The sequence below is a fragment of the Sorex fumeus genome, unplaced genomic scaffold, assembly GCF_029834395.1.
Source record: "Sorex fumeus unplaced genomic scaffold, SorFum_2.1 ptg000072l, whole genome shotgun sequence".
In the NCBI taxonomy this organism is placed as follows: domain Eukaryota; kingdom Metazoa; phylum Chordata; class Mammalia; order Eulipotyphla; family Soricidae; genus Sorex; species Sorex fumeus.
This window is the reverse complement of record NW_026606129.1, coordinates 53,147,711-53,435,546: the sequence shown is the minus strand read 5'-3', so window position 1 is coordinate 53,435,546 and position 287,836 is coordinate 53,147,711. Positions and strand designations below refer to the sequence as shown.

General features: G+C 48.3%; 3 protein-coding genes and 2 non-coding genes across 6 annotated transcripts; 4 read left to right on the top strand and 1 right to left on the bottom strand.

Moving 5' to 3' along the window:
• Positions 1-23,939: 23,939 nt before the first annotated feature.
• Positions 23,940-35,409, bottom strand: PRKCD (protein kinase C delta). Its single transcript, XM_056129265.1, has 17 exons — positions 35,283-35,409; positions 34,322-34,521; positions 32,527-32,587; positions 32,251-32,416; positions 32,119-32,150; positions 31,127-31,212; positions 30,759-30,888; positions 30,271-30,371; positions 29,585-29,705; positions 29,375-29,481; positions 29,074-29,247; positions 28,870-28,961; positions 28,170-28,232; positions 26,902-27,040; positions 26,588-26,776; positions 26,005-26,133; positions 23,940-24,625 (listed from the first exon to the last, which is right to left on the bottom strand). Exons 1-17 carry the CDS (start codon positions 35,392-35,394, stop codon positions 24,473-24,475), a joined length of 2,055 nt encoding a protein of 684 aa, XP_055985240.1. The 5' UTR covers positions 35,395-35,409; the 3' UTR covers positions 23,940-24,472.
• A 59,011-nt stretch (positions 35,410-94,420) lies between these two features.
• RFT1 (RFT1 homolog) lies at positions 94,421-132,446 on the top strand. The gene is made up of 13 exons (XM_056129513.1): positions 94,421-94,534; positions 98,770-98,855; positions 100,879-100,995; positions 102,207-102,396; positions 104,888-104,989; positions 110,984-111,118; positions 117,266-117,344; positions 120,346-120,396; positions 122,147-122,277; positions 123,764-123,908; positions 128,605-128,710; positions 131,290-131,539; positions 131,719-132,446. Exons 1-13 carry the CDS (start codon positions 94,472-94,474, stop codon positions 131,884-131,886), a joined length of 1,623 nt encoding a protein of 540 aa, XP_055985488.1. The 5' UTR covers positions 94,421-94,471; the 3' UTR covers positions 131,887-132,446.
• Positions 132,447-161,764: 29,318 nt separating this feature from the next.
• On the top strand, positions 161,765-161,876 carry LOC130037934 (U6 spliceosomal RNA). The gene has a single exon (XR_008794519.1). It is a non-coding gene; the product is annotated as a U6 spliceosomal RNA (small nuclear RNA).
• Positions 161,877-169,895: 8,019 nt separating this feature from the next.
• On the top strand, positions 169,896-287,526 carry SFMBT1 (Scm like with four mbt domains 1). 2 transcript variants are annotated; one of them, XM_056129185.1, is made up of 21 exons: positions 169,896-170,203; positions 236,916-237,053; positions 243,372-243,466; positions 247,804-248,044; positions 251,099-251,187; positions 253,872-254,118; positions 254,967-255,061; positions 256,252-256,353; positions 257,645-257,795; positions 260,233-260,315; positions 264,288-264,414; positions 266,187-266,300; positions 267,549-267,591; positions 270,523-270,587; positions 274,596-274,735; positions 276,116-276,225; positions 277,489-277,664; positions 283,826-284,004; positions 284,189-284,434; positions 285,332-285,460; positions 286,864-287,526. In XM_056129185.1, exons 2-21 carry the CDS (start codon positions 237,026-237,028, stop codon positions 287,002-287,004), a joined length of 2,601 nt encoding a protein of 866 aa, XP_055985160.1. In that variant the 5' UTR covers positions 169,896-170,203; positions 236,916-237,025; the 3' UTR covers positions 287,005-287,526. The 2 variants fall into 2 exon arrangements, with proteins under 2 accessions (XP_055985160.1, XP_055985161.1); XM_056129186.1 differs by lacking the exon at positions 169,896-170,203 and adding an exon at positions 171,530-171,579.
• On the top strand, positions 241,716-241,838 carry LOC130037972 (small nucleolar RNA SNORA58). The gene has a single exon (XR_008794548.1). It is a non-coding gene; the product is annotated as a small nucleolar RNA SNORA58 (small nucleolar RNA).
• Positions 287,527-287,836: the final 310 nt, after the last annotated feature.

Sequence of the window (287,836 nt, the reverse complement as noted above, 5' to 3'; positions counted from 1 at the left end):
GTTGTGACCTGAAAAGAAAAGGGGAAAAAAAAGGAAATTCATTTTTAAAAACTCTTTCTACAGGGGCTGGAGAGATAGTACAGCAGGTAAGGTGCTGGCCTTGCAGGCCACTGACCCAGGTTCAGCATTTCAGGAATAATCCCTGAGTGTAGAGCCAGGAGGAACCTGTGAGCATTGCCATATATGACCCCAAAACAAAAATAAAAATAAAATTTCCCTATGTCAGTATACAAAATTGTAAAACAAAAGTTTGGAATTTGTAGTACAAAAATATTTTTGCCATTAAAAAATATCCCTTAGAGGATGGGGGGGGAGGGATATTATCCTGGTGGTGGAAAATGGGCACTGGTGGAGGGATGGGTATTTGATCGGGGTATGACCGAGATCCAAGCACAAAAATTTGTAAATCTACAACTGTACCTCATGTCGTTTCACTAATAAAAAAGAAAAAAAAAAAAAAAAGAAAAAAAAATATCCCTTAAAGGTGTTTCCTGGACTGGAGCAATAGCACAGCGAGTAGGGTGTTTGCCTTGCATGCGGTTGACCTGGGTTCGATTCCCAGCATCCCACATGGTCCCCGGAGCACCACCAGGAGTAATTCCTGAGTCATGAGCCAGAAGTAACTCCTGTGCGTTGCCAGGTGTGATGCAAAAATAATAACAATAATAATAATAATAATTAAATAAATAAACAAAGGTGTTTCCTAAAGTACACTACAGGGGCTGGAACGATAGTACAGCGGGTAGAGCATTTACCTTGCAAGGGGCCAACCTGGGTTCGATTCCCAGCATCCCATATGGTCTCCTGAGAACTGCCAGGAGTAATTCCTAAGCGCAAAGCCAGGAGTAACCCCTGTGCATTGCCAGGTGTGACCCAAAAAGCAAATAAATATTTTTAAAAATAATAAAGTACACTATATTCCCACTTCCAGCACCTGCTGAAGCAGTTTGGGGGTTGGAAAGGGATTGTTTTTGTGGTTTGCTTAGCAGAGACTCTGAGCGACTTTCCCTTCTCTCCCCTGAGAATAGGCCGAATAAGTGGAGATTTTGTTTCCAATACTCAACTATTCTTTTTTTTTTTTTTGCTTTGCTTTTTGGGTCACACCCGGCAATGCACAAATGCACATGGGTTACTCCTGGCTCATTCACTCAGGAATTACTCCTGGCAGTGCTCAGGGGACCATATGGGATGCTGGGAATCGAACCCGGGTTGGCCGCTTGCAAGGCAAATGCCCTACCCGCTGTGCTATTGCTCCAGCCCCTCAACTGTACTTGTTTATTTTCATATGTCATGAAATAAATCCAATAAAGTTTTTTTAAAGGTTAAAAAAAATCCCTATGTCAGTTGTGGATACTGGTGAGGGGCAATCGATGCCAGTGGTGGGATTGATGTTGAAATACTGTACTTCTGAAACTCAACTGTGAAAAACTATGTAAATCACAATGCCTTCATATTTGATTAAAAAAAACATGTCGGGGCTGGAGAGATAGCACAGCGGGTAGGGCATTTGCCTTGCATGCAGCCGACCCAGGTTCGATTCCCAGCATCCCATATGGTCCCCTGAGCACCTCCAGGAGTAACTCCTGAGTGCAGAGCCAGGAGTAACCCCTGTGAGTCGCCGAGTGTGACCCAAAAAGCAAAAAAAAACATGTCAAGGCTAAAAAGATAGTCCAGTAGTGGATGCTTGCCTTATATGCAGCTCATGCTGACCCCTTTCGGTTCCTTGCACATATGGTCCCAGAGCCCTGCCAGAGCGATCCTGAGCATAGAGCCAGGAGTGAACCCTGAGTACTTCTGGGTGTGGCCCATGCAATTAGAAGAGGAAGCAAAGGGGCCCTCTCTCTTGCAGCACATTAAGGAAAAGCCACATGGGGATGCAACTAGAAACCAGTCTCAAGAGGTAGAATCTGCCAGCGCTTGACAGCACACTTCCCAGTCAGTACTCTGAGGGGTGGATGGCTATCCTTTAAAGCAGCTGTCACAACCAATCGCAGTTAAAAAACATACTAGAGGGGCTGAGGCAATAGCACAGTGGGTAGGGCGTTTGCCTTGCACCCGGCTGACATGGGTTCGATTCCCAGCATCCCATATGGTCCCTTGAGCACCGCCAGGGGTAATTTCTGAGTGCAGAGCCAGGAGTAACCCCTGTGCATCACCAGGTGTGACCCAAAAAGCCAAAAAAAAAAAAAATAGCACACAAGGCTCAACCCGTAACAATATGTTAGTCATCTCTTATGCAAGGGCTCAAGGGCTCCAGGCTGAGAAACACTTCACACACTTTCTTCTAAGGAAAACGTTTTTGGTCATTTCTAGAGAATTATCATAACAAACAATACAAGATAAATTTTTAGGGCCGCTATTGGGACAGGCTTGGGTGGTGTTTGGGAATATTCCAAAATAATGGTGGTGGGATTGGTGTTGGAATATTGAATGTAATAAATTATTGTAAACAACCTTATAACAATTAAATTAAATTAATAAACAAATAAAGTAGCCAGTCTAAGGTGGTTTGTTACAGTTTCCCAAACTAAGGCAAGCTCTAAATGTTCCATTCAGTTCTACATGTCTCTAATAAGACAGATACCTAATAGTATCTGATTGGCAAACATTTTTTCCCATCCAGTGGGACTTCTTTATTTTTATTTATTTATTTATTTATTTTTTTTTTTGCTTTTTGGGTCACCCGGCAATGCACAGGGGTTACTCCTGGCGGTGCTCAGGGGGCCATATGGGATGCTGGGAATCGAACCCGGGTCGGCCGCGAACGCCCTACCTGCTGTGCTATCACTCCAGCCCCGGGACTTCTTTAAAAAAAAAAAAAAAAAAACCCTTTCCCCTGGGATATTTATACAGGTTTCAGAAAGAGCACAGGCTTCTTGTGACTCTTCAGAACTGCAGTCCAGCTCCCAGACCCAAACCTGAATCCAGTCCAGATTTCCACACAGCCAAGGGACCAGGGCGGTGCTGAGGATGGCCCCAAGTTCCCACCTGCAAAACTCTCTCCAACCCACCTCAGCCAGAGGGAACCAGGCCACCCCCTAACCCTGAACTGGGCGAGCAGCTTCATTCCTAGGGCTTGTCACATCACGTGCAAATCAGCTGGGGCTTCTGCGGGATCTCGGAGCAGCAGGTGGGGGGAAGGGGGCTGAAGTTTAGACACTCCCAGGGGTTTCTTCCCTGCTGATCTCGGACCTCCTGAGCTCAGCTATCAGCTCGCCTCTCCATCGCCTCAGAGCCCTGAACTCCGTCCCTTTCAGGGAAGACTGTGGCGCCCATTTTAAGGGCTGCTGGCATTCCTTATCGTTGGCAAGTGTTTGCAAACTATGCCAGAAAATCACAAGGGTGTCTAGCTGGTCTAAATCTCTCTGGACATTCTGGCCCCTTATCTTAGTCTCCCTGTCAACCGAGGCTCCAGGACAGAGGTTTATGGTCCTGGAAATCTCTAGAAATGTTGGGGCAATGCTTTGGGAATGAACTGTGCTTCCGGTTGACGAGGGGGTGTTGGCAAGAGGAAGCTGTGACTTTCTTCTTCCCTGGCAAAGTGAAACAAATCTCCCAGGCCTAATTGCCAATTGTTTTTATATCCCCATCAGCCTAGACCTCAGGATTGCCCATTATTTTAGTTTTTCTATCAGCCTAGACTCCAGGGCAGAGTTTTATGTCCCTGGGAAGCCGGAATGCTGCTCAGACAGAACCTTGGGGGTGGAATGTGTGTGTCAGGTTGATGGACCATTGATGGAGAGAGGAAACTCTTCCGTTCTCTCCTTGGTAAGGGGAAGGAGGCTTCTTCTTTCAACTCCAGGTCCGTGGATTTCTCTTGCCAACTGACCCCGACTGTGTTCCCTGCCTTCAGCCTGCTCCAGGCTCCTCCTCCTTTCCCCAGGCCTCAGAGAGTGAGCGCCCACCTCTCCAGCTCATTCTCTGCACAGCAGCCCCAAGGAACCTTCTAGAACAAGACTCTCCCCCTCCAACACTCCCCTCTGCCTCATGATTCCACCAGATGGAGTCCACCAGCCGGGATGCCAGCCCAGGGCCGAGGGGCCTCCTCCTGCCCCCTCTTGCTTACCTCCTCCTGGTCCCACCACTTCCTTCCCCACCATCCCTCCACAGTCTGCTGTGGGGCCTGAAAACGCTGAGGGGTGAGGAAAAGTTGGGTCAGGTTGACAACCTGACACAAATGGGCATTGAGGAGGGGAAGAGAAAGCTGGGGCGTGAGGAGACGGGTGTCAGCCATGCCTGTCAGTCAGACGGGTGCGCTGGCCGCTAGGACAAGTCTTCGGGGTTTGGGCTGAGAGTGAGGACAGTGTGTCGTGTGTGTGTGTGTGTGTGTGTGTGTGTGTGTGTGCGCACGCGCATGTGTGGGACAAGCCTTGTGGGAAACAGCAAATGTTTAGCTCAACTGGAAGCTAAGTGTGAGGTGGAGTGGGCAGGATGAAGCTGCTTGAATGCGAAAGTCATTCACGTACGCCCCAGCTGTACCCAGAAAAGAAGAGGAACCTCTTGCTTTTCCTTCTCAGGACTTTTTTTTTTGTTTTTATTTTGATTTCATTTAGACACCATGATTTTCATTTAAACACCACGATGGGTTTTCGGGCATAGGATGTTCTCCTACCCCAAACCACCCTGTGTTCAAGCCTGTGTTGCCCCCAGATTTCTCCCTCTCCGTAACTCCTTGGCAGTTACATTTTAAAGTGTAATTGTTGTCATCTGGGCCCCAGGCTTATGGTAGCACTGAATCCTACGGTTTAGATCTATTCAGATACCATGCGGTAGCGTTGAATCAGGTTAAATATAGTCAGATACTTTGCCTCACCAAACAATGTTTAAATGTTTTCCATGGCCAGATCCTGTGTCCAGAGAAGTCCAAACTCCAAACACACGTGCTGCAGACACCAATTTCCCCACCCCTGTTAGTGAGATTCACGCATGTAAGATTTCCCAGGCTTGAACCAGACTTGCCCTGGCTTTTCTTAGCCATGAGAGACAGGCAAGCATTCTCCAAAAAAAAGCTTACTCACCTGAGAGGAAACAGAAAGGAAATAACTTCATATACTTGGAGGATAAAGTTAACCAGACTTCCCACCAAAGTGAAGTAGAACGTGTCTTTCTGTTCATATCTCACCGGCAGCTGAGAAACTGCAGCTCCCAACACGGGAATCTTTCCTGGGGTGCCCCCACCCCCTTACCTGGCCTGGAGAGACCATCCTTACATCTGGGGATAAAAACTGTGTTCTCCCTCTACTTTCTTCACTGTCCAGCCTGTCAGTCCATTCGGTGTGGGTTTCTTTCTTTTTTTTAATTTCTTTCATATTTTATTAATGTATTTATTTTAAAAGTTTTATTAGTGAAACACCATGAGGTACAGTTGTAGACTTACAAATTTTTGTGCTTGGATTTTAGTTATACAATGATCGAGTACCCATCCCTCCACCAGTGCCCCTTTCTTTCTTTCTTTCTTTCTTTCTTTCTTTCTTTCTTTCTTTTCCTTTCTTTTCCTTTCTTTTTTTCCTTCTTGTTTCTTTCTTTCTTTGCTTCCTTCCTTCCTCTTTCCTTCCTTTCTTCCTTCTTTCCCTCCTTCCCTCCCTCCCTCCATTCTTACTTTCTTTTCCTTTCTTTCTTTCTTTCTTTCTTTCTTTTCCTTTCTTTTTTCCTTCTTGTTTCTTTCTTTGCTTCCTTCCTTCCTCTTTCCTTCCTTTCTTCCTTCTTTCCCTCCTTCCCTCCCTCCCTCCATTCTTACTTTCTTTTCCTTTCTTTCTTTCTTTCTTTCTTTCTTTCTTTCTTTCTTTTCCTTTCTTTTTTCCTTCTTGTTTCTTTCTTTGCTTCCTTCCTTCCTCTTTCCTTCCTTTCTTCCTTCTTTCCCTCCTTCCCTCCCTCCCTCCATTCTTACTTTCTTTTCCTTTCTTTCTTTCTTTCTCTTCCTTCCTTCCTTTCTTTTTTCTTTCTTTCTTTCTCTTTCTTTTGGAGGTAGGGCCAGACACCCAGCAGTATGGGGAAGTGGGGGATGCATGCTGAAAGTAGACTATAGACCGAACATGATTGCCACTCAATGCCTCTTTTGCAAACCACAACACCCAAAAGGAGAGAGAGAACAAAGGGGAATGCCCTGCCACAGAGGCAGGGTGGGATGGGGGGATGGAGGGTGGGAGGGATGCTGGGACCCGTGGTGGTGGAAAATGGGCACTGGTGAAGGGATAGGTACTTGATCATTGTATAATTGAAACCCAAGCACAAAAATTTGTAGGTCTACAACTGTACCTCACGGTGTTTCACTAATAAAAAATTTTAAATAAATAAATAAAATCATATTGATCTTATTTTTTTAAAAAAAAAGTAACTCCTGTGCACTGCAGGTGTGACCCCCCAAATTTTTTTGAAAATCTATTTGAGCACATCTGGAGGTGCTCGGGGGACCATATGGGATGGATCAAACTAGGGTCAGCTGGGTGTAAGGCAAGCGCCCTACCTGCTGTACCCCCACTCTTATAATGACTGTTTTAAAACCCTTGTCTACTAATCCTAACATTTGTATTGTTTCTGGACCCCTGGGCCCATTTTTCATTGATTGAAATTTTCATTTCTTTTCATGCCTGGTCTAATGGCATTGAGGTTTGTGGATTTTGCCTCATTGGAAGTTGGATTAATCTAGTCTTTTTATTTTTCAATTTTGAGTCACACCCGGCGATACTCAGGGGTGACTAATGACTCTGCACTCAGGAATTACTTCTGGTGGCTTGGGGACCATATGGGATGCCGGGAATCAAACCCGGGTCAGCTGTGTGCGTGGAAATCTCCCTGCCACGTACTATCTCTCCAGTCCATGGATTAATCTAGTTTGAAAATGTTCTTGAGCTTGGTCCAAGGGAGCAGCACTCCTCGGGATCTTGGCAGTATTTCTCAACTGGGGTCGTATGGGCCTCCAGGATATTCCAAGGGGGCTGCAGGTGAAAACTGTATGAATGGAGGGGCACGGCCTGCAGGGCAGAGAGCACGGGAAGGAAACCCGGTCAGAAGGGTCCCTGGTGGGGAAAAGGCTGCCAGCCCTGCTCCACACAGTGGCTCCAGGTCCCGCAGTCCCGCCCGCGGCTGGCTCCCCTGCCGCTCCCAATCTGGCTGATTTCTGAGGCTTGTTCCATCGAATTTGGCAATTTCCAACAACCGCGCTGTGTGCTGTGAGTTGGGCCAATCCCTGGGCATAAAGAGACTGAAAATCCCTGATCTTCCACAGTGGTCATTATTAACTGCTGGTATGTGGCAGTGCTGCTCCGCAGGTGTAGACAGTTCGAAAACCACCGCTCTAATTCACTCAGGTGGTTGTCTTCCCAGACACAGCAGCTGGGCATTCCAGCTTGGGGGGGGCGGGGAGGGTAGCAGCGGCCCTGCAGCATGTCTCAGCAGAGTCTGCCGGGCCTGACTTTTTTTTTTTTGCTTTTTGGGTCACACCCAGCAATGCTCAGGGGTTACTCCTGGCTCATGCACTCAGGAATTGCTCCTGGCGGTGCTCGGGGGACCATATGGGATGCTGGGAATCGAACCAGGGTCCGTCATGTTGGCTGCATGCAAGGCAAACGCCCTATCTGCTGTGCTATCGCTCCAGTGCCCCCACCCCGGGCCTGACTTTTAACCTCTGGGGTGTGCTCTGCCAGGTCACTGTCCCCAGACGGGGAGGTCAAACAGTGTCAGGTACAGTCCGTTTTCCGTCTCCGAGAGCACTTGCTGCCTTGCTGCCTGAGAGTTGTTGTTTCATAAATGTGAGGGTCTGGATTTTTGTTTTGTTTGGGGGCCACACCTGGTGATGCTCAGGGCTTACTCCTAGCTCTGCACTCAGGAATCACTCCTGGTGCTTGGGGACCAAATGGGGTGCTGGGGATTGTACTAGGGTTGACGAGCGCCCTAACCGCTGTACTGTTACTCTTGCCTAATCTTATTTTTTTTTAAGTTTGATCACTTGGTCACTTGACATCCCATTACTCATCAATTTGCTCAAGCAGGCGTCAGTAACGTCTCCATACATCCCTGTCACGTGCTAGTGTAGCCCAATGTCATCTACTCGCTCCAGGAACACAAAGAGCCTCAAACTGTTTGTTCGGGGTCTTTTATTTATCTTTTTTTTTTTTTAAGTAACCTTGAGCTTCTTTAAAAAGAAGGGCTGAAGTGATAGCACAGCAATAGGGCATTTGCCTTGCGTGCAGCCGGCCCAGTTGAGCTGGGTTCGATTCCTCCACCCCTCTCGGATTGCCTGGCAAGCTACCGAGAGTATCTTGCCCCCACAGCAAAGCCTGGCAAGCTACCCATGATGTATTCAATATGCCAAACACAGTAACAACAAATCTCACGATGGAGACGTTACTGGGCCCGCTCGAGCAAATCGATGAACAACGGGAGGACAGTGCAGTGCAGTGCAGAAATAAGCCAATTTATTTTATTTTTTAATTTTTTTTGGGTCACACCCAGCAATGTTCAGGGGTTACTCCTGGCTTTACACTCAGGAATTAGTCCTGACAGTGCTTGGGGGACCATATGGGATGCCAGGGATCAAACCCAGGTCGGCCACATGCAAGGCAAATGCCCTACCCACTGTGCTATTGCTCTGGCCCCTCGTTCAGGGTCTTTTTTTTTTTTGCTTTCTGGGTCACACCTGGCGATGCACAGGGGTTACTTCTGGTTCTGCACTCAGGAATCACCCCTGGCGGTGCTCAGGGGACCATATGGGATGCTGGGTATCGAACTTGGGTCGGTCGCGTGCAAGGCAATTGCCCTACCCGCTGTGCTATTGCTCCAGCCCCTCGTTCTGGGTCTTAACGAAGAAGTCTGACCATCTCATAAGTGGGCGGCCACACGATCTTTTGACGTCCCATGGAATCCAGTTGGTAATGGCAAGAGTCCAGCGGTCATCTCCAAATCGCATTACGTGTCCAGCCCATTTGATTTTCGACATCTTGGCAAACGAGACAGTGTCCCTGATTCTTGACCATTGACGGAGGCTAGAACTCCAGATTCCTTCTCTCACTTGAGTGAAGCGTGATACTCCAAGCATAGCTCTTTCGATTCCTCTCTGGGAGACCCGAATAGCGTTCTCATTCTGTTTTCGTAGGGCCCAGGTCTCTGAGGCATATGCTAATGCAGAAAGAACGGTGGAGTCGAAGAGATGTGCCTGGAGCCTGAGGTTCTTCATCCTCTTAGCTCTTTCTTCGATGCTCTTGAAGGCGTTCCAAACTGCTTTCTTCCTCCTGCGAAGCTCAGGAGCTTAGACAGAGCGGCATCTTGAACTCCCAAGAAACCTCAGTGAGCTTAGTTACCATGTGGGTATGGTTGATTGTGCTGAATCCTTTTTGGAACCCAGCTTGCTTGCATGGTTGTCCTTCATCTAGTGTTCTGCCAATCCTATTCAAGATGACTTGAGTGAACAGCTTATAAACAACAGGCAGATCGGGCAATAGTTGCCAATGTCATGGATGTCTCCCTTCTTGTACAGTAGTACAGTCCTGCTGGTTTTCCATTGGGACATAACCTTGCATTCAGACAGGTAGCGTGTGAAGAGCCGAGTCAGTGTATTGAGGAGTACTGACGGTAGATTCTTCAGGTATTTGGGTCTGACCTTGTCTGGGCCAGGTGCTATTTGCTTCTTTACTGACAAAATGGCGTGTCAGATTTCTGAAGAAAGAACTTTGGGAACAACATATCTTAATCACTTAACTTAATCACTTAACTTCCCGTTAGTCGTAGATTTGCTCGAGCGGGCGCCAGTAACGTCTCCATTTGTCCCTGTCGCGTGCTAGTGTAGCCCAATGGCATCTGTTCGCTCTGGGAACATGAAGAGCCTCAAACCGATCGTTCATGATCTTGATGAAGAAGTCTGACCATCTGGTAGGTGGGTGGCCACGCAGTCTTTTGACATCCCGTGGAATCCAGTCAGTAACAGCTCTAGTCCAGCGGTCGTCTTTAAATCTCATTACATGACCAGCCCATCTGATTTTTGACACCCTCGCAAACGAGACAGCGTCCCTGATTCTTGATCGTTGACGGATGTCGGAACTCCAGATTCTTTCTCTCATTTGAGTGAAACGTGATATTCCAAGCATAGCTCTTTCAATTCCTCATTGGGAGACCCGAATAGCGTTCTCATCCTGTTTGCGTAGGGCCCAGGTCTCTGAGGCATATGTTAATGCAGGAAGAACAGTGGAATCAAAGAGATGTGCCCAGAGCCGGAGGTTCTTCGTCCTCTTAGCTATTTCTTCGACGCTCTCGAAGGCATTCCAAGCCACTCTCTTCCTCCTGCCCAGCTCGGGTGCCAGGTCATTTGTCATGTTGACTTCTCAGCCTAGGTACACATAGCTGTTGCATTCGAAGATGGTTGTTCCGTTGAGAGCAAATGGGGCATCAGGAACAAGGCTGTTTCTCATAAACATTGTCTTCGTAAGATTCAGCTGTAGTCCTACCTTTCCACACTCACGGTCAAAGTCGGCCAGCATTTGTGCCGCTTGGCTGATGTTTGGTGTTATTAAAACAATGTCATCAGCAAAGCGGAGGTGGTGTAGTTGCTGACCATCTATCTTCACTCCCATTCCTTCCCATTCCAGTCATCACATGATGTTCTCGAGGGTGGCACTGAAGAGTTTCGGTGAAATAGTATCACCCTGCCGAACCCCTCGCTTGACATCAATGATTACTTCTTTGTAGAATGGTGAGATCCTGGTAGTGAATCCGCAATACAGCTCATGGAGGATCTTGATGTATTGGGCTTGAATGCCCTGACTGGCTAGGGCTTCAATGACCACTTCCGTCTCAACAGAATCAAAGGCCTTCTTTAAATCAATGAGCGTTAAACAGAGTGGCATCTTGAACTCCCGAGAAACCTCAATGAGCTTGGTTATCATGTGGATATGGTCGATTGTGCTGAATCCTTTGCGGAACCCGGTTTGCTCGCATGGTTGTCCTTCATCTAGTGTTCTGCCAATCCTATTTAGGATGACTCGAGTGAACAACTTGTAGATGACATACAATAGGCAGATTGGGCGATAGTTGCCAATGTCATGGATGTCTCCCTTCTTGAACAGTAGTACGGTCCTGCTGGTTTTCCATTGGGACGGAACCTTGCATTCAGACAGGTAGCGTGTGAACAGCCGAGCCAGTGTATTGATGAGTACTGACGGCAGGTTCTTCAGGTGTTCAGGTCTGACCTTGTCTGGGCCGGGTGCTGTTTGCTTCTTTACTGACGAAATGGCATGTCGGATTTAGGGAGGGAGAATGTTGGGAACAACATATCCATCCTGTGGAATTTGGTATGTCGGCAAGTGGACATGACTATCAAAGAGATTTGAGTAGAAGTCATGGATAATCTTCTCCATTGACGTTCTGGAGGATGTGATGGATCCATCAGGACGTCAGAGGGCAGTCATTTTGGTCTTGTAGTTGGCAAAGGACAGGCGGGCGTTACGAATACTTTTCCCGGCTTCTGCCGCATCTACCAGCACTTCTGCTCTTCTCTCTTTGAGGTCTTCCTTGATCGCATCTCTGCACTGCTTTGCGAGCTCAGACGTTAGCTTGCGGTTGCCTGAGGTAGCGTGTGAAGAGCCGAGCCAGTGTATGGATGAGTACTGACGGCAGATTCTTCAGGTATTCGGGTCTGACCTTGTCTGGGCCGGGTGCTGTTTGCTTCTTTACTGACAAAATGGGGTGTCAGATTTCTGAAGAAAGAAGTTTGGGAACAATATATCTATCCTGTGGAATTTGGTATGTGGGCAGGTGGATGTGGTTATCGAAGAGATTCCAGTAGAAGTCATGGATAATCTTCTCCATTGCCCTTCTGGAAGATGTGATAGATCCATCAGGACGTCGGGGTACAGGCATCTTGGTCTTGTAGTTGGCGAAGGACAGGCAGGCATTGCGAATGCTTTTCCCGGCTTCTGCCACATCAGCCAGCACTGCTGCCCTTCTCTCTGTAAGGTCTTCCTTTATCGCTTCTCTGCACTGCTTTTCAAGCTCGGACATTAGCTTGTGGTTGCCTGAGGCTCGCACCCAGCCGCATTGGCGAATGAGCTCAAGAGTTTTTGAAGACAGGCGTCTTTTTGTGGCTTTCTTTCCCTCAGCGTTCCTCACACAATCATGGAGGTGCTGAACCAGTTGATCGTATTCTTCATCAATGTTGTCAAAGATGGCATCTTCCCATGTTGCCGCAATAGTGCCAAAGAGCTCCCAGTTGGTGGTCGTTCTGGGAGTTCTCTTCTTAAACTTTGCAGCCCTTTGTCCCCGCTCCGTGAAGTAGAATTTTGCACAAAGGAGATGGTGGTCCGATCCCGTTTGGAATTTTGGGACAACAGCGACATTGGTCAGGCAAAACGGTAGATTGAATATGATGTGGTCAATTTTGTTGTGGAACTTTCCATCGGGAGACTCCCATGGCCAATGTTTAGATTCGGCCTTCTGGAACTGTGAGTTACCATGGATGGTCTTGGTCGACATGATGAACTCAGACAGTCTCTCACCCTGTTCGTTCCATTCTAGGCCATAAGTCCTGATATGGAGTTCTTCGACTGATCTTCTCGGTCTTATCTTGGCATTAAAATCACTGACAATGATCTTGTAGAAGGTGTGGTCTTCTTTATAGAACTTCTCCAGCTCCATGTAGAACTTCTCAATTTCTTCTTCATCATAATTGGATGTTAGTGTGTAGAAAATGAAGATAGAAACTGCCGGCAATGAGCCACATCTATTCAAGTGTAATCATCTGATTCGGGTTATTAGGCATTCGAATGAGTCAGTGTTTATGGCCAAGTTCATGTTGACAAGGACACCGACGCCTCTTTTGTCGCATGTTCTGAGGAACAGTTCTTCTCCAGTGTCGAAAATGGCATGATATGATAGATGTCTTCCCATCTCAATCAGACCAATGATGTCGTGCTTGATCTTCCGCGCTTGCACCATCAGGTCCTTGATGGATGCTTCCAGTGCCAGCATACGTGCATTGAAAGTACAGACAGTCATTTTAGTCCTTTGTTTTGGCAGACTAGTTCTGAAATTTTACCAGCCTCTCCTTGCTCATCCTTCTTAACGCTGCCGTATTGGTGGCTCTTTCGGGGTCAGGGGAATGAGACCCATTGTATTTACTGGTTTTGGCATATCGAATATGCCACAGATAGCTTGCCAGCCTCTGCCATGTGAGTGGGATACTCTCTGTAGCTTACCGGGCTCTCCGAGAGGAATAGAGGCTTTTAGGGCAGCCTCTAATCACCCTTGCAGGTGTTCCCATGGTTCAAACTCTATTTGAACCCCATCAAATATGGTGTGGTAATCTTGGAAGATGGGTATTAAGTGTCTTATGATGTGGAAAGCAGCTCTGGAAAGCAGCCTGGAGCGTGGTGGCGGCTGGGTAGTGGAGGTAGTGGAGGTCGGCCAATGAGGTATTAATCTGGCTCTGGCAGGGTGAGTCTTCTAGGTGTGATCCCTGGGTCACTGGAGATTGGTGGAAGCAGGCAGAGGATCTCTGTTCCCGAGTCCCGTTGAGCCTGGAGTCCAAGGTCACAAAGTTCCATTTTACCTGGTTCTGTGGGGCTTCACTCATGCATGAGGCTCAGCCCCAGTGGTACAAAAAGAAGTCTGGAGCGTGGCGGCAGCTGGATAGTGGAGTTTTAAGTTTGGTTTAGTTTTTTCTTTTCAGTCAGGAAGGTAAATCACAGGGGGTCGGAGAGATAGTACAGCAGGCAGAGCATTTGCCTTGCAAGTGGCTATCCTAGGTTTGATCCCTGGCATCCTATGTGGTCCCCTGAGCCCACCAGGAGTAATTCCTGAGTACAGAGCCAGGAGTAACCTCTGAGCATCACTGGCCTCAAAATAAATAAAGGTAAATTTCAAATCTTTCATCTTATTCTCAGTTGAGTCCAAATTTTCACATCATGAGGCAGAGGAATAGCACAGTGATTTAGAGTGTTGTCCATACAGTCACTGGTCATGAGTTCAACTCCCTGATGTCTCACATGCACAGAAAGTCCTGGCAGCTCTGCTGCACCCTCGGGTCCTCCATGCACCCTTAGGCCATGCTGTAGCCAGGTATATGTGAGCACCACAAATGGGACATGACCCAGTAAATATGCATGCCGTGGGGCCAGAGCAATAGGACAGTGGGCAGGGTAAGGCAAGGCAGACAAACCAGGTTTGATCCCTAGCTACTCCATATGGTCCCCTGATCCCTGCCAGGAGAACTCCCTGAGCACAGAACCAGGAGTAAGCCCTGAGAATCAGCTAGGGTGGGCATCCCTCCTCTCAAAATCAAATCAAATCAATAAAAGATCCCAGGAAGTGCAACCTCTGGCGAGCATGAGTGCTGGCAGCACAATAAAACAGTGCAGACTGTGTGAGCAGAGCACTGAGCATACGAGTCCTGCCTCCTGGCACACCAGCCCTTCCAGCCAGGCTCTGTGCAAGCCCCTCCAGCACATCAGCTACAAGGATGCAGGGGGATGGGACGGAGGAGGGAAGAGCCCTAGAAGGCCACTTTAGATGAGAACATGGTGGGGGGAGGGCCTCTGGCCTCCAGTGCAGGAACAGCTCCACCCACTAACAGCAGGTGCCAGTTCCTTCCAGGAAGAGGCGAGGCAGGTAAGATGGAGGGTGACAGGAGGATTCACTCCACTGCTGTTCATATCTTTTTTTAAAGAATTTTTTTATTAGTGAAACACCATGAGGTACAGTTGTAGACTTACAAATTTTTGTGCTTGGGTTTCAATTATACAATGATCGAGTACCCATCCCTCCACCAGTGCCCATTCTCCATCACCGTGAATCCCAGTATCCCTCCCACCCCCCATCCCACCCTGCCTCTGTGGCAGGGAATTCCCTTTTGTTCTCTCTCTCCTTTTGGGTGCTGTGGTTTGCAAAAGAGGCATTGAGTGGCAATCATGTTCAGTCTATAGTCTACTTTCAGCATGCTTCTCCCATCCTGGGAAGATCCTCCCAGCACCCTTTATTTGGTGCTCACTTCTCTATCTGAGCTGCCTTTTCCCCTAGCATGTGTGGCCGGCCTCCAAGCCATGGAGTAAACCTCCTGGAGTCTCCTATTTTGTTTCTTTATGTTCCCCAGATGAATGCAATCTTTCTATGTCCGTCCCTCTCTTTCTGACTCATTTCGCTTAGCATGATACTTTCCATGTTGTACCACTTGTATGTAAATTTCATGACTTCATCTTTTCTAACAGCTAAATAGTACTCCATTTTGTAGATGTACCAAAAAAAATTAAGCTCTCACTATTCGTAGATGATATGATACTATACTTAGAGAACCCTATAACCTCTACCAAGAAACTTCTAGAAACAATAGACTTGTATAGTAAAGTTGCAGGCTATAAAATCATTTCCCAAAAGTCCATGGCTTTCCTATACGCAAACGGTGAGAGAGAAGAAAGTGACATGAAAGAAACAATCCCGTTCACAATTGTGCTCCAGAAATTTTTTTGCTTATTGGGTCACACCCAGCGATGCACAGGGGTCACTCCTGGCTCTGCACTCAGGAATTACTCCAGGCGGTACTCAGGGGACCATATGGGAGGCCGGGAATCGAACCCAGGTCAGCTGCATGCAAGGCAAACACCCTCCCCACTGTGCTATCACTCCAGCCCTGCGGTTCACTTCTTAGTCGAGGCTTTAGTCTCTGTGCCTTTCTCTCCACCCCAGAGCTGTCACACTCGGCTCTGCATCCCCAGTGGATGTCAGTTTGGTGCCTGGAGAGTCTCCCTGCAGCTCTGGCTGCTTCCGGTGCCCCAAGCAGCTTTCCCTACTGCAGCAGGATTCCGCCTCTCAGGGAGGAAAGACCCCTCTGGCTCTCCTTCCCCTGCCCCCAGACTGTGCCGTACCCTGCCCAGCCTGCAGGAGTTTGGGGACCCTGGTAGCACCACCCAAAAGTCCATGGCTTTCCTATACACAAACAGTGAGAGAGAAGAAAGTGGCATGAAAGAAACAATCCCGTTCACAATTGTGCCCCAGAAATTTTTTTCCACCTAGCGGTTCCACCCTGTCACCCAGCTATGCGGTCATGACACTGCTGCCTGAGAGCACAGCAGAGCTGCCGGCACTGTCTTTGGAGCAGGTGAGACACCACGGGTTTGAACTCATGACCAGTGATTGCATGCGGGGTGCTCCAAGTCACTAGCCAGGCCTGTCACCGTCAACACCACCACCACCACAGGCCAGCGAGAACCTCTTCCCTCCTCACTGGGGCTGGCACTGAGCGGGTTGGGCCCCCCAGCATGGCGGGGAGCAGAGCCACAGCCCACGCAGGCCAGAGCTGGAGCAGGGTGACTGCCCAGCACAGCCCAGCAGCATCTGGGGTCCTGCCTGCCACGGGCCTCTGCCAGGATCCTGGCCTTGCCCTGGCTGACTCCTCTGCCTGGAAGCAAACCCAGACCCACCCAGATCTCGACTCCTCGTTCCCCGGATAGAGAGATGCTCAGAAAGCCCCTCTGGTGCCAAGAAGTGTCCTACACAATTAAACGCAGGAAGGGGGGGGGTAAGAGGGGAGAGAGTGGGGAGGGGAGAGAGGGGGGAGGGGGAGAGGGAGGGGGGATGGAGAGAGGAGTAACATCTCTCTCTAATGCTTTTCTTTTTTTAAATTATTTATTTATTTATTTTTTGCTTTTTGTTTCACACCTGGCGATGCACAGGGGTTACTCCTGGCTCTGCACTCAGGAATTACTCCTGGCGATAGCTCAGGGGAACTATATGGGATGCTGGGAATCGAACCTGGGTCGGCCGCATGCAAGGCAAACGCCCTACCCGCTGTGCTATTGCTCCAGCCCCTCTAATGCTTTTCTTAGCCTTCGTCCTGGTTCTCATCCACAGGCTGAGCTCGTCGCTCCTTCTGCATCATTGTGGTTTTGGGATTTCACTGCTGTGGAGGCAGGCAGCTCTCCCCCCACCACGGAAGCAGAGGAAAATGCAGGAACTCACTTCCGGCTCTTGATCTAGTCTTCCAGGGAAGCCCTTCCAACTGGATCCACCCTTGCAATTCACCAAAACAACATGGCAAGGAATGTTCTCCTATTCCACCTCCACCCCCACCCCCGTGTTCCTCTTGATGCCACCACCAAGACCCTCTCCAGCCTTGAAAGTGCAGAACTGGCTCAAAAGGCTTTTCATGTGGGACGCCCAAGTTGAATTACTAACACCACATGGAACCCAGAGCACTTGCAGGTGCAAACCCTAAGCACTGAATCAGGAGCACTACCAGGTGTGAAACCTTCCCCCACTGGAAAAAAAAAAAAAAGTTCCAGGTCTTCTGTACTTCCAAGGGGGCCAAGCATGAGACCTATACATTCTTTGTTTTTCTTTTCTTGTTTCTTTTTTTTGCTTTTTGGGTCACACCCAGTAATGCACAGGGGTTACTCCTGGCTCATGCACACAGACAGGAATCACCCCCGGCGGTGCTCAGGGGACCATATGGGATGCTGAGAATCGAACCCGGGTCGGCCATGTGCAAGGCAAATGCCCTACCCGCTGTGCTATCACTCCAGCCCCGAGACCTCTACATTCTTTGGATGAGGCTAAAGGATTTCCTCTTCCAGGAAGCCTTCCCGTCCTGCCCTTCCACAGGAGCTCCACACCTCCAGGCTCCCGGGTGCCCCTGCCCTCAGGCCACATTACCCCTCCCCTCCCATCTCTCTGCTAACAGACCTGCCACTCCATGAGTTCAGCCCACACCTGTCCCTGCTGTCTTGCCAAGCCCCAGCCAGCAGACAGGCAACCTAGATACTCAGGGTGGAGGAAGGAGTCTGGCCTTCATCTCAGGAAGGTACCAGAAAAGCCTGCAGCCAGGTTCCCCCTTAGAAACGCTCGAGAAACAATGTGAATCCACAAGCCGCAGTCCTGTGAGGCCCCATAAGTGCTCTGCTCCAGCCCGGAACATGCTGAAAGGTGGGGGGAGGGGGCAGGGGGGAGGGCGCAGTTCCAGCCGGGGCTGTGGGGGCGACAAGGGCACCGGGGCCAGAATGCCAGGCGCAGTCGCTCTTTCAGCAGCTGCTGCAACGCCGTAGGACTTCATGATGGGGTAATGACCGCCTTTCACAGCTCTGGATTTCAGAGTGTGCCAGGAAGGGGGGTGTTTGACGTTCAGATGTTCCTTGTCATCACGGGAAACCACAGGAGACTCAGCTCCTTCTGACGGGCCTTGGTGCTCACGTTCCTGCTGTCCGCTGGGTGAGGGCGCAGAGCACGGGCGGAGGGAGGAGAAGGGGCCAGCCACCTCGGGGTCTGGAACCCACCCAAAAGCCAAGGCGCTTTATCCCAGGAAGACGAAACCCTTCTCTTGAGAGTGGGGCCCAGCCGGGCCTTAACCTACGGCACTATTACAGGGCACGGCTGTTGGAAGATGTGAACATATTCCTGGAGCAAAAACAGGGGATTGTGGGGGGGGGTGTGAAGATCTCAAAAGGCGAGTACATCAGCTTTGTATGCATAAACCCTGAGCACTGCAGGAGTCCTTGAGTGCTGTGAGGTGTGCACCCAGGGAAAACAAAATGATTGGGCCAGAAAGGGGGGGGGGGCGCGGAGCAATAGCACAGCGGGTAGGGCATTTGCCTTGCACGCAGACACCCTAGGTTTGATCCCTGGCATCCCGTATCCCATCCCACTCTAGGAAGTGATTCCTGAGTGCAGAGCCAGGAGTAACCCCTGAGCATCGCCAGGTGTGACCCCAAAAGTAAATAAATAAATAAATAAATAAGAGCAGAGCAGGTAGGGAGCTTGCCTTGCACACAGTTGACTCAAGTTCAACCTCTGACAACTCAAAGGGTCCCTGAGCCCCGCCAGGCGTAAGCCCTGCGCACTTGCCAGTGTGGTCCCAAAGCAAAACCAAACCTATCCAGTTTCTGAATAGGGCAGTCAAGAGCAAACCCACTAGCAAGGCCCTAGACTGTGGGTGCAGGGGGCCAACACCTAGGAGGAGACTGGGGGAGCCGGCGCCCAGTCTTGGTGCAAATGTTCCAGCTCCGTGAGCTCTCTCTGGCTCCAGGGTCCACGCTGAACTCAGTGTCAGCTTCTGAGGAGGTTGCTGGTAACTGTTTCTGCCCGTGCTGGAGAGCCCAGGAGGCCGGAAGCGCCTGGTCTGAGCCCACTCCCGGACCCCAGGTGGTGTGCTGGACACAAAGTTCTGGTGCCCAATAAGGCAAGACTGGCAGTCACCCCAGCTTCCATCTGCTCCTGATATCCTCCGGCCAAATCAGGGACAGAGGTGCAGAGTGGGACAGGCCGGGCAGGGGTGCAGCTGTAGCTGTGCTCAGCGGGCATTGCTAGCTCATGACCGCTTCTTGGGCAGCTGCTGCCTCTCTCCACCTTTCCCAACTAACTGTCCACCAGCAGGCTGACCTCAGGGAGACAGGAAAGAGCTGGCTCCTGCCATAGCGGAGGAGGAATGGAGGAGGAATACTGGGGACACTCTGGGTCTCCCCTCCCCCCTCCCTTCCTGTCACTGTGTGAGCCTGACCCGGCTATGCCTTCTCCGACCTCCGTTCTCCATCGTGAATCTGCAGATCCCACCAGTGGCCCATGGCTCCTAGTCATCCTTCCAAGCCGGTCTGGGAGTGTCTAACCTGGCTGTCCTCTGCTGTCCCCACCTGCCACCAGGCTGCTGTCCCCGTCCTCTGGGACCGGGCAAACCCTGACAAGCACACAGATCCTGGCCTCTGCAGGAAGTGGAACTATGGAGCCCAATCATGGTTCCCAGCCACAAGGCAGGCAAATTCCTTAACCCCTCAATCCTCTGTTTGCTGATCCACAAAGTGGATAGACCCACATCATCTCCTCTGCGGCCACTGTGAGGCCTGGTGGCAGTCGCCAATGCAGGGAAAGCACTGGCCGGGGGCTGGGCCCAGTCTCTGTGCCCAAGTGTGAGTGGCAGGGCACCGTGTGTGTGGAGAGAGGACCAAGGGGTGCCTCACATGAGGCCCACTGGGGGGCAGGAGCAAAAGCTCATGGCTGAGCATCGGTTCGGCTGGCAAGAGCTCTCTGGGTGCCATCCCTAGCACTGCATGGTCCCCTGAGCACCAAACAAGGAGCAGCCACTGAGCATCACCAACTGTTGGATAAAACAGTGGGTGTTGGGGCCGGAGCGATAGTACAGCGTGGAGGGCATTTGCCTTTGCACACGGCTGACCCTGGGTCAATCCCTGGCATCAGGTATGATCCCCCTGAGCACTGCCAGGAGTAATTCCTGAGTGCAGAGCCAGGAGTAACCCCTGTGCATCGCCGGGCATGACCCCAAGAGCAAAAAAAAATAAATAAAAAGAGTGGGTGTCCCTGCCATGGAGGGGAGTGGAGTGGAGCAGGGGAATAGAGACCCCTGGCAGCTGCCCATCCCCCTCCTCACCATGGGTGAACACTGCAGAGACCCACCTCCTGTCTCAAACAGAGGGCAGGACCTTCTGCCAGGACTGCTGGGTTTAGGACTAAGGGCTTTTCACAGCAGGGGAGGGAAGAGATGGGGGGGGGGCATGGGGGATGGGGGGGAGGGGCGATTTCTAAAGCAGACATCCTGTCCAGCACGTCTGGGAACTGGATTCAATCAGGAGAGACCCAGTACCCAATTCTCACTCCCACCATTCGGGCTCTTTTATGCCGCCTCCCTCTTGGTTCCTTTTTGAAAAGGAAAAACGCGGGTCATCCCCCAGGCTGCTAGGTGGGAACCAAGGACAGTGGTGAGGGTCCTGTAGCTCACTAGCTTGTCCCAACTGCGAAGTTCCATCACCTGCTACTTCCATCCAAACCTGTGGGCAATAAGGACTCCCCCGCTCTGCCAGTGGCTCATATTTTGGGGTAAGGGCTGTGGTGGTGGGGGTTGGGGAATCACAAGCGCTTTGCACGGCAAGCTGCCCTATCCCCTGCACTCTCCCCAGCCCACGCCAGCGGCACTCAGGGTGCCTGGGACCCTGCCCGCAGTTCTGAGCCAACCAGGCCAGCTGCTCAGTGCAAGGATTACCCAGGTCACCCTGGAGATGTCGTTAGGTGTGTGTGGGGGATGTCTCAGGGTCACACACTACATACAGGGGGCTGGGGGCTCAGGTCTGCAGCCTGCAGCACTCTGGGGAACATGGAGCAGCCCTAAACCCCTTGTGCTATCTCTCTGGCCTCCACTTACCCACATGCCTCCTGGCTGGAATACTTCCCCCGAGAAACGGGTGCAGGTCTCGCCTGGTGCACCATCCGCAGCACTGCACTGGTGAGCCCGATGGCCAGCAGAGGGCGCCGTAGTCAGGCCTCTTGACCCACGGAGGGGCCTGTGCTAGCACTCCAGCACCGGGTCCCCCATTAACCGAGCAGGGGGTGGTCCTCCCCGACATGGGTGTGATTTGGCATTCCAGGGTCACAGAGCAGCACTGCCAGGCTTTGCCCCAACGACTGGTAAAAAAACGCAGATTTTTGGATGCTGCTTTGATGTGGTCGCGCTGGCAGGCTGAAACAGCAGGTGGGCAGCGGGCCGGTGATTGTCTTTGAATGAGCCGTGGGCAGCCTCTGCATCCGGTTCCAAAGTACAGCTGGGCTGGGCTGAGAGCCGCAGGATGCCAGCCTGCCCCTCAGCCCTTGCCCTGAGCTCTCTGAACCCCTGCCTCTCTGGGATCTCTGGGTCCTGCACCCCTGCCTTCTTCCTGCAGGGGGGAAATACTGCCCAGCTCACCCACAGGGCCTTTGCTCGCTCTCCTTCCCCAGGGCTGGGCTGGAGGTGGCCTGGGTCTGTGGGTGAGGCGTCTGGCAGCGGAGGCCCCTCTGGCCTCCATCCTGCCCCCACACAGAGGGCAGGGCCTGCTGCTGTTGGCCCACTTACCTGGTCAGTGCATTGGGGCGGGGGGCAGCCCACCTGGCCTGACACCCCAGATCCTATCAAAGTGCAGCCCAGGGCCTGGCCTTGAGATGCAGTGTTTCCTGGGCTGTCGGAGCCACACAGACTTCCCCACCCCATACACACGTCTGGGGCAGTTCTGGCAGCTCTGCCCAACACTAGGGGTAGCAAGCTTGTCTCTCAGGGGCTCCACAAAGTTCAGAGCCCCACCAGGAGTGAGCCCTGAGCACCACAGAGCAACCCACAAACCAAAACCAAAAAACCCCAGAATGAGGGGATACAGCGGTAGGAGACATGTGGGGGTACAGTACTTCAACGCAAGATCCTGACTGCAGGGGGCAGCTCTGCAAATGTCAGCCAGGTGCTCTGCCCTCTGGACAGCCCCGTCCCTTGGGGCCTGTTGGTGCGGCAATCTGATGTCCCCAGGCACCTCCTCTGCATGTCCCCCACTTTAGTGTCCCTAGGAACAGCTGACCCAGACTACGAGCCTGAGGGGGTAACAGGGGTGTCTTGGGGGTCTTCACTCTGCAGAACAGGGTCTGACAAGGGTTTTTGCTTTTTTGCTTTTTGGGTCACACTCAGCGATGCACAGGGGTTCCTCCTGGCTCTGCACTCAGGAATTACTCCTGGTGGAGCTCAGGGGACCATATGGGATGCTGGGAATCGAACCCAGGTCGGCTGCCTGCAAGGTAAACGCCCTACCCGCTGTGCTATCTCTCCAGCCCCAAGGGTTGTTTTTTTTTTTTTTGCTTTCTGGGTCACACCTGACGATGCTCAGGGGTTACTCCTGGCTCTGCACTCAGGAGTTACTCCTGGTGGTGCTCGGGGGACCATATGGGATGCTGGGAATCGAACCCAGGTCGGCTGCCTGCAAGGTAAACGCCCTACCCGCTGTGCTATCTCTCCAGCCCCAAGGGTTGGTTTTTTTTTTTTTGCTTTTTGGGTCACACCTGACGATGCTCAGGGGTCACTCCTGGCTCGGCACTCAGAAGTTACTCCTGGTGGTGCTCGGGGGACCATATGGGATGCTGGGAATCGAACCCGTGTCAGCCATGTGCAAGGCAAATGCCCTACCTGCTGTGCTATCGCTCCAGCCCCTGACAAGGGTTTCTTGAGAGAAGCGAGGGTGGTCTCTTGGCTCCTCTGGCCGGCCCTCCACCCCCACCTTGGCCCCTCCTTCCCCTCCCCTGGAAACTTGTACTTCAGTACAGAAAAACGAACTTGCCAGAAGTCAGATGTCTGGCTCTCTTGACGTGGGCCAGCCTGGAAGGTGCTGGGGGCACCTGTCCCACCTCAGGGACAAATGGGCTAAGGGTTCGGGGTGGAAGGTGCCCCAGAACACTGGGAAAGGGGAATGGATGGGAAGGAGAAGCCCATAGGGGGAGCTGCAAGGTGGGAGACGCTGGGAAGGGTGGGGGGGAACAGCGGTTCAGCTCTGGGGTGTCTCCGTCCTGTAGTAGGGTGCCCAGGAGCAAGATTCCCCACCCAACTCCCTTCCCACGTCCTTGCCCAGGACAGGAGGGCCCCGAGAATAGGTTCCACCACTCACACAGACTGCAGGGCGAGGCAGGGGTCAGCTACCCAGCATGGCCTACCTTGCCCCATCTACAGAAGGGGAGACTTGGACGAAGGGTCCAGAGCTGTGCAGGCCAGCCCAGGCCCCCCCTCCTCACAGAGACGGGCTACAGGGGTCAGTCTCCACCCCCAGCCCCGAGGACACACCGGTGCTCCCCTCTGCCACCCAGAAAAACCTGTGCTGGAGGCCGGAGTGATAGCACAGTGGGTAGGGCATTTGCCTTACACGCAGCCAACCTGGATTCGATCCCCAGCATCCCATAGGGTCCCTGAGCACTGCCAGGAGTAATTCCTCAGTGCAGAGCCAGGAATAACTCCTGAGCATCACCACTGGGTGTGACCTAAAAAGCAAAAAAAAAAAAAAAAAAAGCCTGTGGTTTAGGCTGGAGCTGGAGAGACTGTAACCACAGACCTATGTCTGGGCTCATGGGCTCTCTCCGGGGCACGGCTGCATACATGAATCATGTGGTGGGGCAAGGCAGGTAAAAGCTACCGGAGCACCAGCTTCCTGGGACACACACGTCTTGCAGCCAGATCTCAGTACCCATCGGGCGTTTATTTAGACTCACAAATAAAAGAACCTGGTAGTAGTTCAGTTTGCGTTTTTTTTTTTTGGCTATACATATATATGTATATCTATACATATACATATATACTTTTATACATACATACTTTTTTAAAAAGATAAACACACCACCAGTTCCCATTATTTTCTCTACCGAGCAATATATACAGCCTATTATATATACGTGCATCTAGGCACGTATATATTTTTTTCAATAGGTAACTACATTCAAGTAATGAAACACAGGATTTACAATTTCCCTCTGCGGGCAGAGGGAAAGCAGATTCACAGAGTTCACAGAGGAAGTACCGTAAGAGCCCAGTCGGAGCCCGGGACCCCCAGGGGGTGGTGGAGGGGGCGGCAGCAGCGATCACAAGTCACACAAGGGCTGATGCTGGGCGACGGGCTGGCGCTGTCAGGGTGCCCAGCCCCTGCCCGGGGTGGATGGACGGGCCATGCTAGCTGGCCCCAGGCTGCCTGGCTGGAGGGGAGGGGGGGTTACGTTGGTAACGACACTATCACAAGAGCTTCTCAAACTTGGGGTTCACGAAGGAGAAGCCGGCAAAGGCGGTCTGGTCCATGGAGTCGATGAGGTTCTTGTCGCTGTAGGAGAGCCGCGGCTTCTCGCCCAGGAACTCCTGGTCGAAGTTGCTGTAGTCTCCGGGGGACTTCTGCGAGGAGAAGCCAGCGTGGGGTGAGCGGTGTCTGCAGGACCCTCCCAGCCCCCCGACCCCCCACCCCAGGGCCGGGCCAGGGCAGTCCTGAGGAGCAGAGAGGGGCCAGCTCCCAGCAGCCACAGGAACCCAGAGCAGGAAGCCGATGCTGCCCCCGCCAGCGGTTCACTCCGGGCAACCCAAAAGAAATGAAAACTGAACACAACTCAAATCCCAGTGTCTTCTATGGAGTCGGCCTGTGTCCAGCCACGCCCACCCGCTGACAGGTCATCCAGGGTCGCTTGGGGACTTGCTGGCTGGCTGGCAAAGGCTCAAAGATTTACTACGGGGCTGTTCCCGAGGAAAATGGGCCAACTCTCTCTCAGCTTCCCAGGACACAGAGAAACGGCAAGAGGCTGAGGTGGTGGCTCATGGGGGTGGGGGCCCCCTTCACATGCAGTGGCCCCGGGTTCCATCACCCAAATCGCACAGGCCCCCGGAGCCCCAGGGTGTGGCCCCACATGTAACAAAGCAGGGAACGGCACCTGGGGCCCAAGCCCAGGGCTCCGGGGCAGACAGGCTCCCCACCACTCCCCCGCCACCTGTCGCTGGGTTTCATGGTACTTCAGCCCACATTTTTTCATTGACACAAAAATCTGGATTTCTGGCTTGTTTGAAAAACTGGCCGAGTGGAGCAGCTTTGGGCCTATTTCTTGGCATGTCTGCTCGGGCTGACCCACCACAGGTCCGGCCGTGACCCAAGCAGGGCTGCCGGCCACAGGGGTACGAGAGAAAGACGCCTGTTCTCCTTCCGCAGGCCTGTGGGGTGGCGCCCCACCTTGTGTATGTGTGTGTGGGGGGGGGGGGGCAGCTGGGCTGAGTAGGAGGGGCGCACCGGAGACAGAGCCAGCCACACGAGGGCCCCTGTGCAAACTCCCTTCCTCGACCTGACTGATCTCCCCAGCTGGGCCTGCACCCACCTCTTCTCAGGTCCACCCCTTCCCTGCATACGGGGCTCCTGGGCAAGGCTGCCCCCACGGCCCAGGGCCACCAACAGGCATGGCCGAGTCACACCCCCTGCATCACACACAACCCTGAGCACAAGCTCCCAAAGGCTCCAGCCAGGCAGGGCTCCAGGTCTGGGCCGTGCTCCTACTTGGCCCGCTACGTGCTCAGCGCTTCCCGTGTTAGTGGAACACCGACGGGGAGGGGTGAGGTGAGCCCCTCGGCCAGATCCCCAGAGCAGCTCCCTGCATTCAGCGCGCACCCAGGGTCCAGAGTGCTGGGTGAGTGGTGGACGGGGGAAAGAGGAGCAGCAGAGGGAGGGGCTGAAGCCACTTGGGGGAGGGCAGCGGGGCAGCGGGTCAACGGCGCAGCGCCTGGCGCGGGTCACATACCACTTTGGGCTTGAAGGGCGGCTCCAGCTCGCGCTTCTCCAGCAGAGTCCAGTTGATGGTCTTGAAGAAGGGGTGCGTCCGGATCAGCCCTGTCACTCCCAGCCGCTTGTTTGGGTCCCTCTCCAGCAGCTACAACCCAACAAGGACCCTGATCAGCACCCGCACAGACGGTGACACTCAGCAGCACCTGCGGGTTCCCTGGGCCCAGACAGCAGGCTGGCGGGCAGGGACTCTGGGCGCCAGGTAGCAGACTGGGCACCGCGGGCACGTCCGGGCTCCCGACCCCACAGTCCCGTGGACCGGCCTCTCCCAGCACCACCACTTGGGAGACGGGAAGTGGCAACTGGAGCGTCGGGTCTGCCTGTCCCCCAACCCTGAGTCGAGAATCAATCCCCAGGCTGACTCCGGGCAGGGCAGTCAGGCAGGGACTCAGGGTTCACAGCAAGATAGGCAGGATTATCTCTCCCCGCTCTCCGGGGCTCACGACAGAGGCTGCCCAGGCTGGGGACGGGGTGGGCTCCTGCACTCCTGACACCCACACTCCCCCAAACCCCGTCCCGGCCAGCCCCGCCCGGCCTCCTACCTTCTCCAGAATGTCCTTGGACTCCTTGGTGATCCAACGGGGGAAATACGGGGTGTCCACGCGGATGGACTCGAAGAGCTCGTCCTCGTCGTCGCCGTGGAAGGGGGACTGGCCGATGAGCATCTCGTAGAGAAGGACTCCAAAGGACCACCAGTCCACGGAGAAAGAGTACTTCTGACCCTGCAGGATCTGGGGCGGGAGGAGGGGCTGAGAAGGGCCCTCGGCAGGCGCCCTGGCCGGGGCAGCCCCATCTTCCTGGCCCCAGCTTGGATGTGGCTGGCCCGCGCGTCCGACAGCCAGGAGGAGCCGCTCACCTCGGGGGCGATATAGTCAGGGGTGCCGCAGAAGGTGCTGGCCAGCTTGTCCCCAAACACGTTCTCTTTGCACATCCCAAAGTCAGCAATCTTGATGTGGCCTGCGCTGTTCAGCATCACGTTGTCCAGCTTGAGGTCCCTGGGGCAAGGGATGGGAGAGGAAGTCGTCAGAAGCCCGTGCCCTGCACCCCTGGCCCCCGTCTCAGTTTCTCAACCCTCAAGGATGAGGCCTCCTGGGCCAGGGAGAGAATTCAAAGGGCTGAGCTCGAGACCTGGATTCGATCAAGAAAGACAGGGAAAGGAAGCAGAGAAGGAAAGAGGGGCCTCCGGCAAGCTCCTTTTACGCCAGGCATATGCTCAAAGTGAGGCTCAGAGGCGACATCACCTGCCCAGGCCCCCCCAAGCTGGGGAACACTGGAAGTGACCCCTGGGCTCAAGGTCAGTCTGATGCCTGGAGCGGGGGCTGCAGATGACTTAGGTCGGTAGATGACTTAGACACATGCAAACCAGGATGAGAAGCAGACGCCTGGGTGCCGAGGAAATGGTTCCACGGGCCAAGCACAGGCTCTGCATGCAGGAGACTTGGGCTTGATCATCACCACCTCCTGCTCCCCCAGTACCACCAGGAATGACCCCCAAGCACTGGGCTGGGAACAGCCGCTGAGCACCACCGGGTGTGGCCCAAAAGCAGGAAGGAAAAGAGGGAGGGAGGGGCAAGCGGCACCAAGCACCCTGCAATGGCATCTTGCCCCCCCCACCTAACAAAGCGTGAACCCTGACAGTATTTACTAATTTGGTCTTTGGGCCACACCTGGCAGTGCTCAGGGTTATGCCTGTCTCTGAGCTCAGGAGTGAACCCTTGCACTACTTGGGGGACTGTGGGGGGTCCTGGGGATTGGACCTGGACTGGCTGTGTGCAAGGCAAGAGCCCTACCTGGTGTACACTCACTCTCTGGCTGGGACCACCATCATTCAGGGAAGAACTAGGGGCAGGTCAGAGGGTTCAGAGCGAAAGACTTGCTCCCGGAAGGGCAAGTGGACCGGCTGGACTGTGGTCCTGCCAAGGCCATGCATGGGCAGCAAGTTCCCGGAGCTGGCACAGGGCCACCTGGCTGAGGGACCACAAAGAATGCCAGCAATGGAGTAGGTGGCTTAGGCAGATCCCAGGCGCTCAAGACAGAAGCTGAGTACAGGCCCGGCTCAGAACGTGTCAGAGAACATGACGAGTCGAAGCTTCCCGCCCCGCACCACCCAGAGCCCCCCAGTACCTGTAAATGATCCCTTTGCTGTGCAGGAACTGCAGGCCACAGATGATCTCGGCGCCATAAAAGCTGGAGGAGGGAGACAAGGTGTCCTGGGATTTCTGCCCACCAGCCCCAATTGCTCCGGGGCCCTTGCACTCATGCCAGGGGCAGGAAAAGCTGCCAAGGACACCGGGGACAACGAGGCCTGGTCAAGCACGTCATGACTCAGACCAGAGGGGGCTGGCAGCCCTGGGAGTGATGAAGGAAAAGCCATGGGAGTGTATGATGCACTTACTCTGGCTCACGCTCGCACACCCGCACACACCTGCACACATATACACATATGTACACACACATACGCACACATGTATACATGCAAACATGCATACACATAAGCACACACATGCAAATGCACACACGTATACACACATGCACGCACGCACATGAACACGCACACACACATACTGCACGAGCACACATACACGCACACACATGAATAGGCACAGCTGGGGGTCCACCCAGTCCACCCAGTCCAGAGGTGACACTCCAGTGCAGAAGACATCCGCCAAGCTGCCCTGGCATGTCTGTACTGTGCCCCCGTCAAGAGTGCCCCGCTATCTGGCTTCCCATTGGGGGGCAGTCCCAGAGGCCCCAAGAGCTTCCTCAGCCCAGCTCAGGCAGGCGGCCTCTTCGGGGAGGGAGCTGGGCAGTGGCCCTCACATACGTGGCGCGGTACAGCTCAAAGCGGCCCTTGTCCTGGATGTGGTACATCAGATCACCCCCGTTGAGGAACTCCATCACGAAGAACAGGTGCTCCTGGAGATTTGCGGTGGGTGAGAGCAGGGTGGTGAGTCCAGACCCAAGTTCCCAGGGGGCATACCCATGGCCCTGGGTGGAGGAGGGCAGAGGAGGAGAGGGGGCTGGGCACCTTGGTCTGGAAGGTGCAGTATAGGTGGGTGAGAAAGGGGTTCTCCCAGGCGAGCGCCAGCACCCGCTTCTCCACCATGGTGCACTCCACATCATCATCAATCAGGACCACGTCCTTCTTGAGCGCCTTGATGGCAAAGAACTCCTTTTTGTCCTTGAGCTCTGCCAGGAGCACCTGACCGGGAGAAGGGGCCTCAGCAAAAGGGCCGGGAAGACTGGCCCCAGCCAGGACACAACAGGTCCACCTGCAGATGCCAGCCGGACTCAGGGACCGAGCCCGGCTTCCGGGGGCAGCCCCTCACCTTCCCGAAGCTGCCTTTGCCCAGAACCTTGTGGAAGACGAACTTATCGATGGTGCACTTAGAAGACAGGCCCGAGGATTCCCAGAGCCGGTCATAGGCTCCAAGGTCTGTGGGAGACAGAAAATGAGACCCTGCTCCTCGGGGTCTGCCACGGTAGAGGCCTCTGTGGGGGAGTTCGGGTTTCCTGGGGGGAAGTGAGCCCAGTCTTACCCGGGCTATCGTCTCCAGAGACCCCTGGCTTCTTCTCAAAAGGCTGGTAGACCCCAACAACAGAATTTGAGGAATGCTGGCTCCCCAGGGACTGATCCAGATCCTTCCGGACGCTGGCTCTCTGCAGGGGATGAGGTGGGGGGAAGATGTCAGGGGGAGAACACCGCCCTCAGCATGACAGGGTGTCTAGGACCCACAGGCAGTGGGCACAACACACACACCGACACACAGGTATGCGTAACCAGACAGATTCATGCACACACTGACAACCCACCGACACAGATGGACGCACAATGACACACACATATGTGTGCACACTCTGACAAGCCACTAAGAGACGTGTACACACAGACACACAGATATGCACATACACTGAAACAGAGATGCATACACACACAAATGCATGCAAACACAGACACAGAGACTAATGACACACAGATGTGTGCACACACTGATACACGCAGATGTGTGGACACACAGAGATGCGTGCACACCCGGATATACACAGATGCGTGCAGACAGACACACATATGTGAAAACCAACCCACAGTCTGCTGCCTAATCACCAAATTAGACATTCCGGGAGGGGGTGTTGGGGACATGCCCCACCAGTTCCCTGGGAGCAGGGCCGAGTACTGCCAGGCTGCCTCCCACCACCCTCTTGCCAAGGACCCACATCTGCCCACCTGGGTGACTTGGTTCAAGGCCTCGGCCAGCAGCTTCTGGTTGATGCCACACAGGTTGGCCACCTTCTTCTGGCACTTGTGGTGCACATTCATGGAACAGTCTGGGGGCAAGGGAGGACTCAGGTCAGGGCCCTGCTAGGCACAGCCAGTAGCAGCACTGAGTCACAGGAAGGACCCCCGACTCCACCCCACCCCTGCACCCAGGCCCAGCTGAGGGGAGGAGTCTGATGCAGGGTTTCCTGTCGCTGGGGAAAAGTATCTGAGGCTGGCAGATGCTGTCACACCCTCCAGTAACCAAGGCAGAAGACAGGGACCTGGTTCTATACCCTCTAAAGAGTTCTGTCCTCCAGGGGTCTCGGGCAGAGCCTCAGGGCCAGGGCAGAGTTGCACCTAGCTCACGTGTGCCCCCACTCTACCCCCCAGCCTGGCAAAGGCTGGGACTGGTCGCCTGGGCTCGCACAGCGTGGGGGCAAGGGCAGCGCACCTACCTTCGCATTTGAGCCCCTGCTTCACCAGCCCCCAGAGCAGGCTGCCGCAGTGGTCGCAGAAGGTGGGGCTCATGTAGTTGTGAACCTTGAACCGGTGCGGCATGTCGATGTTGAAACGTTCTTTCTGGAACTGGGATGAGGATTCCCACGCGGAGGGTCACCGGCCTGCTCCAGACCCCTCTGCTGCCCCCCGCACTCTCCCCATAGCACCAAGCACAGCAAGATGCCCAAGATGGCACCCCCCACCCTAGAGCCCAGGAAATTCAGGGGCCCGAGGAGGCCAGCGGGATGTGAAGAACTAAGAAAAACAGGAAGGGCCAGACCCCTCCCAGCTGACCACCTGCCCCTAGTCCCGGGCCCGGCCTCACCAGGGTGTCGCGGCTGTTGGCGGCCGTGCCAGTGCACCGGCCGATGATCTTGTCGATGCATTTCTTGTGGATAGCAGCGTTGCATTCTTGAGGTGCGGCAAATTGGGGAGGGGGGATGGGAAGACACCGGGAGGGAGGGGCAGAGGCTGTGAGCTGGCACCCGAGGGCGCAATGCAGCCTCCGGGACAAAGCTGCCATTCTCCCCGCAGCCCACACCCTCACCCCGAGCCTCAGCAGAGCTTGGGTCCTCCTCTCCCCGGGCCCCTCCCAGCAGGCCGGAGAGGACTGCGGGGGCGATGTGGAAGGCAGCGGGGGTTAGGGGAGGCGCCTGGCGTCCCGGGGCGGATACCAGGGGTGGGGTATCTGGGAGAACGGGCAGCAAGGGAGCCCCTGACCCCCTCATCCATGCCCAGGACAGGTGGTACGAGCTCCAGAGCGCTCTCAGACAGACAGACAGACACACTCCAACTCAAGGACCGGGGACACAGGCACACCCCGTGGCCGGATATGCACAAGCTGGAACACGGGCGGGACCGGCACCCTGGAAGGAGCGTGAGCACTGTGCGCCCAGTGATTGTGCCAGTGACTCTGTTATCATCTGTTAGACATGAGGAAGCTGAGAGCAGTGTCCAGTGGGAGAGTGGACTCAAGTCCACGCCCCATGCTTCTGAGCACATGAACAGTGGGAACACACACACACACACACACACACGCACACACGCACACACGCACACGCATGCAGGATGGCCTTCCTGCTGGCCTCCCTGGGAAAGAGTCCCATGGCCATACTCTGCCATCACGACTCATCGGAGATTCCCAGCCTGAAGCCACTGGCCATGGGGTCACCGGAGAGACAGAGGCCTGGGTTTTGGTGGCTGGAGCCCCCAGCACCGTGCCTTGGGACCCTCCCCAGGCCCACGGGGACACAAGCCTTCCCAAATGGGAGTGGAAACAGGGTGAGTTTATGCAGACAGGGCGGTGGTGACACTTACGCCGACACTTGTATCCTTGCTTGTTGAGACCCCTAGAAGGCAAGAATCCCAGAGGAGGGTGAGTTATGGGGAGCACAGAGCGTGGGGACCCCCGCCCCCTCCTCAGCCCCCGAGGACACAAGCTGGCCTCACCAAACAAAATCCTTGCACACGGAACAGAAGGTGGGCTGCCCAAAGAAGGTGGCGATGAACTCGTGGTTCTTGATGTAGTGGATCTTGGCCTGCTTGATGGCCCCCCGGCGGTTCATTGTGGATGGACACATGGCTTCGTCTTCACCCCGAATCGACTGCTTGCAGTCTAGGGGCCGAGGGGCAGGAGGGTGAGTTCCGGAGAGGCCCAGACAGGCCTGCCCGTGTGGATGCCTCCCTGAACCCCCCTCCTGCCTCCCGGTCCTGGGAGGGTCTTACCTGTGTCTTCCAAGAAATACTGCACAGACATTAACACCTTGGCCTGTGGCTGCAGGTCCAGCTGTCGAGGTGAGGGCAGGTGGAGGGAGAGGGATCAGTGAGGGGCGGGCCCACCCCCATGGCTGGTCCCGCCCCCATGGCTGGTCCCCCAAACCCCAGGGCCCAGGTGTCAGGCCCTAAGCCAGGGGACAGTGTGGTCAGGGAGGACAGGGAGAGCTGGCCCCGCCCTGGCCCCGCCCCCACCCTGGGATTGTTACATTTGGGGAAGTGAAAGATTCCAGCCCACACCCAGCCTGACAGAGGCCCGGGAACAGAGAGGCAAGGAAAGCTCCCCACCCACACCCAGCTGCCCCCTTCCCCAGGATCCCCCGTTAGACACTCCCTGTCCCCAACTATGTGTGCACACGCGCGCCTGCACACACACACACACACACACACACACACACACACGGGCACACACTCAGGCATGCATGCGGACACATGCACACATGGCACATGGATGTGTACACACACATACGGGCGCACACACAGGCATGCACGCAGACACATGCACACATGGATGTGCACGTGCACACACATACATACATACACACACACAGGAATGCATGTACACAGCCGTGCCTTGCTGACACTGTCCGTGTGCCCCACAGACCAGACCCTCCTCCAGGGCCCAGACTGTCGCTCAGGGGAGCATAGCAGGCGTGTGCCTGGGGCTGGCACACACCGTCTGCCAGAGGGGACACCTAGGCAGCAGGAGCCTCATGCCACCAGGGACAGAGCCACCACGTGTGATGCCAAGTGGGCAGGTGAGGGGGTCCTCGTCTTCCCTGTTCCTTCCCACTGCCTGTCTGGGCCTGGAAAATCCAGGAAGAATCTGGGGGAGTGGAGGAACAGATGTGGCTTCTGCAAGAGGGGCCACATCCCCTCAGCGCCTGATACCCTCCTCGGGTTATGGAACAGCTCTGTCTCACGTCCACAGGCCAGTCCTGACCAGCCCCCTATGTCCAGCTGTTCACTGCATCTGCACGGCTGATCCAGAGATGAGGTCTTCAGTGACCCCTTTCACCGAGGCAGAAATGGAAGCACAGAGAGGCTGGAGTGAGCTCCATGCAAGAGCGAGGGGGCCCGGGGCTGAGCGGCTGACTGCAGAGCAGTTACCACGGCCAGAGCAAGGGAGCCCCTGCAGACAGCCCCCTCTCCCCCAGGCACCACACACACACAGACATACAACACACAGCACACGCACACACAGGCACCACACACACACACACACAGAATGTGCACACACAGCATGTGCACACACACGGGCAAGGCTCACACACACACATAGCACACACAGGCACAGTACACACCTAAATACAGCAATATACACACACAGCACATACATAGACACACAGCACACACACGTAGACACAGCACACACACACAGGCACAGCACACACACACACAGCACACACACAGGCACTGCACACACACACAGCACACACAGGCACAGTACACACCTAAATACAGCAATACACACAGAGCACATACACAGACACACAGCACACACAGACACAGCACACACACACAAGGCACAGCAAACACAAAGACACAGCATACACAGGCACAGCATACACACACACAGCACACACATACACACGTAAGGCATGTACACAGATACTCACAGGCACAGCACACAGCATACAAACACACACACAGAGCATGTACACAGACACACACGCACACGGCACGCTCACAGGCCTACCACGTAGGCCCTGCAGGCAGGCAGGCAGGCGCACACGGCCTAGCTCACCCAGAACTCAGCCTTGCCGTTGTTCTTCTTGCAGCGCTCGGCCAGCACCGACACGCCCACCGTCACCTCGGACATGGGGTCCTCGGCCGCCCGCATCAGCACGATCTGGATCACTCGGCCCTCGTAGATGTGGGCGTCGAAGGACGACTTCCACTCGGGGTACATGGTGGGCTTCCGCTGCACCAGGGTCTTCCCACGCTCTGGGAGGGGCACAGTGGGTCACAGCCTGTCGCTCCCTCCCTGGACTCCCCCCCGCCCCGCCGCCCGCCACCCTCAGAGCTCGCTCTCCCAGCAGCCTCAGGCCTGGGTCTCCCCATGCACTGCCCTGCTCCCGCTCACCACTGCTCCAGACAGTGTCCATCTCCCTAAGGGGCCCTCCCGGGACCCACCACGGGGCCTTTGCTTCTGCTGCTCCCTCTCCCTGCAGCCCCAGTGCTGGGGGCCAGGAACTACCAGAAGAAGAGGAAAGGCGTGCATGTGGGCCGGGCGCCCGAACGCAGGGCGGAGGTGTGGAGAGCTGTAAGCCACAGCAGCCTGGTCCTCCAGAGGGCCACTCCAGCTGTGATGACACAGCAAGGCAAGGGGCAGGCCCGCTCTAGACCCGACCATGGTCAGGGGGCCAGCCCTGACGTCAGGGTCAGGGACAGTTTCCTGGGGGGGGAGGGGGAAGGCACAGCTCACCCGGGACCAGTGGATGGGCAGGGGAGGGCAGAAGCAAGAGGATGTGATACCAGAAGACTGCCGCTTCCAGGAAGCCCTCCGGACCCCAGACAGATGGGGCCTTCGCTGAGCCTCCCGGCACCTTGAGGGCAGGGTCTGGCACAGAAGGATGCGTGGAAAGTGCCCTTGGGGGCCCCCTGCCATCCTGCACCCCCAGCTGCATGGGCAGGGGCAGTGCCCCAGCACGGTTTCCAGGGGAACAAGTGTTGCTGCCCCCCCCCGCCCCCACGTCCCTGCACACCTGTGCTGAGCGCCTCCTTCATCTTCACAGCACAGAAGGGCGGGGCGTCCTCTGCGGGCTCCAGGGTCCCCAGCTCGTAGGAGTTAAAGGCGATACGCAGGAAGGGCGCCATGATGGGGCCTGCAGGGGGGCTGTTGCACACAGAGGGGTGAGGGGGGGGGCCCTCAGGGTGAACGCAGCCTCCTGGGCGGCCAGTGTTAGTGGACACACCTGACCCCAGTCTGGATCCTGCCAGGCCCGGACGCTGCAGGCAGCAGGGCTAGGGGCACCCTATGACCCCTCTATGACCCATCTGCTACCCCTTCTGGACCAGGTCCCCGGGATGTGCGGGGAGGGGGGCAGCACTTCCACATTGGCCAAGGGAGGCTGGAAGGGCCCCCCTGCCCCTGTCCTCCCCCATGACGCCCCTCCTGGCTTTCAAGTGTGTTTCGAGCTCCGACTGTGCAGGCAGACATGCAAGGGCAGGATGGCACCTGGGGACACGAGCCCCCAGGCTAAGCGCAACCTTGCAGTGGGGGCTCTATTCCAGCTCGAAGCATCACTGGTCAGCCCCACCCACCCTGGCTGGGCCTGCCTGACCTTCTGAACCTGGGGGTCAGGTCGCACACCCACCTGGCAAAGCTGCCAGTCCTCCCCCACACACATCCCCAACCACTGCCAATAGGAATCAGTTCCGGTCCCACGCTGAGCATCCCCTGAAGCACAGCCAGCCCTGCGGTCCTGCAGCTCCTCCCACTAAGGGTGTCTAGTGAGGGGGTCTTCTGGGTGGTTACTGGTGGACAGCATGCATCTGCCCCCACCCCCCACCCGCACCCACCCCAGCCTTTCAGGAACAGTGATTCTGGGTCCAGTCTCCCAAAGCAGTTTTGTTTTGTTTGGGGTTTTGTTTCGTTTGGGTTCTGGGCCACACCTGGCGACGCTCAGCGGTCACCCCTGGCTCTGTGCTCAGGAAATCATTCCTGGCAGGGCTCGGAAGACCATATGGAGCACCAGGGATCAAACCCAGCTCGGCTGGGGCAAGGCAAATGCCCTCCCCGCTGTCCTATGGCTCCGGTCCCTCCCAAAGCAGGGCTGAAGGGATGCTGACAGGGCCTATGTGGGCGCACGTGCCTCCCAACCTGAGTCGCTCACCGGCAGACACACCCCCACCCTGAGCACCTCCTGCTCCCACAGGGAGCCAGAGCAGAAGCGGGGGGGGGGGGGGACTGGGGGGGCAGGCATGAGGGGATCCCAGCCCACAGGGGTGTGAGGTCACATCTGTGCCTGTGGCCTGAGAGCGCCCGAGGGCAGGCAGGAAGTGCAGAAGGAGTTGGGACAGTGGCTGGAGGGGACACAGGCTGTGTGAGGGGCGGCCGGAGCCAGGGGGAAGAACATTCTTGGTCGCCCTGGCTGGGGACACGAACAGGAATCCGGGGAGTGCCCCTGATCCTTCAGAGAAAAGGCCACAGAGGCCCTCCCACAGCTCTGCCAGCAAACATAACCTCTGGTCAGAGGCTCTGGAGCCCCAGGGGCTGCTGTGTGAAGCCTGCACGGGTGCGAGGCCAAGGGACCAGGGACAGGGTAGCCACCCTTCAGCCTGGGAGGAGCAGGCCCTGGAGGCACAGGACTGGAGCCAAACCAGGCCTGCACCCGCTTGCCCCCTCTTGCTCTCAGCACCCCTTCCCCTGCACAGCCCCCCTCCCCCCCACCCCGCACGCTCCCCGCATCCCAGGTCCCAGGGAGCCAGTCCTAACAGACAACCCGGAGCTCCAGGAAGATGAGGAGCCAGGGTGCCCCGCGCCCGCCAGCCACGCCTCGCCCTGCAGCCCCTGGGACACACACGGTCGCCCACACAGACATACTCCATGCCTATGCCTGTCCCAGGCCCCAAGGGGGGACCCCCCAGGGCTGCAGGGGGGGAAGCCCCCTCAGGCCTGCCCTCCTGAGCAGCCACGGGAGGGAAGACCACGACCACGAGAGGCCCACTGCACAGCTAGGCCAGCGGCCCCGAGCAGGGGTCTGCGGGGGGTGGGGGGACCCAGTGGGGGCTGCCCCAGAGCTAGTGGGCAGTCATCCAGGGAGCAGGTCACTCACTGGGCCCCAAGTTCCTGGGATTAAAACTAGAGCATGCCTGGGTCCTGGCCAGGCTCGACGCCCCTGCCTCTTCCCCCCATGGCCCCCCAGAGCCAGGGGCCCAGGAGGGAGAGAGCCCCGAGCCCCGGCAGGCATCTGCCCCCACTGTGAGGCCCCGTGCAGGGAGGTGCCGGAGTCCCTGAACCACTGGGGTAAAGAAATGCACAAAACAAGTGGGGGAGCTGCTATTTAAAACCCCCATGCAAATAGGCCCCAAAGGCAGGCAGCCGTGAGCTCAGCCTGAACACGGCCAGGAGGGCCCGGGCGGACCGCCCACCCCACCTCCCCCAAAGAGGACCCTGTTCTCTAGCTTCTCGTACCACAGATGGGGGGTGGGGGCGGGGAGGAGCGCAGTCCTATGAAACAGAGAGCACTGGGCTCGGAGTACAAAGGTCTGGGCTGGATTCTCAGCTCCCACCAGTAAGGACCATCATCCTCTTTGGTGGTCAAAACCACACACACACACACACACACACACACACACGCACACTTGCTCTTAGGATGTCACTAGCTGCGGTGCCCCTTGGGGGTCTGGGAGATGGCCATTGTCCCAGGAAGAATCAGGCCCAGAGGGACAAGAGACTTGCTCAGCATCATATAGCAGCGTGTTCCGTCAGGAAGCAGATCGGGCAGGGTGTGGGCTGGGAAGGCAGCTCGTGTGTGCAGAGCTGAGTCCGGTCCCCTTCCTGCATCCCCATCCTGCCCGGCCAGGCACCAAGGTGGCCCTGCCCAGGGGCCCCCGCCGTCCAGCCCCACAGGTGCAAGCAGGGCAAAGACACAGTTCAAAGGTTAAGGTGCTTGCCTGACAAGAGCTGCCAAGGCGGCCCTGGTCTGAACCCTGGCACCGCCAATGGCTCCTCAACATCGACCCAAGTAAGCGCCCCAAACAGATGAATCAGAGACGGCACGGAGATTTAGACGCTTGCCCTTTGGATGGCCCTGGTTTGACCCCCAGCACTGCCAGGCCCTGAGCATGACCGGCCATGTGCCCACACCCCCAACCCCTTCCTGTCCCAAGGAAGAGGCACTGGGGAGAGTGTTCGCAGTGAAGGGGTGTCCCTGCATGAGGCCAACTCGGGCTCAACCCCCAGGAACACATGGTCCCCCAAGCATCGCCCGGTACAGCCCAGAGTGGGAGGCGCGGCTCCACATCCTCTCGCCTCCTGACCTTGCCCAGGAGGCCTCACCCGCCAAAAAAGGACAGGGGAGGCAGCCCGGTGAGGGAGCACTTGCCTTGCACAGACCAGGCCCTGCGCTGGCTCCCCCACATCCCACAGAGGACCAAGGGACCCAGCCCTGCCTAATGCTGCCTTGAGTCTTTCCCAGAGAGCCATCGGGAGGAAGAGACCCAGGCACAGGGAGAGAGGGACGCCTTGGGAGACGGCCACCCTGACCTCCAGGCCGCTCCTGGTTCTGACCTTGAGCCCTCCCCACCGCTGGACCATGAGGCTCAGAGCTGCTGCCTTCGCCCGTCCCCACTGCTGGGGCCCAACTCCGGATCTCCAGACCTGGACAGTAGCACTGGACCCCAGGGATAAGTGGGGTGGCCCTGTGCCCCAACCCACCCCAGGCCAGTGGCACAGCACACACTCCTCCTCCTGCTACCCCGCTGTGGCGGCTCTTCCTCCTCCACCTCCTCCTCCTCCTCCTTCTCCTCTGGGTCGAAACCGGCTCCTGCCAGTGCAGAGCAGTGGGCGGGGCTGGCCATTCTGCACGGCGGCCGTGGAGATGCAGGCTGTGAGGTCGAGCACTCGCCTGCTGGAGCGTGTTCCAGAAAAGGAGACGTGGGCCATGCCGCCCGAGGGGGCCGACAGAAAGAGAAATGTACTTTCTAATTTGGGTCCCCAACAGTCACCTGCAACTTGTTTGAGGACAACGTTTATGAAAGGTGAAAAATACCGGGCCGTGGCCCAGTGGTACAGTGCTTGCCTCAGGCACGAGACCCCAGTCCCATCCCCAGCACCACCAAGACCAAACAACAGAGTTCCCCCGGGGGCCAGAGTGATAGCACAGTGGGGAGGGCGCTTGCCCTGCACACAGCCCAACTGGGTCCGACCCCTGGCATCGCATAGCAGTTCCCTGAATCTCATCGGGCGTGATCCCCGAGCACAGAGCCAGGATTTGGCCCTGAGCACAGCTAGATGTGACCAAGAACCAGAAGTCAGAAAGAGTGAAAAGTAAAACCCAACATGGGCCAGGAGACTGGCCCCGCCTGTGTGAAGTCTGGGGTTAGCGGCCCAGCAGGGCCAATAGTTAAACATAAACCCCAGCAAGCTAGCAGGTCTGTGAGGGAAGGTGCCCAGACATGACTCCCCTGCCCCCCAGGGGAACCTGAAGTCAGGCCCTGCAGGAAAGGGCTCCTGGGATCTCAAACTGCATCCCAGGCCATGGTGGCACAGAGTGGGCCCGCTCCCTGGCAGGAGTGGGTATGTGAAGGCAGAGAAGGTCCCTGTAGAACCTCTGAGAAAAGTCTCCTAAAAAGACTCCCCCCACCCACCCAACTAGGGAGCAGGATTCACCCCTCCAGCACCTCTCCCCCACCCAACACACCTGCCCAGCTGTGGAGCTGTGTCCTGCCACCTGCCCGTGACACCAGTGTAGATGGGGTGGGGGTGGGGGGCAGTGGCTACAAAACCAGGGTGCGGGGTTGACCCGTCTGCACCTCTAAAGGGTGCAGATCCCTCTGCAGAGCTTGGGGGCCTGTTACTGGCACCTTTCGCGGTGAATGGAGGAGGGTGGAGGCCCAGAAGAGGAAGGAGGAGTGCCAGCCCTGGCAGGGTTGCAACAGGACAAGGGTGCTGGGCGTGGCAAAGGGCCGGGCAGGCAGGCGGCTGGCAACCCCCCCCACCACGTGGTCTTCCCAGAAACAAATCCAAGAGGCGGCAGGGGTTTCACAACCCAGAAAACGGGCTCAGCAAGAAGAGGAGGTGGCAGGGAGACAGGCTGGCCAGCCCTTCCCAGCACCCCCACCCCAGGCCCCCGCGCCCAGGTGCCCAGCCCCGACTGGTCTCGGCTCACGGCTGAGTCCCAGCATGGGGCATCTGCTCTCTGTGAGCCCCGGCCCTGGGCCTCCATCCATTCTCCCCACACCTGTCCCTGGAGAAGAGCAGAGAGGCAGCCCGCCAGCCCTCACCTGTGAGTTGGCACCCTGCTTCACGCCCCTCCCCCCTGCTCTGCTTGGGCTGTGGCCACAGCCAGCATGTCCCCCTGAATTCCTCACCCCGCCCCCCCCACCCCCGCCAGAGTGCTAGATCCTTCCCCACTCCCCCACCTGAGCCAGAGTTCTGCACGGCGCCCCCATTCACATCTCAGCCCTGGTCACGCATCTAATCATCCCACCGCCAGGCTCGGCCCACTGGAAGCCCCTAGAATCAGGGGTGGCCAGACACCTGCAAGAGGGGTGACAATACCCCGAGAACCAATGACATCTGACCTTGGGGCCAGAGCAACAGGTCAGCAGGCAGGAGCTTGCCATGCACACAGCCGACCCTGGTTCTGTCCCTAGCACCCTATAGGGTCCCTCGAGCACCACCAGGCGTAACTCAAAAACAGAACCAAAAAATGACAAATTCTCTCCCCCCTCCCCCATATGTCCTGGGAGAGTTTCACATGTAATGGGGCAGCAGGGGGTAGGCAGTAGGCCCAGGCCCCAAGTCAGGAGGCTCAGCCAGCCCCACAGTGATAAGACACACACGAAACTCCAAAGCTGGCGGTGAGTGGGGGAGGGGGCGGAGGGGGCGGGCACAGGCCGTGCAGTTGCAGAAGTGGGCAAGGCTCGTGCTGCTCAGGTGGTTAGAGAGGCCGGCAGAGAACGGCTCTGGTCAGCTGTGGTGGTCAGGGAGGGCCTTAGGCTGAAGCAGGAACCAGGGTGCCCAGACCACCTCACCAGAGGCATGGGAGAGCCCTAGGGGCAGGACCTGGTCCCTGCTATCTGTTGTGGGCTCAGGTCAGCCCTGCCAGCACACGGGGGCATAGCCCATGCCAGGCTCCGGCTTGAGTCACTCACTGAGCCCCATGCTCAGTCCGAGGGAGGGACCCAGGTACCCCTGCAGGGAGGAACAAGGCCCCCTTCAATGGTCAGACTGAGGACAAGGGGGCCTCTGTGCAGGGCCAGGGCGGGGGCACATGCGCGCCTCTCCCGGAATAACCACACACGTGTGCACACAGGGGCACACCCACCAGCCCAAACCCACGGGCACACACAGCCAACAGTGGTCATGGGACTCACGCGGAGAAGTGCTCAGAGTGGCACACCTGGGCTCAGAGGCCCGCAATGGGGCCACACCCTCAGGCTTAGAGACCTGGGGTGCCAGCACTGAACCTTCCAGGCAGGGGCATGGGTGTTCCAGGGACCTTCAGAGAGAAACACAGAAGCCCACCGGGAAGGAAGGTAAGGGGCCCACCCCACCCACCCCAAACACAGTCAACCACTAGTCAGGGCCAAGGGCTGCCCCAGGGCGCAGAGGCCACTGGGGAAATAGCGCAGCTGCCCGCCCAGCTGAGGGAGCTGGAGAAAGTTCCTCCAGGGCAAAGTCCAAGAGGAAGGGGAAGGAAGGGCACAGGGAGGCAAAGGCAGCTAGGTGGAGGCAGATGAATGGAGGTCAGGGCACCCCAGCGCGACCTCCACTGAGCTCAGGCTCCCGCCCAGGGCTGAGGGAGGGGCACAGTTCACCCGAAACCACAGAACCTGGGGACAGCCCCGTCACCGGGGCCTTCTGGCAGCCTCCAGTGGAGCACGGCCCTGTGCTTGAGGTGGGCACCCTGTCCTCAGCCCCTGGAGATGGGCCCCCCGCCTGCTGCTCACTTCCCTCTGCACCCACCGAGGCCTCCTCCCAGGGCCGTGGGACTCTCCCGAGGGTCATGATCATCTTGTGCTCCAGAGAAGGAAGGAGGTGGCCCCATGCCCAGGGAGGGACACGAGCGCCCTAGCACCCCGTGAGAGACTGGCAGAGAGGCAGGGCGGGGGAGGGGGGTGCCTGCCTTGGGCAGCGAGTAGAGGAGCTGGCGTGCCCAGGTCTCATCCAGATGTGCCGCCCCATGAACGGCTGCTGCCCCTGAAGGAGATGGGCAAAGGCCGCCTGAATGCCCGGGCGGACCCCCAAACACCCCTCCCACAGCCTCTGGCTCCATGACGCCCTCTGTGTATTCTCCAGCCCCCAGTAGAAGCCCCTGCTCCGCTCCTCCCCCCTTTCTGGCCACTGCAGTCCACACCCGAGTGGACATCTGATCCAGCCTGGGGCCCTGGCCCCCGGCTGCTCCACTGCCCTGTTTACCCGACACAACCATGGGCATGATCCAAAGCTTCCGGGGCTGTTGTGGAAACAGCAGCTCAGTCACCACAAGCATGCCCTCCTGGGCACCTTGGCAGGGACCTTCGAGGGACAGCCCGCCTGGCCTCGTCGGTCTCTCGGGCCTCTCCTGCAGGGGCCTGCTGAGCCCTCTCCTCGCCTCCCGACACTCGGGTCTCCCCACGCAACCCAGAGGGACGTGAGTTGTCCAGACTGGGCCTCGGACCCTCCCCCCCATGTGATGCCCCTTGTCTCCAAGTCACTCAGCTGGGCAGCTGGGGGTCCTTTTCATCCTCCCCTGGCCCAACCCCCACATGGCAGCCCCCTGCAGAGTATCCTGCTGCCCGTTCCTGCCCCAGCTCCCGTAACCCCTACTCCGGCCCCACAACTGTCCCTCTGCCCCAGCAAGGGAAGGGTCTTGGAAGACAGGCACCTCTCCGCCCGAGTGCCGAAGTTCCCACAGCCCCTCGGATAGTCCCAGACTCCTGTCCCTGGCTCGACCCCACAGCCAGCCCTCTGCGACCTCCCTGGCCCCTGCCCTCTCCTTTCCCCTCTGCCCCAGCCACAATGATGCCTTCACAGTTCCCTGAACGGCCGAGTTCCTTCCCCCTGAGTTCTGGGCCTGCCTCTCCATCTTCCTGCCCTCCGCCTAAGTAATACAAGCTGGCCCCACTCCCCACTCGGGTCTCAGAAGGACACTTCCTACCTATCTGCCCATTCCCCGGAAGAGGCAACTGAGGCTCCAAACAGCCCAGGCTTGGCTCAGGAGAGCACAGTCTCAGTTTGGGGAGATGGGTCCAAGGGCGAGCGCATTATGTTTTGCACGCCAGAGAGAGACTGGGTTCTGTCCCTAGTGATGCAGGCACCCTGAGCAGCACCAGGAACAACCCTTGAGCACCTTGGAGAGAGCAGCACCCAAGCACCACCAGATCTGGTCCAAAAACCAAGGGGTCAAGAGACAGTAAGCAGGGCTAGGGCACATGCCTGGCACGCGGCCAATCCAGGTTCGATGCCCAGCATCACTTGGTTCCTGGATCTCTTCCAGGTGCAGCCCCATCACTGCCCCCCAAGCACTGCCAAGTATGGCCCTGAGCCTCCAAAGACTGCAGGGTGGCTGGGGTAATCCCTGGAGCTGTCAGGCCCAAGCAGTGCTGCGTACTCAGGCCCAGATGGCTGATGACCGCCTGTGGGGTCCCTGAGTCTCCCCAGTGCCACGTGGGAGGCCCCAAAACAAAACAAAACAGAGTATGCAGCAAATGTCAGGGTGCTGAGCCCAGCCGTCTGGCCTATGGCCCTGGCCCAAGCCCCCAAGGTACCCACACTCATCTTCCTGGCTGGCCTCTGCTTTGCTTTAGAATCACTCTTCAGCATCTCAGACCCCTGCCTCTTGGCCCTCAACGGTGGAGAGCCAAGCCCAGTCCAAGCCTCCCGGGGCTGATCTGTGTGTCCACAGGGCACTTAGTGACTGTCACTGGCTGCTGCAGGAAAGCTCGATGGGGAGCCGGAGTGACAGGGCAGTGGGGAGGGGTATTTGCCTAACAAGCGGCTGACCCAGGCTCTATCCCTGACATCCCATATGGTCACCCAAGCACCACCAGGAGTGACACCTTAGCGCAGCAGAGTCAGGAGTAACCCCTGAGACTTGCCGGGTGTGGCCAAAAAAAAAAAAGGCACATTGGGGCTGGAGCAACAGTGCAGCGGGGGCCAATAGGACAGCAGGTAGGGCGCTAGCCTGGCAGGCAGCCAACCTGGGTTCAAACCCTGGCATCACAGACGGTCCCCTGAGCCCCGCCAGGAGTGATCCCTGAGCTCAGGGGCAGGAGTAAGTAAGCCCTGAGCACTGCCAGGTATAGCTCCAACACAAATAAAAAAGAATGCATAAATATAAGTTGATTCCCAGCCCTGTCTCCCAGGCCAGGGCTGACTCCGGCAGGCAGCAAGGGCTCCCATCCAGCCCCTCGCTGCCAACCTCAGCTTCTCCCCTGCCGTGGGAGGGGGCCCGGGGACATGTGAGGGGGCAGCAGGCAGCTGGGCCTGCCTTTCCCTCCCCGCATCCATTTGTCAAGATCCTCTGTCTTTGAAAGGGAACGAGGGGGAGAACAGGAGGGGCCGGGCTGAGTGGGCCCAGCTGCGCCACCCGAGCTCCTCTGGGTGGAGGACATGGAACCTATTGAGCCCCGGAACTCTCCCCCGGCCCGGAGGCTGGAGAGGGGGTGGGAGAGAGCCAGAGACCTGGCTGCTTGGCCCGGCTCTGCACCACCTGGCCCCAGGACCCCGGGCCCGTGCCCAAGCCCTCAGCAAGAACCCACCCTCAGTACCACTTGCCATTTCCCGAACGGTTACCGAGAAGCGGGCGCTGCGGGCTTTTTATACCTACGGTTTCTGCTCGCTAAACAACGACCGTGTGCCAGGAACAGTGCTGACTACTTTGCATACGTTAGCTATTGTTTCCATCGCAGAAAAGTGGATGCTATTACTGTCTCGTTCGTCAGAGGGGAAACTGAGGCCCTAGCATCTGAGTCACTTGCCCAGGCTCATTCGTGTGGCAACTGGGAGGAGTCCAGCTACCCACCTTGACCCAGAGGCAGCCGGCAACTGGCACGTGCACACAGTAGGGTATGGGGGAGCCGGGTGTGGGGGAGACTGTCTCACACGCTTGGGTGGGGAGGAGCTGGTTGGTAGGGGCTGCAGGGGACATCACGGCCCCAGACCCTCACCCTGCTCCTGGAGCTAGTGTTAATGCTGTCGGGCCACAGCAGTGGACAGCCTGGTCAGCCAGCCTGACCCACTGGCCAGCCGCGCTCCCCATGCAGGCGGGGCGGGGGCGGGGCAAGCCACAGACAGAGGCTGGTCAGTCCCGCTGAGAAACCACTTCCTGGGCAGCCCAGAGGAAGTAAGCCTCCGGAAACGCCATGGGTGGACAGGCGTCTCCCTGGGGTCTGGCCCTTGGAGAGTGCACAGGCCACCCCAGAAGTGCCCCGTCAGCTTGCCAGAGCCCAACCGCACCGTGCGGGACAGAGAGGCCAATCTGACCCCCACCTGCCTGAAAACACCTTGGCCCCACGACCGCAGGCAGTCCACTTCCTCCGCTGCGACAGCAACCACAAACAGGACCAGCACAGCTGATACAGCCCCCTGCCCCCCCCAGCATACACACACCCAGGGACCCCATCTCCAAGGCCGAGCCCCCGTCACACTAGGGGCCTGGGCAGGTGGGAAGGAAAGATGCTGCCTTCCCAGCCACCAGTCTCACACCTCACCCCAAGTGCCCACCTCGGGCTAGGACCCTCTTCATGACTCAGAATGGGAATCCCGTGGTGTGTGTGGGCCGGCACCTGAGTGTCCGGATGAGCATCTCCGCGTGTGTGTGTGTGTGTGTGCGTGCGTGTGTGTGTGTGTGTGCGCGTGTGTATGTGCATATGCCTATGTGAGCACGTGTGAGCTTGTGGGTGAGTAATGTGAGCACGCACGCGTGTGTGTGTGTGTGTGCACGTATGTCTGTGGGTGAGTTCATGGTAGCATGTAGTTATGGGAGCACTTTGTGTACACGTGTGAGCCTGCCTGTGGGTAAGCACATGTGTGCGTGTGTGTCTGCCTGCGAGGGCCAGGGAGTCCCGACTGTGCAGGCCCCTGAGGATCAGTGGGCAGCACATGGAGGCCTGCCTCAGTTGGTGGATCCCTGTGAGGGCGTGTCTCACTGTGGGAGGGTGCAGGGTGTTGTGCTAATGAATGAACTTCTGGGGGAGTGAGCTGTGCTGGGCGGGGGCGAGCCCCTGACCTCCAGGAGCACAGGCTCCCCGCCAGCCACAGGCACATGGCTTCCTCCCCACTAGGTCAGGGGAAGGTTGTTTAGACGGAAGAACTGGTAAAGGGGCCAGGGATGGGCTCAGTGGGAGAATAAGCGTCTCCCAAGCGTGAGGCCTGGGGTTGATCCTGGCCCCACCAAAAATAAAGACAGTGAAAGCCCTTGCTGGGCTGAATGGTTCTCATTCCGGAACAAAGGTCTGACCTTATCCACCGCAGAAGTGGGCCCAGGGAACCAAGTCCCACTAGGTTATTCACCCCCAAGTTCTGAGGGGGGCCCAACAGGCAGGAGAGATGGGAGGTCTCCTGGACAAAAGACTAACTTTGCCTCCCCTGGACAAAAGACCAACTTTGCCTCCCCTCCTCAAGGTTACTCCCGAAGTTCCAGGAGCCCTCAGCACCCCACTCGACCCCCAGAACCCTGCTTTCGGAGTTCCAGATTCTGGATAGGTAGTGGGAAATTCACAGGCTGCTTTCATCGCAAAGGGGACTGCAGGAGGCAAGGCTGGCCCCCAAGAACTGCCAGATGAGGTGGAAGCATGCTCAGAGAAGCCTTCCCTGAGCATCCCTGGAGGCTCTGAGTCTGGGGGCCAGAGAAAAGGCTTTCAAAGCCCTCTCTGGCCCCAGAGAGGCTGGGGAAGTGCACAGAAATGAAGAGTGTGCAACCATGCCAAGAGCTGGGAAGCTTCAAGCCACCCGCAGCTGTGTGCAACCATCCTGGGGGCCAGGGCAAGTCCCTGTGCATGTGAGACAGAGGCAGAGACAGGGACCACTACGGGATGAGTGTCCAGACTCACACAACCACCTTCTCCAGCTGACCAGCAAGTATCTCCCCACCTTGCCCTGAATCACCAGTGGTGATTTGAGGCCTCAGAGCCTCAAGGTCCCAGCAGATGGAAACTAGCTTCACTTCAGACAGGGAACCCACAGAGTCTGGGGTCCTCATAGATGGGGGTCCTGCAGAGTCAGGAGATCCTCACAGAAGGGTAACCTCAGAGATACGGAACCCTCAGTCACTCCGGGGGCCCTCCCACCTGGGGTGTCCTCAGGCTAACTGCTGCATGCTTCGGATGCCCACACCCCACACCAAGACTCTGTGCGCCCAGCCCCCAGCCCAGCCCAGAAGACCACCCCTGAGAATATCCGTCTGTCTGTCCTTCCATCTTACCTCCCAGTTCCCCTTGGCCCTAGATCCTGGCTGCCGCTGTCACCACCACCAACTCGCACCAACGGCGGGGAGAAGTAGACCCACCGCCCTCACCCCGTCCAGTTCCCGGCAGACCTGCAGGAACAGGAGAAAACAGCTGAGCTGGCGGCCACCCAGCAGGCTCTCCCCGTGAGCCAGCACGGCACGGCCCGCACAGGCCTGGTGCAGCCCCATCCGGCTCGGCGGCCTCAGCCTCTCTGGACTCGGCCTTCGCCACTGTGATCTGGGGGCCGGGAGGGAGGGGCTCACTCACTCTTCCTGGACACCGGCAAAGTGTCCACTCCGTGCCCGGGGCTGGAACGCCATGGCTCGGCCCGCGCTGTTCCTCCAGGACGGGTGGGAGGTGGACAGACAGCACAGCACGAGGACTGTCCCTACTTCCTGGGTCCTTGGCCTCAGACCCAGGCACACTCCACACTCTGGCCCCCGCGTGTGTGATTCCTCGGAGCCAACCCGGGATATCTTTAAAGTAGGGAGACTCCACCTCTCCACATGGATGCCTGGCTCCAGTGACGCGCCATGCCAGCTCCCAAGTGGCATCACACTGAAGTGACACCGTTTCACTCCTTGCTCAGCCCCTTCTAGTTCGGGCGCTTCTTAGGCTCCCGTTGCGCCCCTTACTGCATTGACAAAACTGAGGCCCGGCAAGATCTCAGAAAGAAAGAACAGTCGAGGCAAACGGCTTCTCCTATTCCTAAAAGTTCTGAGTCACTTTTTTCTGCAGCCAGATAAAGATGCCCCACCCCAGAGGTGAGTCCCCCCTCCCACAGAAGACCCCCCACCCCCAATCCCGTGCCACTCCCTGGGGGGCTGAGACTTTATCTCTTTATACTTCAAATTACTTCAGATTTTAATTTAAACTCCAATTAGGCAGGCCAGCTAAATGGTGTCAGTGCCCTGCAGTCAGAGCTCCCATTCACCTCGCCAGCTCCCCGGCAGCAGCCGTGACTCAGGGGTGTCGGAGGGGCAAAAGCGGGGATCCACATCCAGTACTGAAACTGGGGTGGGCGGCAGGTGTGAACCACTGGGCTACTCAGAGTGGATGCTGGCGAGGTCTCTCCACCGGTCCCACGAGCAGTCTTGGTGGGGACGTGAGGGGCAGGTGCTCTTAGCCAGCCCCAGTTCCCGGGAGAGAAGGCTCTCAGGGCTGTGAGCGGGTGAATGCCCACCAAGGAAGATGAGACCTATGCTCAGCTCTCCCTGAGGGCCCTGCCGTGCAGAAGGACCTTTGACACAGGCCTCTAGCCTGAGTCCTCAGGTCCTGCCAACAACTTTCCTGGTTCCGCAGATAAGGAAACAGCCTTAGGGAGGCCTCTGTCTGATCTTCTCTGACTCTTAATAGGTACAGCAAGTGTCTGAGCCTGAGTCTGTCTCCGGTCCAGGGCTCAAGGTCCGGTCACAACACCAGGACTCTCACAGGCCAAGCGTCACCCCCCAAGCATGTCAACACTGAGAGGGTGGGAAGCTGACCGCAGAGGCCTCCTTCTCCCTGACCAGGGCACACTCACACCCTTCCAGCACCGGGTACCTTGCCGCACCACCCCCCCCCAGCACTCTCGGTTCCCTAAGTCCCCGCCAGTCCTCCCGCGCACACTTGCAGTTTTGCACAGTCAGACCACGAGGGTGCCACCAGTCAGATGCTTCCCCTCTGCTCTCATCCCTCCCTCCCCCCACTGCAGTACTTGGCCCCCCCGCATGCGCATCCCCCCCCCCACACACACAGCTGTCTGCCACCGCCTGTCTACCACAGAAACTAGGAAACCCAAGGACCAGTCCAGTCCCCTCCCCTGGTGCCCAGGTCAGCCTGGCCACAGGAGCTAGGTGGCAGAGGAAGAGAAAGAACACGTATGCACCCACTCACCCACCCACACACACACACACACACACACACAGGACACCACGGGCTGCCACAATAGGCCACTCCAGCGGACACGTGTGGCCACGGGGTCACCGGGAGGCACTGGGAGAGAAGCATCAAATACTCCAGACAGCGGAATACACACGTACACACACACACACAAGGGCACACAAATGTGTGTGTTCACACAACACACACACGAATAAGGGTGATAAAGAACACAGCTGACGGAGTGGCTCAGGGCTCACAGAGGACACCCCAAGAGAGACAAACACACACACACACTTACACACAGGCAAGTCACACATGTGAAAAATAACACACAGGCGGGGTCCCAGGCTGTGACAAAGAACAGGCAAGGGGGCCGTGAACTCACACACCACACCTACGAGAGGGACCGGCTCCTGGAGGCGGCGCAGGGCCCCCAGGCAGGAGTCGGGACGCATGTGTCCAGCCAGGGCAGGGCCGGCACCGGCAGCCCTAACCCTCCGGGCGGGCCTGGGGCCGGGGGGCTCCGGGGAGCGGGTGCGCCGGGAGCCGCCACGCCCGGCCCGAGCCGAGCCGACGGGGAGCGCGCCCGAGAGCGGGGACGGAGCGGGAGGAGCGGCGCGCGGGCCGGCCGGGCAGGAACCCGGGGCGGCGGGCGTGGGCCGGGGGCGCGGCTCGCGCGCGCAGGATCCCGGGGGCGGCGGGCGGCTGGGGGTGGGGGTGGGGCGCGCAGGGGGGCGCGGGACCCGCGGACCCCGACGCGGGCGAGGCGGGGACGGAGGGGGCGGCGCGAGGGCCCCCGAGACCCGCCGCGGCGCGCGGGGGCGCACACGGGCGCGCAGCGGAGGGTCCCCGGCCCCTGCCCGGCGGCGGGGCACACGCACCAGGGCAGGGGGCCGGCCGGGCAGCGGCACTCGGGCGCGCAGACTTTCGCTGGCCGCAGCTCAGTTTCACAGTTTCGGAAACGGGAACCCGAGCGGGGCGGGGGGAGGGGAAGGGAGCGCGCGGCGCGCCCCAGGGGTCCCGGGCGACCCCACCCCGGGGCCCCCGGCCCTCGACTCACCTCCGGGCGCAGGGCGGCCAGGAGCCAGGGGTCGCGGTGGACGGGCGGGAGAGCCGGGGGCGGGGGCGGTCAGGCGGGGCGAGCGCGGGAACGGGGGGACCGCCCCGGCCCGAGCGCGGCAGCCCGACGCCGGGGGTCGCTCAGGGGATCCGGGCGCCGCCGCCGCCCGCTCCCGCGCTGCCGCACACGGAAGTGCGAGGGGGCGGGGCGGCGCGACCTCACCCAGGTGCCGGCGGCCCCGCCCCCGACGGCCCCGCCCCTGGGCCAGGCCCCGCCCCCGAGCCGGGGGGTCCCGCCTGCGGCTGCGGCTCCAGCAGTGTCCCCGCGCGCCCGAGCCGCCCTGCGGTCCCGGGGCCGCGCGCTGCAGCCCTCGGAGGGGACCCCCGTTTTTTTACAGACCAAGTCTCGGCGGCCCTAGTGGGCGCCCCCACCCTCACCGCCCTCCTCTTCGCCCGGGAGGCGCCCGGCGGGGGTTCCCCAGCTCCAGGCGCCCACGCCCCGGGACTCCCCAGCAGCCAGCTGGCCCGCCTCGGCCGGCCTCACTCGTTCTCTTCCTGTTGGCTGGACTGCGAACGCGACCGGGCTCGGTGCCTGCCGCCAGCCCGGCTGCTCCTGGCCCTGCCCCGAGACGGAGCTGGGAGGACTCCAGGGCGGGAGCCTCCAGCTGGTCAGCGCGGCTGGTCACCGGTTTCCGATTCCCGAGCTGCGTCTACCCCATTCATCCCCAGGCCTCAGCTCTGCTCCCGCCACTTTGCCAGTCTCCCCCGAAGGCTCCCTTTTCCAACTTGGATCTTGATTGTCAGGCAGCATTCATTCATTCATTCATTCAGAGTATTCCCTGGGCCTGAAATCTGGGCATGGAGTGCCAGCCCGAGAGTGGGTTCCCCTGACCCTAAGGCTCCAAGAACCCAGCGTTGGCTCCAGAGGAATATCGCTTTCAAGAGACAGATTAGCTTCCCGGTGGCAGACCTCCTGGAGGCCCAGAGAGGAGGGGAGGGTCTGGTCAGCTTTTGGCAGAAGAGGATGAAATTGGAGCCATCCCTAAGGAGGCCTGAGTGGATCGAGGGGCACTAGCAGAGACACTGCTTTGGTCATGTCCCTGGAGCAGGTGGTAGCTGTCACAACAGAAATGTCTGAATTTCTGTTTTGTCAAGAGCGATGGAAATGTCTAAACTGGAAAAAGAAAAACCAGTGAGCCTGCCACTCCCAGAAGGGCAAGGACGGGTCACCTCTACTCAACAAGGAGGACCTAATTTGAAAAATTTGAAACCTGATTAGTGTCCAGGTTCCCAACTCAGATGTTTGCCCCTACTCCAATCCAAATGACTTCTTTTTTTTTCTTATATTTATTTATTGAATCATTGTGGGGAAAGTTACAAAGCTTTCAAGATTAAGTCTCAGTCATACAATGATCAAACACCTTTCCCTTCACCAGTACTTACTTATCACCACCAATATACCCCCCTCCCTCCCCTCCCAATGCCTGTGAGACAGATGATTTCCACTTAACTCTCTCTACTTTGATTACATTCATTATTTCGACAAAAGAGGTACCATCCATGGGGGCTGGAGCCATAACACAGCGGGTAGGGCGTTTGCCTTGCACGTGGCCTACCTGGGTTCGATTCCCAGCATCCCATATGGTTCCCTGAGCACCGCCAAGGGTAATTCCTGAGCGCAGAGCCAGGAGTAACCCCTGTGCGTCGCTGGGTGTGACCCAAAAAAAGCAAAAAATTAAATAAATAAATAAATTAAAAAAAAAAAAAAGAGGCACCATCCAAATGACTTCTTGCATCAAGCAGAACCACACTTCCTGTAGGACCCCGCTTCTCCCACCCAATTATTTCCTAGTGCTAATGATGCTTTTGCTTTACTCCCTACAACCAGATCTTTGGACATAATGTTTCCCTCACTATCCACTAGTTTGGGCTGTGTGCACTCAAATACCACTCTTCTGAATGCCCAGCTACAATCCCATGCCCCTCTCCCCCAAGAGACCATGTTCTTCATGTGCCTTGTGTCCTGGGTCTCCCCACCCCCACTCCATGGCTTCCCTGGAGTCGGGCTGTTTGGAAGATGAATGAGGTGTGGTTCAGATGACCTTCGCCCACTTGTGATCAAACTTTCCTTCTGGCCCCTCCCTCTAGGTCGGCCCTGGCTAATCCAACTTTCCTTCAACCACAATGGACTTGTCTTACTCCAAGATCTCTGGGAGGGTGGGCACGGGAGAAAGCTTGATCCCTTGGAAGCTTGAGGTCCAGCCACCAGACCTTTGCTCCCCCATCCTAAACTTCACCTTAGGAAGTGTAAAAGAAGAACAATGGCTCCCCCACTGTGATGGCCCCTGTGCAAGCTACTGTAGGTGCATAGTCAGATGGGTCTCCAAAACCTGGGAAGGGGAGGGCCACTGGGGATGAACCTTTGGGTGATAAGCTACCTGAGCTCAGAGGGGTCATCCAGTTCCCTGCGCCACTGTCAACAGCAGCAGGATTCAGACTGAGCCCAGGTGAGCCTCTCTCCAGGCTTTGCACCCATATTCTGATCTTTAGGCTGCATCATGCGGGGTCTGTTTCATGCACTGAAGGCTATTGGCGGCGTCCCTGCCTCTGTTTGCTAGATACCAGGCTCACGTCCCACCTCCAGTTATGGCAACCAAAAACTCTCTCCAGAAACTGATAAACATCCCGTTTTGGCAGGGGGGTGCGGGGACAGAGATGGGGGAACAAACTTACCCTACTGAGAAACACCACTCTGGAGCAGGGCTGGTGTTACAGGAGCCAGGAAAATCCAACTGGACATTAGGAGGTGGGCCGGAAAGATAGCACAGATAGCACGGCAGACAGGGCGCTTGCTCTGCACATGCCCGACCCAGGTTCAGTCCCCAGCACCCTAGATGGTCTCCTGAGCACTTCCAGGAGTCATTCCTGAGTGCAAAGCCAGGAGTAACAGGAACATCGCCAGGGGTGGCCCCAAAACAAAATAGCAACAACAAAATACTAGGAAGCACTCTCCAAGCACTCCGGGTGAGGTCCCCAAGAGCTGGAGGACCTGCTTACCCGCACAGGGCTAATCCATTCTTTCTCCCCTGGAGAATCTAAGAAACTTCCAGAATAGGCTCTCAGAACAGGGACCCAAAAGAGAACAGGTTTGTTTGGGACCCAGAGAGTCCAGGCCAAGTCCAGCCGGATCACTCTGCTTGCAGGGAGCAGACCCTGGGGCCAGGGCAGGATCCAGATGAGCTTGATCAGTCCCTGTGGTTGGCACCACTTAAGAAAGGTCCCCCCATCCCCCGGGGCCTGAACTGGCTGTGTCACACGCAGGTGAGTGCAGGTGAGCATGGATCACCTGTGAAAGGGGCTGATGACAGATGTGTGTGGGGACTGAGAAGTGTGGCTCACCCTCACAGCCCACATGAGCTGGAGCACAGGTGTGGCCATGTTGCCAAGTCACCGCCTGTCAGTCTTCGAAGAGCCTTGGATGGCCTCTCATGACACGGGGTGTACGTCACCAAGCAGGGCTGGGCCCAGAGCAGCCACACAGAAGTGGTACTTTCCCTTCTTCCTCCTCTAGTTTTGTAGCCAAAAACTAAGGTTCCCCAGTAGTAGCACTAGATCGTGTCCAGACTCCACTTTCCACCAGAGCTGCTGTGCCTCAGCACATCCTCTGAAGGTTGGTCCAGTAGAAGGCCAGCCTCATCCACTGTCACTGACCAGTCCAGAGCTCAGGAGCCTGGAGGTTCCCAGTCACCTCCCCCCCCCCCCCCATGAAATTCAAGACTCAGCCAAGCAACCTGGAAAAGACCAGGATCTCCCTCTATTCCTGAGGTCCACTCAGCTGGGGGCAGAATGCAATTACCCACTTGATCCCTGTTAAGAAATTGGTCTTCTGGGGCTGGAGAGATAGCACAGCGGGTAGGGCGTTTGCCTTGCACGCAGCCGACCCAGGTTCGATTCCCAGCATCCCATATGGTCCCCTGAGCACCGCCAGGAGTAACTCCTGAGTGCAGAGCCAGGAGTAACCCCTGTGCATCGCCAGGTGTGACCCAAAAAGCAAAAAAAAAAAAAAAAAAAAAAAGAAATTGGTCTTCTGAGGCTGGATTGATAGCACAGCAGGTAAGGCATCTGCCTTGCACGCTGCCAACCCGGGTTCGATTCCCAGCATCCCATATGGTCCCCTGAGCACCGCCAGAAGTAATTCCTGAGTGCAGAGCCAGGAATAACCCCTGTGCATTACCAGGTGTGACCCCCCAAAAAAATAAAAATAAAAAAGAAATTGGTCTTCAGGACCAGGGAGATAGTTCAAAAGGCTGGTGTGCATGCTTTCCATGTGGGAGGTCCGGGTTTGCTCCCTGGCACCAAGCCAGGAGTAGCCCCTCATCCCCAGCCCACCCCCAGCACAGCCCAGAGTGGATCAAAGCAACAAAAATAGAAGAAAAATTGGTCCTTGCCCTGACTTTTCTGCTTCTTGCTCCCTCTCTCCGTGTCTCTGAATCATCAACCCTCTCCCAAAGCCCTGGTAACCAGGTCCCCTCCAAACACCGACCTGGGCGCTTAGCCTCCTGCTTCTGCAGCAGAAGACCAAGCCAGCAGGGAGATGGGCAACCAGCAGGGCATGGCCCAGCCTGGGAGGTGATGCAGGTGGGAAGGGCCCTGACACCTGGGGTTCAACCTGTCCATGCCTCGGGCCAGCAAGCTGGGAGCAGGAGTTTCAGCCTCAGGCACTGGGATAGGGACAGGGAAGACAGAGGCCTTGGGGGTGTGCTACTGTGGTGGGGGCACAGGGGAGGGAGGTGCAGGGGGGAGCAGGGGTCTGGGGGGGGCCTGGCTCACATCCTGGCTCCGCCCTGCACCTATGACTGCACTGTGCCTCAGCTTCCGTGGAAGCACTCTCTCTGGCTGGAGAGGATGGATGAGATCAAGCAGGCGGGGTACTAGGAGCAAGAAGCAGGAAAATCAGGGCAAAGACCAATTTTTCTTCTATTTTTGTTGCTTTGATCCACTCTGGGCTGTGCTGGGAGTGGGTTGGGGGGGGGCTACTCCTGGCTTGTGCCAGGGAGCAAACCCGGACCTCCCACACTCTGTGGGTGTGACGGCTCCCCACCTCATAATTCTGGGGCGAGATGGGGAATGCTTGCTTCGGTAATTCAAGACACAGGGGTGTCCCGGGACTCCCGCTGGGAGATGCACCCCTTGGCTGCCCCAACACTACACACACAGGTCACACAGCACAGGACCTGCCCGGTGAGGCCCCTCTTCCAGCTCCCCTACCTCGAGGCCCCCCAGAAGCAGCCTGGAAGTGGGAATTAGCCAGTGCCAGCCACAACCCCTTCCCCCTAACTCTCCACCCCCGACCCCAGAGCAGTGGCAGTGACTCCCTTTGTTCTGCTCTGCCAGGTCTGACCCTGGGCTTTTTCTTTCTTTTTTTTTTTTTCTTTTGCTTTTTAGGTCACACCTGGCAATGCACAGGGGTTACTCCTGGCTCTGCACTCAAGAATTACCCCTGGCGGTGCCCGGGGGACCATATGGGATGCTGGGAATCGAACCTAGGTTGACCGCCGTGCAAGGCAAAAGCCCTGCCCGCTGTGCTATTGCTCCAGCCCCCTGGGCTTTTTCATCCCCCAATCCCTGCCTTCCCCTCAGTCTGCCCCCCGCCGCGCGCTGCTCTGGAGCCCACCTGGAGGGTGGGTCCCCCCGCCCCAAGTCCCCCGCGCCGCGCTCCCGCCCTTCCGCCCCGCCCGCCCGGGGGAGCGGGTGCAGCGGGGCGGGGCGGCGGGCCGGCGCGTGACCGGGCGGGGCTATAAAGGTGCCGGTTCTATTCCCGGGCCCGGCCGCCACCTGCGTCCCCGCTCCGGGGCTGTGGGCTCCGGGGCTGTGGCTCCGCGCCTGTGCCGTCCCGGAGCTCGCCCCCGAGATGCTGGATGCATGCGAGGGTCCGTCGGAGGGACCGCAGCCCCGGGGGAGGGCGGAGGGAGCTGCAGAAACCTATACAGGAAATGGTTGTTCTGATAGGATGGGAAAGTCGTAGATTTCCACAAAAGCAAATCAGGAAAATATAAAACAACCTGGTTTTTTATTGGGGGAGGGAGGGGATAAAAAATATTACATCATCGTAGGGATTATTTCATCTCCTAGAACAGACTTATCCTGCACAGTGTTTTTGGATCCTAGAAATTGTCCTGTTGGGGGCTCAGCTGAAATGCAGGAGGACTGGGTTTCATCCCCTGCTCTTCTGGGAGTGATATTCCCCTCCCAGCAGAGCCTGGAGCAGCCCCCGGGCCCCAGAGGGTGTGGCAAGAGAAAGCAGTTGTGTAGGGCCCTTGCCTTGCATGCAGCTGACCAGAGATTGATTCTCAGCATCCCTTATGCATGGTCCCCCGAGAATGCCTGGAGTGATCTATGAGCATCCAGCCAGAGTAAGCCCTGAGCACTGCCCGGTATGGAAAAACAAGGAAGGAGAAGGAGAAGAAAGAAATTGTTCTGTTGGAAGGCACAAGCAGGTGGGCTTTCTGGAGGAGGGGGCCGTGAAGAGCTGGTCTAGTCTAGGGCTCAGTTCTTCAGCCATAAGATCAGGCTGGGGGGACCCTCAGCCCCTCATCCAGACTACACCCAGGGTTTGCCAATCCCTCTGGGCAGGGCTGTGAGCAGGGACAGGGGGCAGTAGCCAGAGAGAAGTGGTTGGGCCAGTTGGACCAGCAGGGCCTGAGGAGGGCCCGGCTCAGCCAACACCCTCCATCACTCCTCTTGGGGGATGAGAGGCACCGGGACACCCCTACTAACCACCCACACCCCCAGCTGCCCCTCCAGGGCCCTCTGCTCAGCTCAGGCCTTGGGTGCCCTTGCTCCCGGCATCACTTTATGTCAGGCTCTCTCTTGGGCATCCCCAAGGCCACTGTGCCAACATGTGCTCCAGGAGCCTCCCACAAAGGCAACTCTGATGCGCTCCCCTCCACCCTCACCCCACCCCACTGTCAAACCATCTGTGTGTGGGGGGGGGGTCCACCGAGGGGTACAGAGGCCCCAGAGTGGGAAGAGCTAACACAGCACCTCCATGCTGCTTGGTTGTCTTACCTCGAGTCTGTGTAAGCCCTCTCTGAGCCTCAGTTTCCCTGCGTGGAGCACCCACATCCCTTGGACTGTTCAGATGTCCAGATCTCAGAGCTGGCAACCAGACTTTTCGTGCTCGTCTCCTCAGCCTGGAGTTCCCTCAGCTCACATGCATCCCCTCCCCAGTGCCCAGCCCCCTGCACGGGCAAAGGGTGGTAGGGGGTGGAGGTGAGGGGGAGGCAGGGAACCGAGACTCGCCCTCAAGGGGGCTCTCCACCCCATCATCTCCACTCGCCCAGCCCTGCCACTGCCCACAGCCTTTTGTGGGCATAGACTGTGGCCATCTTGGCCACAGTGGCCAGGCACTGGGCCAGGTGGCTGGGCAGGCTCGGGCAGCAGGAATGTTGAGTCCTTGGGGCCAGAAACACAGCCTGTTCCCAATGCAGGTCCCCGGGGCCTGTGGGCACGAGCCAGGCATTTCCAGGGCAGGGAGGGAAGGGAGAGAAGGACTGGAGTTTCTGGGCAGGAGACGGCTCCTGAGTTAAGGACTGGGGTACATAATCCAAAGTCTCCGAAGGTCCTGAAGTGAGGTTCTAGGAGGGACCCATGTGCTCCCCCGCTCTAGGCTAATGCTGGGGTACCAGCCGCACCCAAACCCCAGGGTTGGCTGGATAGTGAATCCCAGCCTCATTGTCAGCTACCCAGCCCAGTACACTGCCAGCCCGGGGTGAAGAAGATGAAGTCCGTTTTCTAGTTGGCCTGAGGTTTCACAGCCTGGAAAACCAGAAATTTGGGGCTGACACAGCGCTGGGCCTTCTCCTTCATGTTGCAGGGAGCCTATTGGTCTGTCCTCTGGTTGGCAAATAGCTCCCTTGGGGCAGAGAGAGGGCAGGGGCAGGGGCGGGGGTGACCAATGTCTCTGGAGGGAAGGAGAGAAACCTGAAGGGAAGTGGGAAATGTGGGTCTAAGTACTGGGCCAGAAAATGTAGAATTGATGTTGGGGTTTGTGAGTGTGTGAGTGTGTGTGTGTGTGTGTGTGTGTGCGCGCGCAGGGGGGATTTAGTTGGAGGGGAAGGGGATGCTGGAAACGCCTATGCCCCCTCTTTCCACACCACCCACAGAAATCAGGGCCCAGTTAGTTCCCATATGCTATGCATGCTGGACAGATGCTTGGCCTCTCAGTGCCTCAGTTTCCCCACCGTATCTGCTCCGTTCTCTGATTCCCACTGCCACTCTCCTTGCCCAAGCCACAGGGATCTTGTTCTTCTTGTTCTTCTTCTTGTTCTTCTTCTTGTTCTTCTTCTTGTTCTTCTTGTTCTTGTTCTTCTTCTTGTTCTTGTTCTTCTTCTTCTTCTTCTTCTTCTTCTTCTTCTTCTTCTTCTTCTTCTTCTTCTTCTTTCTCTCTCTCTCTCTCTCTCTCTCTCTCTCTCTCTCTTTAACATTTTAAAACATACTTATTGCCCCATCCCTTCTCTCTTTGTTGGTCCGGAGACTGGGATGAGGGAGGGGGTCCACACATTTTTTTTTTTTGGCACCGGAGAGCATGAATACAAAGTGCCAGCTCACATTCACTATGTGGGGTGGTGGGAGAATAAACTTGCAACCCCATGCCGGGGCGCCATCCTCTAACGCCATCAGAAAGTCCTCCATGCTCCATCCTGAAGCTGAGCACAGATCACTCAGGATAAAGGGCAGAGTCCATACATGGCCCTGAGGCTCAGTGTGGCTTAGCTGTGGCTCCCCGCCTCCTGTCTCTTTCTCAGCTCCAGTGAGAGGAGCTTCTAGTTCATCGCAGACAACATTCTGCCATTTGCCTGAGTCTTTTCCCATACTGTTCCCTCTGTATGACACACTGTGCCTAGCTTCCCAGGCTTCATACACATCTGGGCTTCAGTTACTACCTCCTCCAGGAAGTCTTCCCTGACCTACCTGCATGAGGTTAGAGAGAATTAGACATCAGGTAGAGTCTAGTGTGGTGGGGAAAGCAAAAACTGCTCTGAGGGAGAGAGAATAGGACAGCCAGGGTCCTCAGGATACCTCTGGGAGCTGGTCCCACCTGCCTTGTAGGCACTTCTGTGGGGGCTGATCCCACCTGCTGATCCCCCAGTCTGCCTCCCCTCGGACTGAATACACGAGATCCACCGCTGATTCTGGTCTCAGAGCTCTGAGACACTTTCAGTATCTGGGAGGGGAGGTGGCCGCTGGTGTCCTGGGTCTTGTCTAATTTCTATCTACTCTCTAGTAGACCTGGGGTGAGGCTTCTGGAAGGATTAATCCCTCAAGCTCATCCTGGGCTGCTGTGTGCCCGAGGGGACACGAGCCAGTGAATTTATGAATGTGATAAAACGAAGGTCTCGTGGGCCTGGCTGGATGTGCGAGAGGCCTGGGTGAGCGCTGTGCCTCTGGCCGGCTGTAGGATTTTTCCAGGCCCCTGTGAAGTTTTCTCTAGAAGAATCCTGGCTCCTGCTAGGGTCAGGCTGAGCAGCTGAAGCGGCCTCTCCTGGGACGGGGCCAACAGCACCTCGGGCTGAAACGCATGCTTTCCCTGCACTGTCCCCGTGGTTGCTCCTTGGCAGTGCATGGTCCCTGAGCACCACCCGGAGCCCCCCTGCTGCCCCCCGCCCCCCCCCCCCACACACCTGCAACTCTCCCTTGCCTACAATAGACAGCTTGCTTGTCTTGGGGCTGGGGAGATAACACACAGAAGAGAATGTGCTTAGCCCATGCACGGTGCTGAAGTTAACCCCCCACACCCCCCCCAGCAATGCACGTGCTCCCCACCTCCTCCTATAGCTCAGTGGGTGTGACCCACTGCCCGCCTCCACCCCCCACATCGCCAGTACATGACTGACAGCCAAGTAAGCAGAGCCCTGCTGGGAGTGACCCCTAATAAACAAACAAGACCCCCACCCCCCACACCAAGCCTAGCCTCTCGCACTTCAGGCAGCCTGCAAAGTGAGGGTGGCCCTGGTGTTCAAGGAAGGACCCTGGAGGCTCAGAAAGCCTCTCACTGCTCAGGCAGTGTCTGCCAGGGCCAGACCCCAGGTCTTTTCTGTGGGTGTAGCCTCCTGGACGTAGGGATGAAGCCCTGGGACAGTAGAAGCAGGTCACTGTGTGTTCATACAGCACCCCAGGCTGCAGGTTCTGCTCCCAGCCAGTGTGACCTTGAGCAAGCAGCTCTGCTTCTCTGAAATGGCAAGGGAGGAGGCTGAGATACCCAGCTCTCCCTTCTGGGGCTTCGGGCATTGGCTGATGCGTAAGGAGGAGCAGGTAGAGGATGGTTTCGTTACGCCTAGCACCCCAGGTGTGTCTGAGCAGCCAGAGCACCTGGAAGCGGCAGGGCTTGAAGTCTGCGTTCCCACCCAGCACATCTTTTATCCCTGTACTGCTTGGCTGGGAGCTAGGCCCTGCCAGCATGGACAGTGGCCTAGCTGCAGTGGGACTGCCTGATCTCAGCTCATAGAGGAGGAAACAGGCTGTGGGCAACCCTGGCTTGAGGACTGGCGTGGACCCTCATGACGGAGGCCTTTGTAGATGATCTTGAGCACCTACTGCGTGCTGCCCTGTGCTGGGACTGAGGAGACTGTGAGGCAGAAGTGCTTGGACTGGGCCAGGAAGGACAGGAAGAATTCCTCCCAGGGCAGTGCCAGAAGAGAGAAAGCCCGATGGGCAGAAAGAGCTTCAGGGCCTGGAGCAATAGCACAGCGGGTAGCGCGTTTGCCTTGCATGCAGCCGACCCAGGTTCAATTCCCTGGATCCCATATGGTCCCTCAAGCACCACAAGGAGTAATTCCTGAGTGCAGAGCCAGGAGTAACCCCTAAGCATTGTCGGGTGTGACCCAAAAAGCAAAAAAAAAAAAAAAAAAAAAAAGAAGAAGAAGAAGAAGAAGCCACAGGCAGTTAAGGATTTTGCACTGTCCATTCTAGGAACACCACCTATGCCTGTGGGGTCCACAGAGATTCACATCATCAGTGGCCCTGGAGACCACACAACAAACTCCTGGGGTGTGTTCTGAAGAGATACCCCTGAAAGAGGGAATTTCCAGGCAGCAACTGAGGGCAGGCATTCCAGACCAAGGAGAAAGTAAGAGAAAGGCCCAGAGGCAAGAATGACAGCAGTCGATGTGTTGGACATTGGAAAAAGAGGCCCTGGGAGATGGCTCACAGGGCTTTGCATGCTGGAAGTCTGGATTTGATGCCCAACGCTACATGGTCCCCAGAGTATGGATGGGTCTGACCCAAAAGCCAACAGAAAGAAAAGATGGAGAATGACCTCTCTTTTTTTGTTTGCTTTTGGGCCACATCCACAGTGCTCAGAGCTTCATTCTGCTCAGTGCTCAGTGCTCAGATTCTGCTCTCAGGGATCACTCCTAGGGGTCTTGGGAAACCATATGGGGTGCTGAGGATCAAACCCAGATCGGCTGCATATGCAAGGTGTATGCCCCACTCACTGTACTCACTATGCCCAGCCCTGGAATTACCCTTTTGTTATTCTAGGAACACAACCTGGTTCCAGGAGGTTCAAGAGGGCGGAGCCAGAGTAATGTGCCTCTTCCTGGGGGTTTTCCAAGGTGGATGACACTGTCTCCCAGAGGGCACTGGAACAATCTGGAGGGTGGGTAGCCTTGGGTGTGGTTCTGGGTCACTTTTTGTTTGGAAAGCATAGGTTTCCAGGAGGCATGAGTGATGTTTTTCCTGAAAGGAGGTGGAACCTCTGGTTAGGCTGAGAAGAGTGTAGGTCCAGACCATCCCTTGCCCCCATGCCCTGCTTTCTGCCCTAAATCCAGTGCACAAGGGCTGCTCAGACCAGAGGGCACACAGCAGGGAGCTCAAGACACTTCATTAGCCCTTCCTCTCTGCCCTTTGCTCTGGGAGCTTGGCGACACAGCCCTTCATGGCGGGTGTGAGATTCTGGTGGGCTCAGGGTGCAGGTATGGTACGTCCTGTTGGAGCTTTTTGCCCTGTCTCCAAGTTCCTAGCTTCCCTGTGGATACTGGAGGTAGTGTCCAGGGGTCCCAGGCTCCCTGTGCCATCATTCTGACCTGTGACCTTCTTGGGGTGTCTGAGAGTGAGCCCTACATCCTGTTTGTCCTGGTCCTGCCCCTCATTGTAGAGTCTCATCCGCTCCTGCTACTCATCCCCCGGGTCCCCACACGTGGCCTCGTCATGTGGAGTGCTTATCACTTTCCCAGCATACAGGCGCCCTGTGTGGCAAAGACCTGGGAACTCACTATGGAAATCCAGCTGACTTGGGACAAGGGTGGGCTCTGGCCTGCAACAATTTCCACTCCTCTGGGGACCCCAGGATCCCTAGCTCTTTCCAGATGTGGTGAGGGGGGAAGTACCCCCAGGACTCAGGATTTGCACCTTGTGATTAAGACACTTGGGAGAGACTTGTCTATGCGGGTGCCTGACAGCGTCCATAACACACACCAACACACACACAGACACACACACAGACACACACACAGACACACACACACACACACACGGGAATCTTGCCCCTCTCTAGCTGACCCCAGAGCACCCAGCCTGTCCTGTGGGGGGAGGGGTGTCGCTGTCCCCCTGGCACTGCTGACGGGTGCCCTGTGTGAGGATGGATGGAAGTGTCTCCTGCATGAGAGGCCTGATGGGAGGGTCACATGCTGAGCACATGGCCTCCAGATCTGGCTGGTGCTCAGGGTCTACCCCTACTTCAAACCCCCAGAGAGCTGAGTCAGTACTTTCTTGCATATGCGCAAAGCCTGGGTGGTCACAGCAAAGGCCAGAAGGAAGGCAAGAAGCCCCGTGTGGGGCCCTGCCTGTCCCCTTGGCTCTCTAGCTCCCTTTGGTCCCCTGAGCAGCCTCTGGCCTCGGGTCTGGGCAGGACCAGGCACATGGAGACAGGGGACCCTGGACTCCTGAGCCTGTGCTCAGAGGCCAGCCTCCAGTGGATAGGCCTCGCCATAGAACTCAACCTTTACCAGTGCCTGGCGTCTGGTGGTTTTGAGCAGAATGGGGCTGCCCAAGGGCACTGTTTGAGCATCAAAGTAAAACTGAGAGTGGCGGCCCCGCCCAGCAGCACAGAGCTCCCAGGAAGGTAATTATAGGTGGTCTGGGATAGCGGCTCTGTCTCTGCTCAGCCAGCCCTGGGGCCATGGGGCCACAGGGAGCCCCTGCCTTGTCCCGCCCCCTCTGAGGTTCAGAGGTTCCAGGCCAGCTGCTGCTCCAAGGCCTTCCACTAACCTCTGTGCATTGCAGCATTAGAAGGGTCTCCTGGGATTCGTGGAATCTGGACTCCGGCGGATGTGAAAAGCGTGAACTTGGTCTTGGATTAGAATCATCAGAAGAACAGTCATTCCAGCCCCCACACACCAAGTGTTCATGACAGAGCAGGCCTGGAGCCAACACTTGACATTCATTAACACCTCACAAGCTCCCTACCAAACCCTTAAAATGTGAGGGTCATCATCAGCCCCATTTTACAGGAGGGGAAATAGAGGGCCCCAGGAGGTCAGCTGTGCACTGCTGACCTCACTGAGTCTCACACCCTTGACTCTTTTGAATTCCAGGCCAAAGTTCACGGCCACTGGCCAGGCTGTCTTTGAAGACATAAGGCTGGGGTGGGACTGGCCTGGGTGGAGTGAACTAAAGTTAGGTGTGTGTGTGTGTGTGTGTGTGTGTGTGTGTGTGTGTGTGTACACATGCGCGCCTGTGTGTAGGGGTGGGGGGTGATGGCTGGCGGGCAAGAACACACTCCATTCTGAGGGCTCCTATCTCACTAATAAGGCCTGTGCAGACCCTACCTGGTGGGCTTGGGTAAGTGTCCCGGGGACCAGCGCAGTGAGGCCTGCACACATATCCTAATGACCTCAGGGTGTCTATCTCAACCCTGTCACCTGCCCCAGGACCCGCCCCATGTTTTGCTGCCTGACCCCTCCCTGCTCTGGTCCTCACGGGACTCTCCCCACCACGGCCTGGGAATGTGCATGAGGAAGGGACTCACACAGCTGCTCTGGGACTGGGCCGGGGTGGGCTGGGTTGTGTGGCTCTGCGGTGGAGCACTTGTCTTGCAGAGAGAGGCTCCAGCTTTGATTGCCAGAACCGTGCATTTCCCCAGCACCACCAGGAGTGGCTCCAAACACTGTTGGGTATGCCCCTCTCCCCCACCCCCGAAAAAAAGAGTTCCTGAGATCAGAGAGAGAGATGGAGTTTGAAGGGTGAAAACACATGTTTTGCAAGCCGGAGGCCCAGATTTAATGCCTCAAGACGACATGGTCCTCTGACCACCTCCGGGGAGTGGCCCTTGATCATTGTCAGGGTGGACCCCCAAAACGATGATCCACCCAAGACCCCTAAATGCCCTCCCCACCCCGTCCTTTGCATTTTCCAGGGCCCTGTGGCTGCCAGGCAGAGGCGGAGACTGGCCTGCTCCAGTGTGAGTCTCCGCCACCTGGGCCCTTGCCAAGATTTATCTCTGGAATTTGCCTTGGAAAACTGGTTCCTGCCTGCCCTTGTCCCTGGGCTCGGGGTCTCAGTCCACACTGCCAAAAACTCTTACAGGCATCTAACTTCTCACTCTCTAGCTATCATTCTTTCCTAGTCTCCAGTCAAAGTTTCTTTCTAGGCCCTGCAGAGGCTATTGTAAAAAGGGTGTGTGTGTGTGTGTGTGTGTGTGTGTGTGTGTGTGTGTGTGTGTTTTGGCCACACCCAGAGGTGCTCAGGGTTTACTCCAGGTTCTGTGCCCAGGGGTCACTCCTGGTAGGGTTGGGAGCTCACAAGGGGTGCTGGAGGATGGAACCCGGGTCGGCCACGTGCACAGCCTTACCAATAAGGTTGGCCCTACTAACTTTCAGCCCCTCTATCACATATTTTTATGCCCCATCTTACTCTTGTCTTTTTCCAGATCTCACCTTATCAGGCATTCTTTAGATTTTGACTGTCTCTTCAGCCCATTATTTGTTTAGTTTTGTATTTACTTTCAATTCCACATGATGATCTTCTTATTCTCTTTGAACTTACTTCATTTTCCCACTTTTCCCTACTGGATCTTAGCTATTGATTTTTTGTGTCCCCCGCCGACACCCCCTTTGGATAATGTTTTCTCCTGGAGAGCTTGGGGGACCATGTGTGGTGTGAGAACCAAACCCAGGTCGGCCACATGCAAGGCAAGCACCCTACCCTCTGTACTATCTCTCTGGCCCCGTGCATTTTTTTTTTTTTTAGAAAAGGCAATGCTATTTATTTTGATTTTTCTTTTATAAACATTTTTAATTGAATCACTATGAGATAGACCCTTACAAAGCTGTTTATGATTGGATTTTAGTCACACAGTGCTCCAACACCCATCCTCCACCAGGGCATGTTTTCTGGCACTCCTTTTTTTTTTTTTTATTTTTTTATTAGTGAAACACCATGAGGTACAGTTCCCCACAAATGGTAGCTCCCAGTGACTTCTGCATTGCCCTTGTGAGCATTCAACAGTGAGTCCACTGAATACCCCTTGGTAGTCCGTATTTTGTGCTAAAGGCTAAGGCGAGATGAAAGAGGGGTGGCTAGCCTGTGTTGGGCAGCTGTGTACCCCCTGAGGATGCAGCAGACGCCGCTGATGAATCCCAGGGCTCTGGTAGGGCTGGGGAGCTACAGCTCCGAAGTCTCTTTGGAGAGCAGCGAGCCTCCAGCACCCAGCAAGTGATGGCCCCCACTCGCCTCTAGCAGCCCCCGTCCAGCCCAGGATGAAGGGCAGAATCTGGCCAGGGCTTCCCGGGCTAAGCTGTCCTTGTGTTGTGCCTCCTCGCACCACCTGCGCCCTGATTTCTTTGTCCTCCTTCTCAGCTCCCGGCACAGGATGGGGAGCAGGCAGACAGGATCATCTGTCTCTGCCTCTCAAGTTCCTGCAAGACTGTGATGGCCTGGTTAGGGACGTGGCCCCGAGGTGGCCTGTCTGGGTTATTGCATCTAGCGCCAGAAACTGAGACCCTCTCCAGCGCACATCTCCTCTCTGGGCTCCTGCTCCTGGGGGACCCCCGTGTGCTCCTCCTCAGGGGAACCAGGTCTTGCTCGCAGCCTTGCCTTCGTGGTAGCTCAAAAAACAGACCAGCATCTTCTGAGTGCCACCAAGACCCTGGAGGTCTCAGGGAAAATGGGCTGTTCCCTGGTGGGCTCCCAGGAAAGCACTAGATTTGGGGGGATAGAGGGTGTTGGACCACACCTGGCAGTGCTCAGGTGTTACTCCTGGTTCTGTGCTCAGGAATTACTCCTGGCGGGGCTTGGAGGACCACTGTGATGCAGAGGATGAAACCTGGTCAGCCCATGCAGGGCAAGTGCCCTACCCACTGTACTAGATTGCTCCAGCCCCTAGGGAAGAGTTGGCAGGAGGCCAATCTCAGTACTGCCACTCAGATGGTTTTGGGGGTTATTTTCTAGTTGTTTTTGGGAGCCACACCCGGTGGTACTCAGGGGATACTCCCAGTGCAGTGCTCAGGATTTGCTCCCAGAGAATCTCAGCAAACCATGAAGTGCCTGGGACTGAACGTGGGCGTTCTGCATGCAGAGTCCACGCCCCAGCCCTCTGAGCTTTCTCTCCAGACTGGACTGTGGTTTTCTAGTTTGTAATGACACAAGAACACGTGTCTCACAGGCTTTGTTAAGGGCAAAACAAGATAACTTACTCCATCTGTCAACAGGATTTGCTGAGCACCTGCTGTATGCTGAGCTCTGTGTCCAGCTCCAGGGACAGGACGGCTGTCTGGTGACAATCAGAAGGAGAGCAGATAAGTTATCAGGAAGTGACAGATCCCTTCCGGACATTTAGGCAGCAGAGAGCAAAAGAGCCCTGGCCTGCACTCAGGAAGTCAAGGATTCCTGGAGGAGGTGACTCCCAAAGGCAGATCAGCCGATTCCCAGGTAAAGGGAATGGTCTGAGGCCAGCTTGGGTGCTGACCAGGATCCTTACGAAATTGATCCCCAGTGTTTCTTTCTTTGGCGGGGGGGTGAGGCACACCCAGCAGTGCTCAGGGCTTTCTCCTGGCTCTGTGGTTCAGGGATCACTCCTGACAGTCTCGGGGGCCAAAGGGAGAACGGGGGTCAAACCCTGTTGGCCGCGTGTAAGGCAGGTGTCCTACCCACCATACTATTGCTCCAGTCTCCACAGTGTTTCACTTTCCAATACAGGGCAGGAGAGGGACCGAGGCCCAGCTCGCTTAGGTGCTGGATGTAGGACAGTTGAACTGGGTCGGGTGTGTCCGGGGCGCTGCATTATTTACTGTCCCAGCCATAAAATATTTACATGGGCTTCCTGCTGATTTATGGTGTTTGCTTTCCTCCCTCCAGGTTCCTGGCAGGTAAACCATGTGCCCTGCAGCTCACCCCTGGGAGGAGTCCAGGGGTGCTGCCACCCAGCACCTAACTGGGCCAAGAGGAGGTTCTGCTCCAGCTCACCGGGCCACCAGGCAACACTGAGCTCTGCTCATTCAGCTTGAGCCCCAGCGCCTAAAGTCCCCACCCGAGGGTCCCCAGAGCAGAGTGACAGAGGAGTCAGCTGGGAGGAAGGTGGCTCAAACAGAGCCTGGACTCTGCACGGTTATGACCAGGCGCTAGACTTTCTCCCGCTCTGATCTCCCTGCAAATGGGGTTCAAAGTAGCTCCGCGTTTTGTTAGTTGGTGGATTGGGTTTTGGGTTAGGGTGCTGATCCCAGAGTTCTGCTCCTAGCTCAGGGCTTGGCGGTTGCTCCCTGCTGAGTTCGGGGGACCGTGGAACCCGGGTTTTCTTCAGGTAAAGCATGCACTCAACGCAGTGAGCTTCTCTTCAACCCGCAAGTACTACCATGGGTCTTTTAATTTTTTATTTATTTATTGCTTATCGGGTACACCCGGCGATGCACAGGGGTTACTCCTGGCTCTGCACTCAGGAGTTACTCCTGGTAGTGCTCAGGGGACCATATGGGATGCTGGGAATTGAAACTGGGTCAGCCTCGTGCAAGGGAAACGCCCTACCCACTGTGCTATCTCTCCAGCCCCATACTGTGGGTCTTTTTATAGTGAAACAGTTTGACTGAGGGAGGATACTAGTTCTAAGGCGAATGTGGGATGAGGGAGAACATTCCAGTGTTTGGGAGGCATGGAGAGATCACCCAACCCCGGGTTGTGTACACAGTGACAGGAGGCTTGAAAGTCTGATGCTTCATTCAGTGTCATAAAGTGAAATATTAGGACAGCCTGTCAGCTGCAGCACACCTCTTCTAAAGTGATTCAAGCTTGCTTTCTGTGGGAAGTGGGTGCTCTGCAACCAGCTCGGGTGGAAAGCGAAGGATCTCAGAACCTTCCAAGGGCTGGGCCCCTCTCTGGAGTCTTCCTAGAAATCTTTCTTGTCATCTTCCTAGAGAAAGGCGCAGCTTCCTGGTCATTCTGGGAAGGAAGAAGAGAAGCGCCTCAGACAGTGGGAAGGAGGTGACTGGGAGCTCCAGGGGACCTCTCCAAGGCTGGATGGTTCCTGTTTCTCCTCTGCCGGGCAGAGGGTCAAGCTCCTGACAGCTAGAATCCCATGGGTGGGATCTGGGTGTGTGGCGGGTGGTCTTGCAGGCTCTTGAGGACTGGGCTGTAGGGAGGAGCTATGAGACTGCGTGTGTCGGCCTGCACCGCCAAAGGTAGGGACTTGAGGTGGGCAGGGTGGTGAGGACAGCAGGGGGCTGCTACTTTTTCCTGGAAATCACAGTCTGGAGGGGGAAGGTCTTGAGCTGCCTTTCCCTTCTGTACCAACCCAGTCACCCGCTTCTCAGAGCAGATAGCTCATGAAGGTCACAGAAAGAAGAGATCAGAAAACTACAGCAGGGTGCTGAAGCAACAGTACAGTGGGTAGGGAGCTTACCTGGCACACGGCCAATCCGGGCTTGGTTCCCAGCACCCCATAGGGTCCTCCAAGCACCACGAGGAGTGATTCCTGAGTGCAGAGCCAGGAGTAAGTCCTGAGCATCACCAGATGTGGTCCCAAAACAAAAAACAAAAAAACAAAAAAACAAAAAAAGAAAAGAAAGGAAGGAAGAAAGAAAGAAAGAAAGCACACCAAATCTGAGTTGGGTCCAGGTAAAGGTAAAGGTAAAGGCCCTCCCGTTGATCGTCGATTTGCTCAAGCGGGCCCAGTAACGTCTCCATTGGAGACTTAGTTGTTACTGTGTCTGGCATATCGAATACTCTCGGTAGCTTGCCGGGCTCTCCGAGAGGGGCAGAGGAATCGAACTCGGGTCGGCCATGTTGGCTGTGTGCAAGGCAGACGCTCTACCCGCTGTGCTATTGAGTTGGGTCCAGAAACCAGGACAATTCACATCCTTGCTATTAGAATCCAACTCCCTGTCACAGAACACAGAGCTGCTTCTGGGCCTATTGGCCTTGAAATCACCGTCCATCCTCCCCTCCCCACCCCCCACTCTGACCTTCACAAATGGAAGTGGAAGAGGTTGGGATGTTTTGTTTTGTTTTTGCCACACCTGGCTGTGCTCAGGGGTTACTCCTGGCTCTGTGCTCAGAACTCACTCCTGGCAAGGGTCAGGAGACCATATGGGGTGCCAGGTATCCTGGGTTAGGTGCTTGTGAGGCAAAAGCCCTACCTGCTGTACCCGTTCTCCAGCCCACCTGTTCTTAAAGCTGCATTTCTCACATTCCTCACATCTGTGCTTTGGTGTGGGCTTTGAGGGTGCAGGAGAGTGACCCTCTAGGTGGTGTTTCCTAGGCTACCTCTCCTCCAAGGCCTCCCAGCCTCACAGATGCAGAGAGGCTCCCATTTCTTCCCGGTGATCCGTGCATCAGTCAGTTACACTTTAGTGAGAATCAGGAGATGAGGTTCTGCATAGACCCTTTTCCCAGGCTGTGTTCTTTTTTTTTTTTTTTCTTTTTTGGGTCATACCTGGTGATGCACAGGGGTTACTCCTGGCTTTGCACTCAGGAATTACTCCTGGCAGTGCTCAGGGGACCATATGGGATGCTGGAAATCGAACCCGGGTTGGCCGTGTGAAAGGCAAACGCCCTACCAGCTGTACTATCACTCTAGCACCCCCCCCACCTCCTCAGGCTGTGTTCTACAGCTGGCCTGGAGCTCTGGGGGAGGAAGGCAGAGCTCCAGAGGGAGGGGGAGCCTGAGGAAGCAGAGGATGGGATGTTCCAGGCAAGCACTTGACCCTGGACTAGAGCGAGGTCTCACCTCTCTGCTGCTGGAGAGCCAATGGGAAAAGACAAGCCCTTCCTTCTCGGGATTTCAGGCGGGGAAGCGAATGCCCAGAACCTTTTCCGATGGGATGAGAAAGTGGAGCAGCCAAGCAGGGAGGGAAAAGACTGCCGAAGAGCAGCACACCAGGAAGCCGCTGCCACATCCGGGTGAAGGGGGCAGAGGAGGAAGGAGTGGGGTGCCTGTGTGACCCCGGAGATCCGCCTCGCCAGAGCCCAACAGCTGGGTGGACTTTCCCGGCGCGTTTCTCAACGGGGCGTTTGCGGTGGCTACTTCCTCCCGAGGCACGCGCTCCCCGCGGGGGGCACAGCTGTCTGGAGAAGCTGTTGCTGCTTCCTCTGCCAGGCTGGTCAGCGGAGTGGAGAGTCTGGCTTGGGCACTGCCCATGTGGTGTCGGCGGGAGAGCGGGGCCTGCCAGGCCCAAACACCACAGCCCTGGGAGAGAGCCAAGGACGCAGGCCCCGGAAACCCAGGAAGCTGAAGCCGCCATGGGCCAACCAGACTCTCCAAACAGCAGCTCCTCCTGAGCGGCTCTGACCCTCGAGACCAAGCCTCAAGCCACCAATGAGCCCACAAATCCCCCGACCCTTTCACGCCATCTGACTTTACATGAGCCCCACCTGTGAGCGGGTCTCTTTAGAGAAACCCATTTTACAGAGAGACGAATCAAGGCTCCGAAGGGTTAAGTTACCTCCCCAGGCCCACACACAAAGTGGACTTTGAGAACCCTTGGCATTCACCAAGGCAGGGTCCAGGGGTTTTGAGCATCTGAGAGTGACCCGCCCTCCTCGCCTGGGCCCCCAGGAAGGGTTTTTTCTGACCGTGGCAGCAGGGCTGAGGCCTGAGTTTAGACTCTGCCTGTGTCCAGGCTGCTGATTAGGTGGTGGTGGGGGGGGGGGGGGGAGAGGTCACTGATTTTTGAGGCAGAAACAAAGGGAAAGAAACAAGGACAAGGCAGGGGGACTGCTGAGGACTGCGCTCCAGTTACCCGCCCCCCCCTTCTGTTGTCTGACCTTGATCGAGTCCCTTTCCCGCCTCCGCCACTGTAAGATGAGCTGTATGAGCCTGACCTTGAGGATCCTGAGGACCGCCCAGCACCCACCCACAGACTGCGAGGAAAATGGTGTGGCTTCTGTGTGAACGTCAAAAATGGTGTGTGTGTGTGGGGGGGGGGATCTAACCCAGAGCCCCGCGGTGGGTCCTGTGGCTGTGGCCAGCAGCCCTCCATGGTTAAGCGGGGGATTGCCAGATCCCCAGGAGTGTCCAGTCAATGAGATGGGACAGGAGGGACCAGGATGTGGGTGCAGGGGCTCTGGTCTTTGGGGTTCCCAAAGCCTGGGTGCAACTGTCAGCTCTGCCCTAGGCCAGTGATGGGGGGATCTAATTTGTGCCAGTTATTATTATTATTATTATTATTTTGCTTTTTGGGTCACACCTGGCGATGCTCAGGGGTTATTCCTGGCTCTGCACTCAGGAATTACTCCTGGCAGTGCCCAGGGGACCATATGGGATGCTGGGAATCAAACCCGGGTCGGCCACGTGCAAGGCAAATGCCCTACCCGCTGTGCTATCGCTCCAGCCCCCTGTGCCAGTTATTCTTACAGGATCTCAAGTCCCTGCTCCACACTGTGATGGGGCTGTGATGTCAGCATCCCTTCCTGTCATGTCACCAGGCCTCCTGCAGAGGAGTATAGGAAGATACCTGAAAAACGTGGCCAGACCATGGCGCATGCTTGGGAATTAATTAAGGACATAGTTACTGTTACTGAACATTGGCAGCTGCCTTTACTTTATGAGGACTGGACCGGACTGCCAGGGCGTGCAGGAGAGAAAGGTGCCATTTCTTCAGGGGCACCAGTGGCCCCAGGGCCCAGCAGCTGCCAGCTATGACCTCAGAGGAAGGCTCCCTCAAATCTCCAACAGAAGAAAGTTTTTCTCCATCACTTCCTGTCAGAATGGGATCAGGGGCACACAACACTTCAGACAGCGTCACACGCCCCTCTAAGGGGCGCTCAGGAAGTGGGTCTGAGCTCCCTGCTGTGAGGGCTGGCTGCTGTCCCCCTTACTCCAGTGTCACTGTGGGAAGGCCCGCCCTGACCCCACGGAAGTAGGTCTTGGGATCGTATCACCCCACCTTCCTGACTTCAAGCCCTTATCCGGAGCTATCTTGCCACCTGGGCTATTGGGTTCCAGTCTCCCTCTGCACGCTGGGAGGAAGGTGCCTCCGGGCAGGCTAGCATCTGCATCTCCGAGTCCCGCCAGGCACATGGCTCCTGTGGTACTCTGCGTCTATGCGAGTGAGCGAAGACCAGGGAGGCAAAGGCATAGTGCGGTAGGAAATAGGAGGACCCAAGCCCAGAGGCCCCAGGTCTGAGTTCCTGGGTCTGCTTTGCCCCCACTGAATATGGGACCCTGAGCTCCTGTCTCCCCAACCTCTACCATGAAGTCTTTAGGTTAATAAACTCCAAGACCCCTTGAGGATGCAGATGTAGGGATGTCTCTGTCAAGTTGCAACTCTAGAAAGGTCACTGGGTTTCCAGCTCATGGGAAGTCCCGTGACAAATGTGGTGGGGTCAGTTTTGAAATATATTCTGGGCTTGGCCATTTCTGAGCCACGAGCAAATAAACCCAGAGCAGTCTGCCTATTCCAAGAGCTGCCCCGTTGAGCATGTGTCTTGGGGATATTTACATGTTTTACACAGGAGCACATGACCCAGGCCCATACCCACCTGTGTGCTCCCACCCGTGGGCACCTGCTCATAGATACGTGCTACACCACTGTCACCCATCTACAACTCACAGACTGTCCGCTCAGGTACACGCATGCTCAAATACACATACGTCCACACCACCCATGGTTTATTCACATCGACACTTTCGGTGAACATGCACACCCAGTCCCACTCATTTGCACAACCACACACACTCACTGGTGCCTTCCCTCTGTGTTCATGTCCTCACACTTACACAGGCTCACCTTCCTTCACCCTGATGCAGTCTCCCCCACCCACACTCACATGCTCAGCCCGAAGACACACGCTTTCACACTCACACGCGCACGCTCTTACTTACTCCCACACTGCTCACTCCTGCAGTTAGCCGCCACAAACTCCCTCCACACACACACACACACACACACACACACACACACACCCTCAGTTGCACCAGTCCCTTCCCACCCATCTGGCCGTTTGCCATCCTGAGTGACCCGGGCTTGGCCTCCTCCGGTGACTGCCTCTACTCCTGCTCTCCTTTCCATCTTGGTCCTATTTATTTTTCTTAGCCGCAATGAGCATATTTGGAGAAGTATCTATTTTTGCCCTATCTGGAGACATTTTTCCCCTCGGCTGTGGCTCGGCAGATCAGTGGGAAGGATCCCGAAGGCTGTGGCCAGGCCAGGATGGACAGCAGAGAGCTTCAGAGATCACGAGACTATCTGGGCTGGGCTGGCCACCTGAGCTGGGGCTGCTGCCACTGAAATTCTCTTTTGGGTCTCCTTGAAGTCAGGGTGGCTGCTTCCCCGAGGCAGCTGTGGCTGGGGAAGATGGGCTCTGTCTTAATGCTCCTAGCTCCTTTCACCTCTCTTTTCTAGAAGGGGATGCTGTCTTTTATTTTATTTTATTTGTTTTTTTGCTTTTTGGGTCACATCTGGTGATGCTCAGGGGTTACTCCTGGTTCTGCACTCCTGGGGTTGCTCTGGGTTCCATATGGGATGCTGGGAATCAAACTTGGTTCAGTCACATGCAAGGCAAACGCCCTAACCACTGTGCTATTGCTCCAGCCCCAGGGATGGTGCCTTTTAGAGGTCATCAGGATCTTGTATATGACAAACAAACAAACTCTCTCAAAGTATATTTAGGGAGGATTTTCTCTGCCCCAGCCCATGGAAAGCCCTCTGCATGCATCCTTTCATTTCTATCTCATAGTCTCCTTGAAAGAGTGTGCTAGTATTCTTCCATTTCACAGACAAGAAAACTGAGGCTCAGCTAAATCAGGAGATAGACATGCAGCAGAAGGAGCAGAGCAGGGTTTTACTGTGTGTCTATTGCTGAGACTTTGGCAGCCTCACAGTCTGCAGTTTCACACTGTAGGCTCTATGGGGCAGGGGCCGCAGGGCTGAGCTGGCTGCATGCTGGTACATTATTATTATTATTATTATTATTATTATTATTGAGTCCCCTGCCCCTGTACCTGGCTGTCCTCACCGGGGCCCCTTGGAGGGAGGCGGGTTGAGTTTCCCTCCCCCCACCCCCGAGCACAGCCCGGCAACCGAAGACCTCCAGAACCAGCCACAGCCATGCTGAGATCACTCTCCACACGTCCGGACAAGCCTCATGCATGAAGGAACCGGCAGAGGAACCCAGCCATGTGGGTCCCGGGGCTGAGATCTCCAAGCCTGCTCGGATTGGATCTGGGCCTCCTCCACCCAGATCCCCCATCTTCTAGTAGGTAGGCATTATACCCACCAGCTGCTGCCGGCACCAGGTGGTCCCATCAACGGCCAAGACCCAGAGACTATAAAACCCAGCTCCCGGATGCGCGCGGCTGCACGACATCTTATTATCTCGTTTTTACTTTGGAGAACCTGGCAGGCTACTGAAAGTATCCTGCCCGCATGGCAGAGTCTGGCAAACTTCCCGTGATGTACTCAATATACCAAATACCAGTAACAATGATAGGTCTCATTCTCCTAGCCCCAAAAGAGCACTGAATATGGCTTTTTTAAAATCTCAGGGCTAGGAAGAAGGAGACATTACTGGGGCCTGCTCAAGGCAATCAACGAACAACAGGATGATCGTGATCGTGATCGTGATTATTATTATTATTTATAATTAATCACCATCAGATGCAGTTACAGACTTACAAACTTTCATGATTACATTTCAGTCATACAATGATAGAATACCCATCCCTCCATCAGTGCCCATTCTCCATCACCAACGTTCTCAGTATCCCTCCCGCCATCCCCACCCTTCCCACCCCCTGCCTCTGTGGCAGGCACATTAGCATGCTGGTAGTTTAAATGTAACTCTCCAAGGGGCATGGACAGGGGTGCCTGAGTCGGTGGTCAGTACGGCTGCTGCACTCTGACTGCCGGGCATGCACACTCAAGCTAGGGGTGGCACAGACAGAGCATCTGACAGCCAGTACCCCAGTCTAGACTTCCTCCTCTTCCGGGCCAGTGTCCCTCCCAGCAGGCACAGTGTGTCACAATGACATGTGACAGCCCTGGGGGCAGAGCAGGTGCAGCTTTTCTGCTTCGAGCAGAGGTCACAGTCCTGTGCTCCAGTCTTATTCCCCAGAGCACCGGACTATAATAGGTGCTCTATAAATGTGCAGTAAAAACAGATAAAAAGGAGCTGGAGTGTAGGCTTTTGTCTTGGATATAGCCAAACCTGGTTTGATCCTGGCACTGATGGTCCCCTGAGTACTACTAGGAGGAACCCCCACGCACAAAACCAGTAGTAATCCCTGAGCACAGAATCAGGAGTAATCCCTGAGCACTGGTAGATATGGCCTACACCCCTCCCCCCCCCAAAGAAAATAAAGTGAAAAAAAAGCTACACTAAAAATTGGGTGAAGATTTGAATGAAGTCTCAAAAGCACATATACAAATGAGACTGGAGAGATACCTCAGTGGGCAGGTAGTTGCCTTGCGTGCGGCTGACCCAGCTTCAATCGCCAGCACCACATATGGTCCCCTGAGCCCCTCCAGGAGTGATCCCTGAGTGCAGAATTTCCAGGGGTAAGCCTTGAGCACCTCTGGGCATGGCCCCCAAACAAACAAACAAACAAACAAACAAAAGATAATAAGCAGGCAGGGCTGGCTCATCAGAAAAAGCACCTACCTGGGGCTGGAGTGACAGCACAGTGGGTAGGGCGTTTGCTTTGCACATGGCCAACCCGGGTTCAATTCCCATCATCCCATATGGTCCCCCGAGCACCACCAAGAGTAATTCCTGAGTGCAGAGCCAAGAGCCAAGAGTAACCCCTGTGCATCACCCCCCCAAAAAAAAGCTCCTGCCTGAGGTCACAGGTACAGTTCCACCCACATGTGCTGAGTGAGTGTGGTCCCTGCTTGGCAGTTCTGCTCTCAGCCTCTGGCACACATACAGACAGGCATGCCACCAGAGTGTGTTACCCCGGGAGCATGATGTGAGCATGACAACACCTCCCCCACAGCCCCCCCCAAGGGAGCACCATAACCATGAAGTGCATGAGTAGTTGAGCTAAGAGTCTGAGCCCTCGTGAGCACAGAGACCCGACTGCACACACTGCCCAGGTGTGCCACCCCCACTCTGCCTCCCCCCAGCATCACCATCACGCATGTGTGCCATCTGGATTATGGCAACAAGAACAAAGGAAAGGAAGAGGGGTAGGAGAGTACTTGAAGGGTCACGAAGACATTAGAACCCTCCATTACTGCAGGCAGGAATGTAAAAATGGCACCACCACTACCGAAAATGTCTGACAGTTCCTCTGTAGCGTTCTCACGAGACCAGCAGCTTCTTCCAGGAAAACTGAAAACCCTTGTCCACGCAGAGAACTCCATACCTATGGTAGCATGATTCATAGCAGCCCCAGAGTGGAAGCAACTCAAGTGTTCATCAGCCGATGAATGGATAAGCAAAATGCAGTGCAGCAATAAAATGGAATTTTATTTGATCACAAAAGGAATTATATGCCACAATAGGAATTACTCAGATGCATTATGCTAAGTGAAAGAAGCCAGTGCAAAAGGACTCACTATCTATGACTCCTTTTCTGTGAAGCTAAGAATGGGCCGTCATGGAGACAGTGATGGGAAAAGAAGGGGAGGGAATAGCCTCTAATGAACACGGGTCTTCTTCCTTCCTCCTTTCCTTTTCTTTCTTTCTTTCTTTCTTTCTTTCTTTCTTTCTTTCTTTCTTTCTTTCTTTCCTTCCTTCTCTTTCTTCCTTCCCTCCTTCCTTCCTTCCTTCCTTCCTTCCTTCCTTCCTTCCTTCCTTCCTCTCTTTCTCTCTCTTTCTTTCTTTCTTTCTTTCTTTCTTTCTTTCTTTCTTTCTTTCTTTCTTTCTTTCTTTCCCACACCCAGTAGTGCTTAGCGCTTACTCCTGGCACTCAGGGATCACTACCGGGGACCTCAGGGGACCACATGTGGTGCCAGGATAAAACCAGGGCCAGTCATATGCAAGGCGAGCACCCTACCCACTGTACTAGCTCTTCAGCCCTAAATAATGTTCTAAGGTCGCATGGGGCAACAAACACTTGAAATGAAACTAAAAGCTTCCGTACCTTGAGTTCGCTCACTCCCAGTGAATGGCAGACAGAGAGAGTGTCTGATCTCAGGTGTTACCTCACTTAATTCTCACTACAACCCATCTGGCAGCATTATCGTCATCCTCTACAGAAAGAGAGAAATAAGTCCCGAGAGAAGATCTCCTAAGATTGCTGCGTGGGTTGCAGTGAAAAATGGAAAATGGGAGCCTGGTTCTGTGGCATTAACTATGGTTACATGGTGGGGGAGGGGGTGTCACAGGGAACCAGAGACTGATCCCCATGCAGCACAGACCTTTGCACACTTGCCAGCGTGGACACCTTCATGCCCTGCACCGCCGTGCCCACATGCGATCTTATACTTGTGCTTTTTCAGGCACACTCACCTATAACCCACGAGCATGCGCCCATATCTGCACGGACTCACACACCTGCCGCTGGGCTGTCCCCTCAGGAGGCAGGCAGTTTGCGCACACGTGTCAGCACACTCCACCCCCCACCCCCCATGTTTACGCATCTACCTAAACCTCCTTCACACACAGACATCCACACCATGAACTTGCCCCTCCTCTCAGGCCATCATCAGTCAAGCACTGGCCGCAGACTGGTGGATGCAAGAATGTCTGTGTTCTGGGGTGGGCAAGACCAATTTCTGGGTTCTGGAGCGATAGGACAGCGGGTAGGGCATTTGCCTTGCATGCAGCCAACCCGGGTTTGATTCCCAGCATCCCATAAGGTCCCCTGAGCACCTCCAGGAGTAATTTCTGACTGCAGAGCCAGGAGCAACCCCTGAGTATTGCCGGGTGTGACCCAAAAAGCACAAATTAATCAATAAATAAAAAGTTAAAAAAAAAACAAATTAATTTCTGGATCCCCTGATGGGCTTGGCAAGGGTGCTCAGAAACTTCACTGTTGCCTTTCTCTCTCCTTAGCCTGGCCCTCTGTTGGACCAGGCTCTTCGAGGTGCAGTTCAAACTCAGGACTAAGGGGGCAGAGCTCAAAGGTCTGGAGTGCAGACTTGCATGTGGGGACTGCAGGATCAAGCCCTCACACCGCATAGTGCTCCAAGCACTATGACCTCAGCACAGGCCAGGAGGAGCCCCAGATACCACTGGGTGTGGTCCCAAATCTCCCCAAAGCAACGAACCAAAAATGATGTAGTGCCATGGTGGGCAGGTGGGTGTGCATGGGGGCAGCTCTGCGCCCTCTGGTCAAGGCTTGTGTGCGGCTGCTCACAGTGCCAGCAGCTGGGAGCACGTGTACCAGCCCTGCAGCAAAGGGTGTGTGTGCAAGGCCGTGAGCAAGTCTGAGAGCTGTGTTCGTCCAGCTGCCGAGCACCACAGCCAGTTGTGTGTGTGTGTGTGTGTCACCCTGGTGGTCACAACCACACCAGCCACAATGAAAGGAAGGGAGGGACCCACCATTAAATAACAATGAAAAAGAAACTCTAGCTCTGGTTCAAAACTGAGAAACCTACTTTGTGGTGTAAATCCTGGCACAGGCATTTACTAATCTCTGGGTAAATCTCTGCCCTCCCCCTTTTGTTTTCTTTGTTTGGGGGTCACACCCAGCAGTGCTTGGGTTTTTACTCTCCTGGCTCTGTGCTCAGGGATCACTACTAGAGATGCTTCGAAGTTTATATGAGATGCCAGGGATTGAACCCTGGTCTGTCTCCTACAAGGCTCGCCTTACCCACTATACTATCTTGTCAGCCCACTGGCAAATCTCTTAACCCCGCTGAGGCTCAGTGTGCTGGTCTGGGAGCATGCCAAACTCATGAGCAGCTGTGAGTGTAGAATGGGACCATGACGGTGACGTGCCCTGCAAAGGGCTTAAGTGGGCATTTTTAGCAGCACAGCAGCCTTCTCATGCCCAGTGACTTTGAAGTGAGGGGCAGTGCTTTGAGAGTCTTCTGGGGGAGACCCCCTGGTTGAGGTACCTTTGTGCTTCAGGAGACCCCTAGCCCTAGACATCCTGCAATCTAGTGTCCTGGCACTGTGCCCACTCTGTGCCCACTCTGTGCCCACACTCCCCAACTCTCTAGCTGACCCAAGGCCCCTCCCTCCTGCAATAGCATCCTCCCCACTTCCCTGCCCTCTATCAGCTTCCCTCCCTGCTCTGCTGCCCTGAGGACCTAATTGGGCTGGCACCAACCCTGGTCCTCTCTCCAGCTTTGCAATATAGCTGGTGTGGGTCAGCTTTCCCAGGCAACCGACCCAGAGGGCAGGAGGGAGAAGCCTAAGGAAAGAGTGCCTTCGGTGACCACCAATTTAATCCGATATTCTGCAGGGATCCCTTGCTGCCCAGACCAAATGACGCCCCCACTCCCACCCCACTGCCGCCTCCCCCACCCGCTGGTGTCTTTATTATTCTTTCCTTTCCCCATCCTCCATTATTCTTCTATCCATGCGCTGAAATTCAATGGTGATTACCAAGGATGGGAAAACTTGCCCTATTAAAGGCCAGAGAGTAAATATTTTCACCTTTTCTGGCCAAAATACGCTGCTATTGCATCAAGATTTAGCTGCAGATGGTAGGCAAACAATTTGACGGTGTTCTGATAAAAGTTTGTGGACACTGGGATTTGAATTTCATATGATCTTCAGATGTCATGAAATAGGTTTCATTTCATTTCTTTCCTCAACCATTTAGAAATGTAAAACTTGTGCCTGAGAGATGGTCCAGACGGTAAAATAATTGTTTCACACACAGTTGATCCCAGAGCTCAGAGCCAGGAAGAGACCCTGAATACAGCTGGGTGTGGCCCTCCAAACCAAAAATAAATAAATAAAATAGAGAAATTAAAATGTAAAAACTGGGGCCTGGAGACATCGTATGGTGGGTAAGGCATTTCACTTTTGCACACAGCTGATCTGGGTTCGATCTCTGGCACTCCACATGGTACCCCAATCTTTTCAGGAGGAATCCCTAAGCACAGAGCCTAGAGTGAGACCTGAGTATAGCCAGATATGGTCCCAACCAAAGTTTATAAAAAATTAAAAAATAAATAAAATGTAAAAACTATTTTTAGCTGCAGACCACAGAAAACAGGCAATAGTAAACAGACTCTATCTATCTCACAAGCCCTGAGCTCAGCCCTCATGCAAGAACAAGGAGGGTGACATGCTCTGTTGGTGCCAACCTTCAGCACAGTGAGGCTTGCGGAAAGGCTTGGCAAGGAAGTGAGGAAGCTGCATCCTTCCTGGAGGGCACCCTCCATGCTATGTATATTCTGTGTTATAGGCATGGGACTCCGAGCATCTTTGGCATCAGAAAGAATGTGGATTCAAATACTAGCTCCAAGACTCCCAAGCTGAATGGCCTAGGGTGAGTTGGTCACATCTTTGGCCCTTGGTGTCCTTATCTGTAAGGCCTTCTTCTGGGACTGTTGCAAGGATGGAGGAGGGAAGCCTATGTGCACAGTGCTCAGATGGGTTAACCACACAGTGGTCTGTGCTCCTTGGTATTCACTACTATTCCTCTTCACCACTACTCCTCAGCACTCAGCATAGCCCTGGGAACAGTATCAGTCTTTTCTTGCTAAAAGTCCCCTTCAGAATGAGATCAAAAGTGTTCAGTTCCTTGCTTAATGACCCTTGGGTTTTTGTCCCTGGATGCTTGCAGGCTTTGCCTTTATAAACATTTGTTTACTAAAGGCCAGAATAATAGTACAGTGGGTAGGACACTTGCCTTGCACATGGCTGACATAGTTCAATCCCCAGCATCGTTCAAACCCCTTTTGGTCCCTCAAGTCCTGCCAGGAGTGATCCTTGAGCACAGAATCAGGAGTAAACTCTAAGCATTGCTGGGTGTGACCCAAAATACAAAACAATATTTATTTAGGCTTTTAGTAATAGTCTATTTAGTTAGTATATCTAATCTCCTGAACTCAAATATTCAACACATGAAATACTATATCAATTTTATTCAATCTATTTAACATATATAGATAAATATGAAACCCTTCTGTTTTTTGATAGAAAAAGACAAATTATGGTCTTAGAAAAGAAATTCATCTGTTGAAAAAACAATATTTCTGCTCAGAGCTCCACCATCCCAGGTGAGGCCTGCCTCCAGTAAATGTCACTGGGCCTATTTTGGAGTGGTAGGCAGAACCCCTTTACCACAAATTGGCACCAGATTAAGGGCCCACACTACAATTCTTTCCTGAACTACTACTCAACAAATTACATGCTATTCAAAAGTATTCTTCCTGTCATTCTTTGAAGATGGGCAGAGAGAAACCACTAGTTTAATTCATTAGCATCTTCCAGGGAGATTTTCTACAAAGACTCACCACCTCCCTTCCGCCCCCAGCATACAAAGAACTCTAGAAAATCAATGGGGGAAACACATAGAATCCCACCATGCTTAATAAGCAAAAACAGTATCACCGAAGACATAAACAATATCAATCTCCTGAGAGTGATTCTAGGGACACTATGATGAGGATGTTCAATGAGTGCAAAGAAACGATAGCACAGGTAGTCAATAAAGTACAAGAAACTATGAGACCTGGAATGAAAAAAAAAAAAACTACTACAGTCAGAGATGACAGAAATGATGAACATAGCACATGATTTTTTAAAAAAGTCAATAAAAGCTCTAAGTAGCAGAATAACAGAAGATGGATGAGCAAAAGATGTAAGAGGTCCAAGATGAGAAGGAGGAAATTCAAAGGAAACAGCAGAAGATGGAAAATAGTAGGAAAATATATGAATGAGTTCACTGGACAATGGTATGAGTTTAAGAGTACCAATTTAAGAATCATCAGAGTTCCTAAAGGACAAGTAGGCAAATGTGATAAAGATACAATAGTCAAAGAAATCATCAGTAAGAACTTTTCAGAGTTGAGAAATTCGGGTGCTGACATCCAAGAGATCCAAAAGGTCCCAGACAATATAGACACAATTAGAATTTCAAGACACATTGTACTTGAAATGACAAATCCAAAGATAGAGACAGAATATTAAATGCATCAAGACCAAAAAAGGAACTAAGATACAAAGAAAAGCCCATATGATGTACAGCAGATCTATCAAATCTAAGGGCCAGAAGAATATGGAAAGATGGTGATAGTAGGAAAACTCAACAAAATCCCATCAATGGCCAAGACTCAGAGACTATAAAACCCAGCTCCGGGAAGTGCGCAGCCGCATTTGCAGCCGCCTGACATCTTATTATCTCATTCCTCCTTTGGACAAACTGGCAGGCTACCGAATGTAACCTGCCCACACAGCAGAGTCTGGCAAACTTCCCGTGGCATACCCAATATGCCAAATACCAGTAACAATGATGGGTCTCATTCTTCTAACTCTGAAAGAGCCTTGAATATGGCACTCTTCTAAAAATCTCAGGGCTAGGACGAAGGAGACATTATTGGGGCCTGCTCGAGGCAATCGACGAATAACAGGATGGTCGTGGTCGTGATCGTGATCGTGCAGGGCCAGAAGAATATGGAAAGATTTAGTAGGAAAACTCAACAAACTGAGCACCTCAGCAAGAAAACTCTATCCAATTAGATGATCATTCAGACTTGAAGATACTATACAGAGCTTCAAGAGCAGGCAACAGCTTAGGGAATTCAGAAACTTGAAAACAGTTTTGCAAGAAGCATTAAAGAACTACTTTAAGGAAAGGAGAAAATTCCCACCACATGGCACTCACTAAAAGTGCATATGGTTGTCCTCTCCTAGGTTAAGAAAAGCTAAAAACACATAACGATTCATCTTTAGAAATTTACTTTTATTAATTCATTTTCTGATACTTCTATTTGCTATCACTTTAAGTTTTAATGGAAAAAGAAATTTGAAATACATTTGTTATATGCCTGTCAAAGGGGCAATCCAGAGGAGGGAGGGAACCTGGAAATATTGTTGAAGGGAAGAGTATATTGGTGGTGAGATTAGTGTTGAAGCATTGTATGCCTGGATTAATTCTTTTTTTTTTTTTTTTTTTTTTTGCTTTTTGGGTCACACTCAGTGATGGACAGGGGTTAACTTCTGGCTCTGCACTCAGAAATTACTCCTAGCGGTGTTCAGGGGACCATATGGGATGCTGGGAATTGAACCTGGGTTGGTTGCGTATAAGGCAAACGCCCTACCCGCTGTGCTATTGCTCCAGCCCTGATGCCTGGATTAATTCTATTGTGAGCAACTTTGTAAATCATGGTGTCTAAATCAACGTTCCTGAAAAAATATGATGGATCAATTAACCTGTGGACTGAGAAATGAATAAATGCGTAGTTAAGTGTTAAGCTATATCTAAGAGAATGCTAATTGTATTGGAAATTCACCAAAATGCTTAAAATTTGCTCTTTATTTGATTACTTTTTTTTTTTACAAGAGTCATACTAAGCAGTGCTCAGAGGACATGGAGTGTCAGGGATTAAACCTGGACTCACATACTTAAGGCAAATGCTATTGCAACTTGAGTTTTCTCTTCTGCTCCCATACTGGAATTTGTTAAAAAATAATGAACTGTTGAAAAGAGAAAATAAGAGTGTAAAAATAGAATGATATACTTTTAAGGATGCCCACAGAATACTCATTCAAATCTCTAATTACTCAGTATTGCATCATACATTGTTCAGATCTCAGGGAATTATATAATTGTTATCCAGAACTTAAAATGTCATCTAGAAAATTTAAAATGAATCAAATTAGTTGTAAAAGACCCAACTTTTGGGCCAGAGCAATAGTACAGCAGGTAGGGCATTTGCCCTGCATGCGGCCTACTCGTGTTTGATCCTAGGCATTCAATCTGGTCTCCCAAGCACCGCCAGGAGTGGTTCCTGAGTGAAAAGCCAGGAATAAACCCTGAACATCGCTTGGTGTGATTCAAAAAACCAAAAGTCCTAACTTTACCTATATAAAATTATTTTCATAATATAAATACTTCCCAGACACAACTATAAAATAAAAATAGTAAATATTACCACTTCACAATAATTTAAGGTAAAAAACTACAGTTTCTTCTATTGCCAGACCACACTATATAACATGTTGCTTAGGTAAGAGAATGAAGGGTAGGGGCTGTAGCAATAGCACAGCAGGTAGGGTGTTTGCCTTGCATGCGACCGACCCGGGTTCAATTCCCAGCATCCCATATGGTCCCCTGAGCACAGCCAGGAGTAATTGCTGGGTGAAGAGCCAGGAGTAACCCCTGAGCATCGTCAGGTGTGACCCAAAAAGCAAAAAAGAAAAAAAAAGATGAAGGGTAGAGGATTAATATATGCTCAGGATGTTTAAATAGGACTCTCTATGATGTTAAGTGGAGATAGTACAAAGCTGTTTGCATCTGGATTTATTGAGCTGGGATCAACACAATCCTGTTAACAATAAATATATCATTCCATTAACTACCTCAAAGACTGTACACTATGTTAATTTTTACCCAGTAGTAGGTTTTTTTTATTAAAAAATCTATCAGAAAACAAATAAAACAAAACTTTGACATCGTTCCTCCAGACAAGTAAGAGCAAAACACAAACTACAATCATAGGCCCTGTCCCCCACCATGTAATTCACCACTGTATAGTCCTGGATTCTCCCCATGGGCTGCCACATCCACTTCTGGGCAGGTCAGGAACAACAAACCAGCCCACCCTCTGGTCCCATTAACCTGGCAAACCATTAACCCCCATGTCTCATATTCAGTGTGCCATAATATACCATTGGTCAATTTGATATGACAGAGAAGCACATCCTTTGCCCACAACCACCTACGTTTAGATTGGAGACAGATGGAGTTATAAAAGAAAATAAATTGTAGATGCAAGTCACCATGGAGACAAAAGTATCTAGACCTCCATTATTTAGATAGAGCTGGAGTATCACAAGGGATCTCAACTCTATCCCAAGGCCTGTAGAGAGCCAGTCTCCATTCAGGAGTTAAGAGTCTGATCAGTCAAAGATCCCCCTCACGACCCCTGGAACTATGCAGTACAAGGAAAAAGGAAAAAACAGACGAATTAACTACCCATCAGATGTTCTCAAAAGTCCAGAATGGTTCTCAACTCCATCAGATCTTTTTTAAGATACCTGAAAATAACTTTAGACCAATCTTCTCAATGCTCAATAATCAGGAAAAAGGGGGCTGGAGAGATAGCACTGAGGGTAGGGTGTTTGCCATGCATGCGGCCAACCCGGGTTCGATTCCCAGCATCCCATATGGTTCCCTGAGCATCACCAGGAGTAACTCCTGAGTGCAGAGCCAGGACTAACCCCTGTGCATAGCCAGGTGTGACCCAAAAGGCAAAAATCATCATCATCATCATCATCATCATCATCATCATCATCATCGGAAAAAAGGAACAAACAACACTTGGTCACTTGATCACTTGATCACTTGACATCCCGTTACTCATTGATTTGCTGGAGCGGGTGACAGTAACGTCTCCATTCGTTCCTGTCGTGTGCTGGTGTAGTCCAATGACGCCTGCTCACTCCAGGAACATGAAGAGCCTTAAACCAATAGTTCAGGGTCTTGACGAAGAAGTCTGACCATCTCGTCGGTGGGCGGCCACGTGATCTTTTGACTCCCATGGAATCCAGTTGGTAATGGCTCTAGTCCAGGGATCGTCTCCAAATAGCATTACTTGTCCAGCCCATTTGATTTTTGACAACTTCACAAACGAGGCAGTGTCCCTGATTCTTGATCACTGACAGAGGTCGGAACTCCAGATTCCTTCTCTCACTTGAGTGAAACGTGATACTCCAAGCATAGCTCTTTTGGTTCCTCTTTGGGAGACCCAAATAGCGTTCTCATCCTGTTTTCGTAGGGCCCAGGTCTCTGAGATGTATGTTAATACAGGAAGAACAGTGGAATCGAAGAGATGTGCCTAGAGCCTGAGGTTCTTCATCCTCTTAGCTATTTCTTTGACGCTCTTGAAGGTGTTCCAAGCCACTCTCTTCTTCCTGCACAACTCATGTGCTAGGTAATTCGTCATGTTGACTTCTCGACCTAGGTACACATAGCTGTTGCATTCGGAGATGTTCATTCCGTTGAGAGTGAATGGAACGTCAGGAATGAGACCGTTTCTCATAAAACATTGTCTTCGTGAGATTCAGCTGTAGTCCGACCTTTCCACACTCACAGTTGAAGTCAGCTAGCATTTGTGCTGCTTGGCTAATGTTTGGTGTTATTAGAATTATGTCATCAGCAAAGCAGAGGTGGTGTAGTCTTCACTCCCATTCCTTCCCATTCCATTCGCCGCATGACATTCTTGAAGGTGGCACTGAAGAGTTTCAGTGAAACTCAGGTATCACCCTGCTGAACCCCTCTCTTGACATGGATGATCACTTCCTTGTAGAAGAGTGAGGTCCTGGTAGTGAATCCACAATACAGCTCACGAAGGATCCTGATGTATTGAGTTTGAACATCCTTTTGGCTAGGACTTCAATGACCGCTTCAGTCTCAACAGAATCAAAGGCTTTCTTTAAATCAATGAACGTTAGACAGAGCGGCATCTTGAACTCCTGAGAAACCTCAGTGAGCTTGGTTATTGTGTGGATATGGTCGATCATGCTGAATCCTTTTCGGAACCTGGCTTGTTCACATGGTTGTCCTTCATCTAGTGTTCTGCCAATCCTATTCAGGATGACTCAAGTGAACAGCTTGTAGACAACAGACAACAGGCAGATGGGAAGATAGTTGCCAATGTCATGGATGTCTCCCTTCTTGTACAGTAGAACAATCCTGCTGGTTTTCCATTGGGACGGAACTTTTCATTCAGATAGGTAATGTGTGAAGAGCCGAACCAGTGTATTGATGAGAACTGACAGCAGATTCTTCAGGTGTTCGGGTTTGACCTTGTTTGGGCCAGGTGTTGTTCACTTCTTTACCAACGAAATGGCATGTCGAATTTCGCAAGGGAGAATGTTGGGAACAACATATCCATCCTGCGGAATTTGGTATGTGGGCAGGTAGACGTGGCTATCAAAGAGATCCAAGTAGAAGTCATGGATAATCTTCTCCATTGCCCTTCTGGAAGATGTGATAGATCCATCAGGACGTCAGAGGGCAGTCATCTTGGTCTTGTAGTTGGCGAAGGACAGGCGGGCGATAGAAATGCTTTTCGGGGCTTTTGCCACATCTGCCAGCACTGCTGCTCTTCTCTCTTTAAGGTCTTCCTTTATCGCTTCTCTGCACTGCTTTGCGAGCTCAGACATTTGCTTGCAGTTGCCTGAGGCTTGCCTCCACTACCCAGCTACAGCCACACTCCAGGCGGCTCTCTGGACCACACGTCCGCAAAACGACCATGTGACACATAATAAGACACTTAATACCCATCTTCCAAGATTACCGCACCATATTTGATGGGGTTAAAATATGGTTTGAACCATGGGAACACCTGAAAGGGCAATTAGAGGCCGCCCTAAAAGCCTCTATCCCTCTAGGAGAGCCTAGCAAGCTACCGAGGGTATCCCGCCTGCACAGCAGCAGAGCCTGGCAAGCTATCCATGGCGTATTCGATATGTCAAAACCAGTAAATACAATGGGTCTCATTCCCCTACCCTGAAAGAGCCACCAATACAGCAGCATTAAGAAGGATGAGAAAAAAGAGGCTGATAAAATCTCAAGGCTGAACTAGGCTGCTAAAATGAAGGACAAAAATGACTATCTGTACTTTCAATGCACGTATGCTGGCATCCGATGCATCCATAGAGGACCTGATTCTGACCGAGACGAGAAGGCATCATCCACATCATGCCATTTTCGACACTGGAGAAGAACTGTTCCTCGGAACATGTGACAAAAGAGGCATCAGTGGTGTTGGTGTCCTTGTCAACACGAACTTGGCCATGAACATTGATTCATTCAAATACCTAACAACCCAAATCAGACGATTACACTTGAATAGATGTAGCTCACTGCCGGCAGTTTCTATCTTCGTTGTCTATGCACCAACATCCAATTATGATGAAGAAGAAATTGAGAAATTCTACATGGAGCTGGAGAAGTTCTATAAAGAAGACCACACCTTCTACAAGATCATTGTTGGTAATTTTAATGCCAAGATAGGACTGAGAAGATCAGCCAAAGAACTCCACATTGGGACCCATGGCCTAGAATGGAACGAACGGGGTGAGAGACTGTCTGAGTTCATCATGTCGACCAAGACCATCCATGGTAACTCACAATTCCAGAAGGCCGAATCTAAACGTTAGACATGGGAGTCTCCCAGTGGACAGCTCCACAACGAAATTGAACACATCATATTCAATCTATGGTTTTGCCTGACCGATGTTGCTGTTTGTCCCAAAATTCCAAATGGGATCGGGCCACCATCTCCTTTGTGCAAAATTCTACTTCATGGAGTAGAGAGAAAGGGCTGCAAAGTTTAAGAAGAGAAATCCCAGAATGACCACTGACTGGGAGATCTTTGGCACTATTGCGGCAACATGGGAAGAGGCCATCTTTGATGACATTGACGAAGAATACAATTGACTGGTTCAGCACCTCCATGATTGTGCAAGGAACGCCAAGAGAGAGATAGCCATAAAACCATGCCTGTCATAGAAAACTCTTGAGCTCATTCACCAACATGGCTTGGCCCTTCTTTAAGTGGAAAGAAAGGCTCTAAAGAATAAAATAGCAAGTATCAACAGCAGAATAAATGAAACTGATAGACAAATCAGTCTCTTGAAGATCAGTACAAAACTTCATCAATAAGAAGAGATCAGGTAGAAGAGACTAAAAAAAATGAAAGATAACATAAGACATATTGTTTCCAACAATTTCAAGAGGAACAATCTCAGAATAACAGAAATTCCTGAAGAAGAGAAAGAGGGAAAACTGAAGAGTGACTGAAGAAATTATATTCCAGAACTTGCCATTCTTAAAACGAGATTGGTGCATTGATTGAGATGATACAAAGAGTAACAATCAAAGTTACTCGGAGAGCCCAGCAAGCTACCAAGAGTATCCCACCCACACGGGCAGAGCCTGGCAAGCTCCCCGTGGTGTATTTGATATGCCAAATATAGTAGATATACTAACTAAATAGACTATTCAGTGAGTAATTAGGAGTGAATAAAAATGCATGAATTTGCAAGAAATATTGCGTTTTATATAAAATTTTAAAATATTTTTCTATAAATAGTACATTTTATATATTTTATTTTCAAAAATACTACAGATAAGGTAAAGTTTATTATGATCAAGAAATAAAGTATAAAAACATTTCTGAGAAATAAATCATTGTTTCATGATACAGAGCTTTCCCTGGTACCCAAAAATTTTTCTTCATGCACAAAAGAGACAAAATACATATGGCAATTTACTTTGAATAGAAAATACATTCATAGGTGCTATAATTTAATCACCCAAGAACTGCTTTATTTTTGGGGTTTTGTTTGTTGGTTTTTTGGCCAAACCTGGTGATGTTCAGGGCTTACGCCTGTCTCTGTGCTCAGAAGCTCAGGCATCATTCTTGGTGGTGCTTGAGAAACTATCTGTGATTCCAGGGACCAAAGCAGGGCTAGTCATATGCCTTACCTTTGTTGTATGTCTCAAAAGCTCTTGTGCTCCTTTTCATGTTTTTAACATAACTTGTGATACAAAGAAATATAATAGAAGATAATGAACTCATACCTAGACATATCAGGACTCCACGCCAGGCTGTGGGGCAGGTGAGAGCCCTCTCCCCACCCCAAGGGACAGGGACCCAGCCCAGCATCTGACCTCCACTGCCCAACACTCCAGGCTGCTTTCCAGATGCTCAGGCCGAGTCTCATGCAAGAATGAAGTCCCAGGGAACCCAGATAATGAGAAACTTTGTGACCTTGGACTCTGGACTCTACAGGACCCGGAACAGAGATCCTCTCCCTGCATCCCCCTCTCCGGTGACTCAGGGATCACACCCATAAGCCACACCCTGCCAGCACCAGATAATCTCCTCATTGGCCACCCTCCAGAACTCACGGATGCTCCTCCCAGACGGGAGTATAAAAGGAGGCTCCCAGAACCATGCCAACAGACTCTGTGCCACTATAAGACACTTCCTACCCATTTATGCCTCTCAGAGAGCCCGGCAAGTTACCAAGAGTATCCCGCCCACACGGGCAGAGACTGGCAAGCTCCCTGTGGCGTATTTGATATGCCAAATACAATAATAACAATAGGCTCATTCCCCTGACCCTGAAAGAGCCTCCAATCAGTGGGAAAAAAAATGAGTAAGAAGAGGCTGCCAAAATCTCAGGGCTGGGAGGAATAGACAAGTTACTGGTGCCCACTCATCGAGTAATTCGATGACCAATGGGATGACAGTGATGCAGTGATACAGGCTTTTAAAACATACCAAAGCAGGGGCTGGAGCAATAGCACAGCGGGTAGGGCGTTTGCCTTACACGCGGCCAACCGGGTTCGATTCCCAGCATCCCATATGGTCCCCTGAGCACCGCCAGGGGTAATTCCTGAGTGCAGAGCCAGGAGTAACCCCTGTGCATCGCCAGGTGTGACCCAAAAAGAAAAAAAAAAAAACCATACCAAAGCAGTACTTAGGGCTCCTCCCAGCTCAGTGTTGAGGGCTGTTCCAAGCACCGCTCAGGGTGCTGAGGGTTGAACCCAGGTCTCCTGCATGCAAAGCGCATGCTCCAGTTACTACGCTGTCTCTCTCTTTCTGGCTTGGCATTGCCTTTTGCACTCAACTTGGAGCATGCCCTCTTTGCTCCCAGCAAAGTGATCTAACTCTCCCAGGCCAGCCTGCCTAGTAGCCAGGGTTGGGAGCTTGTGGCTGGTTCTGCTCCAGGGCAGCCCTGTGGAGGAGGGGCTGCTGGGCGGGGAGTAAAGGAAGTAGTTGCCTACCTCACCTGCCAGCCAAGGTCCATGGAGTTTCCAAGGTCAAGCAGGCTGCCCAGGCCAGGCTTGAGCACCTAGATCATTAAGTCAAATACCTTGACCCTCCAGCACTTGGCTCTCCTCTCAAGGTAGATTCCTCTCCCTGGCAGGTGCCTGGTTAGTTCTGCCTTCCAGAATGGCACCCCACCCTCCTGCCTGGGAGCCTCCATGGCCTTATCTGACCTCATTCTTCCAGAGCACTTATCACCAGGGGAACCTTTGTTTGTTAGTTGGGGGGGGGGGCTTATTTTTAAGTTTCCCTTTCACTGCAATTGAAGCTCCTTAAGGACCAAACTTCTGTCTGCCTTCTTCCTTACAGTCACCTTCACAGGCCAAATGAACAATAGGAGAGCATGCTGAAGTCACCCAGCTAGTGAGTGGCAGAGTGAGGATTCAGGGCCAGGCCAGTCACAGGCAAGCGCTGTAGTTCAGTGGCAGAGCATTGGTCTCACATGTGCGAGGCCCTGGGTTTGAAACCCAGCAACATGGGCACAGGGAGTGGGTTGTTGTTGGTAGTGATGGGGAGGGAGTTCATATTTAGCGTGGCTTTTCTGGTAAGAGGGGTTAGACAGTGCTCAGGCATTGAGCTCCACAGTCTCCAGCGGCAGCAATAAGAGATTAGGACTCCCAACTTTATGAGTGGCCCAGGAATGTTCTCTGACCTGGCTGCAGGAGGCAAAGCCAGAGAGGGCCCACTCCTGCCTCGCTCGAGTTCCTAGGCTATTAGAGACACACACTCTAGTCTGCAAAACAGATTGTGCTAAGAATGATGGAGGGTTACAGAGTGCTCTGGAGGAGCTGCCAGAGTCTGCTCCGGGCTCCTGTTACTGCGTGCAGCAAGCCGGTGACTTCAGCAACAGGAATTTATTTCTCACAGTTCTGGAGGCTGGGAAGTCCACTATCAAGTGCCCGCTGATTCTCCTCTTAGTGAGAGCTGTCTTCCTGGTTTGCAGCCGATGTGAGTCAGCATGAAACTCCCCACTTGGAATCTAATGACCTCTCAGAGACTCTGCCTCCAAAACACCATCACATTGATGAATAAGGCTTCAATGACGACTTTGGAGAATGCAAATATTTTGTTTTTTAGAGGAGACCATGGTGGTGCTCAGTCGTAGAACAATGGGGTCTGAAAGGTAGGGCAGGGGTGACTATTCAGGACAGCAACTTGTAGGTTTGTTTTTTAACCAGAGGGATTGGGTCACACCTGGAAGTGCTGGGGGTGAGGGGAGATTTTCCACTGGCAGGTCACTATCTGAGGTGCTGAGGGGACCATGTAGTGTCCAGGATGGGACCGGCTCTGCCTCATGCAAGATAAGCATCTGTATCATTTCGCAGGCCCAGAGAAGGCACTATGGGGAGAGTGTGACAAGAGCCTCATGAAGGGTTTTTTGTTCTTTTTTTTTCCTTTTTGGGTCACACCCGGCAATGCACAGGGGTTACTCCTGGCTCTGCACTCAGGAATTACTCCTGGCGGTGCTCAGGGATGAGCACCTGGGATGCTGGGATTTGAACCTGGGTCAGAGGCATGCAAGGCAAATGCCCTAGCCCTAAGGACTGTACATCGCTCCAGCCCTCCTCCCCTCCCCCATCCCCATGAAAGGTTTTGCTTGAGGAATGTTAAGGGCTCTGAATGGCTAGAGCCTAGACTGTTAGAAAAGGTGAAAGGAATATGTGAAAGGCGAGTGAGGCTGGAGTCAAATCACTGAAGGCTTAAAGGCAGTGAGGGAAAACTGAGCTTCCCACAGCAGCGGGTGAGGTATGAGGACAGAACATCAGCTAATGATTGACATGTGGGGTGCTTTTCAAGTTGCAGAGCACTTCCCGCCCTCCTTCCACTGTGTCCCCATAATCATTAACACGCAAACAACAAGTAGCAACCTGGGGACAAAATCCTGAGGTCACGCGGCCCCGCGATAAATCGGACAGATCTGAGTTAAGTCCTTTCACATTCCCAAGTCTCATTGAAACAACAACCAGGGCCGCGTTCTCTGAGCTTTAGGATTACACAAAAAGCACACGGGTGAAAATCCTGCATTGCACCTCGGGGCTCACAAGGCTTTTCTGGGGTGAAATGGGGACCGTCCAGGCCCAGCCTAAACTCCCGGGAGGGGCTGTGGCTGTGGCCTTGCAAGAGGGAGCTGAAAGGGGCGAGAATGTTCCTAGCGAGGTGGGCGGGTGGTCCGTTCCCCTGCGGGCAGCTGAGATGAGGGTTTCTGGGTTACCGGACGGGGCGCCTCCGAGGAAAGGTTGCTTTAACAGCGGCTCCGTGCCCTGTTAACTTCCTCGGACCGGAAGGCGCGGAACCGAAAGCGCAGAAGGCACGAGAACAAAGGCCAGAGCAGGCGCCAGAGGCGCCGAGAGGCCGTCGCAGCCCCGGCCGGAGAACTTTAAAGGTCAGGGGGCGCCGAAGCCCCGCCCCCGCCGCCTGATCGCACCAATCGGCGTGCGAGTAGCCCGTGACGCCATCTCCCCGCGACGACAGCCCCGGCGCGCGGCCGTGCTTCCCGGTGACGGAGCGCAGGCGCCGAGACGATGCGGGGCCAGGAGGTGCTGGGCCAGGCGGCCCGGCTGGCCTCCTCGGGGCTGCTCCTGCAGGTACTCGGCCGTCCGTCCCCAGCCCGTTCGTCGGGCGGGTTTCGCGGGGAGGCGGCGCCTCGCACCCCCTGGAGAAGACCCAGCTCTGGCGTGGGTGGACCCGGAGGCTGAGGGGAGCGAGTGGCAGCAGCTGCGGCCGAGTGGGCATGACTGGTGCCGCGGTTGGAGACTTGCCTGTGGCCCTGGCAGGGGAGACTGCAAGGTCCCCCACTTTCCATCCGCGCACCGTCTCGTTTCGTCCGGCACTTAGGATCGTCAGGGATGCAATTTGTGGTGCAATTTGGTGGTGGTGGTGGGGCGTGGGGGGCCACACCCGGCCGTACGCAGGGGTTAATCCTGTCTCTGCACTCGGGGATCATCCCTAGCGGTGCTTGGGATCCAACCCAGGTCGACTGGATTGCAAGGCAAGCGTCCTCCTACCGGCTGTGCTATCCCCAATCGGATCCTTTTTTTTTTTTTGAGGTTAAGTGTTAATTTTCTCCGTGGCCTGCCTCAGAACCTCAGTTGAGACAATATGCCATAACCTAGAGCCAGCAACTCTGTTTATTTTGTTTAGGGGCCGCATCGGTGGTGCTCAAGGGTTGCCCTTTACTCTGAGCTCAGGAATCACTCCTGAGGGGATCCCGGGACCATACCGGGTGTCAGAATCAAACCCTTGCCGGCTGCGTGCAAGGCAAATCCCATAGCCACTACACTATCTCTTCAGCCTCCTAGAACCAGCAGTTCTGGATTTGATACTGGTGTTATTCTGTGCCTCCTGCAAGGCCTAGGGAAGGTGCCATCCTGCTAAGCTCAGCCCTTTCTTAGGAAAATGTGGGTGATGATAGATAATAGCACCTGGCTCATAATACAGCTATGAGGTTATGTTGGGGTCACTCAGAAAACTGCACTTAACACTGTACCTGACTCTTAGTCAATGCTGGCTGATGCTTCCTTCTAGCGATGTGTCCTTGGAGACAATAGCTTCTTGCTAAGACACATAACTTTTGGCCTCTAACTTTTACCAGCTGTCAGATGGCCCAAAGCGGATCTAAAGACTCTTTAACTGTAAAGCTAGGTCATTTAAGCTGTGACTCACTGGAGTCATTCAACCCTTCTTTACAAAAGTTCTGAATTTCCCCTTATTTTAAAAGGGCCCCACTTCAGCTGGAAGTTAGGAGAAAGAATCCCACAGAAGGACTCATTCGAATCTTGTCACTTGCCAGCACCTACTCTTAGGAAAGTCACTTGACTTCTGAGCGTGAGAAACTTCAGTTTCCTCATCTTTTTTGTTATTTTGACCAACCATTCCCAGGTGGTGCTCACGGCTTACTTCTTTCTGGCTTTGTGCTCAGGGATCACTCCTGACAGGGCCCGGGAGGCAGCTTTATGGGATGCTGGGGATTGAACCTGGGTTGGTCACATACAAGACAAACACCCTGCCATCAGTACTATTTCTCCAACCTGATTTCCTCTTCTTAGATAAGAACATAATGCAGCCTCAATCTCAGGGGTATTAGGAAGCATAGATGAAATGCTGGTTATATTGCAATGCTACATCAAGCAAGTCTATCATTTTAATTTTTTTATATTTAAAAATTTTAATGTACTTGTTTTGTCTTTTTTTTTGGGGGGAGCACATCTTGTGGTGCTCAGGGCTTACTCCTAACTCTGTGCTCAGGGATCACTCCTGGCAGGCTCAGGGGACCATCTGGTGTGCCAGGGTTTGAGCCCAGTCAGCCCCCTGCAATGGAAGCACCTTACCACTGTAGTCTTGCTCTGGCCTGAATTCAGTTTTTGATTTGGGGGCCATATCTGTCAGTGCTCAGGACTTACTCCTGGCTTTCTGCTCGGGGATCACTCCTGGTGGTGCTCTGGGGATCAAATGTGGTGCCAGGAATTGAACCTGGGGTGGCCATATGCAAGGCAGGCACCCTCCTTCTATCCTATCGCTGTGGCCCCTCATTGCCAATTTTAAAAAGACATGTTCTGTAATTTCTGTGCAGCAGTAATTCTTGTGACATTTGAAACCTTTTCATTATTATGCCTGCTAATGGTTATCTGTGATTATTACTTGGTTACATCGGCTGGAGCGATAGCACAGCAGTAGGGCGTTTGCCTTGCATGCAGCCAATATGGCCGACCCGAGTTCGATTCCTCCGCCCCTCTCGGAGAGCCCAGCAAGCTACCGAGAGTATCTCGCCCGCATGGCAGAGCCTGGCAAGCTCCCCGTGACGTATTCGATATGCCAAACACAGTAACAACAAAGTCTCCAACGGAGACGTTACTGGGCCCGCTCAAGCAAATCGATGATCAACGGGAGGGCCTTTTACTTTTACTTTTACATCACAGTTATAATGATCTTTGATGTTGCTATTGTAACTGTCTCCCAACCAAAAGATTACTATCTTCAGGGCTCAATAATGATTAGAATATTTTAGCAATAAAACGTCTTCTAATATGGTATGCATGTTGTTTTTTGTTTTGTTTTGTTTTGTTTTTGGACAATACTTGGAGAAGCTCAGGGGCTATTCCCAGCTCTGCATTCAGGAATCACTCCTGGTGGTTCTGGGGGGACCATATGAAATGTCAGGGATCAAAATCTGGCTCAGCCATGCATAAGACAAGCACCTTACCTGCTCTACTATATCTCCAGTCTTGTACATTGTTTTTTTTTTAGATGTGCTATTGCATATTGATAGAATAGTAAAACCCTAACTTTTTATATGCAGAGTGAAAAAGTCTTCTTGCTTTATTGTGATAGTCTGGGTAGAATCAGTAACCTTTGAACCTCATTAGCTCAAACCTTTATTTATACCAATTAGGAGATTGGATCTAGCCTGAGACCTTATTTCTTAGATAACTTATACAACTTTAAAGTCAATGTAAACGTATGTATATATTTTTTTAAAGTAACCATAGCCTTTTTGGTTTTTGTATATTTTAATTTAGTCCTGTATGACTTCTCAAATAACAGTGCAGACACTTGAAGTAGTTTTGCAATTTTGTTGTACTGTCTTAACTTGCATCCAGACAGTAAAAACAATAATGCCTTTTATTTGTAATCATTTTTCAAAAGTGCTTTTGCCTTTTGGTCTCATTTGATCCTTTTAATCAGCTCTGTAGGAAAGAGTGCCTTATTCGACAAAGAAGGAAATTAGGCTTATTAAAGTTAGGAGATGAATGGCCTAAGAACTGAATGTGAGCTGAGATTCATTCGATTGAGTGCTTTTTCCATTAAGAACTTCTTGAACTGGCTTCAAGCCTCGAAAATTAAGTACAGAATTTGTGTGTGCTTATATTTACGTATTGTTTCTAAAGAGAACTACAAAGCTTTTCACAGACTCCTTAAAGGTCACCTTGACTCTATAAAGGTTCCAATTGTGCTGTCTTGGCTGTGCAGGCCTGGCTGTCAGTGACACTGGACGGACACTCTCCCTTCCTGTCCATCCCTTTCACTGGAGATTTCCAGACTGCAGTGAACTGATAGGCCCCTGAGCACTACTGGAGTAGTTTGGTGAGCCCTGTACTATAGCACCCAAGCAGCACCATAGCCCTTGCCCTCACACTGAACTCCCAAGTCGGGACTCACTGAATACTGCTTAGGAGGCCCGGGACAAACAAACAAATACACAAGCTGTGCGAGCGTGAGACCCCTTTGATCCCCAGTATGATCGCTGGTATTGCATGTTCACCCAGCGCTGCTGGAAGCACCCTCCCCCACAGCGCAGAGCTGGGTGTGACCCCTCTTTAAAATAAACTAAAAAGAAACGGAGCCAGAGGCCCCATGGAACTCAGAGGATCAGAGCACAGGCTTTGTGTGCAGGCGTTCCTGGCGTGAGCCTGGCACCGCATGACCCTGAGCACAGCAGGGCGTGATCCTCCAGTCCCACAGGGTGTGGCCCCAAACAAAAAAGTCAAAAAAATGCAGACAGATTGAGCATTTATTTGTTTTGTCTTTTTGGACCATGCTGGGGGTGCTCAGGGCCTATACCTGGCTCTGTGCTCAGGGTTCACTCCTGGCAGGGATCAGGGGACCCCATGGGGTACCTGGGACCAAGCCCTGGTCTGCTGCATGCCAAGACAAGCACCCTGCCTGCTGGACTTCTTTCTCACCCAGGCTGAGTGTTTTGGAGTCTCCCTGACAAAACTGTGTATCTTTCCGACTCATTAGAAGAGCAGTCACATAGTTTTCATTTCAGCAGAGTAAACATTCCCAGCATAATTTATTCTGATGTGTTTTACTTTTTTTGTAGGTATTGTTTCGATTGATTACCTTTGTCTTGAATGCATTTATACTTCGCTTCCTGTCCAAGGAAATTGTTGGCATAGTGAACGTGAGGTAAGAAGGAGTGTACCCTGCCATTGTCCACGGCTCACATCCCCAGGCTTTCTTCAAACTTTGAACTTGGGTGGCACCCTCCTCTTTGGAAAGCATTTTCCAGAATCAGTGTTTGAGCAGTGGGCCGAGGAAGAGCCTGCTGGGCAGGGGATGAGCGGGCAGGGATGCTTTTAATGGACCCATGGAGTGTTTTCCATTAGCTGCCTCCAAATGTACATTTCTCCGCCGCCTGTTCCGGTGTGCCTGCGCCTAGAACCTGGGGGAGGAGTGGGAGTAATTTCGAGCAAACCCTGTCTCAGGTACAATCCCGTGTTCTTGTCCTGCTGACAGCAACGGAAGCAAGAAATCTGCAGTTCGTGAGGATGGGCTCTGTAATTACAGGGCTGCAACAGCCAACCTTCCTGCCCTCTTTGGTGCATTTTATAATTGGAAAATGGTAGCTGGGATGAGGGCTTGAATTCTTATCATTAGCTCCAGGGAGGCTTACAGAGCTGATTGCTTTGTCTTTTTAGACTCAGTTTTATTTCTTCTGCTCTCACCCTCTCTGTTCAGGGACACCCACACACACTCACAGATGACACACAAGTAAGTATAGGAAGGGATGCTAGTGCTCAGAATAGCTCAGCTTCTCAGGTATGCCTTTATTCCTGATAAACAAGACAGTGTGTTCTTTTTATTTTTTCAAAAAAAATTTTTTTTCTTTTATAAGTTAGTTCACAATATTTGATTACATTTAATATTCAAACACCAATCCCACCACCAAATTCGGGATGTTTCCATCCCAAACCCCAATCCCTGACAAGACAGTATGTTCCAGATAACATTTCGTGTATGTTTTATGTTATTGTTGGGGAGTGGGATAAGGGACACCTCACAGTGCTCAGGAGTCACTCCTGGTTGTGTTCAGGGGATCATATGCAGTGCTCGGGAATAGTCTGGAGTTGGCCACGTACAAGGCAAGTGTCTTACCCCCGTACTGTCTCTCCAGACCCAACATTTCGTGTCTGATACTCAACCAAACATGCGCTTGGACTCTCCGAGCTTCGCGAAGGTGCTTGGCGCAGGGGAATCCTCCAGGGAGCTTTGCACTAGATGGGGCTGAGGAGGAGCCCAGACACATGTGTTTTCACAAATTCCTTAGGTGGTTTTGGCAGGTGGACCGTACTTGTAGAAGGACCTTTTGATAGGAAGGAAGAGAGGCCAGAGAGCTCGCGTAACAGGCTGGAGCATGTGCGTGCTGGAGGCGCAAGGTAGATCTGAGTCCCTGCGCATGGTTCCCTGAACACAGAGTGGGGAATAGCCCCCAAGCACTGATGGGTGTGCCCGGCTCCTGCCTCCCCACCCCCAGAATAGAAGGCAGAGACCCCGGTCCTCAGAAACTGAAGCCCGCTGCTCCTCCCCCTGGCTGGCAGAGCCTTGCGTTGACTCTTGTGCCTTCCTGCTTCCCTTAAAGGAAGCTTCAGTCTCCTCATCGAGTGTCGGACAGAAATACTGGTAAGGCAGGGTGATTGCTAGACTACCTCAGGGACCTTGGTGCCACTCTCTCCACTCTGGTCTCAGCCGGGCCACCACTGTGCTCTCGGGACAGAGCCTGCTGACTGGCCCAGGCTGCCCTGCCTCGGGTGACCGCCCCCGATGGCTTGTTCTGACAGTCCTGGCCACCACCTCTGCTCAGTAGCCCTTCAGTGTTTCTCTCAAGGGTTACTGGGACGTCAGTGTCAGGGTGACCAAGTCGTCCCCTAGCTGTGGAGTTAGAGCTGGGCCTTTTTTCCTCCACGTGACCAGAGCCACTTCCCTGCCATCACGAGAAAGCTCACAGTGCTTTTTGGGCCACCGTGGCCATTTCCAACCTGGTAGGCACATGAAGACCCTCCTTTGTGTCCTCACACTGCTTGTTCCGGGGGACCGGCCTGGTGGGCAGCCCTGCACGAGTCCACCTTGGCCAGGATGTTTTTTCTCCTCCCTGTTGCCAGGTAGATCTTAGACGTTCTCCATGAAGTAAGACCCTTACTGATTTCCACAGGCTGACGCTGCTTTACTCAACCACCGTCTTCCTGGCCCGAGAGGCCTTCCGGAGAGCGTGTCTGAGTGGGGGCGCCCAGCGAGACTGGAGGCGGACCCTCAACCTCCTTTGGTTGACGTGAGTAGTGCTTCTGGGAGCACCCATTCGTGACAGCAGGAGTAGTGAGCATTTGGATGGAAAGGGCGCGCTTGCCTGGAGCTCAGTTGTCTCCAGCCTCAGTTTTCCTGCGGGCATCTGGGCATCTGGTGTGGGGCGGGCAGGGAGAGCCTGTGTGGAATAGCTCCTGCGTCCTTTTCTTATCTGTGACCAGGAGCTGAGGGGCGGACCCTAATGTGGGGCTCTGTGTATCAGAGATGGCTCTAGCCTTGGTCCACCCTCTCTGCTAGTCATTTCCACTTCGCCCCGAGAGCCGCCGCTGCGCTCCACAGGGACTGGGCCTCCTTTCTCATCCCTAATCTCCACCCTTCTCCGGCAGTACTTTCTGTGCTTTCAACAACCACTTAGTACTTGGTAATTTTTTGAAAGCCTTTTATGAGTTTCATTATATATTTCCTCAATTTTGGGTATGTTGATTCCAGCTCTGAGCCTTTTAGAATATTCCTGAAGACCAAGTCCATTGGCTCTAATTGTAATGACTTTCCTGCAGCAGCTCCCTGCTGGTAGGTCTGCTGAGGTGGCTTCCCGCATGCTCATGCATGACGGCCTCGCCTTGTGGAAGTGACTGTCCAAGTTGCTGCTGGGATGCATTTTACTAGCGGGATGACGATTGGCTTCCTTCAGGTTCAGGTTTGATGGCGGCCTACGTGTGAAGGGTGTGCTGGACTGTTAGGTTACTTACTGGGGGTGCAAGAACCAACTGTATGCCGTCTGTCAGCACTCCCAAGTATAAACAACAGGCGCGTGCTCTCTGGGAATTGTTTTTTATCAAATTAGTGGAACACGGTGGAGCCGATTGTAGGTTTTGGAATTGGAACAGAATTGGATTCTGCTTCTGCCCTTCATTATGTTTCATTAGTGTATTCATTATGTGTTCATTTATGTTTATGATCTTGGCCACATTACCCAGTGCCTGTCAGCCTTAGTTTCCTCATCTTTAAGTGAGGGTAATGACAGAGGATTGTTGTGAGGGATCACTGAGATAAAGGGGTGAATCATAGTGCCTGGCATGTAGTAAGTACCTTAATAAGCAGTAGCTATTTTTACGACTGCTTCTTTTCTATTCTGTGTTACTGTTTAATATATAGCATATTAAAATCTCTCTCTCTCTCTCTCTCTCTCTCTCTCTCTCTCTCTCTCTCTCTCTCTTTCTTTCTTTTTGCCTTTTCTAGAGTCCCCCTGGGTGTGTTTTGGTCCTTGTTCCTGGGCTGGGTCTGGCTACATTTGCTTGAAGTACCTGACCCGAATACTGTACCCCACTATGGAACTGGAGTGGTGGTCTTTGGTCTTTCAGCAGTGGTGGAACTTCTGGGAGAGCCCCTCTGGGTCTTGGCCCAAGCACATATGTTTGTCAAGCTCAAGGTCAGTGTGTGTCCTGGAATTGGAAGTGGTAAGAGGAAGGGAAAGAGCGGTCTTTTAAAAAGAGGTCACTTGGCCATCTGCAATTGTTTTTTCATTGCAGCACTCTTTACAATAGCCAGAATCTGGAAAAAACCTGAGTGCCCAAGAGCAGATGACTGGTTAAAGAAACTTTGGTACATTTACACAATGGAGTACTATGTAGCTGTTAGAAAAGATGAAGTTATGAAATTTACATACAAGTGATACTACATGGAAAGTATCATGTTAAGCGAAATGAGTCAGAAAGAGCGGGATAGACACAGAAAGATTGCATTCATCTGGGGAACATAAAGTAACAAAATGGGAGACTAACACCCAGGAATGGCTGAGATTAGTACCAGGAATTTTGCTCCATGAATGGAAGGCCAGCCACACGTTCTAGGTGAAAAGGAAGCTCAGATAGAGAAGAGAGCACCAAATGAAGGGTGTTGTGAGGACCCTCCCAGGGTGGGAGAAGCATGCTAAAAGTAGTCTATAGACCAAACATGATTGCCACTCAGTGCCTCTCTTGCAAAACACAGTACCCAAAAGAAGAGAGAGAGAACAAGGGGGAATACCCTGCCACAGAGGCAGGGTGGGACGGCGGGGGATGAGGGGTGGGGGGGATGCTGGGACCTGTGGTGGTGGATGACGGGCACTGGTGGAGGGATGGGCACTTGATCATCGTATAACTGAAACCCAAGCACAAAATTTGTAAGCCTATAACTGTACCTCATGGTGTTTCACTAATAAAAAAAGAAAAAAAAAAGAAAAAATCTGAATTAAAAAAAAATTTAAAAAAAAAGAGATCACTTGGGGCCTGGAGTGATAGTACAGTGGGTAGGGCATTGGCCTTGCATGTGGCCCACCCAGATAAAATCCATGACATCACATATGGTCCCCTGAACCTGCCAGGAATATCCAGGAGTAAGCCCTTAGTATCATCGTTTCCAAAACCAGAAATAATAAATAAAAGAGATCACTTGTAGGAGCTTTTAGGAGCTGGAAAGATTGTACAGAGATTAAAGGCACTCACCCTGCATGCAGTTTACCCCGGTTCAATCTCATATTGCCCAGTACCCCAGGCTTAGTTGGCCCTGAACACTGTCAGCTTTGGTCCAATGCCCTCTTGATAAAATAAAAGCAATTATATGCAAGAATGGTTTTTTTAGACTTTTAAAAAACATCTTAGGGGCTGGAGTGATAGCACAGTGGGTAGGGCGTTTGCCTGGCATACAGCTGACCCAGTTCGATCCTTGGCATCCCTGAGCACCTCGAGGAGTAATTCCTGAGTGTGGAGCCAGGAGTAACCCCTGAGCATCACTGGGTGATGCTCAAAAAGACAAAAAAATTAAAAATTGGGAAAGGGCAACATGGTCAGTTTAATTAATTGACCTGAAATTTGTCAGATGCACTAGGCTACAGTTTATCTCTGATATTACTTTTAATGAACAAAACTTACTAGTAGCAAAGGCATCATTTAAATTTTTTATGCTACTATTCTAATTGTCTTTTGAATCTATATATGTGTATATATATTATTGTTTAAGGTTTGGTTTTTTTTTGGGGGGGGTTCCTTTATGGTTTTTGTTTGTTTGGTTGGTTGATTTGGGGGCCATACCCATTGGTGCTCAGAGTTTGCTTGTGGCTTGCTTGTGTTCAGGGATCACTCCTTATGTTGCTTAAGGATCATATGGGGTGTCAGGACTCCTGCATGCAAGACAGGTGCCCTACCCACTGTACTACATCTCTGGCCCCCGTTCGTTCTGTTTTTAGGCCACAAGTGACTGGGCTCAGCTTACCCCTGGTAGAGCTCAGGGAACCATATGTAGTGCCAAGGATTATCCCCGGCCTGCTGTGTGCAAAGCAAGTGCCTTACTCACTATCTCTCTCACCCTAAAATATGTTTTTGGTTCATACAAAAGAACTAATATGACTTATATAAATGTTTCTTCAAGAGGGGAGACACGGGGCAATAGTACAGTGGGGAGGGCATTTGCCTTGCATGCGGCTAACCTGGGTTCAATCCCCAGCATCCCATATGGTCCCCCAAACACCACCAGAAGTAATTTCTGAGTGCAGAGCCAGGAGTAACCCCTGAGCATCGCCGGGTATGACCCAAAAATTAAAAAATAAATAAAAAGAGGGGAGACACACGCGGCAGTGTTCAGGGTCTGTCCCTGGTGCTGTACTCTGATGTCAGTCCTTGTGTTCAGGGCGTTAGGCAGTGCTGAGGACTCAGCCCTGACCTCTGGCTTGCTCCAGCTTATTGCGCCATCTCTCCTGCCCCAACATGCATAGATAGTCCAGTACTACTCAGAAGGTCACAGACCTGCTCACCTAAGGAGAATTTTATTAGGACTGTCCATCCTTAGGCCCCACTGCCACCCCAGACTAACTCCTTTTCCAGGTTTTGTCATTCTGTGCATCTTCAGTCTTCGATGATGTTTGACCCTTGGCCGTGTGTTTGCAGGTGATTGCCGAGAGTCTGTCCGTCATCCTCAGGAGTGTCCTGACTGCTCTTCTCGTGCTCTGGCTGCCCCACTGGGGACTGTACATTTTCTCTCTGGCCCAGGTCAGGTTCATGGCTTTTAACTTTGGTATAATGTATGTTTCTCTTGTTCTTATTACTTGGTACATTGTGTTTACAGTATTTGTGCATGTAGGCAGGGCCAAAAGTTCTAGAAAGATGTTCTTGACCTGCTTCTCTCCTGGTTGCCCTGTCTATCAGCTTTTTGCCCTGACAACGTTCACCTCATCGTCAAACTGAAAAGTCCTGGAGGGGCCAGGGTGAGGTTTGGGGGGATGCAGCTCAAGTGGTAGAGCCATAGGAGGCCCTGAGTTCAGGCCCTGACACCACTGCCTCCTCCCAGCATTGCTTGCCATGGCTCTAAGCGTTGCTGCGAGGGGGCCTCTCTCTCTCTCTCTCTCTCTCTCCTCCTCTCTTCCTTGTCTTCCCCCCCTCCTCTCTCCCCTTCCTCTCTCTCTCTCCTCTCTCTTTCGCCTCTCCTCTCTCTCCTCTCTTGCCTCTCTCACCTCTCTCTCTCTCTCTATATATATATATATATAAATTTTTTTTTGTAATATGTAAAGAAGTTCTTTAACCTTCTGTGGCAAGCCATTATCAAACTGATCTTTGATTGTCTTACAGAGGAGGGAAAAAAACAGTAAGGGTGTGGTGGGAATCGACTTGCATGTGTGTTATTTTTCCTGGATTTCAATCAATTGTTTTTAGAATAGGAGGAAACTCTGCCAAGCCCATTTTAAACTTAGATTGAAATTTCACATAATTCAGAGGGCATGAATCAACTCATTTTCAGCTTTGGCAGTTTTGGCTTCATTTCCATCTTATCATTTTCTACTTCTAGTTAATATTTCTCGTTCTAACAAAATGTAGCTTCTACTACAAGAGATAATTTAGAAAAATTTAAACCTATTATGGTACCTAAAATATAAAAAAAAATAATAATCTAAAAAATATTAAACCTAAAGTTAGAGAAACTTATATAGTATACGGAAGTTTGTCCTTTTTAAAATGTCAAGGAAAATAGCTTAAGGTTCTTAGATATTTCATTTTATTTGAGACCTATGCAGTGAGAGTACTTGGGAACCACACAGTGCTGGGGCTGAAACCTGGGCTCCAGCAGGAAAAGCATGCATTCAGCCCTCCGTGCTGTCTCTCTATATTTATTTGACCTGGTCACGGTTCTCCCATTGTTCATCAATTTGCTTGAGCGGGCCCAGTAACATCTCCATCATGAGACGTGTTGTTACTGTGTTTGGCATATCGAATACGTCACGGGTAGCTTCCCAGGCTTTGCCGTGCGGGCGAGATACTCTCGGTAGCTTGCCGGGCTCTTCGAGAGGGGCAGAGGAATCGAACTCGGGTCGGCCATGTTGGCTGCATGCAAGGCAAACGTCCTACCGCTGTGCTATCGCTCCAGCCCATTTCACACAGGAAAAAAAAAATACATCTGTTCAGCAGTCTTGAGTCAAAGTGATTTCTAGAATGGAAATATCCCCCAAGTCTGAAAATACGATCACAGCACAGTGAATCACATTTGACCCAATGTATTTATTTTTCTGTGGGGCAGGGGGTCAAACGCAGGGTCTCACACATGCAAGTCAAGAGTTCTCCTGCCAAATTATGTCTCTGGCACTGACAACTGAGAATTCTTTTTTTTTTTTTTTTTGGCTTTTTTGGGTCACACCTGGCGATGTACAGGGGTTACTCCTGGCTTTACACTCAGTAATTACTTCTGGCGATGCTCAGGGGACCATATGGGATGCTGGAGATCGAACCCGGGTTGGCCACATGCGAGGCATACGCCCTACCCTCTGTGCTATCACTCCATCCTCGACAACTGAGAATTCTTAGTAATTATGTGAAAATCCTTCCTGCGGCCTAGGCAAAAACTTCAAGCATTTTTGTGAGCCAGATTTAAAAATTGGAGATAAAATGTTTAAGAGGAGCTATATGTGGTGACTTTCCCAGGTCTGATTAGATCTGGAGTTGTCGTTCCATGATGCATTGCTGTTCTGCTGAACTCACCCCTGCAGGGAGGGCCAGAGATGCCCAGTCTTCCCACTGACTTCTCATTGTCATCGTTCCCTCCATAGGATATATCCCATGTGTAGGTTAGCAGTGCCAGATCTTAGTTTCTTTGCTTCCTTTTTTAGAGGCCAAACCCAACAGTGCTCAGGGGCACTCCTGGCTCAGTGCTTGGGCGTCAGTTGGGGTGGTCTGTTTGTTTCCGTATTGTAGGATTTCTAAGAGGATTCCTCTCTGGTACAGTCTCTTGTTTGTGTGAGAGTCATAAGGGTCAGTAGTCAAGGACCTGGGATTCCTGTTTGTCCAGCCCACTTCCAAATTCCTCCTTCACTATGGCAGCATCTGTCAAATAAAAGGGTCACTCTAGAGTGATGTTCTCTGGCCTTTGTATGCCTGGACTGGCACCTGTCTTGCACATCTATCCATGACCGGCAGTTACAGCCCGAGGATGGCCCAGTGGCTTTCAGCCTTTCTGCACCAGTTGACCTGCGCTGCACTGTGGCCTGGTGGTTAAGGACTGCTCTCTAGACTATGGAGAGACTCTCAACTCTCATAACAAAAAGGCGAAACACCGAGTTTGTGGGAGCCAGAGTGATAGCACAGTGGGTAGAATGTTTGCCTTGCACACAGCCGACCCAGTTTCTATCCCCGGCATCCCATATGGTCCTCCAAGCACCGCCAGTAGCAATTCTTGAGTGCAGGGCCAGGAGTAACCCCTGAGCCTTGCCAGGTGTGGCCCAAAAGACAAAAACAATTAAAAAATAAATAAATATGGGGCTGGAGTGATAGCATAGCAGGTAGGGCATTTTCCTTGCACGCGGCCGACCTGGGTTCGATTCCCAGCATCCCGTATGGTCCCCCGAGCACCACCAGGAGTAATTCCTGAGTGTATGATCCAGGAGTAACCTCTGTGCAATGCCGGGTGTGGCCCAAAAAGCAAAATAAATAAGTAAGAAATAAATAAAAACGCTTAAAAAATAAAGAAATATCTCTTTAAAAACATGTATACATACGTATATATATATATATACACACACACATATACATATATGTATGTATATGGGCTGGAGCGATAGCACAGCAGTAGGGCATTTGCCTTGCATGCAGCTGACCATGTTTGATTCCTCCAGCTACCGAGAGTATCTCGCCTGCACAGCAAAGCCTGGCAAGCTACCCGTGATGTATTTGATATGCCAGACACAGTAACAACAAGTCTCACAATGGAGACGTTACTGGGCCCGCTTGAGCAAATCGATGAACAATGGGAGGACAGTGCTCTACACACACACACACACACACACACACGCACACACACACACACGCACACACACACACACACACACACACACGTGTGAAGACGGACCTGGAGCGATCGTACAGCGAGTAAGATGCTTACCTTGCATGCATCTGACCTGGGCGGATTCCTGGCACCACATATGGTCCTCCAAAGCCCTGCCAGGAATGATCCTCAGCGCAGAGCAAGAGTAACCCCTGAGCATTGCCAGGTGGCCCAGAAGGCAAAAGCAAAACCAAACCAAACAAATAAAGGTAGGTAAGGAACTTAAACAGGCATTTCTTCAGAGAAGATGAATAGTTAAAAGTCCAGCAAGCTCAAGAAACATCACTCAAGGGTATAATCATTAGGGAAATGTAAATTAGAACTCCAATGAGCTATCTGACAATCACTGGGAGGATTGTTTTATAAAAATTGTTAGAAGGACTGGAGAAAGCACAGAGGCTAAGGCCCTTGTCTTGCATGCCATGGTAGTGGTTGGAGTCCTGGCACTGCAGATGGTCCCCTGAGAAGCCCCAGGTGTGGTCCCAAGCAGAGAGCCGGGTGTGACCTCCTGATCTTAGAGTCAGAAGTGGCCACACTTTTTTTTTTTTTAAACAAACAAAATAACAGGTGTTGGTAAGAATATAGAACCCTCACTGCCGGTCGAATGAAAAATGGTATAGCTATTTTATAGTGGTCACAGGCATTTTGGCAGTTCCTCAAGAAACTGAAAACAGAGACTTTTCATGTGACTATAATTCCAGTCCTAGGTTGATATCTGAAAGAACTGAAGACAAAAACTTCAAACAAAAACTTGCACACAGATATTCATACTAACCCTATTCACAGTAGCCCCGGGTGCAACCAAGCCAAATACCTATCAACTGGTGACTAGATAAGTAAATTGCACTATGTAGTTGAACATTATTCAGCCATAGAAATGAAGTAGTGGGCCTGGGAGATAGCTCAGAGGGCTTGAGTACATCGTGTTTTGCCAGTGGGAGCCCTGGGTTCAGTTCCTGGCACCACATGTACCCCTCCCCTCCCGAAGAGCCCCTGAGCATGAAGTCAGGAGTTGCCCCCAAGCACTTCTGGGTGTGACTTCAAAACCAAAAATCAGATGTAGATATAGACATGCACCACAGCAGAGGAAGTTCAGAACATGATACTGGGCAGGAAAAGCTAGGCATAAACATATGTGTGCTGTCTAGAACATACACGTTCCTAGAGACGGAAGCAATTTTGAGGTTGTCAGAGGCTGGGGCTAAGGAGAGTGACTACTTAATGGCCACAGTCCATTGTTTGAAATGCTGGAAAAAGTTCTGGAGTCAGCGGGAATTGTACAGCATGTGGATATGCTGGGCATTGCTGCTGTGTGTGCTTCAGAAGGATGCAAGTATCTTGTTAGGCCACAAGGATCTTCCCTCAGTTAAATAAGGGGATGGGGGGCTGGAGAGATAATACTGCGGGTAGGGTGTTCACCTTGCACGCAGCCGACCCAGGTTCAATCTCCAGTATCCCAAATGGTCCCCGAAGCACCGCCAGGAGTAATTCCTGAGCGCAGAATCAGGAGTGACCCCTGAGCATTGCTGGCTGTGACCCAAAAGGCAAAAAAAAAAAAAAAAGGAGGGGGATAGGGCCAGGGATGTGGCTCAGTGGTAGAGCACTTGGCTTGCGCATGTGAGACCCTGAACCACAAGGTCCACCAAGCCCCCTCAGTGCTAAAGGTATAAATAGCCCCTGAACACCCTTGGGTGTGGCTCTCCTAAAACAAAGGAGAAGGGGGATAGCACACATCTACATTGCAGGACCCAGTGGGCGGCCGCTGTTTTCCCAGCTTCTCTGCTAGATGACGGGAGGAAGCAGGTCTGCAAAAGCTGCTTGTCCCGCTCACGTGGCCCTCGAGCAGGGGCTAGTGGGCACTGGGCTCTGTCTGCGTGCAGGGGAGAGTGGAGAGCAGAGGAGCCCCTGCCTCTCTCCTGGCTCTGCCTCTGCTGCAGTGTGCCCTGGGGGGTTCTCGATGGAAAGAGGGCCTGGAAGCCCCTTCACTACTTCTTTCATTTTCCCCCGTCGCTTCTTGAGCATGGGGAAGGCCCGGGGAGAGAGGGCGGAGGGCGCCAGTGAACAGGGCTCTTCAGGTGCTCCTTCTTGGCTTGCAAACAAAGCCCCTCACTGCTGCTCCCAAGCCCCACTGTTGTCCCAGCTGGTGGAGGGAGAGGCAGGTCCTCTTGTCCCCACACCCTTCCTCCCCATCCCGACGGCCTCTCCCCCTAACCCTGTTCTGAGCAGAGGAGCCAGCCAGCCACTAAGTTCTGCTTTGTAATCAGAAGGTCACAGATTTCCGGGGCATATGGAAAATCCCCAGTCCTGGGTGACAGCAAGTCCCCGGATCTTCCAGCATGCTCTCAGGCGGGAAAGCCGCTCCTTGGCCAGTCACAAGCCCTCCAAGGCCCTCTCCCACGGCGTGGTGTGGTATGGTGGTGTGCATCAGTAGCTGCCTGCCCTGGAAACGGTCTCTGGCTGCTGTCAGGGCCGTGTGCAGGAGATTTCTCAGACCCTGCAGTGGAGCCGAGTCTCCCTGGGCTGTTGAGCGCCGTTTCTAGTGGCAAGACATTGCACAACCGGAGGTGAACTGCAAGTTCTGTTTCTTGCTTGGCCCTTGTGGTCAAATTCAGAGGCATATCTTCGTTTTCTCCTATTATAACTGTATAATTTATATGCCCTTGATTTCCTCTTTTCAGCTTTTCTACACTGCGGTTCTGGTGCTATGCTACGTTCTGTATTTCACCAAGTTACTGGGTTCCCCAGAACCCAGCAGACACACTCTTCCAGTCTCCACCATGACAGCCCTGTTACCCAGCATTACGAGAAGTGGAGTAAGTACTGGGTTTCGTTTCTTATCATTTCCATCTCCCGGTGCTGGTTGCTCTTGAGGGAAAGAAAGGCAGCTTTATTGTTTATTGTATTATAATAGTGGAGAAAGTTGGCTCGTATTTACGAAGTGCTTCTTGAGTGCTGGGTCAGGCTTTCCAGCGCTTGGCACCTCTCATGTTCGGAGGCTGGGTGAGGCCGCCCTGCGCATTGTTGGATGTTTGGCAACTTTCCCGAGCTCTACCCTCTGGATGTTAGTAGTAATCACCCCCCACCCCCAGACTGAACAACCAGAGCTCTCCCCACATCCAACCCAGTGTCCACGGTGGGGGAAGCTCGGGCTCTGCCTCCGGTGTGCCCACTCTGACATGAGGCCCCTGCACTGTTCCTGTAGCTGCTCTAGGGAACCGAGACTGGCCGACTTAGACTCGGTGAATTCAGACAAGGACAGGGACCCGCAGTGGTTTGAACCCAGCGCAGCACAGTCAGTCACTCATGGTGCCCCTTGCCCTCTTTCTCCGGGTGTCCTGTTTCCCCGTGAGGAATCCACCTCTCCATGGTGAGCGCTCACCCAGCAGGCTGACCCTCATGTGGTACTCGGTACCGATGGAGGACTCAGGCAGAACCTTTCTGCTCGGTTCCCCAGCTCTCAGCTGTTAGTACCTCTCTCCTAGCTCTTGTGGCTTCAGGATTGCTGTGTGGGGACTCGGGGGTTGGACCTCTGAGGGTGCACGGTCCACCCTGGGCTGACGCATGTCCCCGTGTCCCCTTTCTCCTGGTCTTCTTAATGGCTACAGTGTGCATAGTTGAGGCGAGATGTTGATTGGTCTTCTCCTTATTCTGTGTTTGTGATTACTCGAGAAGTACAGTATTTGGCGTTTGAGTTTAAGAATTACAGAACCTTGTATAGCATTTAAGAAACCCCCGACGTCATGTGATGGCCGACTGTGTTCTCCCGTGCCTGATAAGAGTTCTCCGTGTGGACAGACTCCATCTGATCTTAGCTCTGAGTCGCCTAACTGTTTGGATACCCCTGCTGCCCCGTCTGCAGCCTGGGGGATGGGGACTGAGGCAGATGGAGACTGGGCATTGCCTCTTTACCTGCCCAGAGTGGCCTAAGAGGACCGAGAGGTCCCCTCTCTGGGTGCTCCTGAGTCAGCAGTGAGTCCTGAGCACTGCTAGGTGTGACCCCAAAGCAAGATTAAAAACTCAGTGACACCTTAAACAGTGAGTACTTGATGTATTTGGGAGGGAGTGTTGGCCACACCCAGCAGTGCTTGGAGGCTTCGACCTGCTCTGTGCCCAGGGGTCACTGTATGATGCTGGGGATCAAGCTGGTGTCAGCTGCATGTAGGTTAAGAGCCTTAATTACCCCCTTTACTTTTATTCTAGCCCTGCTTTTTACTGCTTTTACATTCTGTGACGCCTCTGAGTGATTGGATAGGAGAAACCTGCTAATATTTCTTTTTTTTTTTTTGCTTTTTGGGTCACACCCGGCGATGCTCAGGGCTGACTCCTGGCTCTGCACTCAGGAATCCTGGCGGTCGGTGCTCAGGGGACCATATGGGATGCTGGGAATCGAACCTGGGTCAGCCGCATGCAAGGCAAACGCCCTACCCACTGTGCTATTGCTCCAGCCCCCAGAAATCTGCTAATATTTCAGTGAAGCTGATGGGTAGAAATGCAAGCAAGGCTGAAGGAGCCGGGCTGAGTTGCTGGCCCTGTTGCCAGAGGGAGGGAAAAGAGCAGTGTGGGGTGCGGAGGTGATGGAGAGCCGGCGACAGACTTCCCGGTGACTCACGTCAGTGATAAGGGTACAGCTGAATCGCCCGTCCTGAGTCAGAAGAGCTTGGAAGGTGGAAGAGTGACTCAGGTGAGAGCAGGGTGCATCTCCCAGCTCTGATTCCAGATCCCGCCGGGAGGATCCAGGCCTCAGTTTCTTGACTTTCTTCTTCGTCTTTTATTTTGAATTAGTCACTGTGAGATTACAAAGTTGTTCATGATTGGTTTTCGGCACACATTGTTTCAACACCAATCCCTTCATCGGTGCCCACTTCCCTCACCAGTCTCCCCTCCCCTTCCCCCCATTGCCTCCCACCTACCGGCTGCCTCTCAGGGGCACTCTCTTAAAATATGTTTTTCATGGTGGTGTATAGTTCTGTTGCCGACAGGGTTTCACAGGTAACACGTTACCGGCTTTCCCCACCATCTCCTCCTGCCGCTCTTTCCTCCACCGTGGTTTCGCTCCTCCCTGCCTCCCCCCCTGCTGCATGTTTCCTGCTGAAGACCAACCAGATCTCCTGTTCCTGGTTTCCATGATCTTTGGGCCTTCGTTCTCCCCTCACTATGTTTCTTACACCCTGCATGTGAGAGGGACCGTTCAGTGTTACCCTCTCCCTCTGAGTCAGTTCCTTCTAAGTCACTAATTCAAAATAAAAGACGAAGAAGAAAGTCAAGAAACTGAGGCCTGGATACTTGCCAAGCTGAGAGCTGGATACTTGCCAAGTCCCTCCCCCTAGCGGCAAATGGCAGGACTTAATCGTTTCTTACGGAGGCCTCATTTTCTCCATCAGTTCAGGAGGCAAGAAGTGGCTTGTTGAGCAGGGAATTCTGGGGAAATTTGTAGCTCTGCAGACCAACTCAGCACTGCCAACCCAGTTCTTGAAAAACGGATCTTGTCTGGGTGGGGGGTAAGGGGGAGGCTTCAGAGGCTCTGGGTTTGATCCAGGGCACTGCGTGTTTCTCTGCCCCCCAGCTGTGGTCCTGGTGACCCCCCAGCATGGTTAGCTCCAAACACTACCAGGTGTGGCTCCTATTTTAAAAAGAAAGAAAAGACGCCTCTTGTGAGTATCCCTAGTGGCAGCCACGTTCGGAGTAGAATAGTAACCCAAATAAACTGCTTCCTCCCACTCAGCAGCTCAGACAGCCACCTCAGTGGCGCTTTTCAGCTCTTCATCCTTACTGACCATTTTGGACTCTGAGCAGTGACCTTCCCTCCAAGCCACTGAGCCGTTTATAGGGGCATCAGGGGAAAGGACCCCTCATGCCTGCACTTAAACATCAGATACACTGTCATAATTTCATGCTGTGAAGGAACTTTTTTCTTATTTTTTAAAATTAGGGTTTTTTTTTTTTTAAGGAAAGAACTTTCTTACTGTGTCAAAGGGTCTGGAGAGATGGTCCAGTGGGTAAAGCACTTGTCTTGCATGCAGCTGACCTGGGTTTGCTCCCTGGAACCCATCATGGGCCCCTGAGTCCCGTTTGAGTGAGCCCTGACTGCAAAACCAGTAGTAAGCGCTGACGGGCACCCAAAAACAAAAAAAAGCGTGACCCAAAAATAAACAAAAAAGGTTTGTTATCTTCCCAAACCCACAGTTTACAGCAGGTGGGCATTCATAAGAACGTCACAGCCCATTTGTAATTATTTCTTTCTTTTTCTTTGAAAAGACTTCTCTTGGGCCTGTGGGATGCAGAGTGAGCTAAGGCGGTCTGCTTCCCACACCTTCGAGCGCAAGGCTAGATCCAAGCATGAGGTGGCCAACAGTGCCCCCTAGTGGTGGTGGGTAGTCAGGCTCTCTTTGTTCTGGGAAAGGCGTTTCTGGTCCAGCCTAAGGCTCCATCCAGGTTCTCCGTAGTCTTGATGCAGCAGCGTTTGGGAGGACCCAAGACTTCTTCCCCTTGTCTGCGGGAAAGGTTCTGAAGCCAGGAGAAAGTACCCTTGCTTTCAGGATTCTCTTAGACTGGCCTTGTCCTGAAAGGTAGCCACTTTAGAGCTACAGAAAGGTAGCCACTTTAGAGCTACAGAGAATGTTGGCTCATTGGAATTAAGAAGAATGCTGAGTTCAGAATGCACTCTGATTCCAGAGACCTTGTGTTGGGAAATACGGTGTGAAATGCCTCTTAGAGTGTGTGTATATGTATATATATATATTTATTTTTTAATTGATTACATGTCAAAATGATGATTTGGTTTAAATAAACTACATTAACATTTTTTAAGAATGTGTTTCTTTTTTACTATTTATTCTGGCTGCCAGGGGGCAAAAATATTCCTGCATCCGTGTCTCCTAGATGGCATTGTTCTCCACAGAGGGGCTTTGAGACATTCTCCTGGGGGCCCAGGGGACTAGGACTTGCCTTTGGACCAACTTCCATAGCCAAAGTTGACCTTCTGGAGCGGTGGCTGTAGCCCGGCCTTGCGGCTCCCCCCTCCCTCCCAGAGTGCCTACTGACGTCCCATCCTTTACTCCGAGCAGGCCAGAGCATTGCAGATGCAGGCACCCTGGATGAGCAACCTGCTGTCTAGCATGGGGGCTGCAGAATGACTTCATGGTCGAGGGGGCCTGTGCCCTTGAAGGAACTGGGGAGATGGGAGAAAGAAGTCAAGTCCAGCTGGCCCCCACGCCGCCTCTGTGGGGTCTGCTGGCCGGGAGGTGGGGCTGCCTCTCTCTGACATACTGGGCTCCTCCTTGCCTAAGTGTCTGTTCCCTCTTGCCCCACCCCCCCACCCCCACCCCGTCCTGAGGAAATGAGCAGTTTGATACCCCATGGAATGTTGAAAAAGCCCTTTCAGTTTTCTGCCCCTCTCCCCCTCCGCCCCTCCCTGGCTTTCTTCTACCATACCAGTTCTGAATGATCTCTGCTCCCTGGGAAAGAGGAATTTGTTTGGGACAGACTAAGCTCAGACCCTCTGGAATGGGCTCTAGAAGATGCAGCATCACACTGTGGTGTGGCATCCTTTGGGCACAGTTGTCTGTCCCGCAGCTCATCTTGCTCCAGACACACAGTCTTCCCCTCACTGGGGAGCCCTAGCCTCTGGGGCTCTTAGGATCGTTAGGTCGTACCGGTACAGTACCGACACTGAGTCACGAGCTCACCACCCCATCTTTACCCTGGGTGCTTTTTAAACCACTGAAACCTCTTCCAAGTCCTCTCTCCAGTGTGGGTGGAGGTAGGGGTCCCAGTATGTAACATATGAACAGGCGTAAAACACTAGAGTTTGAATTCATGACCTATTTTGTAAACTTGGTGGAATTGCTTCTGACTCTGTGCTCAGGACTCATTCCTGGCACTGCTCAAGGAACAATATGTGGCACCAGGGAATGAACTGGATCTGTGGGATTCAAGACAAGCGCCCAAACTCCTGTACTGTCTCCCTGTCTCTCTGGACAATGTTTTATTTTCTTTTTTTAAGGAAAAAAATCTGCTGTGAGTGCTTTCATTCAATGTTTATATTAAATGAATATTATATATCTATATATATATGTATATCATGGTCATGGTCCTCCCGTTGTTCATCGATTTGCTCGAGTGGGCCCAGTAACATTGTGAGACTTGTTACTGTGTTTGGCATATCGAATACATCACGAGGAGCTTGCCAGGCTTTGACATGTGGGCGAGATACTCTCAGTAGCTTGCTGGGCTCTCCGAGAGGGGCAGAGGAATATATATATATATATATAAATATATATATATATAATGGGCTGGAGTGATAGCACAGCAGGTACGGCACTTGCCTTGCAAGTGGCCAACATGGCCGACCCGAGTTCGATTTCTCCACCCCTCTCGGAGAGCCCAGCAAGCTACTGAGAGTATCTCGCCCGCATGGCAAAGCTTGGCAAGCTACCCGTGATGTATTCCATATGCCAAACACAGTAACAATTGTCACAATGGAGACGTTACTGGGCCCACTCGAACAAATTGATGAACAATGGGAGGACAGTGACAGTGACAAAATGAATATAATATATATAAAAATTGTAATAGTTCGTTCTCTGGGCCTCCAAAGGGAAAGCACACTTTTTTTTAAAAAATCCCTTTTGGGTTTTGGGCCACAGCCAGCACTTCTCAGGGTTTACTCCTGGCCCTGCATTCAGGGATCACTCCTGGCTGAACTCAGAGCATCATAGGTGGTGCTGGGGATCTAACCCAGGTTGGCCACATGCAAGGCAAGCGCCCTTCCCCTGAACTACATTCCTGGCCCTTGGAATGTAAATCCCTTGCCAGTGTTTGTCAGCTCCATTCTGTGTGATTAGCATGAAGTCACCCAAGTCGGGATGTAGGGACCAAAATGAGGCGATCATGTATCACCAGTGTCTTCTAAGACTCACAGTGCCTGGGACTTTGGATTTTTGTCTTGTTTTCTCTTCTAGGCGTTTATAAACTGGACAGAGGCTAAATTGACGTGGAGTTTTTTCAAACAATCTTTCCTGAAACAGATTTTGACCGAAGGTAAGTAAAGGTCATGGTGAGCACTCAAGAAACCACGGTGCGAGGTAAGGGCTGGGATTTCAAGAGACGCTGACTGCCCGCCCAGCTCCCTGGGCAGCGCCCCCTGAGCCCCTGGATCTCTCTGTGAAGAGAGGGAAGTTAGCATTCATTTACTACAATGCTTTTCTAAGTCATCAAGTTCAAATCTCACCACAGCAAAGAATTGTTGCTCTTTGTATTAAGGCTGAGGAAACGGTGATGGAAAACTCCCTAATTTCTGGAGCGTGCTGCAGTGATGAGTAGCTTGCTTTGGCTCGAACTCCCAGCCCACAATTTACCCCTGAGAGAAATAAAAGTGTTTTTATCAATTACAGAAAATCTGGAAAATGGAGGAAATTGCCCATCATCTCATTTTCATGTCCTTTAGAGTTTTCGCTTTTGAACCAGTTTCCTAAAAAATAATTTTCTTGAGCCATAGCAGTAGTACAGTGGTTAGGGTGCTTGCCTTGTACAGGGCCGGCCCCCGAGTTCAATCCCCAGCACCCCATACCGTCTCCGTGTCCCACCAGGAGTGATCCATGAGTGCAGAACCAAGCGCTGTTCTGTGTTCAGAACAGCTGGCGTGGCCCCCCAAAAAACAAAACAAAATGTGAATGACAGAAAAAAAACTATTGAGTCGATTATTTGGAAAGAGAAGTCGCATACAATCCCAGCACTCTGATACTGCCATCATTCTTATTAGCCTGTTATTTTCCATCTACCCCTTCCGTAATTCTCATTGGTTATATTTCTGAGGGTACTAATGGCCCTGAGCCTCCCTCTTCCCCGTCTGTGAGCTCCGTCGAGGTCCAAAAGGGTGTGAGGGATTGGGGCTTTGGGTGCTGTTGAGAGCTGAGCCTGTACGGGTACCGGCACTGCCAGGAAAGCAAAAGCGTTGGCAGGACTCCTGGAAACGAGAGGCCAGAAGCCTGGAGGAGCCGAGCGAAGGGCCGCGCTGCTCAGCGGTGGAAAGCAGAGCGTGTGCCCGTCACGCCCGCCTCAGCCTGCCAGCCTGCCTCAGGAGAGCAGTCATCTGTGGAGAAAGACAGCTAATGGCTATGAAATTATATGTATTGTGCTGTCCACATTCTTGTTGGAATAGGAAAGTCCCTGGTGGAGGAAATGCGTTTTCCTCCTCAGATCTCAGATGAACTGAGGGAAGGGTCAGTCAGCGCCGAGACCCTGCCGTGGTATGGTGGCCAGAGGGCTCCGGCGTGTACCCGGCCCCCCAGCAGGAACTGACTGCGGTGGCAGCGCCTGCCGTGTGCTGGCTTCGTGAGCGTACCACGCCTGGGCCACGGTGGCCTCACTGGCTGGGGGACAAGGAGGTGGACCCTGGGCCCTTTTGATCTAAAAACTACAGCTCCAAAAAAATGTGGAAGTCATTCATTACCGTAGCCCAAACGCCTGTGCTGTTACGCTCTGCCCCCACGTTTCCTGAACACTGTGTGCCAGGTGCTCACTCGCAGACGAGTGAGTCAGAGGCCACAGCTCGAGGAGCCCCCTCTCGAGGAGACGCGGCCTTCCGCGTAGTGAACGCAGGGCTCTGAGGGCTGTGTGTGGGACAGCCCATCCTGCGGTCCCCGGAATTTGGCTCGGCTAGGTAAACCCGGGGCACGGAGGCGCTGGGACGTGATTCCTGCCCTCTGGGAACTTAGAGAAAGTGGGGAGAAGCCCACGTTGCCTGGAGCCAGGGAGATCCCCCTGGAAAAAACAGTCGCAGGGAATGCAGATGCAGATTGCTGAGGAGCCGAAGCAGGGGGGAGCAGCCAGCGCCAGCCTGCTGGGGCGTGTCAGGAGGGTGACTGGGAGGATGTGAGGTGGAGGTGAGGCTGGGGGAGAGAGACCGAAAGCATGAACTCGGTGGTAACAGAACTAGGAGGGGCCCGAAAGGGGTCGAGGTGCTTGCCTGGCCTATGGCCAACCCTGGGTCTATCCCCTGCACCATATGGTCCCCTGAGTACTACCAGGGATAACCCTGGAGGCCCCCAGCACCACTGGCCTGGGCGTGGAACTGTAAGCAAGTATTATTGAAAGGGGCCCCTGGGCCCTGTGAACACTGCTTGGGAGGCCCACCTCCCCAAATCTTGGGACAGTAATGTTCACTGTTAACACTTTCGTGATCTCATACTTAAAAAAAAAAAAAAGGACTGATTGTGGTTTCTTCTGGAGAGTAAAGGTGGGGGCACCCGTGGTGGATCTTAGAGGCTGTTGCCAGTTCCGTGCTCTTGCTCAGAGGTGGCTCCCAGCAGTGCTCAGGACAATGTGGTGTTGGGATTAAGCTCAGGCCTGCTGCATGTACAGCATGCACTCGGCCTTTTGAGCTGCCTCTCAGGCCTGACTGCTCTACAGGTTTTGGGACCAGGCCTGGTGGTGCCCAGGCACTCTGTCTGCCTCTCCGCTTAGGAGCGATCCTTGGCAGTGCTCAGGAGACCATATGCAGTGCAGGGGCCTGGCCAGAGTCACACCTAAAGCAACCGTATGCAAGGCAAGTGCCTTTCTCTGGTACTCTCTCTCCCTACCCACCCCCGTCCACAAACTATTTTTATTAAATTGTTTGGTCTTGTTTTTAACGGGCTTGGAGATTTGTTGTCAGTAAAACCCCAGTACTTTCCAAATTGTTGTTATTTTGAGATTATTTTAAATCAACATTGGGATAAGAAACATATCTTTGTGTGGGGGTTAGGGGCATACGTAGAAGTACCAAGGCTTGCTCCTGGCTCTCTGCTTAGGGATCACTCCTGGCTATGCTCAGGGGACCATATATGGTGCTGGGGTCTGAACCCAGGTCAGCTGCGTGCAAGGCAAGTGCCCTACCCACTGTACCATTTTTCCGACCCAAGAAACAAGTTATTTTTTTAACTGACGAATTTTTGTCCTTTGAGAATATCTGCAAATAAGAAAAGTTGGTAGATGATAAGAGAAAGAGAAAAAAAATAGTGTGCTTATGAAATGAAATGCTATTCTGCTTTTTCATTTATAGGTGAGCGATATGTGATGACATTTTTGAATGTGTTAAATTTTGGCGACCAGGGTAAGATGTTTTACATAAGTTGAATACTTTCAGTACATACTAGTAGATTCTTTATAATATTTTTCTCTGGTTTGATACATAGTGAAAAATAAACCTAAAGATTACACATTACAGTTCATTGTAAAAATAGTGGACACGTTGTTTGTGTGATTTGGGCCCCAGACCCCTGGTGAGATCTCTTGACCTTATCCTCCTTCTTGCAAAGCTTAGGTGCTCATTTTAGGGGTTAGGTGAGCTAAGAGGACAGGGAGTCACCATTATAATAAAGAAATGCAGGGTTGGAGGGAGAATTTAAAGAGCTGAATGAATGGGACTACATTAAACTAAGAAGCTTCTGCACCTCAAAAGTAACAGAGACCACGATACAAATACAGCCCATGGAGAGGAATTATTCACCCATTTCCCATCTGATAAGGGTTTAATATCAAAGATATACAAGGCACTGATAGAACTTTACAAGAAAAAAATGTCCAACACCATCAAAAGATGGGGACAAGAAATGAATAGAAACTTCCTCAAAGAAGAAATTCAGATCGTCAAAAGACATGAAAAAATGTTCTTCATCACTAATCATCAGGTAGATGTAAATCAAAATAACAATGAGATATCATCTTACATCGCAGAGACTGGCACACATCCAGAAGAACAAGAACAACCAGTGCTGGTGTGGATGCAGGGAGAAAGGGACTCTCACTCATTGTTGGTGGGAATGTTGATTGGTCCAGCCTTTTTGGGAAAACAATATTGGGCATTCCTCAAAAAACTAGAAATTGATCCCATTTGATCCAGCAATACCATTTCTAGGAACATATCTGGGGGGCCTCAAAACACAACAGAAACACCATCTGCATCTCTGCTTTTATTACAGCACTATTCTCAATAGCCAGAATTTGGAAATAACTCAAGTGCCTGAGAACAGATGACCGGTTAAAGAAACTATGTATATCCACACATGGAATACTATGCAGCTGTTAGGAAAAAATAAAGTTATGAAATTTGCTTATAAATAGATGGACCTGGAGAGTATCATGCTGAGTGAAATGAATCAGAAGGAGAGGGACAGACAAAATGACTACATTCATTTGTGATATATTAAAAAAAAATTGTATTAGATTAATATCCAAGGCCAGGGAAAATGGGGCAGGAGGATTGGTCAGTGGTGGAATCTACCACAAGTTTGTGGGGGACGGAGAGTAGGCGAGATAGAGAAGGCACCACTATGACAGTGCCCGTTAGAAATCATCACCCCAGACAAGAGCTGAGTGTTGAAAGTAGATAAAGGGATATATATGATAACCTTTCAATATCTGGTGTTGCAAACCACAATGCCCAAAGAGAGAGAAGAAAAGTAGGCAGTGGGGGTGGTTGGGGGTGATGGAGGGAAACTGGGGACATTGATGCTGGGAAATGTACACTGGTGGGGGGATGGGTGTTGGAACATTGAAACCATGAACAGCTTTGTAATGATCTGTCTCATGGATCTTCAATAAAAATAATTTTAAAAAATAGCTGAGCGAAGAGACCAGAGTGATAATAGAATGGGTAGGGCAGTTGCCTTGCATGTGGCTGACCTGGGTTTGATGCCAAGCACCCCCTATGGTCCCTGAGTGCCGAGCCAGGAGTAAGCCCTGAGCACTGCTGGGTGTGACCCCAAAACAAACAAATTTAATTAGAGAAATAGATTATTAGGCTCTGGAATTTCAAATAGTAAACACAATAAGATTGTTGGTTCTTTCTTTTTGCTTTATAGGTGTATATGACATAGTGAATAATCTTGGTTCCCTGATGCCCAGGATAGTTTTCCAGCCGATAGAAGAAAGTTTTTATATATTCTTTGCCAAGGTGCTGGAGAGAGAAAAGGAGGCCACGCAACAGAAGCAGGTAGGCTTGGGTTTTATATTTCTGTTGTGCACGTGAATACTCTAATTGTAAGATAGACAGAAAGGTTGTTTCTCCCTTGTATTTTAGCTAAAATTTCTGTCTAGATTTCTTTTTCTTTTTTTTTTCTTTTTGGGTCACATCCAGCGACGCACAGGGGTTACTCCTGGCTCATGCACTCAGGAATTACTCCTGGCGGTGCTCAGGGGACCATATGGGATGCTGGGAGTCAAACCCGGGTTGGCCGCGTACAAGGCAAATGCTCTGCTCGCTGTACTATTGCTCCAGCCCCCTCTTTTTCTTTTTTTAAAAGTCACATTTGAATGGCAGGCCCCTGAGCTCAGTTCTTTTGGGTAAAAACACCAGATTTTAAAACTTCTTATAGACCGTGAAATGCCATGAGCTATATTCTGATCTTGATAATCTCTCCATGTTGGTTGTTTGGAAGGGGAAGAGGAAGAGGTTTTAATTCAAGAGTCATTTTATTGTGTAATCTTCACTTTTTCCAAAACCATTGGAAAGGAGATAAGGTTCAGAGGTGGAGTACATGATGAGACCCTGGGTTCAACCCCAGCAACACACACACACACACACACACACACACACAGAGTCTGAGTTAGAATTAAAATCATGCTAAGTAGCCAGAACCATCGTACAGTGAATAGGGAGTTTTCCTTGCATGTGGCCAAACTGGGTTTGATTTCCAGCACCACATATGGTCTCCCCAGTCTGCCAGAAGTAACTCCTGAGCACTGCCAGATATGACCCTAAAACAACAAAAATGCCAAGCTAGATTGTCTGCTTATGTGGTATAGAAAACATTTCACAAAACATAGTTAAAAAGCACAGTACCTCAAAATGAGCTTCTGTGGCTCTCAGTCTTTTATTTTTGTGATGCTCAGGGCTTACTCCTGACTCTGCACTCAGGGATCATTCCTGGCAGTCTCGGGAGACCATATGTGGTAGCAAGGATCGAATTTGGGTCAGCCATGTACAAGGCAAACGCCCTCCTGGCTGGACTATCGGTCTGGCCCATCTGGCTGTGTCTTATTAGGAATATTTTCCTAAGTGCACATCGACATTCATGTCAGGACTTTGAAACTGCAATAAAAATAAAACAACCCAAAACCAAAAAACCCAAGGCACTGACAATACTAGCAACATGAACACTTCTGTCCACTTAAGACTAAATATCAGAATGCAAAGCAAGTGTTTCTTAAGCAGCATTTAAGACCGTTTTATTCTAAATAAGTAGAAAACCAGACCTCCTTCTACTGTCTAAGGAGGCGCAGGTTTTCCCCTTCGTTTGCCAGTTGACAGAAGCAAAGGTCAGAAGAGTAGTGACGCTGTCATTGGTTGGAAAAGTTGAGAGTGAACACCGAAGCAGCAAAGGGAGAAGCCCAGCGTGGAACCTTTCTTGACTCATGAGTCATGCAACTTCCTTCCCTCTCCTCCTGCTCTCACTCCCTGACACCCTCTTTCCCCCCAGGAGGACGTTGCTGTGGCTGCCGTGGTTTTAGAGTCCCTGCTCAAACTGGCCCTACTGACTGGCCTGACCATCACTGTTTTCGGCTTTGCCTATTCTCAGCTGGCTCTGGATATCTACGGAGGGACCATGCTTAGCTCAGGATCAGGTATGCAGAGTTTTCCGAGTCTTCCTCTGACTTGCGAATAGCAATAGAAGAGCTCAGTGCATCCCAGCACCTGTGTGGCACCTCTTTCATCTGTGTGGCAGAGGGCAAGGTGTCAGGGTGGGGGGCCGCGGGGCTTGTGCCTCTCCTGCCAGTGTGCCATCCGGAACTTGGGCACCAGGCCTAGCAATTCCCCAGCCTCATTTGGAGAAGCTGCTAGAAACCCTTGGTTCTCCTCTCAGGCCTCAAATGCGTTTTGCCAAGTGCTTCCCAGTGTTCCCTCCGGAGTGAGGGAGGAAGGCTGAGAGCAGACGCTGAGTCTCTGTTTGGTGCTCAACACATCTGAAGATAGTAAATGCCACATAATTCTCACAGTGAAGCCTCCAAGGGCTAACCTAGAGCCATTCACAGAGAACAAAATTGATCTCGGCAAAGAAAATGCTTGTATTTAATCCGGTGATGCTAGGTTTGTGAGGGATAAAAGTATTAAAGTGTCTGACTTCGAATCACCTGGCACCCAGGCTGCTGAGAGCTTCCGGCACTTGGGCCCGGATGACTTAGTCCCAGATGTCTTGGCCCATAAGCTGGCAGCCCATTTGCAGTGCTTCATTGTCTTGGGTCTGCCAAGAACTTTTTGTTTTGGGGAGGGGGGGGGTGTATTTTTTTGTTTGTTTTGGACCACAATTATTGGTGCTCAGGGCTTACTCCTGACTCTGTGCTCAGGAAATCTGCCCCGGGGGACCAGGAGGAGTGCCAGAAATCGAACGTACATTGGCCACATGCAAGGCAAACACCCTCCCTGCTGTAGTATCGCTCCAGCCCCCAGTAGAGAATTTCTAACCTGCCCATCATTAAATAGTGCCATTCCGTCTCAGCATAGAGGGCTTTTCCATCCTCCAGTTCACTGGCATGTATCGTCTTCACCATCTGAGCACCAGCTCTGGGGACTAGGGAAGGAAGGGCCAAGTTGCCACACCGTGGCAGAGTTTCTCAACCTTTTTCCATTGTTGGTCCCCTTCTAGCCATGTTTCCTTCCTGCATCCCCTGTTCTACTGTTTGGCCCCCTGGTCTCATGCTGTGCTTCCCCCCCCCGACACCCCCCCATGGTACTCAGTTGAGAAACACTGCCCTCCAGCAAAGGCTGTTAGTTTGGGGGTGCTCCCAGTGCAGGGGTTGCTGGCTCCCTGGGGCTTGTGTGGGGAGAAGTCCTTTTCCATCGGCCTCTGCAGGGGCCACCTCAGGCAGCTCTCTGGATGTCATTGTGCAGGTGGGCCTGCGTGTTTCTCAGCTGCTCTGCCCTTTTGGCGGAGTAAGCACCGAGGACCAGTCTTCAGTGTAGCATGATCCCTGGAGGTGGCTGTCTCTCAATGTAATGTTCAGCAGTGCAATGATTCTCCCCCAGACACTGCCTGCCTGCTGTCCTTGGGGTCCTCTGGCCCACTGAGGCGCTGCTTCCACTGAGAATGCTGGCAGAAGGCTGATAGGCTAAACAGCTCTGTGCTGGCTGACTTCTCAGGCAATAATTCTGACCTTCCATGATTGATGTCATCATCATTAATTTTTTTTTTTAGAGACTGGAGTGCCCTCCAATACAAGGGGGCACTTGTGCTAAGGTTCTTGCCATGCACATGGCCAGCCAGCCCTGCTTTGATCTCCAGCACCATATATGGTCCCCCCAGCACCACCAGGGGTGACCCCTGAGCATAGAGCAGAGTCAGGAGTAAGCCTGGGCACGGCCAGATATCACCCCCAAACCAAAAAAAAAAATTATATGAAGTAATTGTATGATCAGAAAGATTCTTTTCAGAGAGAGGGGTCTAGAAAAACATCTGACGTCTCTGTTGCTGACAGACACAAGTGGCCTGGAGTGCCACCATGGGATCTGTAGGACCAGTGTCATCTTTTCCTGGCCCCAAGCTCCCTCGGATCACCACCCAGCAGGCTGTGCTCTCCGAGGCCCTGTCACTGAGCCAGCAGATCTCTGGGAGGTGGTGTGGCGTCTTGCTGGGCCCCTGTCCTCAGGCCCTGGGGCGCTCAGTCTTTGCCCGTTCATAGACTTGACCTGGACTGGAACTGAGACCCCGTCCTTAGGCCTGCTGTCCCCCAGGACACAGGAGGGTGCACAGGCCGGCTCTCCTGGGGACACTGAGGTTGCACTCTGTGTTGTTTGGGACTGAAGAGAATCCGGGGCTTTGTCTGTTCCCTGGATACTTTTCTCCACATCTTCCTCCTCGCTAGCTTTCCCGTTCCTAGGAAAAAAAGCACAGGCACTTGCTGCAGCTCCCTGGGGTTCTCCTGTTTATCTGAGATCCCTGAGGTGTTTTTCTCTTTTCTCGTACTCCTTTCCTTTCCTTTTGTTATTATTATTTTTATTTTTAAGATATGATCCACGGCTGTTGGAACTTGGCCCATACTGGCAGTGCTCTATGAGAGCCATGTGGTGTCAGGAACTCAGAACATCACCCATGCTGGCCACGCGCTCTTTCTATAGATCCCAGCCCCTGTGCCTCCTTTACTTTAAAAAACGAATCTTCCTCTTGGTCCTCATATTCATTTCCTAGGGCCGCAGTAACAATATGCCATAACTTAGCTAACTTAAAACTGATAGCAATGTATTATCTCCCCGACCTGGAGGCTAAAAGGGGCTGGGTGGCATGTTTGCTACAGGCTCCGTGGACACATCTGCTCACCTGGGTTCCTGCAGCCAGGTCTCTTCTCATCAGTTTCTACTGGGGAGCACATCTGTCTTCACCCCTGAATATCCCCAGCTCACAAGGAGGCACAAATCTGAAGGTGTTAGAACCCACCCTTAGAGACCTTGTTCTGATGACCTCTATTGCTAAGTGATGTCCTGTTCTAAGATACTTGAGATTAGGATTGCAGCCTGCATGGGAGCGGAGGCTAATAAGGGATGTAGCTCCATCAGCAACTCTCCGCAGGTCAGTCCATGGCTTGAAGTGCCAGCCTTGAATTCCCCCATCTCAGCCTCTTTCCCCAAAATTGATTCACTTCCCTTTTCTTGAACCACGGTTTCCTGCAAGCCTTTGTATCCCCGAGTCACAGCCACAGCCTCTCTGCCTCCTGCTCTCAGACACCCGGTACGGAGGACAGAGAAGAGCAGACACACATACCGGCCACAGGCCCCAGGGTGATCCTTTGGCTGGGGCGGGGGACAGGCCGCTTTCTGCAGCAACATGGAGAAGAATGCAGCATGACATCAAATGTGAGCCTCACGAGAGAGAGCCACGGGGAACAGCTTTGTGTTGGGTCCCGGGGCTCTGCCGTTGGCACTGCCTTGGTTGCTGTTGACTGCTGCCAACATGGGGAACTGGCACTGACCCACAAGTGAGAGATTATGGGCCTGCAGTCCCCTTGCCTCATCTTTTAGTGGCCACGTTTTGATCTTTCCTCATTGAGGCTTATGTACATGAAGGGAAATTCTGAACCCGCAAGGGTGAGTCTATTAAATGTGGCCAGATATGTGCCCCCATGTCACCATCATCCAAATGAAGACACAGCACGTTTCCCTCACTGCAGAAGCCTCTCAGGACCCTTCCCAGCCAGATGCTCCCTCTGCCTCAGAGGCAGCCACTGATGGCTCCGATCACTGGAAACGATTAGTATTGCTTCAGAAAAGGATTTTCAGGCAAATGGAGTCACATGGCACCTCCTTTTTTTTGGTGGGTCTGACTTCTTTTCCCTTCATGTAAACATTTTGAGATTTGCATTTTCATATGGATCAGTATTTTTCCTCTCTGATTTCCAAGATTTTCTTTGCAGGGCCCACAGTTTCTCTTTTTTCCTGTCAGTGATCAGTTTGAAGAAAGCTGCTTCTGTACAAGTGTTTTTGTGGACGCGGGCTCTCACTGCAATTGGATGCGTTCCTCGGCATGCAGTGGCTGGGCCAGAGGTGGGGTGTACATGGATTATAATAGAAATTGCTTGACTGCCCCTGAATGCCTTCAAAGAGAGGATCAATCCCAGTTTTAAAATGCCTGACTGTTCATTAGCAAATTTTATCTAAGTGTGTTAATTAGCTATAGAACCACATCACTTTGTTTGGGAAGAAAGCATCAGAGGCTCTGGTTCTCTGTAGATTGTTATCATAGTTTCCTGTTGTTTGGGACCCATGGCTTCACCCCAGAGTGTTTATTTTTTTTTCTTTTGGACTTTTTGGGTCACACCCTGCGATGCTCAAGGGTTACTTCTGGCTCTGCACCCAGGAATTGCTCCTGTGGTGCTTGGGGAACCATATGGGATGCTGGGGATTGAACCCAGGTCAGCTGCGTGCCAGGCAAATGCACTCTCCGCTGTATCGTCGCCCCCCGTCCCCATCCCTCAAAGTCTTTTTTTCAGGGACTGTTGCACTGAGGTTCTCTGAACAGGAAGAGCCGCCACTGCCGTTGAGAGGTCAAGCTTAGCATGTCTCTCCTGTTGACTAAAAAGGGGAAGATTTGCTTGCCGGCCAGATAAGCTTTCAGTTATTAAGCAAGAGGCCTGCTCACTTATTTACAACCCTCCTTTTGGTTTTAGCTGCTTGTCTTACTCAGGAGCGTGTAATGCAGGGAGCCCGTCCAGATCGCCACGACTGTAGAGTTATACTTGTTTCCACTCCTGACGGTGCCTGCGATGCTCGTGGGCCAGTGCGGGACTGTGTTCTCTGAGCCCTGGAGTCTCTCTGGGTTGTTTCCTTGGACAGGTCCTGTTTTGCTGCGTACCTACAGTCTCTATGTCCTACTGCTTGCCATCAATGGAGTGACCGAGTGCTTTACATTTGCTGCCATGAGCAAAGAGGAGGTTGACAGGTGAGTATCCCTAAAGACACCTTGACGGACATCGAAGAGACTTACCAGTCCTCTCTCTCTCATCCTGGACATGCACTGCAGAAGGCTCTCTGGGTGCTCCCTCGGTGACTCGCATGGCCCCTCGCCAGCAGAGCAGGCAGCGGCTGCTCTCTCCCACTTTGTGGAAGAAGCCTGGACCCTCACGGGTATATTGGTTCAGGTTCGCAGAGGCAGGCAGCGAGCAAGCTAACCCACCTCCCTCTCCTTGCTCAGTGCTCCAACAGACCAGCAGGGGCTCCTGTCAAATATCAAGAGTGGGGGCGAGGGTGACACCTCCCCCTGGAGAAAGACCAAAAAGTGAAAACACATTTGCTGTGGCTTTTCCATCCATTGACCCCCATCAGGACCTCGGGCCCCTACCCTCTGGCAGAGTTTGATGCCAAATGTGAATTTGAATCCCACATGGAGTTTGTTAGAAATGCAGGTTCCGGGGCTGGAGCAATAACAAAGTGTCCCTCCCACCAACCCCACCCTGTCCCCTCCACCCTACCCCGCCTCTGTGGCAGGGCATTCCCTCTTGCTCTCTCTCTCTTTTTGGGTGCTATGGTTTTCAATAGAGGTATTCAGTGGCTGTCATAAAACCAAAAATTTTTAAAAATGAATTAGAACTTCCCTTTTTCAGAACACTTTTTATGTAAAACATATTGACTGTCTTATATACTCTCAAAAATATAAATAGTCAAAAGAACAAAGAAAGAAAAGAAAAAATAATGTAAGCAGTCGTTTTTTGCCAGGCTCATGAAGAGATATTGTTAGCATCAATCACTTAATGATTATTAAACTAGGTAGGTAAGAACTAAGAGCTGTTTTCATCTCAGAAAAATTAAGCCTTTTGCTTGAGGCAGTTACTCTATTACCTTGTTTTTTTTTTCTGCTAAGATCTGCCATTCTCTTTTAATTATACTTTTTATTTCCTTCAAGCATAACATTCATTTTTGAATTGCTTTCCAAAGGAGGGAAAAAAACACTACACGTGTGTGTGTGTGTGTGTGTGTGTGTGTGTGTGTGTGTGTGTGTATTTTGGAGGGCCCACATTTGGCAGTGCTCAGGGCTTATTCCTCACTCTGGACTCAGGGATCACTCTTGGCAGCCTCACGGGACCATATGGGAATCCAAGTATTCAACCCAGGTTGACTGTGTACAAAATAAGCACCTCACCTGCTGTACTGGCTTTCTAGCTCCCATATCTACATATATTTGGAAAAGAAGTCAGGACTGACCCTATGGTGAGTCTCACTGTCAAGGGCCAGGGATGTGACTCAGTGGCCAAGCATTTGCCTAGCAGTGTAAATTCCTGGGTTCAGTCCCTAATGCTGCAGAGAAATAAATAAAGATAATTTTCAACTAAGAAGCATATAAATTCCTTCTCTAGGGTTCTAGCACCTCTTCCCTGTTGGGATAGCGTGTGTGCGTGTGCGTGCGTGTGTGTGCGTGTGCTTCTGACTGCCTGCTCTCATAGCCCTTGGTGGACACACTTCTTTCTTCCCACAGCTCAGCTTCAGAACCTGGGTGGCCCCTGAGGTTTCCTTACCCAGCAGGCACTGTGTGGGGACCTTACGAGATTTGGTTTCCCCAACAACAGCTCCACTCTTGGCGTATCCCCTGGGCACTGGAGAAGTTTGTTTGTGGCAGTCCAGGCCCTTTGGAGGTCTCAGGGAGCTGGTCGGCCTCGGCTCAACTCAGCTCCCTTTGCTCCTCCCTGAGCCATGTGCCGTGTGGAATAGCAGTGCAGGGCGCAGTGCCTCTCAGCCAAAATCCACATAGTTAGAGAGACAGAGATCAGTGCTGGGCGCGAGTGAGCTGGGGGGACAGCCGACTGACTCCGCCCTTGCTCCCTGGTGGCACTTCATACAGGGAGCTGGGTGATGGGGCAGGCCTGCGCAGAGAGCACAGGGCCGCTGCAGTCCCCAGGGGCCATGATGCCAGGCATAGGGCCCCGAGTTGGGTTAGAGCTCCTCAGGCAGTTCCCACATCCCACGTCTGCCTCCCTTGTCTGTCCCAGCGGAAAAGGCCATGTGTACTCCTGCACCGGTATAAGCCCAGCACCCCACAGCCCCATCCCAGAAGCAGCGTCCCATGCGTCTGAGGCTTATTCCTTTGCTTCACCTAGGAGACCTGAGGTGCAGTGAGGCCTTTTTTTTTTCTTTTGTTCTTTGTGTGGGACTCACACCCAATGGGACTGGGGACCCAAGGCCACTCCCAGCGGTACTTGGGGACCACCAGGTCACAGCTGGCAGGGCATGTTGTACCCCACGGCTTGTTAGATGTGCACCCCACCCGTGAGGCACGCCTCAGCCCCTGACCAGGACTTGTGTGTTCCTACCCTTCCCTTACACAGTGTCTTGCTTGTGTTCTTGCTCTTCCGTTGGGGGGGGGGTGGCATTCCCAGGCTCTCTGGCAGTCTGTTAAGAACACCAGTTGGGTGGTAGGTGCTTGGGTTGCTGCCTGGGAATCCTGGAGTGAGTCCACTTCTCTGGGCAGTGAGCTCATGCTGGGACGAGGCCCCCACTGCCCGTCTCTGCTGGTCTCCCTCTCCCCAGGTACAACGGCACCATGCTGGCCCTGTCCTGTTCATTCCTGGTGGCGGCCTACTTCCTGACCCACTGGTTTGGCAGCGTGGGCTTTATCTTGGCCAACTGCTTTAACATGGGCATTCGGATCACACAGAGCCTCAGCTTTATCTACCGTTACTTCCGCAAGAGCTCCCATAGGCCTCTGACCAGCCTGAGCCTGTCGCCAGCCCTGCTCGGGGTCTTCGTCCTCAGTGGCGGGATCACCCGAGTTTCAGAGGTGAGACTCCCCCGCCCCGCCCCCGACTCCTGCAGCCTTTGCCGGCTGTTCCCCATTCCTCAATCCAGGCTTTCCCTTCTTGCTCACTCGGGACCGGCACAGTGACCCCCACCCCTGGGAGGGGTGCTGGGGGTGGGTTAGGGGAAGGAGAGCCGGAACTGACAGGGCTTTCTCCGCAGGTGTACCTCTGCTGTGAGCACGGCTGGCTGGCCCGGCTGGCACATATCGCCGTGGGGACTTTGTGTTTGGCAGCTACTCTGGGGACAATCTTCCTCACGGAGACCAAGCTGATTCACTTTCTTAGGACTCAGTTAGGGGCATCCAGACTCTCCAGTAAGTGGACGTGACTTCCTGTAGCACCAGACCAACTGCAGGCAGTTGGTGGGTGGACCGTGCTTCCCGTGAGAAGACTGCTGGGGGTCTACAGCGGCATGAGACCAAGTGAGGGCGGGCCGGGGGAAGGGGCGAGCACTGTCGTCCATGAGAAGTGTCTGACAGGGAGGACTTGCATTTTAAGGAAATACCAAGAATAGACACAACTGGTTGTGTTGGGTTGTGTTGTTGTTTTCACCATTTTGTCCTATGAGCTTTCTGTTCATTCCTTGTGGATATGACTGCTGTCAGAATCTACAGATGCCAGCAAAACTAGGTTCATATTCATCTGGCTCAAAATAAGAGGTGGAGCATTTCTGTCTCAGAACAGTTTGTTGATTCTGTTGAGGATGGAGGCCTGATGTTAGTTGGGCAGCAAACAAGAACAAATGGAGTTGTGGTTTCCCCCCTGTCAACACTGTGGTCTGGGTTTTTAGGAAAGGAAAAATGTTGCTCAATGAGAAATCTGAGAAATGCCAACGGGAAGTCTGTCAGATTACATTCCCCAGATCTGGGGGCTGGTCGGGCCTCATCTTCACTGTCGTGTCCCCGGGCTAGCACATGCCTCCCCAGAGTAGGTGAAAGCCACATTTGACCCCTAGCACTGATCAGAGTGACATACCAAGTACTGAGCCCCCGAGCACTGCCAGGGGTGACTCAAAAGAGCACATGCAAGGTGAAGGGCTGAGAGGTCATGCAGGGTTAAGACACTTGCCTTGCGTGCAGCTGCCCCTGGTTCGAATCCCCAGCACCACATATGGTCCCCTGGACACTGTGGGTCTTTTCTGAGCACAGAGCCAGGAGTAGCCCCTGGGCACCATTGGGTGTGGCCCAACACCTCCCCCCTCCCACCCCCCGAAAAAAAAGACCCCAGAACAGCCCTGCGCATAGCAGGTGTGGCCCTGGAGTCCCCTGAGTATTAGCAGGTGACACTGGAGGAACCCACCCAAGCACAGCCAGAACTGAGCATAAGTCCTTTCCTCTTTCTTTCCTCTTCCTTTAAATAAAACTATCTTCTGAAGGTTTTGTTTTTTTGGGGAGTTGGGGGGGGGGACAGCGTGGAAATTGAACTTGCATTAGACCCAGTGATCCCACTCCTTGAAAAATCCCAGGAACACACAAAAACAGTAATTAAGAAGGATGTTTGTACATCTGGATTCATTGTAGAACTCACAATAACCAGGATATTGAAATAACACAATTGTCTAACGACAGATGGATAAAGAAGTTGTGATATATATATACACAATGGAATATGATACAACGCTAAGTAAAGATGAAATCTTAGCAGCTCACTGCATTGAGGATGGAACCAGAAGGTATCCTGTTAAGCCAGAGGGAGAAGGACAAATACCAGGTGATCGCCCCCATCTGCGGTTTACAGAGAAACAGAACAAGGGTATTGGTATCACTTGAATGAGGGCAAACCCTTGCAAAACTGAGATCACCAAGCAGTGCGAAGAGGTGGGGGTTCGGGGGAGGGAAGGATGAGAGGTGATGGGGGCAGAGGGTTGGGGACAAGGTGGTGAAGGGGCAGTAGCTTTGTACATAAAACCATGAGTTTGGGGGCTGGAGCGATAGTACGGTGGGTAGGGCATTGGCTCTGCATGCAGCCAACCCAGGTTTGATCCCATATGGTCCCCCAAGCACCGCCAGGAGAATTAACATGGGAGTTAATTCTTGAGTGCAGAGCCCAGAGTAACCCCTGAGTATCACTGTGTGTGATCCAAAAAGCAAAAAAAAAAAAACCATGAAAGTTAACATTATTGAAATCATGTCACCAAAATTACACGTATTTTTAAAATTATATTTAACTTTCTCTCCTTTTCTCCGTCATCATTGTGCGAATGTGGCTCTTTGCCACAACCTGTTGGGTAACATTGGGTTGTCCTTGCTCCTCCAGTAGGGAGTTTAGATTTATTGAGCCACTCCCACAACAATGCCCCTGAGGCACACCCAATTCCATCAAGCAATAATAATCCTATATTGCTTTTCTCTTTCCTTTATGTCATTTGCATGGTTTATTTAACAATGCCCTTTTTGTATAGACACAGAAAGACAACTTATGCTATGCTTTGTAACATGGGAGTTAATCACTTAATCACTTAACTTCCCGTTAGTCGTCGATTTGCTCGAGCGGGCGCCAGTAACGTCTCCATTTGTCCCTGTCGCGTGCTAGTGTAGCCCAATGGCATCTCTTCGCTCCGGGAACATGGAGGGCCTCAAACGGATCGTTCATGACCTTGACAAAGAAGTCTGACCATCTGGTAGGTGGGCGGCCACGCGGTCTCTTGACATCCCGTGGAATCCAATCAGTAACAGCTCTAGTCCAACGGTCGTCTTTAAATCTCATTACGTGACCAGCCCATCTGATTTTCGACACCTTGGCAAATGAGACAGCGTCCCTGATCCTTGATCGTCGACGGATGTCAGAACTCCGGATTCGTTCTCTCATTTGAGTGAAACGTGATATTCCAAGCATAGCTCTTTCTATTCTTCTTTGGGAGACCTGAATGGCGTTCTCATCTTGTTTGCGTAGGGCCCAGGTCTCTGAGGCATATGTTAATGCAGGAAGAACAGTGGAATCAAAGAGATGTGCCTGGAGCCGGAGGTTCTTCGTCCTCTTAGCTATTTCTTCGACGTTCTTGAAGGCGTTCCAAGCCGCTCTCTTCCTCCTGCGCAGCTCGGGTGCCAGGTCATTTGTCATGTTGACCTCTCGACCTAGGTACACATAGCTGTTGCATTCGGAGATGGTCGTTCCATTGAGAGCGAATGGGGCGTCAGGAACAAGGCTATTTCTCATAAACATTGTCTTCGTAAGATTCAGCTGTAGTCCTACCTTTCCACACTCACGGTCAAAGTCGGCCAGCATTTGTGCCGCTTGGCTGATGTTTGGTGTTATTAAAACAATGTCATCAGCAAAGCGGAGGTGGTGTAGTTGCCGACCATCTATCTTCACTCCCATTCCTTCCCATTCCAGTCGTCGCATGATGTTCTCGAGGGTGGCACTGAAGAGTTTTGGTGAAATGGTATCACCCTGCCGCACCCCTCTCTTGACATCAACGATCACTTCTTTGTAGAATGGTGAGATCCTGGTAGTGAATCCGCAATACAGCTCACGGAGGATCCTGATGTATTGGGCTTGTATGCCCTGATTGGCTAGGGCTTCAATGACCGCTTCCGTCTCAACAGAATCAAAGGCCTTCTTTAAATCAATGAACGTTAAGCAGAGCGGCATCTTGAACTCCCGAGAAACCTCAATGAGTTTGGTTATCGTGTGGATATGGTCGATGGTGCTGAATCCTTTGCGGAACCCTGCTTGCTCACATGGTTGTCCTTCATCTAGTGTTCTGCCAATCCTATTCAGGATGACTCGAGTGAACAACTTGTAGATGACAGACAATAGGCAGATCGGGCGATAGTTGCCAATGTCATGGATGTCTCCCTTCTTGAACAGTAGTACGGTCCTGCTGGTTTTCCATTGAGATGGAACCTTGCATTCAGACAGGTAGCGAGTGAAGAGCCGAGCCAGTGTATTGATGAGTACTGACGGCAGGTTCTTCAGGTGTTCAGGTCTGACCTTGTCTGGGCCGGGTGCTGTTTGCTTCTTTACTGACGAAATGGCGTGTCGGATTTCGGAAGGGAGAACGTTGGGAACGACATACCCATCCTGTGGAATTTGGTATGTCGGCAAGTGGACATGGCTATCGAAGAGATTTGAGTAGAAGTCATGGATAATCTTCTCCATTGCCGTTCTGGAGGATGTGATGGATCCATCAGGACGTCGGAGGGCAGTCATCTTGGTCTTATAGTTGGCGAAGGACAGGCGGGCGTTACGAATACTTTTCCCGGCTTCTGCCGCATCTACCAGTACTTCTGCTCTTCTCTCTTTGAGGTCTTCCTTGATCGCATCTCTGCACTGCTTTGCAAGCTCGGACGTTAGCTTGCGGTTGCCTGAGGCATGCGCCAAACCACGCTGGCGAATTAGCTCAAGAGTTTTCGAAGATAGGCGACTTTTTGTGGCTATCTCTCTCTTGGCGTTCCTCGCACATTCATGGAGGTGCTGAACCAGTCGATCGTATTCCTCGTCAATGTTGTCAACAATGGCATCTTCCCATGTTGCCGCAATAGTACCAAAGAGTTCCCAGTTGGTGGTCGTTCTGGGAGTTCTCTTTTTGAACTTTGCAGCCCTTTCTCCCCGCTCTGTGAAGTAGAATTTTGCACGAAGGAGACGGTGGTCCGATCCCGTTCGAAATTTTGGGACAACAGCGACATCAGTCAGGCAAAACCGTCGATTGAATATGATGTGGTCTATTTCGTTGTGGAATCGTCCACCGGGAGACTCCCATGTCCATCGTTTAGATTCTGCCTTCTGGAACTGTGAGTTTCCATGAATGGTCTTGGTCGACATGATGAACTCAGACACTACTTCCACTACCCAGCCGTCGCCACACTCCAGGACGCTTTCCGGAACCGCGCGGCAGCTCCGGCCGAGACCCACGCACAACTGAAGACCCACAGAACAAGGTAAGCGGAACTCTCTGAGACCTTGGACTCCAGGCTCGGCGGACCCAGGGACAGAGCTTCTCTGCTTGCTCCCACCACCACAGCGGCCGCGCGACACATCATAAGACACTAAATACCCGTCTTCTGGAATTGTCGTACCATATTTGATAGGGTTCAAATATGGTAACACCTACAAGGGTGTTTAGAGGTCACCCCAAAAGCCTCTATACCTCTCGGAAAGACTGGCAAGCTACCGAGAGTATTCCGCCCGCACGGAAGAGCCTGGCAAGCTATCCGCTGTGTATTCGATATGCCAAAACCAGTAACTACAACTGGTCTCATTCACCTGACCCTGAAGGCTTCACCGACATGGCAGCACTGAGAAGGATGAGAAAGGAGAGGCCGACAAAATCTCAAGGCCGACCTAGGCTGCCACAACGAAGGAAGACAAAAATGATCGTCTGTACTTTCAATGCACGTACGCTAGCATCAGATGCATCCATCGAGGACCTGATGGTACAAGCGCGAATGATCAAGTACGACATCATTGGTCTGACCGAGACAAGAAGACACGAATCTCACCATGCCGTTTTCGACACTGGAGAAGAATTGTTCCTCGGAACATGCGATAAAAGAGGTGTTGGAGGCGTCGGTGTCCTTATCAACACAAACTTGGCCAAGAGCATTGATTCATTCGAATGCCTAACAACCCGAATCGGACGTTTACATTTGAATAGATGTGGCTCACTGCCTGCAGTTTCTATCTTCGTTGTCTACGCACCAACATCTCATTATGATGAAAGAGAAATCGAGAAGTTCTACATGGAGCTAGAGAAATTCTATAAAGAAGACCACACCTTCTACAAGATCATTGTGGGTGATTTTAATGCCAAGATAGGACCGAGAAGATCAGCTGAAGAACTTCACATCGGAACCCATGGCCTAGAATGGAACGAACAGGGTGAGAGACTGTCTGAGTTCATGGGAGTTAATTGACTCCAAAATAATATTTGCTCCTGGGCATCCATATTTACTTGATTTAAACCTCGGTTGCCTAGCACCCCAAAAGCAGTGTCCCAACGAGGAACTGGATGGACCCAGGGCAAGCTGTGAGCTACCCTGGCATCGAAATGGGCCAGGCCAAGTGCCATAATACTTAAGTATAAGTTAAGAGCACAGTCATAGACAAACTGTCATGGCTCAAAAAAGAAGTAACTGAATAAGAACCCCACTGGGGTTGGAAAGACTAACCTGGCCTAAAAGCTGTGATCCGAAATATATAGCAAAATGTCCCCAGGAAGAGCCAACCTTTAGGCTTAATATACCTCTTACTGTGTTCATACAAAATGTCTAGAAATATTATAAGAAGTCAATTTACTATGACTGTTGAAATGGATTATTAGCTGAGAAAAGGAGAAAGCAATACACCCTGGATGGAATCCCACCCTTGAGTGGATCTCCTAGTAACCTCGAGTAATCTCAAATGAAAATTTGTCGTGAGTTAGTCTTCTAAAGGAGTGGCTTTACATATGTTTGTTGTTAGGACAATGTTCAACCCCAGATTTGTGTATCCCCACCCTTCATGATTTCTATATAACTATGCTGTAAGGGGTAAGTGGGGACCAGAAAGTCAGGACTAGACGTTGAAGACTGGAGATGGAGAACGGGAACTTTGGGACTTTGAAATCTTGGGGACTAGAAAATCGACGAGATGTTGAAGATGAGGAGGAGAACTGAGACTTTGGAGACTTTGGGACTAGAAGGATGAGGACAATGACTGGAAGTAGAGGACGCTGAGACTACGACAAGACAAAGCAGAGAGAAAGAGAATAAAATGAAGTAGTGGACTTTGAGGTCTACGAGGAGACTAGGATGATGGAACTGTGATGACTGGGACAGTGATCAAAACTATGACTACAATTGCACTGTAAGGGGAGAGATCCGACTACGCGAGGGAAGAGAGAGAAACAAACTGTCTACTGACCAGCCTGGGACCCAGGCCTTGTTTCACTGTTCCCTGAGTCCTTTGTTCGTCCATCGCCGTGGATTGCCCTAGGGAGGCGGCTCTCAACCTCCGAACGCTTGTGTGCCCACACACCTTTTCTTTGAAGACTCACCATGACTCGTCTAATGTCTGAATGGGCTGCATTTCCTTGCCAGTCTTCCCACATGGGATACTGGGAATCGAACCCGGGTCGGCCATGTTGGCTGCGTGCAAGGCAAACACCCTACCCTCTGTGCTATCGCTCCAGCCCCTGAAGTCATGTTTCTTTGATTAGGAAATTCATTTCTCTTCTCTAGCTTCTGTACCTTGTTGCTAACTCAGTAATCCTATGAGACCATGGGGAAAAAAAATTATACTTAAAAAAAAAAATTGTCTGGTTTGGTTGACCAGACCAAGTATCACTGGGAGTGGCCCCTAGTCTGCTTTCACTACTTAGCCACCCCGCTAAATAAAAACTTATGGTCTGGCTGTTTGAAATGGGGATTTTGAAGAAAACTGGTTTTGAGCCACACCTGGCAGTGCCCACCTGCTGCTCCCAGCTCAGTACTTAGTGGGTCGCTCTTGAGCAGTGCAAGGAATCAAACCTGGGCCTTTTGCCTGTAAAGCATGGGTGGCCATAGGTGCTGCTTTGGTCACACCTGGTGATGCTCAGGGCTTAGTCCTTGCTCTGCTCTCAGGGAACACTCATGGCGGTGCTCAGGAGGGCCATATGTACTGTTGGGGGATTGAACCTGGGTTGGTCTCATGAAAGGCACGTGCCTTAAATGCTGTACTATCTCTGGCCCATAGCTTATGTGATAAGATGATAACTTGAGTAGGTATATCTTTTTTGCCCCTCCGAATATATATAAATACATATTTTATTTTTTATATAAATACATTTGTGTATATATGTATATATACATATATATATCACTTGATATCCCATTACTCATCGATTTGCTTGAGCAGGCACCAGTAACATCTCCATTTGTCCCTGTTGTGTGCTAGTGTAGCCCAGTGGCGTCTGCTCGCTACAGAAACACGAAGAGCCTCAAACTATTTGTTCAGGGTCTTGACGAAGAAGTCTGGCCATCTCGTAGGTGGGCGGCTATATATATATTTGGGTCATACCCAGCAATGCTTAGGGGTTTCTCCTAGCTCTACACTCAGGAATTACTCTAGTGGTGCTTGGGGGACTATATGAGATGCCGGGATCAAACTCAGGTTATCTGCATGCAAGGCAAACGCCCTGCACTTACATGTTGTACTATCACTCCAGCCCCAGTTCCTCAGAATATAGACTACATACGTTCTCTGTCCATCATCACTGAGTAAGGCCCTCTTATCCAGGACCTCAGCACTGGAGACCGTCACCCCTGAATTCCAGCCCCAGAACATGAGGGATGAGCCTGGGGGTCTGGCACTCACCCAGCGCTCTTCCCTGGCACCTTTCACTAAAGTGTGGTTCTTTGGGGATGTGGTTGTCGATTAAAGCTGTGTGCACAAATTCATCTTGGATGTCAGTGTCATTACCTGCCCCCCAAATCCCCCAGCTTTTTTATTTTTTTTTTATTCATATCCCGAGACCTTCAACTCTTCCCAGTGTCACCACCAACAAAAAATGGGATAGGGTAAGGTGGAGGGCACAATGGAAAAATGGCCCAGGTGACTCCCCAAAGCCTGAGTGTGTCCCTGCTCCACTGAGCTTGGGCATTCTGGGCTCTTGACCCAATGGGTACAAGTCCTTAGCAGGGTGGCACCCTCTGACCCCAGCTGGGCCTGAAGGCAGCTGCTGGTGCTTTCCCTGGCACCTGTGTGTGCTGAGATGCCTCGCTTTACCCAGGAAGGATTTTTGGTGGGGAGGAAACACACTGTAGCCTTGCGCATCACTTAAAATTCCGTGGTACCTAGATAGCCACTTCTCCATGGAAACAGGTCTCGAAAGCACTTGCTTTTAGGAAAGGAAGTTGCCTTTGGTGCTGAGAATGGTAGTATTTCTTCTCGTAAGCTGCGCCACTCTGATCACACACATGTCAACTTCAGATGAGGCCGTCCTCAGTGAGCGTTGTGACGAGACTTAATGCCACAAACTTGGGCTGTGACCTGGTTCTGCATTGATTGTGTGTGTCCCTGACCCATTCCCTGCGGGAAGATACCCTCACCCTGCCTTCTTCCTGTCTCTTCTATTCTTTTTATTCATGCATGTGTTGCTAGCTTCATGGCATGCCCTTGATTTTTAAATGAATTAAAGATTTTCTTTACATCTTTGTAAAGAACTTTCATTCCCCTTTTCCTTCCAAGAAGGGAAAAAATAATCTCAAAATTTCAAAAGGAAGGTGGGTGGGCCAGTAGAAAGCCATGACACATTTTGCACTCCTCCTGGATGCATTTCTCCTTACACCCAGGCTGGGTTCACATGGTGAATCCTGACTTTAATTTTTTGTTGGTGTTTTTGTTTTGGGGTCACACCTAGCAGTGGTCAGAGCTTAGTCCTGGCTCTGCTCTCAGGAATCACTCCTGATGGGGCTTGGTGGACCAAATGGAGTACCAGGGATCGAACCATGTAGTATCTCTACCCTGACTACTGACTTTGAAAGGGAGCTTTCTTTGGCTGGAGCCGCAGTGGCCATAGCATTTCTTTCTTTCTCTTCTGCCTGGCCTGATCTTTGACTGGGTCACTTTAAAATGACATGCTTCAGGGCTGGAGAGATAGCACAGTGAGTAGGGCATTTGCCTTGCACGAGGCCAACCCGGGTTTGATTCCCAGCATCCCATATGGTCCCCTGAGCATCACCAGGGATAATTTCTGAGTGCACAAGCCAGGAGTAACTCCTGTGTATCTCCGGGTGTGACCCAAAAAGAAAAAAAAATGATGTGCTTCTCATGTGCTGGGGGAAAAGGCAGTTGGGATGGAGAAGGGACCACTAAGTCAATGATGGAGGGATCGCTTGGGATGGGAGGTGTGTGCTGAAAGTAGATAAAGAACCAAACATGATGGCCTCTCAGTATCTGTATTGTAAACCATAATGCCTATAAGTAGAGAGAGTAAGAAGGAAATTGTCTGCCACAGAGGCAGGGGATAGTGTGGGGATGGCGGGAGGGATATCGGGAACACTGGTGATGGAAAATGCGCACTGGTGATTGTATAACTGAAACTCAATCATGAAAGCTTTGCAATGGTATCTCATGGTAATTCAATTAAAAAATTAATAAAAAATTTAAAAATAAATAAAATGAAGTGCTTGTTCTGACAGATCAGGATGAATATTGTTCAAAGAGGGCCAGGGTGAAATTTGAGGCAGTGTGAGTTTTCGGGAGTTTTTGGGAGTCTGGACCCTGTGACTGTTCTCACCGCACAGCAGCTTTCCATGATTGGGGAAGAACCTGGAAACTCAGTTCCCCCAAAGCCAAACTCAGCGCCCCAAGTCTCTGTGATATGAAATAGCACCATTGCTAGGGGTTCTCTCCAGAGCACCTGGTGATGCTGAGAAAGAGAGGAGACCCACTTGCATCAAGAGCTGCAGCAGAGGGGGCTTGGGTGAATGGGAGGTGCCGAGTGTGGCTGTGTGGCCCCTGCTGTGGACAGAGGTCATTTAGAGGACAGGGGGTGCCGGTCAGTGGTTAGAGCACGGATCTCACCTGTGTGAGGTCCTGGATTTTATCTCTGATATCACACACACACACAAAAAAAGCAGAAAACTATGGGCCGAAACAAAAGGCAATTGAAGCAGGAAAATGGGGCAGTGTGTGACCCTCAGCCTACACGTGGAGGAGCCATGCCCGGAAGGAGGGCTCGAGCAGAGAGGGAGAGAGCAGGGAAACCCATGCCGTGCCCACCAACTGCTGCTCCCGGGGACGGTGCACTGGGTGGCAGAGGCACCTTGATGACAGTACAGGGGGCACTGCCACCAGGAACCCACCCCTAAGGACTTTTGGGAGTGACCCATGGGCCTGGACACTAGTTGCCTGAGGTTCCGTGGACCCCAGGAGGGGTCTGGGAGACAAACTGAAAGTCCGAAGGCCCATGGAGCTTCGGACCCGATTTGGGCAAAGATGAGCTGAGGCATCGATCAGGGATCCCCCTAGAAATCTCTCGAAGACAATCTCCTGAGATCCAACTGAACCAGAATTCTACTCTGAAATTCCTCTTTTTTGTTTGTTTTGGGGCTTCACCCAGCAGTGCTTGGGGGTTACTCCGGGCTCTGCACTCAGGAATCACTCCTGGTGGTGCTCGGGGAACCATACGGGGTGCTGAGGATCGAACCCCGGTCAGTTGCATGCAAGGCAAGTACCCTGCCTGCTGTACTAACGCTCCAGCCCTGAAAGTTCACTTTATTCATGGCCTGTTGTGGCTCTCCAGGAAGGGACTGAGACTTCGGAATTGACCAGATGGAGTTGAAAAATGGTCTGTTTTACCATGTATTGTACCTGGGTGAATTAGTCCTTAATGGTGTCAATATTTCATTTGCTAATTAACTTTCCAGAGTAACAGAAAGGATTTTATTCAAAGAATGGGGGGGAGGGGAGGAAGTCTCACTGACTCACATCATCTAACAACCCCAATTACTGAAGTGTAGTCAGTCCCACTCTTTAGAACCATTCGTCTTTAACCAGAGGCGTCAGTGTGTATCAGAGTCAAGTTGGAGAAAGGGGCTCCTGATGCAATGTACCTTCTTGCAGTGCCTATGGGTGCGAGGGTTATTTTCTTCCAGATAGGGTGCCCTGTCTGAAAAGTTCATTCTTTTTTTTTTTTTTTTTTGCTTTTTGGGTCACACCCAGCAATGCTCAGGGGACACTCCTGGCTTTGCACTCAGGAATTACTCCTGGCGGTGCTTGGGGGACCATATGGGATGCCGGGGATCGAACCCGGGTCAGTCATGTGCAAGGCAAACGCCCTACCCGCTGTGCTATTGCTCCGGTCCCCCAAAAGTTTCCCTGCTCACTTCTCAGACCTTGGGCAGTGTGGTTTAAATGGAAAGTGCTAGAAGTGACAGATAGGGCCTTCCCCCTCGTGAAATTGGTTCTCACAGACTAAGTGCCTCCTTAGTCTTAGCTCAGTTAAGGACTGCAGCACACTCAGGCATGTTGGGGCTCCTTCCCCACTCCACACCCCCTGCTTGCCCCCACCCCCCACCCCGGCCATCTCTCCACAGCTTGTCAAACCCAGACAGAGCAAAGACTCCACAGACGTCTATCCATGTGTGCCGGATTTGCTGCTGGCTACCTGCATAGCAGCGTGTTCTGTGAATATTATTCATTTTTGGTTTGGGGGCCACACCCGGAAGTGTTCAAGAGGTACACCCAGCTCAGTGCTCAGGTGTGGCTCCCAGGGGTGTTTGGGGGACCATGTGGTGCTGAACCCACAGGTCACCTGCACGTTCAGCCTGGGCTCCAGCCTTTGAACCATCTCCCCAGCCCTTTTCCATGGAACTTTCCTTGTATTTTTGTTGTTGTTTGTTTGTTTGGGGGCCACACCTGGGAGTACCCAGGAATTACTCCTGGTGGTGCTTGAAGGACCATATGGGATGCCGAGGATCAAGCCCGGGCTGGCTGCATGCAAGGCAAATGCCCTTCCCGCTCTGCTATCCCTCCAACCCCCTCCTTTTCTTTAGACACTTAGACATTGATTTGGAAGCTTTGAATTTTGTAGCTGGTAAGTTTTTTTCTCATGTCAGACTTTTCTGCAGGTGCCCGCGGATTTGATTGAAAGACCCTGGATACTGCTTCTGTAAGACCAAACAAATGAGCAGAGGTGTTGGGGGGTTGGGGAGCTGGAGGGGCATGTGAGGCTGGCACAGGCTGGGTGCTGGGACAGCTCCTGGTTCTCTGCTCCCAGGGCGATTCTCCCCTCCCCTGGGGCCCTGAGAGTGGGTGATGCGCCTGGTGGGTAGAATGGGGTGTCCAGGACCGGATGCTGCGGTCAGGTTCTTTCATTGATGACTGTCTTTCTTTCTCCACCACGCATCTCTAACGCTCCCTCTCCCAGTCTGAAGCTCTGCTCTGTGCAGACCCTCTCAGTGGGCAGGGGAGGACACAACGGCAGTGGCTCAGGTTCTCTTTATACAACGGCTGCGTGAGTATCTGGTCTCCCACCTCATTAATCCACCTTCGTGGGGGACAGGGCTGGGCAGGCGGCATGTCTCAGCTGGGGACTCCCCTTCAGCCTCGGAGAAGCCTCAACGGAACCGCTGGCCTGAGTAGGCATCTTCCAGACCTTTATTAATTTTTCTCATTTTCTCCAAAGAAATGGGCCCCAATGTCCTGCCCCCTGGCCCTGCTCGGTCCTTTCATACCCTCCCCTTGTACCCAGGGCTGCTAGCGCGGACGGACCCAGGCTGAGACACAACTGTCTCCATCACACCGGAGGTGACAGGGAGCAGCCTGAGAGAGCCTGACACACTTTCCAATAATGTGGCACCGGGTGCTGCCCCAGAGCTCTGGGGCGGGAGGACCAGGCATCTGCCAGGAGAGCCCCAGGGCACCTCCACGGCTCCTCACTCCCTATGCACTTCCTGTTGAGATCACACATGAGGACTCCCAGGGGAACTCTTTTTTTTTTCTTTTTGGGTCACACCCAGTGATGCTCAGGGATTACTCCTGGTTTTGCACTCAGGAATTACTCCTAGCGGTGCTTGGGGGACCATATGGGATACCAGGGATCCAACCCAGGTCGGCCTCGTGCAAGGCAAACGCCCTGCCCATTGTATGATCGCTCTGGCCCCACCCAGGGGAACTCTTTCAGAAGGTCACTGCTGTCCTAGGACCTTTCTGAGGGTCCTGGACTTCCTGTGGGCGCCTGAAAATGAGCCACTGCTTGACCCTCACTAGGCTTGAACCACGTCAGGAGGACCAAAAAGACTCGGGAGAGTGAAAACATCCTAGAGGGGCTGAGCGACAGAACAGCGGAGAGGCTGCTTGCCTTGTAGATGGCGGAGCCGGGTTTGATCCCTGGCTTCTCCTGTGGTCCTCTGAGCACTGCCTGGAGTGATTCCTGAGTGCAGATCACTGCTGGGTGTGGTCCCCAAACAAGACAACAACCAAAGGACCCCAGCAAGGACCGGAAGTGGCTCAAAGGACTGGAGCACAGGCAGGAGGCCTGGTTTCGGGGTCCCCCAGGCGCCGTGCTGGGAGCAGCCCTCAACACCGCCCCCTGTGGTCAAAATCAAAATCACACAAACAACCCCACTGAAGACTTCTCAGAGAGGCTGCCCTTCTCTGGCCCTGAGGAGAGCACTGAGAAGACTTAACCAGAGCCTTTGTTGGGGGGTGGGGAGGACAGGTAGAAGGGAGTGGCCTCAGGGGACCTGAGGACTCAGCAGGGAGCTGATTCATCGCTCCTGGGCCCACCCTTCCTGCTGTTTCCCTAGACAGACTGAGAGGGCCAGAGGCCTCCTCCAGCTTGTGGACTTGTCTGTCTTGGCCTGTCCTGGTGTCTCTGGATTGGCTGACTGACCTGTGACCAGGGAGCTGGACCTCTTCATGTTGCAGAAATAGCCACAGAATAGAGCCTCACAACTGAGCAGGATCAAAATGGGTCTGCCCATCCCTCCTGAGTGACCCACCTGGTAAGTCCCACCATGTCCCATGCCTGTGTCCATCCTTATGCCAGGAAGACCCAGCAAGGTGCCAGTGACCAGCTCAGCCCAGACCACATGCTTCTGTGACCACCCACGTCTGCCTTCTCTTAAACAGGTTAAATCACTTTTTTAAGGTGAGCTTGAGGGTAAAGTGTGTGCCCCATCTGCGTGAGGTTTAGTCCCCACCACTGGGAAAAAGGCACGCGCGCACACACTCACACACACACACACACACACACACACACACACCCCAAACCCCCCGATGAAGCACAGCCCTGACCCAGCTGCCAGCCTGGCCTGTGTTCCTTGAGCCTCACTCATCAGGCCAGGTCACTCTCTGTCCTGGTCTTCTTCACTGGGGGCTGAGTTTTGACCCCAGGCCCAGTGAGCTCTGTCCTTGCAGTGGGAGGCCACTAAGGTCAGTTCCTGGAGAAGCCATAGTGGTTTCAGGACCGTCCAGCTGGACTGCCAGTGGCAGTGCAGGGCCTGAGGACAGAGCTGCCTGAGACCAGAGTCCTTGCTGGAAGTCACAATTCACCTGGTACCAGCGACCGGGCACCCCTGTCCAGCTCACCCCAGAGGCTGTGCGCACTGTCCATGGAAGTTTCCACAAGCAGGAGGCCAGACTGCCAGGGGGCTGTGGCACCTGGGGCTGGGCCAACCCAGGGGGCAGGGGTCCTGGCCAGGGCATCGCCCTGAGCTGTCAGGTGACGAGGAGAGGGTCAGGCGCGGCTGGGAGAGGGGCACGGACAGCCCTCCAAGTGGCCGCACGCTCTTTCCAAACAGACTCCACACCAGGACTTATTCTGCCACTGGGCTCCAATCTGCAAAGCAGGGAAGAAGAAAATGTGTGGTTGCCGTGGCAACCCCAAATTGCCCGTGCCTGGTTTGATCTCTGAGGTGGGGAAGGGAGTGGAGCGGAGCTGAGTCTGTCTCCCTGAGGGGGATGCACCCCGCCTGCAGGGGAGGGGCGGAGCCTTACTCACACCCCAGCTCGCAGCAGGGCCCAGAGCTCTGTGCTGACGCATGGAGGGGACCTCGGGCCCACTTTGCTCAGGTCCTTTGTGACAACCAGTTTCCCCTCTGTGCCCATGGGCCAACCACACCCTAGACCGGTGTGGATGAGGCCCCCAGTGCTCCTCCTGCCCCCAAGTCCTAGACCTTCCTGGCAGTGCCTGAGCCCATCGCCTGGTTAGGGAGTACCCGAGTCCAGCCTAAAGGCTCTGTGGGGCCCAGAGCCCTTCTGAGAGAGTCAGCCAAAGCCACAGTGTCCCCCCAGCCCCAGGCATGCCAGACCACTGCCAGCTGGCTCTCTCCTCCCCATGTGGATGGTCGAGCCCACTTGACCAGGCCTGGGGGAGGGTAGCTAGTATTGTAAAGGGCTGCTCCAGAAGGAAAGGAGAGACCAGGAACCTCCCCTGACCGCTGCTCAGACTAGGTCCTGGCTCCTCAGAGGGCCTCAACGGCCCGTGACTGCTGAACCTGACGTGTCCATCTCTGTGGTCTTGGCACCTGCTGAGGCTGCTGCATGCGTGGTCCAGTGAGCGAATGAATGAATGCGCAAATAAATGAACTCCACTAAATGAGTGAATGAATAAGTGAACGAGCAAGTGAGTAAATGGACGAATGAATGAATGAGTGGGCACTGTGGAAAGCAGAGAGCAGGTGGAGGAAAGCTGTGGCAGGTCTCGCACACAGAGACGGGCTGGTGTTTGCAGGCTCCGTCTCTCCCAGCTGCCCTGGCCCTGTGGCAGCTCTCTTCTCCGGAGGGATGCGGTGGGGTCGGGGGAGTGCTGGCAGATGGGGCCCTGTCACCTGATCCCCGCTCAGAGAGACAGGGACCCTAGGGTCCCTCCTCCAGAGCCTGACTCCCTGGTTCCTGAGAGGGACTGTATCTCTCTCGGGCCTGCACACCTGACAGCGTCTGCTACGCGGTCTGGATTTTCCTGCTTGTCCAATTAGTGCTAATTGGGAATAGGGAGTCGAAGCACATGTGTGTGTACTTGTGCATGTGTGTGTGTGAGGGTGCATGCATGCGTGAGTGCATGCACATGTTTGCATGTGCACGCGTGGGTATGTGTGCATGTGAGTGCATGTGTATGTATGTGTGCAAGTGTGTGCATGTATCCATGGTGTGTGGGTGTGCAAGTGTGTACATGTGTGTATGTGTCCGTGTGTATGCATGTGTATGCATGTGCATGTGTCCATGTGTACCTATGTGTGTGCATGTGTACTCACCTGTGTGTGGTATGTGTGTGCACCCACACATGTCTGTATACTGGTTCTGGAGTTCTAGTATCTGTGTCGGAATCTAGAGCTTTCCTGGGACAGGCCTTTCCCAGAGCTTTGAGTGTCTCCCAGGGGCCCTGCACTGGAGGGTCCCATCCTGCTTAAGACCCGTGCTCTCACTGCCCACTTCCTACCTCAAGTGCCAAACACCCCCAGGCAGGGCAGGTGCCCTATCCCCGCCAGGCTGACATCTCAAACTCAGAGCTGAGGCCTGTCAAGGGGCCATGGAGGGGATGCAGGGGACACACATGAGCCTCCCCTGGAGATGGAAGGTGCTAAGGCTCCTCAGGCCCCTTAAGTGTCCTCAGCTCCCCCCCCCCCCCCCCACGGTGTCCTCCTGTCACTTGAAGTGGAACGGGGTACCCAGAGGCAAAGCCTCTTTTCCCTGGAGAGCTAGCCCCGATCCTCCGTGCCTGTGGCACTTCTAGTCCCCACGCATGGGGCACAGCTATACTGGGGGGGGGGGGGGGAGGTGGAAAAGAGCGCTGGGGTGGGGGCCCCGGGGAAAAGCTGCCGCCCAGCCCAGCTGTGCTGCTTGTGCTGACTTTTGCCAACACCCAGTCCCTGAGGCCAGGCCTACCTCTTAGCAGCTTCAGACCCTGTGCGCCCAGAGCCTCTAGGCCCTCAGGTCCTCGTGCTGGGGGTCTGAGATTCCCGGGCAGCCGGCTCAAGAAGGCGACGGCAGGAGCGGCCCAGGGGCCGCAGAGCAGCCTGGCCACGGGTGGCCGCTAGAGGGCAGGGCGCTCCCATGTGTTTGCTGCGAAGGGCGGGTGGTTCCCCAGCTGAGCACAGCTGGGCAGATGTGCAACCCCAGTATCATCAGGCACCACAACAGTAAGGAAGGGGTTGGGGAAGGAAATATTTTTTAAAAGATGGGTGAGGTTGGGGAGATAGTACAGTGTTAGGGGTTTTTTGCAAGCATCTGACCTAGCTTTGATGCTGGCACTTCAGGGTGTCCCAGCATGTCTGGGAGCAGCCATGAAGGTCCCTCCTCAGGGGCTGGGCGTCACTGGGTGTGGGCCTGGAGGTCCCAGCACCACTAAAGTGGCCCAGGTTGCTGGGCACCGTGGGCCTGAGCAGCATCATATCCTTACGCCTTGCATCGAACAGCCTGGCCCAGTTCACTGGGAATCTCCTCAGCCTCCTGAGCACCACTTGGGAGCCCCCGCTGGTGAGAGGGGACCACAGGGAACAGGGACTAAGAGCAAGGCTGGGCACAGGACAGAACCCCCCAGGCCCGGGCTGGGAGAGCCACCAGACCTGCTCGATCATTAAGGCTTTCACCTCCTTCAGGCTTGTGCCCAGTTCCTGCCCCTCCTGAGAGCATCAGCAGTCGAGGGGCACAGGGAACAGGCCCCCTGGCCTCCTCAGTACACTGAGGAAACTGAGGCGGGGAAGAACTCCCCTCACTAACCTTATGGGTTGGAGTAGATGTTTCCTGAGGACTGGTCCTGACTCCCACAACGGTGTAAGGCCAATGCAGTGAGAACGAGGAAACAGACCTGAAGCCCCACTGCGAGAGCGGCTGCCTGCCTTGCACATTCATATGTGTTAATATGTGTGAGTGGATGTGTGTCGGAGTATCTAAATGTGCTTGTGGATGTGTGAATAAGTGTGTGAAATGTGAAGGGGTATGTGCGTGTTCATGCAAGTGTGTGAATATGTGTTTAATGTGTCTGTGTGTCTGAATGTATGTGTGTGAGTGTCTGAATGTGTGAGTGCATATGTGTGAATATGTGTGCAAGTATTTGAATGTGTGTTAATACGTTTGAGAGTATCTGAACGTGGGGTGTGTGTGAACTTGTGTGAGTTTGTGTGGGTGTGTCTGGATATGTGTGTGAGAATATGAGTTTGTGATGTGTAAGAGAATTTATGTGAGTGTATCTGAATGTGTGTGTGTGTGTGTGTGTGTGTGTGTGTGTGTGTGTGCGCGCGCCCACAGGCTCCTGGTTGTTAGGGCAGGAATGAGGTCCCTCTGCACCAGTCTCTCTCCTCTGGCTCTGGCCAATGGTCAGGCCAATAGCAGCACCTACTCTGTGAAGATGCCCACACCCCTTCTCCTGCCATAGAGGGAAATGTGAAGGGAGCTGGTTCATGCAGTGGCCACTGGGGAGTGGGTGTCAGTAAGGGTACCAGTGGCAGCTCCTGGCGTCAGAAGAACCCAAGGGCCTGTGGTTCTGGAGATCAAACATACATGCAAGGCAAGTGCTCTACTGTGGAGCCTTGTCCCATTTACATCATATATAAATATGTGTGAATTTAATTAAAAATTTTAATTAGGGCTGAAGCAATAGTACAGTGGGTAGGGTGTTTGCCTTGCACGTGACCAACTTGGGTTCAACCTCTGACATTCCATATGGCCCCCTCAGTACCACCAGGAGTAATTCCTGAGTTCAGAGCCAGGAGTAACCCCTGAGCACCACCAGGTTTGCCCCCCCACCCCTGAACTCCTCAAATTAAAAAATTCTTGGCCATAGAGAGAGCCCAGTGGTAAAGTGCCTGCTCTTCGTTTGTGTGTGTGAGTGTGTGTGTGTGTGTGTGTGTGTGTGCGCGCACGTATACCCTGCAAGTTTGAGGGTGCTAGTAAAATCCTTGACACGGTCCCCACACAAGCCAAGCATGGTTGCAGTGCCCTGGCCTTGGGGATCCCCAGCACCACGGCCGAGCCTTAACCCTGGCAAGCCCAGCAACACAAGCATATAACATTACACCCGAGTGTGTGATCTCTGGACACTGATGAGACAACAGCTAAGGGAAGAGAAGGAAAAATAGCACAAAGAAATAATAATGGAGGGGCTGGAGCGATAGCACAGTGGGTAGGGCATTTGCCTTGCACGCGGCTGACCCAGGTTCGATTCCCAGCATCCCATATGGTCCCCTGAGCACCGCCAGGAGTAATTCCTGAGTGCAGAGCCAGGAGTAACCCCTGAGCATTGCCAGGTGTAACCCCTGAGCATTGCCAGGTGTGACCCAAAAAGCAAAAAAAAAAAATTGGGGGGAATATTTCCCAAATCTAAGGAGAGAATTAACCATAGAAACCCAGGAAGCTGGGGCTTGAGCAATAATACAGTGGGTAGGGCATTTGCCTTGCATGCAATCCAGGTCCTATCCCCAGCATCCCACATGATCTCCGGAGCAATGCCAGGAGAAATTCTTGAGTAGTGCAGAGACAGGAGTAACACCTGAACATTGTCAGGTGTTTTTGACCACTCCTGCCTCCTGCAAAGAAAGAAGAAAGAAAGAAAGAAAGAAAGAAAGAAAGAAAGAAAGAAAGAAGAAACCCAGGAAGGTGAGAGAATGTCAGGACTTTAAAAAATAAAAAATATGATAAATAAAAGTATCTTTGAATCACAACTAATAGGACCAGGGCATTGTCACAACAACTTTCTTAAGCAGTTTCTATTACATATGAAATACACTAATACATTCTCTATTAAAAAGATAGTCCGGGGCTGGAGAGACAGCACAGAGGGTAGGTGCTTGCCTTGCACACAGCCAGCCTAGGTTCAATCCCCAGAGCCATGTAGGGTCTCCCAAACCCTGCTAGGAATGACCCCTGAGTACAGAGTAAGAGTAAGCCCCGAGCACAAATGGGTGTAGCCCAAACCCAAAACAAAACAGATAATCCAGGAGAAAGAGTTCAGGGAGTAAGGTCTTTGCCTTGCCTGTGTTGACCTCAGTTCAATCCTGGTACCACCTAGGGTTCCCCGAGCAGCGCAGGGGTCACTCCTGAACACAGAGCCAGGAGTAGCTCCCGAGCACTGCCAGGCATGGCCCCAACACCCTCCCCCCAAACACATATAATCAGGGGGTGTTCAGTGGGCTGGAGCATGTGCTCTGCATGGAGGAGTCCTGGGCTTCCTCCTCAGCACAGCACGGTCCCCTGAAGACCCAGGAGTAAATTAAATTCAAACAAACAAAAATGTCATATCACTGGAGTTTATCCCCAATTCAATTAGTTTAATCAATGACTGAATAAATAACGGTACTCCTACATTAAAAAAAAAAAGAAAGAAACTAGTGTGAGATTAAGAAAGGTTTGCTCACTTCAAGCTTACTAAGGGATTTTACAAGTTTTTAATAGTAAATTAACATTTTATTTACATTGAATGTTTTATATCTGATCAATGTATTTTGTTTACATCCATAGAGATTTTGATTATAATACTTCACATATTAATTCATATATTTATTCATTTTACTGTGATTTTGTTTACTAATTCAGATAATCTCTTCTAACATAAAAACAACATTCCCTTTCTTAGACTAAAATGCACTTTTTTGATTCTATTCGATATTTTTTAATTTTTCTAAATTTTTCTTGTTCTTTCTAAATTCTACAATTGTAGTTACTTATTTCATATAATTTTAGACTGTCTTGGCATAGATTATTCATTATATTTTTAAAATTTATATACCTTTAAAAGCTAGATTTAAAAATACCAATTCATCATTGATTTACAGTTCTGTGGAATTTCAGGAGTTCAGCTCTGTTCTTCTACATGTATACATGTGTCACCACATCCACAATAAATACATAAAAAAAAATGTCGGAGCTGGAGTGATGGTACAGCGAGAAGGATGTTTGCCTTGCATGTGGCCAACCCGGGTTCGAGCCCCAGGATCCCATGTAGTCCCCCGAAAACCGCCAGGAGTAATTCCTGAGCGCAAAGCCAGAAGTAACCCCTGTGCGTCACAGGGTGTGACCCAAAAAGCAAAATAAGTAAATAAATAAATAATTTAAAAAATGTCATACCAAAAAATGACAGGATTTTTTGGACTTGTTGCCCACAACCTCAGGATTTACATGGTCAGAAGCTTGATACTTCTCTATAAAATGAGATTAACTGCTGTGCTGCTCAAGCCAGATACTTGCCAAATCTAAAAAACAAAACAAAACAAAAAAACTGATCTGGACTGAAGAGAGAGTGCCAGGGTTAAATGATTCCTGAGCACAGAATCAGGAGTAAGCCCTGAGCATGGTTAGGTGTGGCCTCCAAAGTAAAAAAAAAAATAATAATAATAAATAAAATCATAATAAATCATTCAAATGTAAATGAAACAAATGTGAGTCATCAGTGCGCGTGTTTGGGATGATCTGTCTTGCAGAACGGCATGGTCCTGGGTGCCTCTAATTGGGGTCAGCCCATGCGCAGGGACACTGCCCAGCGCCCTCACTCCCTCGCTCGGTCCTTCATTTGGCTGCAACACCCAATCCTTTTCCTTGACAAGCTCAGACCTCAACCTGTTTCCAGAGCTCAGTGCATCCTTGCTCCCCACTCTGCAGTTCTATCCAGAAGGGAGAGGCTTGGGGAGTTGGGGGAAGGTCCCCTTCTCCCCTGCAGGAAATGTCTGCCCCAGAGGAGAGGTACCTGCTCCCTGTAGACCGGTCCTCTGGGGAGCAACAGTGGGGAGGGCTCTCTCCAGGGCCCCCTGGCCTCACACCAGCCAAGTCTCCCTCCCTCTGCCCCTGGGGCTTGGTCCATTGTTCCCCTGGTTCTGGCTCTTTGCAGTGGGAATCCCCGACAGACCTGCCCACGGAACCCCTCTGGGCTTATCTCCTCTGGGATCACTTTGGGAGACGCTGAGAACTGGAATCATGAGCTAAGGGACAGGTGCTAATCTCCCTTACAGCACACCCATGTTGGGGCCCGAGAGATAGTAGGTTGGGGACTTGTCTTGCATGCAACGAAGCCTGGATTTGATTCCTAGCATCTAATATGGTCCCCAAAGCACTGTCAGGACAAATTCCTGAGTGCAGTGTCAGGAAGAACCCTGAACATTATCAGATGTGACCCCCAAAACCAAAAACAAACCAAACAGCCCATGTCTGGGACTGGACGGGGGCCCAGCTGTAGAGCACTTGCCTGGCACGGAGGGGAAAGCCAAAAGCCAAAACCCTGTTCCCAGGTTCAGGAAAGGACACTTGATGTCCCTCGCTGCATCAGGACTTGCCAAAGCATTTCCCTCAGTGTAAATCTCCCTCATGACTATGAGTCTGTTCATTCTGAATTTATTTATGTTTATGAGGTTTATATTTAAAATGTAGGGACTAGAGAGATAGTACAGCTGGTAGGAAACTTGCCTAGCACACAGTTCACTCGGGTTCAATGTTCAGTACTACATACAGACCACGCTGAGCACTGCCACGAGGGATCCCTGAGAGATCCCTGCCAGAGCCAGGAGTGAACCCCACTGGATGTGACTCCACCCTCCAAAAAAGTACAACCTGATCAATTTATACACTATGCATTGTAATATAATCACTCCATTCAAGAGAATTAACCCAACCTTATGAAGACACATAGTTATCTGTTGTGCACACTTGGAACCACCTTTCAGCACATTTCAAGGATCCAGGATGGTATTGTTACCTACAGTCGCTGTACATGGTGTCTCCAGAATGTATTCTTTTAAAAAAATTTATTTTTGGTTTGTTTTTAGGCCACACCCAGTGATGCTCAGGGGTTATTCCTGGCTCTACACTCAGGAATTACTCCTGAAGGTGCTCAGAGGACCACATGGGATGCCGGGGATCAACACTGGGTTTGCTGCAGGCACAGCAAGTGCCCTACCTGCTGTAGCACTGTCGCACTGTTCTCCCGTTGTTCATAGATTTGCTCGAGTGGGCACCTGTAACGTCTCACAACAAATCATGAGACTTGTTGTTACTGTTTTTGGCATATTGAATACGTCATGGGTAGCTTTCCAGGTTTTGCTGTGCCGGCAAGGTACTCTCAGTAGCTTGCCTGGCTCTCCAAGAGGGGCGAAAGAATTGAACCTAGGTTGGCCGCGTGCAAGGCAAACGCCTTACCCACTGTGCTATCGCTCTAGCCTGCACTACCTGCTATATACTATTATTCTGAATGCCCCCCTCCCCTTTTAGAGGTGAGGCTACACCCAGTGATGCTCAGGGCTTGCTCCTGGCTCTGGGCACTCAAGCAACACTCCTGGCTTTGCTCAGGGAACCATATGAGGTTCCAGGGATTGAACTCAGGTTGGCCAAGTGCAAGGCAAATAAATACCTTACATCCTGTGCTATTGCTCTGGCACCCACAAACACTTTTAATAGTTTGTCTTTGTTTTTGGTGGTGCTAGGGGAATAACCCAAAAATGGTGGTGCTTGGGGGCTATTCCCAACTCAGAATTTGGGCGTCACTCCTGGTAGAGCTCTGCGGCCATACCATATCAGGTATTAAGCCTCGGCTTCCGCAGGCAAAGCATGTGCTCCAGTCTCCCGGGTCTTTTGAGCTCTTTCTCTCCGGCCTCATCTTGTCTTTCTTCTAATAGCTAACAGGTGTGACATGGCATTCCTCGTGCTTTTGATTTGCATTTCCCTGATAATTAGTGTTATTCAACATCTTTTCATGTATCTGCCCCAGTCAATTGTATGTCTTCTTTGGGAAAATGCCTATTCAGAGCCTTTGCTTGTTTTTGAAATTTTTTTTTTCCTTTTTTGCTATTGAGTCATCTGGATTTTTTCTATGCCTGAATAGTGAGCCCGGTGTGGTATCTGATTTGCAGTGTCTTCTCCCATTCCACAGTGACCCTTTCTGCCCCGTTCCTTTCGCTTTATTGCTGTTGTGCTAACTGAGAGCCACTCCTATGGTTGTGGTGTCTTCCACATAGCTCAGTTGCTTGCAGGGCTTGCACACACCTGGTGCTGCCTCCCTCAGATAGCCAACCCTGCTGTGGTACAGGGACCACACGTGACAGTGCCTCTAGGCCGCAACCCAGCATGTCGGATGGGGCCAGGGATCAAGCTCCTCACCTTCATCTGCCTGCCGTCGCTTCATCCCTGAGCCATATCTGAGGCCCGACCTCTTTGTTCTGATGCTAGGCAGTAAGCATTTTAATTCAATGTTGTCACACTTATTTGTTTTTGTGTTTGTTGGCTTTTACTATCAAATACAAAAAAAAAATAATAATAATAATAATTGTCAATTCGTTCGGAGCAATAGTATAGCAGGTGGGTGTTTGCCTTGCACGAGGCTGACCCGATTCAATCTCAGGCATCCCATATGATCCCCCAAGCCCACCAGGAGTAATTCCTGAGTGCAGAGCCAGGAGTAACCCCTGAGCATTGCTGGGTGTGACCCCAAAATCAATAATAATAATAATAATTGCCAAGACCATGAAGGAGTTTACTCCAGGTTTTCTTCTAGGAGTTTCCCTCCCATTCTGTGATTTATAGTACTCTTAATGGTGGTTTTCTATGCATGTAATTCCAACACCACTCCTAGCACCCACCTCCCTCCCCCAAGGACCCCAGTGCCTCTCCCTTTAAAACTAAGTTCCTGGGGCTGGAGTGATAGTACAACAGTTAGGGCATTTGCTTTGCACTTGGCCAACCCAGGTTTGATTCCCAGCATCCCATATGGTCTCCCAAGCACCACCAGGAGTAATTTCTGAATGCATGAGCCAGGAGTAACCCCTGTGCAATGCCCGCTGTTACCCAAAGAGCAAAAAAAAAAAATCCATGCCCCAAGTCAGTTATGTGAATCAGTGCTCCTGTGTGTTGCCTTTGGCTTTTGCTGTTACTTTGCTGGGTATCGTTAAGCCCCACAACGAGTGAAATCATTTTTCATTTTTGCTTTGGTTTGCTAATTTGGCCTTACCCAGCAGTGCTCAGGGGGTTACTCCTGGCTCTATGCTGAGGAATTACACCTAGTGGTGCTCAGGGAACCATATTGGATGCCGGGGACTGAACCCAGGTCGGCCACATGCAAGTCAAATGCCCTACTCTCTGTACAATTTTTTAAATTTAATTTTTTAAAAAGTAGTTCACAATATTTGATTTACATTTAATATTCGAACACCAATCCCACCACCATTGCACCTTCCCACTACCATACTTTGAATGTTTCTTTCCTGAACCTCAAACCCTGACCCCAAAGCAGAACTGAAGTGATTTATTTTGCATTACTTATTATGAATAATCTGCTAAAAATGATCCCAAAAAGGTTTCCTTCGAGGAAAGTGTGTGAGATTGTTGTATTTCACTCAGGAGACATTAAGCCCACATGAGATTATTGACATGTTAAAGGTTGAGCTTTGTGTGTTTTTATGTATATTGTTCTCTCTACCTATTTCCCCCTAAGATTTGGTTGCCTTCTACTTTATTTTATTTTATTTTTTCATTTTACCTTTTGGGTCACACCCAGCAATGCTCAGGGATTACTCCTGGCTCTGCACTCAGGAATTACTCCTGGGAATGCTTGGGGAACTGTATGCTGGGGATTGAACCCGGATCGCCTGCATGCAAGGCAAACACCCTATCTGCTGTACTATGCCAGCCCCAAACCGCCTTCTACTTTAAACCCCTCATATGTGGTGTGCTACTCTTGGTATATAAAGTATGGGATGTCGCATTTGCTGCCATGTGCTCCAGGAATTCTAAGATTTAAAATACGGTTATACAACAGATTCACTTAGGGATGAGGCTTGTCCAAGCCTGTGGAGAGCGGCCACAGCGTGGTGGCAATTGAGTTCTGAAGATTTTCAGCTGCTGAGGCTCTGCTGGGGTGGGGCGAGGAACTCACCTGGCCCCCTCTGGGTTGCCCCAGCTGACACAGCCTGGCACAGGGTCTGTAGGCATCTCTGTGGAGTATCATTCTGTGCTCTCTTCCAAGAGATTTATTGCTCAGTCTCTGGATCATGGCTGTTAATGAGATTATATGGCACCAGAGGCAGTTTGTGGGTGAGACTGCCAAGCTGCTGGAAACACAGGGAGATGAGGGAAAGTCACCCATTCCCAACTCCCTTGAGCCTGGAGTTTTCAGTCACACATACCTGGGTTTTTCTGCAGACTCACTTAAGGGTGGGGCTCATTTGAGCCTGTGAAGAGAGGCTGTGAGCATGGCAAGGCTTGAGTTCTCAAGGTTTTTGACTGCCAGGGCTCTGTTGGGGTGGGAAGGGGAACTCACCCATCCCCCTCTGGCTTGCCCCAGATGAGACAGCCTGGTGCGGTGTCTGGAGGCTACTCTGTGCTAGCTCTGACCCTGCGAGAGGTCATTCTGTATCTATCTTCTCCTTCAGACTGACTTCAGTCAGCATGATAGCCTCTGTTTCTATCCATGTTGCTGCAAAATGCATGATTTTGTGAATTCTTAGGGGTTTTATTATATTATTTTGGGGGTGGGGTGTTTTGAGCCACACATGCAGTGCTTGGGGAGTGTTTGAGGGACCACACGTGGTGCTGGGGATTGAACCAGGGTCAGTCACGTGCAAAGCCAAGCCCAACATGTGCTTTCTTTCTAAAATGCATGCCAGGCTTTTTTTAGTTCTTTGCTGGAATTCTTTACTGTATCTGCAAATTCCAATGTAGACCATGACCTTGGAATAGGGCAGGGGCAGAAAGCACTAGGTCAAGGTGTGGCCCTTTCTCAGCCTTCCTGTTCAGAGCTGTAAAATGGAGCTCGCAAATGCCTCCATCTCTGGCAGTTGCTATGGAGATGAAAGATCCTTTTTATCTTTCAACCAAATGGGAGTGAGTCTTGTTTACATCAGTGTCTACATCATTACTATGATGATGATGATGAATATTTGGGGACCACACCCCAAGGTGCTTCTGTGGCTTTAAGCCGAGGGGTCACTTGGCAGTGCTGGGGGTGCTGGGGGACCATGCAGCGCCTGAATCACTGCCCCCCCCACCTCCGTGCTGGAAGCATGCCCTCCAGCCTATCTCTCTAGCCTAGTGTCTGTATTATTATCATTCCTGGCATCAAATCTCTGTCTGGACAAGCCCCACCTGGGGCCAAGATCTACCTTCCTATGAAATGAAGGGGACAATCCCCATACTTAGGTCATGTATGGGTAGGAGCACAGCAGGGATGTATCCCTGCCTTGTCCCTGCCTTGCCCTGCATAGTGCGCCTACGTTACCGAGGTGGGGGTTACCTTGCCCCTCCCCAAAGGAATTTAGGTCAGACAGAGCCGGAACTCTGGTGAGGGTACATTAGCTCCTGCCCCTGCCATGAAGTTCTGGTGATTAAGGGCGGCTGCTTGCTGAGCCCTCTCTTCCTGGCTGGGTCTGGCGGGGGGGGGGGGGGGTGGAATGTCTGGGGTCTGGGGGTGTGACTCTCCTCAGGTGACTAAATAGGAAGAAATTGCCTGGAGTGGCCTAGAGCCCACTTGAGTAAAGCATCCTTTCTGGACTTCTGTGTTGGGATATGCAAATACTGTTTCTCTGATTTCACTTTCTGCCTATAGACAGTGGGGTGAAGGAGCCTTGAAAGAGGAGTCTGAGAGATAGTGGGTGGGGGAAGTGTTTGGGCAGCTCTGGGGTGGGTGCATGGGGGACCTCGGCCTGGAGCTCAGTATAGCTACCCGCATCTGCTGGCCCCAGTGCCTGGCAAGGCTGGGCCATCAGTTCTTTAGATCATCCTGGACCTGCCTCACAGTGCTGCCCCCTCCACCCCGAGAACCCCCCTCCCCCAACACACACACACACCCCTGAGCTTTCCTCTGCCCTCCAGTCCTCACACAGAGTAGAGCAGTGTCTGCCCTCATGAATAAGGACTCATGTTTCCTGCTCCCGGTCCAGGAGAGAGACGCAGGTCTCACCCCTTAGGACAGAGGCCCTTTCGATTCCATTTTCTATCCCATCAGCCCAAGATGGCTCAGGGGGCTGGAGCAGGAGTGTCAGGTTCTATCCCTGAAACCACATGGTTCCCCTGAGCACTATTGGGAGCATCTCCTGAGCACCAAACCAGGAGCAGTCCCTCAGCATCCTTGAGTGTGACCCCCCCCCCCAGCCCTGCCCTTTCCAAACCAAACCTGCCCCAGATAGGCTTCACTCAGCCGGGAGGTGCTCTGGACGTGGCAGTCCCCGGTGCTGGAACTCAGGAGGCAGAAGAGAGGAAGGACGAAGGAGAGAAAGAGAGACACCGTCTGACACAGCTGTTTGGGAGAAAAGCTCGAAAAACTTCTTGTCTGAAACATTCACAAGTGTGTTCACAGCTCAAGCCCCCATCTTAGCGCTGAAAGAACCTCCAGATAGCTCTGAGTGACCTGCTCTGCTTTCCACGGCTCAAGAGTTGCGAGCTGAATTTTAAGAAATAAAGTAGTGGATGTGACGGGTTGAGGCACTGTCTCAGGCTTTGTCCCCTAGACTGACAGAGAAACTCAATGTCGACAGTAGAGAATGGAAAGGAGAGGCCTGAGAGGCAAAACCCAATAGGAAGGAGGAGGACCATCCAGCCAGGGCAGGAACTCTGAAGGCCGTAATGGGGAAATCAGCATTTAATTAAGCATTTGGTAGAGAGCTCCTGGGGAAAGCAAGGGTCATCGGCATGTCCCCTGACATGGTTTGTTCTGTGTAGAAATCTCTTTCCTTCAAAAACCACCAGTTCTTTATTTTTTAATTGAATCACCGTGAGATACACAGTCACAACGTTGCTCAAGATTTGAGTTTCAGTCATACAATATTCCAACGTCCTATGTGCTGCCACCAACGTCCCTAGTTTCCCTCCCACCCTCCACCCCAGCCTGCCTCTATGCAGACAGTAATCCAGCTCTGACTTCCTGCAAGGGCTAGAAAGGCCCCCACCACACTAGGTTGTTAAACCAAACCCTATAGCTGTAAGGCTCTTGTAATTAAGAAACTTAAATTGCCCTGCACCCACAACAGGCATAAAGCAGGTGTTCTAGTTAACATCTTATGGATTCACACCAATATCCTGACAGTGATCATATGTAAATGACATCTTAGTAATAATCATAATAATAAAGGAGGACTGGCAACGGGTACCGACCGAGACAGAGGGGACTGGGCTGCATGGGCCAGGGGGTCTCCATCACGGCAAGCAGGCGGAGTGAAGACAGTATCAGAGTGGGCAATGGTGCATGGCCAGGCCCTGAAGGCAGCTTTAGAGACCAGTGGGAGGGCCATAGTCATAGCTCATTTGATCCCCCCCCTTTCTTTCCTGAGTGGGCTGGCCTTGACATGCCTCTTCTAAGAGTCTGACAGCCTGGCCTCTTGTATCTCCTTGGGTTAGGAGAAAGCTCTGAATTTTTTTTTTTTTGGTCTTTTTAGGTCATATCCGGCAATACTCAGGGCTTACTCCTGGTGGGGATCATATGGGATGTCGGGGATCGAACCCGGGTCAGCTGAGTGCAAGGCAAACGCCTTCCCTGGTATACTATCACTCTGGCCCTTGGAGAAGACTCTGTACCTGAACTTGGCTCCTGACCATAAGCAGCCAGCACCGTGAACCTTTATGTCCTGGCTTGCAGGTGGATTGAAACTGGCCTCTCTGGGGTGGAGTTTGTGGGGTCGCTTTTCCAGAATGGTGGCTGAAGCTGGGCGGTAGAGGTCTGGGTGGTAGAGGTCTATCGGGATTGGGCCATGTGTCCAACCAAATGTATGCACATTAAAGTAACATGAATTTATATATGTTTTTCATGTATGTGTGTAACTATTTTGTACTCAGAGATTACTTCCTGGTAGTGCTTAGGGGATCATATCAGTGCCTGAGGATTAAACTGGGTTCAGGTGCTTACTTCAGCAGTACATATGCTAAAATTAGAACAATACAGAGGCTATTAGCATGGCCCCTGCATAAGGATGACACCCAGGGACTATGTGTGAAGTGTTCTATAACTTAAAACTTTTATTTTATCTTATTGTTATTCTTTTTTGGTGGGGGGTAGGGCACACATCTGGTGGTGCTCAGGGCTTACTTCTGGCTCTGCACTCAGGGATCAAGGCTTACTCCTTGGCAGGCTCAGGGGACCACATTTTTTTTTTTAAATAAACTGAAGTCAGCCTTATATAAGTCGGTGCCTTATCCTGGACTATCTCTGTTGCTTAAGTTCATTATATTATCATTTATTATGTATGCTCAATAATTGTGTTATATTAACTAAAGTGATTTATATTAGTATATTTGAATTTCAGATATGCCAGACACAGTAACAACAAAGTCTCCAATGGAGACGTTACTGGGCCCGCTCGAGCAAATCGACGATCAACGGGAGGGCCTTTACCTTTACCTTTACTAAGAGAAATGAAAACACAAGTTCATACAAACTTGTATGTGAATGTCTATAGCAGTACTATTCATATTAACCCTAACCTGCAAAGAATCCCAAAGTCTTTTAACTAGGGAATATTATTTAAAATTTTCCCCCAGTGTTAGGCCACACCTAGCAGTGCTCAGGTGCCACTCCTCGCTCAGAGCTTGAGGGTTGCTCTTGGGGATGCTCAGGGGACCATGTACTTATGGCTGGGGATTAAACAGGGCCTCCTATAAGCAAGACATATGTTCCAGTCCTTGGTTTTGTCTTCCCTTTGAGTTAGTATTTAGTATTTTAAATTTTAAAGTAAACATTTAACCACCAGGTACAGTCCTGACAGGTGTGGCCCAAAAACCTAAATTACACTAAAAGTGTTCATCTCATCTGTACTTCTTTTTTTTTTCTTTTTGGGTCACACCCGGCAATGCACAGGGGTTACTCCTGGATCTTCACGCAGGAATTACTCCTGGTGGTGCTCAGGGGACCATATGGGATGCTGGTAATCAAACCCGGGTCGGTCAAATGCAAGGAAAATGCCCTACCCTTTGTGCTATTGCTCCAGCCCCATGGACTTCTTTCTTTTTAATGATTCAGCATTTTGTGTGTTTTATAAATGTGTGCAATACAGCCTATATGTGTTAAATAATATCACTGATGCATATTGGAGGAAAGATGTATGTTCAAAATTTTACTGATGTGGATACACTGTTTTGAAGACCAGTACAGAGAGCTGCTACATCTCTACTCCTTAGGGCAGTTGGTATTTTTGAATAATATTACTTAACCTGAAATAAAGGTTATTAAAAAAAGAAACATTAAAAAAGAAAAAAGGAATAGTCTCCTGAAATATTTAATAACAATACGTTTAATAATAGTAACTCGTAAACAAACAAAAGAGTATTAAACCTTAACGGTTGGGTTTATGGGTTGGAGTGATAGCACAGAGGGTAGGGCATTTGCCTTGCAAGCAGCCAACCTGGCTGACCCAGGTTTGATTTCTCCGCTCCTCTCAGAGAGCCCAGCAAGCTACCGAGCAAATCGATGAACAATGGGAGGACAGTTACAGTGACAGTGCTGGTGGATTTTAAAGAACAGACAAAAGTATTCTGTGGAGATAGAAATCAGATTAGCAGTTGCCCATGGGGGGGCGGGAAGTGCCCTCTGGAACTGACTGTAGTGGTACATTGTGTTCTGTGCAAATTATACTTTTAAAAGGAAGGAGAGGCCAGAGAGATAGTATAGTAGGTAGGGCGCTTGCCTTGCATGTGATGGACCCAGGTTCGACGCCTGGCATCCTAAATAGTCTCTGGAGCCCTGTCAGGACTAATTCTTTTTCTTTTTTTGTGGGGGGAGTGTCACACCCGGTGATGCACAGGGGCTACTCCTGGCTCTGCACTCAGGATATACTCTGGCGGTGCTCCTGTGACCATTTGGGATGCTGGGAATCGAACCTGGGTCAGCCACGTGCAAGGCAAGCACCCTACCCGCTGTGCTATCGCTCCAGCCCCGTCAGGAATAATTCTTAAGAGCACACCTAGGAGCAAACTCTTAGCACCACTGGGGTGGCCCCAAAACAGCAGCAAAAAAAATTAAATAGAAAGACGACTTTGGAGAAAGCTCAAAGGACCGGAGTTCTTGCCTCGCATGCACTAAACCCAAAGTTTGATTCCCAGCACTACTGGGGGATATGGCCTTGGTGATCTCCAGCAGCACTCTAGTGCTTGACTCAAGGACCAAAATATGAGGCTGGCACAGCCAGGCTGAGAGTAGCCCCTGGGCGCACTGAGCATTGCTCGGGAAGACATTCTCACCCAGAAAGAACCATGGTAACAAAACAAAACACCTCATCATGTTAGCCACGCAAAGCACTAAATGGGTCATCTTTAACTCATGAAATATATCTGCCATACTGTCCCTGTAGATTTTTCCTGTGCCTACAAATTTCATTTTATTTTATTTCGTTGTTTGGATGTCACCTGGCAGTGCTCAGTCAGGACTTGCTTCTCCTAGTTCTATGGATCATATGGGATGCGTCAGATAAAATCCAGATCTGCCATGTGCACTATTATCTCTAAGGACTAAAGGTTTTGGTTTTTGTATTTTGGGTCACATCCGGCAGTGATCAGGATGGCTTATTTCTGGCTCTGTGCTCAGAGATCACTTTTGTCAGGACTCAGGGGGATCAAATGGAGTGTAAGAGATCAACCCAGGTCAGCCACATGCATGGGAAGTATCTTACCTGCTGTATTATCTTTGAGCCTCACAAGACTTTTTTGTTTGTGTTTTGAGACATACTCAGTGAGTGGTGTTTAAGACTTATTCTTGGCTCTGCACTCAGGGATCACTCAAGATGGGCTCAGGGGACCTTATGGAGTGCTAGAGATGATCCCAGGTCCTTTGCATGCAAGGCAAGCACCTTACCCACTGTGCTATCTCTCTGGTTCATGCTTACAATTATTATTTTGGGGTGAGGAGGGTTGGGTCCATACCCAGTGATGCTCAGGGCTTACCCCTGGCTCTGCAATTAGGAATTACTCCTGACTCAGGAATTACTCCTGGGGTACCATATGGGATGCCAGGGAACAACTCTGAGTCGGCTGCATGCAACACAAGTGCAGGACTGCTGTACTATCACTCCAGACCATGCTTACAATTTTAAAATCTAGATATTTTTTATGTGCCATAAAACTCAGCCATTTAAACTGCACAGTTTTGTGGTTTTTCAGTAAGTCATGAAGTTGTGCAACCATTGTCGTATCTAATTTTAGAACATTTCACCAACCTCAGCCCTGTTTCCACTGCATTGTTGATTTCCTTAGTCACCTCTTTGGTGCTTGTGAGCTCTTACTGGCAGATAAGAAATTGAAAGTGCCCAAAGACCTAAGTGCTAGTTCTATTAGTCTGAAAGTGAGCTTTCTGTCCATTTCTGTCTGTTGATCGCCCCCGCACTCCCCATGGATTGGGAAAAGAAGACCGTGGAGGCAGAGAGGGTTCTCTGGGAAAGAAGTGGGTCATGGCTCTGTGGCACTCAAAAATGGACGTGGAGTCAGGAGGTTTGAACCTTTACCCTAGTAAGCAACTGGGGGAAAGTGAGTTAAGTGCCTCAGTGAATAAAGATGAAAGTGGAGAGATTCTAGAAGGCCGTTTTGGGCCTTAGTCAATTATTTCTCCTATTCCTGTTGTGCTTTGCTGTGTGCAAACAGTACTTACAAATGTGTGTCCTTGGATTCTCAGGGCCCAGATTGACAGGTGACTTCATTTCCATTTTATAGAAGCAGAAACTAAGACTCAGACACATAAAGGATCCCCCCAAATAAAGTCTCATCACAGGGGATTCACCCTGGACCTGAGCTCAGGCTGCATGCTGTCTTTTCTCTTACAGTTTCTTCTTCACTGTGTTTTCTCTTACTCTCTTTTTTCTTTACCTACTGTCTTTTCTCTTACAACACAGGGTGGGAGTGATGGATGCCAGGAATGGGAGGGAGGGTGGTTAGGAACCAAGACAAGGAGATGTAACAGGGCAGGTTTTGGGAAGACTTATGGCAGTGCCAGGGCCACCTGCATGGTGATTACTTGGATGATTAGCAAAGGAAGTCATTCTGTGGCTTGCTTGAGTTGTGCTGATACGAGGCCATTGTTTGTCAATGACAGTGGGGCAGCTGACTAATGGGGATCCTGGAAGACAAGAATTCGATCTTGGATCAACCGTGTGCAAGGCAAACCCCTACCCTCTGTGCTATCACTCTGACTCTCTGAGTTCTTAAGTTGGAAAAAATTCCACACTGCTCTGTGATTGATTCTCAATCAGAAGACTGAGTCAAAGATTACCAGCAGGAGCAAGCCTGCTTAGAAGTAGCAGGCAAAGTTTTAGACGATAAGGGATTCACACAGTATTGTCCCTGGCTTTTTTTTTTTTTGAGTGTGTGTATGTGTGCCCCTGTGCACACCTGGCAGTACTCAAGACTTCTTCCTGGCTCTGTGCTTAGGGATCACTTTGGCAGTGCATGGGGATTATGTCAGATGCAGTGCCAGGAATTGAATCTGGCAAGTCTAGTGCCTTAAATCCTGTACTATCTGTCCAGTCCCTAGCTTCTTAAACTGTGAGCTGTGACCCCATATGGGGTCAAGTAACTGAATGAGAGGGGTAGTGAAAGTCGTTTTCTGGGGTCCGGGAGAGTACAGGGCTGCAGGTGTATGCCTTGCATGCAGGGGACCCTAGTTTGATCCCCAGAATTACATGGTCCTCCAAGCACACATATTTACATATATGCAAGTTGGAACTTATTTTTATTTTGAATTTTTTGGGTTACAGTTGGCAGTGTTCAGGGGTGACTCTCAGTGTTCCTGGTGGTGCTCAGGAGACCATGTGGTACTGGAGGTTGAACCTGGGCCTCTTGCATGCAAAGCATGTTCTCTCGTCCTTTGAGCCATCTCTCCATCTATTTTTAAAGAATAAATATTTAGATCCATATGGCATTTGCTCAAACGGAGGTATATGAAAGAAAATGAAGAATACAGAAATAGACCAACCAAAATAAAAATCTTACATAAATGTAGATTTTACTAAACAAGGGGTAAAGGAAGAATGGTTTAGTAAGTGATGACTGCAAAAGCAATAAAAACTGATGGTATTGAGTTACATTCTTATTTTACTTCACATAGCAAAGTAAACTTGGAATGATCATTAAGGAATTTATTTTTGGTTTTTTGGTGGTGGTGGTGGGGTACACCCAGCAGTGCTTAGGGCTTACTCCTGGCTTTGTAGTCAGGGATCTCTCCTGGTGGGTTCATGGGACCACATAAGGTACTAGCGATCAAACCCAGGTCAGTCACGTGGAAGGGTAAGCGCCTTAACATTGTACCATTGCTCCAGCCCCCAATGAAAGAATTTTATGTAAATAAAATTGTAGGTAACTCTTGGAAAGGAGATTGTGGGTTGGGGGTGGGGAGGGCGCAGAGAGATAGTACAGTGGGTAAGGCATTTGCCTTACAGGCAGTTAACCCAGGTTCTATCCCTGGTTGTGGGCCAAAAACCAAAAACCAAAACAAAAAGAAAGAAAGAAAAAAAAGGAACACAGATTATCAGATGGTATGTGGGGAACAAAGTTCAATTTGCTAGCACTAAACAAAAAAACGAACAACCTCCCAAAATACAAAAAAATTCCCACACAGGATGACAAATTGAACAGTAAAAAGAGACAAAATGAAAAATGAGCATGGGAAATACTTGCATTAGTACTAATACAGGAAAGTCAATGTATAAAAAATGTTTTTCAAAGTTAGGAGAGATTCAAGTCCCTGACAGACAAAAGGATATGAACAAAAGGATAATACAGATAATGCATGGGGAAACATTCACTGGGGGGGGGGGTGTGATGGCAGATTTTATTTTGAAAACTAAGAATGCTAAAATAAATCTGACTTAATAAACACTACTGGAGAAGGGAAGAGAAAAAAGGATGGCACCCAAACCTTAGAAATGTATATTAACTCCCGTCAAACATGTTTCTGAGAGGAGGTAGGAGAGACTACTCTTTGGAAAAGTTACTTGTAACCAAGAAGCAAGACTACTTTGCCCCTGGGGCTTGAGCAATAATACAGCGGGTAGGGTGCTTTTCTTGCACACAACGATATTTGATTGATCTCTGGCATCCCAAACAGTTCCTAGAGCATCACCTGGAGTTATTCTAGAGTGTGGAGCTAAGAGTAACCCTTGAGCTTCGCTGAGTGTCTTCTAGTTGGTTAGTCAACATCCAGGAACTTACAAGTGCAGGGGTGGGAGTGATAACACAGTGGGTAGGGTGTTTGCCTTGCACACGACCTGGATTTGATTCCCAGCATCCCATATGGTCCCCTGAGCATCGCCAGGAGTAATTCCTGAGGCACAAGCCAGGAGTAACCCCTGAGCATCGCTGGGTGTGACCCAAAAAGGAAAACAAAACAGGAACTTCCAAGTGCAGAATTAAAGATTATATTAGTAAACAATTGCAAAGAACCTAGCTCTTGCCTTGGATGTGAGGCCCTGGGTTTGATCCCTGTCAACCCTCCCCCCAATATATATATATATGATATATATATATATATATATATATATAAGAATTATGTAATTTAGTGGGGCAGGTGAGATGAGTCAAAGGGTTGGAGTCAGTTACACCCAGGATCGCATAGTTAGATCCCCGCAAGGTACCACCGCCTGTCTTAACTCTGGAGTTCCTCACTCTAGAAGTTACCTTTGCGAACAAAAGAGGATTAAAGTTGCAACTATGTAAAGACATGTATATAGGCAAAAACACTTGTGTGTGAAAAGTTGCAATTCTGTGGTGCATGGCTACTTTAGCCCTTTCACTTGTTTCTTTCTGCCGTCTGATCCTCCTGGGGTCTGGAGCGGTGATTAAAAAAATCTGGATTCAAATCCAGCTAGCCGAGTGGCTTTGAACAAGTTTTCCTGTAAGTGGGGGGTTACATCTCCCAGCGCAGTGGGGAGGTGAGCGGCAAGCAGCCGGGGGTCCGCCCCTGACACAGTCCACCTCCTCCTGGCGAGAGCCGGAGGAGATCGCCTCCCTTTTCGGAGAGGCCAGAGCCCTCGGGGTCCCATCCCAGACGTCCTCCCGGGACGGGACGCAGGGTCCGTGCACTCCGGGATCTCGGTGGCGCACGGGCTCCCTTCCGGAGAGAACTTTCCCGAGCAGGCGGGGCGGGAGGGGAGGGGGTGTCCCATTCGCACCTGCGCTCGCTCGCGGGCTCCGGGTCGGGGCTGCCGAACCGTTTGGGGACGCCCGGCCCGATTCCCCGGTTCGGGAGCCGTCCCGCTGCCCCCTCGCTGGGGCCCCGAGCGGCAGGAAAACGCGGATTTACAGGGCGCCTCCTGCGGAAGCGCGGAGCCCGCGGGCGCGCCGGGGTCGCGGGTCTCCCTCGGCAGGCAGGGGGCACTTGGGTGCCCTCCCCCGGCCCCGAGAGCGCGCCCGCCCGAGTGTGGGCGCCGCGGGCCCCGCGCGGGGCGGCCGTCCCCTCCCGCGGCGACACGCGCCGGGATGCCGCGCCGCCCGCCCCCCCGGCCCCGCCGCCGCCCCCCAGCTAATGCCATCTTGCCCGCGGCGGTCACGTGCGGACGACAGCGGCGCGCAGGGCTCCGGCCCGGACCCCCGCGGCGCCCCGAGGCTCGGTCCCCGCGGCCGAGGTGCAGCGCGGGGCGGGGGAGGCCCTCCGCGGGCGGGTCCGAGCGAGGAGCCCGGGCGGGCGGCCGGGGGTCCGGGCGCGCGTCTCGCCCGCCGAGGGGCCCGGCTGGCGCGGGCTCGCGGCGTCGTCCGGCCCCGCCGCGTGCCCAACGCCGCGGCCCCCTCCAGGTGCCCGCGACAAGTTGTGGGCCGGAGCGGGGGGCCCCCCGCGGGGCGGCGCGGGCCGACGGGCCGCGTCTCCCGGCCCGCGCCCCCCCCGCGCCCCGGAGGCCGGGCGGCCGGGCGCGCGGGCGGCTGGGGAGGCCCGGCCGGGGGGACGCCACGCGCGCGGCGCGAGGGGCGCGGGCTGCAGGGAGGAGCGCGGGTGGGGGGGGGGCGCGGGCGCATGCGCTCTGCGCCCGTGCCATATTGGAATGAGTCGGAGCGCGGAGCGCCGCCGCCGCCGCCTCCGCCGGAGCGCGGGTGGAGGGGGGCGGGGAGAGCTGCGGGCCGCCCCGCTCCGCCGAGCCCAGCAGGAAGGAGGGCGCGAGCGGGCGAGCGCGGGCGGCGCGAGCCAGGAACGCGCCCGCGCGGGGTGGGGGGAGCGCCAAGAAGGAAAGAAAGAAGCACACACGGACCCGGACGCGCACGCGAGCCGGCCCGCGGCCGAACAACGGCGAGGAAGGGGAGCGCGAGAGCAGGGCGAAGAAGAGAAGCGGCGGAGCGCGCGAGCGAGCGCGCGCGCGGAAAACTCCCGGCAGGTAAAAAAGCGGGGCCGCCCGGCTGGGCCTTCCCGCGCGGCGGCCTGAAGGGGCGGCGGCGGCGCGGCGCGGGGCACGGCGCGGCGCCCCCCGGCAGGCGGCCGCACAACTTTGCCAACCCCGGCGCGGCCGGGCGCCGGCGGGCGGCGGGCGCGCGGGCTGAGGCGCCAACGGGCGGCGGCACGTTGGGGGCGGGGGCGGGGCGGGGGGCCGCGCGGCACCCGCGCGCGGCCTGGCGCGCCCCCGCGCACCGGCCGCCGGGGCCGGCCCCGGCACGAGCGCGCCCGGGCGCCCGGCCGCGTCCGGGCCGGCGCGGGCGGGCGGGCGTGCGCGAGGGCGAAGTGGCCGGGCGGCGGCGGCGGCGCGGGCGGGCGGGCGCCCAAGTTCCCCGGCGCGCCGGGCCCGCCGCGCCGCCCCTCCCCGCGCGCCCCGCGCTCCCGCCCGCCGAGCCCCCGCGGACCCGCCCCCCGGGCTCGCTCCGGGGTCGGGGCGCGAACCCGCAGCCGGGGCCGGGGGCGCGCCCCCCGCGCCGCGGGTCCCAACTTCGGAGGGCCGAGGCGGCGCGTCCAGCGGCCGCTACAACCGGTTGCTTCGGGCCGGCGTGGTGCGGCGTGTCGGGCCTGGCGGCGGCGGCGGCGGCGGCGACGGCACAGCGCGGCGCGGCGCGGCGCGCGCGAACGAACGGGCCGTGGGCTCGCCCGGAACCCGCCGCGCCCGGCCCGGCGCGGACCTGCCGCGCCCGAGCTCGGGGGCGTCCCGCTGTCCGAGCCCCGGAGGCCCTCGCCCGGGACCCGGAGGGCGGCGGCGACGCAGAGGCGAGGCGCAGAGTCCTGAGGAGCGAGGCCTGCTCCGCGGGGAGCGGAGGCGCCCTGCGGGGCGAGGCGATCAGTTCCCGCGGAAAGGGGTGCACGCTAAGTTTCTTCCGAGATGTCGGCCGGGGAGGCGCGGGTGTGGGACGGAGCCGCCGCCGCCGCCGTCGCCGCGCTCGCCGGGGGCCGGCCGCGCACTCGGGCACCCCCGGCGGAGAAAGGGTGCGTGCTGCTTGGTGCAGGGTCCTCGCGCGGCTCCCTCCAAGCCCGTGCTGGTGCTCCCGGACCGCTGCTGAGCGGCGATCACGGCTTTTGAGAGCCGAGTCTCGGGGGAGCCCCGGGGAGAGGACGTGGGTTTTGTCCGCCCCGGCCGACTGACTCCTGCACCCTCCTCGATGGGCAGCTGTCAGAGGGACGTCGGTGCCCGCGAAGCCGAACGCCTCGAACGTCGGATTGTTCGCCTGCCAGCTGCCTGCGGAGGATGCGGGGCGACCGAGCCCTCGCGTGTACCGCTGGGCCCGTGGAGCTGGGCTTGTGGGGCTTAGGTGGGATTCTTCTAGGCGGCAGGTAGCCCGGAGTTCAGGTTTGTTTACACTGTCAGGAAAGTAACGGCCTGGTGGAAGCGGGAGTGGCCTAAAATCAGGAAACAGCCCTGTTAACTACCTTGGTCCTTGACTTAGATCAGTGCGTTCCCCCCCGGGAACCTTAGCCCTTCCAGATTTGCTTTTCCTTATTTGCAGTTGTAAAATTCGGCGACTTTTTAAATTTTTCTGCCTTAAGAGATGTTCCTAGTTATCCCTAGTTTAAAAGCGTTAACCGCTCTAGTTAAGTGCCCCCCGCCCCTTCCCGCGCAGTTGTTGATGTTGCTATGTGGGTCCGGCTTGGTGCTTGTTCCTGTTCTTCTTCCCCGAGATTTGCACTTTTTAGTTGTCGTGCTTGCAGCTTTATTTGGGGTGCTTGCAACTGTTCGCGGGTGGTCACACTCTTAGTTGAGGCACGCAAGTTATAGTTGTATCCACCCAAGTGCTCACCAAAAGTTGTTCTTCTCGGCCGTGGCCCTTGCACTTCATTTTAGGTTCACTGTTCACCCTGGTGGCACCCGTTCTTTGGGTGTTCACACACCAGGCTGCAGTGCTGCTGGAAATCGCCTGTGGTGCCGGGATCACCCAGCACAGCTGCCGGGACTGAGCTCAGCATATGTGGAACTCGTGACAGATTCTCTTAAGACATTGTACCGTTCCTCTGGACTTTGGCAGCGTTTAGTTCTTTTTAGTTTTTTTTTTTTTTGTATTTTAATTTTATTTTGTTTTTGGGATATACCTGGTGGTGTTCAGGGTTTACTCCTGGCTTTATGCTTAGGGACCACTCCTGGCAGTCCTTGGGAAACATATGGGGTGCTGGGGATTGAATCCCTGGTTGGTTGTATGCAAGGCAAGTGTCCTACCCTCTGTACTATCTCTCTGGTCCCCTTGGTAACTTTTTATTTTACTTACTATTTGGGTTTTGGGCTACATCTGGTGGTACTTAGGGTTCACTCCTGTCTCTGTGCTCAGGGATAACTCCTGGTGGACTTGGGAGCCATTTGGGGTGCTGGGGATTGAACCCAGCATGGCCAAGTGCAAGGCAAGTGCCCTACCTGCTGTACTATCCCTCTAGTTCCTTGGCAACCTTTTAAAATAAAAAGATTTTTTTTGAAGAGTCACAGTCTGTAGTTTTAAATTTGGGGGGCTAGGGACACACCCAGCAGTGCCCGTGGTTTACTCTTGGCTCTGCACTCATCTATCACTCCTGGTGGCACTCAGGAAACCATATGGGGTACCAGGGATTGAACCCAGGTCAACCACATGCAAGGCATCTCCCTGCTGCTTCTATCATTCTAGCCCCACAGACTGTTTTGAAAGGAAGTCCATAAAAGTGGTCATTATGCATCTACTAAAATATACTTAGGAAAAAAAATCTTGGTAGCTGTATCTAGGATAATTTTAATTACTCTTACATACATAATTTTAAAATGGGATCGTACATACATTTTAAAGTGTGTTTAAAATTGTTTTACTTGGCTATAACTTCCAGTAAGATCTTAGTAGTACAATTCAATGACCTTTATTGGGGGAGGGTGGTGTTTAGGCCACACCCTGTTGTTCTCAGGAGGAAGAGTCCTGGTGGCACTTAGGGGCTATATGTGATTCCCGGGATCCACTGGAGTTGGCTGTATGCAAGACAAGTGCCTTAACCCCTGCACTATCTCTCTGACCTCCAATTCAGTGAATTTTTCCATATGTGTGTGCCCTGATAAACACACTCAGATCAAGATACAGGTTTTTCATGCTCCCGAAGGGCTCCCTTTCTATTCCCACTCAGTATCTCCTCACTCCCTAAGCTACCGTCATTGACTTCTGTCACCACTGATGTGTTTTGTTTCAAAACAAGGCCCTTTGAGGATGAGAGATGGCAGTGTTAATAATTAAACTGAAGGACAACTGTGTGTAAACTTGGTGTTATGGCTATTTTTACTGTGACCCTGAAGCCTTTTATTTTTCACTACCTGGAATAAAACTGATCTGGGAGACTTCTCATTCAGAAGATCACTTTTTAGCTGAGGCAATAATATGTAGATTTGGATTTGTGGTTCTTAGGAATATTTGTGGTCACAGGCCAGGTATTCATCTGTCCTGCTTTTGGAATACAGGTGCATTTGCAGACAGTGGGTTTGAAGGATGAATCATGAACTTTCCCAGCAAGTTAGAGTTTTATGGTGTCAGTAGATGAATCAGTTCCTGATAGCTTAGAATTTGCTGAAAAAAATTGAATGAAAATTGATTTTTTTTTTAGTTCAGTGAATTAAAGAATGGGTATAATGCTTTAACAACCTTTTAAATGACATCAGTTAACTTGATTTATATGTGCATGATATTCACCTGGTTTATCAAATCATTAAACTCTTGCAATAAAAGAAAAAAACAAAGGTAATTAAAATTATATCAGGTGGTTAAAACATTAAACATGATTAAGACACTTTTTTATTAGACATCCAGGAATTTGTTTCTTATATTCCCCACTAAAGCAATTTGGATATCCTCTCACACATGCTTTTTAATTTATTTTTGTATCTTGTTTCTCCTGCTAAAGGAGAGGAGTGAGAATTTGTAAGTGGATTTTTGTTATTTCCTCATATAGGTCTTTGACTTTATTCTTTGTGATAGAAAGTTGGGAATTGCCTCAGACTTGTGATAGGGATATATAGGGCATAATCTACAAAGTTATAGAGTTCTTTTGTGAAATGATTCTGCTAAATACTTCTGTTTTTCTTTCTTTGTTTTGGGCCACACTTGGCAGTGCTCACAGCTTACTCCTGGCTTTGCGTTCAGGGATATCTCCTAGTGGGGCTCAAGGGACCATATGGGATGCTGGGGATTGAACTGGTGTTGGCTGTGTGCAAGGCAAGTGTCCTACCCACTGTACTTCACCTACAGTAATTCTCTTCAGTGCTTAAGTTAGCCAGTGATCAGCAACTAAAGTTGCATTTAGTTGTACCACCTTAATGTGATTCATAGCATCACTGGCAAAGAGAGTAACTGGTCATTTTATTATTCACCATTTCGACTTTTTTAGATTTTAGCTTTTGCATTATAATATAAGGTAAAGGTAAAGGTAAAGGCCCTCCCGTTGATCGTCGATTTGCTCGAGCGGGCCCAGTAACGTCTCCATTGGAGACTTTGTTGTTACTGTGTCTGGCATATCGAATACTCTCGGTAGCTTGCCGGGCTCTCCGAGAGGGGCGGAGGAATCGAACTCGGGTCGGCCATGTTGGCTGCATGCTAGGCAGACGCCCTACCCGCTGTGCTATCGCTCCTATAATTTAGCTTAAAAGTTATTAAAATTTTAAGATACAAATTTGAGATAGGCAGGGTAAGTAAAGTAAAGTAAGTAAGTAAAGGCCCTCCCGTTGATCATCGATTTGCTCGAGCGGGCCCAGTAACGTCTCCATTGGAGACTTTGTTGTTACTGTGTCTGGCATATCGAATACTCTTGGTAGCTTGCTGGGCTCTCCGAGAGGGGCGGAGGAATCGAACTCGGGTCGGCCATGTTGGCTGCATGCAAGGCAGCCGCCCTACTAAAATACATATGAAAAGGATTTTCTTCTTGTGGACTATTTCTAAGCATTTGATTTTTCCTCATTTAAAACACTCCCTGTTTGTGTTCTTACTGCCTCTGTAGGGTGTTTTTGCTTTTTACAATGGTAACTAGATGGGTTTACCTACAGAATGGTGTGGAAGCAGATGTAATTTGCCTCTAAAAATGTATAGAGGGAGGGGGCCAGAGTGATAGTTCAGTGGGTAGGGCATTTGCCTTGCACATGGCCGACCCGGGTTCAATCCCGGATATCCCATTTGGTCCCCCGAGCATCGCCAGGAGTAATTCCTGAGTGCAAAGCCAGGAGTAACCCCTGAGCATCGCTGTGACCCAAAAAACAAACAACAACAAAACAAATGTATAGAGGGAGAGAGAGAGCACAGGGGTTAAGGCATGTGCTCTACATTTGGCCAACTCTGATTTCATCCCTGACCCAGCATGTACCCAGGAATCACAGGTGCAGCCCTGGCAGTTCCAGAGCACTGCCTGGGAGCCCCAGGTAGTCCTGGACATCACTAAGGAACCCTAGCAGCATCCCTTGGCCCTTGCATTGAACTGGTAGATTGTCTGGAGGTTCCCCCACTGGAGAAAAAATGTGTAGAATTGATGATTTATCCAAATTTTATTTTTTTTGTTTTTATTATAACCATACTATGTTCATATTAAATGAATGACTACAGTTCCCCAAATGGAGAAGAAGACCATTATGTAGGTAGGCATTTTGAAAATGAGGGGTTTTGTTTGTTTTTGGATAAAGAGCCAGAACTTTACTCCTGGCTCTGAGCTCAGGAAGCACTCCTGGTGGTGCTTTGGGGAAAATATGGGGTGTCGGGATTGAACCCTGACTGGCCATGTGCAAGATAAGTGCCCTAGCCCCTGAAAATGAGTAATAAAAATACCCGTGGTACTATTTACTCTGACCCACCAAAAATAGTTCCATAATTTTATGAGTCCTTACTTTCTGTAATGATTTAATCATTAATATTTCAGAAGAATTTAAATAAAATAAAAAACCTGTAATCAGTAAATGATACTGCTTTATTATAGTAGGGTATTTTATTAGTCAAAGCATTTGCTATCTAATTGGCATACTTAATAATTGAAAAATACTTCTCCTTATACATAGTTGTTAAATTGGGTAGGAGTCTCTGGGGATTTTGGTTACCTGGGAGATTCTGAACCATTAGACTTCGGGGAGTGGGATTTTGATCTGACTTTATGCTTCTTCACTTAAGCGGTACTAGCCCCATTGGAAAAAGACTTAAAATAGAAAGGATGTGGTCAGGTTTTGCAAGTTCATTTTTAAATTTTATGACAGTGGCATGGAGGATAAGAACAAAGAGAAGTTCATAGAAAAATATGACTTCACTGCAGAAGTTTTAGAGAGCTTGATTATAAGAGCTAGAGAGGTGGTACACTGAGTAAGGGGCCGCACCCTGATCACAATTGGATGTTGCCCTCAAATAAGCAAAGTATTTGATTATAAACCTTTGCCTATAACTCAGAGGCACCTGGATATTTGTATAGTATGATTGGTGGGGGTATTTTGTTTGCTTTTGGGCCATATGTGGCAGTGCTCAAGGCTTACTTCTGGCTCTCTCTCAGGGATCTTCCCTGGTAGGGTTTAGGGGACCATATGTGGTGCTGGGTATTGAACCAGGGTTGACTGTGTGCAAGGAAAGTGTCCTACCACTCCAGCCCTGTGTGATTATTTTTTAGTTTTTTACTCAAGGATATTCATAACTTTATTCTCTTCCCTTTAGATCATCTGAAGATCTTAGGTGAGGGTTAGAAAGATAGTACAGTGGGTAAGGTACTTGTCTTGCATGCATCTGACCCAGGTTTGAACCCTGGCACTGCGTATGCTAGGAGTGACCTGTGAACACTGAGCCAGGAGTAAGCCTTGAGCACTTCTGGGTGTGGACCCTAAAAAAGCGGGAAAAAAAATATACATCTTAGGTGATCACTCAAGGACTTTATTTAAAAACAAAAAGTGCATTTTTTAAATATGTGAAGTTTTGTTCAACTTGGTGCTTTGATATAATGTCAGAACTGTTTGTAATGGAGCATTTTTCATGTGGCAAATAGGGCCGCATATATTGATTCTTTTGTGATGTTGCTTATTCTAGCAGGACGACTGTAACCAGACAGATTTGGGATGGATAGGGCAGTTGTGAGTACTTACGTGATCTGGGAAAGTCGGTTTTGGTCTGAGATGACATTGGGAGAAGGTCTCAGATGAGAGAAGGTGGAAGTACAGGGCAGTAATTAGAATGACAATCCAAGAAAGGCTGAGAAATTTAGCACTTACTAGAATAACTTGAGTTATTTTAACTGAAGTTCAGTTGAGAGTGCTAAACAGCAAATACTTTCAATTCTCAATATTGTTGTTATTATTATTTTTTGCTTTTTTTGGCCATACCCAGCGATGCACAGGGGTTATTTCTGGCTCTGCACTCAGGAATTACCCCTGGCGGTGGTCAGGGGACTATTTGGGATCCTGGGAATTGAACTGGGTCGGCCGCGTGCAAGGCAAATGCCCTACCCGCTGTGCTATTGCTTCAGTGCCATATTATTATTATTATTATTTTACTCTAGTATTAAAATAGTACTTGAAGTGACTGCTCTGCAATATTTGTTCTGTGTCAGATCTGTGAGTTTCCACTGGTTTTTCATTTCTTCTCATGCTAATTTATTAGCTGGAGTAGAATAGCTTTTTCTTAGTTTTTGCTAATGTTCCTTCTTGTGGATCAGTTTCTATAAAATGTGCTTTTTATGGCAAAAGTATTATATGATAACTTTTGGAATCATAATTTTGATTTGATTGTTTTTGGGCAATACCAGCGATTTCCAGGGGTCACTCCTGGCTCTGCATGCAGGAATTACTCCTACTGGTGCTCAGGGGATGATATGGGATGTCAGGAATGGAACCTGGGTTGGCTGCATGGAAGGTGATGCCCTACCTACTCCAGTTCCTGGAATCATAATTTTAAAATACCCTTTTGACAAATATTTACTCATGTTGTTATAAAATATTAAAAAAGGGCGTTTGCCTTACAAGTTCGATTCCTCCGCCCCTCTCGGAGAGCCCGGCAAGCTACCGAGAGTATTCGATATGCCAGACACAGTAACAACAAAGTCTCCAATGGAGACGTTACTGGGCCCGCTCGAGCAAATCGACGATCAACGGGAGGGCCTTTACCTTTACCTTTACTTATTATAAAATATTCTTGAAGTAGTAATAACACAGATATGCATTTGATTTAATATTTTGGCTACTCCCAGTGTCCTCAGGGACTATGCAAGGCTCTGTGCTCAAGGATTGGTCCTAGCAGTGCTCAGGGGACCATGTGGTGCTGGGGCCTGAACCTGGGCCTCCTGCATTGCAAAATGTGTTCATCCCACTGAGCTGTCTGACCCCAATACTGATACACTTAACATATCACCTGTCTCAATCATTGTAATGAGTGATAAATTTTTATGACTCGAATAAATTAGTTATAAAATATACGTAGTCTAAATTTGTCACTTTTTATATTTAATTAAAAAAATTTTAGTACTGGGGATGTTGCATAGGATTCACACATGTGAGGGACCCACTTAGTCACACCCTACTTTATCTATTTATTTCAGGGCCCTGTGGTGCTGGGGCTTCCCAGGACTGTACCTGGCAGCACTTAGGTGCTCTGTCTGACAATGTGCCATGTGGTGGAGGGATTAGACCAGGTTTGGCTGCATGCAGGGATGCATACTAGCCGTTGTACTGTCTCCCTGGCACATATGTTTTTATTATTCGTTTTTGTGTTTGTGGTGCTGGAAATTGAACTCTTGAGTCTCAACACATGAAAGGCAAGTGTTCTGGCACTGAACTATGCACCCCACCCTCTAAATTTATACTATAAAAGTAAATTTTACTTATTTTTACTGAACCCAGTAGAGCTCAGAGCTTATTCTTAGAGGTGCTTGGGGGACCATGTATAGTGCCAGGGATTGAACTGATTGAGTGGGTACGATGCAGCTTCCTTCCTCCCTGTACTATCTCTCTGCTCCTCTAAACTTACCCTATATAAAACGTACAATTCAGTCACATTAGTGTATTCACAGTGTTATATAATCATTACTACTGTCCATTTCCAGAACATTTTCTTCCCAAACTGATACTTTGTGCCCATTTCTATACCCTCATTTGGTTCTCCTTAAACCCCCTTGTAACCTACATTCTTTCCTACTGTTTCCGTGAATTTGACTGGATTAGTTATCTAATATAAGTGGAATTACATGGCATTTGACCTCTTTTGGCTTGTTTATTTCAGTCAAAATGTCCTCAAGAGGTCATCCATGTTGTGAAATGTGTCAGAGTTCTTCCTGAGAATATACATTTTTATAAGAATTTCTACAACAGGTAGATAGCGGTTACAGATTCATGTAGTCCAAATCTTGTTTATTTTTCTCAGAAGAGCTCTTTGTTGCCCCAGAGCTGAAAGGTCCAGATTCCTCCTCTGTGCGTTAATCATATACACAGTTCTTCTTTTTTGGGAGGGGAGGTCACACCTGGCGATGTTCAGAGGTTACTCCTGGCTTTGCACCCAGGAATTACTCCTGGCAGTGCTCAGGAGACCATGTGGGATGCTAGGAATCGAACCCGGGTTGGCCGCGCAAGGCAAATGCCCTACCTGCTGTGCTATCGCTCCAGCCCCTAATGACACACAGGGTCCTTTATTGGATGCAGGAGATAGAAGCTGAGTGTGACTGTAGGTTGGAAGACAGGGATAAAAGTCAGTGTAGTCAGGGCTCTAGGGAGAGAGTTTTGTGAGGGTTTGGGTCTCATCCTGTGATTTTGCTGATGTCATAGTGTTGGCCTCTCCAGGACACTTAACCAGAAGTCTGACTGTCCTAGTCTATAAACAAGCCGTTTACCTAGCTGAGAGGCGTGATTATTCAATGACTCATTTACCAATTATTATTAGTTGAAATTCTGCCATATTTGACTGTTACTTCTGTATTAATAGAATATTAATGTGAGTATTAAAGAGGCTCAGTAGCTTACATACTATGTACTGTCTGTAGCACTGTCCTCCTGTTGTTCATCGATTTGCCTGAGTGGACACCAGTAATGTCTCACAACAAATTGTGAGACGTTGCTACGGTTTTTGGCACATCAAATATGTCACGGGTAGCTTGCCGGGCTTTGCCGTGCAGGTGAGATACTCTTGGTGCTTGCCAGGCTCTCCCAGAGGGGCAGAGTAATTGAACCCGGGTTGGCCTTGTGCAAGGCAAACACCCTACCCGCTGTGCTATAGATTATTATGGTCTGTATCTATGAAGTATAGGTATAGATGTCCAGTCACGGAGACGAAACAGGTTTGACAGAAATAAGGATTAGAGTTGAGTAGTTTAGCACTTTGAGGATGGCTGAAGGGTGTAATAATAAAAATAATCTTTATTATTTTTGATGCCCACGTACTATTAGGGAAGTGCAGACCCCTAATAATACCTTGTGAATGAAATTCCACCTTCCCCTGTCCAACTTTTGTTCTTGCAAATCTGCTTTTTTGTTTGTTTTGGGGCTGTATCTGGCAGTGCTGGGGGATGGTTTTTTAATTTGTTTTTTTCACTTGGGGGGCCGCACCCACCCATTGGCACTCAGGACTTATTCCTGGTTCAGCGCTCAGGAGTGACTTGTGCTGTGCTCCAGGAACCCTATGTGATACCTGGGTGAAGCTAATGCTGAGGCAGCATGCAAGGCTGTGCGTGCTCTCCCACTTCCTGGACTATCTTCCCGACTCCGGGGGTATTCTGATTTGGTGCTCAGGGGACTACATAGTTCTGGAGATTAAACCTGGGCAGCCTGCATACAAAGGACATTCTTGAGTCCTTTAAATCATCTTCTTCACCCTGCAGGAGTGCTTTTCACTATCTCTCTTGAAATTCTTGAAGAGTTGACGATTGATGTCATGAAACTTCACTTTTTTTGGTTTGTTTGTTTGTGTGCCTTAAAACATTATTTATTTATATAGTGCCTGGGGATTGAAACGAAAGCCTCACACATGTGAAGCGTGCACTTTACCACTGAGCTGCATTCCTGGACCATTAAATAGTTTTAAGAAAATCAGAGTAGAGGCAAAGAGATAGTACAGAGGGTAGAACCCTTGCCTTACACGTAGCTGACCTGGGTTCTGTTCCTCAGCATCCTATATGGTCCCCCGAGCACCACCAGGAGTTAGTTCCAGAGCACCATCTGGTGTAGCCCCATAATAAAAACAAACAAAAAAATCAGTTGTTAGTAGTTTCCTAACCCCCCACCACCCCTCTTCCCCCCCAAAATACAGTGGAAAGTTGTTTCACTAGGGTTTTTCTGAAACTATCAGGTTCTTTGGCAAGATACTATCCCTGGGGCACTTTTATTGTATTAGTCTGTCCTCGTTGTGTATAATTGATACTTTTGAATTGATAGCTAAGTATTATGAAAAGTCTGGTTTATACGCCAGAGTCCATTTATTAATTTTTAAACCAGAAATTGGAACTTCTAATTCAATTGTTAGACATTCTTTAAAATTAAAAATGGGTATGTTGGTGAATTTTCCAGAAATATGGTTTTCTCTTAATTAGCGATTATTCTATTTCTTTTATTTCTACTATTAAGCAAAGTAGTGAGGAGTATGTGACTTAGTAGCTAAAGCTAGACAGTTGAAAAATGGATGGTGTCATGGTTATTTATGATCTGAACCCCTGAACCCTCAAAAATAATGTTTTCCTTTGGTTTTCCCTTTTATTTTATTTTGCAGTTGTGGGGATCAAACCCAGGGCCTCCTATGTGTCCAGGGGACATGTCCCTGCCCCCACTGCTGAGCTACATCCCTGACCTTTTTTCAGTGTGAATGCCCCGCTGTCACCATGGCGTCTACAGGTCCACAGGTCCCAAACAGTCAGTCCTTCAGGCCTCATTCTGCCCTGATGCTGCAGAACCTCTGCTAGATAGATCCATCTGCCTACGTCGCTTTCTTTACCTTGATCCTCAGTGATGGTGTTTGTCTTTGCTTACCACCTCCAAATCACCACCTGGCTTTGAAACATGGTTGGAGCCCTGCGTTCAAATGAAAGATTTCTAGAAATCCCAATATGTAAAATAGTCACCACTAGAGTTTGGATGGAAGGGGCCTGAAGGCAGCCTCCTCTCCCGCGGGTCGGGTCGGGTCGGGTCGGGTCGCCTCTCTGTGCCTCTTCCTCTGCCGTGGAGGTGGTGTCTGCTCTCGGGACAGCTTCCCCCTGGACTCTGTGATTGGAGCTCCCTGGCGTCCTGAGGGCATGCTTGTGTTCCAATCCTGCTTTATCTACACCACACCCCCACCTCTTTCCCATTGTTTTCCTTTGGAAATTTTATTTTTAATTGTGACCGATGACCATAAAATTAGTGCCAGTGTTGAAAGTCATTTTGGAAACTGAAACTAGATTTTTAAAAAAGCCAGCTCCATTAAGGCTGAAACCTTCAGTGGTGCTCAAGGATTTCTTTAAAAAAATTCTGTCTTTTCAAGCCACATTTCTGTAACACAAATATACAATATAAACTTGGTTTTGCTTTTTTTTTAACCAGTGTAGCAGATTTATTCAATTCATAATACAATAAAATGTTGTATGTTGTAATGAATTATACATAAATCATGTATATATTGTGCCATATATCTCAAATAAATTGTTCTGTTGCCTCCAGATGATCCTTCTATGTCTCCTCTCTTGTCTATGTCTGTGTAAAGCACTGCATCCAGATAGTTTTTTCTAAACAGACTTGATTTTATCTTTTAAAAATTTCCCTACAGACTGGCCTACTCCCTGGGGTTTTGCTTGGGGGCAGTACTTAGGAGGCCACTCAGTGCCAGGAATAGAACCTGTACCTTCTGGATGCAAAACATATACTTTAGCCCTTTGAGCTCTCGCCCCAGCCCTGAAATTGATTTTTTCCCCTGTGCTTAGGAAGTCTAAAAGCCACTCCTGGTAATATTTGGCTCATCAGACTGTGGTTCAATGCTAGGGCCAGAGGTTGTGCCAGGGACCACCAGGACCAACTTGACATTGCGTGGGGACCTCCAGGGCCACACCCAGAAGTGCCCAGATACCCCCAGGGCTGCACTGTGGGTGCTTAGGAGGCCATGTGGTGCCATGGATCAGACTAGATTTGGTTTAACCCCTGTACTATATCTTTCAGTCCCCCTCAAATGGATTTTTAAAAAAATTGACTTTTAAATATTACATTTAAAAATTTAAAATAATTAAATTCAAGTGATATAATTGATCATTTTATTAAAATGTATCTTTTCAGAAAGTTTCTTTGACAAACCCTTTGTACTTATAAAAATGTACCTGATAATAGCAGGCAGAGCATTTGTCTTGCACATGGCCGACCCGGGTTCGATTCCTTCATCCCTTTCGGAGAGCCCAGCAAGCTACCGGGAATATCCCGCCTGCACGGCAGAGCCTGGCAAGCTCCCTGTGGCGTGTTCAATATGCCAAAAACAGTAACAAGTCTCACAATGAAGATATTACTGGTGCCCGCTTGAGCAAATCGATGAACATTGGAAGGACAGTGCTACAGTGACAATGAAATTGTATATGAGAATGCCCTTATTTTGTGGGTTATGCTGGCAGTGTTGGACTTACTCCAGACTTGGGCTTCAGGAATCACTCACTGCTGGTAGTGCTTGGGGAACTGTATGTGGTGCTGGGGATTGAACCCTTTGGCCATATACAAGGCAAACAGTCATGCTACACTATCTTTTTGGCTGAGAATGCCCTTATTCTTTTTTTGTTCGTTTGGTTTGTTTTATGGACGACACCTGGTGGTGCTCAGGGCTTGTTCCTGGCTCTGCACTCAGGGATCATTTCTGGTGGGGACTTGGGAACCATGTAGGGTGCTGGGGACTGAACCCAGATGAGCTGTGTGCAAGGCAAGTGCCCTATCCGCTTTACTATCTCTCTGGACCCTAATACCACAATCACCACCATTACCACCACCACCACCACCACTACTATCGTCATCGTCGTCGTCATCATCATGATCGTCATGATCATCATGATGTGCTTTTTGGGCCAAGCCCAGTGATGTTCAGGAGTTACTCCTGGTGGTGCTCGGGAGACCATATGTGGTGCTTGGGATCAAACCTGGGTCGACCGTAGGCAGTTCTTGTTCTGGTGGGCTGGTGTTTAGTTCCAGGACCTGAGGAAGTGCTGTTGCTAGGGCCTTGTGGGGTCAGGGTAACGCAGGCTACCTGCGTGGTGCTGGGTGCTCCCAGGGCCACTGCCTTCAGGGCTGCACCTTGCACTGCTCAGTGCTTAGGGAACCGTGTGGGGCCAGTTGGGACTAAAACCTGGTTGGGCACATGCTAGTCAAGCACTATCTAGCCACTGTGATATCTCCTGGTTTCCTAAACACACTTTTTGTTTGTTTGGGGGCCAATGCTCAGGGCTTAACTCTTGACTCTGTACTCAAGGATCAATCCTGGTCGGGCTTGGGGGACTATCTGGGGTGCTGGGATTGAACTTGGGCCAGCCATGTGCAAGGCAAGTGTCCTGCCAGCTGTACTATATCTCTGGCCCCCTCCAAATTTCTTTTTTTTTTTAAATTTTAAATTTTTAAAAATGCAATCACTGAGATACACAGTTACAAAGTTGTGATTGGGTTTGAGTCCTGCAGTATTCCAACACCTGTCCTTTCACCAGTGTATGTTTTCAACCACCAGTGTCCCCGGTTTCCCTTCCTCCCCCGAACTCCAATTTTTTTTTTGATGAATTGTAATTCCTGCTGTGATTTGTTTTCTGCTCACTTGTACCACTTTCCCATAATCCAGCTTCATGGGTTTCCTGTCCTTTGAAGTGTTCATTGTACTTAGTTCCTTTTCACCGTAGAGGGTTCAGCCCAATGATGACACTTCTTTCAGACACTTCTTTCTTATGACTGTTTGGTATCCTTTGTGGTAATTCACAACTCTTGGGAAATCGCGAATTAAAAAACCCTCATTTTAATATTTTAATGTGTTATAAACTTCTTTGAAGCCACACTCTATATGAAAACCTGCTAAAAGGATGTTTTACGTTACTGTTCTCGTGGAACAAGAGACAGTGAACTACAGCATTATTTCCTGTGTTTACTGTTGTAATTCTGTGAAGGCAGGAACCAGGTCAGTCTTGAATCTCCACAGCGTTTCTTGTTCTGAGAACAGCACATGGCAAATAACACATATATTAAATGCATTTATGGATAAATGGCCAACTTGCAAGTGAACTAAGAAATAGTTTCCTTCCCTATTCTCCCAATTATAGAGATTTTTGTGTAGTGTGTGGTGCTGAGGACTTACTCCCGACTCTGTGCTCAGTGACCATTTCTGTCTGGACTCGGGATGGCATGTGGTGCTGGGGATCCTACTGGGTGGACTGTGTGCAAGACAACTGCCTTGCCTCTTGTACTGTTTCTCTGGTTCTATAATTTAGTTCTGAATGTTCAGAAAAACTAAAAACCAAAAAGAATTTTTTCATATTTTTTTTGTTTTGAGAGATTAATGTTTTAGGTCAGTAAAATTTATAAAAAAAATTCTTTATTCATTTTTCTGTCTCTCTCTTTCTCTCACACACACACACACACACACATTGACTTTTAAGCCACACTTCGTGGTGTTCAAGACTTATTCCTACTTCTGCACTCAGGGACCACTCCTGTCAGAGCTTGGGAGACTTCTGGGGCCTCAGGGGTCAAACCAGGTCATTCGCTTGCAAGGCCTGTTCCCTACCTGCTGTGTTCTCTCTCTAGTCCTTGTCATATTAACTTTTAACATCACTTTCGATAAGATAACTAAAGGTCTTTAGACTTTCAGCAATTGCATTTTTATCAATAAAAATTGCACAGAAGGGCTTTAACTGTGCTCACTTTCCTTCCCACCACTGTGCCAAGGATTGGATCCAGGTCTCCTGCACCTTTGTGTTTTGCCACTGAAGCACATTTCTGGCCCCTTTTTAATTTTTTATTTAGATCTCATACCCAGCCCAGCAGTTTTGTGTTGGGGGTGGGAGGGCATGTGGAACTCGGGGATCAAACTCATCCTGCAATGTAAGGTGGTATTGCGGATGTCTCACACAGTGTGCTACTATCTCTGGGCTCTGGGCCTGCAGCCAGTATTTGGATCCACTCCTGTGGTAGTCAGCTTGGAGATTCTGACCTGACAGTCTGGTGCTTGGGCCCACGAATGCAGTGCTTCTTGATCTGTTGTCACTTGGAGGCAGGTGGTGCTGGTGGAGCCAGGGGCCAGGACTGGCTCCAGGGGCCCAGGACTCTTGTCTTCAGCATGCTAGGCATGTGCTCTACCACTTGATCTATCTCACCAGCAGAGATCTGTTGATTTTTGTTTTGATTTCTCTTTTTGGGTCACCCCAGCAGTGCTGGGGACCATGAGGGCTACACCCCACTGTGTTTGGAGACCAAACAGTGCTTGAGATAGGACCTAGGGTCATATGCATGCAGACATGTGCTCAGGTCCTTTGAGCTTTCTCCTGGCCCTGAACTACTTGGTAAGGAATTTTTCGCATGATGCCCAGTTCCAGCGCAGTTCTTTCTGAAGCAACTAAATTTGAACTTCCGGTTTGTGAGCATTAGTGTCCTTTCCTGCAAGGGCTCGTAATCTGAGTGTTCTACTGGACTTTCCTGAGTCAGGTGGCTCTACTCCACGGTAGTCTTCATTCTGCCATGTAGTGTGTGTGTGTGTGTGTGTGTGTGTGTGTGTGTGTGTGTGTGTTTTGGAGGTTGAGGGAAGGCACACGTGGTGGTGCTCAGGGTTTACTCCTTACTCTGAGCTCAGGGAGCACTGCTGGGGGAATGGAGGGTTCCAGGGATCAAGCACGTGCCAGATCTATGCAAGGCAAGCATTCTGCCTGCCATGCTATTGCTCTGGCTCCTCTGCCATGCCTTTTATTTTCCAGTGAGCAAGTTTGAACTATGAAGGCAAAAGGATGGAGCTTCCAATGCTGGGGATCAAGCCAGGGCCTCTACACTGAACGACCTGTGCTCTGTTCCCAAGCTACATTTCTAGCACCAAGAAGTTACTTTTACAAAGTGATCTGAAGGCCAGAGAGGGGGTTGGAGTCCATGATGTGGGAGCCTCAGGTCTGACCCCTGGCACTATATGGACCCAGAGTTTTGTCAGCAGTGACCTGTAAGCACTGTATCAGATGTGGTGCCCAAACAAAAATTCTAAGATGCAAGTTTAGAAATCAATAGGCAATTAGGGTTTAATTAAGTTTTCTTTTTTCTTTTTTTGGAAAAGATTATTAAGCATCAGGGCAAACTGGCAAATTAGACAATTGATGGTTTGCTGTGGTTTGAACCTTTTTACACCTGTTCACTAGCAGTTGAAAACCACAGATTTAAAGAACAGGTGGAAGAAACAAGTGACATGAAGGCCATAATTTTAACTCAGTATTTGAAGAAGTCTGAACTGCAAGCAAATTGTCTAAGGGTCTTGCATAATAAATTTACATAGGGACTTTGCTTTAATGACTTAGCCATCATCTTCTTTTTTTCCTTTTTTTTGGAGTGTACTCCTGACAGGCTAGTGTGCACACAAGTTGGAAGTTAGAACTCCAGAGAGATGGAAGACACTGGATTTCCTTCTCTTGTGAACCTGATGGTCTCTCTTCTTGCATGTAGCAGTACCACTACTGTATTAGAAAGGTGCAGAGAAATTCATCTAGCTTGACTAGCTGTGAATCAAGCAGTGGTGCAGGGGTTTAGGAATGAAAGTTGGAGTTCCCTGCCTTTTAGAATTCAGATTAAATATGATACAATAATAGCCGGTGTTTGAGAGATGTGAAAATGATACAAAGTACCTATTATGGAAGATTTTTTGTTTGTTTTTAGACCACTATGCTCAGTGGCTACACCCAGCTCTGTGCTTAGGGTTGTTCCTGGCACTGCCTGGGAGCTACTTCTGGTTAGACAGAGTCAGGGGCAGAAAGGGGTAGTCATTCCTGGAAGTGCTTGGAGTATTTTGGGCCTCCTGCACACAGAGCATACACTCCATCCCAGTGGACAATGTCTGCACTGCTGTGGAAGGTATTTTGACAGAGGTGTGGGAAGGTGCTACCATCATTGCAGCACATTGTTTAGAGAAACTATTTTTGTGTAATAGTTTTTGAGGAGGTTGGAGGTCAGGGAGCTAGTGCCATGTGGGTACTTACTCATGTATTGCTAATGTATGAATTTCTTATATGTTCAAATATTTCGTCTTTTTTAGTTTGTTCTGGGGTTTGAACTCAGGGCTGTGTACATGCAAGGCTGGTAGGGGTTTACCACTGAGCTACATCCCTGGCCCCAGTATTTCATTTTTAAATGGCTCAGTGTAAAACAAGAAAATAACTCTGTACTTTTCCTTTTCAAATCCCTTAATAGACCTTTATCTCGATTTGGTTGCTACTTACTCCTAAAGCTGCTTGGCTTTGGTGAGATTCTTGCCAACTCCTTCTCTTTGACAGTGGAAGAACTCGCTGTAGTGATCCCAGGAACTGCAGGCAGGCCTCCAGCTGGCCCTTGAGGGAGCAGCAATCAGGATTTGAGGATGGGGGTGGGCTGGGTGGACTTTATTAACTTGTACGTGGCTTAGCATGAATTATAATTTATTCTGAATGAGTCTCCAGCTTTTATCTTAATATTTACTATCTGTTGAATTTCCCTATTTGCCTTTTAATTGTTGAGGGAGGTTGTGATGCTCAGTAAGTGCTTTTATGTGTGTCTTCTATTTTGATTTATGGTTCCATTTTGTGAATCTTCCCTTATGTATAGACTAATTTTAATATTATTGTTTTAGGGTCCACCTTGGTAGTGCTTGTGTGGGGAACCATGTCTGGGATTGAACCCTACGTTTCTGCATGCAGAGTGTACTTCAACCCTTTAAGCCATTTTTTTCTGGCACTTACTACTTTTTAAAGTTAGCTGGGGGACTGGAGTGATAGCACAGCGGGTAGTGCATTTGCCTTGCATGCGGCCAACCCAGGTTTAATTCCCAGCATCCCATATGGTCCCCAGAGCACCGCCAGGAGTAATTCCTGAGTGCAAAGCCAGGAGTAACCCCTGAGCATTGCTGGGTGTGACCCAAAAAGCAACAACAACAAAAAAAGTTAGCTGGGGGCGCTGAAGCGATAGCACAATGAGTAGGGAGTTTGTCTTGCACGTGGCCAACCCGGGTTCGATTCCCTGAATCCCGTATGGTCCCCCGAGCACTGCCAGGATTAATTCCTGAGTGCAGAGCCAGGAGTAACCCCTGTGCATCACTGGGTGTGACCCCCAAAAATGCAATAAATAAATAAAGTTAGCTGGGGGGCCTGCAGAGATAATATAGGAGTTAAGGTGCTTGCTTTGCATACAGCAGACCCTGATTCAGTCTCTGGTACTGTAGGTGGTTTCCTGAGCATTGACAGAAGTGATCCCTAAGCAGAGAGTCAAGAGTAAAGCCTGATCACCACTGGGTGTGGCTCCCCACATCTCTCAAAAAATAGCTCAGAAAAAAGTAAATGAATTAGCTGGAGAGTAGCACAGTAGTAAAGCAAGTACCTTGCACATGTAGGATCCTGGGTTTAGTCTTTGCCACTGCAAAAAAAAAAAGTTTTGGTAAGCTACCGAGAGTATTCGATATGCCAAACACAGTAACAACAAAGTCTCCGATGGAGACGTTACTGGGCCCGCTCGAGCAAATCGACGATCAACGGGAGGGCCTTTACCTTTACCTTTTAGAATGGTAGAAAAGGGATTATTAAAAAACAGAGCTTATGTTATTTTACTAGAGAATTTTGGGTGGGATATAGGAGGTTTTGGAATAAATGAGGAGCATTTCATTATAGCTAATGCTTCTGTGTGTGTGAATGCACGTATACATATACACTGACTTTGGGGACACATCCAGTGGTGCTCAGGGGACCATAAGCAGTGCTGGGGATCAAACCAGGATTGGCTGCATGCAGGGCAATGCCCTTAAACCCACAACATGAATGGACTCATCCTATCTGTATTTTTATTTTGGTTTTGGGGTCATATCCAGGAGTGCTCAGGGCTTACTTACTCCTGACTCTGCTCAGGGATCAAGCCTGGTGGTGCTCAGGGGCCTGTGTGTGATGCCAGGGATCAAACCTGGGATGGGCTCCATGCGAGGCAAGGCCCTTAAATTCTGTACTTTCTGGACTCCAATTTATATGTGTAAGTTGTTGCTTGTTTGAATTGTCAATATTACCTTGTCTGTGTCTGTTTTGTTTTTGGGCTTTGTCTGGCAGTTTCCTGTTGGGGGTTCATTTCTGACAGTGCTCAGTAGACTGTATGGCACTGGAGATTGACCCTAGGCTTCTCGCATGCAAATCATGTACTCCAGTCCTATCAAACTCTCCAGCCTCAGCAATTTGTTTTTTATATTCTGATGTATAGCACTGATATCAGAAGTCTAATTTCTGGTTTTTTTTTTTTTTTTGCTTTGTTTTTGTCTTTTGCCACAGTCAGTGGTGCTCAGGGCTTACTTTTGGTTCTGCGCTCAGGGATCATTCCTGATGGGGCTAGGGGGCTATATGTGGTGCTGAGGATATGATCTGAGTCGTCTGCCCTACCCAGACAAAACTGTCACTCCAGCCTCTGAAACTTCATTTCTCTTTAGGCTACTTTTTAAGCCTGGCATTTGCTCAAAAGTGATGAATGACTTTTGAGGACAGAACTCCCCTGGTGCCCTCCCTTTATTGTTATTGTTGCAGTAACCTTCGTTGTCATGATTGCATTCTCTGTTCTGGTGCTATTATGCTTTAGTTTAGGTGTTCATTCTCCCTCTTTGTTACCGTGCTCACATGGTGGTGGTAGTCACACACTCTTGCTTGTGATATGTCAGAGGTCGCACACTTTTTGACATGTTGGCGAATGGTGTAGTGCTGGGATTGAACTCATTGCTTCCTGCCTGCAATATAGTTTCTCTATTACTGAGCCATCCTCAGACCTAAAGAGCTGTGCATACATCCTCTTTTCAGCCACCCAATTGGGGCTTTATTTAAGTCCCTCTTTTTTTTTTTTCTTTTTGGGTCACACCCAGCGATGCTCAGGGGTTACTCCTGGCTCATGCACTCAGGAATCACTCCTGGCGGTGCTTGGGGGACCATATGGGATGCTGGGAATCGAACCTGTGTCGGCCATGTTGGCTGCATGCAAGGCAAACGCCCTACCCGCTGTGCTAATGCTCCAGCCCATTAAGTCCCTCTTAGTACAGCTCAGTATCTCAAACAATCAAAATTGATTTCTTGTCACTAATTGTTTTGAAGAGCTGGAGTGATAGCACAGTGGGTAGGGTATTTGCCTTGCACGTGGCCGACAAGGCCGACCCCAGTTCGATTCCTCTGCCCCTCTCAGAGAGCCTGGCAAGCTACTGAGAGTATTGCACCCGCACGGCAAAGCCTGGCAAGCTACCCATGACGTATTCGATATGCCAAACACAGTAACAAGTCTCACAATGTTACTGGGCCCGCTCGAGCAAATTGATGAACAGCGGGAGGACAGAGACAGTGACAGTTGTTTTGAAATTCTTGTTATGAAGCTGATCCTTCTCCTTCTTTGGTTCTTACTCAGGATTGCTTTCATTCATGTATGGTTCTTAACTATTTTGCAGTCTTGTATCAGATATCATCAATGGCAGGTTTCTGCATAGAGATTGTTGGAACTACAAAGGTTGGCAGCAGTTAGAAAGCCTAGCGTTTCACCTGGGTGTGTAGAATAATAGTAATTTTGAAAGGTTGGAGTTAGGAGTGCGTGGTTTTTTGGGTTTTTTTTTTTTGGTTTTGTTCTGGGGAGTCATATGAATGATGCTCCAGGCTTTCTTCTGGTTCTGTGCTCAGGGATCATTCCTGATGGTGCTTGGAGGACCTGTATAGTGCCAGGGATCAAGATGGGTCAGCTGCCTGAAAGGATTTAACCCTTTCCTGTCTCTCCATCCTGAAAAGTGCATTCTTAGAAGATAAGGAAGTAGGGCCAGAAATATAGCTCAAATAGGCTGGAACACATACATTGTATTCCAGAGATCCCAGTTTGATTTCCAACACTACATATGGTTCTGCCAGGAGTGACCTCTGAGCTCTGAGCCAAGAGCAACCCCTAAATACCACCAGGTGTTACTCAAAAGCCAAAGAAAAATTATATAAGGAAGCAACACGTTTTAGAGATATTTCTGTCCATTATTAAAGCATCTATTTTGGGGTGGGGCATGGGGGCCACACCTGGCAGTGCTCCTGATTTGTTGCTTGGGTGTCCTCCTGGTGGTGCTTGGGGAAATATGCAGTTCTGGGAATAGAATCTCAGCCTTCTGCATGCAAAGCATGTGCACTAGCTCTTTAGAGCTGTCTCCTTAACCCCAAAATATATTTTGATGATTGAAGAAGTACCTAGCTTTGTTAATATATGGTCATTATTACCTTGGTTCAGAAATGAAGATTTCTAGTTTTCAAAATAATAACAACAGTAAATAAATTTTTGGTTTGGGGTCAAACCCAGTTGTGCTCAGGGATCACTCCTGACAGTGCTTGGGAGATCATAGAGAGTGCCAGGGATTGAATCCGGGTCAGCTGCATGCATGGCAAGCACCTAACCTGCTGTTCTATCACTCCAGCCCTGGCATTTCTAGATTTAAACTTTCTCATTGCTCTGGAGAAAACTTATGTGTGATGATTTTCTCTTGGAAGTAGCAATTATGGTAACCCACGGTAACACTTTATCTCTGATTTGATCAGTTAATGAATTTGTAGGCATTGTTGTACTATTTAAAATCTCTATAAAATATTAAAACTGTATTTCCCCTATGTTTACTATTAAAATTGGTAATTTGTAATTAGAAAATGTTGATTTTTGTTGTTGTTGTTGTTGTTGTTTTGGGACCACGCCTAGCAGAACTCAGGACTACTTTCCAGCTCTGTGCCTGGAGGTCACTCCTGGAGCGTTCAGGGGACCATGTGGTGAGCAGGATCTGAATCCAGATTTTCGACTTGCAAAGCACGTACTCTAGCCCATTCAAGGGAAAGAATCTATTAACAGGTAAGTCAGAGGATGCTGCTTATCTGCTCAGAATCTACTGCTGTAGCTGAAGTTCTTATTGTATCCCACAGTGTTCCCACGATCTGGTCCCCATCACCTCTCAGACTCCCACCCCACCCCATGTGCTCCAGCCATAGAGGACTCCTGCTATCCTCCCTCTTGTCACAGGGACTCCCTCCATAGGGATGTTCCACATGTTGCACCTTTGCCTGAAATGCTCTTCTTGTAGATATGTGATGATTGTTTTTTCATTTACTTGGATTCTTTCCCTTGAATGGTATCAGTTACCTGCATATCTAAAATTTTAACCCATAGACTGGGGATGTAAATCAGCATTTGGGTTAATGCTTGATTAAGTGGTTAAGTGGAGTACTTCCTTCGCATGTGTAAGACCCTGGGATCTATTCCCAGCACTACACACAAAATTCTTTTCCAGCCTTCTGACATTTTATATGCCTTCCCGTGTTTAATCTGCCCACCCCCACCCCCAATATGTTCGTTATTATATATCCTATTCTGTTTTATTTATCTGTGTGGTGTATTTTTGTTCTATACTGGGATGTAATCTTCCTGAGGACAAGGGATTTTGTGGTGTTTTCTGCCATATCTTAAGTATTTAGAACATGATCTCACCCATTGATCTCAATCTTGTTCTGTGAATTTTGTAAATTCTGCATTTGAGTCTCATTGTCTAGGAAACCACTCCAGGTGCTTCATTCAAAGGGGATATACTGCTTGAAATTGTACACAAGGGAAGATGGGAGGAAACACGGGAACACTGCTGGTTGAGGGAAATTGACTCTGATGGAAGGATTGGTGCTAGAACATTATATGCTTAAAACTCAGCTATCAACAACTTTGTAAATCAGGGTCTTTAAATAAAAATTTTGTTAAAAAGAAAAGACTGGAGGAACAAATGGAGGAAGGTGGTATTACCAGAGCCCATGAATTCCTGTTTTCCCCTCTGATGGTGGACGTCAGTGCACCACACTAACTGATGGTGAGAGCTCAGTGTGTGGAAGCACAGCTAACAAAGGGCTGTAAGGAGATTTGAGGCCTGGTGTTGGGGGGGCAGTCTTTCCCAAAGTAGGCAATACCACCTCTCAGGGACATGCTGGAATAATAGGAGGGTTCAGTGGGAACCACAAGTACAATTGGGGTGTCAACTTTGTTTGCTTAAAGAAGGTAGATGTCCTGGGGAGGGGGGGTACTGTTGAATGAGCTTTTTTCCTACCGAAGGGGCAGTAGGTGAAATAATTTAGGAAATCTTTTGTCTGGAAGTTAGGTGTGGGGTTCAGCCTCAACATAAACTACATAGCATGGATGGTATTTATTTAATTCATGTGTGGAGATAAATTCAGATGTAAGACAAACTAAATTGAGTGGTTTGAGTCTGTGTTGCCAAATTAATAGTGTAGTGTAAGATCTTAGATCATGAGTGAAACATTAGAAAGCTAAGAATTAAATCCCCGTTCAGCCTAGTTGTATCCATGTGTTGAACCACAAAACTGAGCTCAGCCTCTAGAAATGGAACATTACAGGAAGCATATCTTCAGTGTGGCTGTGATCTCTTACTGTGATTAAGTGCTCATTTCCGTGAGTTCAGTAAATCTGTGTTTAGGCTTGGTTGTGTCTCAGATTAGATCTCTGTCACCTAAAGAATCATGCTGGCCTTTCCTAATCTTATTACAGAGTTATTACTCAGAGTCCGGCTTGTACAAGATGTGATGGGCTTGTATTTATAGTATCTGAATAAGTGTCCCTCCACATGCTGCTCAACTCATCTCTTGTGTCCCACTCCCCTTTGAAGCATTGCAGCTCTTTCTCAGACCCCAAAGTCTAGATTTACGTGATTGCTACATATACTCATGTTCACTGCTTGTTAGTACTTAATGAGTCTGCCACCGTGTGTTTTTGATTAGGCAATGCAACATTTTAATTTATTGATAAGCACTGGCGATCAAATCCAGGACCTCACACATGCAAGGCACGTGTCATAGCTCCAGTCCCATGGGTGGCAGCTTTTTTTTTTTTTTTAATTTTTTGGGCCACACTTGGCATTGTTCAGGAGTGTTACTCCTGGCTCTGCACTCAGGAATTACTCCTGCCAGTGCTCGGGGAACCTTATGGGATGCTGGGGGTTGAACCTGGGTCTGCCTTATGCAAGGCAAGTAACCTACCTCTATATTCTATTGCTGTGATCCCCCCTCTTTTTGTGGGGGCTACACCCAGTGGTTTGCTAATGGACAAGAAAAAAACGAAGGAGTCATTGATAAAGGTCTCCAAGTTTGAAGTCTGGCTTAGTTACATGTGTAGTACTGAGATGTGGAAGCCTGGGGAGGGTTGGGTTTGTAAAGTATTCGTTCAGTTTTGGTTGCATGTGCAGCTTGAAAATGGTGACTACAAAGGAGTGGTTGGATACATGTGTCTGGAGATCAGGGAGTAAGTCTTCGTAATATCCATAGCCACAAATATCCATAATATCCATAGCCACAAATTGGCAAGACATCGTCTAGGAAGAGAATGTGTGTGTGTGTGTGTGTGTGTGTGTGTGTGTGAGAGAGAGAGAGAGAGAGAGAGAGAGAGAGAGGAGCGCCACTGAGATACTAAGGACTTATTCATGCCAGGGAAATAGCAAGATTCTGGTGTGTGTGTGTGTGTGTGTGTGTGTGTGTGAGAGAGAGAGAGAGAGAGAGAGAGAGAGAGAGAGAGAGAGTTCAGTATTCGACTCTGAGGAATTTCAACATTAGAGTTGTGAGATACATATATGTCACACATCCACATTTACGGCTATGCAACATCTCAAACTACCAGTAGTATCACACATTGGATAGAATGTAATATAAAAGGCAAACAATCTCAAAAAAATATTAGTACAGAAGATTCAACTTGTAAACATGTTAGTAATCTCTTATATGAGGGTTCAATGGCTTCAGGGTGAGATACAACAATCTTCACACACTTTCTTCTAAGGAAACCTTTTTTGATCATTTTTGGTGAATTATTCATAACAAGCAATACAAAATAAATTATTTAGGGCCCAGCTATTGGGGCAGACTTGGGTGGTGGTTGGGAAAATTTGAAATAATAATGGTGGTGGGAAGCTGTAATGGTGGTGGGATTGGTGTTTTGATACTGAATGTAATAAATTATTGTGAACAACCTTACAAAAATAAAATAAATAAATATGAAGGTATAAGCTAATGGAGGAAGCAATTAGCATGTGGAAGCTTTAGTTTGTGTGGTTCTGTCATTATGAATTGTTCTATTTAAATTCAACCTTAAGCTTGACAGTTTATGGTCCTGCCAAACTTTTTGCAGTTCTGTCAAAACTGTTATTTGAAGAGGTTTTATTTTATTAGTTTTGGGGACACATCTGGTGATACTCAGTGGTTACTTATGCTTCTGCACTCCAGACTTACTCCTGGCAGTGCTTGGGGGGGACCATATGGGATTCCGGGTATCAAATCCAGGTCAGCTATCTATGTACGAGGCAAGCAACCTACCCACTCTACTGTCTCTCCAGACCCTGAAAAGGTTTTCTTTATTAAGTATGTAAGACTGAATTTCTTAGGAGGGACATAGGAGACTACTTCTGATCACCATAGACCTGAACTCCCCAAGAGAATAGAGACTCTGTTTTGAGCACCATTTGGTTTCCAGAAACTAGTACAATGCCTGGAGTGATAGCACAGTGGGTAGGGTGTTTGCCTTGCATGCAGCCGACCTGGCCGACCTGAGTTCGATTCCTCCGTCCCTCTCGGAGAGCCCGGCAAACTACTGAGAGTATCTCGCCTGCACAGCAAAGCCTGTCAAGCTACCCATGACGTATTTGATATGCCAAACACAGTAACGAGTCTCACATTGGAGACGTTACTGGGCCCGCTCGAGCAAATTGATAAACAATGGGAGAACCGTGCTACCGTGCTAGTACAATGCCTAGCAGGTGAGAGGCACCCAATAACTATTTGTTACATGAATGAGTAAATGAACTATTGTAGTAAGGTCACGGTTCATCGATTTGCTCGAGCAGGCCCAGTAACGTCTCCATTGGAGACTTTGTTGTTACTGTGTTTGGCATATCGAATACATCACGGGTAGCTTGCCAGGCTCTGCTGTGCGGGCAAAATATTCTTGGTAGCTTGCCAGGCTCTCCGAGAGGGGCGGAGGAATCAAACTTGGGTCGGTCATGTTGGCTGCGTGCAAGGCAAACACCCTACCACTGTGCTATTGCTCCAGACCTGCAAGGTAAACTTAATATATTAGTGGACTTGGTTAGTGATTATAGCATCCTCAAAGTGAAAATGTGGCCTTTTTTAAAATTTAATTTTTTCAATTGTTTGTGCTTTTGGTGAATAGACTACACCTCTGCTGTCCCCAGTAAGCCAAGACTCCCCCACTACTATCCTTATTTCACTTCTCACCCACTTTCTTTTTTCTTTTTAAATTGGGGCGGTATTTGGTTTATGACATTGTGCAAGTTTCATATGCACACCATTATAATTTCACTACTATGTAATTGCCACAAAAAGTCTAGTTTTTTATCCATTCTGATAAAATTAGCCCTCTTTACAAATGGTTTCACCCACCCACCCTCCTCCCTCCATCTAGAGACCACCAGTCTGTTCTCTGCAACTGTTTTCAATTCTTCATTTGAGAGAAAAGCTATGGTATTTGTCTTTTTAGTTTGACTTATTAGTTAGCGTAACACCTTCAGGATCCATTCATGTTATTTAGATATCAAGTTTTCAGTTTTTAAATTTTCTTTGGGTCACACCTGGCAATGGTCATGTGCAGCTCCCCGCTCTGTGCTCTGGGTTTGTTCCCAGCAGTACCTGAAGACCATGTCGTGCTGGGGATCGCACCTGGGCCTCCTGTATGCAAAGCATGCATTTAACCCTTTGAATCATCTCTCTATCTCCAAGATTTCATTCTTTCTTAATGGAGTATTATTTTATTTTATACAGTATTTTGGCTATACAAAATCTTTTGTTTGTTTTGAAACTGCAACCCATGATGCTTGGGAGTTACTCCTGGATCTTTGAATTAATAGTGTTCAGATAGCCAGGGTTTGAACCCATGCCTCCCACATGCAAAGCATTGGCTCAGCCTGTGGAGCTCTCTCTCCTGCTTACAATATCATATCTTTATCTACTTTCATGCTAATTAACACTTAGGTTATTTTTATATCTTGCTTATTATAAATAGGGTCACAATGAAAAAAATACGGTGCATGTAATTTTTTGAATCAGTGTTGTTGCAGTTTTGGGGGCCACATTTGTTGTGATATCCACTTGCACCCTCACTCTAGTAGATGGAGTCTGCATACGGCTTCATTGTATGTTCTGCAAAAAAATTTGTGTGTGGTATGCTGTGGGTTCACACACTTCACTCTTCCCTGTCACTGCAGTGCTGGGTGTTAAACCCTGGGGTTCATACATGAAGTGAGGTGGCTTGCATGTATGAGCCACCCCAGTGGCTCATCCTTTGTTTGCTTGTTTCACGGCCACACCCAGCAATCCTCAGGGGATACTCCTGCTTTGGTGCTGGAGGGTTGTTCCTGGTGGTGCTCTGGAGATCCTGCGGGGCTGGGAATTGAACTTTAGCCTCTGTGTTCAGAGCCTGTGCTCCAGTCCTTGAGCTATTTCCTCAGCCCCCACGACCTATTCTTCTTTTTGTTTATTTGAGCCACCCCCACAGGTGCTTAGGGCTCAAGCACTGACTCTTTGCTCTGGGATCACTTGTAGCAGGGTTCAGGAGACCGTATGTGATGCAGGGATCCAACCCAGGTCATGCGAGGCCAGCACCCTGCCCACTGTACCATCACTCAACCCTGTAGCTATTTTTTTAATGCCTGACATTTAAAAATTTTTCCAGGGCCAGAGCAATAGTACAGCATACAGCAGGTAAGGCGCTTCCCTTCCATGTGACTGACCAGAGTTCGATTTCCAGCACCTCACAAACAACACTAGGACTGATGCCTGAGTGTAGAGCCGGGAGTAAGCCCTGAGCATCACTTGGTATGGCTCAAACCAATCCCCCCAAACTAGAACAAACAAACAAACAAACAAACAAACATCTTTCAGTGGTTCTAACGATAACTGTAAAATGCTTCAGCATCCAGTCATAGTGGAAGGAGATAAATTTCCAAGAAAACATTGTAAACATATTTTCTAATTGTGAAGCTCATTATGACGACAAAAATATAATGTCTGTGTGGTTAGTGGTATTTCCCCAGGATGGTTTTATCTTTTACCTGGTATTTTGTTGTAATGATGTCAGATACTGTGGAATTAAAATGTGCGTGTGTGTGTGCCTGTGTGTGTGTGCATGTGTGGTATGTAGGGGTACATCTTTCTGGTTTGTTTTTTTGAGCTACACTCAGGTACTTAAGTCCTGGCTCTGCCCAGGGATCACGCCTGGTGGTACTCAGGGAATGATATTGTGGTGCCAGGGACTGAACCCTGTGCAATGTGAGCACCTTAACCCTAGTTCTATTTCCGGCTTGGTACCTCATCTAAAAAAAAATATATGGTGGAGATTTAAAAAATATTGATTTTTTAATTGAATCACCGTGAGATACACAGTTACGAAGGTGTTCATGATCAGGTTTCAGCCATACAGTGTTTCAGCCATACCCTTCCCTCCCCTGCACATTTCCCCACCACCAGTGTCTCCAGTTTCTCTCCTCCCACCACCCTTCACCCCCACCCCCAGCCTGTCTGTATGGCAGGCACTTTCCTTCTCTCTCTCTCTCTCTCTCTCTCTCACTCTCTCTCACTCTCACTCTCTCTTTCTCATCTTTTGGGCATTATGGTTTGCAATACAGATATGACTGGAGGAGATTTAAATTATAATTTAAACACTTTATAAGTTTCTTGATATAGAGAGATTCACTTACTACTTTTCCAGCTCCCGTGAAACGAATTCTGTTCTGTGAACAAAATGACATTTTAGCTATATAAAATTTTAAGTGAATGTCATTTTTGAAACATGGCTCACTTTAATCTATTTGTGCATTTTACCAGTTGTATTATGAAAATAGAAAAATATTTTGTTTGCCTTTGGGGCACAACTGCAGTGTTCTGGGCTTACTGTTGTCTCTGTGCTCAGGGATCACTGTGGCAGGCTTGGGGGTTCTTAGTGGGTGCTGGGAATCAAACTAAGGTTTTGATTTTTTATGTCCAAGTCAAGCACCGTATCCACTGTGTACCACTCTTGGCCTCAAGAAAATTTCTTGTGTAAAATTGTCTCCCAGAGCTGGAGTAGAAAGTCCTTGGTTACCTGCTATCACAATCACGATCACAACCATCCTGTTATTCGTCGATTGCCTCGAGCAGGCCCCAGTAACGTCTCTTCGTCCTAGCCCTGAGATTTTTTACCTGCTATAGAAAGGGTTAAATCTGCATCTTTGAACTACCCTGACGGCAGCAGTGGTCCAGTCTCTGCCTAGCTTCTCCCTCTGGCAATCTGTCTCCCTTCATCCTCTTTGCCTTTTGGTGATGGGCTGGCCTGAGCCCCTCTGCCCTCTGGGTTGCAGGAACAATTTAGAGCTGGAATTGTTTTTCTGATTCTTCTCTCCTCTGCTCAAATGTGCTGTCTTTGTTTGGTAAGAATGGGACAATCTATCCAAAAGGTTTCTTTTCTTATTCTCCTTTAGGATTTAGGAGGTCAAAGGTCTCTTTTTCTCCTTCTCCTTTTGGATTTAAGACATCCCACTTGACTGTTTGGATTTATCTCCTTCCTGCTAGTTTGAAGTAAAGGAGGAATGCTTTAATCAACATAGGAATCAAATGGGTGATTCATATATTTAAGAGTCAGATCTTTCATTTGTATTTATTGCATTTATGAGCAGACTTATGACTGTGAAACTTATGACTTTGTGAAAACTTTGTGTTTTGAAAAACAAGGCTTTTCAAAAGCCTTTTGAAAGCTAGTACTGCTGTGGTAAACAGGTGTACACCTATTCTCATATTAATGGTTTCAAGTAAATGAATTACACTGGAAACCAAAGAGGAAAGAAAGCTTCCAGAGAGAGAGAGAGCTCAAAGGTCTGAAGTGCCTGCTTGTATGTGAGGGCTTTGGATTCTGTTTCTGGACCACGTGATCGCCTGCGTGCCACCGGGAGCTGACCCCCCCACGCGCCTCCTTGGGAGTTGTCTCTGAGTACCACCAGGTATGTTCCAACCTCTCCCCACACATAAAATCAGTTATATAGAACTGTAATGACTGTAATATGATTTGAAAACATCTGTTCTTTCTGTGATGAGTTACTGTTAAAACTGCTGCAGTTTGTACATATATACTTGCAGGAAGTCTTAGATTTCGATTTGAGGTTAGTGAAAAAAAGATGTAGAAGCATTGTCTCGTCCACATTCATAATCCAAGGTAGTTATCTGTGGGTCCTAGGGCTTCAGGCCAACGGCCTCACACAAAAGAGTGGAATAAGAGAAGCTAAAACTAGGCAGGCATTTGGCATTTTGTCCCCCAGTACTATTGTTGGTCTTTAGTCACAGATGGTAGGTAAGTGTGGACAATATTATTGTAGGTTTTTGAGTTTGCTGATGAATGACGGAGACTAGGTAGATTTCAGTTTAAAAAAGTGTATGTTCTACAGTGATCATTTTGGGAGCTGTGGGGGTAAGCAAGGAATTTATTGAATGCGTGGGGCACAGAACCACTTAGACCTTCGTGTGTAGTGCCTTTCTGCATGGGGATTGATCTCGGGGCCTAATACATGTAAGGCAAGTGCTCTGTTGCTGAGCTACACCCCCCAGCTCCTTAATCATATTCTTTTTCTTTCTTCTTTTCTTTTGGGTCACACGCAGCAATGGTCAGGGGTTACTCCTGACTCTGCACTCAGAAATTACTTCTGGCTGTGCTTGGGGGACCATATGGGATGCTGGGGATCAAACCTGATCAGCTGCATGCAAGGCAAACACCCTACATGTTGTACTGTTGCTTCAGCCCCTCGTGTTTCTCAAGTATATTTGTGATATGATTAAGATAGCGTTCAGTGAAAAATTAAGTGGAGTCAGAGTGACCTGAATTTAAATAAGAATTTTTTTCAAAGTAAAGGCAGGTTTATATTTGAAAGTTTTAAGGAAGGGAGAGAAAGAGCAAGCAACTGGGGAGGGGGGGGGGAGAGAGAGAGAGAGAGAAGAGAGAATGTAGGAATGCGGACTTTTCCAGAGTGGAGAGAGAGCCCCAGTCTACATTAAAATATGATGGTATGTAAGTACACATATTCAGAGGGGAGGTGTGGGTGATATATGCATCCAGACACCATGTGCATGGGCTGGCTACACATATGTGCCTAAATAAATTTTTTTTCATTTTTTTATAATTTTATTTATTGAATCACCGTGGGAGCAGTTACAAAGCTTTTGGGTCTAAGTCTCGGTCTTCCAGTGAAACACCTGTACCTTCACCAGTGCCCATTCTCCACCACCAAAAACCCCAGTATACCCCTACCCCACACCTTCCACCTACCTGTGGGTCAGATGATTTGGCCGTTTACTTTCTTGGTAAACTTTGCCCCAAGTTTTTGGGGTCTGGCCAAAGGCACAGCAGCAATTTTGGGGTATCTGGAAGTCTGAAGGCGCCATGAGGCTGCTGATGCACTCGCCTCACAGGTACAGATTGACCTGCTGGCTGCACCATACCCCCGCTAAATAAAATTCTTAATCCTGCTTAAGCATTGGTTTCTTTCTTGTAAAGGCGTTATAATGCTTGCCTTAGGGTTCAGTGAATATGGAATGAGAGTGCTTAGAACCCAGGTAGTACTCCTTTCTCTGGCCTGGGGGGTGTGGGGTGGTGGTGGTGGTGGTGGTTTGCATAAGATCTCTTTGTAAAGGCTCATTTCCCTTATCTATCAAGGGTAGGGGAGTAAAAAGTTAACCTATAAAGTTGTTTGATGTAAGGTAGCCTGTTTCTTAGACTTGCTAAGATACAAGCTAATAACTGTACAAGCTGTAAATTGTTTGGAAGTAGAGGAGAACTAGTTGTGAGTACTTCTTATCTGTATGGCATTCTCAAACATGCCACCTTATTTCATCTTCAGAGCCATTCTCTTTAAAATGTGATATAATAAAACCACTCTAAGATATTAAGACCCAGAAGAGTAAAAAGATCATGAATTTATATGTGATACGCTGAAGTTTGAAGTCAAGGTTATTAAGTGTAAAACCCTTTTTTTGGATGTGTGTTGTGCAGCTCTAGTTCATACTACTTCTCTAGTGACCAAATGAAAGACTTCACTCAGTACTCTAAAGAGAACAGTCATTGGAAAAAATACATATGTATGCATTGATATTTTATCAATCACTTGCATTGTGAAGAGATAGCAGGCATTTAAAAATACTTAAAAGCATTGAAACAAAAGAGAGACACTAAGGATTTTTTTTTTCTTTTTGGGTCACACCTGGCGATGCACAGGGGTTACTCCTGGCTCTGTGCTCAGGAATTACCCCTGGTGGTGCTCAGGGGACCATATGGGATGCTGGGAATTGAACCTGGGTTGGCCACATGTAAGGCAAACACCCTGCCCGCTATGCTATTGCTTCAGCCCCAGAAACACTAAGGTTTTAAGCATTGTATAGAAGAAACTCATTCTCACATTCACCCTGTGACAGTAAATCATCCATCTGCTATTTGGATACTCTGGAATACTCGAGTATGTGTTTCCTATGCTAAGGGCATCCTTCAAAGTCAGTTAATTAACATATACACTATCACCATCAAATATTTCTCAGACTATGTTCAAGTTTGTTCACCTCTCCCTCACCTTTTGTTACTAAGCAAATGGATTGAGGGTCAGAATCAAGTTTTGCATTTAAATCTGTTTTAGTCTTTTTAAGATTTTCATGATTTTCATGCTCTGATGTATTTGAAGATTATAGGCCAGTTATTTTGTGGAATGTAGAATTTGAGTTTGATGTTTTCTCGAGATTAAACTCAAGTTATATATCTTGGACGGAAATATCATAGAAATGACACTGTGCCTTATTGTAGCCTACGAGATGGTTTAAATGTCTGTTCTATTTTTGATCATCAGTTGCTTAAGGTAGTGTCTGGCTTCACTGGCTTTTCCACTTGGGAGTTGTCTTTTGGGTAAGCATGTTTTTTTCCCAGGGGTCTCCAATGTGGTGCTTCGGTAGCTTAGAGGCCACTCCTGGCAATACTTGGCCAGTTTGGCTGGGAACCAGTGCTATGATGTGCTGCTGCTTGGGCCCTTCAATGCCTGGAACTGCCACCACACAGTGGTGTTGGGGGGTCCAAAGAGCTACACCCAGCAGAGCCCCCCCGGGGGATCATATGATGCCAGGGATCAAATAGGCCTTGCCCTCTTATTACTCCCAGTTACTATCTAGTTAATTGCCTCACTGTAGCACTGCACTGTCCTTCCATTGTTTATCAGTTTGCTCCAGCCGGCACCAGTAATGTCTTACAACAAATTGTTACTGTATTTGGCATATCAAATACTTGACAGGTAGCTTGCCAGGCTTTGCCGTGCAGGAGAGATACTCTTGATAGCTTGCCCCGGGCTCTCTGAGAGAGGCAGAGGAATCGAAACTGGGTTGGCTGCATACAAGGCAAAACGCCCTACCGGCTGTGCTATCACTCCAGCCCAACTGCCTCACTAATTTATATAAACATGTTATCATGGTCTCCTATTTTATCCAATGAGCTAAAATTTGGTTATTCTTACTTATTTCATTTATCAAGGTTTTTATTTCATTTATTAAGGTTTTAGGGGCACACCTGGTGGTGTTCAGAACTTACTCCTGATTCTGTGCTTCAGGATCTCTCTTGGTGGTTCAGGGAACCATTTGGGAGGAGTACTGGGGATCAAACCTGGGTTGATCACGTGCAAGGCAAACATCCTACTCACTGAATTATCTCCTTGGCCCCAATTCTTTTCTCCTTTTTGGTTTTTGGGCCTCATTTCATGATGCTCAGGGGTTATTCCTGGCTCTGCAGTCAAGAATTACTCCTTGCAGTGCTCAGGAGACCATATGGGATGCTGGGAATCAAATCTGGGTAGACCCATGTGCAAGGCAAACACCCTACCCACTATCGTATCACTGCAGTGTCCCCCCCCCATATATATATGTGTGTTTTAGCTAGTGGAAACCTTATCACTCTGGTCTCTGTTCTTTAGATATCTCCATTGTTCATTCGACCATTTCCTGGGTTTCTTGAATGTGTTTGGCCCAGGTTTTTGTTCCTTCAGCATCATAAATGTTCCTATACATAATTTTCTTTGTCCCATTTCATTCTACAAGAAAATAGAGGTTTTTGGGAAAAAAATGTATCTTTGGAGTGACATTTTGATACTGTTGTGAAGGGAGCAGTCTGACATTCCCTTTTCACTTTCCCTTTTTTTTTATGGCTAGGGGAGGAAAGGTGCCTTTTTGTCTAGGTAGTACTGAAAAAGAGGTAATCGTCAATGTCAGCATTTTTTTTTTTACCCCAGAATAATCAATTGAAACAAAGTAATACAAAATAAAATTACTTTTGGTCAAAAAGCATTTCAGTATCTTTAGAAAGAAAGTGGAAGGGGAAGAGTGCTCTTCCTCTGTTCATTCATCTGTGCTGTGTGTCTTTACTGCATCTCCACCAGAGTCAGACACCAGACAGACCTCTGTGCAGGCTGTGGAGACCAGGCAAACTACCATCTGCATCACCCTGCCTGCCCTCATGGAGTATAGTCTAACGGGTAAGAGACACATAAGCAGGGGCCAGGGATGGGGCTGTGCAGTAGAGCATTTACTTTGCATAAGGCTCTGGGTTTGAACCCCTTCCAACTGTCCCTCGCCCTGTCCCCAAAGATAAGTAGTTCTATAAAGAAACATGAACAGACAGTCATAAAAAAAAGAAATAACCTATGGGGCGGTGGAGATGACTCAAAGGACTGGAGTGCATACTTTGCACCATGAACCCTAAGTTGAATCTCTAAGCACTGCATGGTCCTCGAACATAGTAAACCCTAAAGTGTGCCAACCCCAAACCCCAAATGCTGTAAGCAGAAGCTTGTTATATGATAAGTAGCAAACACTTTGCCTTATAAATTGCTCTAAGGGTAGTGTGAGATTATTTAAGTCAAAGTCCTTAGTACTGTAGTGTATTATTTGATTCAAGTATCCCGTTTCTCAGATCTCCTGGTATTTCTGGTCTTTTTAGAATTGCTAATTAAATATCCTCTGAACTACCTTTCAGGATCTTCGATTCTATACTGAGCATCACTCCCCATCATTATACTGCCACTTTCCTTAATGACACTTTAATCCTGTTCAATAACCTTGAGTGTTTCTATATTTTCTTTAGATATGAAGATCAGGCTTTCTGGTTACTAGTTTTTTTTTTAAGTCTTGTATTTTGTTTTGTTTTGTTTTGGTCTTGATGCCCTCAATTCAGATCTTATTGGTATAGTTGCTATGTCTGAAGTACACATTTCATTCTTTTAAAAAATGATTTATTTTGGAGGGGGGTGGGCTGGAGAGATCATACAGTGTGTAGGGCACTTGCCTTGCATGCAGCCAATCTGGTTCAATCTCTAGTGCCCCATATGGAGCTCGATCAGGAGTGACCCCTGAGCACAGAGCCAGGAGTAAACCTTAAGCAGAGCCAGAACGCCCCCTCCCCCCCCCACACCAAGACAATTTAATTTTACTGTTATTGCGGGGGGGGGGGGGTGTGCAGCTCCTAAGCAATATTCAGGAGGCTTAGGTATCACCTCCATTGATATTTGGTGATGTACGGCTGCTTGGGGCAGTTGGTTACAGGGGTATAACCAGTTTTGCTGGGGCAGGAAGGTGTCAAACCATGTACCAGGAATTCAGGGATCAAACTCAGATCCCTGCCCTTGCAAGGCATGCACTCCTGACACCCGAGCCAGTTTTCTCCCTTGCAGGCCCACATTGCCCTTTCCCCTCTCTGTGCCTCTGACCTTAATATTCTGCCTGCAACTATTGTCATCATCTTGATATTTTAAAATTATATTCTTTTTCTGAATGTGGTTTAAACCAAGGTCTCCCTGTACCTTCCTCTAGTCATGTATAGTCTGTCCAAAGCATCTGGGAGCCATCATATGACCTCTAGACACTCTCAGAGTATGGACACCTTATCAGACCTGGGTCTGTGTTTCACATGTGGGAATTCTGTAAGTTTTTTTTTCTGTTTGGTAAGAAAATTTGCCAGATGTCATTCAGCTCTACTCCATGAATTGTTTTTTTCTTTTTGGGGTCACACCCATTGATGCTCAGGGGTTACTCCACAGAACTTTGAAAAGAAAACCCTTGATTTTTCAAAAATACCAACAACCTGAATTTTCTCTGGAAATAAAAAATTCACTTTTTACAGGTCTGGCACATCTGGATTAACTGTTTTTTTCTTGCCTTAGTCCCCTGTTTTGTGAGAGTGTTGTCAAGAAGGCGACTTCACACTAATGCAGGGGCAGCCTCTTTTGTCCTGCCTCCCCCCTCCTTTTTATTGACTTATAACTAGTATAACTTTGTATTCATTTCAGATGTGCAACTAGTTTGCATATGCTGTGGAATGATCATCATAGTAAGTTTAGTTATTATCTGTCACCATGTGTTTTTCTTGTGATGAGACTGTTTAAGATTTACAATCAGCAACTTTAAAAAATAAACAGAATGTTATCCCTCCCTTTTGATCCATTTTGGTAGTAGAGGTGGACTGTTTCAGCTTAACAAATACTGTATTGACTGGGGCCAGGTTGGCTGCTCACGGTGAAACAAATGAATGACGGTATAGCTGGAGGTTTAATAAGGGACTTAAGATAAGACCCGACATTAATCTTTGGTGTATGAGCAATAAGGAAATTGTGTCTCAGAATCTCTGGAACCTGCCGCTTCATTATCTAGTGTGATCGGGATGGAATGCAGCTTAGTGGTAGAGTGCATGCTTCCCTTGTGTTAGGTCCTGGTTTTGTTCAACAGTGCATCTGCATGCGCACACAGAATAAAACTGCCTCACTCATTAAAAGCAGTTCATTCACAAAAACAAAACAAAATAACACCCTCCCTCCTTGCACATTAAAAGAAAAATCATTCAGAAAAACAAAGCCACAAAATCCAGGAAATATCTCTGAATGCTGTGAAGAAGTGTCTTGTGCTCTGAGAAGACAAAACCGAAGGAAGCATGAATTTTTGTGTTAGGTAGGATTTCAATGATGTTGCTTGTTTTTGAATTAAAATCCCCTATAAGACCTGCAACTTCAGAATATGGAATTTCAAAGATAAAATGTTTTTTTTTACTGTTCTAGTTTGAACTTTCAGTTACTGAAAAGCTAGATTGTTTTTGATTGCTAGAAATTGGAAATATCCAATGATCATATAGTCAATATGTAATTGTTATGTGTTGTTTATTTTCCAAATAAACGTCTGAAATAGAGGATATATTTTTTTACGTAGTTTGATAGAATTTTGGATCTCAATTATGGCAGTCATCTCTCATGTGATGAAAATGAAGCAGCTTCTCAATAGAGCAGTAGCACCCACAGATGTCATGTTGGTTACTGTACAACGCATTTTATTTCTGTTGAAGACAATAATACTACTATTTGTAACTTCTGAAAGGCTGATTTTATCACTATAATTTTATTTTGTGTTTTACTTTTTATTGTAATCATATTCCAACATAAGAAACATAGACTTTCTAGTATTTTGTTAAAAAAAATAAGCAGATATTGGGATCAATGGTGGTGGAGAATGGGCACTGGTGAAGGATGGGTACTCAATCATTGTATAACTGAAACCCAAGCACAAAAATTTGTAAATCTATAACTATACCTCATGGTGTTTCGCTAAAAAAAGCAGATAAATGTATAACTGGCTAATTTTATCTGTACTTTATGATAAATGCACATAATTTTGTCTCCCCACATTGCATCATTTTATAGCACATCATGAGTATTTTATTAGTTCTATCAATGAGCTAATTGCATTTATGTCTAAACTGATTATTTTTATCATATTTTATCACATGTAAATTTTTCTTAATTTCCTCATTCTTTAATATTTTTTTCCTGCTATTAAAATTTTAAAAATTAAATCACTGTGAATTACAGAATTATAAAGTTACTCATGATTCAGTTTCAGGTGTACTATGTTCTAACATCAATCCCTTCACCATTGTCCACTTTCCTCCACCAATGTCCCCAGTGTCCATTCTGGCCCTGAGCCTGCCTCTACGTCACACACTTTTTTATTTTTCTTTTTCCTATTAGACACAAATGATAGTTACTGATAGGGTATTCTGCATGTCACTTTTACCACCTTTCATCACACAGTCCATCTCCAGTGACCACTTCCCTCTGTCATTGTCATAGTAGTCCCTTCCCTGACCAGTCTCTCTCTCACACCCCCAACCCAATGGCAAGCTTTCAGCCAGTTCTCCTGCTCTTTGTGTGTTTCTATTGCTTTGGGGCATTATTCTCCTACTTTGTTTCTCGCATGTAGGTGAGATCATTCTTTGTCTATCCTTCTTCCTCTGACTCTTGGCATGATACTCTCCAGATCTATCTAATGTATCAGCATATAGCATGACTTTTATCTCATGTCCAATTTTTATTCCATTGTGTGTATGTACCATAGTTTCTTTATCCAGTCATTTGTTCTTGGGCACTTGGGTTGTTTTCAGATTTTTGGGCTATTGTGAACAGTGCTGCAATGAGCATAGGAGTGCAAGTGTCTTTTCAGTGTTGTGGTTTTGGGCCCTTTTATATTTCTAGGTATGATTTTACTGAATCATAAGAAAACTCAACTTATAGTTCTTTGAGGAATTTCCATACTGTCTACAAGAAAGGCTGAACTAGTTGACATTCCCATCAGCATTAAATGAGGGTCCCTTTTTTGCCTCATCCATGCCAACACTGGTTGTTATCATTATTATTATTTTTGATGAGTTCCAGTCTCTGTGGTATGAGGTGATATTTCATTGTTTTGATTTTTGATTTGCATTTCCGTGATGTTTAGTGATATAGCATTTTCTCATGTTTTTTGGCCATTTCTATTTCTTCTTTGAGGAAGTTTTGTTCATCTCCCCATTTTTTTTTTGATGGGGTAGGTTGTCATTTTTGTGCGTGAAAAGTTCTATCAGTGCTTTATGTATCTTAGATATTAAACAATTGGAAGAATGGTGGGCGAATAATTTCTCTGGCTGTCTTCGTATTTTGCTTATTGTTTTCTTTAAGGTGAAGAAATTCCTTAATTTAATGTAGTCCTATTTGTTTATCTTTGCTTTCGCTTTTCTGATCAGTGCCATTTCATCCTTAAAGATGCCTCTAACTTCAGTGTCATAGAGTTCTACCTATATTTTCCTCTGTGTATGTATGGATTCAGTTCTGATATCAATGTCTTTAATCCATTTTGATTTGGCTTTTATGTATGGCATTAGAAAGAGGTCTGAGTTCATTTTTTTTTTTGCATGTGACCAACTAGCTTTCCCAGCACCATTTATTAAAGAGAATTTCCTTATTACACTTCATATTTTGTGTCCCTTTATGGAAGATTAACTGAACTATACCTGAGGGCCTGTTTCTGGATTTATTTACAATTCTGTTCTACTACTCTGTTGTCTGCCTCTAGGTCAGTATCAAGCTGTTTTAATTACTGCTGCTTTGTAGTAGAGGTTGAAGTTGGAGAAGGTGATGCTTTCCATCTTCTTTTTCTCAAAAATTGCTTGGCTAATTTTATTTATTTTTTAATTGAGTCACCATGCGATACACTTCTCTGGCTATTTGGGAGTGTTTATTGTTCTGTATGAATTTCAGGAGTGTTTGATCTATTTCTTTGAAAAATGTTATGGGTATTCTTTTTTTTTTAATTTTTTTTTAAATTAGTGAATCATTGTGAGGTACAGTTACATACTTACAAACTTTCGCGTTTGCATTTCAGTCATACAATGATCGCGTGCCCATCCCTCCACCAGTGCCCATTCTCCACCAATGATCCCAGTAGCCCTCCCACCACCTCCATCCCATTCCCCCCCCACCCCCCCCCCCAGTGACAGGGCATTCCCTTTTGTTCTCTCTCTCCTTTTGGGTGTTGTGGTTTGCAGTAGAGGTATTGAGTGGCCATCGTGTTCAGTCAATAGTCTACTTTCAGCACGCATCTTCCAACTCGAGTGGGTCCTCCCAACACCCTTTACTTGGCGTTCCCTTCTCTATCTGAGATGAGTTTTTGTTATGGAGATTGCATATTTTCTTATATTTTCTTATAGAGATTGCATTGAATCTGTATAATGCTTTGGGAAGCATTTCCATTTTGACAATGTTAATCCTTTCTATCTTTGAGCAGGGGATATATTTTCATTTCTTTGTGTCCTCTTTTATTCCTTTAAATAGTGTTTTGTAGTTTTTTTTTTTTTAAAGCTGAGCCTTAGGTACTTGATTTTCTGAGGCACAATTAAAGGTAAAGGTAAAGGCCCTCCCATTGATCCGTCGATTTGCTCGAGCGGGCCCAGTAACGTCTCCATTGGAGACTTTGTTGTTACTGTGACTGGCATATCGAATACTCTTGGTAGCTTGCCGGGCTCTCCGAGAGGGGCGGAGGAATCGAACTCGGGTCAGCCATGTTGGCCGCTTGTAAGGCGAACGCCCTACCTGCTGTGCTAGCACAGCGGGTAGAAAATATGGAACGCTTCACGAATTTGCGTGTCATGAGATTTTTAAAAAATTCCTTTTCTATTGTTTTCTTATAGAAAAACCATGTACTTTTGTGTGTTAATTTTGTAACCTACCACATTATTCTACAAATCTATTGTTTCTAGGATCTCTTGCAGAATCTTTGGGGTTTCTAAATATACTATCAGCAAATCATGAAAACTTGACTTTTCCCTTTCCTATCTGGCTACCTGTAGGATAACAATGGGTTTGTCCTTTCAGCCTTGCCGCAGGGAACTTAGTTTACTTTAAAGCAATGTCCTTTCTGTATGGACATAAGAAGACAGTATTATGCTTTGTAACTTGGCAGTCGATTAACTCCAATAATATTTACTCTTGGGCATCTGCTCCCTCGACTCAGTTGCCCTTATTTCTAGCATCCCAAAAGCCGGGTCCTGACGAGGGACTGAATGGACCCAGGGCAAGCTGTGAGCTATCCTGACATCGAAATGGGCCAGGCCAAAGCGCCACAATATTCAGCTATAAGTTGAGAGCATGATCATAGACAAATGCTGTCATGATCCAAAAGTAATGACGACACTAGGACCCTGCTGGGGTTAGGAAGACTAACCTGGTCTGAGGACTGTGGTAAGATGTCCTCAAGGAAGAGCCAAATTTCAAGTTGATATATCTCTTACTGTGCTCATACAGAATGACATTGCTAGAAATATTAGAAGTAGATTTACTACAACTATTTAAGTGGATTACTAGCTGAAGAAAGAAGAAAGTGACACATCCTGAATGGGATCTTGCCCTTAAGCAGATCTTCTAGTAATCCAGAGTAATCTCTTTAGATGAGATTTTAATCCTTGAATTAATCTCCTGGAGGAGTGGTCTTACCTCTCTTTGTTGATTTTTTGATGTTCAACCTACCTTTGTGTCACCACCCTATGTGATTACTATATAAACTAAGACTGTAAGAGTGGAGGGGGGCAGAGTCAGAATCCAGAGTGAAGGGCTCCAGAGAGAGAAGCAGATGGGCTCGAGAGAGAGAGATTCAAAGAGACCAGAGGAGAGACTACAGAGACAGAATCAGAAATAGAGATACAGACAGAAGAGAGCACAGTGGCACATACAGAAGCAGAGCACAAAGGAGGAGCCATTTCAATCGGGTCCATACACAGCAACTTGAGAGCACCTAACGCATGTGGCGAGAGAGAGTTGCCCTGGGAGCCTCACAACTCACATCTTCCCATCCCTCCGTGTGTGTAAGATTTTTTTTATAGCTTGATTTCTTCCTTTCCTATCTGGATGCCCTTCATATCTTTTTCTTGCCTAATGGCTATGGCAAGTACTTCCAGTACTATATTGAATAAAAATGGTGAGAATGGGCAATCTTGTCTTGTGCCTGATTTAAAACTGATCTTTTAGTTTTCTCTACAGTATACAATGTTTGCTGTGGGCTTGTGGTAAATAGCTTTGGCTACTTTGAGTAAAATTCCTTCAATTCCCATTTTATTGAGCTTTTTGTTTGTTTAATCATGAATGGGTGCTGGATCTTGTCAAGTGCTTTCTCTGCATCTCTTGATATGATTATATGATCTTTTTCCCTGGTATTGATATGGTGTATTATGTTGATTGACCTGCATATGTTATTTGCAGCAGCAGCAGCAGCAAATAACTGCTGCTGCTGCTCCTCCTCCTCCTCCTCCTCCTCCTTCTTCTTCTTCCGTTTTGGGTCACACCCAGTGATACTCAGGGTTACTCCTGGCATTTCTTGGGACCATAAGGGATGCCAGTGTGCAAGGCAAATACCCTACCCAGTGTACTATTGCTCTGGCCCCTATTTACAGTTTTTTAAAAATTTCTGTTTGGTTACTCTTGGCTTACTTCTTGATCGAGTATTCCCATCCTGGCAGTGCTTGGGGGACCACATGGGATGCCAGGGATAAAGCCTGAGCCAGCAGCATGCAAAGCAAGTACCCTACCTGCTGTACTATTTCTCTGGCACGTGTTAAACAATCTTTGTATCCCCAGAATGAATCTCACTTTGTCATGGTATATGATTTTTCTGATGAGTTGTTGAACTCAATTTGTTAATATTTTTAGAATCTTTGTGTCTGTTTATCAGGGACAGTGGTTTGTAATTCTCCTTTCTTGTGATGTTTCTGTCTGCTTTTGGTATCAGGGTAATGTTTGCTTTATAGAAACTGGGAATGTTTCTGTTTCTTAGATTTCTGAAAGAGAAAAGGATTGGCTCATCTTTAAGGGTTTGAAAGAACTCACTAGTGAACCATCTGGAATCCGGGCTTTTGTTTTGTGGGAGATTTTTTATTACCATTTCTATTTCCTCAATAGTGATAGGACTGTTTAAGTGTTCCATTCTTGTTGGTTCAGCCTTGGGAGGTTATAGCAGTCCAAGAATTTATCCATTTTTTTTTTTATCCATTTCTTCTGGAGTCTCATTTCATTGCATAAAGATTTTCAAAGTAATCCTTGAAGAGCCTTTGGATTTCTGTGGTATCTGTTGTGATGTCTCCCCTTTCATTTCTGATTTGCTTAGCTAGAGTTCTTTGGTGACTTTTGCTGGCGATTTATCAACCTTTTATTATTATTTTTTTAAATAAAAATCCAGCTCTTGGTTTCATTAATCTTTCGGATTTTTAAAATTCCTATTCATCAATTTCTGCTCTGAATTTTTATTATTTCTTTCTTCCTGCCTGCTTTGGGCTCCTTTTGTTGGTTGTTTTTCAGCTTCTTAAACTGCGTAGTTAAGTTATTAATGTGGGGTAGGCCCTTTCTTTTTTTCCGGATGAATGCTTGCATAGCAATGAACAAGATTCTCCTCTTTTAAATTTTCCAAAAACTCAGGTAGCTCATGTCCTTATTCCTGCTTCTTTCCAGGAATCTTTCTATTTCCTTGCTGACCTACTGATTTCAAAAGAGTAGCACTATAACACTGTCCTCCCATTGTTCATTGATTTGCTCGAGTGGGCACCAGTAACGTCTCCATTGTGAGACTTGTTGTTACTGTTTTTTGGCATATGGAATAAGTCACGGGTAACTTGCCGGGCATTACCATATGGGTGGGAAACTTGGGTATCTTGCCAGGCTCTCCGAGAGGGGCGGAGGAATCGAACCGGGTTTGGCTGCATGCAAGGCAAATGCCCTATCTGCTGTGCTATCACTCCAGCCCAATAGAGTACTGCTTAATTTCCAGGTGTTTTGAGTTATTTATCCATTTTGGTTTGCGATTAACTTCTATTTTCAGTGCATCATGGTCTGAGAAGATAGTTGATTCAGTTTCTATCCTCTTGACTTTATGAAGGTATGTTTTGTGATCTATCATGTGTCTATTGCAGCATAATTTATGTGCATTGGAAAAGAATGTGTCTTCAGTTTTTGGGAGATGAAAAACCATATATAAAATCTACTAAAACCCCCGCTCTTCCATTTCTTCCTTCAAAACCAGTATTTCCGTACTGAATTTTAGTCTAGTTGATCTGTTTAGATGTGACAGAGTGGTGTTGAAATCTCCAGCTATTATTTTGTTCCTACCAATGTCTTCCTTCAACTCTACCATCAGTTGTTCCCAGTTTTCTGGTCCCTTGTTTGTTGCATATATGTTTAGGAATGTGAGTTCTTCCTAATGTGTCCATTTCCCTTGTTATTCGTCCATTGCCTCGAGCAGGCCCCAGTAACGTCTCCTTCATCCTAGCCCTGAGATTTTTAAGGAAGTGCTATATTCAAGGCTCATTAGGAGAATGAGACCCATCATTGTTACTGGTATTTGGCATATTGGGTACGCCACGGGGAGTTTGCCAGACTCTGCCGTGTGGGCAGGTTACATTCGGTAGCCTGCCAGTTTGTCCAAAGTAGGAATGAGATAATAAGATGTCACAATAAGATGTTGCGCGGCCGCGCGGTTCCGGGAGCTGGGTTTTATAGTCTCTGAGTCTTGGCCGTAGATGGGATTACACGGCGCCAGGGGGCCAGTTGGTGGGTGTGACCCCCGCCTACTGGAATTCGGAGGATCTGGGTGGAGGATGCTCAGCCCTGATCCGATCCGAGTAGGCTTGGAGATCTCAGCCCCGGGACCCGCTTGTCTTTGTTCCTCTGCCGGTACCTTCAGGTGTGCGGAGAGTGGTCTCAGCATGGTGGTGGCTGGTCCTGGAGGTCTTCGGCTGTCGGAGCCCTGGTCGGAGCGGGAAGGAAAGCTCAACCCGCTCCCCTCCAAAGGGCCCCGGCGAGGACAGCCAGGCGTGGGGGCAGGAGACTGCACTGTTCTCTTCTGGGAGCTGGGTTTTATAGTCTCTGAATCTTGGCCATAGATGGGATTACACGGCGCCAGGGGGCCAGTTGGTGGGTGTGACCCCCGCCTACTGGAATTCGGAGGATCTGGGTGGAGGATGCTCAGCCCTGATCCGATCCGAGTAGGCTTGGAGATCTCAGCCCCGGGACCCGCTTGCCTTTGTTCCTCTGCCGGTACCTTCAGGTGTGCGGAGAGTGGTCTCAGCATGTTTCCCTTGATCATTAAGAAATCACCCTCTCTGTCTCTTTTAACTTTGTTTAAACCTGAAGTCAATGTTTTCTGATACGAGTATGGCCACCCTGGCCTTTTGGTGGGAGTTGTGTGAAATATTGTCTTCCAGCCTTTGACTCTGAGTCTTTGTTTACCTTTACTGGTCAAATGTGTTTATTGTATGCAGCAAAAGATTATATTCAACTTTCTAATCCATGCTGTCGCTCTGTGTCTCTTAATTAGTAAATTTAGGCTGTTGAACTTGAGTGATGTTTTTCATGCAGTTTCATTTCATCTTTTTGTAGAAGTTTTGTTGTGTGTGTGAGATTTGTCTTGTCTTAAAGTAGTTCCTTCAGTTCATGTAAAGTTGTTTTTGAATCTATAAAGTTCCTGAGCTATTGATTATCCACAAAGTTTTGTATTGTTCCTTCAAATCTGAATGAAAGTCTGGCTAGGTAAAGTGTTTTTGGTGAGGCATTCATTTCATTGAATGCCTCTTTCTTTTTTAAAACTATATCCCATCATTGTCTTTGGGACCTCAGGGTGTTTGATAAATCTGCTATAAATCTTAAGAACACTTCTTTGTATGTGATTTCCATCATTGATTTTGATGCTTTCAGTATTCTATCTCTATATATGGCTTTTGTCATTATGATTAGGATGTATATTTGGGTCTCTTTTAGCTGGTACCCTTTAGACCTCTTGAATTTGGTACTCTTAAATTCTCAAAACTACACTGATGGTTTCTTTGACCATTGCTTCTTCATCGGAATTGCCTTCCTGGGACTTTGGGACTCTGATAAGTCTTTTTTTATTTTTATTTTTATTATTTTTAAAAATTTTTATTAGTGAAACACCATGAGGTTTAGTTGTAGACTTGCAAATTTTGTGCTTGGGTTTCAGTTATACAATGATCAAGTACCCATCCCTTCACCAGTGTCCATTTTCCACCACCACGGGTCCCAGTATCCTTCCCACCCCCCAAACCCCCCATCCCACCCTGCCTCTGTGGCAGGGCATTCCCTTTTGTTCTCTCTCTCCTTTTGGGTGTTGTGGTTTGCAAAAGAGGCATTGAGTGGCAGTCATGTTTGGTCTGTAGTCTACTTTCAGCATGCTTCTCCGATCCTGGGAGGATCTTCCCAACACCCTTTATTTGGTGCTCCCTTCTCTATCTGAGCTCCCTTTTCCCCTAACATGTGTGGCTAACCTCCAAGCCATGGAGCAAAATTCCTGGTACTAATCTTGGCCACTCTTGGGTGTTAGTCTCCTATTTTGTTACTTTCTATTCCCCAGATGAATGCAATCTTTCTATGTCTATCCCTCTCTTTCTGTCTCATTTCGCTTAACATGATACTTTCCATGTAGTACCACTTGTATGTAAATTTCATGACTTCATCTTTTCTAACAGCTACATAGTACTCCATTGTGTAAATGTACCAAAGTTTCTTTAACCAGTCATTAGTTCTCGGGCACTCAGGTTTTTTCCAGATTCTGGCTATTGTAAACAGTGCTGCAATGAACAAACAAGTGCAGATGTCACTTCGACTATACTTTTTTGCCTCTCTGGGATATATTCCCAGGAGTGGTATTGCTGGGTCAAATGGGAGCTCAATTTCTAATTTTTTGAGAATTGTCCATACTGTTTTCCAAAAGGGCTGAACCAGGGATCCTGATAAGTCTTAATGTTATTTCTTTTGAATTTATCTCAGTTCTTTTGTCTGCGGCATTTATTTTGAATCTTTTTCTCATCTTCTGCTATTGGAAGGTTTTCTGCATCTCATCTTGGAGCTTACTTATTCTGTCCTCAACTGCTTTTACTCTGTTGGAAGCCTTCCAGTGACTTTTTCATTTCACCTACCAAATTCTTTAGTTCTGTCCAAAAACTAAAACTGCTTGTAGTTTTCTCATTTCTGTTCTCATAACCTCTAATGTTTTATTGGTTGCTCATTTCATTGTTTCTTAAACATTCTTTAAAAATATTTTAATTGAATCACCATGAGATATACTTATAAAGATTTTTATGATTGAGTTTTAGTCATACAATGTACTAGCACCTAATCCTTCATCAGAGTACATTTCCCACCACCAATGTTCCCAATTTCCCTTCTGCCCACCTTCCCCCCAACCCCACCATCTCAACTTGCCTCTCTGGCAGACAAACACGTTTCTTCTCTTTCCTTCAGGCATTGTGGATTGCAATACAGGCACCTACGGGTTATCATGTATATCACTTTACCTCCTTTCAGCATTGTGTTCTTGTCCAGCATGATCATTTCCAACAATCATTGTCAAAATGGCCCCTTCTCTGTCCTAAAGGCACTCTCTCTCCCCAACTTGTGGCAAGCTTCCAACCATGGACCAATCCTTCTGACCCTTGTTTCTACTGTCTAGGGTATTGGTCTCATACTGGTTTTTTTTTTTTTTGTATCCCTTGATGAGTACAATCATTCTATGTCTGTCCTTCTCTCTCTGACTTATTTCACTTAGCATGATATTCTTCATGTCTGTCCATGTACAAAGCGTATTTCATTTTTTTCTAATGGCCGTGTATTATTCCGTTGTGTAGATGTACTATAATTTCTTTATCCTTTCATCTCTTCTTGGTGTTTGGGTTGTTTCCAGATTCTGGCTATTGTAAATAGTGCTGCAGTGAACTCAGAAGTGCAGATGATTTTCTGCATTGAATTTTTGGACCCCTTGATATATTACCAGGAGTGGTATTGCTGGGTCATATGGAAGGTCAATTTCTAGTTTTTTAAGGAATGCTCATGTTGTTTTCCAAAAAGACTGGACCTATATGCATTTCTACCAGCAGTGAATGAGAGTCCCTATCTCCCAGTATCTGCGCCAGCACTGGTTGTTCTTGTTGATGTGTACCAGTCTCTGTGGCATGAGATGCTATCTCAGTGTTGTTTTGATTTGCATTGCCCTGCTGATTAGTGATGTAGAGCAGTTTTGCATGTGCCTTTTGGCCATTTGCATTTCTTTGAAGTTTCTCTTCTTCCCATTTTTAAAAATGGAATTGAATTTTTTTCCTTATAAAATTCTACTATTGCTTTGATATTAATCTTTGATATTAATACTTTAATATCAAATTTGATATTATATATAATGTGATATTATATATAACATCAACTTTGATATCAATTAATTATATGTTAATATCATTATTACATATTAATTAATATATAATTTGATATAATATATCATATATGATATATAATTTAATATCAAATTTGATATTAATACTTTAATATCAAAGGCTGGAGCGATAGCACAGTGAAGCGGCCAACATGGCTGACCCAAGTTCGATTCCTCCGCCCCTCTCGGAGAGCCCGGCAAGCTACCGAGAGTATTCGATATGCCAGACACAGTAACAACAAAGTCTCCAATGGAGACGTTACTGGGCCCGCTCGAGCTCGAGCAAATTAATACTTTGATATTAATCCCTTATCAGATCAGTGGTGGGTAAATAATTTTTCCCATTTGGCAGGCTGTCTTTATATCCTGGTCATTATTTCCTTTGAAGTGCTGAAGCTTCTTAGTTTAATGTAGTCCCATTTATTTATCTTTGCTTGGTCAGTGGTGTTTCATTGATTTGACTTTTGTGCATTTTGATTTGACTTTTGCAAAGAGGTCGAGTTCATTTCTTTGCTGTAGCTACCTAGCTTTCCCAGCACCACTTAGGGTGTAATGAATGGTACTTTGTTGAGGTTTTTTTTTCTTAAGAAAAAATTTTTTTAGGGGTGGGAGGGATGCTGGGAGCATTTGAGGTGGGGAATGGGCACTGGTGGAGGGATGGGCACTCAATCGTTGTATAACTGAAACCCAAGCACAAAAAATTGTAAATCTACAACTGTACCTCATGGTGTTTCACTAATAAAAAAATTTTTTTAAATGATATATTTATTTGTTTTGCTTTTTGGGTCACACCTAGCAATTCTCAGGGGTTACTCCTGGCTCTGCACTCAGAAACTACTCCTGGCGGTGCTTGGTGGACCATAGGGAATTCTGGGGATCAAACCCATGTGGGCCGCTTGCTAGGCAAATGCCCTCCCCGCTGTTTTGTCACTCCTCTTGATTTTCTTCTTTTAATAGGGCCCTCATTCAGACACCCTGTGTCACTTCTGGCAATGCTCAGGACATTGCTTTGTGTTCCGGTTCAGTCCTTATGTGTACCATATGTGGTTCAGGGGACCAAACCCAGGTCGGCTGCACACAAGACAAGCATCTTACCCATTGTATTATCTCTCTAGCCCCTTAATACAAATATTTGTCTTATTTTGCCTTTGTTTTGGGGTCATACCTGACAGTGCTCAGGGTTTACTCCTGGCTCTGCACTTAGGAATCACTTCAGGAGGACTCATACGGGGTGCTGAGGATCCTACCTGGGTTGGCTACCTGTGAAACAAATGCTCTACCCACTGTGCCTTCCAATAAAAATTTTACGAGCAAAATATTTTCAACTTTGGTACAGTCCCTATTTATTAATTTTATTCTTTGCCAACCCAGGTCAGAAAAGGTTGTTGTCATATGTTTCTAATTTTAGCTCCTGTTTATATTCATTTTGAGGTATTTTCCCCCCTGTTTTTGTCTTTTTTTTAAAAAAATTTTATTAGTGAGACACCATGAGGTACAGTTGTAGACTTACATATTTTTGTGCTTGGGTTTCAGTTATACAACGATTGAGTACCCATCCCTCCACCAGTGCCCATTTCCCACCACCATGGATCCCAGTATCCCTCCCACCCCCATCCCCCTCATCCCACCCTGCCTCTGTGGCAGGGCATTCCCTTTTGTTCTTTCTCTCTTACTGGGTGTTGTGGTTTGCAAAAGAGGCAATGGGTGACAATCATGTTTGGTTTATAGTCTACTTTCAGCATGCTTCTCCCATCCTGGAAGGATCCTCCCAACACCCTTTATTTGGTGCTCCCTTCTCTATCTGAGCTCCCTTTTCCCCTAGCATACGTTTTTGTCTTTTTGAGGCCACATCCAGCCGTGCTCAGGGGATGTTCCTGCTCTGTGCTCAGGAGTGACCTCTGGTGGTACTCAGTTAATCTAATTGGCGTCTGCTCCATCAAGGCAAACACTTAACTTTCTGACCTGTCTCTCTGGCACCCTCATTTTGAGTTTCATTGTGTGGAATCAGGAAAATATCCTCGTCACTACTCTATCATTCTTCTGACTTTTGCGGGGTAGGGGCTTGGGGCCACATACAGTGAGGCTTGGGGGTCACTCCTGGCTCTGCTGGGCAGGGGATCCCTCCAGGAGTACTCACGGGATCATAAATTTAGGGAGATTAAACCAGAGCCTGACTTATACAAAATATGTGTTCAGCCTATTGAACTATCTCTCTGGCTCTGCTCTGGCCTTTTTTTTTGATCTAGAAGTTCAGTCTGAGTCAGGCTTATTTATTTTTGTAAGACTTTTTCTTAGTTGGTTTTATGTTCTGTCAGGGAGTACATACTATGCAAATTATCTTTTGTATTGTGATGTAAGCTCTTCTTGCCAATACTTAGATCTTCTAGTTTTATGAGATTTTGTAAGTCCTTCTTCAATTATTGGATTGCTTTCATTAAAATAAACTTCTGTTAACCAGGGATATATAGTTTATCTATAATCTACGTAATTGTACATATAGTGACTCTATTAAACAAATTTGAGGTAAGTAGTTTTTCTAATACACTGTCTCCCAGTTGAATTGGCAAACAGTTTAGCTAATTAGCAACTTGAACTCTTTTTTGTTTGTCTTCATTACCTGGCTTATGAACGGACTTTTCTGTTGGAAACCACATCGTTTTCTTCTTGGCTCTTAAAAATCCCGCTTTGCCTATCAGATTGAATTACTGCTATAAAGGAGCAAATGGCTATTTTGACCTAACACTATTTTGTAATGAATATCTCTTCCTGATTTATTGTTATGAAAAGGTTTTCTGTGTACGTTTCCTCACCCCCAATATGTTTTTAAAAAACTGAAAAAAAGAATCACCATGAATTACGAAGTTGAATTATAAAGTCTGTCAGTGCATCTACTTTAAACATTAATGTCACTATAACTTGGTAATATTTTTTTGCCCCTCTCGGAGAGCCCGGCAAGCTACCGAGAGTATTCGATATGCCAGACACAGTAACAACAAAGTCTCCAATGGAGACGTTACTGGGCCCGCTCGAGCAAATCGACGATCAACGGGAGGGCCTTTATTTATTTTATTTTATTTATTTATTGAATCACTGTGGGAAAAGTTACAAAGCTTTCAGGTTTAGGTCTCAGTCATGCAAATATCAAACACCTTTCCCTTTACCAATACTTATTTTTTACCACGAAGAACCCCAATAAAACCCCACCCCCACCCCTCCCAATGCCTGCGAGGCAGATGAATTCTAGTTGACACTCTATCTGCTTTGATTAGATTCATTGTTGCAATAAAAGATGCACCACTATTATTTAGAGTTTACCCCCTCCCCCCCAATCAGACATGCTGAGAAAGCATTGTGAAGTGATTCGCTTTCTACAGCTGGGTTCAAGAATTAAATGTTGGTTTTGGATTTCCGCTATTTTGCTAATTAACCCTGGGTAATATTTTTTAAGTAGGTATATATCCGATTAGAAACTATTTGTAGTAGGTGTTTAGAATTTTCAGAGCTAATTGAAGTGATGGGGCCCAGGGTAGGGATGGCTTGTGTGCTTATTGATCAGTTTAGAATTAGTTCTTAAAAGTTGTAGATCCCGCACATAGAGATCACGTTTTCTAAATGAGTATAGGCAGTCATTTAAACAGTACTGTGGGGACTGGAATTGGTAGTACTAGGTTAAAGCATTTGCCTTGCATGTGGTTGCTAGTTGGATCCCTAGCACTATATATGATACACCAAGCATTGCCTGCGTACAACACCTCTGTGTGGCATGGGGTGGTGCCCCCGTCTTTCCCCACTCTTCCCCTGCTACTCCCCCCCAAAAAACCCCAACAGATCTGTGCTAGATGGTATACTAGGTCAGATGTTAAGAGACATAAGAGTTGGAGAGAGCCCAGTGGACTAGAGCACATGTCTGGGGTCCATGCCCAGCACTTCATATTCCCCTGAACACCACCAGGATTGACCACAAAGCACCATGCCTGGAGTGACTCCTGAGCTTACCAGGTGTGTCCTCAAAACAAAACAAACAAGAATGCAACTAGTTAAAAATGGACTTTTATATGTAATATAAAGTATCAGATGTAATTACTGTGATACAAATAAAAGATACTGCCCCTAAATCTATATTTATACATATCTGTTTACTGGACTGAAGTACAAAAGTTAGGTTGTTATGGCTTTTCAATGGGAGTTTTTGAATAATAAGACTTTTGTTTAGAAAACAATGTTTTTGTGTTTTTTATTCCCCTTTTGTGATATTTTGGAAATTCTTTTTTTTCAAATTGGTAAGGCATCATACTTTCAAAAATTGGAATATTTTTCAAGAGCTAGTTTTGTTTCCCAGCAGCCTTTTCAATAAAAGGGTGATTATAAAAAAGTATTGAGAGCTGAGACTCAAAATCTATCTAGATAAAGGACAGACGAACTGCCAGTTCATTCTGCTGACCTACATTGCATGTTTATTGGTGTAAGATGGCACAATGCCAAATCAGAGAAAGACCAATGCAGTGCCAAAACTGGAGGAACAGACAAGCCTCACTGAAGGCTAGTTCTTCTCTTAGAATGTTCTATGAAGAGTAAGTGGTAATTTTGAAGAGGAAGACTTAATTTCTGCATGGGGATACATTGTTTTCTCTTAATCTTATAGGATGTGCTAATCTGGGAAAAATCTGCTTTTCTGAAATGATTGATGATCAAAGGTTTTTGTTTGATTTTTTTGCTTGGGGCCACCCTGGGCAGTGCTCAGGACTTACTCCTAACCCTGTACTCAGGGATCACTTCTTGGCAGGCTTGGGGAACCGTGTCGGATGCTGAGAGCAAACCTGGGTTGGCCGCATGCAAGCACATACCCGATTGTACTACTGCTCTGGCCCCTTAGATTTTTTTTCCCTGGAAGGCAAAGCTCACACTTGGAATCAAGTTATTTCAGAATCCCAGACTGGAGTTAATGCGAATAGTACAGCACTTGCCTTGCATGTAGCAGACCTGCTTCAATCCCTGGCACCTTATGGTCCCTGAGCCCTACCTGAATGACCCAAGTGCAGAGCCAGAAGTAAGCCCTGAGCACAGCCTGATGTGACATGCTCCCCAATAAACTAAAAGAAACAAAAGCAAGAATCACAAACCTGGTGTAATACAGTCTAGACATATGTTGGGCTCACACTTGGAAAGCAAGGGCTCTGTAGTTGAGTTGCTTACCTGGATTATATTTGATCTGTAATGATACACATCTGAAAATTACATAATGTTGTAATTAAATCTTATTTAAGTTAACAGAATAATTAATAAAAACAAAACATCCATACACAGTTGCAAAACAAACTAAAACCAACCTTTGTTTCCTGAGAATACATTCCTTTCCTTCTCTAGATTTTATAATCTCCTTGCAGTTCTCTGCCCTAATCGTGGTAGGTGGTTTTGCAGGGACTCTATGCCATATACATATACATATATTGGTTTCAGTGCTCACAGACCTGGTTGTGATACTTTGGAGTGTGGGGGTGGGGAGGTGCTCCATGTGTGCTAGAGCTTACACACCAAGGCACAGGGGTCATAGAGAGCAGTGCTGCTGCTGTGACATGGTGCCATGCCTGAACTCATGCATGAACTGAGACCTGCGATGCTGATTGTGGTTGGATCCTACTTGGATCCTCCCATTGAGCTATATTCCTGGATCATCGAGCTTCTGTGTTTTAATCGTTTTTTTTGCATCTGCCCACTGTACCATCTCTCTGGCCCTAGTGTCAGTTTTTAAAAATATATGGTATATATCAAATAAAAAATACACTGAAAATTTGCATGAACTATATTAAAAAAGATAAAATTTGGCATTGAAATGCTTTATTGGCATTTTTTTGTTTTATTGGCAATGCCCTGCAGTGTTCAGGGGATGATCAGGGTTACTCCTGGCATGGTGTTTGGGGGTCACTCCTGGTGGTCCTCTGGGGATTGCACCACAGGCTTCCCAGATGTAAACCTGCTCTCCAGCTCTTTGTGCTTTCTCCCCAGCCCTAGTCTTTTATTCTTTCACATGAATTTTTTATGTTATTTTTTTGGGTGGGGGGTGGGGGGAACGTACCCAGCTGTGCTCAGAACTTACTCCTGGCTCTGCACTCAGGGAACCATGTGCAAGGCCAGGGATTGAACATGGACTGGCCATGTACTAGGCAAGCATGTTAACCTCTGTACAATTCTCTCCAGCTCCCCTGCCCCCCGGTCTTGATAAATGCTTATCAAGCATTTGTGGAGTTGGGATGAACCTTGTGATCAGTCATTTGACACAAGTTGGCTGGGAAATAGCAACAATTAAGTTACAGAATAGTTTCAAGGCATTTCATAACTGAACATAGTCTGTTCCTTTTTTAATATTGAAAGTGGTACATGTTGGTGAATCAAATGCTTTCTGATTTAATCAGAACAAAGACATATTGACTGTTTTAACATGTGTTCATATTTTTGACTTCTATCAACAAAGCCTGTAATCAGTGCAATAATATTTTTATTCTAGAAGATCTACCATTTTTTTTTAGCTTACAAGATAATATGAAGGAAGAAGGCATGATTTTTAACTTTTGTGTGTGTTACATTTTGGTGCATTGAATGATAATTTCAAAACATCATTGGGTAATCTTGGTGTCTGGCATATAGGAGGTACTTAATCCTCTGGTGCTAATTAGCAGTTGCCTAGTATATTGGATTGTGAAGTGGTTATAAACTTTGAATCAGGGTTGTTTAAAAATTCATTGACATGGAATGTTTGACTTCATTATAATATGAAAGTATAGAGCCAGGTTTTTGTTTTTGTTTGGTTTTTGACCCTTGCATTGTTTAGTCAGAGCTTACTCCTGGCTTTGTGCTCAGGGATCACTCCTGACAGGGGTTGGGGGTGCTGCCATATGGGGTGCCAGGGATCAAATCCACATCAGCCATATATAAGACAAATGCCCTGCCCACTGTACCATCTCTCTGGCCCTAGTGTCAGTTTTTAAAAATATATGGTATATATCAAATAAAAAATACACTGAAAATTTGCATGAACTATATTAAAAAAGATAAAATTTAGCATTGAAATGCTTTTTTTGGGGAAATTTTGTGGGCATTGGAATGGAGTATTCCATTAGATATCTTATTAGATATTTCAATTAATGAGTTGGTATCAGAAAATGCCTTTGCCTTTATGAATGATTAGTTAACCAAGAAAAAGTGTGAATTCTGTGATTGTGAAGCTGACAAATCCCACAAGGTGTAGAAAAGGATCTGGGGGAAAGTTGCGTAGAGCCCACCAAGCTCAGTGAGCCTGAACAGTAACCCAGAAGGCTCAGCTAGCACCAACCAGCACAGCAGACCCTCAGACAGCAGCTTCAGTAACATCCCTATGAGATGTAACAATGATCACAAATGGACTAAGATTTGAAATTTCCATTACTTTTGTGTTGTAACAATCAATATGAAGTAAATTTGTTTGTGCCTGCTGCAAGTGTGGGAAACTGGGGACAGTGGTGGAGGGAAGGGTGCACTGGTGGTGGGATTGGTGTTGGAACATTGAATGCCTGAAACAACTGTATGATGAGCAACTTGAAGTAAATCATGGTGTTATAATAAATTTTTGTTTGTTTGTTTTGGCTTTTTGGGTCATACCCCGCGATGCTCAGGAGTTACTCTTGCCTCTGCACTCAGGAATCACTCCTGATGGTGCTCGGGGGACCATATGGGATGCTGGGGATTGAACCCTGGTTGGCTGCGTGCAAGGCAAACGCTCTGTATTATTGCTCCAACCCCAGAAATGAATCTATTCTGACAACCTCAGAGTTTTAATTAACCTCAGAGTTTTAATGAACCATACCAGAGGAAAATACCGAATATATTTGAAACAGTACACATATATGTACAATAATTCTTCTTTTCTTGATAGGAAAATTTTTATCCTGAAAAAGGACAAATCATCAGTAGTAAAGAAAAAGCGCATAGCTAGTTTTCACTTCTCAAAACACTTCTCTTCTGCTAGTGCTCACTTTGTTTCTAGAGCTCAGGCCATGACTCAGTGCATCCAGTCCCCACCGACTCGCACGGTCCTTGCCCCTCACAGCACGTTCCCTGCTCTCTTCTTGGATCTAGCCACCAGCGCCGAGTCTTTCCATGACTGTCTAAATCAGCCTCTTGCTGCTGCTCTTGCCCACTTACAAGCTAATGTAAGTAGACCTGCAGGGTGAGTCTTTGAAAAAAATAGGTAAAATTCTATCTCTGCTCAAATTCCTTTGGTTTCCAAACCAAAATTCTCAGCGGCCTGCAAGTTTATATATAACCCTGCTGCCTGCTATGCTCTTTTCCTGGCTGCTTGGTACCGTCTGCCTCATCTCTGCCTTAGTGATTCTTAACCATCATCATCACCACAGACATGCTGCCCAAGGGCCCGCTTCAGGTTCTTTCGACTCCCTTGTTCTTTCTGGGTGGAAAGTTCCTACCCAGGTACCACATATATTGTTTACTTTTCTAAGATGTTGGCTTATGTCACCCATCACTAAACCTTTGATCACCTACTTAATTAAAAATTTAAAAAAAATTAAAAAAAATTTTTTGGGTCACACCTGGTGGTTCTCAAGAGTCACTCTTGGCTTTGCACTCTAGAATTGTCCCTGGCATGCTCTGCAGACCATATGGGATGCTGGGAATTGAACTCATGTTGGCCATGGGCATGGCAAGCACCCTACCCAATGTACTATCACTCTGGGCCTGATCACCTTTTTTTTTCCTTTTTTTAAATTGCGGTATTGTTGCTAATGTAATGTTGGCAAAGTGTATGGGGTACAGTTTCATACCTCCTTAATGTATGTTACTTTTTGCTCCCACCTTGCTCTCTCCCTCTGGTGATTTTAGTCTGGTGATTGCAGTGAGAATCCATGGGTTAGTTTTGCTTTGGTACTGTCTGTTCTCTTGGTTTGTTTCTTTACATCTTTATATTCTTGAAATCACCATTTTAGTATTTATCTTTGTCCTTCAGACAATTTCACTTAACCCTTTCTGGGCCAGAGAGATAGTACTGGGCTTAACATACTTGCCTTGCACATGGCTGACCCCAGTTCAAATCCTGGCACTGCATCGAGTCTCTTGAACACCACCAGCAGTGAGTGATCCATGACACAGATGGGTGTGACTCACTACCTCACCTTCCCCACTAAAGAAGCCCTCCCCGAAACTGTAATCCCCTCTAGTTCTATCCTTGTTGCAGTAGGCATATTTTTTCTTGTCTTATAGCTGCATGGAGCCAACATGGCCGACCCGAGTTCGATTCCTCTGCCCCTCTCGGAGAGCCCGGCAAGCTACCGAGAGTAGTCGATATGCCAGACACAGTAACAACAAAGTCTCCAATGGAGACGTTACTGGGCCCGCTCGAGCAAATCGACGATCAACGGGAGGGCCTTTACATAGCTGCATGGATGCCATTGTAAATATCCACCCCAACTTTATCCACTCATTTGTTGTTGGACTTTTGGACTTTTGTTTTTTTCCATATATCTTATCTATTATAGTGAACACAGTTCAGGCATATTATTATTATTATTATTATTATTATTATTACTACTACTATTGCTATTCTTCATTATTTGGCCCACACTTGGTGATACTCAGGGCTTACTCCGGGTCACATTCAGAAATCACTCCTGGCAGGCTTAGGGACCATATGGAATACTGGGGATCAAACCTGGGTTGGCCATGTGCAAGGCAAATGCCCTATCCATGGTATCCATGCTCTGGCCCCAGTAACAAACTTTTTTTGTGGGGGGGCCATGCTCAGCAATGCTCAGGAATCTCTCCTGGTAGTGCTTGGGAACCACATGGAGTGCCATGTATCGCATCTGGGTTATTTGAATGCAACATAAGTGACATTACCCACGGTACATCTCTCCAACCCCCGTGAGGTATATTTTTGAATTAGGGTTTATGTATTCTTTGACTAGATACTGTGGAGTGGAATTGCTGAATCATATGGTAGATCAATTTTTAATATTTTGAGAAACCTTCATAATGTTTTCCGTAACATCTGCACCGATTCCTACCAGAATTTTTCAAGGGCTCCTTATTCCTCACATCCTCACTGGCACTTGTTTGTTTCCCCTTCACATCTTTGCCAACCTCCCTCTTCAGAGAAGTCTTCCTTTATCCCTGCTTAGCTCTATCATTTTGGACATTTAGAAAAGTGCTCTACTTTTCCCCTCTTACTGAAAATAAACTTCATAACGTTAGGTATTTTGTACTATTTTCTCTACTATTTTTCTGATATTCTGATAAGGTCCAACACAGTAATTTTTTTGGTAATACTTGCTGACTAAATAATATTCATGTCAATAAGTCCATTCTTCTGAAAATGAAATTTTAAATCACAGAAGCATTTGTACACTTCTGATCTTTAACAAGTGTATGCAGTAGGGGCTGGAGTGACAGTATAGTGGTTAGGGCATTTGCCTGGCACGCGGCCGACCCGGGTTTGATTCCCAGCATCCCGTATGGTCCTCCGAACACCACCAGTGCAAATTCCTGAGTGCAAAACCAGGAGTAATGCTTGTGCATTGCTGGGTGTGACACAAAAAGCAAAAAAAAAAAAAAAGAAAAAAAAGTGTATCCAATACAGATAAAGTGGAAATTCCCTTTTAGGGTGGGAAAGATGGATCAGAGGGTTTGAGTGTGTTCTTTTCATGCAGGAATCCTGGTTCAGTCCCATCGCTGCATGGTCCTCAGGAACTGTCAGGAGTGATCCATAAGCACATGCCAGGAAAACCCCTGTACCATGCAGCATTGTCAGGTGTGGGCCCTGGCCACCCCCGTGGCAACCAGAAATTCCATTTTGCTTTGTCTCTGCCTTTCACTCTCTGAGAGGTAAGCAAGACAGTGATTTTTTAAAAATTCATCTATTTCTTAGTCTATTTCTTGTGATGATGGAGTTTCACCTACATAGCTGTAACAAGGTTCATTGTGGCACCAGGAATCTCAATGGCAGTGCCAACAGTGTGGTGGCACCTGGATTGCATTCAGCATGTGGGGCAGTGCTGGGTTTGAACTTTGGCGCCATGCCTGCAAGGCATGCTCTCTTACTGAGCTGTCCCCTTTCAGAGGTGGTGCTTTGACTGCACCCTTCCACAACATACCTGTCTCTGTCTCTCTGTCTTTCTCCCTTTCCTCTCCTTCTCCCTCTCCTCTGTTCCTTTCATCCCTTCCTCCTTCCCTCCCTCCATATTCTGTTTTTCACACACACACACACACACACACACGTCATTGTGCTAGAGATGGAATCTTGAGTCTCAAATATGGAAGATGTGCTCTGCCATTGATCTACGCCCCTATCTGTATACCTGGAGAAATAGATGTGTGTGTGTGTGTGTGTGTGTGTGTAGTCCTTGTTAGAAATATAGTGGTAGATTTTTTTCTAAAAAAATCAATAAATAATCTCTGAAATAATAGATTTCTCCCCCTAAAATGTTTAGTAGATGTAATCACACAATTCATTTAGCCTGTCAGGCAGGTCATGTACAAGATAAGGGAGAAAATATTACTCAGCAATTGAAGTATGACATGCTAACGAAAGTTTAGGCCCAATTAGCAACCAAAAATGCTGTCTCTACTACTAGTATTTAGTATATTCAACATCATGCTTGAAATTATTACTGGACTTCCATCTCTTGAATTAAAGGATAAGAGTATAAATCAAAAAGTTAATTCCAGTGGGAAGATCCTTTGAACTGTCTGATATTTATCGACTTAAAGTATTTTCTGCAGCCGCAATACATTGTTGTTGCTGTGAGTTGAAGGAAGGGGCTCACACCCAGTGGTGCTAGAGGCTGGCACCCCTCCCAGTGGTGCTCTGTTGCATCTATGGCCCTGAATGAATCTTTGGAGAGTCACTGAGTTTTTGTCTTCTTCCTAAGCACTTTGAAAGTTATTTATGTTAGACATGTTAATCATTTCACTAAAGATCCTTCCTATAGAAATTTCTCTTGAATTATAACATCTCCATGAACTAAATTAATCAGAATTTTAATAAATGTAAATAGCTCAATATATTATGGTCAGAAGGGAGAATCATAATACTAAAATCAATGATAAAAGGAATGAAGGCAGCAAAGTAATCTAACATGAGTGGGAAATTAAAGAAAATAATGAAAAGTGATTCAGATTTCTACATTCTAGGCTCCTGGATATTTAACTGTAATTTTTTTTCACACTGCATAAAAAGGCAGCAGACTAGCAGTAAATCAATACTGGCAATAAAGAGAGAAGTCAAACAGGTATAACACAGCAAATAAATAAAAAACATCTTTATCAGTTTATCATGATCTATTAAAATAACAAACTGATTGTTCATTGATTAAAGTCTAAATATAAAATTGAAAAATAATGTAAAATTGAAAACTGTCATAGATAACTTACAGTTATATATGATTTGCATTTTTTCCGTCTTAAGTATTTGGACTTTATTCATTAATTATTTATTATTTTAAGCTTCATTTCTCTGCACAGAATATGTTGACATTCTAAGAGTTTATGAACATAAGTAGTAGATAACTTCTTCAGAGCCTAATGAGCCAGCATTAGGACTTGCTTTGTTACTTTAAAACCATGATGATATGTAAAGGTAATTTGCTATGTTAATGCCAGAGGAGCTTGAATATATCAATTTTAAATATTCAATTTTGAATAGCAATATTCAATTCAATTTTGAATAGCAATATTCAGAATTTACTATGTAGCCAGTTCTATGCTAAGTGCTTTTCATGGGTTATCTTACTTATTCTAATAGTAGTCTTATGAGGAAGCTAAAGTACTGTTAACCCCTCTTACTTATGAATCCATGGACACAAGTACGTTAATTTTTTGAAGTCACAAAGCCAAGTAAACAATGGAATCCAAATTTTAAAAGGTTAATACAAGGAACTTTTTTGTTCTGCAATGTATGTTAATGTAAAGAACTTTATATTTTTTCCATTCTGTTTTATAGACAATAGTTTTAGGTGCCTATGGATATACCCCAGTTTTCTAATGATTATAGGAATTTCTAGTGCCATGACTATGTGACATTTCATTCTCATTCAGTAGATGAAAAGTTACTTTGGTTTCTTACTGTTACAGAATCTACTCTTACACGATCATCCTCATCCTATTGCTTGTCGATTGCCTCGAGCAGGCACCAGCAACGACTCCTTCTTTCCAGCCCTGAGAGTTTAAAAGAGCCATATTCAATGCTCTTTCTGGGTTAGGACAATGAGACCCATCATTGTTACTGGTATTTGGCATATTGAGTACAATACGGGAAGTTTGCCAGACTCTGCCACGGGCAGGATACTTTTGGTAGCCTGCTGGGTCCTCCAAAGGAAAAAGGAGATAATAAGATGTTATGCGGCTGCGAGCTTCTGGGAGCTGGGTTTTATAGTCTCTGCGTCTTGGCCGTTGATAGAACCAACCTGGCGCTGGCGCTGGCGGCAGCTGGTGGGTATGACGCCTACCTACTGGAAGATGGGGGATCTGGGTGGAGAAGGCCCAGTCCCAAATCGAGCAGGCTTGGAGATCTCAGCCCTAGGACCCGCATGCCTGAGTTCCTCTGCTGGTTCCTTCATGCATGAGGCTTGTCCGGACGTGTGGAGAGTGATCTCAGCATGGCTGTGGCTGGTTCTGGAGGTCTTCGGTTGCCGGGCTCTGCTCGGGGGTGGGGGGAGGGAAACTCAACCCGCCTCCCTCCAAGGGGCCCGGGTGAGGACAGCCAGGCGCGGGGGCAGGAGACTCTGCGCTGTTGTCTTCTGGGAACTGGGTTTTATAGTCTCTGCATTGTGGCCGTTGACGGGAACAACCTGGCGCTGGCGGCAGCTGGTGGGTGTTATGCCTACCTACTGGAAGATGGGGTTCTGGATGGAGAAGGCCCACTCCCAAACTGGGCAGGCTTGGAGATCTCAGAAACTCTTACAGAGCTTCTTAAATTATTGATCACAAACCCATAGTCATGTAAATATTTTAAAATATTTCTTCCAAAATAAGTCCTGTTATTTATTTTAAAATATTTTTCCAAAATATATTTCCTTATGATTTATTAAAGTTATTGTCATAACTTTTTGTTATGGCATGCAAGTATATCAACACAACTTTTTTGTTTGTATACTTATTCTATATACCAAAATACCCAGGGTCATGTGAAATTTCTCAGGTGTGGGCAGGAGAGGTAGGATTGAGTGCATGCTTTGCATGTGGGGGGCTTAGGTACAATCCCTGGCGCTACGTGGTCTCTTGAGCACAAAGCTGGGGGTACTGAGCACCACCTGAGGGGAGCTCCCATCCAAAAGATCCTCTGCTGAAAAGGGGCTACAAGTTGAAAAAGTGTAAGAAACCTTGTTAAAGATAATACTGTAACAATTATCATTAATTGTGTAGCCTTTATACATTCTGGAGGTGTCTCCCAAGCAGTGCCCAAGGGGTCCAAAGGGCCAGTCCTAGTAATACTCAGCCGACCTGGAGGGGGAAATAAAAACATTAACTTTATTATTTAACTTGGGGGTGGAGGGTGGGCCACACCTGTCTGTGCTCAGGGCATCTGCTCTGTGCTCAGGGATCACTCCGGGCTGTGCTCAGGGGACCATATGCAGTATGGAGGATCGAACCCAGGTCCGCTGTGTGCAAGGCAGATGCTTCCTCTATTGTACGACATGACCGACGTGGAGGAGGGAAGCTTTCGTCTGGGAGGAGGAGGTGCTGTGATGTGGTAAAAGTGTATGAAACCTTGTCAGCAACAGTACTGTCAACTGCAGTGCAAAAACATATATTTAAAAAAGTGCTCCTTGCTGAGGCAGGCTGGTGGGTGGGAGGCAAAAGCGGGAATTGGTGGAAGGAAGTGGGCACTGGCGAAGGGATTGGTGTTGAAACAATGTGTGCCTAAGTCCCAGTCATGAGTAACTGTGTAATATCAAGGCGATTAAATAAATTAAAAATCCCATAAACCCCCCAAATCTCATTGTCTTTACTACTCAGATTGTTGACATTTATAGGTTTTTATCTTAAGTTCCTCCATCAAATATATACCAATTTGTGCTTCCAAGTTCTCTCATTGTCTGTTAACTCTGATTAAAAAAAAAAAACATAGGTTAGTTACATATTTTTCTTCTGTTGCATTACAAAGCAATTAAAACAATGGGGCGGGGCAGAGAGATAGTATAGTGGGGAGGTGCTTGCCTTACACACAGCTGACCCGGGTTCTATCCCCAGCATCACATATGGTCCCCCTCAGTACAGAGCTAGAACGGACCCCTGAGTACTGCCAGGTGTAGGCCAACAGCTCAAACAATTTTTTTCCCCAGGGTGCACATCCTGCAGGACTTGGGATCTAATCCCAGCTCTCTGCTGGGGGTTACTCCCATTATGCTCGAGTGCTGTGCAGGACAGAGGATCGAGCCAGGGCCAGCCACATGCAAGACAGGTGTCCCCTTCTATGCTTGTACTAGCTCTTTAGCCCACAAGAGCAATCTTAAATTTTATTCTAAAATTGGATTATGGTGATTGTTATACAACTTTAGTCTGTAGCACTATCCTCCCGTTCTTCATCGGTTTGCTCGAGCGGGCACCAGTAACATCTCACAACAAATTGTGAGACTTGTTGTTACTGTGTTTGGCATTTCGAATACATCACGGGGAGCTTGCCAGGCTTTGCTGTGCAAGCGAGATACTCTTGGTAGATTGCCAGGCTCTCCGAGAGGGGCGGAGGAATTGTACCCGGATCGGCCATGTTGGCCGCGTGCAAGGCAAACGCCTTACCTGCTGTGCTAAAATTATTGAATAGCACAGCGGGTAGGGCGTTCGCCTTACAAGCGGCCAACATGGCCGACCCGAGTTCGATTCCTCCGCCCCTCTCGGAGAGCCCGGCAAGCTACCGAGAGTATTCGATATGCCAGACACAGTAACAACAAAGTCTCCAATGGAGACGTCACTGGGCCCGCTCGAGCAAATTGACGATCAATGGGAGGGCCTTTACCTTTACAGTAAAAGTAGGAAATTTGGCATATGAAGTATACCCCAGTTAAGCTGTTTTTAAAAAAATTAAATGAGCTCAGCGTTGGAGATATATATATATATATATATATATATATATATATATATATATATTTTTTTTTTTTCCTTCTGGTAGTGCCATGGATTGAACTCAGGGCTTCCACATATGCAAGGCAAGGCTCTACCACTTAACCTCTGTAGGGCTTACTTTGGAGGGTTTTTTCCTATCTGTGCAACTGTAGAATAATATAGCTGGCACTTGCTCTGTGTGATATTCTAGATAAGTGGGATGGAAAACTATATAAAGAAGTATGCTATGTCCTAAATCTTTTTGAGACCACTTTAATCCACGAACTGTTTATTAAGATGTGGGCAGGAAAACCACCGTGACTTGAGCCGTTCGCTTGGACTTGGTGTAGTTTTCAGAACCTCACTTCTGCAGGGGTGCGGTAGAAAGCAGCTCCAGAATGGGGAGCCATGAGAGACGGGAGAGGTTGTGGTGGCCGCAAGAAAATCCTGTGGGATGAAGGGGCTGCAGAGTGATAGTCATGATTATATCTGCTAAAGCTACCCACTGGCAAGGACTGATTGGCTGCTCCAAGGACAGGGCAGGGTGAGGGGCTGGGAAGCCCATATGGAGGCACGCTGGAATAGACCATGCAGTACCCAACTGCTGAAAGGGGGCTCCAAGGCCTCCTTCATGAGAGGCTGGCTGCAGGGACGGGAGAGCCACAGTGGCAATTTAACTTCATGTAACATCTGTATTGAGGGTGCTCGCTTGCTAACTCAAGCTAACTCACTCTCTTCTCTCTTTCTTCCTTTCTGTGGGAGAGCACACTTAGCAACACGCAGGGGCTATTCCTGGCTGTGCTCAGGAGTGACCTCTGGCAGTGCTTGGTGGACCATATGTGGTGTTGGGGATTCAAACTGGAGTTGGCAGATGCCATAACGTCATGTTTTATCTCTCCGATTTTTGAGGGTTTTTTTGTTTCTTTATTGCTTAAAAAAAAAATCTTGATCATTGTCTGAAACAGAGCATTGGAAGCTAAGTCCTTCCTCTCAACCCCAGTAAATCATTAGGATATGGAGTTTTGTGGTTTGATATCATGGTGCTAAATATTATGACCTAAGTTTAAAGGTTAGTGGTTGATATACAAGTTAATTTGTTGTGATTTTCAGCTTGGGTCTAGTTTGCTCCCTCAACCCTCCATTCCCTCCATACATAGTCTTCAGTGTTGGAAATCTCAGAGTTTTCTCATTGGAACCTCACCTGTTCTGCTTACATGTTCTTGTTTATCTGCCTTGGAACTCATTTAAATGCCATATCTTAGAAATGAATAAACACACGTGGACATCAGATTGATTATATGTTGCTTTTTATTTTTCAGCATTTCCATCTGGACACTTACTGCCCACTGAACAGATACTTGAAATCTGCAAGTGGTGGAACTGCAGCCTGTCTTTCATTTTGGGAAGCGATAGCCCATGTGCCGTGGACATGAACGGGGAGCAGCAGCTTGACACAGGTAGCTGGGTTCTCTTCTGAGTGTAGAATCATTTCGTTTACATTATCTGACTTGTCTTTCTGCCACTGAGTGTGAAAGTCTTTGAAGACAGGAGATACCCTTCTCTCCACCTGCAGAGGACCTGGCGCTAATGGGATAATTAGTTTGCTTGAAAAGTGCACTTTATGATCAAAGCTTCAAAATTACAACGTTTGGAGCCAGGGAGATAGTACAACAGGTGCTGTCTGACTGGGGTCTGGAATATAAGTGGAATCTAACTGGCACCCGCCTCGTGCAAGATGATTGCTATACAGGCAGCTGCTTGAGGCTCAATCCCCAACTCCATCCTGAGCACTACCAAGAGTATTTGTTCCCTGAGTGCTGAGTCAGGAGTAAGACCTGAGTTCTATAGGATGTCTTCCATTTCATTTCATACTCCCCATAAAAATGCATTTTAATTTTGATAATTGTTTACGTTTGTTATTTATTTAAGTAGTTATACGTTTATAGGAAAGTTCAAAGATATTGTTAGCAGGTCTTGTGAACCCTTTGCCCCGTTTCTGCCATTAATTAACATCTCATATAACAGTACGGTCTAAAAGCCAGAGAGGACATGTATAAAATGTATATAGTCTTGCATCATTTTATCAAGGATATAGATTCCTGTAACCACCATCTCAGTCAAGATGCAGGACTTTTTAAATTTTTTTTTTTTTTAAATTGGGCCACATCCGGCTGTAGTCAGGGCTTACTCTGTGCATAGGAATCACTGCTTGGTTTTACAGTAGTCTTTCTTTTGTCATTTCATTTCTGTTTCTAAAATTTCTTTTAGCCATTAAAAAATGTCTTGGTAACAAATCTTATTTTACCTTCATCTGAGAATGACATGATTTTGCCATTCATTCCTGTTTGTTATTTTGGTGGGTTCCTTCTGGGCAATTATCGGCGTACCTGGCAGTGCTTCAGTGCAAGGCCTGGATGATCTGGTGCTGCTCTGATCCTGACGTCGGAAGCCTGCCTGGGTCACTCCAGGTGCTTAGGCCTCCAGGTGTGGTGGTCATACTTCCCGGGCTACTCCTTGTGATGCTCAGGACATCTTGTGGTGTAGGGAATCGAATGAGGGCCAGCCTCATGCAAAGGATGTACCTTAACTCCTGTATTGTTTTTCCTGCCCCTCCCCCCCGTCTATTTTATTTAATTAATTATTATTATTATTTTTTTGACCAACACCTAGCAGTTTACTCATGGCTCTGTTGGCTCTTTGCTTGGGGATTACTCCTGGTGGGGCTTGGGGGGACCATAAGTGGTGCTGGCATTGAACTGTACCGACAGTGTGAAAGGCAAACACCGTTTGTATCCACTGTAATGTGCTGTTTCTCTCACCCCTGCCTGTTTTGTTTTTTGAGAAGTGTGATTCTGATGTATGCTTGCATGGATTTTTTAGTTTATAGCATGTGAGGTTCTCTTGGCTTCTTGAAACTGTAAGTATATATATCTCACCCAGTTTGGAAATTTTTTCAATTCATATCTTTAAATACTTTGCCCAGGGCAGGTATGGGGGGTCTAGGGTATGTGGAGCCAGAGAGATTTGTGGACACACCAGGCAGTCCTCAGGGGCTATTCCTGGCTCTGTACTCAAGGATCACCTCTTCTGGTGCTTGGGGGACCTTATGTGCTGCTAGGGATCTAACTGGGTTCTACCTCATGCAAGGTAAGCATTTTTATTTTTAAAAGTTGTTCACAATAAATTTGTTACATCTAATATTACAACACCAGTCCCACCACCATTATACCTACCCACCACCACATTTCAAATGTTTCCACCCCAACCCCCAACCCCGCCCCCAAAGCAGGACCTAAATAATTTATTATGTATTGCTTGTTATGAATAATCTAAAAATGATCCAAAAAAGTTTTCTTAGAGGAAAATGTGTGAAGGTTATTGTGTCTCGGGGCTGGAGTGATAGCACAGCGGGTAGGGTGTTTGCCTTGCGTGCGGCAGACCCGGGTTTGATTCCCAGCATCCCATTTGGTCCTCTGAGCACCGCCAGGGGTAATTCCTGAGTGCAGAACCAGGAATGACCCCTGTGCATCTCCGGGTGTGACCCCCCCCCAAAAAAAAAGATTATTGTATCTCACCCTGGAGTCAATAAGCTCTTGTATAAGAGATTACCAATATATAAAATGTTGTGTGGCCACAAATGTGGCTGCCCACTCCAGATATTCTAAAATTCTGAGTATAGCTAAGGTTGATTTAATTTTTTTCTTTTTAACTGAATGGTGACTTTGGGACATCTCTGAGGCATATCGTTCTGAGAAATTTATTTGTGCGTCTCTGGCTCATGACTGTTAATGAGTTTATATGGCGCTGGCGGCAGTTCCTGGGTGTGACTACCAGGCTACCGGAAGGGAAGGGAGTTGGGGGCAAGTCTTCCATTCCCGATTCCATGCAAGTCTGGAGATTTCAGTCACAAGTCCTGCATTCCTGGGCTTTTCAGCAGATTCACTCATGGATGAGGCTGTCTGTGCCTGTGGAGAGCTGCCTTGAGCATGGTGATGATTGAGTTCTGGAGGTTTTCGGCTGCTGGGGCTCAGTTGGGGCGGGAAGGGGAACTGACCTTCCCCCCCCCCCACCCCGGTCTGGATTGCCCTGGATGAGACAACCTAGTGCTGGGTCAAAAGGCATCTCTGGCGTATAGTTCTGTGTTGCTCTCTTCCAAGAGATTTATTTGTGAGTCTCTGGATCATGGCCACTATGGAGCTTTGATGGCGCCAGAGGCAGTTGGTGTGCATGACTGCCGGCTACTGAAGCACAGGGAGATGAGGGGGACGGGGGGGTGCCCATTCCCAGCTCCTTGTGACGGGCAAGCATCTTAACCCCTGTATTATCTGCAGCCCTTAAATACTCTTTTTTGCCCCTTTGGTTTCTGAACCACACCCAGAGGTGCTTGGGACCACGCCTTGCTAGACTGAACCCACTACTCTTCCATGCACACTGTGAACTCTCGTCCTAGCTTCCAGTCCTCCCTCCTATTTTTCTGATACTCTGTTTGCACTAATGATGCATAAAAAGTATAATTAACAATAGTGTAAATCAAGGTACCTCAAAAATGTGAAGAAAAAATTAAAATTGTGATGTCTTCTGTGATAGTTTGTATCATTGCTTTCTGGGTAGTAAGCTTCCCATGTTGAATGCACATTTCCTGTTCTATACTTGTAACCTGCTACTTTTCTGAGGATCTTTTTTTTCTTTTATGTTTTTGTGTTATTTAGGGTGATACTAAATTGTCATTTCTTCTAGGTCTTATCTATCTACAAGCATAACTTAAATATAGCACAGCGGTAGGGCGTTCGCCTTACAAGCGGCCAACATGGCCGACCCGAGTTCGATTCCTCCGCCCCTCTCGGAGAGCCTGGCAAGCTACCGAGAGTATTCGATATGCCAGACACAGTAACAGCAAAGTCTCCAATGGAGACGTTACTGGGCCCGCTTGAGCAAAACTTAAATATACAAACTTTTAATTAATTCATTTGTGGGGGCCACAACTTGTGGTGTTCAGAGCCTACTTCCAGCTTGGTACTTAGGGGACCATGCTGTGTAAGGGATTGAACCCACGCTTCCTGCATACAAAAAATGTGTTCCAAATGTTGCACTGTCTTATTGGTTCCCCAAACTACACAGCTTTTGAAGGAAAACTGATGATTTTATTTGTTTGCAATATATTTCCTTAGTTTTGTCTTGTCTGTTTTGAAAATAAATTATTTTGTAATGATGTTAATATCATAACCTTTTTGTTTTTATCTTATATTATTCTTAAATTTTTTTTTTTCCTTTCGGAGAGGAAGGGGGATTCTTCAGCTATGATCAAGGATTTCAGAGGCCACTCCTAGTGATACTGTATTAACTGAGTTCATACTAGGCCCTTTGATGCCAATTTAATCTGGGATCTGCATTGTGCAAAATATAAGCTTTACTCATCCTGTATTATCTCTCCAATCCCTGAACATTTGTGGTTTTGTAATTTTGTTATGAATATCTCTGGGGTAGGTTCCTAAATACAGCACCCACACTATGCCCCATGGTAGAACACTTGCCTTACATGTGCGGCCCTGAGTTCAATCCCGGTCAACAGACACATGCTCACACTCACATTGTATCTGTGATATTGCCCCTCTGTCTTCCACCAGAATTGTCATTATGCTTTATCTGCCTAAGTACAGCCTCACCATAGAATGTGTTGTCAAACTTTGGGATTTTTTATAATCTCATGTCTAAATGCAGTTTATATTCTCATCTATCATTAAACTCCGGTTTAATCTAGCTTTGGGTATTGTATAATGCTGCTATGAATGTTTGTTTACAAATACCTATTTGAGGGGCTGGAGCTGTAGTACAGCAGGTATGGTGCTTGCCTCGCACATAGCTGAACCCAGGTTTGAGCCTTAGCACAACATATGGTCTCCCAAACTCCAGTAGGAGTGATCACTGAGTGCAAAGCCAGGAATAAGCCCCGAGCAGTGTGGGGTTTGACTCAATAAGCAAAATAACAATGCTTTGTTGAATTCCTATTTTAAGTCCTTTTTGGATATGTACTTATGAGATGAATTGCTGGGTTATAGAGTAATTGTGTTTTTTGAGGAACCACAATATCATTGAATTCCTACAGCAGAAGTGCATAAAGAGGGCCTACCCACAGACCGATTGACTATTGATGGAGAGGCAGGGGGGACAGTATATGCAAGAGTAATTTGGAGTTGGTATCAGCTCTAGTCAGCTTAATCAGTGGCTGAAATACTCCTACATTCTCAACAACAACAACAACAAAAAAAGTGCATAAAAATTCTAATTCTCACATCTTTGCCAACATATATTTCTTTTTTATTGTTATTATAGTCATCCTAATGGATATGAAATGATACCTCATTGTGCTTATGATTCATATTTTCCTAAAGATGTTGAGTTTGTTTTCATATTATTTCCATTTAAAAAATAAACAATAAACTTTTTTTTTGTTTCCCTTCTAATCCAACTTTCTTCTCTCCATCTTCAAAGGTAGAACAGTCAAAGTTGGTATATATTTTCCCATCCTTGTTTTGTGGTCTTATTAATATGATTGTGTTTATATATTTTACACTGTAGAGGTTTGTTTTGAAGCCTAAATTGTACCTTGCTGTACTTTTTATTCTGTAGCTACTATAATTGATAGTTGCTTAATAAGATGAAAAATTTTTTTTTGTCATTACTAGTTTATATGACAGTGACTAGTCACCACAGTGACACTGGTCACAGTGACTAGTTTATGTGGGCTGGAGCGATAGCACAGCGGTAGGGCGTTTGCCTTGCATGCGGGCGGCCCGGATGAGCCGTGTTCAATTCCTCTGCTCCTCTCAGAGAGCCTGGCAAGCTACTGAGAGTATCTCACCCACAAGGCAAAGCCTGGCAAGCTACCTGTGACGTATTTAATATGCCAAACACAGTAACAACAACTCTTTTTAATGTGCAGTGGGATTATTGCTTTATGGTGTGTTTGAATCTTTTTGTTTTGTTCTGTTTTTCTTGGTGCTTTTTGGTTTGGGGGCCACACCCGGCAGTTCTCAGGGCTTTCTCTTAGCTCAGGAATCACTCCTGGCCAGGAATGGGTGATGAGATGGGGTTGCTGGGAATTGCGCCTGGGTTAGCCACATACAAGGTGTGAGCCTTACCTGCTGTACTATCTCTCAAGCCCAAGGTGGTGATCCAACTAGATCATGTAAGGCCTCTATATTCTTGTAAAGACTTTAGATTTTATTGTAAATGTGGTTAAATGGTAAATGGTATTATGACAAGATCTTGAACTAGAGAAATAGCAATGTGTATGGTGGAAAATTATACTTAGAGTATGTTTTAAAGGGGGAGGAAGAGTAACTCCATGTTGTTTTAGAATTTAGATAAAATATTGACTATTTTTGTTCAGAGAGTACTAAGGAAAATAAGATTGTAACTTTAAGTTCAAATTGTCCATTAAGTATCTCACATATTTAACATTGATGCTAAATTATATCCCAAAGTGATTGTCATCATCATACTTTGAATAGTTTTTCCTGATGTGTTTTGGTGAGCCCCAGAAAGATCCCAGCAGGCAATAGCTTGCACACTTCTGTTCCGCTGAGATTCCTTAGCGGCTAGTGCACTAAGAGATGCTACCATTTAAAGGAGGATTTGAGAGTTTTGTTTATATGTTAAATTTGCTTGCTTAAAAATAATTTTAAGTTAGGTTTACTAAATTTGTGTTTTCGGATGTTTTCTTTAACTGGAACTTGCTTACAAATGACTTTTGTTCTGTTTGATTTTAATTCCAGATGCTGGATCTGGAGTGGAAGAAGTTGAATTAAGCTGGGAAGATTACCTCGAAGAGACAGGGTCCTCCGCAGTTCCTTATGGGTCATTTAAACATGTAAGCAGTAATCGGATTCTCTCTATTCACTATGACCATTTCCTTTGACTCACTGTACTATCAGTAGAGACTTTGGACCGTTTTTTGGAGGGCGTGGGAGGTGGAGATGGATGGTCTTCTACATGGTGCTCAGTGAACCTGCGGCCACTCTCAGTGACTCTTTGCCAGCCAGGCAGCAGACAGTTGGCGTGAGGGCCTAAGAGTGTAGTGCTGCTTGTGCCCTCTGGTGCTGCAGAATCTCTTCAGTGCCAGGGACCATCTGCACCATCCAGCATGCTTAGGGTCTCTGGGACCACACTGGGAATGTCTGGGTACCTCCAGGGCTCATTTATTAATGCTTGGGTACCATGTGACGCTGGGGACCGAGTTCACGGTCAGGCTTATGAAAGGAATGCACGCAAACCCTGTGCATTTCTGTGGCCCTAGAGTCTTTAAGTGTAGGATTTTTCAAGAAGGAAAGTCCCTTTTTCTTTCCTTCCTTTGCCGTCATCGTTAAGAAAACCTGACATATTAAATTTTTTAATTTTATGTGTTTTCTACCATTCAATGTATATCTTTGGTATCTGGCTGCTCATGATTGTTTTTGTAAAAAATCTTTATAAATTTAAGACAGTGTTATTTTTTCTTTTAAGAAAACATTTTTGTTTTTGCTTTTGCAATTTTTTTTGGGGGGGGGATAGAAATTGGGACACATTTGCTGTGCTCAGGGTTCACTCCTGGCTTTGTGCTCAGGATTCCCTCCTGGCAGTGCTTTGGGGGCTATTATGTGGTGAAAGGGAGAAAACCGAAGTTGGCCAAGGCAAGGCAGGAACATAAACCTGTGTACTGTCTCTCCAGCCTAAACCTGGTTTACTGTGATTTATAACGTAACATTTTATGACTGTTCCTTTGCACATTGGAAATGATTTTATCGTTTCCGAACAAACTGAGATTGGCCATGTGCACGGCAAGCACCTAAACCCAAGTACTATCTCTCTGGTCTGAAAATGGTTTATGATTTATAACGTTTTGTGACTGTTGGTTTGCTTATTGGGAATGATTTTAATACTTTTTTCTCTCATATTGGGCCAAAACATAAATAATAGTTTGTTTCTCTGAAATATAGTTTTATGTCCTAATAACCCAGTTGAATGGTTAATCAATGAGCAATTGTATTTGTTCTGTGTGATACATTTAGAATATAAAAAGACACTCCACAATTTGTTAAGTTAAATTTAGGTCTAGTTCTTTAACCTTTTATTCTAATTTCTCTCTCTCTTTAAAACATTTTGGGCTTTGTGCCTCACAAGCAGTGCTCAGAGTACCACCAGAGGGCACATGCCCTTCTGAGATGTCTCCCCAATCATCTAAATTCCCTTTAAAAATGCACACAAGTGTTGTTTCTAAAACTACTTATTTCATGTTGTCTCTGTCCCTTCAGTCTGCCTTAGGAATTGTGTATTTAGTTAAAGATATAATTTTTATTGTATTGGCTCATCTTTTAAAATTATCTTATATATTTTATATGTAATTTTTTAAACCTTCTAGCCATCATATAATGCTTTTGAATTCTTGCTGTAATGGAATATTATTACCATTCTGATAAATATTTACAAATGTGTATATATCTATAAAATGAAAATTGGAAGACAAATTCCTTGACCAAAATTCTGGTCTAAAAATGCCACTTTGAAGAGATAGGTGCCACATTTTCCTCTTTGAATGGCCCCTGAAAAAGAGTAGGGGGGGATGAAAATAAAAATATTCTTATCGTCAAACTTCAGATATATCCATAAACCTGAATGAGTATGCAGTGATGGACTGCAAGATAGAGTGAGAACTGTGGCTGTAGCCTCTGAGATGGGTTGTGTGCGGCTATCTTGCAGGCAAAGTTTGCAGTAATGACACCTCCAGAACAGTGGAGATAGATATGCAAGCCTTTGGCAAGAGTTATTTACAGCCCAGCTTGGAACAAGAAAGGAGAGAACAAAGGGATGAGAAATGAATTAGAAATTAACACTTGAGAGTAAAAAAGGATTAATTTTAAAAAGCAAAGGATGCAGACCTATAAACTTTAGGGCAAAGATGAGACCCACTACAGTCTGAGAATAGGACAGTGGGGGAAAAAAATGGGAAAATGACCTTTGCCCATGATACAGGGGTAGAAATACAAGCTGGAATATTAGAGGCCTCTCAGTTTGGGAGTGAGGGTATCAGTGAGAAGTTTCTAGTTTCTAATTAATTTTGGGAGGGCCTCCTCTGGTGGGGCGCAGGCAGCCCGCTGGTGGTGGGATGAAACCTGGGACCCCTGTGTGGGAAGCCTGAACTCTAGCTCTTGGAACCAGCTCCCTGGCATGGGATTGGCTCCCTTTAGTACCTGGAAGCCCAGAGGACCGATACATGTATTTCCTAGGTCTGTGAAATGGCAGTCGGTGACTAGGAAAAAATGTCCATAGAAGCTGAAGAGTAGAATGAGAGGTCACACCAGTGGTAACACATGCTCTATCACGTGCGGGGCCCTGAATTTAATTCCTGGTACCGCACACTCACCTCACACCCCAGTCCAGTACTGACAGTGTTAAATTGTAAGGAAAGGCCCAGGTTCACAGTTTAAAATAAGTAAAATTTAACTCTATTGTAATCATTTTCCTAAATTGTAATTATTATTATTATTATTATTATTATTTAAAGACTGAACCAGGGACTGAAGTGACAGTGCAGTGGGTCGGGCATTTGCCTTGCACATGACCAACCTGGGTTCAATCCCCAGCATCACATATGGTCTCTTGAGCACCACCACCAGAAGTAATTCCTGAGTGCAGAGTCAGGAGTAACTTCTGAGCACTGCTGGGTGTGACCCAAAGAGGAAAAAAAAAAAAGATGGATAGGTAAACAGAAAAAAATATGGAATTGTAGATTGATCACAAAAATGTGTAATATTAAAAGAATACTAGGAGAAGGAGATACAAAAAACGTATTTGAAGGAATAATGATGTAGAATTTTCTGAAATTAATCATAGGTACCAAAGTATGAATCCAAAAGCTCAGAGAACACCAGACAGGACAGATATTCTGCATCCTATATGCAGACATAGCCATATCATGCATAGGCATATCATAATCAAAATGTAGGGGGGAAGTTGGAAAAATCTTGAAAGACAAACGGGGAGTAAAGCAGCTATCAAAACACAGGGATAAAAATTATACCAGATTTCTCTTCAAAAATCATGTAAATAAGAAGAGAGTGAAATAAAATATTTATTACTGAAAGGAAAATAAACATTTTTACTAAAAGGGAAAAAAACTGACCAACTTAGAATTTTACAACCAGTGGAATTAACACTTCCTCAAACAAAAACTGTAGAATTTTGGCTTTGGCGGCAGTGGGGTGGGGGAGGGCGGAGCACTAGAGGGGCTGGTAGAACAGATGTGCTCAGGGCCCACTCCTGCCACTGCACTTAGCCATCACTCCTTGCAAGCACAGGGGCCGATGGAATGCTGGGCATCAAACCGGGTCAGCTGTGTGGAAGTACCCACTGTACTCTCTAGCCCCCCAAACTGTACAGTTTTAGGATGGACAGATGGTACATTGCTGGAGTGATGGCATAGCGGGTAGGGCGCTTGCCTTGCACGTGGCCGACCTGGGTTAGATTCCCAGCATCCCATATGGTTCCCTGAGCACTGCCAGGGGGTAATTCCTGAGAGCAGAGCCAGGAGTAACCCCTGTGTGTTGCTGGGTGTGACCCAAAAAGAAAAAAGGAAAAACAAAAAGTTTTTTTGTGCTTAATAGAAAACATTTTCTGTACTTATAACAGATTGCCTTGGTGAAAATATTTAAGATTTAAATTTCTTTATAGTAAAATGAAGCAGAAGTTACTGCTATTCTCCTGTTTCGTTTGGATCATTCCTGTGAGTTAGAATTAGAATTTATTATGTTCCTTATGAGCAAATTTAAAACCTTTAGTGCTTCAGAATTTAATTTTTTTTTTATAAAAACAATGTTGGGTGAAGATATAGCTCGCAGGCTGAGCACGTGCTTTGCATATCGGAGCTCTGGTTCAGTCTCTGACACCTGGTGGTCCCTCTCAGCAACTCTTGAGCACAGAGTCAGGAATAGGTCCTAAGTATAACCAGAATGTGCACTGGGGGCTGGAGAAATAGTACAGAAGGTGAGGCCTTGCCTTGCACATGGCTGACTCAGATTCAATTCCCAGCACCCCATTTGGTCCCGGAGCACTTCCAGGAGTGATTCCTGAATGCAGAGCCAAGAGTAACCCCTGCTGGGTGTGGCTCAAAAACAAACAAGAATGTACATCAAAGAGATGCCCATTTGAAGTATGGTAACCTTTCTTGTTCAGGTGGACACACGTTTGCAAAATGGATTTGCACCTGGGATGAAACTGGAGGTGGCTGTGAAGGCAGACCCTGAAACCTACTGGGTGGCCACCATCATCACCACCTGTGAACAGCTGCTGCTCCTGCGCTATGACGGCTATGGTGAGGACCGCAGCGCCGACTTCTGGTGTGACATCAGGAAGGCTGGCCTCTACCCCATTGGGTGGTGTGAGCAGAACAGGAAGACCCTCGAAGCCCCGGAAGGTAATCTTCAGACCTCTTATCAAGATAGGCTATATTATTATCAGAAAATTTGGGCTGTCCATAGTCGTCGTCTTTTCTGTTTTCCTACTTCAATGTGTCACCAGGCATAGATGTCCAGTTTTAAGAGATACAGATTTTAATGTCTAGGGGCTAGCATTTTGAATGAAAATATCCATAATGATAATATGCTTTAAAATAAATAATTTCCTTTTTTTTCTCACCCCCTCCCCAATAATTTCTATTCAGTATTATTTTCTGGCTGGCCAGGTGAATAGTAAAATGGGTAAGTTACTTTCCTCGTATACGGCCAACCTGGATTTGATCCTCAGCACCGCATATGGTCCCCCATCCCCTGCCAGGAAGATCCCTGAGTACAGAGCAGAGTGTGGCCCAATAAGCAAATGAAAATAGTACAGGCCAGTTATTTTTATTATTTATTTTATTTTTAATTTTATTTTAAATATGTAAAAATATAAAAATAGTGGACTTCATGCACAATTCAATTAGCTAATCAGTGGCTGAATAAATAGCAGTACTCCTACATAAAAAATATATAAAAATAAATTTTATATTTATTTTTTATTTTGGGCTGGAGCGATAGCACAGCAGATAGGGCGTTTGCCCTGAACTCTGCTGACCTGGCGGACCCGAGTTCGATTCCTCCAAGTTTAATTCCTCCACCTTCGATTCTTCCGCCCCTTTCAGAGAGCCCAGCAAGCTACTGAGTATCTCACCTGCACGGCAAAGCCTGGCAAGCTACCTGTGACGTATTTGATATGCCAAACACAGTAGCAACACGTCTCACAATGTTACTGGGCCCGCTCGAGCAAATCGATCAACAATGGGAGGACAGTGACAGTGATTTTTTATTTTATATTTATTTTTTGAATGACCCGTAATTTGGGTTTTTCTGATGTTTTCTTGTACTTAGTTTGTGTACTTTTGGTAGGAAAAATGCAGGCGTGATGATTTAGCTATATTCCTGCTGCTGTATAAATGAAAAAATGCATGTGGTAGCTATGTCCCGGAATGAATGACTCCCAACTCTCATCACTGATTGTTGATATCTATCAGATTTTTCCATTGTGAAGTCACTTTTAACCTTTTAAGTTAATAAATCTTGTGGAAAGATATTTTGAGCTTCCATGGGTAGTTTTTATCTGAAGAATTATTATCTTGATGATTACCAAATAGTGTTTTAAAATTTCATCTGCAGTTTATCAGTGGATTTCTACCGTAGAAAGTTCTTTCTGTTTCCTTGCATTTATGTATGCATGGATCTTTGTATGTACTTGAATATAGATTTATGTTTCTTATTTTATTCAGTAGGTTGTAATCCTTTCCTTGCATTTTTTCATAAGTGGTTAGATTTTTTTAAATGTAACATTGGTTTACAAGAATGTAAATGTTTATATGTTTTAGGGTTACACTATTATCACAAGTACACCACTGTGATATCCCTACCTCTTCACCACTTCCAGCTGTCCCTTCCTTTGGTAGCCTCAGTTCTGGCCTTGGAGTCTTAGTGTTTGTTTTTATTGGACATTATCTAGTCCTGTGCTTTATTCATTTTATACCATCTATAAGTGAGATTAGGTATTTTGTCTTTCTCTTGGGTGGGGGATGGTGGTATCCACCCCAGTGGTGCTCCGGGAACGATGGTGCTGCCAGTTGAACTCAGAGCTTGTGCATGCAGAGTTATCTGCTCTCTGAACCATGTCCTTACCCGTACCTTTTTCAAGTGCCAGGAAGACTGCTTTATGCATGTACAACCTCCTTAGTTCTCTTTGCTTATTTAATGTTTATCCCTTCCCTTTTGCTGTGCTGTTGTTGCAGTAATGTGGGTCACACGTACATTTGGTTGTGCCCATCACCATGGTGTGGATTGCACAGTTGTTGTTGGTGCTTGCACCCTTTAGCCGTGGTGCGTGCACACAGCCTGGTTGTTATACTCACCAGGGGTCACTTTGATGCTGACACACGTGCTTGCTAGAGGTTGCAATCCTGGCCAGGGCCGATTAATTTCAGTTGCTCACAACTCCTGGCTGCAGTGAACTGGAAATCACATACTGTTGCCTGACACTGACACGATATGTGATTTTCCGTCCACTGCAGAGTTACTGGGATCATGCTTGGGCCCTATAGGAAGCATTGGGGATTGTTATACTTGCAAGGTTATGCTGGTTGGGCTCTATTAGGTCATGCCCAGCAGTGCTCAGGGTACTTTTAGGGCTGTACCTGGTGGTGCTAGGGGACCATGCAATGCCAGGGATTGAACTGGAATCCCAAGCAGGCAAAGCACACACCCGTGACCCCCCCTTCTATTTCCTCAGCCCCTGAGTTTATATCCTTTGGGCAAGATTATAGTAGAGTTGGGCTTATTTTATTGTTTAGAATACAACTCTTTTTTTTTTTTTTGCATTTTTTTTTATTAGTGAAACACCATGAGGTACAGTTGTAGATTTACAATTTTTTGTGCTTGGGTTTCGATTATACAATGATCAGATACCCATCCCTCCACCAGTGCCCATTTTCCACCACCATGGATAATATCCCCCCACCCCCATCCCCCCATCCCCCCCTGCCTCTGTGGCAGGGCAATCCCCTGTGTTCTCTCTCTCCTATTGGGTGTTGTGGTCTGCAAAAGAGGCATTGAGTGGCAAACATGTTCAGTCCATAGTCTACTTTCGACATGCTAGAATACAACTCTTAACTAAACTAACTGGTAGGTATTTCTAAAGGGTTGTTTGGGGGGGTCTGTTTTGTGGGGTTTTGTTTGTTTGTTTGTTTCATTTTGTTTGGGTCACATCCTAAAGTGATGTGCTTCAGGAACCATGAAGTATTAGGAATCAGACTTATGTAGGGGCAAAACATGTGCCCAACTCTTTGAGTTATTTTAATTTCTATTAAAAGAAAATGTTGGGATCTTCAAAGTTCAATAATGAATACACTTCTAAATAATTTTCATTGGTTTAGGTTCTCTATTTTCTTTTTAGTTTCTCTGTGTTCAGTGGCTGACATTTTGTGTAATCAGTCATTTCTTCCCTCATCTAGGCATCAGAGATAAAGTGTCTGACTGGGATGAGTTTCTGCAGCAGACCCTGAGGGGAGCATGTAGTCCTCCTGTTCCACTGCTAGAGGGCGTGAGTATTTCTGCTTTCAGGATCAGCGTGGAAAAAAAAATCTCACCTTCAGTGATATTTCATGTCCATAGAATAAAAATTGGTTGCTTATTTACCACTCCAAGGCAAATAAGCATTATTACTATAGACCAAAGCATGAGTCTTGGGAGATATAAAATTAACCTTCAGGAGCCATACACTAGTGGCTTGCTTCGTGCTTACAGTGTTCCAAAAGAGGACCAAGGAATAGGGCCTCTCTGGTAGATAGGTGCTTTGCATGTTTGAAGCCATGGGGTCAATCCTGGGTGTACAAACACAAAAAACTTCTGAATTAATTGCTAATACATAAAAATATAGAATTTATGTATATATATATTTTGCCACACCCAGTGATGCTCAGGTCTGACTGCTGGCTCTGCACCCAGGGATCACTCTGGGCAGGCTTGCATATGGTTTTCCAGGGATCAAACCCAGGTCAGCCGCATGCAAGGCAAATGCCCTACCTGCTCTACTCTCACTCTGGACCCTACGTTTTTAGATTTTTGTGTAGAAAGTATGGCCTTTTGGGACTCTCATTCTAGAGTTGAGTAGAAGTTGATTCTAATTTAGGATTGGCACATGAAAAAAAAATCATCCTGAAGGGTCATGTCTGAAAGTGCTCAGGGGCCTATGTAGTACCAGAGATTGAACACAGGGTGTCGTGACGATAGGCCTGTGCTTCGTCACTGAGGCAACACCCTGACCCCATGATGGGCACTTTTAATCAATCCCAATACCAAGCGCATTGAGACCCTCTACTCCTTTACTCAGAAGATACTGGGCCTGTTAGACTCTTAGTGTTTACTTTCAGCAGTACTTTGTAATTAGTATAGCTTTGTAGCTTATTAATGAAAGTAGAGCTATTGTTTTGTGAGAGTGGTTTATTGATTGACAGTCCTTTTGCTTTCTGTCATACCAGTAACATTTTCTGTTACCGTGTACAAATACATTGTGAAAAGCAGTGTATTTCAGTTTCTCTTCCTCTGGGCCAGCACTTGTTCTCTTTTTGCTTATTAGTGTTCCTGGGTGTGAAGTAGTATCTCATTTTGGTTTGCATATCCTGAATGATTCAGGATATTGAGCATCTTTTTGTATGTTTATTGGCCATTTGAATTTTTGAGAAATAAATGCCCCTTCATAAATTGATTGATTTTTCTGTTTATTTTGAGTTATAAGAATTTGTAAGAACTAATTACAAATTCTGGTTACAAGTCCAGATCAGATAAATATTTTCTTCCATCTTTGGATTTTTTTCCTGTTTTTTATTTCTTGGTATTGTTTGTAGAATAAAAGATTAAATTTTCATGTATTTTAAAAGTACATTTATTCATTTTTTTTTGCTTTTGCTGCTTATGCTTTTGTTGTCATATCCAGGAAAACTTTAACCCAGAGTCACAGGATTTACTCCTGTACTTTCTTCAAGTTAGTTCTATGCTCCATTTACATCCCCTTTAAAACTTGATTGGTTAATACTTTATTTCATGTCCATCTGTATGCTGTATTCTGACTTGTTTCATTATATTTAGCCAGAGCCTGGCACATACTTAATACCCTGTAAAATTTTAATGAGTGAATTAAATAAGATTAAATGAATTGATAAATTGCATACTCGGCACTGACCTAGATTCTGCCATCCTAATCTCTAGTTGTGATTGTGTACCTTTTTTTTTTCTTTTTGGGTCACACCCGGTGATGCTCAGGGGTTACTCCTGGCTCATGCACTCAGGAATTACTCCTGGCAGTGCTCGGGGGACCATATGGGATGCTGGGAATCGAACCTGGGTCGGCCATGTTTGTTGCGTGCAAAGCAAACGCCCTACCCGCTGTGCTATCGCTCCAGCCCTTATTCTTATGTTTTACTGCATATATGTGAATATGTAAGTATCGTAGAGTGATTCTTAACAGGAAAAAATATAAATTTGAATATTAAATAGTCTAGTGATAATGTTAGAATCAGCATTACTTTTTATTCTTTACTGGAGCTTTTAATATGTACCTAAATAGTGAGAAGTATGTTTTTAGCTTTACTTAATATAATCAGAACACTTGCTATATCATAAAGATATCATGTAAAATAAGTAAAAATTTAGAACTAGCTGAAATATCATTCAGTGGATACTTTTGTAATGCAATCTTTAAATTAGTGTTTGTAGTATAGAATATTAATAAAACAATTTAAAAGAAAGAATATTTATATGTACGATAGTAAAACTGCTGTGGTGTATTAGTGCTGGCAGACCACGTGATGCCAGGGATTGAAACCAGGGCTCCCGCATACTGCGTATGCCTCAGTGCCCACCCTCCCAGCCCTCTCTTGGGCCCGTTTCTAAGTCACCTAGAGAATTGTATCAGATAACTCAGTGTCACTGAATTTGAGTGAGTAAAAATAATAAAGCCTAGCGTGAAATCATTTAAATCCTGGTTTTCAAAAATACTATGGATACCAAAGATATAGTACGTACTTACCTTGCATTTGGCTGACTTGGGTTTGATCCCCAGCACCACATACGGATTGCAGAGAGCCACCAGGACTGATCCCTGAGCACAGAGCCAGGAGTAAACCTTGAGCCACACTGTGGCCCGCCCCCACCCCTCCCCCCAGTTAAAAAATTTTTAAAATCACGTTAGCTGCTCTTACTTACTTATTTACTGTGTTTTACCTGCAGCTCCGTAATGGGAGGAACCCTTTAGACCTCATTGCTCCAGGTTCCAGGCTAGAGTGTCAAGCTTTCCAGGACTCTTTAAGCACTTGGATTGTTACTGTGGTAGAAAACATTGGAGGAAGGCTGAAGCTACGTTATGAAGGACTTGAAAGTTCTGACAGTTTGGAACATTGGTTGTATTACTTGGATCCGTTTCTTCATCATGTTGGTTGGGCTGCTCAACAAGGATATGACCTTCAGCCCCCATTAGGTAAAGAATATAAAATTTTGTTTTAATTATTAGATTGTTGCTTTATGTTTTATTAATATTTATGAGATGTAAATGCATTTTTGCATGTTAAAATAGCCCTTTTTTGCTTGTAAAGATAATTGTAAAAGCAAGGAACACGTAATTATTAAATTAAGTACCTGCTTTTTCTTGGATTTTGTTGCTTTTATAATTCGTTGTACGTATCCAAATACCTCATAGACTTTTGCCACAATTCGTAGTGACCTCTTACCAAAGTTAGGGAAAATCTATGTAGTATTCAGATGGCTATAGGATTCAAAGAATTCTTGAGTTCAAAGCAAATTGTTGATTTAAAAAAATTCTATTAATACTTAAAATTGGAGTTGCTATTTAAATCAGTTTGTATTTATTATTATGTATCCCAGCTTCCATGTTTGTATTGCATTATCTGGGGGCTACAGTAGTTCTTAGGCTCTTATTGGCATTTTCACAAAAATTACTATCCCAGGTAGCAAAAAGTAAGGTACAAGCTCTGAGTGAAGCGTTTTTGGGGCTTTTCCTTTTACTAGCAAAAAGTTACTTTTAGGGGTAGGAGTAATAGTACAGCAGGTAGAGCATTTGCTTTGCATGTCGCTGACCTGGGTTCAATCCCTGGCATCCCATATAGTCCCCTGAGTACTTCTAGGAGTAATTTCTGAGTGCAAAGCCAAGAGTATCCCCTGAGCATCACCAGATGTGGCCCAACCCTCCATGCCCCCGCCCCCCACACAAACATACAAAGTTACTTTTTAGTTTATATGACTATTACTGGAATAGTTGTAGAATATATTTTCTCATAATTTAAAGTATTCTATCTTATTTTGCTAAAGCCATCAGGCATATGAAAAATGAAACTGAGTGGCAAGAAATCTTGGCCAAAGTGAGAGCGGAGGAAGAAGAGCCATTACCATCATATTTATTTAAGGTAAAAAGCAAACTAAAGCATGTGAAAGACAGGAATTTATCTTACATAGGAGAGTGAAGCAGTTTGGGGCAGAACAAAAGGATGAAATGACCCCTGAAGCCTGTGCATGGCCTGACGGAGGGAAGAGGTTTTAAGGCTGGAATGAGGAGCCGCCTTTCCTCCCTGCTAATGGTAGTCTAGATGTTCTAAAAGTTCTCCAGAAGCATTTTCGCTCTTTTCTGTCTTACATATGTTTTACAAACGTATTTTCCTTCTCGGTATCTTTTTTTTAATTGAATCACCGTGAGATGATTCAGTCAAACCATGATCAAACACCCATCCCTCCACCAGTGCACATTTTCCACCACCAATGTCCCCAGTATCCCCCCACCCCTTCCTGACCTCCCCCTGCCTCTGTAGCAGACAATTTCCCCCTTACTCTCTCTCTACTTTTGGGCCTTATAGTTTGCACGAATTTTCCTACCACCATTTAAACGATTTAAGCCCGCCTGCCAGGGGCAGATGCTAGACAGTTTATTTTCTATTGCTCACTTTGAGTGTCATGAGAGGCTGTGCGTCCGCACACTCCTGGAATTCTAAAATTGTTAATGGTTGGGGTTCAGGGACCTCTCTGGTGGGCGCTAATCCATTTTGGGATTTATTTGGGAGTCTCTGGACCAAGGCCATTGGTGCGCGGAGATGGCGCCCAGAGTCAGAATGTGGGTGTGACAGCCAGGATCCCAAAGCAGGTGGGGAGATTGGGAGGGACAGCCTGCCTTCTCTGCCACCACTGGGTGGCCAGAAGTCTCAGTCCTGGAACCTGAATACCTGGGCCTTGCTTCTGGAAGCTCGTGGCCGCCAGAGTTTTATCTGGAGCAGATGGAGAGGGCACACCTGCTCAGTCTGAGGTGCTCCGGTGGAATTGGTGCAGTACGTGGTCTGGAGAGATCTCCGGCGAGCTGCTGTCTTTCGGGACTCACTGCTGAGTCTCTCTCAGTACCTTTGTGTTCTAAAGACATAAAATTGGACTTCCTGAGGTTTCCCCCACCCCCCAGAATATTTTTTCTGGTGAAGAAAATGGTAGATTTTCAGATCATTTACCACAAACCAAATAGTTGCATTATTTTAATTAAGAGTAGTATTCAGCTGTATGTGAAAATATAAAACTAAAGTGAAAATCTTGTGTTTTCCTCTTGGTATTTGCATTTTAGGACAAACAAGTGATTAGCACTCATTCGTTTTCTGTGAATATGAAATTGGAAGCTGTGGACCCCTGGTCTCCTTTTGGGATATCTCCTGCTACAGTTGTCAAGGTAAAGCCATCGTTGCCTGTGCCACAAAGGTAAAATTATGGGACAACTCTTGGTAAGAATTTACTGTAAGGGTGACTGTTTTAGGGAATTGGTAGTGTTTTGATCATTAGAGCCTGCTAGTCCAATTCGTTTTTTTTCTGTATTGTGAGGCTATAATTAGTTCTATGCCTAGTCCAGCTCCCTATGATTCCTTCTTTCCTCAATGCCTGGAAGCCCCAGCCAACCAAGGCAGAATAGGTCACTACTGCAGTGTACGAGACTGGAGGCATGTTCTCTGGAGGCAGAGAAATTTAACCCCCTGACAAGCCATGGTACTTGGAAAGTATGAAGTGATTGCTGTCGCGTAGTCTTCCAGTAGGCTTGCTCCAGCCATGGATCCTAGGTTCAGATGTAAATCTTCTGGAAGATTGCTATCAGGACTAACCATGAGAACCTAGCAAGTCATCAAGGTCCTGTTACTCAGTGAAAGAACTGAAGCATGAGAGTGAAGATTTCAGTTTAAGAATAAAAAACTCCCTGTAAAGAAAGTAGAACCAAAAGTGGAATCAGAAAGTAGTACAACCAGAAATGCTAAATCATTTGTCCTGTAAAGATTTGAATTATTCTTGCCTTGGAAGAAGAAAATTGGATCAAGGGGGGACTCTGAACTGCAGTGGCATCAGAAAGCTGTGTTTGGAGTGTAGAGGGCTACGGGACAGTAAGGAGTCAGAGGAGACCCTTGAAAACCTTCTCTTTGGTATTTCAAAGTGACTAGGTGAGCTAAAGAGACAGTCTGTCTTGCACATGACCAACATGGGTTCAATCCCCAGCACTGTATGTGGTCCCCTAAGCCCTGCCAGGAGTGATCTCTGAGTACAGAGCCAGGAATAAACTTTAGGATTACTCTTGGGGTGGCCCCAGAACCAAAATAAATAGAAGTAGACTAGGATCTAAAAATTTAGTGTATGGTGTACTTTAATTCTCACTAAGCTAAACTAAGCTTTATTTGGAGCCCAAATACTTTAATTTGAATCCAGGTTCTGTTTCATGACTATATCACATGAAGCATGTTCTTAATCTCTTTTAAACTCAGTTTCCGGGGCTATAAAGGTACCTACCTCATTATATCATTAGGAATATTAAAATTGAATTTAATGAATGAGAATTTAATTGCTTGTTAATAATTAAAGACATTATTAATTCACACTGAGTTTTGTTACTTGTTTGGCATGTCAAACTGTGTTTTTGTTTAGATACATACACATCATATCATTTTTCTGTTTTTTTTTCGTGTGTGTGTTAAATCATACAGGTTTTTGATGAGAAGTACTTTCTGGTGGAGATGGATGACTTGCGGCCAGAGACGCGTGCACGGCGATCTTTTGTGTGTCATGTTGACAGTCCTGGAATTTTCCCTGTGCAGTGGAGTCTCAAGAATGGTTTACACATCAGTCCCCCTCCTGGTGTGCATTGATTTCCTTCTGGTCGTTGAAAAGAAGTTTTATCAGATGGCCTTACTTGGTCTTTTATCTCCTTTCTCCTCATGCCCCAGCCTCAAGCTGTCCTTAAGCTTTTTGGCACCTAAGGAAAGTATAAGGAATGACCTAGGTCCCACAGATTTATGTATCTGAAAGTTAGAAATTAATCTAAAAAGCTGTTAAAGAAATTCTGTACTCCCACCTTGACAGATGTATTTCCACACCAACCTGAGGCTCCTTGATGGCACTTTAATTTATTCTGTGTTCTGTGTTTTGGGAGTCACAGAGGAGTGAGGACAGGATGTGCAATGATTGTTGGGGGGTTGTTATGAAAGCCAGAGCTGGGAGGAAGGATATTAAAGATTATCGAGGTTTTTGGGCCTCAGCCTGGAGGGATAATCTTCAGACTCCTGAGGCGGGCTTATGTCCAGAGTAGGATCCAAAGAGGTTATACTTAGGAAAGTAGTAGTTTCTTTTCTTGATATTATTTTCCTAGTATTTCCTTTGATCAAGATTTTTTGTTTGGCGGGGGGCTGGACCACACCCAGCTATGCTCAGGGGTTACTCCTGGCTCTGGACTCCGGAAGCACTCCTAGTGGTGCTCAGGCAACCATATGTGTTGATTGGGTACCGAACCAAGGTCAGCTGCATGCAGTTAAATGCCTTACCTGCTGTACTACCTCCCCAGTCCCTGATCGAGACTCTTAGATGATACCTTAAATAAAACCTAGTTGAACTTGATTGAAATTTTAATTATTTTTTTAATTTAGAATATCTGGAGATATCAGTTATCTGATTAAATTTCAAAATAAGTCTGTATTCTGGAGTTTAGACTTTTGGTGTAGCCAAGCTTTGTAAATGACCGCAGCTGAAGCCCTGGAGTGGCAGTGTTAACTGAAGTCATAAATTCAGAACATTTGCCTTTTATTTAGCCGTTATTCATCTGATGAGCATTTACGGAATGTTTGCTATGAGTCAGGCGTGGGCTAGTGACTAGGGAGACAAAAGTGCACATAAACAGTTGCTTTACAGAGCAGGAAGGGGAAGCAGAGGATCCCAATTTCTCCTTCTCAGTGAGCACAGTGGAGGTGCCAGCCCGGGGGGCTGGTGTGGAGCACATCGACAGCCGGAAGTTCCTGCTTTGCAAGAAAGCCCTGGGAACTGCTTGCTCTTTATTCAGACTGCTGCCTTTACGTGAAAAGGAGAATACACAGACACAATTACTAAACTAGATCTTTTGGCCTAGATATAGATAACTAAGCTTTGTAAATAGAAGGGAAGCAGTGAATTAAGTTGTTGAAAAGACAGGTAATCTACCATGAGGAGATGAGGTGGCAGCAGAGGAAGACGGTCTCATTGAGCAGAGAGCTGATTTAGGGGCTGCCTGGCCTTGAGACAGCATGATCTAGAGGTCCGGCCAGTGTCTGAGAGGTTCTGAACTCTGGAGCAGAGAGCAGCAAAGAAAACAGTGGGGCAGGCGGGAGCAGGTCAGTTCCTTGCTATCAGGGTGTCAGACTAAGAGACTGATACTGAAAATCATAGAAAAATTAAGCAGTTATATTAAAGTATAACTATTTTAAAAATTGATTTATAATTCAAATTATGAGCATTAAGTTTCTTCAGAAAATCTTAAAACAGTGCTAGGAATATTTCAAATTGTGTCAGTAGTGACTGGAACACATTCATGGATACATTTAAGTTCATGTATACATTAATATACATTATGAAAATTCTTTACTGACTCAGTAGTTTTATAGATTATTATCTTTACAGCCCAATACCATAATAGAAACGGTAATAAAACTGGATTTGTTAGTATAAACCAGATCCAGTCATAATTATCTGAAGTTATTTTGGTAAATTGCCAACAGCTAGTTACATAAAATATTGCTCAAAGCAATTGCATAGTTTGAAACTTTTAAGTTTAAATCTATATCCAGAGGTACTGGGAATGTAGCTCAGTGGTAAAATGTTTGTCTTCCATGTGTGAAGCTCTGCACACACACCTGTGTCCAGAGGATTTTGTTTTATTCTTCTAATTGACCAGAATTACTCTGTTTTACAAAAGTATCTGTCAATGATTTGCTTTTGGAGCGTTTTTCACCCCTTCTGTAAAATGATCAGTTCCGGAGCTGGATCAGTAGTACAGCGGGTAGGGTGTTTGCCTGGCACATGGCCAGCTCAGGTTTGATTCCCAGCATTCCATAGGGTCCCCTGCCAGGGGGCACTGCCAGGAGTAATCCCTGAGCATTGCTGGGTGTGACCCAGCAAGCCAGACAAACAAAAACAAGAAAAAAAAAAGATCAGTTCCTCAGATGAGCGAAATTAGAAGCTTTGGGGAGAGAGGGAGAGAGGTGGCAGTGTATCAGCCAGGCTGCCCCGTGTGGTGTGGTGCGAGTCACTGTTCTCTTGTCCCGTCTAGGCTACCCGAGCCAGGACTTTGACTGGGCCGACTACCTCAAACAGTGTGGTGCTGAAGCTGCTCCACAGAGGTGCTTTCCCTCGGTGAGAACCCCCCTTCCATATGCCACTGCTCTGGGGCTCCTGGGGACTCTATTTCTTATGTTTGTGTATTTATTGCTCTGAGGTGAGTTCTGTTACTCAAACCAAACAAACATCTTGTTATTCATAATAAACTGGTCCAAGGGAAACTTTATACCAGAAGTTAATTTTTAATTTAATTAGAAAGTTTGTCCTTTTCAAATTAAAAAAAATTATTTTAAATTATTTAGAACATATTAAATTTTTATTTTTGCTTTTTGGGTCACACCCGGCGATGCACAGGGGTTACTCCTAGCTCTGCACTCAGGAGTTACTCCTGTCAGTGCTCAGGGGACCACATGGGACGCTGGGAATCAAACCCGGGTCAGCCACGTGCAAGGCAAACGCCCTACCCGCCGTGCTCTCTCTCCAGCCCCTAAATTAAAATTTTTTAAAAAATATTTTAAATTTTTTTTTCAAAAATTTTAAATATTTTATTAGTTAAAATGATATGAATTAAAAGTTTTAGTTCATTTATTTCCTTTTTTTAAAAATTTTTTTTGAGGTACCCGGGATGGTATACAAGCACTCACATATGTGAGGTACCTGCTCTACTACCAAGCCACATCCTTAAACCTTCAGAAGTGTTTGTGGGGCCTTCCCAGCAGTATTTGGGGGACCCCAGTATTCTCGTGTTGACACTGGCAGTAGTGACATCTTGGTGCTTTTGTGCTCCTAAGGCACCCCGCCCATTATTGATAGTTCAATAATGTGAAAAATTATTTAAATACACTGTCAGTATATTCACATGGCTTATAAAACCAAACAGTAAAAGACTTAAAATTTAAATTAGTGCTTCCCTGCTTATCTCTTTAGATTGTCTCTCTTTCTAGAAGTATTTACTTCTTGTTATTGTTTTTATATTTTGATGTTTATATGCATTTAGTTTTGAAATAATATTTTGGTGTCTTCTGAGTCACTAATTTTACACAAGGTGCATTGTTTCTCTATTATAGTATATCAGCATTAGCTATTTAGATCACCTTTCTTCTGTCTTACCTCTTCATCCTATAAGAATTCTGTTCTACTTTTTGGTTAAATCTTAATGGGATATTTGCGTTATCATATGCACTCACATATTCACAGCTGAGCATTGCAATATATTGTGATTTTTTTTTAGTTTGTCCTCTAATGATTGCTGTGTGAGACTGGGGATATAGCCCGGCTGTAGAGCTCATGCTTTAAATGTGGGAGGCCCAGGGTTTGTTCCCTAAGCAACGTAACAGTTTTTAACCTTGTTCCTTATTATTTTATTTACTAAATTTAGTTTAGGGCCACACCTGGCAGTGTTCAGATGTTACTCCTGGCTCTGCACCCAGGAGTCACTCCTTGCGGTGCTTGGGGGGTGGCAGGCATCAAGCCTGGGTTGAGTGCATGCAAGGCAAAGGGTCTACCTGCTGTACTATCTTCTAGCCCATGTTTGGAATTTGGACTACACCCATTGGTGCTCAGGGCTAATTCCTGACTGTGCTCAGGGACCACTCCTGGCGGTGCTGAGGGGACCATATGTGGTGCTGGGGATTGAGCTTGGTAAGGTGCATGCGAGGCAAGCACCTTACCTGCTTGCTGTACTATCTCTTCAGCCCAATTTGCGTATTTAGTTACGGGGGTTGCACATCTGATGATACTCAGGGCTTACTCCTGAGTCTGTACTTAGGAATTACTTGTGGCTGTGTTCGGGGACCATATGGAGTGCTGGAGATCAAACACGGGTTTGCTGTGTGCAAGGCAAATACCTTAACCTGCTGTACAATGCTGCGAGCCACATAGGCCACTCATAATTGTTCCACAGAGGAAACCTCATCAGGAAACTGTCAGTTCTCGTATTTTCCTACGAGACAAACCCTAGAAACCTCCCCTCTCTTTTTCCCTGGGTGGGTTGCTCTCCAAGCATGATGTAGAGTCTGTTTGATCAGTGCCCTCCATGGAATTGTCTCTCCCCCATCTCAGGATTTGTGGTTCTTGTTTACATTTTTTTGCTTATGTGACTTGGGGTTCTTCTTTACGTAACTCCTAGTTCTTGGTTTACTCCCTTTTAATAGTTCTCTCTCAGCTTTCTGAAATGGGTTGCAAGGAAGGTAAAAACTTTGCATCTTTGTGCCTGGAGCAATAGCACAGCGGATAGGGCATTTGCCCTGCACGCAGCCGACCCAGGTTCGATTCCCAGCAACCCATATGGTCCCCTGAGCACCGCCAGGAGTAATTCCTGAGTGCAGAGCCAGGAGTAACCCCCGAGCAAATGCCCTCCCCACTGTGCTATCGCTCTGGCCCCGAAAGCCATTCTTACCCATGCTCTTTAATAGATAACTTACCTTTTTTGCTCTCCTTTTTGTAAAGTTACAGCATTTTTTTTGTTGCCACATTTCCCAGTGACCTAAGAGTGGCATGTCTTCACCCATGTGCTGGTTGCTCAGTGGCCGTCATCTCTCTGTACAATAGTGCCTTTTTCTTGTTTCTCTTGAATCACTTCTTTGATTTCTTTCCTTGAATTTTCTTTCCCTTCTTTCTGAGAGTTCTTTTATTTATATCTTGATTCTTTGTATCAGGCCTCTCTGTTTATTAGTGTTTTTCTCTTGTTTTCTGTTTCTTAGTTTTAATCAAGTTAGTTACAGGTACTATTCTGAATTAAAATGTCCTCTTGTTATGTCTTTCTAGGTAGCTTTATGTATTTAAGTAAACAAACTTGGGACTAGAGAGAGAGCTCAGCTCGTGAGGCACTTGCTTTGTACACTGCCAACCCTGTTTTGATCTCCCGTGCTTGATTGTGCTCCAGTCCCAGAGCACTGCGAGGGGAGGGGTGATCCCTGAGCACAGCCAAGTGTGGCCCAACCCCCCCTCCCCCTCCTTCCCCCACCAGAAAGCCCCCAATTTAGCACATTCTTTATCATGGAGATTTGTGCCCTTGGCTTGCTTCTCTGGAGGGAAGCCGCGTTTGTTCTTTCCCCCTCCTTCTCCCTTCCCCCTTCTCTCCTTCCCTCCCTCTCTCACCTCCATATTCATCTCAATAAAAATATTTTGTTTACAAAAGAAAAAACCCCAAATTTTAGTTTTTCTGGAGTCTTCGCAAGGAGAGACGACAACCAAATACAGCAATTTTGATCCAAAGGCTGCAAATTTCTGAAACATTTAAGTGACCCTCTCTTTGCCAAGCGTTACTTATGTGGACTGCCTTTTGTGGTGTACACAGATGTTTATGTCTATGGCATGATAGAGCCCTTTTGAGGAAGGGAAGCGAGCCCATGCTGTGAGCCGTTGGTTTTGGCACAGAGTTATTTGTTTGCAGGGGCTGGGGCGGGGGTGTTGGTGGCTGGTTCACACCAGTGGTGCTCAGGGCTTGCTCCTGGCTCCGTGCTTGGGGATCACTCCTGATGGTGGTTGGGGGGCCATATGGGGTGCCAGAGATTTAACTGAGGTTGGCCACCCCTGACTATCTCTCTGGCTCCTGGGTACTCCCTTTCACTGATTCTTGCAATATAATGCAAAAGAAGAGTTTTTTTTTTCCAGTGTGACCTGACAGCTGAAGAAATTGAGACACAATTGGAGCAAGGGCCACCCAGAATAATAATACAGATGTAGCTGCCTATACACCGAGAGTGACATGTTCTCTTTGTTTCACTAGGAAACAAAGCAAAGGGCCAAAATGCGGCTCAGGTAGTAGAGCATCTCTTGCATTTGTGAGGTCCTGCATTCAACCCTTGGCACTGAGTGGGCCTTTGAGCACTGCCAGTGTGTGGCTTTGCTGGCCCCCAGGCACTACCAGGAGTAGCTCCCTAGTGGGAAAAAAAAGGAAAAAAATAATCATATGTGTGGCCTTTGAGTTCCTCAATTTAGCATAGAAATCAATATAAAATATCAAAATTAATATTAAATGCAGAGCAAGGTCTCAGATGGGATGAGCACGAGTTAACGCTATGTGTTTGATCGGTTTATTCCTAGTCAGTCTCTGAGCATGAATTTAAGGAGAATATGAAGCTTGAGGCGGTGAATCCTCTTCTCCCTGAGGAAGTGTGTGTCGCCACCATCACTGCGGTGCGAGGTTCCTACCTGTGGCTCCAGCTTGAAGGTCAGTGCCAATGCTCCTCTCTAATACGACGTTAGCTAAATGGAGGTCTGGTTCCGAGAAATCTAATTTGTAATGTAAGATTTACGGCTAAGCATTTTTTTTCCTGACCCGGAATTGAAAATTTTGGGAAATGAATGTGGAATGGAAAGCATTTGCGGCAGAGTTGTTCCCTCATGCCTTGAAAGGGAAAGTCCGGGTCAAATATCATGTTGGGGGCAGGGGAGATGACTCAAAGGGCTCGTGTGTGCTCTGCACACAAGAGATCCAGGTTCAATCCCCAGTACCGCATGGTCTCCTGAGCTTTGCCAAAAGTCACGCCAAGCACAGAGCTGGGAGTAGCCCTTGAACATTACCAGGTGTGGCCCTAACCCTCCCCAGTAACATATATTTGGATGTGATCAAAATATGTGAACCTGAGCATCAATGCCTTCCTTATTTAAGAGGTTAATATTTTGGTTGCCCCCAACAAACAGAGTCAAGAGGATGTAGAATAAAAAAAAATTATGAAAATTTACGTGAAAGCATTAATCAATGATTGGACAGATTTGTAGATAGAAAGCACTGTGTGAGTATTTAATGCTACATTATATGTTGCCTAAGTTTCTTTTTTACTCAGCTGCAAATAGTACTGTATCCAGTTTGTAGAATTTACATTGAATGAAGATATCAGAGGACTGTATTGACTGTAGGCTTTGGGTGTTGGGTGGGGGTTGCGGAGTGTTGGGCTGCACCCAGGGGTGCTGGTTGGAGGGAGGCTTCTTCTGACTTTGTGCTCAGTGGTCACTCCCTGGTGGTGCTCAGGGTAGCATGCATAACCCCAGCATAACTGGCATTAACCACGGTCTGATTTCCAACATCACATGGCAGACTGGGATCTGCTGCATGCAGGTGCCTTAACCTCTGTACTCTCTCTCTGGTACTTTGTTTGTTTGTTTTTGCTTTGGGGGTCACATCCAGCAATGCTCAGGGGTTCCTCCTGACTCTGCACTCAGGAGTTACTCCTGGCAGTGCTTAGGGGACCATATGGGATGCCGGGGATTGAACTCAGGTCGGTCGCGTGCAAGGCAAATGCCCTACCCACTGAGCTATCGCTCCAGCCCCCCCCCCCCCCCCGTACTTTGATGTTGACTTTAATACAACTTCTGCAGAGCAAGTTGCCTATGTCTCTTCCTAGTCCGTTCTCTGTCTACTGGTTTGCTCTTTTTATCAGCACCAATATGCCTTGTGAATAGAACTGTTTTTTAAATTTTGGTTTCTAGTTATTTCATTGACTATTTTTCTTTTCAACATCTGAATGCTTTTTTGGTATTATTCCAATTGCTTATTTGCTTTTCCCAACTGAGGGCCACCCTGATATTCATTACCCATTTGGGGTGGCTGGAGAGGAGAAATAGTATAGTATAGGTAAGGCACTTCCCTTGCATGCGCCTGACTTGGGTTTGATCCCCACATCCCATATGGTCCCCCAAGCATTGCCAGGAGTAATTCCTGAGTGAAGAGCCAGTAGTGACCCCTGGGCATCTCTGGGTGTGTGACCCAAAAACTTAAAAAAAAATACCTATTTGGTGTTTACATAGTTATGTATGGGAGACAGTTTACTATTTTTTCTTTTTGTTTGTCACATATGAAAAAAAGTATGATGCAACACAAGTTCCTTGTGTAAAAGAAACTTGCCCAAGAGATTCTGTATTGCTGCAATATTGGAATGCTGTCTAGGATTGGTTTATGAAAAAGACTATTTAATGGTCTAACATTTTTTTCTAATTCTACAGGTTCTAAGAAGCCCATCCCTGAATGTATTGTGAGTGCGGAGTCCATGGACATATTTCCTTTGGGCTGGTGTGAGACGAATGGCCACCCGCTCAGCGCGCCTAGAAGAACTCGTGGTAGTTATCTATTTCTGGGTCAGAAGTGAGGGCTGAATAGTCTGCCGTGTGACTCTAACTGCAGTGACTCTGGACATCTCAGAGAAGGCCAAAATGAGATGTTTCTTTGTAGCAAAGGATATCCTTGATCAGTAGTTGTGCTTTTGTGAGTCAAGAATCTCAGGTGGGGCACAGGTTAGCTGGGTCCTCGGGATCTGAATGTCGTGCCTGGCTGTGATCAAGATGTCGGCCGGAGATCTCGCCAGGCCAGGGTCTGCTCCTGAGCTTGCTCAGATGGTTCATTTCCTCGTGGACCGTTGGAGGACTCAGTCCCCTGCCTCTCCCTAGGGCAGCTCAGAGCCTGGCTTCTGTCAGCCAAAAGTCAGTGGTAGAGAGGTTGAGCAAGATGGAAGCAAGAGTGTTTTTGTAATTTTACCTTTAAAATTTCTGGGGATCAGAGAGGTAGTGCAGGGGTTGGGACACTCACCTTGCATGAGGCTAACTCCGGTTTGGTCCATTGGTGGTGGGAAATGTTCATTGGTAAAGGGATGGCTGTGAATGTCTTACGACTGAAACCCACTCATGAACAACTTTGTAACTGTGTGTCTCATGGTGATTCAGTTAAAAAAATGTGTACTTTCCCCACCCATGTAAAAATCAGACTGTCTGTTCCTAGTTAGAAAATGCAGGATAAAGGGGCCAGAGAGAGAGAGCATGGTGGTAAAGGTTTTTACCTTGCACATGTCTGACCCAGGCTTGAATTCTGGCATCATATATATAGCGTCCCCTGAGCCCTGCCAGGAGTGACCCCTAAGCACAGAGCCAGAAGTAAGCCCTGGGCACTGCTAGATATCGTCCCAAACCATAAGTATTAAAAATTATGTGTCTATATATATATATATGCATGCATATATATTATATGTATAAAATTTGAATGACCCTGGGAAACTGAAAATACTGTTTTGAGGAGGTGAGGTTTCAGCCAAACCTGGAGGTGGTCGGGGTCTATTCCTAACTTTGTACTTGGGCTTTCCTCCCAGCAGTACTTGGAGAAGTGTGTAGTACCCTGGATAAAGCCAGGATTAGCCACATACATAGCAAGCACACAACACCTATCTTATTTCTCTGACTGTTTTAACCTCTAGATAAAGATCTTAACCAAAAAATATGCCTTGGTCTAGTTATATGTATCAGCATTTTCTATATATCAAAACTTTCCTTTTGTCTTTTTTTTTCTTGAATATACGTATATTTTTTAATTTCTTACAGTATACAAACAGAGGAAAATTGCCGTGGTTCAGCCAGAAAAACAGTAAGTAATGCAATACTATTTCTGCAGTTGACATTTGAAAGTTAGGATAGCTAGAAGAAGAATAAACTATTTCTAAGAGTTTCTCACCTGTGATATTATTTTCTCAGAAGCATTACCATTTAACATTTTGCATGCTTCTCCTTATAGGGCATGCATTTATTAAATTGGAGCAATATACAAAAGGGTAAAGAATGTTCTTGGGATATTCTACAAATAGTCTTCTTTGACTTTTGGAGCCTGGTGCATTTGAATAAGTGAAAGAAAATAGAATCTCTATACTGGTGTGTGTTGAGGAAGGGCAAAAATTGTAAGTCTGGATATGATTTGTCACAGTGGAAAACACAAATCTTGAAATAGAAGCCAACTCTAAAAGAAAAAGGACTCAAAAGAGTACCTGTGTATCCATTCAAGATACCCTTTGTAGCACAGCTTCATATACAGCTTTTGAGAAACAGTTCATCAGTAGAGCTCTGAAAATACAAGCGTAATGGTGTGGGGAGTTGGTTCAAAGGGCTGGAACACATGCTTTGGGAGCCCTGGGTTCTGTCCCATATGGTCCCCTGAGCACCACCAGGAGTGACACTCCCTCCCACCACCCCACAAAACGTATATGGGTAAAGATTTCCATTCTGGAGAAGCTAGTGTTCACTTGTACATCTCTCTCTCTCTCTCTCTCTCTCTCTCTCTCTCTCTCTCCCTCGCTCACTCTCACTCTCGCTCTCTCCCTCCCTCCCGCCCTCCCTCCCTCCCTCCCCTAGTCTCATACTTTCACATTTATAAGTACATTTCTTTGATTAAACTATTTTACTTTGAAAAATAAAAGTACTTGGATTAGTTAGGACTGGGGAATGTGTCTCTAGTGCCCATGTATGTAGGGTTCTATTCTGGAACCATTCTGACTTCCATCCTGGCTTCCATCCCTGGAATCACATTGCTCTCCTGCTAGCCTTGGAGCCTCCAGAGTATTGCTGGCAATGACCCCCGCAAAAAATGCTAAATGGTTTGTGTGTGTGTGATTAACTATTGGATTTTAAGTTCTATATTAGCTTGCTTGGGCTGCCATTATAAAATACTGCAGAGTGGGTGCCTTGAACAACAGAAAATTTCTGCCCACCCTGGAGGCTGCATGTTCCTAGCCAGAGGCTCTCATCTTACCTCGCAGAAGGTCCTCTTTTCTGCTGTGTTCTCACATGGCAGAGTAGAAAGCAAGGGAGAGCTTTCTCTCCTCTGTTTTGGTTTTGTTTTGTTTGGGGGTCACACACACGGGAGATGTGTTTCAGGGGACCATATGGGGTGCTGGAGAGATTGAACCCTGGTCACCTGCATGCAGGGCAAGCACCCTACCCCTTGTACTATCGTTCCGGCCTCTCTCCTCTTCTTAAAAAACTAACAATCCTATTGGATTAGAGCCCCACCCTTACTTACTCCTCAAATTCTTATCTCCAAATACAGTTGCATTGAGGGTTAGGCCTTCAATGTATAGAATTCAAGGAACGTGAAGTCTATAAAATGTTTAGGTGACCTTTATGGCTATGTGAGAAATAGAACTGACAGTAGGAGTTGAGGAAAAGGACAAAGAATTCTTAGCCGTGTAGAAAAGTAAGAGAAAAGTAAGATAGTAATGATAAAAAAAAAAAATTGGCTTGGGTTTATCCCTTAGATGTCAAGCCTGATTCAAAATTTTAGCAGGAAATATTCTAAAAAGACAAATTACTGGCTAGAGCAATAATACAATGGATAGAGTGCTTATCAGCACATTACAGCCCCCTGAGTATGTCAAGGAGTGATCCCTGAGTGCAGAGCCAGGAGGAAGCCCTGAACGCTGTTGGGTATGGCCCCCAAACCAATAAATATTAAAAATAATAAATTACTTGAACCTGTAGTATCATAGCATGGTTCATTGACTTTTTATATGTCAAATGTGTACATTAAATGTGTACATAGTTTTTAAAACAATTGCTATTATTTTTTATTTTGGTTTTGGAGCCATACCTGACAGTGCTTGGGGAGGTTCTTTCAGCAGTCCTGGGAAACCATGTGGTACCAGGGATCAAACCTGGGCCTCCCACATGCAAAGCATGTGCTCCAGCCCCAACAGTTAGTACTCTAGCCCCAACAGTTACTATTTTTTACTGGAATATTAATTTACTGGACGATGAAACAGGATGCCTGCAGTTACTGTGCAGAAATGCTCACAAATGGGAAGTTTGATAACAGAGCAAATAGCACAGTGGTTTATCTCTACAGCTTTTATGTATATCTGAAGTTATTTCCTAATAAAAAAATATTTAAAAGGCACCCCATGCCCTATGTACTATTTTGCTTTATAACAAAAAGAAGGATCAAGATGTTGGTCAGATTATTTAAAAGATTGATCTCCCATCTCACTGTGTGACTGACGCTGGGAATGTAGTGGAAAGGAAAAATACGAAAGGAGCTTTCTGAGAATAGTACAGAAGACCAGGGAACAGTTGAGAAACTGCATGTTATTGTGTGGTGGTTGTTCATCTGTCACCTGTGTGGTTGGAGGATTGGGGTCATTTTAAGAAATGGGCATTAAGTCGTTGAGACTCTTAATGAAGTATCTAGAGGTGAAATGTTAAGAACACAACCTTGAGCTTACCAGAAAATACTTCAGCCTGGGAAAAATAGCTGAAGCAAGTGAATATTTATGATTGTCAGATGGTGATGTGTCCATTAGAATTCTTTGTAGAGTCTTCCTTTCAAGGGCATTTGAAGTTTTTCATAATAAAATATTAAAGAAAAAACAAATAATACCCCCCCCCACACACACACGTATGATCAAGGAAGCACCTGATGTAGAGATTTTATGACCTGATACATTTGCTTTATTCGGTTTGAAGCAAATTATTTCTCACATTTTACTGACTGTAAGAGTTTCTCACCATTTGTTGTGTTTTCTTGACCCAGAATACCGTCCTCAAGGACTGTCCATGAAGGCCTGAAGAACCAGGAGCTGAATTCCACAGACTCAGGTATTTTTTTTAAAGACATTTAGTTTCTTTTAATGGACTTAAAAAAACACATTAAATGATATACTTAATTTCTCACATATGCTTCTTAGAGGTGTCTATTAATTGTGAGTTTATTTTTTTATGTTCCTTTTAAAAATTCCCTCCCATCACACCCTTTCCATCATTGTTATTTTTAGGGAGCTGTTGGAGGGGAGATTGAGCCACAGCCAGCCGTGGTCAGGGGCTAATTCCCAGATCAGTGTACCCAGGGCGGCTTCCAGTATTGCTCAGGGGACACTGTGGTCCTGGGCAGTGATCTCAGGCCTCTTGCACGTGGCCCGCACGCTCAGCCCTTTGAGTCATCCCTCTGGGCCCCTTCATTGCTGTGATGGTCAGGGGTTGCACATCCGGTTGCAGTGCTGGGAATCAAGCCCAGGGCTTTAAAAATGCAAGGCAGCTGCTTTAACATGGAGGCACATGCTTGGCTCTGCACCTGTGTAAAGAATTTTATTTTTGTTTTGGGGACACCCGTGGCAGCGCTCACAGGCTGCTCCTGGCTGTGCTAGGGGTCTTATGTGGTGCCAGGGGTTGGACCCAGGCCTCCAAATGTAAAACATGAGCACAGCCTGTTGAGCTTTCTCTCTAGCCATCCCTTCTATTAAAAAAAAATCCCACCTGTCTGTGTCTTTCATACTTCTTTCACTTAGTATAACGCCCTCAGGGTTTGCTGTCATAAAAGGCAAACTTTCCTTCTTTCTGTGACTAAACAGAATCCTATTATGTATGTGCACACACACACATCCGCACATTGTATCACATCCTATTTTCTCTATCCACTCATACATGAATGGGTATTTAGTTTGTTTACTTGTCTTGGCAATTATAAACAATGATCCCGTGAACATGGGGCTGCACAGAGCCTTTCCAGTGAGTATTTTCATTCAGATAGACAGCCAGAGGTGGAATTTCCGGGTCATATGGTAGTTTTAGGGATTTTTGTTTGTTTGTTTGCTTGTTTTTGGTGCTGGGAATCAAACTTAAGGCGTCATACACATGCAGTAGTTCTATTTTAAACTTTTGAGGAACCTCATTGTTTTCTGTTAATGGCCCCACCGGCTAATGTTCATAGCAACAGTGCATCAGGTCTGCATTTTCTCCATATCCTTCTCATCACTTGTACTTCTTGTCTTTTCAATAGTATCATTTAAACAACCAGTATTGTCTCATTGTGGTTTGATTTGGTAACAAAAGGTAAGGTAAAATAGCACATACAGTTTCTTGTGTTTGATGTATCACTGGCCATTCTTATATAAGTTGAAACTGTGAAATGAGACATATCTGCCATAAGACCTCAGTCAAGGGTTTTCTCTGTGTTTTGGAATTTGATTTTGAGCCACATCCAGCTGTATGCAGGGCTTACTCCTGGCTCTACACTCAGGGGTCACTCCGGCAGGGTCATTTAGGATGGGATCAGAGAGGAGGGATCAAATCTGGCTGGGTCATGCTGCAAAGCAAGTGCCCTGCTTGCTGTACTTTCTTTCTGGTCTCCTCAATGAATTTTTTTGCATTTAATAGCTGAATTGCTTGTCATTATGAAGAAAATAAATACTGTCATTGTCACTGTCCTCCCGATGTTCATTGATTTGCTCGAGCAGGCCCAGTAACGTCTCCATCGTGAGACTTGTTGTTACTGTGTTTGGCATATCGAATACGTCACAGGTAGCTTGCCAGGCTTTGCCGTGCAGGCGAGATACTCTCGGTAGCTTGTTGGGCAATGTGAGAGGGGCGGAGGAATCGAACTCGAGTTGGCTATGTTGGCTACGTGGAAGACAAATGCCTTACCCACTGTGCTATCGCTCCAGCCTGAAGAAGAAAATAAAAATCCAACAAAATTTCATTGAAATACAGTGTTCACACTGAAAAATAGTTAGAGAGATCTTGTGGCCGCGTGGGCTGGAGCAGTAGCACAGCAGGTAGGGCATTTGCCTTTCACGCGGCTGACCTGGCTGACCCAGGTTTGATTCCTCCATCCCTCTCGGAGAGCCCAGCAAGATGCCAAGAGTATGTCGCCCACACAGCAAAGCCTGGCAAGCTACCCGTGACGTACTCAATATGCCAAACACAGTAACAGGTGTCACAATGGAGACGTTACTGGGCCCGCTTGAGCAAATTGATGAACAACAGGAGTGACAGTGACAGTTACAGTGTGGCCACTCACTTTACAGTACTAAAAGAATTTAAAAGATATGGTTAGAGTGTGTTTTCAGTACTCTGAAGAATCCCAGAAATAAAAGGACTCCCAACATTGCCTGCTAATAGCACACTATTTTTATGGACAGTATTGGATATTTACCACCACTTCTTAGAAATATTCCAGATTATTGAGTAATTGCCATCAAGAATCATCAGGGGTAGGGACTGGAGCAATAGCACAGCGGGTAGGGCATTTGCCTTGCACACAGCTGACCCGGGTTCAATTCCCAGCATCCCATATGGTCCCCCGAGCACCACTAGGAGTAGTTCCTGAGTGCATGAGCCAGGAGTAACCCCTATGTATTGCTGGGTGTGACCCAAAAAGAAAAAAAAATCATTAGGGGTTCTTTTTTCTTTAGCTTCTGGGTCACACTCATTGACTGAGGAGCTATTCCTAGCTCCCTGATGGGGGTCACTGCCAGTGGTTCATGGTGGACTTGCAGAGCCTGGGATTATACCTCTGCCTCCCAGTTCTGTCAGCTGTCATGGATTATTGGAGTTAAGTTTTCACTTTCTTTGTTTGTTGTTAGAAATAATGAATTTTTTTGAACCAGTTCACATTTAACTCAGAAGTTAAGCTGTACATAATTTAGGATGTCATTTGATCTCAGCAGAGTTATAAGTGCTATAGATATGTTGTAAATATAAGGTACTTCCAGGGGAGGGGGCTGGAGAGATAGGGCAAGGATTACGGCAATTGCTTAGAACAGGGCCAAACCCTCATGCCTCCCACCCCCAACCTCACCACCCCCATTCAATCCCTGGTACTGCATATTGTCCCTTGAGTACCAGCAGGAGTAAACTCTGAGCACCACCGGTGTGGCCCAGCTTCCTTCCCCAAATAAATATATGCATATATTTATGTTTTAATAGATAACTTTATTTTCAGGATATTCAGACAATGTGTTCACGATCATGATCATCCTGTTATTCGTTGATTGCCTCGAGCAGGCACCAGTAACGTCTCCTTCCTAGCCCTGAGATTTTAAAAGAGCCATATTCAATGCTCTTTCAGGGCTAGGAGAATGAGACCTATCATTGTTACTGGTATTTGGCATATTGAGGACGACATGGGAAGTTTGCCAGACTCTGCCGTGCGGGCAGGATACTTTCGGTAGCCTGCTGGGTTCTCCAAAGTAAAAACAAGATAATAAGATGTCGCGTGGCCACATTTGCTTCCGGGAGCTGGGTTTTATAGTCTCTGGGTCTTGTCCATTGATGGGACCACCTGACGCCAGCAGCAGCTGGTGGGTGTAACGCCTACCTACTGGAAAATGAGGGATCTGGGTGGAGAAGGCTCAATCCTGATCCAAGCAGGCTTGGCGATCTCAGCCCCGGGACCCACATGCCTGGGTTCCTCTGCCAGTTCCTTCATGTATGAGGCTTGTCCAGATGTGTGGAGGGTGGTCTCAGCATGGCTGTGGCTGGTTCTGGAGGTCTTTGACAATGTGTTAAACTTCAAAATGTGTTTTCTAACTTGATAAGGTAATGGGTATACTTTAAAAAATTGACTTAATTTAATTTCTTTTTTGGGGGGGCCCATATCCAGAGGTTCTTGAGGGTTACTCCTGGCTCTGCCCTTAAGGAATCACTCCTCATGGGGTGCTGGGGAGTGAGCCCAGGTTGGCCACAAGCAAGACAAGTGCTGTCCCCACTGTACTATCTCTTCAGCCCCCATATACTTGTTATCTAATCACAGTAAAAATAGCTAATAATAGTTTTGGTCACTTTGGATGGGGAATGACTTGCGAATATTTGCTTCTCTTTATTTCCTAGTTATGATTAATGGAAAATACTGCTGTCCAAAGATATACTTCAACCACCGTTGTTTCTCAGGGCCATATCTTAACAAAGGAAGGATTGCTGAACTGCCTCAGTGTGTAGGACCTGGGAACTGTGTTCTGGTCCTCAGAGAGGTAAGGACCTCATTCATACAAGGATCTGCGTGTCATACCTGTGAAACTCGTTTTTTCAGTAGTGACTAACTTTTTTCATGTGTTTGGACAAGGAACTGCGCACCTAATTATTTCTGTTTCCTAGGATCACCTAAGTTACTTTTCAATTTCTACACATAGCAGGCTTACCCCTACTAGCATAAAAAGTCCATCAGAGTCCATATGAGAACTGAGCAAGGGTGGATGTGCAGGGGTGTGAGGCTGTGAGACTGTTTGGTGCCAGCTGGGGACCGGATCAGTGCCTCCTGTCTGCTGGATTCATGGGGCTTCCCAGCCTTTGGCATAGCCAGAAACACATGAAAGGACCGTGAGCCTTTCTGCCCTGCAGGTGGGAGCTGGAGCTCCTGCGCCCAGCTCCTCCAGGTCAGAAAGGCTCAGCACTCTCCAAAATGTTGCAAATAGGTACAGTTTTCTGGGTGCAGTGTGACTGGGAAAAGCCTACAAAGCATTCTTAAAGTGAATTGTAATTACTGGAGCCTATTTCTTCTTGACCAGATTGGTTTACTTTTTCTTTCTTCTTTTTTTGTGTTTTGTTTTGTTTTGTTTTGTTTTGTTTTGGGACCTCACCCCATGGTACTTGGGGCTTACTCCAGACTCTGTGCTCAGGGGTCAGTCCTGGTGTTGCTTCGAGAAGCATGTCGTGCTGGGGCTTGAAACAGAGCCAACCACGTGCACCCCAAGCACTACTATCTCTCTTGACCCTGATTTTGTCCCCTTTTTTTCTTTGGTGAGGGTGGGGGGGTGACCATTATATTCTGTTTTGTTTTGTTTTTCTTTTTGGGTCACGCCCGACAATGCACAGGGCTGACTCCTGGTTCATGTACTCAGGAATTTCTCCTGGCAGTACTGGGGGACCATATGGGATGCTGGGAATCGAACCCGGGTCAACTGCATGCAAGTCAAATGCCCTACCCGCTGTGCTATTGCTCCAGCCCCGATTTTTTTTTACTTTTTGGGTCACACCCAGCAATGCACAGGGGTTACTCCTGGCTCTGCACTCAGTAGTTACTCCTGGCAGTGCTCAGGGGACCACATGCGATGCTGGGAATCGAACCCTAGCCGGCTGCAAGGCCAACGCCCTACCCACCCTACCCACTGTACTATCTCTCCAGCCCCTCCAGCCCTGATATTTTAAATGAACTTATGAGTCTGGTTATTCTCTTAATTTGCAGCTCTAGTTAGCTGACATATCTTTAGTGTTCTTATATAACATTGTTATAAGATAGGAGTTGTGGTAAGACAAGAATTATATCCTATGTGATATTTTAGGAAGTAGCGAGTCTCTGATGGTCTGCTTTTCTCTTTCCCACCCCATGTTTCTCCTCTTAAAATGGAATGCAGGTCCTTACTTTACTTATCAATGCAGCCTATAAACCCAGTCGTGTCCTTCGAGAGTTGCAACTGGACAAAGACTCTGTGTGGCATGGATGCGGGGAAATCCTCAAAGCCAAGTGAGTAGGTCCTCTCTACTTTATTCCTGTATCCTGAACAGGTGACAGGGTCAGCTTTTCCACGGGTAATATTAAAATACCTATGTTCCCTTGGGTGGTTTTTCAACTATTTGTGATGAAAAAGCAGTTTTGTGGTCTCTCTTTTATCCCACTCCCCCACTGCAAGTTCCCCATATGAGATTCCGGGGATCTAACCCAACGCAGCTGCGCGTGCAAGGCAAGTGCCCTGCCCACTGTGCTATTGCTCTGACCCAAGTCTTTTTTAAGTTTCTAGCCTGTCATTAGACAGTGTTTTTTATAAAATATGGTAAAATTATGTATAAGAAATATAAAACTTGAAAGACATAAAAGTGGAAAAAAAAGGGAAAATGGGGTGAAATAGAAAACTTGTTCACTGGGGCCAAAGGAGGAGCTCACGGACTGAGGGCAGGCTGTGCACTTGGAACTGCATAGTCCCCTGAGTACCGCTGGGTGTGGCCCAAAGCAAACAAATGCAAGGACAGGTTTTGTTACTAGATTTAAGGGTCATAAAATCACTTTGGCAAATTAAGTTTACAAACATTCACTCTTGTTTTCTGACTTGATCTTGTCATAGATGGATGACATTCAGCAGATTATACTGATTGATGGGCCACCCACTGCTGAGGGTAAAAAAAAAAAACTAGTGACAGTCACTTTCCCTTTGGTGGTTGTTATTTGAAAATCTTAAACTTAGGAAATAAGCAGGAAGGTTATTTTGTCAACTTAAATAATTCAGCTTTTGGTTTTTATTGCTTTTTTATTTTTATTAGACAAATTTGATTTGTCTAATATGCTCAAATTTATTTTCAGCATCTTAAAACTTTAAATAATATGGATTATTAAATAAAAATATTGTATTAAATGGTTTTAGTTTTCTTATTTATATAGGTTAAAATCATATAGTAATCACAAATCGGCTGTTACTGATTTATTTTCCGATCACTCTTTTTGCTATTTCTTTAGGTTTTGTTGGGATAAGTTATATAATGTAAATTTGTTAAGTGCCTGCGAGGGCAGGTTGGGATTGGGAGGGAAACTGGGAATATTGGTGGAGGACAGGTCACCCTGGTGGTATTGGAACACTAAATGCTTGAAACTGTGTAATGAACAACTTCATAAATCGTAGTGTTTTTAATAAAGATTAATTTTAAAAGAAAAAAATAATTTTCAGGCCATGCTTTTACTTTTCTACTGCATCACCATTTCTCAATAAACTTGGTGTCTGTTCTCTTCCAATGGCAGATACAAAGGAAAGAGTTATCGTGCTACTGTTGAAATAGTGAAAACTGCAGACAGGGTGACTGAGTTCTGCCGGCAAACTTGTATCAAACTGGAGTGCTGCCCTAATCTCTTTGGTCCACGGATGGTTCTGGATAAGTGTTCTGAGAACTGCTCTGTACTTACGAAGACCAAATATAGTGAGTCATTTTTTCAAAGGTGGAAGAGCCTGGAAAAATGTTTCATTTTACAGCCATTAATTTATAATATAGGTAGACGAAGACTTTTCTCTGTTAAAACCAGGCAATATTTTATACTACAGGTCATATGTTGTCTGTTGCATATTTCATTTTTGTTTTGTCTTCATTTTGTTGTTGTCTGTTTTTATAGAGTCCACTTTGATCCTGCCTTGCTCAGGGGCCCCCAGGGCAGTCCTGGCAGTACATGGGGAGCTCTTTGGTGCCAGGGATTGAACTCAGGGCCTGGAACATATTAGCCATGTGCATTATCACAAAAGCCACATCCTAGTTCTTTATTTTTTTTTAAATTTTTAAAATTTTTTATTTTTATTTCTATTTTGCTTTTTGGGTCACACCCGGTGATGCACAGGGGTTACTCCTGGCTCTGCACTCAGGAATTACCCCTGGCGGTGCTCAGGGGACCATATGGGATGCTGGGAATCGAACCTGGGTCGGCGGCATGCAAGGCAAACGCCCTGCCCGCTGTACTATTGCTCCAGCCCCGTAGTTCTTTATTTTATTTATTTTATTTTATTTTATTTTGGGGTCACACCAAGCGATGCTCAGGGGTTACTCCTGGCTTTGCACTCAGGAATTACTCCTGGCAGTGCTCGGGGGACCATATCGGATGCTGGGAATTGAACCCGGCTCAACTGCATGCAAGGCAAACACCCTACCCACTGTGCTATTGCTCCAGACCCTAGTTCTTTATTTTTATTTACTTATTTTTGGTTTTTGGGTCACACCTGGCAATGCTCAGGGATTACTTCTGACTCTGCACTCAGGAATTACCCCTGGCGGTGCTCAGGGGACCATATGGGATGCTGGGAATTGAACCCAGGTCGGCCGCGTGCAAGGCAAACACCCTACCCGCTGTGCTATTGCAGCAGCCAAGTTCTTTAGTTTTTAAACATAGTTTTAAAAATGTAAAAACCAGAGGGCCTCAGAGATAGTACAGGGCTGAGACCTCACCTTGCATGTGGCCAACCTATTTGATCCCCAGTACGCCATATGGTCCCTCAGGTACTCTCAGGGAGCTAGAGATAGCCCCTTAGCTACACTGACTGTGGCCTCAAAGCAAACAAAAACAGCAAAAAAGGAAGGAAAAGCTAGAATGGAGAGCTAGCTCGAAAAACTGAATGCCTGCTTCTTTGCATATGGGAGGCCCCGGTTTGCTCCCTGGCACCACATGGTCCCCCTCGCATCCTAGATGTGGCCCACCCAAAAAAAGTGAAAAACAAGTTTATCTTGGAGACAATACTAAAAAAAGCCTTGGGTCGTATTTCACCCATAGAACTTAGTTTGGCAACTCATATATAACTTGTATATGATATCTTACATATAGTATACCTAATAAGATGTATAAGTCATTTATATGGTCGGCAAATATTTTGTTCCCACTGTGTGCTCCCATTGTTCTAACAACTGCGACAAAAAATTCTGTCATTGTTAAGTTTACATTTTTGTGCGGAAGACAGATAATAAGGGAATAAATGGTGTGAGGTGAATACTATGGAGAGAAATGAGGCAAGATAAGCAAAGTAAGAGAGTGAGAAAGGCTAGGAAGTGGGGTGCAGTTGAAACAGGTGACCGGGGACATCTACCAGCCAGTTGGTTATGCAGGCATCTGGTCGAGATGGTGCTGGGGTATGGGGGTGAGAGGCAGCAAGTATGTGACCTGTGCAGAGCCTGCTTGGTGGCAATGAGGAGCAGCAGAGAAGGCGGGGGCTCAGGAGGCAAAGAGGGAGGGGGGACAATATAGCAGTGCAATAGGTAGGGCGTTTCCTTGCACACGTCTGACCTGGGTTCGATTTCCAGCATCCCGTAGCACCGCCAGGAATAATTCCTGAGTGTAAACCCAGGAGTAACCCCTGAGCATCACAGGATGTGCCCCCAAAAAGCCCAGAGTAGGGGAGGGGGCAGTTGGAGGCTTCTGAACTGTCAGAGCAACACCTGTTCCCTTCTCATGGCTTACTTTCTCCCTTGTGAAGTTGCCCCTGCCACCCTGCAAAATAAAAAAAAGAAAAGAAAATGTCACACTGGATAACATTTTCAAATTTGGAATGCTGTCAAAATATTATTAGTAAAAGACAAAATTTTGATCCTACCTTTTAAAAATTTTTATATGCCGTGATGTCACTTGGAAGAATTAATACAGAGTAGGATTATGCCTTACTTTAAATTGGAATTTCTAATTTTGCTCCTCTTAAGCTTTGCCATACATGTAGTTCATCTTGTTAAAAATGGGGTTCTGAATCATCAAATATGTGGGTCTCTGGAACTTAGCTCTTTGGGGGCAGAGGTCAGTGGAGGAGGTAGGTTGGTGGCCGAACCTGGTGGTGCTCAGGGATTTTTCGTGGATCTTTATTTAGGTATCGGTCCTGGTAGTGCTCAGGGCACTGTATGCGCTTTTAAGGGAGTAAACCTTGGTTGGTTGCATGCAAGGCAAGCACCGTAAACCCTGCGTTGTCTGTCTGGTCCCATTTGGGACCCGACTTTCTGCATTTCCAAAAGGCTCCCAGGTGTTGTTTATGCTTCTGACCCAGGGTCTACAACTAAGATGATGACCTTTCTGGTCAGTATTGCAAGAAAGCAGCTGAACTTCTCATTCCTATTTACTCGGCTTATAAACTCCTTAACAGTAGTGAATGAATGAATGAATTTTTAAGAAAATGGAACATTAAGGATTCCCTTATTATTGTCAGCTTCAGCAGTCAGTTTAGCAAATTGTAACTATTCGTAGCTAAGTGAAATACTCTATTCATACAATATCATACCACACGGAATCTTGGGAGATGTGCGGATTTTATTATGCTTTTTAAAAAATTCATTCACAGTGATTTTGTTAAAATTAGCCTAGGTTGTAGGAGAGAATGTTTGTTTTTGTTTATTTTTTGTTTTTGGCCCTCACCTGGCCATGCTCAGGAACTGCTTCCTAGCTCCTCGCTCAGGGGTTGCATCCAGCATTGTTTAGGAGACCATGTGGTGCTAGGGACTGAATGGGGCCTCCTCATGCACTCCAGCCTGGTGCGCATAGGAGAGAAGCTATAGTTTTCTTGATTTGTATTTAGCTACTTTATTATTATTATTTTTTTATGTAGGAGTACTGCTATTTATTCAGCCACTGATTAGCTGATTGAATTGGGCATGAACTCCATCTTACTCTTTTTTCCCATTTTTTATAATTTTATTTATTGAATCACCGTGAGAGCATTCACAAAGCTTTTGGGTTGAAGTCTCGGTCATACAATGAAACACCCGTACCTTCACCAGTGCCCATTCTCCACCCCCAAAAATCCCAGTATACCCCCATCCCACACCCTCCCCCTGCCTGTGGGGCAGATGATTTCCACATTACTCTCTCTCTACTTTGATTACATTCAATATTTTGACACCAGACCCACCATTATTATTTGGGATTTTACCCCAACACTCAGATTTGCTGAAAAGGCAACCGTAGACAATTTGTTTTCTATTGCTGGTTATGAGTAACATATGATGTCGCGTGGCTGCAACAGTGGCCGCACGATTTTGAAATTCCGAAATTTTAACAATTAAATCTGGAGGGATTTCTGCCAAAACCTGCTAGGTTCCGAGATTTGTTCCTGAGTCTCTTGGATCACGGCCATTAAGCAGCTTGATCAGGAGCCAGGAAGGCCGTTCATGGGCGGCGAGTCAGGGTCTCCTTGGGATGGGGAGGAAAGGGCCGGCTCCACCCCCATCCCGTGAGGCCCCACGTGTCTCATCTCTGCGGGCCCAAACCTGACTGTCCAATGGCCTCTGGTAGATGTGGCCACCAAGCTGCCAAGGCGGAGCAGGTGGAGGGACAGCACCCTTTCCCCCTTAGGGTGGCCCGGTGACAGTTACCTACTGTGGGGTCTGGATGCATTTCTGTCAAAAGCCACTGGGTTTCGAGATTTGTTTCTGAGTCTCTGGGATCATGACCATTAAGCAGCTTGATCAGGAGCCAGAGAGGCCATTCATGGGCAGCGACTCGGGGTCTTGTTGGGACAGGAAAGAAAGGGCTGGCTCCACCCCCATCCCATGAGGCCCCACATGTCTCGTCACTGTGGACCCAAACCTGCTTGTCCAGTACCCTCTGGAGGATGGCGGCCACTGGGCTGCCGGGGGAGAATTGGCCAAGGCACGAAACCTATTCCCACCTAGGGTGGCCCAGCGCCTGTAACCTACTGCAGGGACTGAACGCATTTCTGCCAAAAGCCATTGGGTTTCGATATTTGTTTCTAAGTCTCTGGGATCATGGCCGTTAAGCAGTTCCATCAGGAACCAGAGAGGCCATGCCTCCAATTGTATAGCTGAGCTGAAGGTAGTTTGTGGGTGTGTCTCCCACATACCTAATTTTTGGTCATTAACCTTCTTGGTAAACTTTGCCCCAAGTTTTTGGGGTCTTGCCAAAGGCACCGCAGCAATTTTGGGGTATCTGGAATTCTGAAGGCGCCATCAGGCTGCTGATGCACTCGCCTCACAGGTGCAGATTGACCTGCTGGCGGCACCAGACCCCCATGTATTTATCTACTGTAGAAGAATGTAAATACTTCTCAAGAATTTAGTTTTTGTAAAATGTTAAATTCTGTTTTAATATATAACAAAGCCAGAGTTTCAGTTACAAATTATTATGTATAGTCCAAACTGTATATGAAAATGCAAAGGAATTTAAATTGCCAAAACAGTTCTGAAAAAAAGTGCGGTTTGATCTTGATGCTGTTAAAAGAACAAAACAAAATAAAAAGCCCCTCCACGACAACTTAAAAAACAGAATCTAGCTTGAGAATGTGTGCCCTCTGGCTTCATTTTACTGTGGAGCTATAATAGTCAAGAGTAGAGTATTGTGCTCCTCTCCCAGCACCTCAAGAGGTGGTAACTATTAAAAAACTGAAATGAACCCAAGAAATAGTACAGAGGTAAGGTGCTTGCCTTGCATGCAGCCAGCCCGGGTTTGATTCCCCAGGACTGCATATGCTCACTGAGCATCACTGGAATGAGCCCTGAGCACAGTCAAGCCCCGGAACACCACCAGGCATGGTTCTCAAACCCAAGGAAATGAAAGCACTGGGGATGTGACTCAAGTGACTTTGCCTGTGTGAGGTCCTGGGGTTAGTCCCACTCTGTGTGGCTCCACTAGGCGTTACCAGGCCTAGCCAGGGTGGGTCGCTTCACCACCAGCTCAAGCACCACTGAACCCCAGGCATCTCCAGAAATCCCCTTAACCCACTACCACCACCACCCCAAAAAATGAAGCAAAAAATTGACACTTTGATGAAGAAGATAATAAAAGTAGCCAAAAAGTACATGAAAAAGTGCTAAGTATCCTGTAATTTGAAAATATAAGAAGAAATTACTACATACCCACTAGATAGGCTAAAATGATAAAGACTGACAATTTTGCATATTGGTAATTTAATGATTGGATCTCTCATACGGTACTGGTGGGAATATAAAGTTACGTTTCCCTTTTGGAAAACTCTTTGGCAGTTTCTTAAAACGTTTATCGTACATCTCACTTATGGTCCAGCAATTCCATTCTTAGTTATTTATCAAAAAAACACTTGCCTACTAAAAGCCTGTTATGTTTGTTACACTTTAATAATAACTAAAACTTGGAAATATCCAGGTGCTCATCAACAGAATAAAACTGGTTTATGTAATGGAGTGCTGTTCATCAATATAAAAGAAACAGCTACTCATACACACAATAGCATAGATGAATTTCAAAAACATTATGCTGAGTGAAAGAAGCCAGGTACAAAGGAAGTACCTACTGAATGGTTTCTTAAATGATGCAAAAATAATCTATAGTGATGGAAATCAGAATTGTGATTGTTTCTGGTGAAAGGGAATGAGTAGAAGAGATACTTGGAGTTTTCTAAGTTGATAGAGATGTTTTGCATCTTGAAGGGAAAGAATTATTCAGAGGTATGCATTTGTCAGTACTAATCAAACTATACATTAAGTACCTGTATGTTTATGATTATTCCACTGTATAGAATTTCAACCTTACATGCAGTCTCTCTGTTTTCTGCTGTGCTAATAGAATTTCTTGTGGGTCTGAGGTGCACAAAAACAATGAAGCAACTTGATTTTCCTTTGTCATTCATATTTAGCACACTATTATGGAAAGAAGAAAAATAAAAGAATTGGAAGGCCACCAGGCGGGCATAGTAACTTAGCGTGTGTCCTGAAAAAAGCCAGTAAGAGGAGAAAGAGGCGGAAAAATGTCTTTGTTCATAAGAAGAAGCGCTCTTCTGCATCTGTTGACAATACGCCTGCAGGCTCTCCCCAGGTACGAGACCTGTGTTGTCCCTTTCAAACCTAGAAGCCAGGAGACCACTGCGCTAGAATACGGACAGGAAAAGTACCTGCAGGCCTCTCGCATCAGCTCTCTGACCCCTGGAGAAGATGCTTTTGTGGTGTGGGGACTGATTGGTCTTGAATTTCAGTGTGATCCCATTTTCTTTTTCTTGTAGGGAAGTGGGGGTGAAGAAGACGATGACCCCGATGAGGGGGAGGATGACTCACTCAGTGAGGGTAGTACGTCTGAGCAGCAGGACGAGCTGCAGGAGGAGTCAGAAATGTCAGAGAAAAAGTCCTGTTCCTCTTCTCCCACCCAGAGCGAGATCTCCACTTCTCTGCCTCTAGACAGACAAAGGAGAAAGAGAGCGCTCCGCACCTTTTCATTTTCTGATGACGAGAATAAACCTCCTTCACCAAAGGTACTCCAATGTTCCTATTTCTGGTGAAAGGGAAATTCCCATTAGCATCTGCTTGTAAATGATGTTGGCATTCCACTTATCTCCGTTTCAGTTCAGCTGTCTGGGTTCCTTTTTATTTTTTAAAAAATTTTTTTAAAGACTCATTTTTTATTATATTTTATTTTATTTATTTTAACAAATCACCATGATAGCACAGCGGTAGGGCGGTTGCCTTGCACGCAGCCAACATGGCCAACCCGAGTTTGATTCCTCCGTCCCTCTCAGAGAGCCCAGCAAGCTACCGAGAGTATCTCGCCCGCACGGCAGAGCCTGGCAAGCTACCCCTGATGTATTCGATATGCCAGACACAGTAACAACAAACTCTCCAATGGAGATGTTACTGGGCCCGCTCGAGCAAATCGATGAACAACGGGAAGACAGTGACAGTGACAGTGACCATGAGTTACAGATACAAACTTACAAACTTTCATGATTGCATTCCACTCAAACAATGTCCAAGCACCCATCCCTCCACCAGTGCCCATTCTCCACCACCAGTGTTCCCAGTATCCTTCCCATGGGTTCCTTTTTAAATCATTCCAAATGCAGTGTGGATCCCTTGTCTCAGATTACTTGGAGATCAGTTATAAGGAGGAGAGTCTCTTTCACAGTGGCTACTTGTTTTAAAGGAAAAATATTACAGGGCTGGAGTGCAGGCCCTACCTGGTGACCTCTGAGCATAGAACCAGTAGTAACCCCCAAGCTACTCTGGGTCACTTAGTTAGGTGTAACCCAAAAGGCCACATGTGTCACATGAAAGTCAGCCTTTGGAGGGTTACGAATCTATAGAGAGAGACATTTTTAGAATAAAATACCTCTTACACTAACATTTGGTTTGGTTTGTTGTGGGCCATCCAGGAAATAAGGATCGAAGTTGCTGAGAGGCTGCACTTGGACAGTAACCCGCTGAAGTGGAGCGTGGCGGACGTCGTGCGGTTCATCAGATCCACTGACTGTGCTCCCTTAGCGCGGATATTCCTAGACCAGGTAATCACAGAGGCGTCTGCCTCATTAGTAGTCTCTCTCTTCAGCCAGGGACTTCAGACGTAGTGACAATTTGTGTTAGGAAAAATATTTCTATCACACAGGTCAAATATTATTTTAGTTTTCTTTTTAGGAGTAGAAAGATGATTTAAAAGTCTTCTTTGCTGACTTCTTTCATGGTTGAGACATGTTTAGTGATTCCCATTTCTCCTTAGATTTTCTTTCTTTCCTCCAAATGTTTGGGTGGTTTAAAATCGAGAATACCATGCTTAATTGTCCTCTTTTCCAAAATAGTATGTTTTTAATAAATTAATAATAACTGGGGCTTGAGTGAATGCAGGGGTTAAACCTCTTGCCTTGCACATGGCCAACCCCAAGCACTTAAGACCTGAACATCACTGGATATGGCCCAAGGCCCCTGCAAATGTAATAACTAGTGTGTTAGGCTTAGGAGTGGTGATCAATTTTAAGCAAATGTTCTGTTACTTTATATGTGTTTTTTGTTGTTGTTTTGTTTGGGAGCCACACATACATAGCAGTGCTTGGTTTAATCCTAGTTTTGTGCTCAGGGATCACTGTTGATAGTGCTTGGGAAGGACCATATGGTCCCAGGGGTTCAAGTGAGGGTCAGCTGTGTCCAAGACAAATGCCTTAACCCCTGTACAATCTCTCTGGCCCCTATCCTGAACATCTTTGAAGAGTTTTTATCAATCTTTTATTTACAGAGTAGCAAAATGTTGAAACTTATAACTAAGATTTTCTTGAGGGGTCTGGAGTGATAGTACAGTAGGTAGAGCACTTGCTTTGCACACAGCTAACAAGGGTTCAGTCCCCGGCATCCCACATGGTCCCCCAAGCCCCACAAGGAGTGATTTTCGAACACAGAGCCTGAGCAGAAATAGGTGCTACCCAAAAAAACTAAATTATAGGAAGTTAGAGTTAAAAGTATTTCTTTGGGGCACATTTTGTCATTAGTTACAAGACTGATTTATTGCAGAAATTGTAGAATGAATTCTTATCCTTGTTAAAACTTTATCATTAATTCTTGAGGTTTATTACTATGGAGGCCTATGCAAGGCTTTAGGGCTAGAGCAATAGCATAGCGGGTAGGGTGTTTGCCTTGCACGCAGCTGACCTGGGTTTGATTCCCAGCATCCCATATGGTCCCCCGAGCACCGCCAGGAGTAATTCCTGAGTGCATGAGCCAGGAATAACCCCTGTGCATCGCCAGGTGTGACCTAAAAAGCAAATAAATAAATAAATAAAGTGTGTTACTAGTTTGAAGGAGAAAAGAAATGTAGGAAAAACACAGGGAGTGTGATTTTGACAAAGCCAGCATGAACAAGGGCTGTTTGTGAACTACCCGCCGGTCACATGCACATCATCTGTATTTTATGCCTTCACAGGAAATTGATGGGCAGGCCCTGTTGCTCCTCACCCTCCCCACCGTTCAAGAGTGCATGGACTTAAAACTGGGCCCTGCTATCAAACTCTGCCATCACATAGAGAGGATCAAGTTTGCTTTCTATGAGCAGTTTGCCAACTGAGAAGGACAACCAAAGCGAGCTGTATCTTTGAAGCACAAATACAGCAAATCCTTCGCCCATTCTACCAAGGGAGCTGAACCAGCCCTGGGGCTGGGGGCCCTGTGGGGGTCAGCTTGCTTGCTCTGCACTTTCAGGGGAGGAGGATCCACAGAGAGGGAGCAGAAACTGCACGGAAGGGGCTCTCCTACAGGGACCATGGGGGCATCTCTTCAGATCGCAGTTTTTAAAAAATTAAGGTTGTGAAGAAAAGACTCATAAGAAGAATACGCATTTCCAGTGATGTGGCCTGAAAATGAAGAATAATCTAGACTGTTGGAAAGCACCCTTTTGGGATTTTTTTGTGTCTGTTTGTTCCTTCCCATTGTAGATTGAACTTTGTTCTCTGCTTTCTCTTTCTTAGAAAGAGAGGACATAGCTTTAAGTCAGCACTGATTTGGGACTGTGCCTAAGGCATGTCAGTGCTTCATTGTCATCGTGTTTTTAAGCTTTTTTTAAATTAAAACAAGTTCATTTTGGGGATGATCATGTGGCTCTAGGGTTTTGAATGTACAGTCACACTTTGAATAATTTTAAAACCTATTCTTAGGAGTTCCTTTGTTTACTACCTCTGTTGATAAGTGAGCTTATAGCCATGTCTGAGGATTTTTGTTTTGATGCCACTTTGAAGCTCCATGAACACTAAAGTAAAAAGGAGTTGGGAGTCGGAGGAACATGGCTTTCTTGCAAACACTGTATATCATTTACACCATTTCCTTTAACTGACCAGATCCCTGGTTTTCCATCTTGACCCAGCTTGAGCCCAAGCTATCCTCTTCATAGTAGTATATATTGT

Coding starts and splice junctions, on each gene's coding strand:
- PRKCD (XM_056129265.1), bottom strand. CDS start 35,394: ATGGCGCCCTTCCTGCGTATCGCCTTTAACTCCTACGAGCTGGGGACC. Junction 30,889..31,126: donor CCAACAGCCGCGACACCCTG/GTGAGGCCGGGC, acceptor TCCTCATCCCAG/TTCCAGAAAGAACGTTTCAA. Junction 26,134..26,587: donor CCAAGGACATTCTGGAGAAG/GTAGGAGGCCGG, acceptor GTTGGGTTGTAG/CTGCTGGAGAGGGACCCAAA.
- RFT1 (XM_056129513.1), top strand. CDS start 94,472: ATGCGGGGCCAGGAGGTGCTGGGCCAGGCGGCCCGGCTGGCCTCCTCG. Junction 102,397..104,887: donor ATATGTTTGTCAAGCTCAAG/GTCAGTGTGTGT, acceptor GTGTGTTTGCAG/GTGATTGCCGAGAGTCTGTC. Junction 104,990..110,983: donor ACATTTTCTCTCTGGCCCAG/GTCAGGTTCATG, acceptor TCCTCTTTTCAG/CTTTTCTACACTGCGGTTCT.
- SFMBT1 (XM_056129185.1), top strand. CDS start 237,026: ATGAACGGGGAGCAGCAGCTTGACACAG. Junction 254,119..254,966: donor TGACCTTCAGCCCCCATTAG/GTAAAGAATATA, acceptor ATTTTGCTAAAG/CCATCAGGCATATGAAAAAT. Junction 274,736..276,115: donor GTGTTCTGGTCCTCAGAGAG/GTAAGGACCTCA, acceptor AATGGAATGCAG/GTCCTTACTTTACTTATCAA.